The 236,342-nt window shown below is 38.3% G+C and overlaps 13 protein-coding genes across 28 annotated transcripts; 9 read left to right on the plus strand and 4 right to left on the minus strand.

Moving 5' to 3' along the window:
- Window positions 1–636: 636 nt before the first annotated feature.
- Window positions 637–15,003, minus strand: ubp1 (upstream binding protein 1). Of its 2 annotated transcripts, none has more exons than XM_087787893.1 (16): window positions 14,176–15,003; window positions 12,048–12,199; window positions 11,015–11,091; window positions 10,829–10,934; window positions 10,651–10,757; window positions 10,395–10,547; window positions 10,212–10,322; window positions 9,956–10,063; window positions 9,113–9,219; window positions 6,428–6,482; window positions 6,265–6,355; window positions 6,094–6,184; window positions 5,902–6,020; window positions 3,921–4,063; window positions 3,449–3,500; window positions 637–3,324 (listed from the first exon to the last, which is right to left on the minus strand). In XM_087787893.1, the coding sequence occupies exons 1-16, from the start codon at window positions 14,289–14,291 to the stop codon at window positions 3,287–3,289; spliced, it is 1,626 nt and encodes a 541-aa protein (XP_087644019.1). In that variant the 5' UTR covers window positions 14,292–15,003; the 3' UTR covers window positions 637–3,286. The 2 variants fall into 2 exon arrangements, with proteins under 2 accessions (XP_087644019.1, XP_087644018.1); XM_087787892.1 differs by having other exon boundaries at window positions 6,265–6,358; window positions 14,176–15,001.
- Window positions 15,004–18,391: 3,388 nt separating this feature from the next.
- On the minus strand, window positions 18,392–49,233 carry clasp2 (cytoplasmic linker associated protein 2). Of its 3 annotated transcripts, XM_087787920.1 has the most exons (33): window positions 49,106–49,233; window positions 47,288–47,357; window positions 35,913–35,986; window positions 35,732–35,824; window positions 35,496–35,641; window positions 35,235–35,370; window positions 35,091–35,161; window positions 34,644–34,703; window positions 34,479–34,556; window positions 34,216–34,326; window positions 34,072–34,112; window positions 31,341–31,394; window positions 30,422–30,448; window positions 29,475–29,633; window positions 29,355–29,399; window positions 29,045–29,152; window positions 28,840–28,902; window positions 28,305–28,390; window positions 27,843–27,971; window positions 27,508–27,657; window positions 24,602–24,717; window positions 24,466–24,529; window positions 23,426–23,589; window positions 23,286–23,358; window positions 22,812–22,946; window positions 22,494–22,637; window positions 22,379–22,429; window positions 22,042–22,150; window positions 21,783–21,970; window positions 21,577–21,705; window positions 19,897–20,103; window positions 18,804–18,920; window positions 18,392–18,541 (listed from the first exon to the last, which is right to left on the minus strand). In XM_087787920.1, exons 2-33 carry the CDS (start codon window positions 47,310–47,312, stop codon window positions 18,491–18,493), a joined length of 3,204 nt encoding a protein of 1,067 aa, XP_087644046.1. In that variant the 5' UTR covers window positions 47,313–47,357; window positions 49,106–49,233; the 3' UTR covers window positions 18,392–18,490. The 3 variants fall into 3 exon arrangements, with proteins under 3 accessions (XP_087644046.1, XP_087644047.1, XP_087644048.1); XM_087787921.1 differs by lacking the exon at window positions 30,422–30,448; XM_087787922.1 differs by lacking the exon at window positions 28,840–28,902.
- A 4,447-nt stretch (window positions 49,234–53,680) lies between these two features.
- On the plus strand, window positions 53,681–56,088 carry glmp (glycosylated lysosomal membrane protein). Its single transcript, XM_087786014.1, has 7 exons — window positions 53,681–53,812; window positions 54,073–54,237; window positions 54,746–54,844; window positions 54,924–55,079; window positions 55,153–55,371; window positions 55,465–55,730; window positions 55,800–56,088. The coding sequence occupies exons 1-7, from the start codon at window positions 53,690–53,692 to the stop codon at window positions 55,972–55,974; spliced, it is 1,203 nt and encodes a 400-aa protein (XP_087642140.1). The 5' UTR covers window positions 53,681–53,689; the 3' UTR covers window positions 55,975–56,088.
- Window positions 56,089–56,235: 147 nt separating this feature from the next.
- fbxl2 (F-box and leucine-rich repeat protein 2) lies at window positions 56,236–74,736 on the minus strand. Its single transcript, XM_087787894.1, has 14 exons — window positions 74,297–74,736; window positions 70,698–70,759; window positions 65,370–65,424; window positions 64,649–64,723; window positions 64,406–64,500; window positions 63,542–63,706; window positions 63,314–63,440; window positions 62,356–62,430; window positions 62,144–62,274; window positions 61,627–61,687; window positions 61,493–61,537; window positions 59,657–59,713; window positions 59,350–59,562; window positions 56,236–58,124 (listed from the first exon to the last, which is right to left on the minus strand). Exons 1-14 carry the CDS (start codon window positions 74,324–74,326, stop codon window positions 58,017–58,019), a joined length of 1,299 nt encoding a protein of 432 aa, XP_087644020.1. The 5' UTR covers window positions 74,327–74,736; the 3' UTR covers window positions 56,236–58,016.
- Window positions 74,737–83,287: 8,551 nt separating this feature from the next.
- susd5 (sushi domain containing 5) lies at window positions 83,288–87,861 on the plus strand. The gene is made up of 5 exons (XM_087786016.1): window positions 83,288–83,360; window positions 83,594–83,771; window positions 85,191–85,300; window positions 85,540–85,728; window positions 86,192–87,861. The coding sequence occupies exons 1-5, from the start codon at window positions 83,288–83,290 to the stop codon at window positions 87,859–87,861; spliced, it is 2,220 nt and encodes a 739-aa protein (XP_087642142.1).
- A 4,843-nt stretch (window positions 87,862–92,704) lies between these two features.
- crtap (cartilage associated protein) lies at window positions 92,705–96,488 on the minus strand. The gene is made up of 7 exons (XM_087786017.1): window positions 95,799–96,488; window positions 94,602–94,751; window positions 94,338–94,509; window positions 93,719–93,847; window positions 93,471–93,616; window positions 93,305–93,388; window positions 92,705–92,906 (listed from the first exon to the last, which is right to left on the minus strand). The coding sequence occupies exons 1-7, from the start codon at window positions 96,249–96,251 to the stop codon at window positions 92,862–92,864; spliced, it is 1,179 nt and encodes a 392-aa protein (XP_087642143.1). The 5' UTR covers window positions 96,252–96,488; the 3' UTR covers window positions 92,705–92,861.
- Window positions 96,489–97,492: 1,004 nt separating this feature from the next.
- On the plus strand, window positions 97,493–103,681 carry fkbp9 (FKBP prolyl isomerase 9). The gene is made up of 10 exons (XM_087787895.1): window positions 97,493–97,777; window positions 98,783–98,928; window positions 99,793–99,982; window positions 100,055–100,200; window positions 100,275–100,464; window positions 100,982–101,127; window positions 101,198–101,387; window positions 101,749–101,894; window positions 102,154–102,317; window positions 103,022–103,681. Exons 1-10 carry the CDS (start codon window positions 97,575–97,577, stop codon window positions 103,196–103,198), a joined length of 1,698 nt encoding a protein of 565 aa, XP_087644021.1. The 5' UTR covers window positions 97,493–97,574; the 3' UTR covers window positions 103,199–103,681.
- A 2,594-nt stretch (window positions 103,682–106,275) lies between these two features.
- On the plus strand, window positions 106,276–116,622 carry LOC148084923 (uncharacterized). Of its 6 annotated transcripts, none has more exons than XM_087787900.1 (14): window positions 106,276–106,325; window positions 106,555–106,623; window positions 106,916–106,984; window positions 110,327–110,351; window positions 111,700–111,786; window positions 111,857–112,002; window positions 112,933–113,046; window positions 113,127–113,175; window positions 113,888–114,707; window positions 114,801–115,146; window positions 115,227–115,289; window positions 115,688–115,789; window positions 115,863–116,079; window positions 116,170–116,622. In XM_087787900.1, exons 2-14 carry the CDS (start codon window positions 106,564–106,566, stop codon window positions 116,394–116,396), a joined length of 2,325 nt encoding a protein of 774 aa, XP_087644026.1. In that variant the 5' UTR covers window positions 106,276–106,325; window positions 106,555–106,563; the 3' UTR covers window positions 116,397–116,622. The 6 variants fall into 6 exon arrangements, with proteins under 6 accessions (XP_087644026.1, XP_087644027.1, XP_087644023.1 ...); XM_087787901.1 differs by having other exon boundaries at window positions 106,295–106,325; window positions 106,562–106,623; XM_087787897.1 differs by having other exon boundaries at window positions 106,319–106,457.
- Window positions 116,623–117,077: 455 nt separating this feature from the next.
- On the plus strand, window positions 117,078–138,096 carry nfyc (nuclear transcription factor Y, gamma). 3 transcript variants are annotated; one of them, XM_087787903.1, is made up of 11 exons: window positions 117,078–117,193; window positions 127,678–127,787; window positions 128,909–128,980; window positions 129,631–129,744; window positions 132,612–132,707; window positions 134,102–134,278; window positions 135,110–135,166; window positions 135,937–136,092; window positions 136,322–136,426; window positions 136,531–136,590; window positions 137,387–138,096. In XM_087787903.1, the coding sequence occupies exons 2-11, from the start codon at window positions 127,689–127,691 to the stop codon at window positions 137,504–137,506; spliced, it is 1,056 nt and encodes a 351-aa protein (XP_087644029.1). In that variant the 5' UTR covers window positions 117,078–117,193; window positions 127,678–127,688; the 3' UTR covers window positions 137,507–138,096. The 3 variants fall into 3 exon arrangements, with proteins under 3 accessions (XP_087644029.1, XP_087644031.1, XP_087644030.1); XM_087787904.1 differs by lacking the exon at window positions 117,078–117,193 and adding an exon at window positions 122,816–122,837; XM_087787905.1 differs by lacking the exon at window positions 135,110–135,166.
- Window positions 138,097–148,049: 9,953 nt separating this feature from the next.
- On the plus strand, window positions 148,050–183,568 carry kcnq4 (potassium voltage-gated channel, KQT-like subfamily, member 4). Of its 5 annotated transcripts, XM_087787910.1 has the most exons (16): window positions 148,050–148,449; window positions 168,877–168,967; window positions 169,741–169,867; window positions 169,983–170,158; window positions 170,688–170,813; window positions 172,357–172,467; window positions 172,550–172,645; window positions 172,782–172,870; window positions 173,395–173,520; window positions 173,853–173,873; window positions 175,279–175,335; window positions 176,813–177,042; window positions 177,111–177,210; window positions 180,100–180,231; window positions 180,867–181,005; window positions 181,210–183,568. In XM_087787910.1, exons 1-16 carry the CDS (start codon window positions 148,148–148,150, stop codon window positions 181,411–181,413), a joined length of 2,127 nt encoding a protein of 708 aa, XP_087644036.1. In that variant the 5' UTR covers window positions 148,050–148,147; the 3' UTR covers window positions 181,414–183,568. The 5 variants fall into 5 exon arrangements, with proteins under 5 accessions (XP_087644036.1, XP_087644032.1, XP_087644033.1 ...); XM_087787906.1 differs by lacking the exons at window positions 173,853–173,873; window positions 175,279–175,335 and having other exon boundaries at window positions 181,210–183,567; XM_087787907.1 differs by lacking the exons at window positions 173,853–173,873; window positions 175,279–175,335 and having other exon boundaries at window positions 176,816–177,042; window positions 181,210–183,567.
- Window positions 183,569–194,987: 11,419 nt separating this feature from the next.
- Window positions 194,988–210,901, plus strand: tinagl1 (tubulointerstitial nephritis antigen-like 1). The gene is made up of 12 exons (XM_087787911.1): window positions 194,988–195,143; window positions 197,081–197,385; window positions 198,481–198,547; window positions 201,132–201,224; window positions 201,293–201,407; window positions 203,232–203,358; window positions 203,444–203,594; window positions 203,799–203,985; window positions 205,017–205,062; window positions 205,632–205,755; window positions 208,030–208,075; window positions 208,655–210,901. The coding sequence occupies exons 2-12, from the start codon at window positions 197,088–197,090 to the stop codon at window positions 208,820–208,822; spliced, it is 1,422 nt and encodes a 473-aa protein (XP_087644037.1). The 5' UTR covers window positions 194,988–195,143; window positions 197,081–197,087; the 3' UTR covers window positions 208,823–210,901.
- Window positions 210,902–219,490: 8,589 nt separating this feature from the next.
- Window positions 219,491–227,161, plus strand: ubqln4 (ubiquilin 4). The gene is made up of 11 exons (XM_087787913.1): window positions 219,491–219,684; window positions 221,656–221,807; window positions 222,166–222,275; window positions 222,461–222,723; window positions 222,848–223,006; window positions 223,086–223,308; window positions 223,393–223,532; window positions 224,472–224,555; window positions 224,938–225,053; window positions 225,514–225,754; window positions 226,150–227,161. Exons 1-11 carry the CDS (start codon window positions 219,541–219,543, stop codon window positions 226,288–226,290), a joined length of 1,773 nt encoding a protein of 590 aa, XP_087644039.1. The 5' UTR covers window positions 219,491–219,540; the 3' UTR covers window positions 226,291–227,161.
- A 1,022-nt stretch (window positions 227,162–228,183) lies between these two features.
- On the plus strand, window positions 228,184–230,999 carry LOC148084928 (ras-related protein Rab-25-like). Of its 2 annotated transcripts, none has more exons than XM_087787915.1 (5): window positions 228,184–228,361; window positions 228,493–228,688; window positions 228,751–228,944; window positions 229,805–229,885; window positions 230,222–230,999. In XM_087787915.1, exons 1-5 carry the CDS (start codon window positions 228,325–228,327, stop codon window positions 230,344–230,346), a joined length of 633 nt encoding a protein of 210 aa, XP_087644041.1. In that variant the 5' UTR covers window positions 228,184–228,324; the 3' UTR covers window positions 230,347–230,999. The 2 variants fall into 2 exon arrangements, with proteins under 2 accessions (XP_087644041.1, XP_087644040.1); XM_087787914.1 differs by having other exon boundaries at window positions 228,186–228,361; window positions 228,459–228,688.
- Window positions 231,000–236,342: the final 5,343 nt, after the last annotated feature.

The raw sequence follows: 236,342 nt of genomic DNA on the forward strand, positions 1-236,342 counted from the left end.
AGAATAAATTCTATGAATGGTGCAAAAACATAAACCCTGTTGCCTAGCTTCATTAGATGAGTCTCAATAGTAGGAAGTGCAGATGGAAGTAGAACCTGGAATATATTAGATAATCAATCATCCCATAATCCCACACAGTTAATAATTAAGTCATTTATATTTATAGAGCACTTTTCCAGACCAGGGTCACAAAGCGCTTAAACAATCAAAACAATACTCAATAAAATATATACTTAAAAGGTCAAGATAACACAGAGAAACAACCCAGTAGTTCCAGAAAATCAAGGAAAGGCCTGCACAGATAAAAATGTAATCTCTTCTCACTTAACATCTGCTTTCAACACAATCGTCCCAATCTTTTCTGCACTGCTCAATGGCACTTAAACATTATTTACATGTAAGAACCTAAAATGACTCAGAAGAAAACCAGAGTAGATTCTGAAATATTTTATTTTCAAATCGGTTCAGGTACATCCCCAGCATTCAGTGCACATGACCATCACTAGCTACATGTGCAAGCTCAGCCGTTGCCTGTGCTGCTCACATTGTTTAGTCAAGACAGTGTGTGTGGTGTATCAGGACCCCTTAAACAAAGCACACGTTACAAGACCAACCATGTGTGGTGTAACTCAAATCTTTTTGTTATACCCGTCAGTGGTGATAAGAGGGAGGCTTGAATCGAGGACTATAGACTACACATTGAGCTTGAGTGTGATTGAGTTGCAGTTGGAATTCCTCCTCCCTGTCTTGAACATGCTCTCTCTATGATACAGCAAGCTAAACCATTTCTAAAAACGAATTCCATTGTAATGAGTTGAAAACCCCAAACATATACAGTAAAAACTGTGTGGACTTTTGTTGTTAAAAATATATTTCCAATATCAATTATGCACAAGAATAAGACCAATAATTGTTTATTTAAAAAAAACTATGTTGCCTTAGGAATCTTTTAGGGTGGATGAGTAAAATGCATCCATAATCACAAGTTAAATTAAGTTGAAGGGAGATTTTCTATATCCTCCATTGCACATACTCCATTGGCGAGACAGGTTTGAGGCTGCACTTTTCTTACGCATTGTGTATTTTTAAACTGTTTAAAATCACAGAGGTAATCGAGTTGTAAAATGTTTTATATGTTGACAGACAACGTAATCTTTCATAAGTGTGCAAGCTCCTTAGATGGAAAGATGATCCACAAAATAAATATGAGCTTTATGTGATTTGCAGCAATCTGTAGATAAAGTTAAAAAGAATATGAATAATTATATATATAATATTAAGAAATTAAATCAAGAAAACTTGTATTTGACTCAGCCCTTTTAAGACCAATCTTTCTGAGATAGATTGGTCTTAAAACCAAGACTCTTTGCTGTACTAGAAGGATTGAAAATAGGTTTGACCGGTGACTAGATTGGTGGTTAGTTAAATCCATAGTGAAACTTCATTTTGTGGACATTATAGGAATGTACTTTTCGCTTGTTAGGACATTTACCGAAACCAATGTAGAGGGCAAAACAAAACTGTTAGGGAGGTTTTCCTTGATAAAGATGTTGCCATGGTGACTGGAGCTCTCAAGATATCCATACTTGGGTACTTTGGATGTGCTTACTAATCAATGTTTTTATCTTTTATTTTTCCCTTTAGCGGGTCTTTTTAAAGACGTCTTAAATGGTGTTCCAGAGTGATAAATACAAGTTCTAGTACGCTTATTAGACAGACATTTCTCAGGGCCTTCTATTCTCCATCTCAATCTAGCGAAAGATGTAAACTGTAAACTGATACCAACTATTCTTGTAGCTCAACAAGCTCTACTTGATGAATCACGCTACATCATTTATTTACAACCTTGTGTAGCCTCAACTAGCAGAGGCTTCATAAAACTACTATTGAGCTCCCCATGTTGTGACTTCTTTTATAGGTTTTCAGTTGTACATATACATTTTCAGATTTTAAAATCTAGATACAAATGTGCATTTTATGTAATGTTAAAAATGAATTAACTTCTTTCCTGCATATAATTTATCAACCAAATTTAATAGGAAAAATTATATATACTGATGAACATTCAAAGATCAGCATTTTATTTAATGATGCATTCAAATTTTCTTCTGTTCAGTAAAATAAATATACTGACAATAGTAAAAGGTTTTCTAATCATTTTGTTTTTTTCTTTTTTGACAAATGTACCAAAGGAAAAAAATATCCAACAACGCTCAGAACAAATCATTGTTGCAAGAAAAATGAAAAAAGAAGTCCATACACACTTAAGACAATACATTTAGAAGTCTTCCAGTACCTTTGCAAGATGTCCCACCATGGCAACAATGGTTACATTGAAACATTGTGAAATTTAAGGTTGTGCTGCCAGATTTATTGGAAACAAAAGACAATAGTTTAACTGAAACACACAGGACTCAAGAAGTCAAGAGACACTTGCTAAGCCACACCTATCCATTGATGTGAAATTGCTTGGTCCACATAATTGAAAGAGCCTCTACAAAACTTATCTCACACTGTTGATCATGATCCCAGAACAAACAACAACCCATGGGTTTGAAATAACACAGGAACAAATAAAGGTGCCACAATTCTTTTGTAGTATGGCACCAGCAACACGACGGGAACAATGACAAATTGACTTCCATAAATGGTGTGTCAAGCCAAGATGAAGCAGTGAAAACTACAAAGAAAAAGGATGGGTCAGTAATCACAGGAACGCGAAGCCTTCTGGCACAACTTTATAAAATCTGTACTTCTGCTTAAACTCAAACAGTATGACAGCAAAAACAAAGTCACCTTCAAAGGTTGCAGGTATTTTTTGGACTCCTAAGGTGAGCTGTGAGCAACTTAAGTAAGACAACCCTTCATGAATGCTATTTAAGCCGTTGCGTTGCACATGCAGTCAGCAGGACAGGTGTTCAAATACTGACCTAATGCTGGTTGTTCTCCTACACAGGGTAATGAGGAAACTATCATGTCCACTAAAACATCACCACCCACACGGTCATTACACAAAACATAAAAAAGATAAAACAATTGAAGTAAAATACACAATTATTACTTTCCCCCGCACACCTAACGTCCAGGTCACCTCTCTTTGAAATGGTTTCCTCCGTTAAATAGTGTTTTCAATATGAAACAGTGAACACACCCATGTCAGATTCTAACATTTACATGGCTTAGCACAGTCTGTCCATCTTCCGTATAGTAATGGCAGAGGAAGAGAGGCAGAGGGAGGAAGCAGGCAAAGAGGATCAAACGTGTGATTGGCCTGTGGTCCTCCACACTACTTCAGAATTAGATGGAGGCCTTCACCAAGTTCATCTAAAGAAACAAAAAAGAAAAGCTCACCAAATGAAACGTCTGGATGTTAACATTAGGTTAAAGTGTGCAACACACTCAAATCTTTGTTCAAATGAGCTGCTTGAATAATGACACATAACCTTACCTTCAATGGTGCTGATTAAAAAACTGCTCTCATCAGTCAAGTTGTAAACCATCTGAGGACATAAAATTAACATGTGTCAATTACTGAACCCAGACAAACGAAAATTGATTGATGTGTTCCTTTCATTAAAAATCTTAAACAAGGCATGTCAAATGAGGAAACCAAGGACAAATTAAGAATTTATATTGCCATGAGAGCTACAATTGAGATTTGGTAAACTAGACATAAATTCTAAAATGAAGCAACTACACAACCATGCACATTTAAGCTTCTTTGTGACACAGTTTAATTTAGACAAAGTAAATCAGAGGTGGGTTGCTGCAGATGGGTTAAGACGAGGAACGAATGAAATGAAATTAATGTTTCTTACGTTACTTTTTTTTTTAAATAAACCATTTCTTCCATTTTGCATTTTTGTTGCAGTGGTTAAAAACGGGGAAAATACTATACATGCAAGAATTTAGGTAGCTACCTGATCACTTAGTAGTATGTGTATGCCTGTGGGTCCTTGTCTGTACACCTGGTTAATTGTCCCGAGTGGAAGTCTGCACACATACGCCATTTTGCGAATGAGTTCCGCGGCTGTTAGCTCGTCCAAGTAGAGAGCGTGGTAAACTGTGATGGGATGAAGAAACAAGAAAGTCAACACAAACATCCAAGTTATCCCCGATAAACAATACAGCTACTCGTCTCATCTCGTCTTCTCTTCCACTTATCAGGGGACAGGCGACTACTCCAGATAGCCGTCCTTCTCACCCTACTCACAAGGGACAAGCACTAGTTTCTGCCTCTTGTATCTGTGATCTTGTTCTTTCGGTCACTGCCCACCATTTGTGACGATGGTTTGAGTAGGGATTGAGATTGACGGGGAATACCAGGAGGAGTCATGCAACGGGTGCACCAATCTGTCTTGAACCATTGCCAATGCTGCCCTTTGACACCTATTCTGGGCATTATTGCAGAGACCAACCCTTACTGAAACTTCTCTAAATGTATAAAACGCATGAAGACACGACAGCCCCACAACATCCAAACAGATCTCGTCGACCTGCCAACAAGGTGCTTTAAAACCACCTCTGCAACTCATGTTCTAGAGATGAGGGAGCCCATGTCAGTAGCCCTGACCATGTTTCATTTTTGGAAGGCCAGTTGTTGGGATTAAGGAGGTCTTCCAAAACATTCTTCCCAACAATTAACCAACCTGAGACAAGGTCAGCAACACACCATCGCCACTATACACAGCGATAACGGTGCACTTCTTCCCCCTCCTTAGATCTCAGGTGGTGATCTTCACCTCTTCAAAGTCGTACGGAAGTCATTCCCCATGGCCTCAACAAACTCCTGCCACACCATGGTTTTTACCTCAGCTTCTATCAAAGCCACAGCCTGCCTAAAAGGCCTGATGACAGGCAATGGCCACTTCAAGGCAACAGCTTCAACCAGCCGCCTCAATAACTGAGAAACTGGGTTGAATATTTCCCAGAGGCCGAGTTCAAGCTCTTTCTGACAATAGATTCAGCTAGACGTTCTCAGCAGACCCTCAGAACATGTTTCGGGTATGCCAGGTCAGACAAACACCATCCCTCACCATCACAGCCAACTCACCACCAGGTGGTGATGGGCTGACAGCTCCACCTCTCTCTTCACACTAGTATCCAAGTCGGTCTACAAAACTACAAAGTCGATCATCAAACTGCAATCTATGGTGTCCTAGAGCAGTGTAAATGTTGAGACTAATTTGCTCCAACATGGTGTGAACTAAGGTGAGCACTGGAGTCCTTTACCAAAGCAACATTCAGGTTCAGATCAGGTGGGCCTTTCCTTCTAATCATGTCTCACTGTTGTAGCTATGTTGGTTCAACAACAGGCAACTTCTAGCACCCCTTCTAAGGTGTACATAAATAGTGGATACTCTGAGCTGCTGTTTAGAGCGTGAGCACAAATAAACTTCACAAAAAGATGGAGGGAGACTACCTTCTAGTCGGACAAGGGGAACCACAACAGACAAGCACAGACACTTGGAGCAAAAAGTATTGCCATCCCTGCAACTCCAAAGTAAAAAAGTATCCAATACCTCTTAAGAGTAGTGGTTCCAGAGCCTACACGGTGTGTTTAGGCAGGTCCAACAATATCTAGCCCGACCCTGTTGCCCTCACCATGAAACTAGGACTCTTTCACCTTCAGAGAGGTGACTTCTATAGGATCGGACCCCCCAAGATCTCGCCTAAGGCTGCTGCCTAACTCACATCCCTCCTTTTGGACCCCTTCACCTCTTCAGGCTGTGCCCAGCCGGGCTGCATGGGTATAGGCCCTCCCACCAGATGCTCCCCATTAAACCCTTCCCCCAGGCCTGGCTACAGGGGGGAGTGTTGGCAACCCACATAGGGGCAAAGGAACCTGGGTCCTTTGTGATCATGATGATAGAGGTTTACAACTACAATGTAAGCAATTACCATTTAAACTAGAGGAGACACTATGGTCTCCATTTTCACTGCTGCCATGTCCCTCCAGCAGGGGGCTGTCTCTAGCCGACTCCTGGCAGACATAAATAGTCAATCTGGGGCGCACAGATCTACAAGCAAAAAGAAAGTGTTACATTTTCTCACAGTGCAATTGAAAATATATATTTTTTAAATAAAACGTACCTCAATTTAAGAGCATTAAAGAGTCGGATACCATCGGCTGGTCCACATATCTGGACCAGATCATCCCGGGTTAACTTTAATAAATCAGAACCTGTTTGACATCGAAAGCCTTTAAGAATTGGGGAAATATAACCCAACTCCTACATGGTTTAGCGGAACATTTCTTTTTACCTGAGAAGTGGGCAAAGACCCGTGAGTAGGAGTTGAAGCGGTTTTTAAGAAGCCATTTTTGTGTGTCCTGTATGGAAGCAGTGGGGCTCAACTGCTGCATGACAATGGGAACACAAGTAAATCCCTGTAATCAAAAGTCAAACTATTCACCGTTTTACCATACCTCAAAGCTGCCTTGGTTGCCAGGGTCAACATGGTGGTTGGGTGAGGAGGATTCACTGGAAACAATAAAATGAATTCAAATCACAAACAGCCATTTTAACGGAAAAAGGTGTATTGCCTTTTCTTCACATGAATCATTAAGACAAGCCAAAGTACCAATAAAGGAAACATGTATGGCACGTCAGTCTTATCATGAAAAAGGATTTTTGGCATCTATCAATAATTTAGTAGCTCCAAAATATGTAGGTACTGACAAAATCAAGACCGATTCCTGACCATGTTTACCGCTTTATATACATACAGTACTGTGCAAAAGTTTTAGGCAGGTGTGAAAAATGCTTTAAACTAATAATGCTTTCAAAAATGGAAGTGTTAATAGTTTATTTTCATCAATTAACAAAATGCAGTGAATGAACAGCAGAGAAATCAAGTAAGTACATGAAGTAAATCAAATCAATATTGGGTGTGACCAGCCAAAACAGCATCCATTCTTCTAGATACACCTGCACACAGTTTTTGAAGGAACTCGGCTGGTAGGTTGTTCCAAACATCTTGCAGAACTAACCACAGATATTCTGTAGATGTAGACTTTCTCAAATCCTTCCGTCTCTTTATTTAATCCCAGACAGACTCGATGATGTTGGGATCAGGGCTCTGTGGGTCCATACCATCACTTCAAGGACTTCTTCTTCACGTTGAAGATATTTCTTAATGACATTGGCTGTATGCTTGAGGTCGTTATCCACTTCTCCAGCCCTTCGGCGAACAAACTGCCTTTGGCTACAGCCAAATATTTAGAATTAAGAATTTTGATTCATCAGTCCAGAGCACCTGCTCCCATTTGTCTTTCCTATGCTTTCAAGCATAGTTGAGTCGTTTGACCTCATTTCCAAATAAGCTTGATTTGTCCTTCATCTGCTACACTAAGTTTCCTGGCCGATTACTGCGTCTACGATCCTCAACGTTGCTGGTTTCTCTGTGCTTCTTCAAAAGGGCTTGAATATCTTGAAACCCAGTCTGCTTTCAAATCATTGTCTGGGAGAAACCTTGCTGATGCAGCAGAACTACCTTGTGTCTTGTTGCTGTGCTCAGTCCTACCATGGTGTATGACCGGTGTCATGAAACTGTCTTCCACAACCTCAGCTTGGTAGTACAGTTTGGCTGTCCCTCACCCAGTTTTAAGCCCCACACCTTTATCTGTTTCACTTAACGACTGTGTTCAACCTTCTTGGGAAATTGATGATCATTAGCACCCGTCTGGTATAATTGGTAGATCCTACACCTCACTATAATCCTACAAAACCCCTGACTTTGTGCAAATGTACCTATAAGAATTGATGCTGGCTTAAAGGCAAAGGGTAATAACAAGAAATATTGATTTGATTTAGATTTCTCTTTTGTTCACTCACTTTGCATTTTGTAAATTGATAAAAATAAACGATAATTTTCATTTTTGGAAGCATCTTAGTTTACAGCATTTTTTCCACACCTGCCTAAAACTTTTGCACAGTACTGAGTATATATATATATATATATAAAAATAAACACACACACAACACACATTTAGTACAATTTTGTTTAGTGGGCAATAAGCAGGTTTTAATGAAAATGGATTATCTATTTAAAATTGACTCAATTGATTACAAATCCTTTCTACATAATCAATAGCAATTAGGGGAGTCAATGTCATCACGTGTGGCGTGTCACACTTAAAATTGGTTCAAGGTCAGCAAGAATTAATAAATAAGGCGCATCATATATTTGATAAAATTAAAGGATTTTAATTTGCCGGGATACTGGAAGGCTCATGCTGTAATGGGATTATGAGGTGTATGAATGGAGACAGATTCCTCTAGTGGTTAAATAGATCAACTGCATGTAACCGGTTACTACCCTCAACTATAAAATTCTAAACGTTGACACACCTAAAGGCAATTCTTCCTGCCTGTGGCTGATGCGTTTCTTTTGTGTGCTCTTATGGGTTGGCCCAAGTTTGATTTCAAACCATTTACAGTTCACCTCGGATATGGTCTAATGTTCTACCTAGACAAGGTTAATGGATCACGGTAAAGCGCTTCTTTAGCCAAAGAAACCAGTGGTTTGTGCGTTGGGGATCAAGTAGGATATTCAATCGTCTGATAGGACATCGATGTTAGGATGATTAACAGCATTGGCCACCTCCCTTCAGACCCACGCTTTGCCCGTACCTATCACAACACCACTAATATCAAAATAAAATAAAATGTATATTTAACTGCACTACTAACAAAAGAAAATTAAATGTTTTTCCAAACTCCTTCACTAAAATGTATTTGGATCACCGCTTCAGAAAACGATCACACTCTCTCTCGCTCGCTCTCTATCCATCTATCCGTTTGCACTGTATGACAGGTGTGCAGGATAATCGTCACCTCCTTAAATGTAGATGATTGTCTATTCATGGGTGGGATAAATGCAAATTGATCATTACCAAGAGCTGCTCTCACTTTACAAGTGATTGGTATTCATCATCTCACACAGATGTTGCGATCAGATCCGAGTGTTCTGCCTGGTTCATGAATCAGTAGGTTGTAGGGTTTTTTCTAGTGTAGGGATTTACTTTGGTTTCATATATGAGACACATAAAGTGCAACATAGTTATGGAAAGCATTTAATACATTTTGGTTGACTAGACATGAAAACCAACCTGTCTGGTACTGAGGATGTTGTATAGGTAGACAGTGGGGCAGAGGTGAAGGAGGGTGTAGCTGCCTGGTTAGTGCTGACATAAGCATTGTCTGGCCAGGGAGAACACTGGAGAAAAAAAAAAAAAATCTTAACATACAGGGGAATACATCTTTTAACTTCATGATTCTGTGAATTCTTTCCACCAAGGTGGTTTATTGGTTTTAATTGCAATCAACCTTTATCTTTAATGATAACTTAAATAAAACCCTTACTTGTTTTAAGCCTCGCCGGGTGGCAGAAGTTACGCAAACGTGTGAAGAGAATCTCCAAACACAGCTGTTCTGCGCTCGCTTTTAAGTTGACATTTCGTCCCAAAAAAGCTCAAAAGCCACTCAACATTGACAATAGGTCTTGTAAATGTGTGGCCACGCACAAGCATTACCATTTTTGGTTCAACATTCACAACTTGTATAGGGGGGGAAATTCTTCTTTTTTTTTTTTCTTTTTTTTTTAAAAGTATTTTCACAATAAAAGACAATGCATTTGGGCTGGCAAGCTTTCCGATGACGTCACGCCAACAAAACATGTTCAACAAAATGTGAGACAATAGTGCCAAGTGTTCATGGTTCCGAAGAGATTGGCAATGACATGAGCTACTATAGCTAAATGTGCAAAATACGCAACAAACAAAAGGTGCCACCAGCACACATTCCTTTGAACCCGTAACCGTTATCATTTGGCATTCTTAACAATGCGTAGGTATTGATATTGGCCTTGTATTTGGTTGGTGTTGTCGTCCATTTTTTGATAAAGAAACAAATTCAAGTTTGAAAGACATGTCAAAAGGAGTTAGGCTACTTACACTTCCTCTTTTGGCCAAGGAATCACCACAGTCAGCAGGAAGCGTCCTTTTGCTGGACTTCTTCAGCTCATGGTCACCTGCATCTTCTATTATAGGCTCAAGTCGTGTCTAATAAAGACAAGAAAGAAAGGAAAAGAGAATGATGGTTAATACAGCTGTTACATAATACCATTAGCTGACAATTAAAGATGATGATGATGTTGAAGGAACCGCTGATTAATTGACCATTCCTCTTCATAAATATTTAATTCCTCACCTCTGACAAAATAGTGGTATCATAGGAAGGCTGGTACTTCTCCTTTTCTTGAGCTGTGCGTTTTTCCATCTTTTCCCTGTCCGTCTTTTGCTTCCGATCTGCACCCTTTGGCTTTAATAATAAGACAGTAAGTTTTTTTCCTTTAGCAATGTTGAAATTTCTCTATAAGAAACAAGAGTTAACCTTGAAAACTTTAATCTGACAGGAGGCAGAGTGGAGGTGTTCCGTGTAATCTCCACTGTCTCCCGGGGCAAAGGTGTCAATCTGGATCCGGAAGGGCACGCCTTTTTCTCCGCCATGTTTCCTGGGAGTGAACTCTGTGCTTATACAGTGCACCTGCAAAAAAGAAGAGACATATTGATTTAATCATGAATTGCAAGTAGATTCACAGCATGACATACAATATAAGTGAATAACATGCAACTGAAGAAAGCCTCACCTGCACAAATACAGATGCTCTTTTGTTCAAGTCCCACAGAAATTCTGCAGCGTTCAGCTGGGAAGCGTGTGTTTTCGGCTCCACAATGCCAACTGACATTGGTATGTCTTGCACACAAAAAGAAAACTTTGTTAATCTTTCACAAATCTTTCCTTAATGTAATCTTTTGAAAACTCACCAATATCTAGAAGGCGATCACCTGGGCGGTTCCATTTCCAGCCCTCCAGTTGCTGGTGTTCTGTGTACTGCAGCCGTCGGTCATGGAAGACTACACGCACCGTGCTCTAGTCAAAAATATCTTCTTATAAATTTCCCATTCATTATCTTTAAATATTGACAACTTGAAATTCAAAAGTTTTCTCACCTTGACCATCTTGTTGTTGAGCTCTGGTAATTCATTAGGCTTCCGGTTGTCTAACAAACGCAGCTCATAGGACTGGCCTGAAAGGAGGATATGGAAAAATTGTGTAAATTACTTTAATCAATCGATGTACCCTTTTTTTAACGTCAAGTAAAACTTCTCATAAAATTTCAAAAACTACATATTTTCTTCACAAAAAGATCATCTGATAGTACAGTTACGTTAGGATGATTAACAACATCAGACACATCCCTGCACTTTGACTGTCCTGTCACAACTCCACATCATAAAAAATATAAAATGAAACATAATCTAACTCCTCTTCACCAAAAACTATGTGGAATTATGTTATGTCATGGGAGGATATTTATGCCAATTACTCATTACCAGGAGTTGCTCTTACTTTTTGGATTAATTTAAGTGTTTATGTGACGAACATCAATGTTTGAGCAATTTAAGCAGAGTGGGAAAAAGTGTTTTTCAGTGGGCGGAGCCAATTCAAATTTTCTAATGTCAATATTTAAATATGAACAAACAGAAACATAATGAGTGCAATAGAGGTCCAAGATCAATTTAAGAGCTATCAAAACAACACATTAGTTGCCGTTTAAAGTCATTTTGTGTAGGAGAAACAGTGGCTTGGAAGGCATGATCCCATACTTCATCATATAATTGAGGAATCAACAAGCATTTCTTAACGCCCTTACCTTTAGGAAGTACTTATTCATGCTAAATATTCTTCTTGTCACTTTCTTTTTTTTTTTAAATTAAGGACAGGCTTTTTTTCTGTGTCTTGATTATGTTGAAGAGAGACCTCAGAGACTTTTTTATCAATAAATCATAATAATAAAGTATTTTCTTAATCCATTTGAAAATATCATACATTTATTTTTTCAATATTTAGAGAGTTTATTTTCATTCAATCAATATTGTTTTCATTCTCTGCACAATTCCTTCTTTAGTGTAAGAGAGAAGAGAAAAGATACGAAATGTGATAAGGAAATTGCATTTTTTAGCTTTAACAACACAAACCGACCTTGGTTCAGGTATGTGAGCGTCTCATCATGCAGTTTGACAGCAGGTGAGGTGGCAGCACACAGCACATATTGGAATGGGGGGTTTTTGGTCTCACTTTCTGTTGGGAGGTTGGAGTCTTCCTGTTTGAATATGGGGAGTGCCAGCACGTCACTAAGAGAAATAGAGATACACCGAACAAAAAAGGTTAGTAAATTAATATTAAATCCATAAGCAAAAAAAGTGTTTAAACTCACACACTGGTGAAAAAATGTAGGAGCACTCTTACACCCAGACTAAATACAGAAGCAATTGGTTGTGTACAAAGTACAGATCTTTCCATCCATTTAAAGGCACATTTTTTTAATGAACAAGTACAGCGCCGAATACATAGCCAGAATCCAGAGATAGCTTGGGCTGCTGACACATGCTTTATCTCACAGTTGGCAGCCTCTGAAGATCCGTCTTTAGCTCACCCTGACAAATATTAAGAGTCAACCAGTGCTTGGTGTGCACTTTTGCCGGTATCTACCCTAAAACAGAAGTTTGACATGCCTTCTTTTCCTGATGTACACCAAGGAAAACTTAGTCTACTTCCTGAAACCTGATCTGTTGAAACATTCCGTTCCAGTCAACAGCTGACTCTGTCAACCTCCACACAGCACTACACCTGTAAAACCACCAACACACTCAGTCTCCCACACAAAGTCTTCGGGACACACAAATTCTAGACTTTGATAAACTATTGGAGACGGCTTAAGATTTAGATCACGCATATACACACACGCATGCACACCATTGTCAGAGCAGAGTATCAGGAAATGGTTCAAAATGCACTTTTATTAACATTAATAAAGGACCACAGCTGATTGTGTGAATCTACATTATTTTAAAAGTTATGCTACTGTATATCTAAATTGAAAAACAATATTATTTGAATTTAATAGGTAGGACTAATAAAAAGGTCATTCCTACCCCTTAGAACAGTTACACATTGTGACCCTGGTCTCGAAAAGCGCTATATAAATAAATATTACTTACTTACTTCATAGGTTTATTTACATTATAGAAGTCTGAATTTGGACATTTAATTGTGGTATAATGCGGGAAGTTTACATTCAGGCGAGTATGCCCATGTGTCGTTATTGAGACTTCAGTAACAATAAGGTTATTCTAAAGTAGGGGTTTTGATTTTGTTTCTCTCTTGTTTCCCAATTGATCTCCAGAGGGTTAATTAAAGTCTATCCATCTATTTATCGAAGTATCAAAACTGATTTGTGCATTACAGACATAAGATGCATCATCAATAATAATAATATACATTAAGTAATTGCAATAGTGTTTAACAAACTGATTTCAAGGTTAGTGACCCCTGATCTTAAGAATATATTTTAAAGTATCTGTTACGTTGTTGGAACAAACATTAAGAAATCATTTTGGACAATCTAATATTGATAAACTATTCAGGGAAAACTTCCTTTCAAGCAGAAATATTTACTTTTTTGTAATTTTCTTGGATGATTGGCTTAATTACATACCCGACTCATGCAGTAGAACCATATATACAGTATTTGCATTAGGAACAGATGCATAACAAAATGAGTGGACTCAGTTTGCTTATTTGTGTCATTGTAAAGTTTGTACCATTTTATTTAGATGTTTCTATTATTATTGTTATTACATAGACATTATGTGCACTCCTGCTGCTGGGAACATGGATTGGCAAAAACGGGGCATATTTTGATCGGTGTATTTGCCTCAAATAAAACAAGATAACACTGCCAGTATATTACTAAAGCTCTACATAAAATACAATTTTACAAACATATTTTTGCCAACACGTTCTTTTTCTAGAGAACATGTAGGGGTTAACTTAAAAGTACATTTTTGAGACACTAAACATGTAAACGTTCAGATCTTATAATGGAAATAATAGCAACTAGTATTGAGTTTCCTCGAAATGTCGGCAAGTTCAACAAACTCACACTTGGTCACATGGAAGACGAAAACACTTGTCATTAGATTGTTCTATTCTAATGTCCCAACAAAGAAAATTCCCAACGCGACCCTTTGTAGGTGAAAAACAAAAAGAAAATACACATTTGTTTGGTTTATGAATTCTGATAATGTCTGGAAGAGACGATCCTGACCTCATGCTGTAGGCTGCAGCCCCCAACTCCTGCCCGATGCCAGACAAACTGGCATCGAAGTCGTGCACCAGCCCGGACTCGATGGTGGCGTCGTCCATTTTCAGCACCCAGACCATCGAGCCCAGCTCCTTGTCCTCGGCTTCCACTCGAGGGGCCGCCAGCTTGCTTCGGGAAGAGAGGTCGACGAGCGAGAAGAGACGCCGCGACGGCCAACTTACGCAGCTAGCTTACGAGCTAATGCTACAACTGCTGCTTGACAACAAGCTGGGCAGGCGTACCTAGAGCTTCCTTTAGAGACCGAGCATATCTCCATAGCCTTCTCGGAACCACTTCTGGACCCCTGTCACCAAGCCATGGCTTCTGTTGAATTCGGGTTCTTTCGAGAAATGACCGATTCAGCTCGCCTTAGCTAACAGATGTTAGTCGTGACTGTAGGTGGTGAGGTTGGGTCGTAACCATGCTAACTGGAGCTAGCATACCACAACACGAACAAGACGGCGTGTTTGGACCGTTCTCCGGTGGTTCTGCGGCCCCACCCGGACCCAGAGATCCAGCACACTCAAGCGGAGAAACAGATACTGTGCACCGGGGCAGCCGCCCAGCTGCTGCTACTTAGCCCCACAGCTAACTGGCATCAATTCTTCTTGCGCGGAACCAACATAACATAACCAAGTCTCTTAAGCGATGCACGTCTGAGCCGCACCGTCCCGGTGTTCTCTCATCGCGTCCCGCGGCTGGATGGACGGGCAACGCTCTCCGAACCGAAGGCTCAACCTTTCCAGTCGCCCAGTTCAGGGACAGACCCAGCAAACATCAACATGGCTCCCTCTGCGAGCGAGAGCCATGGCGAGCTGCAGCCAATCAGCGCCCGCCTTCTGTGCCCACCGAAGGTGACCAACGAATCAGCGACTCTTTTACTTCCGTTATTGTGTCGCTCAGCGTTTCCTCGCTAAAGTTCATTTGAAGTTACAACTTTGAGGAAACTTGACATGATCGCATCAAAAAGAATCAGTTTGTGAAAACGAAGCAATAACGCTGCTGTAGTTCTAAGATTGCGTGTCTTTTATTAGAAAGCATAGAAGTCAACATACCGTCGATGGCCCCCCGCGACGTGCCTCTGCTCCAGAGCCGAGAAGTTCTCGGTGTATGCCTGCCAGAATAACATGGTGGCCCCGATCTTTAGCAGCAAACACTCGTGTCTCCTCGGCCCACACGGTAGTTCATGTTGCTTGAAGGAGGGTCTGTCACTGTCTGAGCGCTGGTCAATTATTATCCACAGGTCGGACCCTGGACGAGGTGCATGGTCGGTCAAGTGTCTGGGGGGGTGAGAGTACCGTGAAGGAACTAACACACGTTATTTTGGCTGGGCTTCTGGCTTGAAGTCCAACATGCTTTTAAAGTGCATCGAGTTTCCTCGCATAGGAACATCGATATGCACACAGTCCAGTGGGGATCTATTTAATTTCTAATGGAAACGCTTACATTTCAAATAACCAGTGTTCCCTCGTTGGAAACACACGTTTCCAAAAGTGGTCTCTTAATCATTAACCTGACTTTTTCTTTTTGCAAAGAGACATCCTTTTTGCATGTTTTTTAATTTAGTTTCCAAAACACCATGGATAAATGACCAGCACACGAAAGAAACGTACTAACCCCATAAACTCAATATTCTATCAAAAATAAAACCCATGCTAAATAAACCAGACATGTAAAAACTCACACCATCATTTCCCCAAGCCTTGAGTACTGCAACTTACTCCACTCTGGAACAATTTCTCTCTCACGTCAAGTTCATTTTATTTGTCAAATATACATGTATCAAGTCTGGGTCTGTGTTAGAATGGTTCTCATCTTACCTTTCTGGGCGCAGTTTTAGTGTATCTGCCAATCAAATGAGGTCTGAATCGGCAGATCTGTTGTGTGGAGTCCCTCAAGGTTCTGTTCTGGGTCCTTTATTGTTTTTGCTGTACTTGATTCCCCTTGGTAAAATCATTCAGAGATTTCCAGATGTTTCTTATCACATTTTTGCTGATGACATCCAGCTCTACTGCTCTTTTGATCCAACTGAGCCCCAAAGGCTGAACAGCTTAGTCAATTGTTTGCTAGAAATCAAACAATGGCTGAGTGAAAACACTTTACAGCTTAATGTGGACAAAACTGAAACTCTGGTGATTGCTCCAGATGATAAGATTCCAGGGTTGAGTCAGTACTTGGGTGACTTAGGTCAGTCTGTCAAACTGAGCCTGAGAAAGCTGGGTGTTGTATTTGATAAAGACATGTCTCTTGTTCAACACTGCAGAAAACTGACCAGAAACTGTTTCCTTCAACTGAGAAAAATCTCTAAACTTAGGAAAATGTTGTCACAACATGATCTGGAGCTTGTAATCCATGCGTTTGTTTCTTCTCGTCTGGACTATTGTAACAGTTTGTTTTCATGTCTTAACAAGAAGGAGCTGTCTCGTCTGCAGTTGATTCAGAACTCTGCAGCGAGAATTCTGACCCGCTCAAGTAGGAGAACTCACATTTCTCCTTAAAACTCTTCACTGGCTTCCAGTTTCTTTCAGGATCAACTTTAAAATTCTGGTTCTTACTTTCAGAGCTATTCATGGTCAGGCTCCTCCTTACATCACTGATCTGATCCAGCCTTACACCCCAGCTCGGTCTCTGAGGTCTGTGGATCAGAATCTACTTATGGTTCCACGCACACGGCTCAGGACCAGAGGAGAGAAATCTTTTCAGGCTGTTGCTCCTAAGCTTTGGAACAATCTTCCTCTCTCTTTGCGCTTGATGGAGTCTACTGACTCCTTTAAGAAACATCTTAAGACGTTTCTATTTGTTCAGGCTTTTCCTTGAATTTCTCGAACTCCTGTGTTGTTCTCGGTGTTGTCTTGATCTTTGAAGTATGTACTGTTTTGAGTATTGTTTTGATTGTTAAAGCGCTTTGTGACCCTGGTCTCGAAAAGCGCTATATAAATAAATATTACTTACTTACTTACTTACTTACTTACATACAGCTTGGATGAAATTGTGGTCCTCTCAGACCCACGATGCACAAACATGAAGTAGACAATGAAAGGACATCAAAAAAAAGTCTGACTGGTAGAAAACTCAGCTGCTTGGCTGATTTTATCACACCTGCCCAGTCGTAGCCTCATTACACTGACCCTTCTCCGACTCCAGGGGACTTGTTGTATAAACAAAGGTGGGAGGTGATTAAAGCTGGCTGGAGGTGGAATGATGCAATTATTACGTCATAATGGACTCAGCTCTCGTAACTGCTGATTGGCCAAGATGTTAGAAAGGAGAACTTTAAAATTGAAACAATTCAAAGTAATAACTTAAACGCAGCATCGTCATCACCATGGACTCACTGTATCTTCGAGTGGCTCAGGAAAGTTGGGTTTTGACATTAGTTGCCCTTTAATACTTAAGGTAATCTGTCACGTTTTTATAATTATGGTGTTTCTTATCTTATGTGACTCGTCAAACTGAATCATGTTTTTTTTGGTGATACATAAATCAACATATATTATATTATTATTATTATTATGGGCATATTGTGTTTTGGTTTCATAGTCAATACCTTCTGCAATCAGAATGTATAAAAACATATTTAGGTTGATTATAGCTGCACAGCTGAGAATGTTTAGGCATCTAGTATGGAGGCCACATGTCAGCTTTTCTTCTCAATGGCTGGGAGCAGAACTGGATTGGGAGGGTTGGGAGGAGAGATAACCTTACCACGCATGTCCTTGAACATGTCTGTAATGATCAAGAATAAAGTAATGCAAGTCACAAAGTATTTTCATCTTAAACATCGTTGACACAGTGCATTGTTTTGAATACTCATTATTTTATTATTAACTTTGTGACAGTGAGGTAAGAGCATACAATACTCAATTGAACAGTCCCCTTAACAAAAAGACACTTCTCCCCTAACTCTTGCATTCGTATATATTAAAACACTGATTAAAACATTCATAATACTGACAGTTTTAAAAGATTGGAATCTGGAGTTAGACTCTCTAGACGTTTGTTGTGATGTATTAACACACACAACTGAATTTGTTTATACATTTGCTCCTTTACCTTACATTTTTAATTCATCCCTCTCTCTTGATATATTCAGAGGAAGAGTACCACTTAAATACACTGCATACACACCACAATATAAATTGAGTGCTTGATGTAAAAAAGAAAACAACAAACAATGTGATGCAGACCTCTGTGGTTACTGTCTTTATTGACTCCTTAAAATGAGCTGCAATCACAGTTGAGGAGCTCCAGATCAATGTAGTCCCGAGAAAGTAGTCTTCTATGGTGACGACTCACAGGACCGCTCTATATACAAACGCACCAGCTTCAGCTGCACAGAAAAAAGGAGACATACTCAAAATCATTGAATAACATACAGGAAAAAGGAATTAAAAAATCAAGAGAAAGACTTTGTCAAGTCATAAAATCAATACTTGAACCCCTACTAAGGTATCAAGAGAAGTGTTGGAGCATATTTCACAAATTCATAAACACATTCAGTAAGCAGTTATATCTATATTTTCCACCGTAAAAATTGACAATATTGTCTGGAGTCAAGAAGTTCTTTTTTTTCTCTCTATATATTATATTACCTTGGAGCGCGGCAGCTGGCTGAGGTGTGGTTCAAGGTCTTCATTAATGACTGAGTAAATGGCCACAAAACAGTAGATACAGGCCTTCCTCACACTGATGTCGCTGTCTTCAAAGCACTGACAAAAAAAAAGGAAAAGAGAGGTTATTACCAAAGGAGAAAGTGATTCACTTGAACTTATTAATCATTGATGAATGAATGCACTGTATTGATATGGAGATATATAGCAATGTTCTTTTCCATTATACTATATTGATGTTCGACAGCACTGTATTGATTATTTAAAAAAAAACACTTTTTGGTTGCAAATCATAATTTGTGTTAAGATAGTTATGGTTTAAAGTTTCATAATGCGTGTGTAAAATAAAATAATTATATTTTTTAACAATCAACATCATGCAAATAATCTTTTTGGCAATTCAACTTCTGGCCGCTGGATGGCAGCAGCCCCACCCCCCAGCTTAAAGAACATAGAATTTAGAGAGATCCTGACGAGGACACGGATCACACCAGCAGCTTTTAAAGCTGTGGTCTGGACATGTTTTGGTTTTAAAACAAATAAAATAAGTTATTCATGTTTTCAACAATTTCCCGAAGGAGACCTCCTGAGGGATCAATAAAGTTTTACCTTACCTTATGTGATCTGTAAATTCTGCAATAGCAGAGTCACTCGGGCAATACTACAAATATATGTATTGAATACTTGGTTCTACAGTATAGAAATATATCCCAATGTATCGTACTGTTGTCCCTGTATTGCGGTATGTATCTTATCACCAGATTATCGCTAATAAACACCCCTAGTGGTGATACCACTAGAACTGTGGTCCTCTCTTTAAAAAATGAAGAATATTTATTATATATTGCGATTAGCATTAGGGTATGAAATTAATTATTATTATTTCATGTTTGCTTTCAGTCCTTGTTAGAGACATAATCAGTCACTATGGTTGGTCTTTTGTGACTGTTAGTGTCCTGAAGCGGTGGTCTGGTATGTGTGAAAGGCACAGTATGCCAATGTAGTTTTCCATGGTTCATATATACTTTTAATTTGCTAAAAGACGTCTAGCTCAATCAAAAGTATCACAAGTTACCCTGATAAGTCCTGGCATAATTTCCGGCATCAGGCTGACAAGATTCTCTGGAGGAATCCTCTCCACCACTTTCGTCACCATCTTGATGGCAGCCAGGTTTACGGGATGGTCTGCGGTCTGGATGACCGGACTCACCAGTTGGACACATTTTTCAGGGCTGATGGATAGTGTCAAGATGGAAGCTGTTTTCTCTACCTCTTGTAAAACCTTCAGACAGAGACATTTATTCAGCCACCACTGTACTCTAGTGGTTGTTACACCTGTCTAGCAACATGTTTTATTAAGCTCATGGCACACCTATGCCCAGTTTGGCCAGGCTTGTAAGTACGGTTGGACTATTGTGTCATTCTTTTTCTGCACTTAATAACAACCAAGAAACAAATGAGTAAGTCAAATTATATTTTAAAGTAAATCATTTACAAAACTGTTTGAAGTAAATAACTATTTTGTCTTAAATGCAACATGTCTTATATTTTATGTGTAAATGCGTGGCATACTTTATTTAACCATCATGGGACCTAGCTATTTATGTATTTGAAGTTATCCTGGAGGCGGCACTCTGCTCTCAGCTCTGTGGTCGTCTTATGAAGCACATCAGAACAAGGGACAGGGAAGGATGGGAATCTTAGAGATTCTGTGTTATGCTGCAAAACCTCAGAGGACTATTTCTCTACCTTCAGCATGCGCGTGACAACTTCAAGGAGATTGTTAAACAAAAAAAACAATGTCATTTTTAATGTAGTAGATAACTTCAGTGATGATTTGTTCTGTTTCCGCCTGTTTATGTTTATGATGCTGGAACCTGACAAGGAGACAACTCAACCTGTTCAGTTCATTCTATTTCCTGAAATTGTGTGGGTTTATTACTTTAGGAAATAGCTTTTCATCTGCAATAATTGGTTGTTGAGATTATACAACAAGTTATAGGGATTTACTTGTAGGCTAAATCAACAACGATCACTTCCATACTCACATATAGAGAAACATGTATCTGAAGCTTTTTTCTTATAAGAGTGTTTTGCCAGAAAGTTTTTACTCTACTTAAATATGGCATATTTAGACTTAAAGTGAAATTAGAATTTTAAACTAAGTTTCTACTCACTTTTTGGTGAATTATCCCTTTTAGATGCAGGTGAGATGATTTTTAAAATCTACTTATTGGAAAATGTATTGTTTAAAAACATATATATATATTTTGGGTGTTTTTTATGGAAATAAGTAATATGTAATGTTAGAGTTTTGGTGAATTTAATTTGGGAACTAATGTGAAAACCAATCTCTCCTGACTCACTCACATCTTTCAAATGTTTTCCTCTCCAAGATGCAGTAAATCTCTCATCATGATGATGTTTTGAAGTTATTACTTTATAAAGTTCTCCCCCATCTGAACCTCACTCCTTCTCGAGCCAGCTGTAATCATGCCCACTTTGTTTATACAACGAGTCCCTTCGGATTGATGATGCTGTGTTACAAACACTGATGTTTGATGACTCACAGCAGAGTAAGTGTGGTTATGATAAACAAGATTTCATCCAGACGCTTAAGCAAGAATTAAGCACATTTTCTAATGTAAATATATTTTTAAAACAGACACCTACTGATGAGTACAATAGAGGTCCAAGATATATTTAAGTTAATTAAATCAAATTGATAAAGCTCTAAATGAGTGAAACTGAGTACCTGCTTGTTGGGGTCCTGGTGTGCTTCCAGCATCTTCATAACTAAACTCTCTGCATTGTCCTTGAACCTTGATGGATTCCTTATGAGAAACTCCCCCAATACACGGAAAGAAAGTATTCTAATCTCATCCTGAAAGAAGAAAAAAAATCTGTTTGTATAAAAGTAAACATTCTAAAGGAGAAAATTCCTTTGGTCGCCATGTCTACCTCTACATCCTCTATGGACCTGAGGAGGAGCAACAGCATTGACTTGAAATGCATGTTTGAGATCTGGAGTGGGTTTTCGTTGATGACGTTCTGTAAGTCTAGCAGGGACTTTTCCTTTTCTTCTGCTAACCCACTTGACAAACCTTTGAGGATCTTGGGTACACGCTCTGACTGGTGAGGAATAGATACTGCAGACACAGAACATGTGATTTTGTCATGTGCAGGACAGAGACTGAGGAAGAGCACTCTCAATATTTACCACTTGTGGTGTCCAGACCGAAGGTCCTCTGATGTGTTACATCAGCCACAGAGGAACTCATGAGTGCCTGACTAAGTGACTCCTCTAGGCTGGCCTCCAATTCTTTGTCCTGTAATGCAACAGAAAGAAACTTCAATCAAATCTCTTAACTTCTTACACATATTGAAAATCCTATAAGATGACTCAGTAGACGTTAGATAGGGACAGTATGATCACATGTCAGTTATTCTCAGTAGAATACTTAATGAAGACTTAATGAAGAATTATTTGAACTTTTCTTTACTAATCATGTAGCTGAATTAAATTTTGTATTTTTCAGCACAATGCTTTTACTCACCTCCTCTTCCTGGCCTTGTGGATCAGACATATCATCTGGACTGGAAAGGTGCTGGAAGGGAAAGGGCCTTTATTATGAAGCTATTCAGCAGTGAGATGGACAGTGTTTGTGTAACCTCAGCAGCGTCATCATTATTCTTCCAATGGTCGTCAATGACTCTCCTGGCTCCAACTTCAAAGACGTCCGGCAGATCGTTTAGAAGCAAATCAAACTCTGTTGTGTTGAGCTGGTAAAGAGCAATAAGCACTTGCCGGGCAGTCTGCAACACACGACATACACACTGTTACAGTTTATACATTTATTCAGGAGAAAATCAAAGAAAGTTTATAGCACTCAGCTATACATTTCTGTATTTCCATTATTGCCACAACCAGTTAGGAAACAGCAACAGGAGCTCACAGAAAGATAGCATTGTCAAGGGTCTCAGTGTTACCTCAGAGTCATTGCATTCCATTGTGCAATTGACCAAGTAAGACACAGTCAGTTGTGTGTCGGTGGAGTTCACAAAGTCAGAGGGTTCCATTTGTGTAGTTAGAAGTTCCATATACTTCAGAACTTCTGCCAACACCTACAACACAAACAAACACTTGCATTATCTCTCCAAATGTAAATTTAGATTCTCATTTAATAATGTCGTGTGTCGCACAAAAAATAGTATAATATAATAGTAAAATAAAATACAAATGAAACAAGCAGAAGGTTGGCAGCACATGTGATGCAGTGTGAAAGAGAAACCATGTCTAGTGTCTAAGATCTTTCACAGCATGAGATCAGTTTTTGTACTTGAATGAATGCATTAATGCAATCTTTGGTACGATGATAGTGCTCTAGAAAATACTGCTCTCTCTTTGGTCAGCTTTCAGTAATAATAATACAAATATTAATTATAATAATACAATTATTTTACCTTAGTACTGACTCCACGGCCATTAAGCAACTGCATGAGGATGTTAAACTGGAGGCCACTTGGGAAAGATTCCCTACAAGCATATATACGAACATACATGTGAGAATATATCAGAATGAATGTCTGATTTTGATGCTCACCTTGTAACATCCAGAGCAATCTGAAGTTTGGACTGAACAGACAGAAGAGAATCACATCCCATCCTCTTCAGAAGCTGTGTGAGCAGGACTGTCAGCCAGTTACGTATGTCTTCTTTATAAATCAGGATGACATCGACTAGCGTCTCCAGGAAGATACCAAATAGCTAACAGAGCACACACACAAAAACAATGTGGGTCACGAACAATGTAGGTCAGTGCACATTAAAACTGTACGAGCTCTGAGACTATTTGAGATTAAGTGTGCAAAGGAAATCATTTAAAAGGAAACATAGATAGAGGTTCAAAGAGCTTCACTTACACTCTACACATAGTTCCAGAGCAGAGAAGCATATGGAAGAGAAAAACGTTAAATAGCAAACAACTTAAAAGAGGCCATAATCGTAATATTCAAAATTGTCATCTTCTGAAAGCAGCACTATGTAAGATTTTGACATTTATACATATTTCCACATATTTTCGAAAATGATCGGTTGAATTTTTAACAATTAAAAGACAACAAATATTATTTTAGCAATGCTCTTCACTTCATACTTTAACTTTGTCTGAATGACCCGCTTGGAGTGTCTTTGAAAGTCACATGACCATGAAAGTGCTTTACAGTTATTTACATATGTTGTTATTTTAGCCTATATTCCATCTATACTTCATCATTAATTTAAATGTTCAGGAAGAATGTATAATTGACATAGATATTTACAATCATGAACATAATCTGGATATTAAACCTGCTAATTTTCGCATGCTTGAATTTTCACAAACTCTACACCTGCCTGTACAATTTCCTCTGCAATCTCACAATTTTACACACAAATTGTCCTTCTCACGTTTAAAGACCCAATGCTTTCATATGACATTCTGAGAGACTTTTCCAGGTTACCAGGAATATAAAACCAGTTTCCTTTCACTGGGGTCAAAAATAATTTGTCTAATCTTACATATTGCTGCTTAAATTTTTCGGCATTCCAAATAACTGAATGGTAATTTGTGTAGAATTATTCACAACCAAAATGTATACATACCTTACTGTAGGGATCGTCAAACATTCGTGTGAAAAGATCACACAGTCTTTTTAATTCTGATTGCCTGTGAATTAACAAAATAGTTAGGAATACATTAGGAATATAATCTCACATTATTAATAAAAGGGCAGCTGACCTGAGTGGATGTTTGCTTTTTAGCAGTGTCTGCAGGTCGATCAGCCCCTTTTTTCTCTCCGACCAATTCGCACTAGCAAGGTGATGCAACACCTGGCCACTTGCAGTCAAGCACATCTACAAGCGGTGCGTATATTTTTTTCGAAAGACAAAACCACAAGTTATTAAATATAGATTAACATCGTAATTAACAGAACAGACAGTTTAAGGTGCAAAAAAATCCACGGAGAATCACTTCTGTACCAGAGTTCAATAAGTTTAATTCATTTCTATTTTTTCTATGTTTTATTTTAAGCTTGTAGTGTTTTGGAAATGCTTACATGCAGTTGGGCTAGATTATGTATATGTTGTATACAGTGCTAAAACATCTGTCACCATAGCATTACTCCTGCACCATAGTAATAAGACTCAAGCAATTTTTGGCGTCCGAGCAAACATATCATCTCTCTGAGCGGTAGCTTGTACTACTGTGAGCAACATCATACATTGGGATAATTATTGATTTATATCATAAACCAGTCATCTTTGACAATTTACTATACACGTCCTAGCTACTATATTATGATTTCATTATCAATTTCTCTAAATTCTACATTCAAATGATATGTTTTGTGGGATAGTCCACATCTTCAAGAAGAGATCAATGGCATTCCATTGTTACCCATGGAAAGTATTGATTTATCACAATCTTAAATTTTCCATTTAAATGATCTAAAACCTATTAACTGAGTGATAATCTAAAATTTGTTCTAAATAATTTGATGAGTAAAGTAATGAAATAGGAAAAATTTATAAAGTGCATTTTAATCAGTTCAGACTATGACCATGATAATAAAGGATTATAAGGCAGGCGGAGCGTAATTTGAAAGGTGGAAGTTTATTTCCTACTTCTTAATGACTTTTGGGGAATTTACAATGAAGCCTTTTTTTTCAAAGCCTTTTAAATTCAATATTAAAAAATCCGAAGACTTTTAAATTCAATATTAAAAAATTCGAAGACTTTTAAATTCAATATTAAAAAATTGTAAGCCTTGCAAATTCAACATAAATGCAGGTCTAACAGTGCCACCAGACAAAACCAAACGAGTACCTCGCTACTTGATCGTACTTTCAGCCAATAATAATAAGTGTCAACTTTGTTTCAATATCTGGAGTTTAAACATCGTACACTACATCTCACGATCAATCAGTAGATTCTGATGTCAAAGGATTTAAGCAGAAACGATGTTTTACTCCGACGGTCCGATCCTTCTCTATAAGAATGTTGTTTGAAGCCCCGCCCACAACGTCTGTTTAGTTCAGTCAGGTAATTTGTCGACACGTTTGTATTTTTGACACCTGCTCTCGATCTTTTGTCAAGTGATGTCATGTTTTAGAATTAGTTCGCATCTGGTGTGACAGACTCTATATAACGGTTGTTCTGTGAAAAAAGGCACTTTCTACAAAATTAATCCCAATGATTTTCCTCTTCGTGATCAGAATTTTTTGTAAATGAAAATCATTTTAGACTGTATTACCGGTTTATAATTGTTCATTTTACATTTCTGACATGGATCACACTGTTGTAAATGACGGCAGACGAGCTCCGATGTATATGTTAATATTTTGCATACGGGGCATTAACCCAAATACTTTATTAACAGAGACGATCAGGGGCTTGTATGAAACATCTTGAGAGGAAGTTTAACAAAAATAAAACTGCAAATCAGTAACTTAAAGCGCTGAGCAGTGATGATGATGATGAAGATTGTGTAATCTTCTCTGAGGTTCAATAGAATTTGGGTCTCACCTGCACAACGCACACATGTATTGTTTTTATATTAATAAACTAAAAGTGTTTTGTTTACAAGTAGTCATTATGTCAATAAAAATGTATATAATTGTGTTTTTTAAGGAGATTTTTCCGATCATGTGATCACATGAGGGAAACCGGCTTTAGCTGCTTTCATTTGAACCTGCAGCGAACTGACGAGATGTTGATTCACAAGAACGTCTGTGACTATTGTGACTCTCGTGAGAAGACCAAAATTGATCAGAATTTTGTTCACTTTGATCGGTATATATTATAAAAACAAGCCATAACACATGCAATGAAATAGCTGCTAAAAACATTCCATATAAATCTATCATGTTGTCTTAATAAAAACAGTTTGGCGAATGAGAAATGTATTAATAAGTTTGTAAACTTTTTAATATCCTCTCCTGTGAACTTCTTAACATGACAAGTGAGGCTGACATGGATCTGAGCATTAAATATGTTTGACACCTTCAAACCTGTCTTGAAGTTCACATGTTTTCATACTCTTTTCATTCTTGATAAATATGAACGTTGACGTGTAATAAAAAATAAACTACTCTCTTAGTAAATGAGGCTCCGGGGTTCGAACCCGCAACCTCAACAAATGTGGTTTTGTCTGGTGGCAAATTTTGAATTTGCAAGGCTTCCAATTTTTTTATGTTGAATTAAAGACTTTGAATTTTTTAATATTGAATTTGAAAGGTTAGAAATTAAAAAATATGAAATAATTGAAATTACAATATATCAAATTCAACCTTTCAATATTTGAAACATTAAATTCAACCATTCAATACTCTGATGGCACTGATATACTTCCATACACACTTGACAGCTCTGCTTCATATGATGCTTCAAGACTCGTGTTTGTCTTCAAACTGACTATGTAGGAGAGTACTTACTCACAGTAAATCTAAAAACATTCTGCTTTCATTAAATATGTTCTTTTTTGTCTATTGTTGGCATAGACATGACAAGCGTTCATAACTACTTCACTATTCTTCCTACAACAACAACATGTTCGCTCTTGATACAACAAGAATGTGGTGGATTGCCTCTACTATATACAAACTCTTTGCTGTAGCAAACAGGGACATTATGTGATAACAAACCTCGGGTGTATATTCAATTTTCTTCCGGTAAGCAGGAATGGCTCCACCATTTCTGGAGCCAGATGATCTCTCAGAACAGGCACTGGATGCCTCACTGTCATCGGAGTTTATAAAGTAGCTTTCGCTGTTGCGTTGTCCGCGTTCATCATGCTGTAATAGAAAATGAAAATCTAAGTAAATATGCAGAATTAGTAATGAATACTGATTTATACTGTCAAAGTAAACACATGTTATGACTCTTAATAATGTTCATTTAAGCCAATGCCTTTAATTAAATTGAAACCAGTTCGACTTCAGACTATTCTAGTTTGAGTCCTGAAATAGCTGACACAAACCTCAATTTTGTCCCTCGATTTCTTCTTGTTTCTGTAACCCATCGATCTTTCTGAACAAGCACTAGAACCATCGCTGTTGTCGGAGCTCACACCATAGCTTTCATGATTCCTCAGCCCCGCTATATCTTGCTAGGGAGACAAGGAAGCGAAATATTTTGATGGAAGATTAGAGAAAACAAATATTAATGACTGATGAATTCTAAGGAAAATATTTTAATATAGTAACAGAAATTGCTTTTAACTACTCTAGCTGCATCTGAATTTGGTAATTAATACCCTTTGTTTTGGTAATATGGCCAAATTTCTGTCTAACCATTTACACGAGTGGTTACAAATAACTGCATCATTTCCTTTTCCATTAATAACCATGATCCATTTATTTACATGTTTTAGAATATAGGATAACATATTTTTTAATCCATTAAAATGAACTGACTAACTACACTTGAAATAAATGCTTACCCGAATCCTTGCAAGAGCCTCTTCCATGTTAATGCCAGAGACTGGGTACCTTGTAGTGTCACCAGATTGACTGCCAAAATCTGTACCTGTAAACACAATAAACTGATATTAACGCAGGCATTTACACAAACATTAGGAAAGTATTAGAAAGAAAAAAGAACAGAAGAAAGGCAAGGCAATTGGACGTGGAGATATTGAGGAAATTTGTGTCAGCAGTTTATTTTTGAAAATACGCAACTCTATTCTAGTGCAATGCAATTAATGACTTTAATGTAGACTCAGTTTATTAAATTGTTATTTAATTTTCTTTTCTTTTGATTTATCACATTTTTTCATTATTTATAAGTAACTTACGTTGCAACAACAAAAAAATCCAGTGTTATTTTGTACGGTAATTATTAGTGAAGCGTCTTTCTCAGATTGTGTTTACAACAATGGCAATAGAATTGTTCTAATTCTTATTCTGATTCAGGTGGCGGGATGTTGATGAAAAAACATGGCTGCTGAATGTGAGAAAGAAGTATGTATCCTTTACCTGTAGGACCAAAGGAGTCAGCAATATGCAGATTTCCTGTGGAACAAGAGAAGCTCCGCGACGCTGCAACACACACACAGTATTAACCTCCCAAAATAAACTAAAAGAACATAGAGTTTTAAGGAAGCCGTTCTTGTTTGACCTTGCTTTGATCCTGATTTCAGGATTCATCCACCCTAAGTACCTGCCCAATACTGCTACTCACAGATGGCTGTGAAAGAGCGTACAGGGCTGGGGTCCCGGCTGCTTTCTCTGCTGGCATTTCGACTGCAGCTCTGACTAACACTGGGTCGGGGAATGCGACTTCTCCAAGCTAAAGACAAAATAGGAGGGAAAAAGTTTTGAAAAAAATGTTGCCAAATCAATAAATTATTATTATTATGGTCAAAATGTATTTGGAATCACTTAATTGTTGATAGGATAACAGGGAAACAACAAAGTAGACAGTGAGACAAACTATACTCTCATTTCAAGTGTTAAAAGTCGAGTGTGGTGTTTACAGACTCAAGTATTACCTCCTTTGCTGCCTTCAGTTTGAGAAACAGTTGAACTTGGGGGCACTGAAGGTCAAAGAGCAACAAGGAAATATTAGCATGACATCTATGAAAAAAGTATAAATGGTTAAAATTACTCACAAGAATGTTCGCGAGTGGGGGAGGAGCCTCTAGAGAAACGGCGATGCCTTTTGGGATCCTCATTACCAGCTGACGCTTGTCTATGCAGAACACCGGCGTTTACAGTGCTGAGGGCCGTCGTGGTCAGCAAACGTCCAGGAGAACAACTGCGACTGCCCGCTTCGATGCAGACATCAGATTGAAAAAACAAGAGTTCACAAAAGAAAATTCAAGATGACAGTAACACACATGGATGACGTAAAGAGAAGGCCAGTATTATATCAAGAAATATAAGAAAAAAGACAGAGAAACATGTTAGAAACTGAAAGAAAATGTTGGAAAGAGGATGACATTTAGCAGGGAAAGTGAACTGGTTTTGTATTGATTTTGACTTTTCTCTTATAATCTTATCAATTAAACTACCAATATTACTTTTTCTGGAAATGTTCTCTTTTGAAACATTTATTTTTATTAATGAGAAAATTATCTAAATACTCAAGATAACTTTTAAATTTGAGTAAAGTATTTGAATAAATAAATGGAAATATTCTATCAATCCTTGAAGAGAAAATGTTTTATCACTGACAATTATATTGTGATACCAAGTGCCATACTTTTCCCAACACTAGCTCAACATCTACAGCAGCTCCTCACTATACTACAGGACAGATAGAAGTAGAAGTTGTGCCACTTTGGTTTCCACACAAGCAGACAAGACTCAAGCTTGCTTTTGTGGACACAGATTATTTAGATAAAGACAACAGATACATTTTCTTTATCATTTGCTGAAATTTGTGAAAATTGGACGGTGCTCAAACATATAAAGCAAACAAGACATTTCGAGCACTGATGCACAAAATCAAAAATTCAAAATTTCATGACTTTGGATTCAGTGGCAATCAGCAATCAAAAGAAACAGAAAGGTGAGCAACGCAGTGAATTGATAGGAAGCACCATTATAATCTTACCACTAAAAGGGATAGCAGACTGAGATCCTGAGGTATTAAGCCAATTGGTTATGAAGAAAGCAAAATAATTGGTCATGAAAAAACAGCAGATTATGTATGGCTGTAAAATGGCTCAATAATCACACAGAGAAATGCATTTAAATTCAATCTCAAACATGAGGAAGCTTTTTTGCTATACGATTCTTCAGATCTAGACTGCAGAGGTTATATTGACAAAAGAAGATGGATAGTTATATAAATAGATTCTTTATTAAAGAAGTCAATCCTGCTTCAGCTTCCTAATTAAATCAATAACAGAAACCGTTTTTTCATGTTTATTACTTTTTAACCTTAAACTAACAAAAACAAATACATTTTCACTAACAATTAGTTGTTGTCATAATGAATAAATAGTGTATTTATAAATGCTGTAAACAGATAATGTGCATTGATAATGTTTAAATTAAGAAAAAAACACACTTGAAACTAGCAATATGGTTTTGATGTTTAATTACATATAAATGGTTTTAAAATTAACAACAGAACAGGGTATGTAAAATGTACTGATCTTATTTGTGTCAACAAATCATCTCCAAGTGAGCAGCATGAAACCCTATTTTTTTTTTAAATCCAACAATCTAGGAAAAGAAAATGTAGGCTGAGTAATGTGGTAGTTGTTAAAAAGGGGACCAATTAAAATGGATATGATTTCTATTATAAGTACTTCAATAAAAGCTAAGTCCTGTTTTAATGATGCAAGAGGTGAGTGAAAGCACATACTGAACTAACCCCTTTGATGTAGCTCAATTTTTTCAAGTAAATTCTCTTATAGGCCGCTTTAGGGAACGATTACAACCTCAACAAGCAAACAAATCCAGTGGATAGATGTAACACTCCTTAACCTGGACCATGATCTATGATGCGTTAATAGTGTACTTACGTTGTGAGTGAGAGGACGCCTTAGTGTTCTTGCGTCCTCTGGAATATACAGGACCTGATTAAAAAAAACAAAAACAAACATTAATCTGACTTTGATACAATGTTTAAAACTGAGCAGTAAATAGTTAGACAATAATATCCCGTCCTTTTACAAATAAAATGGCTAATGCTAATACAACTTCTTACTGTTAACGCTGGCCAGAGGATCACTCTTTGCTACTGTGATGAGAGAGACATTGGTTTCCTTGATTTATTGTTTTGACGTTCTTTGTATACCTTGGAAATTAATGACTGTTGAGTTGGTTTATATTTTTTAAAACTTCCCACATCAGGTTCAGGTGGTGGATGACGTAAGATAAATATACTAATGTATATGTTCCAATGTTTTCCTATTTACCTTCCAAGATAATGTTTTACTCCTATTCGAAGATCAATATCATCATTTATCCGGTGTGCTTGACACATCAGAGAGTTGGGAAATCACTAATGCAGAGAAGTATATCTGTCGGTGATCTTGGATCTTACACCTCATTAATGGGCTTTAAACGCACACAAGATTATGTTATGGTTCTCCTCAGAGTGATTTGTGGCGGATTGAGCATAGATCGTGAAAGTCATCATCCCTCCAATCCCTAGCATGCTGTAGTAACCCATAATGTTCACAGAAATAACCTAAACCTGAAAGGGGAATAATAACAGAATAACATTCTATCAAAAATAGGCAATGGGCTTCGAATTAATTGTACCCGTTGAAAAGACTGATGTAAATGAGTGACAAAAGTGACAATTTCACACAATGTGTGCCCATTGATTGGCATCATAGTTGTCTACAAACTTAAAATTAATCAGTATTCGTATTTACAGGGATGCAAGTATTCACTGTGCTGTGACACGGTGTGTACCACACACTGGAGCCAAGGTAGCGAAGGAGAGAGTTATCTCAGGAGATTAAAAATAAGCTTTAGACCAGCATGTTAAAGGTCATATCAAAAAGACGGGTAATACAAAAGGTAAACAACTACATACACTATGCGCCTCCCCAGTCCCTCAGGTCAGCTGACCAGCTGCTTCTAGAGGTCTTCTAGAGACCAAAAGAAGATAGAGCTCCCTTATAAAATTATTTTAATCAGTGTCAGATTGCACCATCAGTTGTTATTTGAGCCAAAATGTTTTTCATTGGAGACGATCAAGGAGGACACCATAGTTAAAGACAAATCATTAATAAGCCAGACTGGAATTTGCAAAACTGCATGTTGAGAAGCCACAAAGCTTCTGAGAGAATGTCCATCGACTTTTCAGAAGGGCACATTAGCTCTATGTTAACATTTATTTTTAATTCAAGCGAATCAATAATTATTTTGGGGCTGCTTCGCTGTATCTGCCAAAGGGTGTCTTGAATCTTTTCAGGGTACAGTGATACCTCAAGACTATCAAGGTATTATAGAGAGCAATCTGGTGTCCAGTGTCAGAAAGCTTGGTCTCAGTCGCAGGTTTCCTATAGAATAATGACTCCAAACACAAAGATAAAACCACCAAAACATTAAACTATTAAAGTGGCCTTCTGTGAGCCAAGGGAGTATCGAACTTCACGTTTTTTTTTTGGCAACGACTGAAATGCATTGGTAGTCGATGTATCGAATTGTTCATTTAGAAATGGATAAGCTCTTGCAATGTTTTAAAATTCCATTTTTAAAAACTTACTTTTGAGTATTGATTTAAATGCTAGTCACTATATCGTTATCACTGTCTACTTTCTTTCCATCTTTTATTTTAAAAACGTGTAATGCTAAGGTTGTAAGAGGCTGGGTGGCGAGGTCAATGTATGTACAGGGTGATATGTTTTAGCTTAAATATATGACACTATTTGGAATATGGTTGTGATTGTAACAATTATTTATGTTCAACAAAATGAATGTTGCTAAAAAAAAAGGTTGCAGTAGTCACTGTAGTTATAGCAAGTGTCCAACAGTGTGAACCCCTTTTTTTTCAATCTGACCGGTGAAACTTCACATTATGCTGTTATGACTGTATTTTTAAAAGTTTTTGTATTTTAATGAATCCTTAAATGTAAGATTTGATGACAATCTTTGGATTTATCCACCGTTTAAATGACTGTGGTTTCTTAAAAGTGGCCTGGACTGTTAGTGAGAAAATCCTATACATCTTGTCAATTTTCAATTGTTAATAAAATTGTTCACTATCCATACTGCACACTTGACCATTGAGAAGTGGATCCTGATCGATGTGCAAAGACAAATAAAAAGCAATGAACATTAAATGTCAGCTGTAATCAGAGCAGAAAGTGACAAAAACGACCAAAACTTTGAAAAATATTAGATTGAATTTTTTTTTCAAAAATCCTAATGATTCATGTGTGCTAAAAACTGGCATCAAATCCTTTAATTGAAGTTTCATTTACTAATGAAAAAACCTCAATGACTGCATGTCATAATCACTAGGAGGCAGCCCTTAGACGTTCTGTTCACTTGACACTTTCCGCACCTCCATACACAGTGTGTATCTCTGAGAAGGAAATGGAGTGGAAGGGGGATGGTATGAAAATTCAACATGTAATGTAAGGAGATGTTTTGACAAATAATGACACATAATCTGAAGGCTCGGCTAACACTCAAAATTAAACTAAATGTAGTTAGTCCATATGAATGGTTTGTATTTGTACTTCTTTAAAGAGATTTGAGAGGTTTTGCAATCCAAAGAACATATTTACTTACTCTGTATTTGACTTTTTGGTGCTTTGGAAGATTGTTGCCGACTGAAAAAAAAAGAAAAGATTTTACTTGTGGAAACAGATCGCTAGAGTACACAGCACAAAGTAAGAAAAGAGTTAAATACATATTGTGAATTGTTTTGATTACCTGCCCTCCTGAGAGGAGGATGAGAAGAGGATCTTCTGATATGCCATCTCTAAGGAGGTGAACAAAGCTTTTGCATCTTTGGGAAAATGATTCTTAAGACTCCAGTAGGCACTAGTGAGACCAAAAATAAAATGGTAAGAAGCATTAAAGGATATAGAATTACAATTATCTGGGTGAATATGATGGCAAAAGTGCAGGAAAGTGACAGAGGGGTTATTTCAGCCAATGTATTGTGTATGAGAGTGTATGAGTGCGAATCTTACTTGCAGGCTCCTTCCCTGGCAGCCAGATCAGGATCTTGAACTCCTTTCTTGATGCTATCAACCAACACAGCTGTATGTCTTCAGGAGAAAAGTGTTTACAAATGATCAATTTGTAATTTAAAAGCCAGGTAAGACAGACAACAAAGTATATAAATAAGCACTCACTTCTCCAAGGAACCAGTTTCCCATTCCTTCAGGAGTCGGTCAAGCAAACCATAGCATGTTCTGGAGAGCAAAAACACCAGTTGTTACACATACATGGAGAAAAAGACTACACATATTGAGCTTAATTTTGTCTTCTGTGTTTGAATCATCTTGACAGGGTTTATTGAGGGAATTTTCTCTCCACTGCAAAAATATAGAAGTCAGAGAAAGGATAAGCAGCAAACTGATGACTTGGGTCCTACTGCACGAAGGTGGACACAAGATGATGTTTGTGGTCTGTAACAGTTGTGCTGACCAATGAACCTGCTGCAACCAAGAATGCTGGTATGTCCTGTCGTTACGCTAACATAAACACTTTATAATACACTTTATAGAACTGTGTCTGGTAGAGTCTGAACATGAAAATGAAATCCTAGTCTAGATCTGGAAAAACCTTTAGAAACCAACCTTCTGACCGGAACAGATTTGGAAGTGCAGTTACTAGTTATCAAGTGGACGAGTCTTGGGACACGTGTTTGCTACAGATCAAAATGACAGTTAGATTAGCATCATATTATTGAGCATAACTTCAAAGGATGGTGCAAATCCCACCTGCATGATGATGCAGATAGCAGTCAGACCTGAGGCAGCCATGACTTTAACTGTGCTGGGAATGAGATTGAAGAGTACTGGAACTATTGCCTCTGCTCCATGAGCAAATTTGTCTCCCAAAACAGAGGAAATGTGGCTGTGCGATGAAAAATGAATGTCAACATTTTTTAAAATGTTATTGAATTACTGTCACAATTTATAGAGGGATATGTTAATAAGTTCCAATAACTAAACTAGTAATTTGTCTGTGTGATAGATTACCAAACAGTGATGCAGGCCTCCCTCACCACCATGGACCTCAAATCTTTAGCAGACAACTGGAACGCTCCCACTAGTAGCCGAAGGTGCTGGTAGAAACAGTCGTAGTCAGCAGCACCAGCGATCACCAATGATCTGATTTTCTTCAGCTGTTAAAACAGTGTAATGACAACAACAAAAAAATCAAAGATGCCACATTTTTTGATACTTAGTAAAACCTGCCAGGCAGACAAACTGACCCCATTCAGTCTGATGTTCCAGTGGTGCTTGTCATCCGAGCAGATTTCCCGAATTTTATTCAGGCTTCGCTCTAGTTCCCAGGCAGAGGTGATCTGCATTGAAAGACATTACATTTTAAATTAAATTAAAGCTTTTGTCCCATTCCTGTGTTTTTGGGTGTGAAGTGGGTGTGTGCTTCACCTGCACAACAGGAACATCTGTGTAGGCATTCACAAAATCTTCTTCGCTCACTCCACTTACAGTCTCCCTCGACCCTGAAAACAAAATCGTTATGTTCATTTGTGATGTATAATTTTACTGACAGTAATGACAAATATCCCTATGGGACAAAATAAATGTAATCTAAGCCAACATGCTATTGTTAGGCAATAGGCGCAAGAACTCAATTAAATTGAGCCTAAAACAGATGGTCAATTCTGTGGTTTAATATTTAAGGTTTAATAATATTCCGGTATTTCTTTTATAATTGGGTGTATTCTGATTGGGTGACAGTGATCAGCACTGGATGGACAGCAGCAGCTCTGCGTGCTTGGTTTGGAATATCAGATTGTTTATTATAATGTTAATGTTGAGGAAGGTCTGGATACAAGAGCCCCACCTAAAATAATTTCACCAGCTGCCAACGTCTTAAAACTCTCCTTTTTGAAAAGGCTCATTGCAAAGACTGACTCAGGTTCTGACTGGACCAGCTCTTAGTTATGCTGCTATGAGCTAGGCTTAGATTGTTGGCGGAGAATACAATCAAAATAGACATTATTTAAAAAGGCATACAAATAGAAAACTGAATCAAAAGACAATACATTTTATTAAACCATAATAATATTCATGTTCCAGAGAGCAGACGGGTAGAACAAGTTCTTAAAAGAGTATATTCTGGTCCTGATTGATCTCAGTCTCTTGCTTTAGGGGAGCAGTTCAAACAAGAGATGTCTCGGATGAGAAGGTTAGCTATGATGCTGCCCTGTTGACGTACACTTCCTGCAGTGATGGAAGAGGACTACCAATCATCTTCTCAGAGGAATGTTGCAGAATGCTGCAGTTTGTTCCAATCCATAGCAGTTGCAGCGAAATACCATGCTGTGATGGAGGTGATGATAGACTCCACAATGGCCATGTAGAACTGCACCACCATTGTCAGTGGCGGGAGAAGAGCAGGGAAGAGAGAATGCAGCCTTGAAGAAGAGTCTGTGAGATGTTTCCCCAGCTTGACCTGCTGCTTCCATTATGACAGAAAGTCCACAATCCATCTGTTTAGACAGTTGGGCATGTCTAACTGGTCAGGAACGACTGTGGTGAATGTCGAAGAATAGTCCCAATACAGACATCAGTGAGGTGTTGAAGATGTCTGTGAATACTTAAAAAATATTATATATATATATCTATCACTGCTTCAAGGTTGAGGGAGAAACAGAGTCGGATCCTGATGTTCTGCATCTTGAATATTTTTTCCACGTTCTCCTCTTTATGTTGGGGACTCCCCTGACTTACTCACATGTTTCAAATGTTGAAGTCTTCCTCTCTAGGGTACAGTAAGTCCCTCATTATGATGAAGCTCTATTTTGAAGTTATTACTTTATAAAGTTCTCCCCCGTCAGAATCTCATTGAGTGAGAGGTTACTCCTCCTTCAGCCAGTTATTTACAAACACAGTTTTGTACAAACTGATACATACCGATGAGGTCCAAAATCAATATAGGAGAGTATTAGTCAAGTCCCAAGTCAACACATTAGTTTCCCTTTAAACTGTAATGTGTCTCCTTAGATAACTGCAATGATTTAACACCTAAAATTGAGCTACTCGATCAAAAAATCTAAACATATTGGACAATAAACTGTCAATCACAGATCATAATGGGTTTAGTCGAAACAACAATAAGAATTTGTGGTATGCATATACGAGAACAACAGAAAATAAAAACAATAGTAACTAAATAATAAAAAAAAACAAGGTGTAGCATTTAGACAATAGACAAAATCAATGACAACACAGACAAAAACAACATTAATATTAACAACATCAACATTAATGAAGACATTATCACCAATAGCATCAAAAACATAAACTCACTAGGAGGTAAATATTTTCTTTCTTGAAAGTGAAACAGAAAGTATTTCTTCTACCTTTCAATCTTTATAATTCTGTATAAATTTGAGGAGGGTCGGCTTGATTCCACACTTAAAGAGCATCGGACATTATTGTTGTTACTAAAAGTGAAGGCTATGCAAATGACAACAACACATTTGACATCAAAAAGTTCTGAGATATTGCTTACCACAACCAAGAAGCTGATTCCACATTGTTCATATTTGTTTATTATCATTGCCGCTTCACTGCTACCTTAACTTATATAGGAACTTACACATGTTCATTCTTCAGTGTTGCAATTGGGTCACTCCTTATACTTCCCATTCCCACACCCACCTGGATCAGTGATGGTATTTTCCCTCACTGCCTCATCCACCATAAAGTTTTCTTTCTTCCCTCAGGAGTCATAGCCAATCAGAAAGAGGGTGACATCATAGTGTCCCAGCCAATGCTGTGGTAGAACGCTGACTGCGAGTGAGCAGAGAGATGCTTAAACACAACAAGCCTAAGTATTATTGGCAGGTCAGTACAAAAAAAATCTATTTCTGGCCAAACAAAATGTAGTGTTGCAGTGCTGAGAGAGGATCGGCAGGCCAGATGTAAGATAATTCGAAACACCCAGGCACAATTATTAAATAATGTACTCAGTATGTACAGGCACATTTTTAGGATTAACATGTAGCGTCCTTTACACTTTTCCTGATCTTTTACCATAATGTGTCAGGTTTCACTGGAGACCTGTCATATGCCCGTGCTGGTCTAAATCCAATACTACCATATTGATTACTGATCATGTCTGACTATTACAAGCAGTCAATCAACTTCCTTGCATTCATTTTTCTTTCTTTTCATGTTACTCCACGGAACAAGAATGTTTTCAAGATGTGCCCCTTCTTTGATTTATATATAGTATTTAAGATATGGCAAGTATAAATATGTTAAATCTTCAAAATACACAGATAACTAGCTGGGATGCCAGATAATTAAGACAAGTAAGCAAGTTGAAACAAGTAAGTAAGTAAGGAGGTAAGTAAGTAAACGTAATTAGTAAAGCGCCTTTCTAGACCAGGGTCAAAAAGCGCTTTAACAAACAAAAACAATATACAGCTAAAATACATGCTTAAAAGGCATAAGACAGACACAGGAGTTCCAGAAAATCAAGAAAAGCCTGCACAAATAAAAACGTCTTAAGATGTTTCTTGAAGGAGTCAGTAGATCCATCAAACGCAGAGAGAGAGGAAGATCGTTCCAAAGCTTAGGAGCAACAGCCTGGAAGGATTTCTCTCCTCTGGTCCGGAGGCATGTGCATGGAACGATCAGTAGATTCTGATCCACAGACCTCAGAGTTCATTGAGCTTTCTCAGAGACAAGGCAGGGCCTCGATGATAAGTAAGTAAGTAAGTAAGTAATGGTTATTTCTAAAGCGCCTTTGTAGACCAGGGTCAAAAAGCGCGTTAACTATCAAAAACAATACACAGTTAAAACGATATACTAAGCGTGTGCGCAGAACCATCAGTAGATTCTGATCCACAGACCTCAGAGCCCGAGCTGGGGTGTAAGGCTGGATCAGATCAGTGATGTAAGGAAGAGCCTGACCATGACTAGCTCTGAAAGTAAGAACCAGAATTTAAAAATTTATTCTGAAAGTATCCCGAGTTCTTCTACTAGAGCGGGTCAGAATTCTCACTTCAGAGTTTTGTATTAACTGCAGGCGAGACAGATCCTTCTTGTTAACACATGAAAACAAACTGTTACAATAGTCTAAACAAGAAGACACAAACGCATGGATCATAAGCTCCAGATCGTGTTGTGACATCATTTTCCTAAATGTAGAGATTTTTATCAGTTGAAGGAAACAGTTTCTGGTCAGTTTTCTGAAGTGTTGTACTAGAGACATGTCTTTATCAAATACAACACCCAGGTTTCTCACACTTTTTAACATTTTCAGAAAGGTAGCAATGGTATAAGTGATAGGGTCAGTCATATCTTTTGATATGTCCTCTTCCACATTCTGCAGGGGATGAGAAACTGCACGCCTTGCATCTTCGAAAGACATTTACATTGATGCTGATTTTGGAGCAGTGGCACCATTGGTTAGAGGGAACTTAGTACATCCGCTCTGCCGATAGAGTGAACTCTCGCCAGGCCAGATGGGCCATTCTCTTCAACAGATTCAGCTTCACTCTCGCCTTCTGACCAAACAGATCAAACTTGACACCTGTCTGGACTGTACATGTCAGGGAGGAGAACCCCTCCAGGTTCTGGTAAGCCATACTTTATTAGACACTGGAGACTTTGTTAACGCCCACACAATCTGTAACAAGCGAAAGAGGCTCCATGTTGGGCCCCTGACTGCTATTTGCAACCTCTATCAGGTTTGGAGGCACAGACCAAAATTCTTAGTTAGTATCAAGTATAAAAACATGCATCATTTTTCTTTTGACTCATTATTAAGACTAGCAACAGCAGTAACTTGTTAACGCACCTAAATGTGCACTGAATCAATTTAAGAGCATAAAAGTTTCTCCGTCTTTTACTGCATGTAAGCGGTTCGCAGCCGTTCTCCTCCCGGCATTCAAGTCCACTCATGAATGTTAGAAGCCTAAATTGAAGTCTCCACCACCAGAATCCCCTTAGTCTGAGAGTACAAACTACAACACCATATCCGGGATATCAACAATTGAATGTTCTTAATGTTAATGCAACATACTTGCGTCACACGGTGAGTTAAACAGGGAATAAGCCATCCAGTGTGAATCCAATGCGAAGGCCCCATTCAGAGACAATTGTGTTGCCACCAGACAGTCAGTAATAATCCCAACGCTTAGTCAACATGAGGGTTAGAAGAAAATGATTCAAGTTTATTTTTTTTGTGAACTAACCCTATAAGAAATAATCTATTCTAATATCTATTTTAGCTTAAATGAGAAGAACGTAAAAACCTCTTTCATCCTGATATTTTTTTTTAGTCTCCAGCTATCAGTCCATACTCCTCCATGTTCTGTTTTAGAACTGCTGATGATAGCGAAAGTCTGGTATCTGTCCTGGACTGGATCAAGCACAGTTTTGAAATCACCACATATAATGAGATTTGAGCTGACTACATTAATTAAATTTAAGAATAAAGTGTGGAAGAAGTCTTTTTGTTTACCAGAGTCAGTGAAGAAAAGACCCCCCTGCGATTTCCATCAACCCCTTAAAAAATGGTCACACTTTTTTTCTGGATGACACTGACCTGCCATTGTTCTCTGAGATGAAGGAGAAGTTTCGACTTCTACCTGTTACACATAAATGTAACACTTTCTCTGGAGAGCTTCAGCACACATTTCGAGTCACTATCATTTCTGGAAGATTACAAAATTAAGGAGACCTGGGGCCGCATATATTAAGTAAGTAAGTACATGGATTTCCTACTAAAAACAGACAAACACTCCAGACAATACAGAAGATTATGTACAAAAATATTCAGATTTATGAATCTGTGCGTGACACCAATCCAAGCACTTTTCAAGGAAAACAAATCAACGTTGAATTCAGCGCAGACATGTTCATCCCTTTCCAAGCCCTTATTGAAATTTTTCAATCATATTTAAATGAACCAGAACCCAAATTATTATCCTTGCGATCAGATAAAACAAATTAAAACATGAATTATAAGTGTGTTTTTAAGGAGATTGCTCTGGACGTGATCACATGAGGTTTCAGCAATGGGTTGATCCTGCAGCTTCAGTTTTATAGAGTCTGTCACTCTCGTAGAGAAGAGTTGAAGCACAGAGGCAAATCATTCAATTCGTGGTACTATAAAAAGAAGTCTGTAATTCCTTAACTTTTTTTCTCTGAATTGTGTTGAATAGCGGATTTAATATCCTGTATAAAATGATCATGTTGTTTTAATTTAAAAGCCTGTGAATAATTTAACGACTCATTTAAATGCAAGCACTTACATGTGTATTAATAGTTGATCAATATTGATCGTAATAATGTGTCTTTGAAAACACTTCTCAACATGACAAGTGAGTGCTGACTTGGATCTGAGCATTGAATAAGTACTTACAGCACCTTCAAACCTGTCGGTAAATCAGCACATTTTCAAGCTCTTCATTCTTGATATGTATGAAGTTTGACATGGAAAAGTATGTCCGCACGTTTATTGTACACACACACTCTTAGTACATGAGGCCCCTGGTGTACGTGGGGTAAAAAACTGAATTGGAGACCATGGTAATATACTCGAGAAGTCAGCATTGGAGCTAATCCTATAACCAGCAGATGTGTATCGAACTTAGTGGTGGAGATGTACATCAACGTCTACAGTGACCTCAAACTCCTTGTTACCAAGCACAAAAAAGGTTAAGGCATGTAGATTATATTTAATGTTAGCTATGAGGATGAGGGGATGAGAAGAAAAGCACGGACAGTGGAGATGCAGCGGGGAGTGAGGAGAAAAAATGTGATGCTCACAGATCCTGTCACCATGGCAACATGCTAGTGCTTTGATTGGGCATGATTTTGGAGCATGAAAACATTCATCTACATCAGGGTGTGGTGAAATTCACAAAGTCTACAGTTACATTTTTAGGATATCACAATCTATTTAAGAGTAGGAATTATGTTACAAAGTAGGGCATAACCCTAAAATCTACATCAATTTCAAGATAAGGTGTTGCTATGGTAACACTAAGCAAGATGCATAGTCTCCTCCTGCTTTGTGTAGTTAAAGCAGACTACCCAGTAGCTCCATAAAAATATAAAACAGTATAATGACCTAAATAATTCACTTAGTTTCGAGCATTTATCTCTTTTGAAATGTATAACAAGATGTAAGCAAAGTCTCTACATTAGATTCCTGATCCTGCTTTCCTCCATCTCAGAGAGATTTGCCTTCCACCACTGCATTTCTTCCTTTTAGGTTGTAAAATGATTTCACAAAAGTCAGCCGATATGTTTGTGTTTGTATCTGTTTAGCAAAGTGCATAATTGCAATGATGTGTAAAGGTAGAAATCCGCAGAGATTGTTACATGACATGATTAACTTAAAAAGGGAAATATTTTGGATTTGAGAAGATAAGAGCCATTCATTCTATTTTTATATTTATATAAAATGTTATTTTTAAATGTAGGCCTCTGTTAAGCATTTAGCCCTGTGCACTGAAAATGGTTAATAAGTACTCATAATAGTCTATAGGTCTGAGTGTTGAATGCATGAATTTTTTTGTCCCTTAGTTGCAGCCTACACATATTAGTGAGTGAATTATAAATAATGACATCCAGCAACACCATTAATCAGTGATGTAAAATAGCTACTTTTAAACATCACTATATTTGGGATACCTGTATATTTAAAAGTGACAATACCAGTGTACATTGGGTTTGTGACATTTGAGGTGGGTACAGCAAAGAATACTAAATGTAGTTTTAATGGGGTGGCCAAGACCTTGCAAGCACAGGGCACTGCACAAATATATGTAAAATGGACTTCATAGATAACGTTTCTGGTGGTCTATAAATTAAAGTGTATTTTTTTCAAATGGCTCAGCCTTTTTCAATAAAAAATATTTATTTTAGATAATTCACTATCAGGAAGACCATTTCTGTTCACAATTATTTGGAGCCTGCATAGAGCTCCACAGGACCATGTGTTTTTTTTTGTTCTTCATTTTAGACACATTTGTACAGTTTTATTTATTTATTATTTCAAGTAAAGTTAAAATATCTCTTTTGCAGAACAAATACATTATATTTGAAGACCCATGACCTAGTTCAGTAAGACAAAAAAGTATGACTATATGAAATTTTAAAAAAACACAAACAAATAATAGAATAAAAAAAAAAATATAATAATAAAGGTCTCATTTCAGGCCCAGACAAAAGCCTTTGGTATCTTTCATTTTATGGTCTCGTTTACACACCGAAGAGCCCACACACCGACCAAAACACTGAGAGAGGGCTTTTAAGTTGATTACATTTTGATATCATACATTGACAATATTTGAGTGCCAATCCTGTTGACTGATAAGATAATCAATTAAGACAAACACACTGTCGACTGGCTCCCTAAAACAATAGCCCACCTCCTATTTCATGCCCTCATTCCAATATCCCCAGCAGCAACTCAATCTTGCAGCATGAAAAAAAAGCTATATTTAAAGGATATTCGGGGTAAAGAAGATTTTTATACTTTGAGTAACACTGTGTTCAAGCCATTAAACAAATGAATCTGTTCAGTCACTACGACAGGCTGTAGTAAATCATTATTAAGGGGACACATGGGTTCAGAGGTCGAGGAGACAGCTTAAAGGATGACATTTAAATATGCTCCCTTCACTAACATTTAGTTTGTTCGTCTCAACGTTAAATCTCTGGCACTAAGTAAACACTGGGCTTGACAGAACTCCAGTAAGTGGATACACACTACATAATTCCTTAATGAAGAATGTCATGGTGAGCTGTTCATTTAGGGTAAAAATGTAGAACCTTTTTAGACCCAAATTAGCTAATGAGCACATTACACAGTGCCAAATGAAGAACAAATAATAATACGCCAAAACAATTCTAAGAATGAACCTTGATTAGTTTCCATCTTAATTAATTTGGTACAGAACAATTTCCTTACCAACCATTAAACAGAAGACTGGGTAATTAAACTGCCTTCATAATAGCTTTGAGTCGTCCTTCGTTTGAACTTTATTATAAGTAATAATAATAGGTAAAGTGTTGGGCAAGTTACTCGTAAATTAGTTGTTAAAAGAGTAACTTGTTACTTTCAAAGCAAATAGTTGGTAGGGAATTTTTTTTGTAAGAAAAGGGGAAAGGCAAATTTGTCTGTGAAAGGTTGGATACTAAACAATTCAGATAGAAGGTAAGAACAATAAATAAAATAAACAAATACAAATAAAATAAATTAGGATGAGGATCATTATTTTTCTGGCTGAATTGTGCCCATTTTTTTCTCCCCTATTATGAAATAATAAATAGCGTAATGTCTTGCATGTATTTGTGCGAGAATTGTTTCAGCTTATTGCTCAACAATGTGTACAAAAGAAACAGCCAAGTTCTATGCCTCTCCTTTAGGGGCGTACACGAGAAGTTCTTTCTAGCTTCATTGCTGGCTTCCAGTGTTGGGACAGTTCAGTTCACTCGTTTTAAAATAAACTTGTTCAGCTCATAGTAAAAAGCATCACTGTCCTGCTCTTTGTTTTGATGACGTAAGCGGCTGTTCACCAGAAAATTGAGAAATGGTCAAAATAAAGATCCATAAATCCTTATGGTTTTTTTTTTTCAAACCTTAGCCTGGCTCTGCTTTGCTTATCACTGATAGAGGGCTTTTTTCTACCCTTACACGACTTGAGCCCTGTCCCAATGAGCCTGTTTAGAACCGTTCATGCTGTGCCATACACCCTCCGCTGCCATTTGCCATTCTTTTTGTAGGTCACTTCATGTCATCCTGCAGTTTCAGAGTGACATTTGAATGACCCGATGGCCATCCCGGTCGCTGGAGAGTCGTTTTCACCCCCTACAAGTCCGTAGCTTTGCTGTCCTCAGTGTCTGCTGTTGACCTTGTTCTTATGAGTCGCCGTCTTAGGATGGAAATGTAACTATGGAAGAAATCTGACGCTCACTGTATCCCTCTGCCAGTTAAGCTAGAATTCAACCTTTCCTTTTCTCAACTTTTCTTCAACAGTAAGATTTGATTCCAAATATTTTGAGGTACTAAAAGCACTGTTTTGTCCTATTACAACAGAATAGTGATGAATACAGCAGTGTTCTTTATACGTTTCCCCTTTAAATTAGATTTGGTCACAATATCCGTATGTCAGTAAGCAGGAGGTGTAGTTGTGTTGGAATTCAACAAACACCGGAATGGATTGGCTGCCATACATGTAGAGATGCTTCAGAAAAAAATGCAGTGGTCCCTTATTTTTTCTAGAGCTGTATCAACATCTGTCACATGTTTGACTAGAGAAGATGGGAAGCGATCTGATCAAAAACGAAATTAAAAAGGAGACTAATGATTTTATATATACAGTATATATATATATATTTGGAATTTGTTTATTTATATATTTATATATGACATTTTAGGCCTAAACTTTTTTGTTGTATTGACAGACAACCTTTACCAAAATTGATTAAAATTAAATAATTTGTATTTGTAGAAAATAAATGTTCTCGTGTATATGTTTGTGTTGGTGAGAGTGAAATTGAAACAGGAACGCTGATGATGGCATATGTTTGCACTTCTTACAATTGTAAATCTGACTTCACAGAAGTCGGTATCTCAACAGGCATGAGGCTCACCCACTTCCCTGATATGCAATCGTTTTGGGGTTTTGCTCACAAGTGAGGGAAAGATGGAGCATTAAATAACCAAGCTCTCTGTATTGGTCTGTTGTGGGAGAGAAAGAGCTGAGTCAAAACTTGTATCTATTTTTCTTCTTTCATCTGTGGTCAAGATTTTGCTTCCTAGCATTCCTTGTTATCGAATAATACGTACAGTGACTATTGTCACTCAAAACAATCATACTCTAGGGTTTTTAAGAGGCGTGGCCCTATGACAATATTTTTTACATTAACTTCAAAAGTTCTTTTTAAACATCTTTCTCATAAACAATTGGCTCATCAGGCCCTTCATCTGGATCATCTTCAGAAATCCAAAACCAATAAGGGATTAGTACTGAACTTTTTCATTGCGCTTGTTTTCAAGCAGTGAATTCATCAGACAGTCATTCCCACATTTTAACATCGTCTCAAAGCTTTTATACCAAGACTTTATTCAATCCCATTAAAGATGTTGGGTGCTGAAGTTCCACTTTTTCACTGTTATTAAGACAACACATACATTATTTTGGTTTGCACCACTAAACCATATAAAGCTGTTATCAGACATCTCTGCTTCCAGTAAAAAAGAAAGAAAAGAAAACAAGTGGAAACATCGGCGAGTCACCAAAAAAAATGTTTATTTTGATCTTCCCACAACTTGCACAAATAACCAGAACCATATAAATGAGATTATATATGTTTCTTGTTAAATGTGTCACAGTCCCTGACTTCCATCCCCATTCAGTCACTCAGTGTTTTTGGCTTAAACTGAGTATAAATCTGGATAACTGGGTTGCTCAAACAGATATTTTTAAAGGGAAGAGAGAACTGATGATGAATCGACATGTGCCAAACAATGAATAGGTTGAAGAAGGCACACCGCTCATAGTTATACTGTGATACAATTCAACCCCATAATTGTATCATATTTTCACTATAATATCAAAATTAGGCACTTTTATTGCCAGTGTTGTAAGCACATATGCTCATTAGAGTCACAAAGGCAACCAACCCTCTTTTCAACTGCTGGAAACACACAAATGCTAAGCTGGTAATCCAGTTAACTCCTTCTTATAGTAGCATGTGGTGGACAACCACAACAGACACAGATTATTGCACAGTAAGTGGATGCGAAAAAATGAAATACTTACATAGAGACTGATCTCCACAGGCCATGATGTCGACATTAAAATATATAGAGATTTATGAACAGCTTGCAACCTGGGGAGACAGAATGAACAGAATGCACATTAAAAGTTTAATTTCAAGGTTTAAAAAGCCATGTCTGCTTAAAACAAACTGATAATTTTTCTTTAATGATTTTCAAACGAAAAATAGCTTTCACTATTGATAAATTACTAATATCTCATAAAAGTACTGTTGCTATATTTTGATAAAAGAAATGTATTTAATTACAGTAAATGAGCTAAATGTAAAAGGGACCCATTTGGATTTTTAGGTCTTTCTTGAGTTCCAGACAGCTAATCAGTCAACCATTAGATAATAATAACATCCAACTGACTGCCAGAGTTTATCGTATTCAATATACTCTTCAGCTGTCATTTATCAAATGGTTAAACTCCAAACATGGATCACCTGTTATAAAAATACATTTTAAACTGACTATTTTAGATTTAAAACCAACCCTGTACATCAGTGGTCCCCAACCCACAACCATTTGTTAACGGGAACATTTTTTAAAATTATTATTACTACCTGAAAGCTGAAAAACATTAGCGTGTAACTCTTGACTAGGGAAAATGAGTAAAAGACAAACTCTAGAAACAAAACTTCTATTTCCTCATTGGCACAAAGTCCTTTAAAGCTAGGAAACATACAAAACAACATTGTTGGCATACAATCCAGTATAGATGCAAATACACAAACATCTTATTGTAACCAGTCCAGAGCGCTCGCTGATTCAGCATAGATGTAGTTTTCATGCACTTGATTGTAGTTTTTTTGCATGTAAGTAAGTAAGTAAGTAATTTTTATTTGTATAGCGCTTTTCCAGACCAGGGTCACAAAGCGCTTAAACAATCAAAACAATACTCAATAAAGTATACTGTATATTTTAAAGATCAAGATAAAAATGCATAATAATATATAATAATAATGCATGTCATACTATTATATTCATAGGTTTTTCTATCAGAACACCAGTCCGTGAATATATTCCTGACATTTTATAGAAAAAAGGTTGGGGGACTCCTTCTGTAAAGTCCACATGTGAATAAAAAGGGCTTCCAGTTTTATTGTTTACTAACTGACTAACAGAGAGTGTTTTATTGGCCATTATACTACACTTATCACTTAAGCCTGAACCAAAGCTCTGTTTTTTATTTTTACACCACTGTTCTTGGGTGGTTCTGTGGTGTGTGTGTGCTCATGTGATGTTCCTCATTCACATGCGGTTGTATGGTTTCAGAGAAAACCCCAGACCACTAGAGATACGTTTGAAGAATGAAACGAGTAATAATACACTTTCTGTTGAAATAAATAAAGGTTGCCTTGGTGATGCTCGTCCTGCAGAGAGAGCCCACACTGGACACACAGACCAGAGATCTGACCATCAGCTGTACAACACGCAGTCTCTTTGTGGGTGTGTTCTGTGTGACATGTCTGTTACAACAGCACTGGAGCTGCGACTGCTAGTACAATTAACAGCTCCGGTAATAACGCAACAACAAGAGGACAAAGAGAGAAAAGAGCAGCTACTATCTTCAGCACTGAACCCAGCGGCCACAGAATCCACTAGCCCGCACGAGCCATCCTACAACGATTCCAGCGAGATTCCCATCGTCTAACAGTGTTGGTTGTTAGCTCGCCAGGGTAGGAGCAACCCTCTGCCTCTGCCCTGGATTCTGCCTTCCAGACAGCCTGCAGCTCCAGCGCTGAACTGCCGCTTCCCTTCACCGAATTCGCTCACGAAAATGCCCATTCGGCACAGAAAGGGAAACGCGCCTCACCTCCAGGGCTCCCCGCGTCACGTTCAACGGATACTTTGACGCTCCGGTGTCGCATTGAGAGCGATGCTGGAGACAAACACCCGCCTGCCTTTTCCTCCGCGGCGCCTTTATATCCAAGAAGAGGCGAGGATGGGTAGTCAGGGAGGGGAGGGGGCGGGGCCAGAGCGGTTGAGACACTCAGTGACGTCAACGCCCTGGACACTGTTGTCAATATACCAATACTATTTCTGTTCCTCAACTACCTGACTGAATATGTAAAGAGGATGGTGAGCCAATCAAGAAAATCTTAGTTTTAAAGGAAAAAAAAGATTCATATTAAACCATTTTCCTGGCTATCCTGGTTGAGCTAAGCCTTGCTTAGCACTGTTTTTAACACCCCCTGTTTCCACGGATTAAGAGATTATTTTACCAAACCGATAAAGCCTTGATTTGATGGAATAACAAACACATGCACGAGGGCTTTTGGGCAATAATCCTTATCTCATGTCATCTTCTTTGTGTATCCAGGGTCGGGTCGTGGGGGCAGCAGCTTCTGCAAGGAGACACAGACATCTATTCCGATGTCTTGTTTGTTCTTTCAATACGCACCTTTCTTGAACATCGGTGAGGGTAGGGAAGTAAAAGAACCAGTATACCCAGAGCTTTGCCTTTTAGCTTAACTCTCCTTTTACCACAACAAATCAATGATCAATGCTGACTCTGCCCTAATACACATGTCTATCTCACGCTCCACCCTTCTCTCCCTTGTGGACAATACCCAAAATACTTGAACTCCTCAGGATCTCATCCCCAACAGAGAGGGTTCCTTACCTTATCCCACTGAGAACCATGGACCCCCCGGAACACCATTTCCGAATAGATTCTGTCCATAAAAGTTATAAACCTAATTGGAAGGTGTAAGGGCAGCCATGGCAAAGTGTAACCATGCTGGAAATGACTCAGACTACCAGCTATGAGGACCAAGCTCTGAGACTAATCCTACAAGGAACAGACCCGAATGTGGGTTTATCAGTGTATGTGATACATGTTCCCCTATAGGATACTGTCAAGGGTAAAGAGCTGATACACAGAATCACGCCCTGTGCCGAAATCACATTGCTCCTCCTGAATCTGAGTCCACTATCCAACTGAACCCCCCTTCCAGGACCGCTTAATAGAGAGAGGCTGAGGAGTGTTATCCTATAGTGGGAAGACGTCCTACAATCCACCTATTAAAAAGAGGATCTACAATAGGATCTACAATAACTGCCCCAATGTCCATGTGATGTTGCAGAAATGTCTGCCCGATTACAGTGGAGTTTCTCAGAGCCAGGGCCTAAAGCCGCAGTGGAGCTGGTTAACTACCTCTGCTACCTCAGCCCTAGGGATAAAGAAGGCCACCTCAAAGTGTCCTGACTATTATTCCTCCTTTGAAGCTACGTTGGTGAGATCGAGGGAAGTCTTTGAAATATTCTCCCCATTAATCATCAATGTCCTGAGACGAGTTCAGCATTACACCATCGCCACTATACAAGTGCTGTGCTTACCCCTCCTAAGAACAACAGTTTTTCTTACTTTCATGCTCACGTTATATTTATGTTCTGTTCTAAATGCACTGGTTAGAATATGTTGGTGCAGCCAGGTTGGAAATTGAAGACCATGGACCTCAGTTCAGAAAAGGGAGGAATATCCTGTCCTGGTATGTGGACAGCTCCTTTCGCAGATGGAAGAGTTTAAGTATCTCGGGGTGTTGCCGACGAGCAAGGGTTGATTGAGCTCAAACTCAACGGGTGGATTGGTGCAGCGTCATCAGTCATGTTTATTAATGTTGTCAGACATGTTTATTAATGAAAACAAAGGTCTAAAAATTCACTTATTTCTGAAGGACTAATATATGAATGTCTGTTTTGACAGAAAGTCTGAAACACACCACTGTAGACTAAACACCTAAATAAGTTACTAGTGGTCTTCTTTTTCATTTTACTTTTGGGGGTTTCACAGCACATCAGCCTTACCACCTTAATCAGTCATTCCCAGACACATCTATCTTTTTTGTGTCCTCATTGACCATACAAATAAAAAAGTTGCTGGTATCGGAACATGTCTTCTGCTGCGTTTGTTTAGAAAAATAAATATAGAGCAATGTTTTAACAAACTTGCAATAAATAATGACCATTAAAGTTATCTGAAGAAAAAACAAACAAACTTTAGATTAGATTAAAGTATTTGCATTCGACTAGTGATAGATATTGATTACATTCTCTGTTTAAATGGATTATGGTCGTTGAGTAGATTAACAATACAACATTATTATTGTCATGACTAATATCTAGCTATAAGTGGACAATATTCTACTCAACAGTCATGTGAGCCCTACTGATCTCACCACTCGTCAAGGCCTTACCTCTCCATGAGTGGATTCTTTGAGCCTATCAGAATTGATCCATAGATTAGGGGAGGTTGGTGTTACATTCTTGGGAGAATCACTTGAGTTTGAGTTCCCAAATTGTGTTTATGTTGGGTTTTTTTGGACTATGATCAAGTCAATACAAAGCGAAATCATTGTATGAAATAGCTGATGTAATTTTATTTTATTTTTTACAATTTTGGGCAGTGAAAGGGTCATAATGATAAGAACTGCTACCAGCTGTAGGCCTTAGAATGTCACACTAGCACTATAAAGAAAATCCATCACTGCTCCTGTTTACTTGGAGTCCTTTTGATGAGTACTATCTGGCCCTCAAACCTTGTAGGTCCAGTCACGGAATAACAATCACAGACTGATGAGGCCAACATGACAACATCACCTGAAAAAAATCGTTTTATCAACCTTAACCACAGATTCAGATTTTCTTAGAACATTTTGAATTGAATGCTAGTTGACCAATAATATATCATACTAAATACATTCACTGATAAGCAAATCTGCTATACAAATAAATAATGATTTCCTTTGTTTCTTGTTATCTCTTTCTGTCTTTATAATTCATAAAAGTAAATTTGTTATTATTTTATGAATTAACATGCAACAATCCTAACACAAAGAGTGGTGAATTATTTCCCAAACGTACACTCCCATGTGGATTATGTTTAAAAAGCAGGCTCAGGCAGCCTACAGTATCAGATCTATGCATGTAAGAGAGACAATGCAAAAACAATGCAATGAAGCTTTACAGTTTGTCAATAAAGTGAAATGAATAGTGATTTATTAGAAACACGTATTCTAATAAATCACTATTCATAATTCTATTGATAACATGCTGCTATTATTAATGGAATGATAAAAAATTTTGGGGACAGAGAATAGACATGTGGTGATCGTGGATGAACTGAATATTAACAAGTAATAGTTGACTCGTTCATTTATAAGCTTCATTTGTCTTTGGCGATAACTACAGCAGCATAATCATGAGGTTCAAGATAATAATATTTTATCAATGTACATATAATTTTAAATTTTCATTCTTTGAATCTATGATAACACTGTGGTTTCATACAGATGATTTTTTTTTTTAGACAATAACACAAAACAATATCTGAAGTCAACTTTATATTTGTATACTTAATTGTAATTTGCTGCAAGCAATATGCGAACAAAAATCGAAATTTAAGGTTGTGTGTGTCCACATGTGTCCACTTAAGATGTAAGTACAGGATTTACACAATTACAGTCACACACGCGTCCGCATTGGCCTCTCTAACTCAGCAAGCAGGCAGATAAAAACGATCAGTGTTCAGATCGCATTACAATATTCCCAAATGTTAACTGACGAATAATTAAAATGTAACTTATTTGTAACAACCAGTGATGTTTTGTTACCACCGGGTATCTGTGTATTGGTATACGTGTGTGGTCTTTGTAGCTCAAGAAGTTCTGCTTTATAATAAAGTAAACAGCCTGAGTAGAGAGGTGATACTAACAAAATCAACCCTAAAATGATTACAAACAAAAAAATTACTTCATTTAAAAAGGTCAAGAGCTGTGTGATGTGTAGGGAGGTTTATGGCTGTTTTGATCACTAACGGGTACCTTTTAGTGATCTGGAATAATTTTGTTTTCTTATCATTTTGATAGAAAACCTTGATCAAAAATAATTAAATCACTGGAATTTTAAGTTTGAGAAATAACTCGATTTTACAGAAGGTCTACATTAAATTTAGCTGAATATAACCCTATAGATTTATTCATTTATAGTGAATATGAGTTGGCATTACGATTTTTTTAATCGATCTATTTTTTAGTTGTTTCAAAAAGGAACGCATTTAAAGGGGAACTGGCCGCTATAATATAACGGTTCGTTTTAGTTTGGGGATTTTTCATTAAAGTTGTGGTTTGAAATGTAACATCTGTCAAATCATCGTCAGTTAGTAAATCATGTAAAGCGATTTGATCAGTGATCGATTGTCACTGTTCAGTTGCTGAAGGGATGAGGGAGACCGGTGCGCATGCGTGTGTTTATAACCCTGTTCTGACAAGGGTCGTACTGAAAGCGATCAACGAGTAGATCTCGCGAGACATGACGTGGCGAGATGAGAATGGGGCGAGCCGTTCTTGGAATCAGCTGACTTATAAAACGGAAGGTCATGTGACTTATCATAACAGAGATGGCGGACAGAAAAGTTTTCTCTAACGTCAGGTATTGTTTTTCCAACACAATAAATTGGAGCTTATTGTTCTTGTTTTTATGTCTCGATTCTACCGGAGCTGCGGGATCTTTCACGCGAAACGTGAGTTTTGTACCCGATGATTACTTTATGAATTAAAATTAAACAACAGTCTCAGTTGAAGAAGTTAGATGCACAATTCACCTGACCAGTATTGGATTCAAAGACAGCAAGTTGAATTGGCATTTAAGAGTCATGTTATTCAAAACATGTGTTATATTATGGTGCACTTTTGTTAAGTGTTCAGTGTTTTTGTCAAGTCAGTAAACAATCAATATTGCTGATCGAATCAATTAATTGATTAATGCTTTCTATGTGCTCAGGTGACTTTCCAGTTGAACCCAGGTAGTGAAGCCCAACCTAAAAGGGGCGACCTGCTACACATCAGAGCTGTGGGTGTCAATGACACATTACACTTCCTGTTCTGCAGCCAGGGGGCCCCCACTCTGCTGCTCGTTCACACAAACACAGTTTCTTCTACTGTCTCGGTAATCCAAGTTATTTTATCGCCATACCGTCAAATTAGTTCAGGGTTATAATGAGATCTGATACTTTGTTGTTATGAATGTTATTATTATTACAACTTGGTTTTGTATTGTTTATTATGCTGCTTATTGCTGACATTAGAGGGCCTCATATACAAATGAATTAAACTGATTTCCTTTTATCAAATAGGATCTCACCAAAAAAGTTTAAATAGTACATACGTAAACACACCGTTAACAATTGTCTGCTTTATAAAATAAAACTTACTTATTTTAACTTGAATGTTTTTTGACAATTGTACAGTACTTCATGACAATGTTATCGGAAGTGTAGATTACACGTGGGCCTACAAGTGGATGGCTGATGAAAGATGTTTTTTTTTTTTTTATTAACCTTTATTTATACAGGTAATGTCCTTGAGACCCAGGAGCTCATTTGCTAGAGAGACTTGATGAATAACACTGTGTCCTTGTTTGTTCACATCATTTCCTTTTATACCCTTTTTCTCAGGTAAATTGGACTCAATTTGAGAGTCACAATGCCAGTGGCAGCTTTAAGGTGGAGCCAGAAAACAGCATTCTGTACAGCAGTGGCCTGGTATTTAGCAGGGTCAGTGCACAAATGCATTCCAAATAACATGTATCTGTTATGGCTTCTCACGTTCTTTTTCACATATTGATCTATTAAGCTGCTGGAGTACGATGATGCCAACAACACGGCGCAAGTGTCTACTGACATGTTCCCACCATATGAGTTAAGGAACGTCAGCTGGTCCAGAATAAGTTTGCCAAACATCACAGCTCTTCTTTGCGGGGACATCAACAATGGCTCCCTCTGTCTCCAGGCAAGTTACACTTGAGGCTCCTAATGTGTTTGTGAATATTGACTGACATATGTTCCCTCTTTCTGCTCCATAGTTGTCCTTTTTTGAGAGTGAGGGCCGTGGTAAAGCATGGCCCCGCCTTCTGCATACAGCCAACACCTCTCAGTTGGTGATATGGCTTGACGGGGTGTTGCCACGGGCACCCCGCTCCAGGTTTCTAGTAGAGCTGCAGGCTGTGGGTGGTCAGCAACCTCTTCGGCAAGTGGAGGTGGAACGTTCTATTGATGATGAGTTCACGCCCTCAATTTTTAAGGTGTTGGTCGTTTCATGTATATTCATATCTCTCATTTACATTTGTCCTGAACCTGAATTTCATTCGTCTGTATGTTGACCTCTGCTCTATTAGGTGGCCAAATGGGTGTCAAAGGTAGAAAAAGATGTCCTGGGATTTGTTCAGTGGAAACCAGTAGCATACCGTCAAAGCTCACCAGCACTGGAAGACGCCACTCCGTGTCGAAACTCGGACCCGAAACGCCAAAGCGCTGAGGTGGCAGAGTTGGCATCCAGTCTCATTCAAGCATTCTACACAGAAAACAAAGAGACATACGGACTAAATATGAGCTTCGGTCTGGCTGGGGATCCCTTCTATAACAGCACCTTGTACCTCAGCTGGTAGGTTTTCTTCAACAAAAAATGACCAAATATGAATCTTCGCCAGCTTAACACTGTTTTACTCTACAGGACAATGCTGGTTGGTGTGGGTCCACCTCCCACTGATGGTCTGTCTTCCCTGGTCTTAGCTATTGTAGCAGTTGGACTCGGTGCACCTTTAGTTCTTCTGCTCATTGGTGGAATCACAGTCTGTCTGCGTAGAAGGGCAACTTCTTCTTCAACTCTTTATGAGCCAATTAATTAATGCCGGGGCTAATTACAAAGGAGATTTTAAAATGTATATCCAAGACTCAGGTTTATGGACAGGCGATGATCAAATGTTTTGATTTTTTTAATTAAAGACGTTTTGCACGTCTCAGTCTCCTCTTGTCTTCATTGAATAATTGTTCGTTGTATTCCTGAGTTGCATTGGTCAATCGTCGTTCACTGTATGTTTCAAACAAGAGATGCCAGATAGGCTTGGTGACTACAGAAAAAACATTAGTAAAATACATATTCAAAGAAATAAGACACAGAAGATGCATTTATTCACCCTTTTCTCTTCATTTCCTCAAAAAGGCTTGAAACATTTGACATTGAAAGTGAGTTATTGTCACAGGCAGTCATATTTTTTTTCTTCACCTAATCCTTATCTGAACCCTTAAGATCCCATCAATCTCTCTAGCTAGCGACCTCCTGCACTTAGCTTGGAAGAAAAAGTTTTAAAATGAAAATATTAACTTTTTTTTTCTCAGTATACACATCCTTTGCATTACTGCATGTTCAACATGAAATAGCTAGTTTTCTTTTGTCTGGGAAGGTTTAAACCTTTAAAACATTATTTCAACATCTGTCTGAAAGTCTGGCAAACCATTATTGATGAACAAAACATTCCTCTTGTCTTCACAGATTCTTTACAGTATTTTGTATTCTTTTCAAGTTTCTACATGCAACGGTGTGCAACGTTAGCTGTTGAACCTCCACCTACATGGCTGTATAGATAAAAACGATACAATTGCCAACATTTGTATGTTGTGCCTTGCTTCGTTTGCTGCTGCCGCACTGGGAGAATTTATTTGCATATTATTTATACAGATTCCTGTTTAAATATCAGTCAAATTCTTCTAATTAAATAATGTATGACAAGGAGGTTTGATCCTACCAAATGTGCGATTAAGAAATTTGCTTTGTCTTTCAAAATCGTTAACTATTCTTCCATGTTAAGCATTTGATCTGATTATTGATCCAATAATTAGTAATAAGAAGCATTTTAACAACCAGATCCAGTAAGGTTAACAATTCTATTCCACAGTAAACAAGTCTGCCATCACTAGGCAATGCCAGGATGTAAATAATGCTTGGGAGATGTAGCAGAGCTGCTGACAGGATTGGATCAGGTTGACATCAACACCCAGACACCACAGGCTCCATAATACTCTTTTTACAATTACTGTGCATTTTCTTCTCACATAAAAAAGCTTTGGACAGTAAAGCATGGACTGGATCTACAATAGATGTAGAAAATGTTGGCTGATCTACATCCTACAGTAGAAGTCCCAAATAGCATTTAATCAAATTCCTATATATTTGAATGTATATTAAAGCTTCATGTTGAACTTTCATTTTCAAGTATGGAACAATTATAATTTAAATTAGTTTCCCAATGTATTAAAAGAAAGAAAATTAACTCTTCATGACACTCCACATTGAACCTCTGTCTTCTAACATATATTTTACGTTCAAGCACAGCAATAGCTTCACTATCATTGTTAGAAGATTACCAGAAACCCAACACAAGTCCCCACACAGTCCCAACAGAGGGACCAAACTGTCTATTTTGTGTCCATTCAAATAAGAAGCTTCCATTTTGGCACCGCCTGATAGCTGCCTGATAGGAATGTTGTCCTCTGTTCTCTGTTCTTTTCATTGAGGAATACTGTGGGAAGTCTTATGTCGAGACTTTTAACACTAACACAGCTTTCAGGTGGACCTTCATTTGTTTTCCGTTCTGTCCCTACTGTGTCCCGTCGCACTGGAAAGCAGAATCCTCTTTTCTTTTCTAATTGAAAGCATTTCAAATCCTTCAGTCTGGCCAGACAGAGAGAGAGAGATATGGAGAAGGAAACTCATTCCATAATTTCACATGGAAATGTGGACGAAACTGATTGGAGAGCAGAAAGGGTCAGTTACTGTATTAATCAACATCCAGGGGCAACGAATGCCACACCGTCCACTGTACTGTCTGTTAACTCCAAGTTAAAGCAGTAGAACCTGCAGGCAGAGGTGTCCACCTCTGGCCCTCCACTGTCAGAGGATGATGCAGCAACGGCACAAGCGCTGGCCTCCTCCATGAACTGAGGGAGGCGGAGTTACCGGTGCAAAGTAGGCGTGAACTTTGATCTCCGGGAGATGAGCCTGTGTGGGAAAGAGTAATGTGGACTTTAGAGAAAATGGAAAAACAGAACACATGATAAAAATCACATGTCACGTCTAGAAATATTTCTTTATTGCTGTTTCACTTCTAAACGTAACCTATGAAAAAAATTTTTTAGAGCTAACATTTTTGTGTTAATTAATGTATATTTGTTGAATAGATACAAATTCACTACAGGAATTGATGAAATAATGACTTGTATCCTATGTATTTGATTAATGCATTGATGTTAATGTATTAAACATATGCAAAAAATCTGTTGCAATGTCAAAGTTCAAGCTTTTACCTAGATATGTAGAACTTCAATCAGCACACAGATTCAGTTTTTACTTAAATCTTGAGGATGTAAACCACTGTTTTATATGTTTGTCGTGTTTGTATACATTCAAGAATGTACTTGATTCAACCTTTTCACTTTTGTTAATGTACATTTAAATTCATATTATCACTCTTTTATGCAAACATTTGAAGATGCCTTTGAAAACATGATAGGAATTTAACAAAAGATAAAGAGTTAACATATGGGCAGTAAGCAGGTCTGAGATCCCGATTATGTTCATGATTGTGAATTATCTATTTAAATCGAATCAATAGATTACACATTATTTCTACATGATGACTGTGAATTAATTAATCAACATTAATCATTTATGTCTCACCTGAGATATATTTTATGTTCCACAGAGGTAAGATTAACAGGTAGTGTTAGTTAGACATTGAATATTCACTCTAGAACCAGTCGAGTCTTCGTCCACTACATGCCAGATGTTAGCTCACTGATCACAAACTTCCAAACCCCTTTTTAGCTACAGCGGTTTGTCTTTTAGGGATCCATTGGATCTGCTATATATTTATCGTCTGATAGAGTAGCGATGTCAGGATTAATGATAAATGGCAGACCTGCACTCTGCCTGCCCCTGTCACAACTCCAATACAAACTGAAGAGAATTAAATATATTTTCTTAACTCCTCTACATACAGAACAAAATACATTTTCGATCTCCACCTAAAACCCTTTTCCCTCTCTTTTTAAGCCATGTCTGCTAGGTCAACAGGATGCATCTACACTTCTTTATTTGATGAACATTGTCCTCCACCGGTTTATGGCAATTAATGTATTTGTTAACTAGCGCTTTTTAGTTTTTTTTATTGATGAAAAAACAACGCCAAGGATTTGGGAGTCAGTAAAAAAACATGCCTACTCACTCGAATGCGCTTGATACCAGCTCTGGTGACTTGCTGGCAGTCGTACAGCTCGATGCGCTCCAGGTGACGGCAGCTCTTCAGGTGCTCGAGGGTGACGTCAGTGATGAGGGGGCAGTTATCCAGCTCTACCACAGTGAGGCGCTCTTGACCACATGTGCTGCTGCTTAAAGCTCTGATGCCATCATCTGTGATCAGCTCACAGTGGGAAAGCGACTGTCCAGCAGACAGAGATAAGAACATTGCTGCTGACACAACAAAAAGGATCTTCTTCGGGAAGTTTGAACCGGATGGCAGAAGAAGTTCTTACCAGTGCTTGCAATAGAGGACAGTGGATGGATAGCTGGACAAGTGTGTTATCTGTTACCTGCAGGACAAACATATGGGACTATTATTGTTGCTTAACCTTTAGAAATGCATGAAAAGAACATGCAAAAAACTACATGTTTATACTTGTATTTGTAAAATCTGTTGAACCCCACACAGCAATACAATTTTGTACATGATAATGATGGTATCATGAAACAGTGATTCTCAGATACTAGTGATTCATCACAAGACAATTTATTTATATTATTTCAAGATTATCTGTAACAGAAGAGGAAAGAAATATTTCAACGCCACCTTCTGCGGAAGCTCAGGTGACAACAGCACCACCGGAACCAGAGCTGAGGTACAGGGACCTCACATCTACATAAAACCGAGGGAGTGATCCAAAGGCTCCTGACCGTCATCTACGTCTGGGAGGGACGCATATCTCTCCTCTATGTTCAGCAGCACCCAAAGGCACACTAACTGCTGGACTGAATGCCCTTGATAAAGTTAAACGAGAAGTGGCAATGGGGTTTAACACTTTCTTTGTTCAACTCTCTGTTTCCGACCTGGTTAGGATCAACCAGTCGTCCAGAAAGGTCAAGGCCGAATCAACGCACTCCGTGAAGGTCTTGGGTGCCTTTGAGTAGACGAGCTATGTGTACTGAAACACCTGGTTGTCCTCGGAAAAAGGCAGAAACTGCGGATGCCACCTAACTATTGGAACCAGTATCGATTGACGTCATCTAGTACTCTAGGAGCACACCCTCAATCTGGCGTTTGACCGTCAACCAACAAAATAGCGGCTGTCCATGTAGCTGAGATGTACAACCTCCAGTCTTCTTTTGAGTAAAGTACCGTGAATAGAAGTCGCTCATCGCATCTGCAGTCAGAACCAGCTCCTTTTGAAGCTGAGTGGAAAATTGGTTTCTCAGACAAGATTGTTTTTCCTTATCCAACTCGCTTGGCAACAACACACCGGGGGTCAACTTGCAAAAATGAGCCTGTAGCCCTGGTTTCGTCTTCCATATGGACTAAAGTAAAATCATGCAACTCCAACCAAAAAAAAGGGGAAAATCTGGTTGCTTCATGGCTGGCATCCATGGCTGTCCCTGAGCAGGCTGGCGACGAAAGGGCGCCACAAGTGCAGCACCTCCATCTCCCAGACCATTAGACAGTGTCCTCGTGTGTTCTGGACTCACCTGAATCTTCCCACGAGGACACATGATCAGCATCTGGGAGATAAATGCAAGATCTTGCATGGAAAACCTCAGGCTTGAATCGCATGAGCACCTATCCCTTCTTTTAATCCCCTTCATATCCAGGATCTTCTCCGTTTCCTTCCTTTGTCACTGGAGCTAGTTAGGGACGAGGTGGCATAGAGAAGTGTGTCGGAGGAAGAGCACAGAGCTGACGTCTAATGTAGTGTAAAGGGATCACAAGCGCAGAGGAGCGACGCGTCTTAACTGAGCGATCTTGAATGCACAACCTCGGTTTATGATGGCCACTCGAGCTGCAAACACATGACCAAGACAACTAAAGCTAATGGGTGCATGTCTTCCCTCTCTAGAGAAGCGGCATACTCGACACATGCAAAAAGATCAATGTACCATTTGCCACTGTCGTCGTCCTTCACTTTCTTCTTGATTTACAGACTGTCATAAATTTTATGGCTGAGATGAAAAGGAGGAAACTGTGGCTGGTAATCCCGGCCCTAAAACCCTGTTTTACACATTTGGATAATTTATATAAAGCTGCGCTGAGGCAAATCCACCAACTAAAATAAACCTTTTACAATCATCATTCTTACACAATCCGATTAGAGAAATCTTACCAAAACACATTCTTCAAGGTCCATTTTCTCAAGCTCATGACAGTTCTGCAAAAGGTCACAAATCCTGTTAATAGTTTGAAAAACTAAATATTTGTCATAATTCCATAGAAAAGGGGACCTGTGATAAAACTTACCCGGGCAAGGACTGAGAAACCAGCGTCTGTCACATGGGAGCATCGGGCAGCCTCTAAGATCCTAAAATAACACGAAAACAGACATGAAAAAATGTTGGAATCTACCAAGATTATGTTTCCTATGGCATCAAATAGTTGTGAAAAGGTTAACTGATAATTAATCATTTTCACATTTAGAGTTTAAATTTTGGATTGCACTGGAAGCAGATAATTTCTTCTCTTACTGTTATTACTCTTGCTGTCCTGTGTTACACCATTCATGCCAAGAGTTTGATTATTGTTAAGTGGTAACTCTAAAAGATGTTGCACTCCAACTCATCATACAACTATGTCTCTCAGCTGTCCTGAGAGCGACTCAGAGCCTCCAGGGAAGAGATTAACAGTAGCTGGTAGGAATGTCCTGGTCTCCCTGAAACCACTGAATTCACTTAAATTTGACATTTTATGACAAGACAACATTTCATCAGTGGTACGCTGTCACTCATAACATGTGTGTGGGCGTGTGTGTGTTTCTCACTTTAGTTTAGGGCAGTTGAGTCCTAGTGCAGTCAGGGAGGCATCAGTGATGTTGCTGCAGCCAGACACGCATAGGATTTGTAGTTTGTGGCATCCACGACCTAAACTAACAAGGCCTTCATCTGTGATTTGCTGTAGGACACACAAACACATAGATTGATGATTGGTGTACACTGATTGTACTGCATGCTCTAGTGGAAAGACTCGCCCCACCGTGCAGGACTGCATATTGATGGTTGTGAGTTCCGGGCAGTGTTTCTGAAGGTGCTTCAACGCTCCGTCGTCCAGCTGTGGCAGAACAAAAACAGGTGCGGTTCACTTTGTTACTAGTGTGAATTAGGAAAGAGTAGTTCCTGATTGTTTTTGTCAATACATGTACATAAATGTTGAGATCACCATTAAAACAGTCCTAACTGACTTCAATTTGCCTATCCAAGGTTTGTGCAAATGTCATTTAAGTTAGGAAAAAAGGGTTTTTTTCAGTGATTTTACATTGAATAAATTAACATCTAAATCACCTTTGGCCTCACTCAAACACACCAAACACTCAAGTTACAAATAAAGATGACACAGATGGACATTAATTTGACTAAATATAGATAAAAAGACAAAACCACAAACAAGCAGCGATAGATAAGGTGTGGTTTTGCTTTAGTTTTTCATACAACCTAACTCGACCCTCTTACTTTCCATCTCCCCTGGAGCCCAAGTATTCGATCAGCAACCCCAGAGCATGTGATCAGGATACAGGACGTCTTCAATACAGTGTCAATAGATCCCGATTCCTCTCCTCTGGATTATGGACCCTGTTGCCTCTGCTCTAGACTGTTCTCTCTTCTCCTCGTTTCCCCTTCTCCTTGCATCCCCTCTTCTCTACCTCCTAACCACAAGTGATCTGAGAAAGATAGTCTTCCCTACATCTCCATACTTTTCTTTATTACGGGTTAGCGAAAATCTTAACCTGGCCAAGGAAGATTGACCAATCACAGGCTGCTCAGCAAGGGTGTGTGGTTGTAGCCTGGCAAACCTGGCAGAACACTGTTCCTGGGATGATAAGAACCGAGTCAGCCATTTTTCTAAACTTGCCTACTGTGACTTAAAAAGGAGGACCAGTCATATATTGAAGCGCAACAGTGATATGTTGTGTAAAGATGTTATATTGTGTAGACACCTGTGTACAGCCTCTGAGGAACAGCACTCGTAAAACCGCGCAGCCTCTGGCAAGAGCTTCAATTCCATCACGAGTGATCTGATCACACCACGAGAGGTTCAGCGTCTCCAACATTCTGCAGCCGTCACTAAATAAAGACACACAGGTTAAACAACGATGTAATGTAACACAAAGCTTTAAATGGGAAAATCAGTGAGGTCTCAGATTGAATCAAAGAACAGGTGTCACCTGAGGGCCTTGAGTGAGTGGTTGGTGATGGACACGCAGGACGTGAGGTCCAGCTGTTTTAGTTTGGAGCAAAACTTGCTCAGGCTAAGGCAGGTGCTGTCTGTGATCTTGGTGCAGCCATTCAAGTTCAACACTTCGATGTTTCTGCAGTTCTGAGCAAATGTCCTAAGAAAAAGAGGGTGGAGGAAGTCACCCACTGGAGGTCATCTGTTAAATTGTGCAACAAGAGATTAAGATTATAAAGTCAATCACCCACAAACATTTGCCCATACTCAGAGATCACTGGTTGGAAAATACAGATCACTGGACCTTGTATTTACTATAAAGCTTCGATAGTTAGCCGTTATTAAGTTGTTAGTTAACAGCAGTGGTCCCCAACCACTGGACCAGAATCAGTTCAGCTTGCGCTGGATAGAAAAAAAGAATTAAATAATTTCAGTTGTGTGTTTACTATCTGGAGGTCGGATTGTTTTTAAATAGATGACTGGATTTTCTCTGAAATAACACCAGCATGTGACTCATGACACATGACAATTGTTTCAGGTCAAGTTTAAAAAAACAAAACAAGTAAACAGCCCAGAGATCTTGCTGGTACAGCATTTATTGTTCTTTGCTGGTAATGCTATTTTATTTTCCTTTTTTTATTTTAAGGTCGGCAAATGAACATAATGCCTACATTAAATGGGATCCCCAGTTAAGAGTGTGTTCAAGCATGTTTATTTAATCATATTAGAGAGTGTTTTACTACGCTTATATGTGACTTATTCTCTAAGGAGAAATTAACAGTAATCGCCTCATGTAAGAGAAAATACCTGCTAAGCAATTAAAAAGCTTCTGATGAAAACAGCTTGAAGGAGTTCTTACTTCATGGAGGCGTCCCCCACACTAAGGCAGCCACGGAGGCTCAGCTGCCTGAGGAAGCCGCCACAGCGCTTTGATATGTTTTCCACCACGCGGCCCTAAAAAAAGAAAAACATGTTGCAATAGAGTAAGCATCAGTAGCAATACAGTAGCCATACTAATAACTAGCTTCAGGTTTGCGGCTCAATTAGGGCAACTAACGCAAACACAAATAGGACTCAAATTAAAATTAATACAAATTCTCACCTCTATGTCTGTCTGGAAGTTGAACAGGTCAATCTTCTGCCAGTTACTGCCATCCAGTGCCAGGACATTCCACGCCTGGGAGTCAACGTGTTCATGTTTAAGATGAGATTTGGTGTAACTTGACTGTCTAGATGTTATGAAACGTGTTTTTCACAAATTCACCTGCATTTCTCTGTGACTGGTTACTGTGTGTACTAAGTACAACTATTATTTGTGTGTACATGTCACAAAGAGGATGTCCCATTGTCTATAAATACACAACAAAGAACAAATGGGGACATTGATTGAGGAGTAAAGGCACATGGCTAACTTGTAAACCTGTTTTACCTATAGATTAATTAGAAAATGAATATTGAAAATATGAACACCCAACCTAAAAGAGTTTGTAAAGAGTTGTTCTTTTCATATAGTATGAACTCTGTATGTCTTTAAGTTTCATTAGACTTAAAAAACAGTGTAAGGAAAGATAATGTGACATTAAAAACTTCTTTAAACAAAGATGGGCGTTATGAATTAGAGTGCTAGGGATACTAGACACATTAAATGAGGGGTACAGTGTCTCACCTAGAGGAGGCTGTCAAATTCAATCATAAATGGGGACAGAATATTTTAGAAAACAAGGTTCCACATAAAAAAAATTGGTAGGACAGATTTGGCCTCAGGGCCATGGGTTCAACACACATGCATGAAGATGATGTGTGGTGAAACAGTATTTGCTTACCTTGGACACTTGTGCACACCTACAGAGTGTAACCACATCCAAATAGGAGAATATTCTAGAGGAAGGGGCACACAATGAAACAGATGTTAAATAACACAAACATATTAAAATGGAAATTATCTTTTGATGCTTATTGGTGAGAACAAAGGATTTGGCAAAAGGAAGCCATTCATCTGCTAATGTGTAAAGTGTGGCATTCAAATAGGTAACACCTCTCATTGCACAAAGTATATCGCTGCGCAAAAAAAAAAACATTTGCAGAGAAGGAATAAATACTTCATAGTTGCCCTGATCTTTAAGCGGAAACTGTTCAGGTTGAAAATGCTTGACACGGTGCCAAAGAAGTTCAAATACAACTCGGGTCACGATACCTTGATACCTCAGCCAACCTGTATTCTCTTTAAATCAACCCAATCGAAAGTTGCTGAACAAATATATTCATAAATGATCATCCAGAATTATCAGTGAAAATGGATAATGTGAAATAACCAAAAATAAGATCAGAAAAAAGCCATCAACTAACATTTGGATTATAAGTATCTCCTCAGCCAATGTGCCAAAAATACTTATCATAATCTGATCTCTAATGGCCGCCCACGTTAACGCCTATTCTGGCCACTTTCCTACAAAGTTTTGGCAGTAATGAACGCTCCTCAGTGACCCCACGAGCCTCCTCTTATCCCATTTTTTTACGTTCGTGTTTAGATATATTTGTCGCGATCACCACGTTTTGGATTGACCTCTTTTGGGATATTTGCATGTTCGATTACTTTTAAACTCATATTAAAGACTTTAACTTTCCTAAAGAAAGAAATACTTCATTCTGGGTCCACCGCTTCCTTTAAGCTCAAAAAATTCTTACACAGTTTATGTCTCTGACTACAAAGAGGACAATCATTTTGAGAAGTGAGAAGTATCTCGCAAACAGGTCGGTGAACTGAAAGGAGAACTAGTAAGCAATATGGCTGGATTACAAAAAACAGTGTTGTATGACTAATAGATGAACATTGTGGTCTACAGTCAATCATATATTTCTTGTTCTTCAAGCCTGACCAACCCACAGTGTTAGCCCGATGTCAAGACTGGTTGCTATGGTAACCCCTGTCAAACAGGAATTTTGGGTGATTGTGGGCACTGAGTCAGTGCTTCTTAAATCATTGTGAGTGAATAACCAACAGTTGCTAAAATAGACTCTGTACACGATTGCCATGCAATGAAAGGAAAGGGAGGGTAGTAGCCAGATATACAAAAAAATGGACACTGATCCATGTCCGTCCCAAAACAGAACCAGCGAGCTAAACGATAACAGACTGTTGGCAGTGACATCACTGTGACTAAGACACTGGAGCTGCGACTATTTAGTACCTGGCCCCACGTTTAGGATAGACATCCACCATTTTCTCCTAATCCCACCTGGATTTTGGAAGCGGTTCAGTTAGGATCCTGTTCCTGCATAATCCCTCACCTTTAACATCATTTAGCGGTGGGCAATTATAATTCTTCAAGGGCCACATTAAATTTTGTGAATGTTTTTAGGGGCAAAAATAAAGACGATAAAATCCCTAAAAAAAAGAAGACATTTCTCATTAGGCCGTGACATTTATTAAGATAAATAAGATGCAATTTTATTCTTGCATATATGAGTTTCTTTCAAAACATTTCTTTAACCAACTTTTAAAATTATTTTTAGGGATTAATATACACTCACAAAATTACAGAGAAAGAGGAGGGAAAAGGTAAATAAGTGTTATGTGAAAATGTAAACTAATAATAAATACAAAATACACTTTTTAATGCATTAGAACCATTTATACATGATCATACTTTGACATTACGAGGGCCGTATAAATACAGTGGAAGGGCCGCACTTTGCCCTGGTCTGATTTAGCCCCTTAAGTGCAACTATTACCCCTGTGTGGTCTCCTAGATATCAGACATCCCTACTGATAGACAACATTATGTGAGGCTGAATGACATCACCTATGACCCTGTAGGCAGTGCTGGACCCTCTACAACGTACACCTTACACAGATTACAATACTGGTACAGCTTTACACTTCAGGCTTTAGACTTTCTTTTATTGTCATTGCATAGAAAAACACAGCAGTGAACCTGGCAATGAAATTTTGTTGCTTGGCAACCATTTAAAACACAGCATAGGGTGAATGTATATAAAAAAGTATAAATATAAATAGTAAAAAGTTAAAAACAGTTTAATATAGTATTAACAGAATTAAAAAATAACGGTTTAAATATTGCATGGAATGAATGTATATAAAAGTATAAATAATAATATTAATAGGTTCAAAATAGTGCAATATAGTATAAATAGAATAAATAAATAATGTTTTGAATATTGCATAGCCCAAAGTTATATTGCTCTGAGCTGAGTCACATCAGGAAGCAGAAACAAACATCACAGGACATACAAAGGTAAGTATAAATACAATGGGTCTCATTCATGAAGGCAGAGTAAATCCCTGTGTATTTTTACAAAAATATCTTTGCTAAGAAAAACCTACTGTTACAGTATATCGAAATATATATTTGAATATATCTCATTTTGAGATACATTCCTATGAACTAGTAATGGTTGATGAGGTTCTTGGCTGGTAAGAACAGAAAATAACTTCTTATTTCACTTTTTCTTCAACAGCATCCAACCGATAATGCTTCATGTCCCATCAATGTTCCTCTTCCATTTAAACTTACACCAACACGAATATATACACAGTTACATATTTGTCCTACAAAGAAGGTTTCTAGAGAGCAACATTTGTCAGGCTAGGCTAGTCCACTCAAAACAGGACTTGGACGCACAGAAGGTGATAAGGCAGGCTTTATTCCTCAGAAAAAAAACAACTGAAAGTTGGGTATTCCCCACCCTCTAATAGGAAGTGGGCTGCACCCAGCCAGGCGGCTTGTTCATTGAGCTTTCTCGGAGACAAGCATGGCCTTGATGATAAGTAAGTAAGTAAGTAATAATCAAAAACAATACACAATTAAAACTATATACTAAGTGTGTGCGAGGAACCATCAGTAGATTCTCATCAACAGACCTCAGAGCCCGAGCTGGGGTGTAAGGCTGGATCAGATCACTGATCTGAGCCTGACCATGAATAGCTCTGAAAGTAAGAACCAGAATTTTAAAGTTGACCCTTCACTGGCAGCCGGTGAAGAGTTTTAAAGATCGGAGAAATGAGAGTTCTTCTACTCGAGCAGGCGAGACACCCAGGTTTCTCAGGCTCAGTTTGACAGACTGGCCTAAGTCACCAAAGTTCAGACACCACCTTCTCCAAGATCTTGGAAAAGAAAGGGAGCTTAGAAATAGGCCTTAAATTACTGAGGTTAGTCGGGTCTAAGCCTTGCTTTTTGAGTAGAGGCTCCACAATGGCAATGCATTGGGAAAAACCCCTGTGGAAAGGGAGAGGTTTACCATTTCGGTAACCCAGGGGACAATTACATCAATCACTTTCATAAAGAGCCTACATGGATTGAGGTCTGACTGAAATAGCGGAGGAGGACCACAAGGTGGAAAAACGAAGTCTAAAATGTGGCCTTTTTGGTGAACCAATAGCAATAGCGAAGCAGTTAGAGGGCGAGCTCCAAAGATGTAGAACTTTACTTATTAGAAAATCAAAGCAAAACAAAAATTGACTCCAGAAAAATGGAGGCGCTATGAAAAAATTGATGAAAACAAACTGCTAAAGAATGAACAAAAGCTAAAAAATAAAATCCAAAAACAACATATCACTCTTCGCTTGGAACAAACAGGCTTATGATGTCGATCAATGCTGTGGCTTTGACAAGGCTTGAATGCAGTCTGGGGTGAACAAACAATACTCTGGTACATGACAGGGAAGACAAAGACTATTTAAATATAGTGGGTAAAGGGGAACAAGCAGAAGCAATCATGATTGGGGGTGAAAGACAGGTGAGGGAGGGGCAAGTGTCCTCACCACGGTGTGACAACGTTCTTTTGTCAAAGCAATAGATATTTACCGTCAATTCCGTATCACAATAGAAAATAATTATTTTAGTGGTCAGCATGAAATTATTCTATAACCCTTAAAAATGCTTTTCAATCTATCCACTCTCTAATGGTGACCGTAATGACTCAATGTCTCACCAGCAAGTTATCTGAGTTCATGCATTAACATTCAACAGTGAATCTGTGCCTATAGTAGTTGCAGCAGTAGTTGTCTCTGCGGTACACAGCTGGAGTATCGCTCGATAACAGCACTGCGGAATTCCCTACCAGCAGGGCTATTTATAGCACGCTCACACACACACACACATATCTGCACACACACACACATACCCACAGACACATTTTCAATGGTGTTTTTGTAGACCTGTATGACTTCAACCTGGTCACAACAACAAGCTTCATCTGGCTGGTAGAATGCAGCAGACATGTTGGTTTTATGGGGAAAATCGGTCTTTAGGTCACCAAATTTCTCAATAAATACAACAATTTAACAGACTTGCTTCTAAACAAGTTGCTTTATTAATGCAAACTAATAAGAGCAACATGAAAAGCCATACGAGTACTCTATTTACAAAATAAGTATCCATTTGTTTTTGAAGAGAACTGATATAGATTTTTGCAGATGACGGGATGTCAGTGATGGGTTAATCCTTAATTTGGATCTTGGACTCAGCTCCGTTTTACAATCTTTGATTAAATTAGATGCTTAACCTGTGTGCATAAACATTATCCTGGAAGAAGCCACATCATCTGTTACTCAAAAAACACCTTCAATGTCACCACTAGCAGTCTGGGGACCTTAGCTTACTTTACCAAACTTACACCTTAAGATCTGGGCTTGCTTCTGAAAGACCAAACTGGAGACATCAATGTGCTAACCAGTTTTCAATTCTTGCAGCATCACAAGACTCTGAATTAATACAAAAAACAATATCCTACAACACCTGCAAATCATGTATCCACATAAAACTATTTTTGCTGTTTATTAATATATATAGTTGCTTAAAAAAGTCTGATATTCAGCAGTTGTTGTTTCTCTTTTTAGGAACGCATTAAAGATGGGTTAGGTTTAAGCATATATAATTATTTTAAATAAAAGAGAGTTTATACAAACAGACGATGAGTACGATAGAGGTCACAGATCAGTGTAAGAGAAACTTAAATTAACACATTAGTTTCCCTTTAATTTAAAACATTACTTCCATTACTTCTTGTTAATTTTTTCAAACATATCAATGAGTCTTTGAATGCTTTGTAATCCAGACATGTAACACGTGATTGTTTATGTTTCTATCTCTTTTCATTCTTGATACTTATGAACTTTGATGGGGACTTACCTAAGAAGAAGTTCTTTTGGGAGCTTTTTATTAATTTGGGCATCATCACTGTTGGAGAAGACCTGTGAAGAGATGAGCACACTTTCAATTCTAAAGTTTGGATGGTTTAACAAAACATATTAACTTCATTCAACAATAGTTTTTGATGAGTTTTTGAACTTAAGTTCAAAAAAGAAAGAACTGAGTTGACTCGTGGCACACGGCTAGAGCAATTATTATTAGCAATCGAGAACCCCAGCTATTACAGTCGCCCGAGTCCAAACCTTTATTATGGATGTAAACCAAAGGGCTGTGCAGGAAGTGATGATGACACACCAAAATGAAATGTTGACCATCTCGTCATTTTTAGAACAGTGAATTGGATGATGAAGCCTCAACCAAAAGGTTGTGAGTGACTCTTTACTGTTTTTAAAGTACTGTCAGTTTATTTTCAATGCTATAATGGGGTTTTCTATAGGCACTCTGGTTTCTTTTGACCCTCAAAAACCAACACACATAGGTTGATAGCTGATTAGGTAATTCAAATATACATTTTGACAAATGGATACAAAATGGATGAATGAATAATGAATAATGTGTTATGCAGCTAAAAATGTGTGCCTTTTAGCAGGTCATTCTTCTGCACTTACTAAATTAATATAAAGTGTGGAGGCAGAGTTTTGTGGGGGAGGAGAAGGAAGCCTCAATTCAGATGACATTCACAGCAAATTCACAGGTCGCCCGCCAGTGAATACATCCAAACCAGAAATACAGATGGGTACTTATGAGAGGATCCCCCACTGTGACACATAAACTCATTTTGAAGCATATTACAAACAGAGACAGCAGTGAGGAAGGAACTGAACAGAAAACAACTCCGCAATAGAGTGAAGGATGAAGTAAAGAAAGGTGTGTAAAGGTAAGTAAAACTTATTTGACATAAACATGGGCATCTAGAAGACAAAAGAGGTATTTCAATGACCTGTATCACATTACTTTTCCTTCTTTAGCTATTGAGAGAAGAGTTATTTTAGAAATAAACCTCAACAAGTAAAGAAATGTGAATCAGATATGAATTTGTGTCCGAAGCAATGTACCATAATAAAAAGGTAGTGAACAAATAAAGTATAAGCTCAAGCTAGTATGAGCAACATGAAGGAAGTTCAAGGCAAATATTAAGATGAGAAAGACACTTCTCGTCAAAAATATGTTGTGCAAATATTCATGCAACATTTATTTGATGCTGTATTTTGTCAACAGTCTGGCCAAAGACTCATGTCAACAAAATAAACATGATCCCAAGGTTTTGCTGGAATTGACAATCATTCAGCCATGACATCAGAAGAAAGGGGACCTTTACTAGTAAACTGAAAACCATCCCTGGAATGCAGTCTGTATTTCTTTGATCATATTAGCATTTGATTAACTTCATCCCTTGTGTCAGCAGAGAGAAGCATTCCCCAGCCAGGAGCTTCTCTTCGCGTCTACTGATGCTGCACACTGACTACATTGCTCTAATATCAAATCATCAAACGCATGTAGTTCTGTTTATGGTAAACAATCAGGTCAATTGTTTATCTTCATCAATCGGCTCACTGTCTATTCCTCTCTGTAAAACAACTAAGCAACTAACCTGGCCCTTGTCCAACATACGCTGCCTTCATGTAAGGAGCTTAGAACTATGTTGTCATGGCAACACACATCTACTCTTGTCATGCTAACTCACTTAATGACAGCATGATTACATACTCAGTAAAACACAATCAATACCTTTAAAATGAGTAGGTATATAGCTAATTGTATGTCATGAAAATGACCTCTTTCTTTCTCTAACCATGTTGAACGCTGGTAGTCTGCCAATGACTCTTGGGATATTACATTAAGCTGGTCCTGGTAAGTCCTGGAAAAGGTTAGCAATCTAGCTCCCTCATCATGACAATGCTTCGAAGTTATTACTTCATAAAGTTCCCCCTGTCTCAAATATCAGCGAACAAAAACGAGAACGGAGACAATAATGGTATTTTCATTACCATATCATAAATATCATAATGAAAAGAGTTTTGTACAAACAGACACTCAAATCACTCAAATCGTTACCCTTTAAGTAAAGGCTTTAAGGACATATCATCAAAACATCATGAAGGCACCTGTGTCCCTCAAATTTGTCAAGTGGCTAAAAATATGATAGATCTTCTAATATATATTTTCTATGTATGGAATGGGATTTCCCCCCCTGATCTCTTATTTGTGGGCTTTTTAGTGTTTTATTTTCGGTAAAACATTAGAATGGGGAACACATAACTATTCATAAGCTACTTATTCACGTGTGTATTGACAGCATAATAGCCTCTTATTAACCTTTATAAAGTACTAACTCCCACCTTTTTTATTGTGACTATATTCTACCCTTAGTAGCATGATAATTAGGAGTTACGGTTGAACAACACCTTAATTAACTGATTATTAACAGAAAATAAAGAATTATTAAATTAGTTATTAAATAGTTATTTAATAAACAAACTTCTCTCTATTCACCCCCTATAAGGTGTTAGTACAATGAGAGAAGTAATTCATATTAATTAATACTACTGCGTCTTTTAAAGTTCTCTAAAAGTATAGATAGCTTCCTAATGACTCCACAATAGATTCTAGTAATTGTGAATATGTTTCCCATTCTAAAGTGGCAGCATATTCATAATTAATTCACAATCATTTGAACGGTTATTACATCGAAAAATGATTTATATACTGGGGGGGAAAAAAACAATAATCTCGTATTACATATATCTAAGCATTGACAGCATCCTAATTAACTACAAATACATATTTTTGAGTAATTATGTTTTGGATGACCCTGGTCTAGAAAGGCGCTATACAAATAGACATTATTATTTTTATTATTATTAATACTAGTATATTTTTGCTTACATTATCTATCTATCTATCTATCTATCTATCTATCTATCTATCTATCTATCTATCTATCTATCTATCTATCTATCTATCTATCTATCTATCTATCTATCTATCTATCTATCTATCTATCTATCTATCTATCTATCTGTCTATCTGTCTGTCTGTCTGTCTGTCTGTCTGGTGAATAACTATTCTCATGTACTTGCACCTAATAAGAGGTAAATAGAGAGACGCTAGTTTTGACTAAAGTGAATCTTGAATTACTTATTTATTTCCTGTTATTACATTTATTAATGACTATTTCCTTAGTAATGATGGTTTTCCTTCTCTGAACTCATCATTATCATGCTATTATAGGTAGAAAATATACACAATGATAATTGTCTAATATTCTGTGAATACAGATATAAGTAAATAGCTCATTCATAGTGAATGTGTGTTCCCCATTCTTAAATGTTCCCCAGATTTTGAATGACTGTGCGCCTCAGACCTTATGTAGTTTTTTTGGGGAGGCAGGAGTGTCCGAGTGTTCCATACATACTGCAGCCCAGCCGGTCATCTGAGGCGACAGCCACTGCCCTACTGTCCTGCACTCTCTGCCTCGAGAACCACCGCTCGCTGTCTATCACGTCAAACACACATAAAACATTGACACCGTCACGACTCCTGCAACCCACACGGTGCCGGTCCACTCCCTGTCATACCTCGAACCGGCTCTTGTTGATCCCGTTCATGTCTGCGGCGACACGTCCGTCACATTCCACGCAGACTCCAGCCGAACGTTGTTGTGGTCGCTGCTCGACGTGTGTTTTGGGGAGCCGGAGAGCACCCGAGCCAGGTCCCGACACTTTCCCCCACCCGGCCGTCGCCGAGGCTGCGGTACCGGGGTCTGCGAGGTGCCGACACGGGTGACGGTGGCGTCGGTTCGGAGCGACCTGTGGTGAACGCCTCAGCGCGTCTCATCACAGGGCTACAAAAATAACAACAATAACATGGACGGTCTGTCAAGTGACTTCACTTCCGCCTCTCCCTCCATCGCGCTGGCTGGCGATTCGCAGGTTTGAAGACAGAAGCCCAAAAATACGAGCAGGGCCGCCAGGAGCGGAGAGTTACCGCCGACACACTCGTTACTCGACCGACACCAACTGCTTCGGTAATGTTGCATGTTTACTTGAGCAGTGTGTGGGCGGATCTCAGTGGCGTCACTGCTGCAGGAGAACCCGCGTGGTCCATTTGTTTTGATTGTAACGTCTTGCGTTTTTTTAGGGAAGAAAGAAATTGCTATTACCTAAAAGTGAGAAAGCAAATTATTCATGTGATTTACTCGAGTCATTGTTGTATCGGAAAATCTAATCTTAAATTGATCTCAGTTGTCTGTGGGGTTTTTTTTTAGCTGTTGAACAACTTTTTTGTAAGAGTATTAATATGGATCTATTATGTTTCATATTTATTTTATGTGTCTTTTTATGTTTTATCATGAGGGCCTTTATTTGAATCTATCTAATCTTGTACAGGACCAATGTATGTATGTATAAATGTCTTGTTTCAATCTTTAATAAAAAAAACATTGAATGTCTTTACAACACTGTCATCAGTGAGCAGAGAAGCAGAATGAGTGCACGAATGCTCCTTCCCAGATGCAAAACAAATAGACTCAAGGACTCATTCATTCCTCGGGATATTAAATTGTACAATTCTGAGTTCGGGGGCAGGAGTGGAGTGAAAGTATCATGATGTTCTGTTTTATGTTATTCTTTGTATCCTTTGTCTTTGTTTTTTTTTTTATCTATGTTATTTGTCTTTATCTTTAGACTTAGATTGTGTCATCTTGTTCTTTCTCTTTATGTTCTTGTTCTTATTTTATTTGTATTTATTTTTTATGAAAAATTGCTGTATCTTCTGTGGCTATTGGAAAAAAACAATTTCCCGAAGGAGACCTCCTGAGGGATCAATAAAGTTTTACCTTACCTTACCTTACCTTACATTCAATGTCACTTTGAAAAGTAACCTCCAACCAAAACAACTCTGAGAGCTTGATTTATCCAAGCCTTATGTAAAGTCCCAAGATTTTTGAGAGTCAAGAGTTCTGAGGAAATATCCTCAAGCTTCAAAGAAGATTCATTTCACAATTAAAATACTAGACATTAAACTAAATGGTTTCGGATAGAAAGTGGTAGGCAATTAAAATTTCTCAGGGGCCAAGTATTATACGGCGGCTGTGAGGGGCCGTCAAGCATTTCATTTTACGTTGTAAGGTTTAATCATATATATAAACATGTATATTGTAATTTTTTTTAAATATTCACTTAAATCTTTTATCAGGTGCAATGAATACTTGAATGCCAAAATTGGTGTGTATGGTTCTAAACAAAAGCCCTGTAGTCATATTTAATTACTAGTAATGAATAATATAAATTATTGCTTTATATTGAGATAACATACAGGTTAAAACTTCTTTTTTTTAAAACATTGTGTCCACATATTTAGTTATTTTTCCCTTTTAACGTCCTTATGTTCTCTGTTCATCCATAATTCTGTTGCAAAAAAAAACAAAACATATTGACAGATTTCCTTTTTTTTTTAGAAAATCTTAACCATGGTGCAAGGGATTATAAACTAGACCCACAAATAAAGGTTTTGTTAGTCTTTTGGGTGGCAAGAGCTGCAGGCTGAGGCTCCGCTTATTCTTGGGCCACACTGACTGATGCGCAAGCAAGTTCTGGAGCCATAATGCCACCTGCTGTGCGTTTGAGCTCATTGCAATCAGATTATATCACAAGCTATTGCATGGATCAAAGTGTTGGGTAAAACAACATAAGCTTTCCAAATGTAAGTATTATAACCGTATTCTTGTCTTATTATTCGAAATATATTCACCCAGCCACAATAACTAATTCAACAACTTATCAAATAATAAAACACTTCACTACTTGATCTGTGGGTCGTGACTATCAGAATCAGAATAAAAAACTTTTGCTGGCAGTGTTAAACACAACATGGTAATAAAAAGCAAAATACTAACAAAGACAATAATAATGCATGTCAAAGTCACGTAAAAGATGGAGGAAAAAAAATGAATTCACTAGCTTCTGTTTTTCAAGTCTTACCCCTGGATGTATAAGCATTAAAGAAGTGTGGCTTTGCAACACAATGAACTTGTTAATATAAAAACAATGTTTTTTTTTCCCATCAATTTGTTTTATTCAGACACATCTTCCTCAGGTACTTCTATCATGTGAGAGATGTCATTATATGTAAGAAACCAACAGAAGGGCCCCCCCCCCCACATCATCAAAACATTGTTGATACACTAAATTAAATATGTGATTCTTTTATAGGAACAAAGTTTCTTCCAGAGCAGTTAGTTTAGGGATCGATAATGACTGTTTTTGTTGAGTTCTTTCTATTTTTTCTATTTCTATTTCTATTCTATTTTGTATTCCGAAACATTGTCATTAAAGGATATAAGTTGTTGTCATCTGGGCTATAAAAATCTCCCACTGTTTGTCGACCATTTTCAGCCCAAATGTCAAAACCTCGCTTACTTTTCCATTGGAGGAAGTGGTCATTTCGACTGAAACTAAAAGTGAGTTCCCTTCTCTGAAATATTTTTTCACTTGAGCCCAAATAAGCAGTAGAGCTGAAAATGTGGTTAGAAACATCAGGGAATCTCAGAATGATTTTACCCAGAGAAATCAAGTACAGCAAAAATAATAATGGACCCACAACAGAACCTTGAGGGACTCCACACAACAGATCCGCTGATCCAGACCTCATTTGATTGGCAGATACAATGAAACTGCGCCCATCATGGTGTCACTGGACACTTTCAATAAAGCTGTCTCCGTAGAGTGATGTTTACGGAAGCTAGACTGAAACTTCTCATGGATGTCGCTCTGATCCAGGAACAAAGACAGCTGCTCAGACACCACCTTCTCCAAGATCTTGGACAAGAAAGGGAGCTTAGAAATAGGCCTGAAATTACTGAGGTCAGATGGGTCTAAGCCTGTTTTTTTGAGCAGAGGCTCCACAATGGTATGTTTAAATGCATTGGGAAAAAACCCTGTGGAAAGGGAGAGGTTCACCATATTGGTAACCCATGGACCAATTACATCAAATACTTCTCAAATACAAGAGGAGGGTTTCATCTTGTTCACTAGTGCCGAAATATCACCCAAAGATACAGCAGTGAAGGAAGACTAAGAGGAGGAGAGGGGCTCAGAGACAGTAGGGGTTCCAAACAAAGGGGGAGAGATTTTCTCTTTGATCAATTTAATTTTGTCAATGAAAAATCTCAACAATGCAATTGCAATGCAACGCAATAACTGCTTCTGTTCAAGCTAGCAGTGCAACAAGTGCACGTTTTGAGGTGGGAGTGATGCTAGCCAAAAAACCTGCACCACCAAGAGTATGTTTCAAAAATGCAAATGTAAATCAACATCAACAACAAGAGTTAAGTGTAATAACTGTGGGGAAACTGGACATTTTGATAAGGTCTGTAAATCTGATGTCAGTGAAGTCCTTAAATGTAAATGGCCTACTTAATCCTATTAAAACAGGACGAGTCATGTCAAAAATGAAGAAAGATCAGGTGCAAATCGTATTATTACAAGAAACACACTTGCCCAAGCAAGAGCATGAAAAACTAAAACAATTTGGACACCAACACATTTTATAGTTATTTTGAGGGTGGTGCTAAAAGAGATGTTTTTAATATCTAACTCACTCTAATTTTAAGTAATTAAAGAAAAACATGACAAGGAAGGGAGATGGGTTTTAGTAAAAGGTAAGATGGAGAATAATCTGATCACACTTGTAAGTATTTACAGACCCCCTGGAAATGATAAATCATTTTTGAAATCACTGTTTGAAATTATAACATTTGAAAGTGATTGAATTCTTGTATGAGCAGGGATTTTAACGTAACTTGATGTAATAAATCTCCAATGACAAATCTTCTAAAAATATCACTAGAAGAATTAGGAATGTTTGATGTTTGGAGAGAATTGCACCCTTAAATGAGAGATTACACGCATCACTCTGCCTCTCACACAGTTTATTCCAGAATAGATTATTTCTTCATAAATAACAGAAATGTTATTAACAAATGCAACAAAGGAGTATCAGATATGTCCGATCACAATTTTTTATACTTGGATTTTTGCCTTAAGAGTAGAAGTAAAAACTCTCTTTGGAAATGAAACATTGAGATGTTCAATAAAAATGACACAGTGAAAGAAATAAAAGTAGAAATACACAACTATGCTGAGGATAATGAAAACAGTCAGGACTCAAGTATAATGTGGGATACGCTAAAAGCGTTTTTTAGAGGTTTGTTAATATCAAAAGCAATTAGTTAGTATCATACCAGTCAAAGAAAAAAGAGAAAAAAATATTAACGTCAGACTACAGAAATAAAGAAACTGGAAGAACATCATAAAAAAAAAGCTGACGACTCAACAATAATGCAAATTTATAAACAAAACAATAAATGAATGAGACCCTCTATGACGAGATAGAGAAAAAATTAAGATTTACAAAATAAAGACTTTATGAAGCAGGCTCTAAAGCGCTGAAAAATATTAGTTTAATTTAGACTTTGGTAGAAGAATAGATATAGTTAAAATGAATATCCTACCAAGGCTGTTATATCTATTTCAATGCATACAGCACATGATTGAGGCAAAACTATTTTCTACATGGGATAAATGGATCTCAAGATTCATTTGGAATGGGAGAGAACATTGATACAAAACACTCCAATTAAATAAAGAAGGTGGAGGAATGTCAATACCCAATTTAAGACAAATTAAGATTTTCAAGCAGCCCAATTATCAATCTTGTATGTCTCTGTTGTCCTAAATACCAATCCAGGTGGAAGGTGATGGAAATAAGCTATGATTCATTTAATGTACTATCTGCACTGGGTGATTGCGAAAACAAAACAATCTTGGATATTGAAAACAAAGTTGTTAAACAAACTATGATACTGTGGAGGAAAATGATAAAGCACTATAAATCACATTTTCTGGGACTGTTCAAAAATACAGGACGAATATTGGATTAATAATGGAAAAGATATTTGGATACAAAATTCCACATGATGTGAGATTACTAATTTTGGGTTTATTGTCAGACAATTTGTGGGGGAAGATGTATACCTATGTAAAATATTGTTTTTTGCGGCAAAAAAATCTTTAACAAAAAACTGGTACAAAACTGAACCACCAAGCATTAAGCAATGGAGTATGGTTGTAAATGGAATCTGTGTAATGGAACAAATCACCGTCTCTCTTAGGTTGAGAACTGAACAATATGCACAAAAGTTTTCTGCACTACAGTGTAACGTTCAAAGCGCCACTAGATGGCGCGAGTGCACAGAATGACTGGAAGTGTGACTGACGTGAGTGAAGAGGAGTGAAGAAGAAGAGTATGAAAGACTGGCTGGAAGTACAAGTTGAATAAAGAAGAAAAGTAAAGTTCCATCTCCTTTGTTTTCCTTCACCAACTACAAAGTTGTGTTTTCACATTAGTTGCCCTTAAGTCCTCTTTCTGCCTTGATCCTCTTGATAAAGTCCTCTGCCTGAACGTGGTTATTGAAGATATGAGAACGTTCCTTATATGTCACGATCAGCTGGGTAGGAGGGATGATGCCGTACCGCTGACCCATGGCTCGAAGAAGCCGCTTCGAAGTCCTTCTGCTTCTTGTGCACACCTGCCAGTACGTCCTGGTAGTATCTCACCGGCTGGTTCTTGTATCTACCCTCTCGTTTCGACTTGACGGCCCGCATCACCAATTATTTTTCCCTATTGCTCAAAAACTTCATCATGAGCGTTCGACAGGTTGATTTCGTAGATGAATTCGGTCCGATTCTGTGTGCTCTCTCCACTGTTAAACCTTTGTGTTCCGGTAGTAACACCAGTGCCTCCTAGCCAGTGCCTTGATCTTGTCTCCAAGTCTAGTAATTGTTCCTCAAGTGCTTTTTTTTTGTTTTCATGAGCTCTGACTTTCGTTTGAAGAGACAATACGAGATTCTTGTTTCCGCCTCCGTCGCCCGCTCCGAACAACCCGTGATACCTTTACGTAAGCTTTCAATAGCGGATAAAACTCCATCAAACCTGGAGGAAAACTCAGTTTATCATGTCCTTGATCGCCGTCAGAATCTCCGTACATCGTCGTACCTTTCTCCTGCTACTCCGTCAGTACTTCCCCTGGCGCATTTGGCTCTGAGGCTGAGCTAGCGATAGCATTGTCAGCGGAGTTAGCTGGAAGTTTCTTGCCAGACATTGTATAGTCCAGTAGCTTAGATTGAATATTTCCTCGCCGCCCTTGACTCACTTTCTTATGTGAAAGAGGCATTAGCGGAGCAGGTTGACATTTAGCCCTGCGCCATACTGGAAGCCATCCCTAAAAGCAATGTTTAATATATTTTATATGTTTGCTACTATGTTTTTCCAGGAAGTATACAAATTCAAAGTGTCAGATAGAAAGTGAGGTGAAAATTTAGCAATCAGTCAATCAAAATGTGCTCATACACTGATGACACATCTTTCAACATAGTTCCTCTTATTCATTCATAGACTGTCATTAAAACAGCAACTAAGGTCAATAATTTTTCCTTTCTTGTCAAGACATTTCCTCTTCTTTTTTTCATGACCTGTCTATGACTGCCAGCTCAGTGTTGAATGTTCAGAGAACGTGCAGCAAATTCAGACAGTCTGACAGTGACAAAGTTCATTGTGGGGCTGAATGGATGCAAAAGATTGACCTCACAGCTGCTGGACCTCTGGAGATGTTGATCAAACATGGTTGTTTCAATTCAATTAGGCTAGAATAGATTTAGGTGCAATTTAGGATATGTTATACAGATCTTATCGGTGTAGTACGGTATGGCTTTAAACCTATTGTAGTGATTATAAAAGGTTAGTTACCGCACACTTTGTTGGTCATTCCCAATAGTATAAAAGTAAAATTATTGCAAAGATCAGTGCTTCCCACCACTCAATTGTCAACTTAACCAGCTTTAGTAAATCACACACACATATGAAACCTCATCCTGACAGGACGTTTTTCACACCGGAAGTAACTAGTCTTTCAGAGCCTTCTGGTTGGCGTGTTTACGTTCATGTTTAAGATAGTCTGATGGCTGCCTAGTGGAAGTCTGTGACATCACATATCGGTGCGATGTTCAGGGGTGTGAGTGTGCCTCCTGAAAGAAGTGGCACCAAACATAATTCTCACCTGCCTCATAGCGATGGAGCAGTTGTGAATCACTGCTCCTCGCTATAATGAACCATTTCCTGTCTGACCACCAATTCTCCAGAAATAGCAGCATACGTATTAGTCAGGATGTCAAGCTACCTAAAAACATTTTACACCCCCACTAGTACGACCATATGTTGGATACTTGAGAGCATTACGACAGCAAACACATGTGAGACCCTCCAACATCAATTAGGAAATATAAGATCTTTTTATGACTATACTAAATGAAAGTGACATACATTTTGAGAGCTGCTGCCTAGAGTTAAGCCTCAATATAAAACCTCTATATATCTATTACCTTAGACAAGTGTAACATAATAAGATAAGTGGTCAGAGGTGAACGGGACAGAAGCTTAAAAGACCAGCTAACCCATTACGTTAAACATTGCTACTGTCGTCACAGAGAAGTTTGGAGGACCAAAGATTTTCCCAATTGTGACAGATGTATATAGATATGTATTAATACACAAAATACTGTATATACGTTTATGATCTGCGGTAATAAATGTAATTCCCCGGGGGCCAACTCAAGAAATTCAACCTCCATTAGTCGATGTTGGACCCACGTCTCTGCTTTAAAGTTCTTGGTCATCCACTTCATCATTCGTTGATATTTGGCTGCATCTTTCACAGTGATTGGTTGACGAGGTCACCCAAAATCAGAACATGCCATGTTTGAACGTCTTGTTTAGAGACAAAAAAACATATTTTGGGTATAGCCAAACGAATGAAGCCAAAATATTCCCATTGACAATTCTCTTGTAAATGAATGATTGGAGTGAAACATGCTTGAGAATGAAAAAGGCACTTTGGGCTGGAGGTTTTATCTGACAGTGTCGTCCTAATTATCTTTACATGCAGGTTTTTTGGACAAAGGCTGAAGCAACTCAAGTGCCCTAAAGGCTACATACTTTATCTCCCTCCATAAATAGAGCACACTCTTGGACACAAACCTATAGAACGTTTAATTTTGACCTTGCAAGTGTTCATATTACTATTAAACAATTAAAAAAAAAGAAGTTGCCCAATTGTATTCAAATTCATGACGTTTTTAAGTGAACCCTGAAACTTTTCGATTTGTGTGGATAGACAAATCTTCATGGACACTTCAGTAGTAGCCTCGCCCACTCTCTCTATAAAAGAGCAGTCCAACAGTCTGACCATCACTAGTTTTTCAGCCCTGACGCATTTATAACGGGTATGTGAGAGTATTCACACCAACCCTTCATCAGCTTGTGAAGGGGAATATTTGAGAAGACTTTCCTGGTATTTCTTAAGCCAGTACCAACACCCTGCTTTCTCCTTTTCACCCAAACTCGTCAACAAACCCACATCTCGGTCTGGGCTAGAGAGAAAACTTAAGTATCCAGTTGACGAGGATAATTAGGTCTGGGCCGTCTGTGTAGCACCGGAGGAACAAGCTTGGAAAATGTCTGTTTTTTATGGTCAATTCGTTTTACTTTTGGGATTCATTTTTGCGTCTTCAGGAATCAAAGCCGATGGTAAGTACATTAGATTCAATGTTGTAGAAATCTTAATCTTAATACATTTATTTTTTTAATAAGGGATTGAAAACAGTCAGTGAAGTAATATACTATTATACTAAATTATAGTAATATATACTGTATATATATATATGTATATATATAAATATATATATATATATATAAATATATATATATATATATATATATATATCAGATATACTACTAACTTTATTGATATTCTATTTTAGGTCAGGTGTTTGTGTTGAATTTGAGGAACTCGTCTGGTCTGGTAGACTACAAGGAAGCCGAGGAGGCATGTTCAGGCCATCAAGCTCGTGTGGCCTCGGCAGATGAGCTTCGTCACGCTGTTACGGAGTGTTTCTTCTCCCTCTGCACTCGCGGCTGGCTCCATGGTCAGAAAGTGGGGTAAGACTGAAACATTGTTTTTCCCTGTCTATGAGACAAATGTCGCTATAGGAAGCAAAGGTCAAATGTCATGTTGCGTTTGTGTGACAGTTTGACAAAAACCTTTGATTGTTTCAGCAGGCCATGAAAGAGAATAGTGACACTTTTTCTGAAAAGGAAGTGGGATAGAAGAGGAGAAAGACATGTCTGTCATCCTGGAAAAGAAGGGAATTCTGAGCTAAGGTGTAATGTCGACAGCTACCATAATATCTAGTCCCCATGGTAACGGGTCAACAAGCCTCATCACATACACATAAAACACGTAGTCAGACGGTGATAATTGCCAAGATAAAGAAAGGTACCATGTAAAGGGAAAAACATACTGAATTATTTACTAGAAATATCCAGTTGTATTATGGCATGTTTCTTCTGGGTGAGCCAATGTGTAGTTCATTTAGTTGTAATTCAGCTTAATTTAGTACTCCCACACTATGGTAGAGAGTTGGACAGATCAAACTAGTATTGCCAGACAAAAGTGTGAACTCGAGTGAGTTTTTAGTTGGATGTATAAGTTTGTGTTGAGACTAGTGTCCGTGCCCAACCTCAGTTTTCTGAAGTCAAAATTGAATCTTTCATATCAGCTTTATGTCATAACAGGTTAATTATTGATTAAATATAATGTTTTTGCCCCAATGACTTGTGAGTTGGGTATTTGTGGTTAATACAAACAGAAATTGTTACTAAAGCTAAGCTTACTGTTAACCCATTCTACTTTGGTTCTTAATATATATATATATATATATTCTTACTTGAACCATGTTACATTTTTTAGTGTTATTTTAAGACAAAAGTTATGTTTTAAAGACCATGCATGTTACTGGGAGCAAACATTAACACAGAAACTAGAGTTCATCAAAGGTCACTTAAAAATAGCTGTTAAAGAATATAATATTGATTGTATTGATTGATCCAGTTAAAACAATACTTAACAACACAGCTATTTGAAAGTATGATTTGTCTTTGCTATTTAATTTTTTCTAGTGTCCAGTTATGAAAATAAGGAATTTATCGGTTATTATTCCACTTCTATCTTCCCTTACTGTATGTACACCCTCTTCAACAGCTTTATATTCAATAATGATGTGTAAGGTCAAGGTCAATTTGAGTGTCATTAAAAGGACTGAAACTGTGGTTGTATTGTATCCTTACATGGTATGACATTTGCTAAGATATGAATTTGATTGAATCAATGATAACAAGCCTATCTTTTATGTCGCCCAACAATAAGAGCATCTTAGCGCAGTTAGGTCGTTGCATAGAATATCACAATATACTTTCTTTTTTTATTGTGTGTATTTTCTTTTCTTGCTATTAAAACAAATGAAGGGCATAAACAATGATTCGTGACTTTTATGATTTCATGACTATCTTTATTTTTAGGATGACAATCTGCAATGTTGTGGGTGGATCAGAAAAGGCAGTGGAGGTGAAAATAGAAAATGCCACAGAAGAGTCTTCACACCTGGACACATACTGTTTTAAGGACCAAGGTAAAAGAAACCTTCATATTTTCAGTCCGCCAGATGGTTTGGTCAGAGAACATCCAGTAGCTTTCCTTCATACTAAAAGTTTATCATCCTCAATACTCAATCATTAATGAGGCTATAACTATTCATTGTTGGGTATTTTCCACCATGTGTGAGATCTTATTTTATTCTTAAAGACTATTTTTAGAGGACCACAGTGAGAGAATTTTATCTTCTTTTTACAAATTTCTTTTAATTGTCAGGTGTGCCTTGCGGAGACCCTCCATCTTTTCCAAATACACGTCTGCAGGAACACTCTGGCTTTGAAATGGACGACGAGCTGCTGTATACATGTGCCCCCGGTTACACCATGCCCAATGGACAAAGTGCTTTCAGTCTCCTGTGCGACAGCTGTGGAGAGTGGTATGGGCTGGTTCAGATTTGTGTGAAAGGTAAGAAATTGCACCTACTTTTATAGGCCTCGATTTGAGTAGAGAATCACACCGAGAATCTAGACCAGACAAATGTCGTCCTAGTCGTTATTCAACTGTCTTGAATCTTTTTTTTTCCTAAATCTTGTTGGGAGGTTGAAAATGGCTGCGATGACACATTCGTGTTAGATGCCTTGTGGCCTAGTTCGCAGCTACCTGTTCAAGTTTCTGTAGAGAAGTTTTCTTTCAGTTCTGAACTTTTACAGGTATATCTAGCTAAAAGGCATCGAGAGAGAAGTAAGTTAAGTGACTTTAAAAAAGTCAATATGAAAAGTCAATATGACACCGCAATTGAATCATCAACTGACAGTCTTCTTTACTTACTTTATGTTTTTAAGAATCTTTTACATAAAAAACAATATGAAGAAGTTTGTTTGTTTCAATTCAAGTTCATGTAATATTTCTGATTATGTTTTTTCTACAGATGAAGCTGACAGTCATATTGACTATGAAGACAAGTTTCCAGACACCTATGTGGAAGTTGAGTACGAGAGACCAGAAGAAGCTCGTGGTGAGGTGTACCAGGAGGAAAAGAACTTTCAGCAACATGTTTACTTTGGAGACAAAGGAGAAGGAGAAGAACAAGATGAAGTTGGAGACTTAGATAAGGGAGAAACGGTGAAAGAGTCTCTAAACAGAAGAAGCCAAGATGAAGACGTTGCTGGTGAGCCAGGTTGGGAACAGGAGAGCAGGGAGGACATGAAGACAAATGAAGAAGCAACAGATGCTCCTGTCTCTCTTCTTTCTCAGAAACACTTGTTTTGGTTCCCATCTGAAGCATTTACTAATCCCATTTCCCAGACTACGCAGAATACCTCCCCAGTCGAATCAGAAGAAAGCAAAGAACATAAAAGCAAAGAGGAGCCTGATCATCAGCAGGGCATTGAGTTTTATGATCATGATCATGATACAGAAGAGAGTTACCATGAGATCGGAGATGACCTCCATGATGACGCTGATAATCAACATGACCCTGATAGCCACCAAGAAGAAGATGACCTCGACGATGTAAAACAATATATACCTGCTCAACAGGAAGATCTTGAAGACACAGATAACCACGATGACCATTACGACATGGGCGAGCATGAAGACGATAATGTTCACTACAGTCGTGAATCTGATGATCATCATGAAAGTTTGGAAGATTTAATTGAGGATCATCCTGGAGATGTTTCAGAGGAACACATAGATCATGACATTGATGAGAACCATGAACAGGATGACACCGTTGAAGACGATGGCCCTGATCATTCTCACGAAAATGATGACCATGTGGTACATTATGAAGAAGATCACCACGACCATGACAACACTTATGATCAAGATCATGACAATGACCATTCAGAACACGATGATGATTTCAGCCATGAAGATAACAATAAACCTGGTGTCTTTTCTATTGTGAGGGATGCAAGTCTCAACACAACCCAGAAAACTGATAAAGATAAGTCCACAGATGATACTTGGCTTGATGGGTATCCTGTGTCTCAAGCTGGAAAAGAGAAAGAAAACGACAAGCCAGAGGAGATATCTGTCGAGGCAACAGACAGGCCTAATGATGTTGAAGACCCACATACCAGGTCACCCACTGACATGGGTCAAAAGGGGGTAGAGGTGTGGCCAGAGGTCCACTCTCCTACTGCCCCTACTGAAAACCTACTTGACTCCCCGACATTCTTTGACACTTTGGACTACAACACCCAACAAGAAGCTCCCACTCACTCCTGGAAGGATGACCTCACAGATCAGCACTACCCGGATCATGGCCCAGCACCTCCACTGAGCAAAGAAGACACAATTAAGGAAAGGAATGTGCTAAATTTGCCAGGTGAAGATGGGGAAAGAGGAAGGGTGGCAGGAGAGATGGAAGAGAAAATATGTCTAGGAGACAACTGCCCACCCACACCTCCGAGTCGAGGTCCCACAGTGGCAGCAATAATCTCAGCCGTGTGTGTGATCGCTGTTGCTGTTATGATCGGGATGTGGTGCTACAAACAAAGACAACAGAAAAGCTCAACGTATGAGATGAATGGCACAGGCCAAACTCAGACGCATCAGGCTCAACAGATAGAGATGCAGCAGAAGGTTTAGGACACACTGTTGGAGTACTAAGACATTTCAAAATATTGAATAAATATATTTGCATATGAGCACACTAAACAGATGCCATCTGTTTCCAATGAATGTTATTTACCAAGACATGGCCCTCATACAATATAATGACAGTTGTCTTATTTTTAAGACATGATTATACAACCCTGTCACCAACAGATATCGATTTCTGACCCCCCTCTGCCCCACCAGCTCCCTGGTACACCTGGTAAAGACTATTATGCCTTTACCCTTTTTATGTTTCTAATTGGGAAAGGTTTAAATTCTCAAAGTCCACAATTACTGTGGTGTTTGCCTTCATTCTTGTGTGGTTGATCATTAAAATAACGTTTTTTTTAAACTTTTTCTAACTGTGTAATTACATTTAAACAAATGTTTTAATGACTTTATATATTAATTTTTATCATGACCATAAGTGCACTCGTGTGAGTGCTGTTGTGGATCGCCATTTTTTTTCTAGAGTTCACAATGTGCTGAATTGGAATGCAGTGTTTAACCGCCCTCTCAAATACAACATAGAGCTGACATCCGATGACTAACCTTAACTTAGTCATAGGGCAACACTTTTGTTTGCAACGATGGATGTGTCTGTTAAATCAAGGAGGTTGTTTGTAACGATTTTTAATCTTTACAAGTGTTTTCTGTTCAAATACCCGACATTCATTAGGATTCACTCTGTAAATTACCAAAGTGAGTACAAATGGGCCCAGAAGCCGAGATGATCGTTAGACTTAATGAGGCTGCATCGTAATTTGGCATATTTAGAAATAAAAAACGTAGAGAATTTATTGATCAGATCAGTAGTCTAGACTTCTGAAACAGTATGTATCTATATATGAAATGTGTGAAGTTTTCTAACAGGATGATCGATGCATTTGTGCAATCTCACATTGATACATTTTTTTGATTACTATCTACAAATATTTACAGTTGTTCAATTTTACAATATGACACAATAAATATTGGCCTTTAGAATTCTTTGTTTTTTTCTATCTTTGACTTGAATCTCACCTCCTATTCAAAATTATGTTTATATATTACATTAATTAAATACAACGTTGTAGATAAAGCTTACATAAACATTTTCCTATGTTTTTTTTTCATCGTGATACTTTAAGAATGTAGCTTTGGAAAATAAGACAATGTAACAACTGTAACAAATGTTCTTTCCCTTAAGCATATTTTTCATCATTTGTATGAAACGTTTATTTTTTTTACTTTTCAGATAGTATTTTGCATCAATCAAAATGTTTGTGGTTTGGAATTAACATAAGGTTGTACAATTTGCTGGCAGACAATGTATATTGTTGAATGACATGACACATCATTTTTCTGTCCAGGTAAGGTTTTCTGTGGAAAATTAAAAAAAATCAAAAGATTATTTTTTCTGCTCTCTGAATTAAAATTGGCAAAGTCCAGCCTTGACTTTCGTAAGGACACTTAAACTTAACTTGAATCAAGCCCACTCTATTTAGCGTAATTCATGACATGTTTCTCATTATTGCCAATTTCAATATTATCTGGGGCAAACATCAAGAAAACAGAATTTTAACTTTTATTTTGAAACCATGTTGAGGATAGGATACTGTGTTGCACCCTCAAGCAAAACAACTTTCGTTGGCAACTTTATTTTTCCAGTTCGTCTCTTTTTAACGCATAATCGCCCAAAGCAATTTCCCGGATCGTGTAGTGATGTGGAGAAGGGACAATATTACTGTATCGATCGTATAGATTTAACATATAAAATAATCACTTGATTAACTGCTAATCTTTCATATTTATTCATATTAAATAATCATTGCCTTGCATAAAAATCCACGTGCTCAGCATTACTTCAGGTTAGGTCAAACCTATACTTACACTGAGTAAGACAAAACAATCTCTCGATGGTGCCAGCTAGTCTCTGCTCAAGGGCAGACATCTGCGTAAGTCAACTGATAGACAGCTTCTCTCTAGAAGAATTCAACTGCGGTAACTTTCCACAACCACAACGTGGCACGGCCATCTTAGAAGACAAGTGTTTAGCGTAGCTGACCTACCATACAAGCGGAAATGACTAGAGACGTTTACCTGAATTCATACTTTAAAAGATCTCTAGTTCGGATCATGAACACCTTGGTAATCAAGTTAATTAGTTTTCATTTAGAATTGTTAATGTTAAATTAATTATTTAATTTATATATGCCCACTGTGATGTACAAGTCAATTGTTTTATTTTTATTTAATTCGTTCCATTTTTATAATTTATCCACAACACAAAAACTATTTTGTTGTTTTAACAATACTGGTAATAACATTTTATTCTTCTTATAATATTATTGTCATTTGTTCCCTTCACATAACACAGTTGAAACACAGGGATTTATGTTATTAATCGTACCATAAAAGTAGGCATATATTCATTAAATAATTAATTTAATTTAATTTTCTATTTCTGCTTGGGAAAAATCCAAAGTATAAATAAAATAAACAAAACATCCTTAATAGTCAAAATCGACTTTCTTTTTAAGTACTTAGTTCACTGGAATTAAAAAAAAATAAACATGTAAAATATACAAATTTAATTTAAATAATACAACACCTGCAGAAGTAAGACCCATGTAATGAACCAATGGAAACAACTGGAAGGTAAAAAATATATATCTTTTTTCCAACTGCTTTAATATTGTAGTTATTTTAGTTGACTTGCGGCGACCAGCCCGAAACTGGAAATAATGCGTTTTCTGATGCAAATCTATATTTTGATGATACATTTGATAATGAAATGTTACAATTAGCCACGAGTTTATGTTTTTATGTGGCTAGTTGTTAGCCTGTTATATCTGAGTGAACTTGAAAATATAATATAAATATCATGGGGTTACAGAGCATCTTATGGGCCGACTGCTGCTGAGTGTTTTACATGATATGTATCTGTTCTTCAACTGGAAGTCAATCTGAAGAGGCCAGCACACGAGCACACTAAGTCGTAGAACAAGAAACACACAGTTATGAATGAGATTAAGAGTTTTCACTGTTCTGAGTAACCTGTCAGAAATTATAATCTTAATCACAAATAAAGTGAGCGGTGACTTTTGCTTTTGACAGAAACCAACAAACATGAATGAGTTGATCACAAAGATAGAACTCAAACAGGATTCAGATCAGATTCCAGGTACAAGAAATGTATTCAGTCATTTCTGTACAAGGTTTCAATATAGTTGGTTAAAATCCAAATTAAGATTCACAAAACATTAAAAGCCATCAGTGCAGAGTTTGTGTGGGTTTTTAACACCTCAGTGTGACAAACTGCACAGAGACTCAATGTTCAAATATCATAACACAAACTAGTGCTTCTTCTGAACCTAGATAAGTGTTATTAAACAACGCACTGTTCAAAATAAAGTTCTTTTAAAATAATACATACTCCAGAAAAGTATAAAGTTAGTTTAATTCCATGTAGCATGGAAGCCAACAGTTTCCAACTAGCAAAATGAAACATTAGGTCTTTCCTTTCTAGTTAACTGAAAGTAAGTATCTTGTCCATTACCAAGCTACACATTTCACTTTAATTTAACTTTTCATAAATTCACTACTACCATCCTGGTAAAGAAGTTACATACGATATGGATGAATTTAAGCTAAAAAGCGGCAAGTATTATTTCCATGAATGCTGCAGGTCATTTTATAGGGCTGTGGCAAATCTTTTCCTCTTTTCACAAACAAGAAGATAGGGTCTCGTGGTTTCTCTGTCATGCTCTTGACACTGTGCTGGGAGACATCAACATTCTTGCCACAGCATGCATGACGTGTCACTGTGGATGTGCCGCCAAACCTGAGGAGATTCTGTGGGTTGAAGAGACCACTACATGACAGCTCTCTTGTTGAGGACCAGTAAACTGTGAGAGTGACCAAAAGAAACCATGACCTTCAGCTTCTTTAGAGGGTCTGTCCTGCTTATTGGCTCTAATTCTCACCTGTTATGTGTTCCATTTGCACAACATCAGGTGAAATTGATTCACAATCAATGTTTCCAAACTGCGGCTGCGAATCAATACTGGCTTGGTTGGCCCTCGCTCACTGGCCCTCAGCACTTGCTATGACGTCACAAGACATATCAAATAACAACCAATATTAACACAATATCTATAAACAACATAAAATGCAAAATAAAATATACATAACCTATTTAGATACAAGTAGCCTTATTTATTATTGTGACCTATAATTCAATAACATTACTGCTCAATAATTATAATGGTCGACAAAATGACAATTTAATGTGTGAAGAGATTGTTCTGTTTAATGACATCTACCGGGCATAACGCGTCACTGCAGGAAAAAAGTTCCTTAGAGATGTTATTTTATGTGATTCGAAGCAAATGTGGGATTATTCTAATCATGCTTCCTCTTTTTAATTAATGTTCTTCAAAATGAAATACAAAATAATTAAAATAAATCATTTTTTTCTTCTTTGGTGGGAAACAAACAGCAGATTGCAGATTGAAGCATTGCATTGTGGGTGATCTACAGCTCTGAAAGGGACATAGCTGTTCACCGGATCCCTCCTCACAGTTCACTTCAGCTGTTCTGAGAATTGGAACAACCCTAAAAATGGCGGCGAGGATATCAAATGAAAGCTGGCACATATACCGAGTATTGAAACACAGCCTGTGTGGGCTTAGACGATAGACGATAGTGATTCATTTACATTTTTGATTTGAAGTGTTCCCTTTTCTACACATCTCTATGCCGAAAATATATGAACTGTCTCATTTGCCAGCACATATAGATGTATTTTGTGTTACTGTCATTTTAAGTACACATTGCAGAAATCTTTGTTATGTAAACAGTTTATTGCAAAATGAAAACAATGCACAACACATCTGTATTTCCATAGTTTAGGTGTTCATTTTCTAGGTCTAGTGATTTACTTGTTCATTAAACATTGTAAGATGAACATTTATTAAAAACAACACTAAAATAAATAGTCACCATGTTCATTCTTCCTCTAGAAATTCATCGATAAACTCCAGAACCTCCCCCTGTGAAAAAAGAAGAAAACTCAGATTAATTCATGAATGATTGGTTTATAAATGCCCTTTTTAAAAATATAAACTGAAAATAAGAAGTAAACATTAGCTGATTGAATAAGATGACCTAACTACAGCTTTCTAACCAAGATTGAAGAATAATAATGAATAATAGAACAAAGTCAGTTAGACGCCTTGAGTACCGGCTTGAAAACAAATAGCAAGTAAGTAAGTAAGTAAGTAATTTATATTTGTAACACTTTTCCAGAGCAGGGTCACAAAGCAATGCAAAGTTGCTATCTAATGTTGATTTGGAGTTTCAGAGATACAAAAAAAACGGAAAAGGTTCAAATGTGCATTGGTGAACTTGGTGCTGTACATTTATGTAGGCTAGGCATATTTGTCCGTACCTCATCATCGCTAACTAAGTGTTGTTTCGAAAACTCAAACATGTTCAGCTGCATTGTTGTCTGGTTGTGATACCGCACTGCCTCCTAAAAAATACAAACAAAAAAGTTGTGATTCAACAACTTAAATGAGGTTTCATGTTCAAGAAAATCTATAGATGGCCCGTACCGTTCTTGGGAAGAAGTCTTCTTCTGTTAACATCCACCGGTCTTTATGAAACTTGTAATAGGCAATGTTGTTCTTCATAATGTCGTCAGCAGGGTCAAATAGAATGTAGCTGACTGCACATGGGACTGCGTTCTTCATGTCGTTCACTGTAATCATGGAGAGGCAAAATGAAGGTAGCAAGTGGAATAACAGTAGACGTCTTTGAAGTCAGGAAATGAAAAGCTCAAATGAAGATAAAATCAACTTACATTTGTAATATGCAAACTGTAGGTAGTGATACATGGTGGCCACAAATTTCTCAACGACAAAGCCGCCAACAACTGGAGTCAAATCTTTCTCACAAATCACTTTCCTCTCCAGCACTTCAATGTAGTGATCTGTAGGTATAAAGAAGAGTGAATGTAAATGTATTTGCCCCATAGTCCCCACTATTGAGTTGGAGCGCTAAAAGATTTCATTGGATCAGCCAGCTGTGAATTGAAACATATTTTTGTTGTTTGCAGATGGCTGGTTTAAACTAATGAAATGTTGATAAGCCAGATGATTTATTTAGTGCAAGTCATCAGAGTAAAGTCAGGTAATAAGAAAAATAGTCATTTGTGTTATGTTGTCAAAATATTGGCTCATGTTGTTGGTATGCCAGGTAAAAATGATTATATATGCATTTATAAATAAATACATTTGTGTAGTAGCAAGATCACTTGGACTTGATCATCTTATATGTAGCTTGCATGCATCTATCTATTCTCATTATAGCTGCTTAAACAACTGACTTTTCTTTTGAATAAATAAATGCAAGGTGTGTTCTAGTTTTGTTTTTTAGTCTTTGATGAGATCAAGACTCAAACAAGATGTATAAGATTGTACCTGCAATGGATAGGTAGAAGTCCTTGAATTCTCTGACATCCCTTGGACCCTCAGATGCAGCTAGGCACTCATCGTAGACCTTAAAGAAGTCTTGCAGAGCCAACTCCATGTCTGAAACCGAAGTTCGGAAGTTTTCTCCATTGTAAGCCCTCACTGCACGCACAAACAAAGTCTGGGGAAGAGAATGGAAATGGTTTCTTAAATCCGTTCTCTTCAGAGCCACTCATGATTACCAAAACTAAAAAGTGAAATGGCAGTAAATACCTCGTAAGATTTAGTCTCCAGATCTCTGAGGTGTTCTTCAGCTCCTGGCAGACTCTTGTAGTAGGCCATGTTCTTCTGCATCATCTCATCATCAGGGTGCTTCAGCAGGAAAGTGTGGGCTGCAGATACAGCCTTGGCCAGATTGTCTGACTACACAAAACACATGAACGAACGATTTCTTTACCCATTCATGGATAAAGCATGCATTTATATTTATGGCACATTAGCTATGGAGTGTGTGATATATACAGTATATATATATATATATATATATATATATATATATATAATATCATCCATTCCGTCACTTGACTGATGCACTGGTAACCAGTTATATGACATGTGACTTTAATAAATTTATATAATTACAGTTATTGACATTTATATCCCAACCGTTTACAGCCAACTGCCTCAAATTCAATGCTCTGCTTTTTTTAAGCCGTTGCCAAGCATCGACTTTTCGTTGCCATTATAACTGTGTGTTTTTTGTGCAATGACAATTAAAGGAAGTCTAAGTCTGAATATAATAAACTATTACTATTTTAGGGAGATAGGCTATTGTTGAAACTAATGTGATTGTTGAAATACAAATGTAAAAAGTGTTATTAAAATGTGATTTGGTTTTGATTTAACTTTTTTAAAGTCAAGCACAGTATCTTTTACCATTTTAGATTTACAATTATAATAAACGTACATAATAAACTTTAAATGGATGCATTGTCACAATCAGATGATCACAACTCTCTATACTTTCCTCTTCTCTCTCACTGTATCCTCCCTCCCTCTTTTCTCCATCCATCCGCACCCCCTCCACTCTCCTAGCCGGTCACAGCAGAAGGCCGTCAACACCAAGTCTGGTTCTGCTCGAGGTTTCTGCCTTCTAAAAGGAAGTTTTCCTCACTCACTATTATTCACTCATTGTTGAGTTACTGGGATCTGTTTTCTCTCTAATATAGTCTTAATTGATCTCTAACGTGTCTTGATATGACACTTAAAATATAAAATGAATTGAAATAGAATTTATTAAATATTGTTTTAATATTTTAAAATGTTACAATGTCTGTTCTAGCCTTTTTATTTATTTTTTTACCCGAAAACGAAAGAAATCTGTATTTTCTTGCTAATAGAAGTGTTGTCTTGAGTGTCACATCTATTCTGGAGAGATGACCATAAGAGATGTTCACCAGGTGTGCTTACTTTGAAGTAAGCGTACTGCAGGTACCGGTAGGGCTCCCTCCTCTCGAACTCCTCGATGGTGTCGCGGCTCGGCAGGGCCTGTCTGAAGGCAGGCAGCCCCTGCTTGCATCGCTTCAGACACTGCGCTCTCTTCATCACGTTCCCAAAGGCTCTCAGCTCGGGGAACTCCTGGAACTTGTGCTCGTGGTCCAGCCGCACCGAGCTGCAGTTGAGGTTGCAGAAGGCCTCGCTGTCCCGCAGCAGGCGGTAGAGGCGCAGCGACACCTCCATGTACTCCACCGAGTCCTTCCACTTCTCCTCGGTGTACTGGTCCAGCGCGTGCTTGTACGCGGACTCCAGCGGCATCAGCTCGTGCCGAGGGAAGCTTCTGAAGCTGTACTTCTCGTACTGACCTCGCACTCCCGTCAGGTACAGCAGGAACGGGAAGAGTTGGGAGAAAGTTGAGGGAGCCATTTTAAGTTAAGGAAGCAGTCTGAGTAAACTCCTGGCACCGCCTCGACCCAGCTCTACACCCCGAGAAAGCCTTCTTCCTCCCGGCTACAGACAGCAGCTCCGCGGCTCCTCCCACGGACCGCAGAAAGAAATCCGTGCTCCTCTATCACCTCCAGAGAGACTTTGGCATCACTTTAACAACACCAACACAGACATTTGTAGAACACCGTTTACAACTTTGGTTATGATAGCATAACAGAACCCTCAACCCCCTGCTGCGTGCAAGGGTCCCTCCCACTGCCACGTCGAGACATTCCTGCGCCGCTTTTCTCAAACAGAGAACCCCCAACAAGACTGTGGCGGCCTAACGTCGTCATACCTGCCATTTAATTCTTCCATCTCTCACTTTGTTTGCTTCTCTAAATACACATTCGTTTATATTTGAGCAAAGGGCTGGAGTTATAGAGACATTGTTTTTTTCTTATTATTTTAATGGTCGTCGCATTAATATAAGTAATATAATAATAATTAATATAATCATGCCGTCAATCCCAGAGTAACATTCCATTTATAAATTGCTCACACTTGTCTTTTCATACACCCAATTTCTTTGGAGGTAGAATCAATGATAAACACTTGTATTATATACAGCTCCATGTGCTAACACCAAAGTCTGGCACGTATTTAAAAAACGAAAGATAATATTTATGACAGAAACAAGTAGCCAAATACTACTAATAATATAAATACTATATTTTTCTATAACCATTTTAATTTCAATGGTAGCGTAGAAACTCCAAAAAGTCAAGAAGTTCCAGATTTTGCCAACGTTATCTTGTATTTTACGTATAATTTGGGGCGAGTCTTTACGCCAAGACCCCAACGTTTCCACGTTGACACTTACTTGCGTTGCCTTTACTGCGCAAGAGTGAGACGTGGTGCCGAGAAACCCATTCAAACCTGGGGTGCGTCTAGTCGACTTGTCAAGCTAGGAAAACAACCGGAAACTACGGTGCGGACATCAAAATAAAACTTAACAGACTACTACTATGTGTCTATTTAATTTGATTAAGTTAATTTGTATTCTGATTGTATGGTTAAGCGCATATGACTATTTTATTATCAGGTATAGAACGTAAATAAAATGAACAATTGTACAAGGTTTGTACCGGAAATGTAGTGGCTGAGAATTAGCTTGACAGTGGGTCGTCATCGTCCTGGGACTGGAGGCAGGACTCAACTCTGAACCAGAGTAGCGGAAACTGAGCACAGGAGGGACGCAAGGAGGATACGCACAAACAAACTTAACATTTTCTTTTACTTCTAGGGTCAACCTGCACCGTCATGATGCTCCACTTTCAGAAAGTATTGTATTTATGCCTCCTTTTTGCTCTGGTCGCCGCCAATGCCCCCGTGGTGTCGCTGGACGACATCTCGATAGAGAAAACTTTCGTCCCAGAAGAGTGTGTGCGCGCGGTGAAGGTGGGCGACTACGTCAGGTACCACTACATCGGGACGTTCCCAGATGGAAAGAAGTTTGATTCCAGGTGAGTGTTCACAGAAGGAGTGTCGTTGTTAGAAGCTCTCGGGAGCACAGAGCCGCTGCAAGTCTGGACGAGCGTGCGCAATGCGTAAAAGGGCATCCCAGTGAGCCACGCAAGCACGGAGGCAGACCCTAGCCTGTGGCCCCAAGGAGTCCGGACTCATCTTTCAAAAGCAATTCAGACGATATTAGACAATTGTCATGGCGTTTTCATTACATTTTTGGTTGTATACGTATATGTGCTCTAGCTTATTTCGACAATTATATTTAATATATCAACATTCCATTGAACTTTGATGACAAGAAGACATTTGGTGCAACATTCAAAGTACCTTAACCCTTGTGTTATTTCTCGTCAAGGTGACCACATAATTCAAAGATACTTGATCAGACATTTCTAATTTAATACAAAATAGCGATGAGCTCAATTAAACAGTAGCGTTACGGAAATGCTTTGCACAACAAATAAAGATCTTTTTGTACTGGTGATGAGGCAAAGCAGTCAAAACCCTCCAAGATCCACATATTACTCTGGAACACCACATATTCTTGAAAGTTCATTAATTTAATTACCCATTTTTCAGTTATTTGTGACAGATAAACCTGATATAACCTCCTTGGCAGAGGTAATTAACAAGCTACTATTGAACTGATGGCAAATAACCAATCAAATTAATTATTATACAAAATGTTCAGCTATGTTGTATTAATGTCATCACAAGAGAGATCAGGTTATTTAAAGTTTCACCATGCAGCAATCAACCCAACATAATCCCAAATCTCTAACTTCTTTCTAAGGTAACTAGTGTTGGTGTTTTTGCATATATGTTTGTATGATGTTATGTTTGGACTGCCAAGAGCTAATAAGCTTTTATTTTAAAAAAAATAAAACAAAAAAAACTTTACAATATTACCTTTTTAGGCATTTACATTTCAACAAACTCTTTTTTTCTTCCAACAAAACTCAACAAATGACTAAGCAGGCATGTCTATTTCTTGTATTTGTCAGTTATGATCGAGGCAGCACCTACAATGTGTTTGTCGGCAAGAAGCAGCTGATTGAAGGAATGGACAAAGCTTTGGTGGGGATGTGCGTCAATGAGAGGCGACTGGTGAAGATCCCACCACACCTTGCCTACGGGAAACAAGGATACAGTGAGTATTGAATTTTAAAAGATATTTGCAAAGTCAATTTTTTATGAAACAGGAGTGACTTAAGTTCTGACCTGGGGGTTCTCTGCTAGCCTTGAACAGATGACCTCAGTCTCACTTAAATAGAATAGGGGATTGCGTGTACATTTTGTGCAAATCTTACTGTGAAGAAAACGCACATATACATTTAAAATAACATCTTCATACATGTCCATTTTCTCTATTTGTACATGCACTTTTCTTCTTGTCAGTTTATGAGTCAACAATTGCATTTTCAACTCATCAGCTGTAGGTGTCATTTGTGTTGTCATTTCTTCCTAATAGCCTTTTTAAATTCTTCCAAAAAATATTTTAAACAAATAGTTGTCCACCTTAACAAGCTACTATTGAACAAAGTTCAAATAAACAATCAAATTAATTATTATTCAAAATTAATTTATGCCCAGATGTAAAATAAAATGTGAACTGGGAATATTTAACCCCAAGATATTTTCAATTACAATTACAATTTCAGCAAAATAACCAAAAATGTGAGCAAGATCCACATTTAAAGCTGTGGAATTCAACCAACATGGTTCATCTGATGACAGTTGCATACTGTTAGTTTTTGGTGTAATAAAGAAAGTAATTACATTTCATCAAATTTATCCCGTTTCTAAAGGGAAATTTAGAGGGTTCTTCTACGGAAACTAAACATTTTTTGTTGTTTTTTGCTGTAGAGAGTTTGACAAGCAGATTTTAGGTTGTGGTCAGACTTTCTTGAACCTGATGGCAGTTCTTGTTGATTTGTCAGGACTGTCTAATATGCCTTAAGGGGTGATTGATGGTGATTTCAAGGCCCCTCATAATAGTGTAATTCCCATTCAGCTGACCTCATCCCTCCTGACTCTATCCTTCATTTTGACGTCCTCCTGCTCGATGTGTGGAACTCCGAGGATGGCGTTCAGATTAAAACCTACCACATGCCATCAGAGTGCTCCAGAAAAGTACAAGTCTCAGATTACATCCGCTACCATTACAACGGCACATTGATGGACGGGACACTGTTTGATTCCAGGTTTGTCTTTCACGTCTTCATGCATCATGAAAGTATGCTTTTATGTGACACTTTTATTCTGACATGCTGCAGCCACACTCGCATGCGCACCTACAACACCTATATAGGCATCGGCTGGCTGATAGCTGGCATGGATCAAGGCCTGTTGGGCATGTGCGTTGGAGAGAAACGCATCATCACAATGCCTCCATCACTTGGGTATGGAGAGAATGGCGATGGTAAGAAATCTGAGCTCCCTATGTATGTCAGGAATGATTCTATATACAATCCCTCCCTCTGATATTCTCCTTAGGTAGTGACATCCCTGCACAGGCCTCTCTGGTGTTTGATGTGGTTCTCCTGGACCTCCACAACACCAAGGATGGGATTGCTATCAGTAACCAGATTATGCCCGAGTCCTGTGTGAGGAAGAGCGTCAGTGGAGACTTCATGAGATACCATTACAACGGCAGTCTACTTGATGGTACTTTCTTTGATTCCAGGTATGTGCGTAAAAAAACATGACATGAGTCGTTTTGGTGTGCCAGTTGTTTGTTCCCCTTTTCCTGTGAGGTTTGTTGATGATGTGGCAGGTTGTCATAGGTGCCTCCTGCCCCAGGTGACGGTGCAAGAGGGTAGCATTTAGCAGGGACAACTGGGTTTCAGAAAAAACGTATCCGCTGTTGTTAAAACTTGAAGACTAAACATGTTTAAGACGCACTGTATTCATTGCTACTGTAATTCTCTACTCTCTGGTGTCAACAAGAAATCTCTTTCACGCTTCCAGCTGGACCAGAACTCAGCAGTGAGAGTTCTAACGGATTCTGAGATCAATAATCAATAATTGTACACTTGGGAATTTACCTATAAATTGTCAGGCTTGATTAATCAATTTATGAACGTTGATAAAACATTTTTAACCATGTTGGTCAGATGAAAAAAATGCTTGTGGCTGTAATTGTTTTGTTTCTATTTCAACCTTGATTGATTAAAGAAGTTTTGTATTTCTATATCGTGCAGCTACTCTCGTAATCGCACCTATGACACCTATGTGGGTATGGGATATGTGATCGCTGGAATGGATGAAGGTCTGATTGGAGTATGCATTGGGGAGAAACGCACCATCACCATCCCACCTCATTTGGGCTATGGAGAGGAGGGCACAGGTGGGCGTGAAAAATGCAGAACAGAAGGTTTTGTCATTGGTCAGGTTGTCACATCTTCCCATCTGTCCAGGCTCCACCATCCCTGGTTCTGCTGTTTTAGTTTTCGATGTTCACATCATTGACTTCCACAATCCATCGGATACCACAGAGATTGTTGTCACATTCAAACCTGAAGTTTGTGAAAAGCAAACAAAGAAAGGTGACTTCCTCAAGTATCACTACAACGCTACCCTGATGGACGGCACGTCAATCGACTCAACGTGAGTAGAATGAAACGAGTCCAATGACACCTTGTTACGTTTATATTAGAAAACAATCCTAGATCAGCGGATGAACAGGTTCTCAAAATTCTCAATTTTAAAGAAAGAAAAAGTTTTCCTAAAAGGGGCCAATTCAGTGTCCTGATCAGAAAAATTAATAAATAACATACATTTATAATTCTGATTACAGCATCACATACACAAATTAGAGCATTTATCAACCGAATCAGCCAGTCAAATAATATTTAATTAAAAAGTTTGGCAACTACTGTAATAGATAAATGTTTATTCCCCAAAACAGAACAGAAAAACAATTTACTGTGTCTTGGTAGCATCTTCATTTGGTTGTTCCCATTCTCAGGTACAGTTATGGGAAGACATACAACATTGTCTTGGGTGCAAATCAAGTCGTTCCTGGGATGGAGGAAGGACTGATGGACATGTGTGTTGGAGAAAAAAGACACCTTGTTATTCCACCTCATCTGGGTTATGGAGAGAGGGGAGTCAGTGAGTATCCAACTGCAACTTGAGCAAAATTATTTAAACAGTTCAACTAATCTTAATTATAGAGTGACTCAAAAACATAAACACATAATTGTGCCTAATGTTTCTGTGCATAGTTTTTATTTTACTATTTCTTTTTTTTTTCGATTGGTGGTTGGGATTTAGAATTAAGTTTCATGGATGCAATTGATCTTATCAACCTTTGCAGTCTCACAAAATGGAGGTTAGTGACTCAAGACATTTCTTTGTCTGATGTTTTTAGCCAACGAGGTTCCAGGAAGTGCTGTGCTGGTGTTTGATATTGAGCTGGAGGACATGGAGGAAGGACTGCCTGAAGGTTACATGTTCATCTGGAATGATGACGTGACACCTGACCTCTTCACAGAGATGGACATGGACAAAAATGAGCTGGTGGAGCCTTCCGAGGTTAGTTAAACATTTGATTTTCTCTAAAAACATCTACATTTTCACACATTTTTTTCTAATAAGTCAAAGTTATTATTCTTAATATCTGAATCTGGTTGGTCACAATGACATCAATACATAAGACACAAAAGGGGAGAACAAGAAAGCAGCCTCTGGTCACATTATCATATACATTTTTTTGTCAACAACCATGAAGTTTAAAAAAGTATATCCTCTACTGAGAGTGCCATATTTACTGTATCAGTTTTGGTAAAACATGTTGTACATTTAAGTATTGTTCTTAAGGAATGACTAAGAGATGTGATGTTAGGCAGAAGTTGACATCTCCGTCTTTTTATTGTATTTTTACGTCTTCATTTTAAGTATTCTTGCGCACAAGGATAGTGTATAATTCAACATTTTCTCATGACATAATGTTCTGTAACTTTTTTAAAAAACAATATCCTTTAAAATGGTATGTGGTGATGTCCAGCAATTCCTTGTTTTCAAAGTTATTGTTCCGTCTCTTAAACAGATGCTATTGCCTTAAATGCAAACGGGGCTGCTCACTTCATGAAGTGTCAATGCTACAGATGACATATTTGAATGGATTAAAGTCAATCCATCCATCACATAAATAACATTTATTTCATGCTATTAACTTTAATTTTTTTTCTTAAATGTAAAATGTTTTTTTATTTAGTAATTCTTTTTTTTCACTACAGTTTACCGACTACATCATGCGACAAGTCAACGAGGGCAAAGGTCGTCTGGCTCCAGGGTTCGATCCCTATCGTATCATTGAAAACATGTTCTCCAATCAGGACCGCAATGGAGATGGAAAGATAACGTTAGCTGAGTTCAAACTGAAGGCAGATGAAGCCCCTCATGATGAGCTATGATGGGACTGGAAATGGTCGAACTATAAGATTGGGTAATCTACATGTGGGTGGTAGATGCTTTGTTAAATGCGCACATATAAGTCACCAAATATGTGATTTGATTTATTTTTTACTTCTACTTCAAAATAACAAAATGATAGATTTTTTTTATTCAGAGGAAAATGAGCCAAAATATGTGAGCGATTTAAAATATTTTAAAATTTAAAATTTGTAAATTATTTTTCTTTTGTCCATGCTAACTCCAACAGGCATTTGGTCAAATTATTAACAAATGATCATTGAATAGTGTGCTGTGTTTGTAAATCTATACCTGCCAACCTCAACAGCTCCAAGATTCATCTGTGTAAACATCATTCCTGTGTTTGTGTGGATATTGTGTGACAAAAATGTGTGTGTTGTCATTTTTTTCTTTACTTTCAGGTTTAGATGTTAAATGTTTTTTAGATAATAAATCACCTGACCTCAGGAATTTTTCTGATTGTATGTGTTTGTCCTTTTTTCCTGTGTTTCATACGTAGTTGAGCCCATTCTGTTGTGTTTTATTGTTATCATAGAGGTCAGAGCTGTGGAGTAGAGCCAATGGTGCTGAGGTGTTCAGAGGGCACATCGAGGTGAATGGAGAAAGAGGAATGGAGGGGTTGGGTGAGAGTGTTGACGTGCAGGAGGCCATACAAGTGGGAGAAGGGAAGAGATTGAAGGACAAGTTTGTAATTGATCTGTTGATTGATAGGGAGCCAGTGGAGGTGCTAGAGGATAGGGATGATGTGATAGGACGTGGGGGTCATTGGGATTATACGTACGGCTAAGTCATGGACCAGTTGGAGTTCATGTATGGTCTTTTGAGGGAGGCCAAATAAAAGCGGTGTCGAGGTTATGAACGAGGACGATGGTGGTATAGGGTTGAGGTCGCAACAGAGTCTGTTGATATTTCGGTGGTGGAAATATGCAGTATCATGAATTCTATTCACAACCAGGAGTTCTCGGATGAAAATGTCCTGCAGTCACTGACAAAGCTGACACATGGGAGACGTTGTACCTGTCAAAAGGAAGATTCTGGAGAGGCCATCACAATCACCTGACTTAAATCCCATAGAACATCTCAGGTGCACTTCAAGAAGGCAGTTGCCTGCTGAAGCTGTAATATCTCTTGACGCAGAAAAAAAAGAAGGCAGTTGCTGCAGCAAGCTTTATTATTTTAACAACCGGGCTAAGATAGTAAGTAAGTAAGTAAGTAAGTAGAGGTTATTTGTTAAACTCTTTCTAGACCAGGGTTACAAAGTTCGTAAACAATCAAAAACAATACAGAGTTAAAATATATACTTTAAAAGGCCAAGACTGATAACACAAACACAGGAGTCCCAGAAAATCAGGGAAAAGCCTGCAGAAAATAAAAATGTCTTAACATGTTTCTTGAAGGAGTCAGTAGACTCAATCAAGTGCAGAGAGAGAGGAAGATCGTTCCAAAGCTTAGGAGCAACAACCTGGAAGGATTTCTCTCCTCTGGTCCTGAACTGTGTGCGAGGAACCATCAGTAGATTCGGATCCACAGACCTCAGAGCCCGAGCTGGGGTTTAAGGCTAGATCAGATCACTGATGTAAGGAGGAGCCGGACCATGAATAGCTCTGAACCAGAATTTGAAAATTGATCCTGATAAGATCCTGTTCTGTTCCTTGTTTTTTCTACATTTTACTAGAATTCCGGTGCACACAGATGCCTGTACTCACACACACAGATACCTGTGGATCGCTGCAAGAAACTTGTGTCCATTTTTCTCATTTTCTACTCACCCTCATGTCGACTGAGGGTAGGGATTATGTTTCAGTGTAATCGGTTCTTTTTTAGAGTTATAGGCAAAAAGATCGAATGGTGAAAATTTAATTAACTTTAACAGCCTTCTTCTGTCACACCTTAGGCTGGTTTTCCAGCGCCTGGATGAGCATGCCAAGTTTCAGTTTAGGTTGTCAGTGATGGATTTTTGGGGCCATCAGGTTTCGTTACAGACTTGTGGGTTCTTAGCCATGCAACATGCATCTCAACTTCCATTTTATGGACGCCTGAGGCTGAAGAAAGCTAAGGAAAGGTTGACTTCACCTCGGAAATGATCCAGGCTTTCACTAAACATGTTTTTTGCTTGTACTCCTCAATTTATTGTTTTTCCAATTAGAAAACAGCAATACAGATGATTATTCATAAAGATAAAAGTAAGAACAAGAACAAGAACAAAGAAAAATAAAAATAAAGAACAAGATGACTCAATCTCAGTCTAAAGAAAAAGAACATAGCTCAAAGGCAAAGGATGTAAAGATTAACATCGAATAGAATGTCAAGATACTTTCGCTCCACTCCTGCCCCTGTTAGTAGCTAGTTCCCTCATGTGGACTAGGTGTTGGGTTTCTTTTTAGAGTTATAGGCCAAATGCATATGGATTTCAAATCGATATTAACAATATGCATGTGGCCAAAAAAAAGGTGTACACCTTGTAATCAAGACAGAAAGATAATTACATAAACAATTTTCACACCATAATTACAAATTATAAATCTTCATTTCAATGCTTCCAAAATTATTATTTGCAACGCAAAAGTCCAATTTGGCGATCAAAATAATTTAGTAGTAGTAGTTTATGTTACAAAAGAAGTACAATCAATACAAAACTAAGTATATTCAAATTCAACACACACAAGAATGACTTTAAATATATAAAAGCTTGATAAAAGATGTATGCAAACACACACAAAGGCACGAAATATAAATTAAAAAATAGAATAAAAATAAATAAAACCCATAATAATGATAAAATAAATAATTCTCTTTTAGTCTTTAGTTTGACTTTATTTGTGTTATCGTAGATTTCCGGAAAATATCAGGCTTATTGCATCAGTAAATGAAATTTTAACTACTAAACTAAATATTTTTTCTTAATTATTATTATTTTATTTGAATGATAACAACATAATTTTAAACGGTCAAATAATACAGTGTGAATGTATCCAAAAAAATGTTTTCAATTTTAAAATCCGTCCAACAACTCTCGCGATGTTATTTTAAACCATGTGCACATTCGTGCCGGAAATGACGTACATCGGCGCCGGAAAACGTACGTTTTAGGCACAGGAAAGGTATTGGGTAAGTGAGACAAACAATCCTTACATATAGTTGTTTTTGAGTCAGGTAGAGCTCACAAAGTCTATATATTTTTGTAATTTGTTCACATTCTGACTTTTTTAAATTTGTATTGCTATCAACAACCGTTTCACGGTGAGTACATGTGCAGACCCTTCGAAGCGCTAGCATGTGAGGCTAACCGCGATTGTTTTCTTTTTTCCGGGTACAACTATTTCGCAAAATGAAGTAGTTGTCAGCAATGGACAACTTTGAAACTCCTTACGAGGACGATGATGTGAATGATTTCATAACGTGCACGGTAAGTCGGAGATCCACGTACCAATCACTAACACACATGCCCTGCTTGTTATAACTTATTTTACATGAACGGGACTGCCATTCACAGTCGATGGAACATTATTTTAAATGTTATTAATATTCATAGTCCTATAGTTTTTCTCACGCGTTAAATCACGCCTGATTTATATATGTATTAAATGCGTCTGTGTAGACATGGTTCAGTTTTTGTACAAAGAGAACATTTATCTTTACCGACAATTGATCTAAAGAATGTTCAATCATGTTTATTTCTTTCCTGTGCTTTTTTTTAGATGTGTGACAAGTCCATCAAAGGGAACTCGCTGTACAAGATACATTTAACAACATCAAGTCATTTGAAGGTATGCGTCTTGAAATCTGAAGTGTTTCCAGTGAATTTCTAGCTCTTTCTTTCAATATTGATTGCCTTTTGTTCCAGAAAATTGTATTTGTGGAACTGTAGCTGAGAAGATGTTTGGAGGAAATCAGTCTATTACATTTTTCCTCTGACTCACAAACGTAACTTAACCAACAAACGTGCACTGAGAAATCCCTCCTGAAAGGAGAGCCTTGCTTCACCATGGATTGGTTGCCAATTTTGTATGATTCCCTTGCTGGATTGGTAATAAGTCGTACTGAGCAACACCCAGTGAGGCTAATGTAATCTTTTCATTAATTTAATACAGCGTTTTTTTGAATAGCAAAACATTGGTGTTAATTGACAGCTGGCTGGTCTTGCACAAAAGTGACGAGTTGGCCGATTTTCTTACTTTAAAATAGCTTGTCCTGAAATGAGAGATGAAATTAAACATCCCTTCCCGGATAGTTAAATAATAAACATCGTATTTATTTAGTGCTTTTTTGGGACACACAAAGACATTTCATAGACAATTTTATTAACTGAAAGGACAGTGAAGACAATTAAGAGAATGCAATTTTGAATAGTTGAGTTTTGAGGTTTAAAGGACAACTACCGTTAATGTATTGATCCAAGTTTCTCTTAAATTGATCTTGGACCTCAATTGTATTCATCGGTATATTTCTGTTTGCACAAAACTCTTTAAGGTTTTTACATTAGAAAATGCGCTTGGTCCCCAACCACTGAAAAGGCTTAGCTGTGATTGGTCAAACATCCAGGGTTGTCATGCAGTGTCATCATTCAGGAAGTCTCCACCTCCAAAGGACAAATGTACAAGTCATTATTTGTAAAGTGCCTTTCTCAGACCATGGTCACAAAGCGAAAACAATACACAGTTAAAATGCACAAAAATAAATGCAAAAAGCCAAGATAACATGGAGACAAACACAGCAGCCCCAAGAAAATTAAGAGAAAAGACTGCACAAGTAAAAAGGTCTGAAAATGCTTCTTGAAGGATTCAGTCAACTCCATCAAATGCATAGGGAGAGGAAGGTCGTTTCCAAGCTTGGGAGTAACGGCTTGGAAGGATTTCTCTCCTCTGGTCTGGAAGCATGTGCGCAGAAACATCAGCCCGATTCTGATACACAGACCTAAGAGCCCGAGCTGGGGTGTAAGGCTGAATCTGATCACTGATGTAAGGTGGAGCCTGACCAAATGCAACACAAAAGTTTCTGAGGCTTAGTTTGACAGATTGGCCTAAGACGCAAAATAACTGACTCAACACTGGAACCTTATCATCAGTCACAATAAACAGAGTTTCTTTCCACATTTAGCTGCAAAGTGTTTTCACTCAGCCATTGTTTGATCTCTAGCAAACAGCTGACTAAGCTGTTCAGCCTCTGGGGCTCAGTTGGATCAAATGAGCAGTAGAGCTGAATGTCATGATCACAAATGTGGTTAGAAACATCAGGAAATCTCTGAATGATTTTACTCAGGGGAATCAAGTACAGCCAAAATAATAAAGGACCAAAAACAAACCCTGAGGGACTCCACATAAAAGGTCCACCATCCAGACCTTATTTGATTGGCTGTCGCACTGAAAATGTGCCCAGAAAGGTATGATGAGAACCATTGTAACCAGGACCAAGACAGTCCCACTTCATCCCTCAGTCTTCTCAGCAGGATCTGGTGATCAACTGTGTCAAAGGCTGAGGACAGATCCAAGAGAACCAGAACCATGTATCTACCCGTATCAGCCGACATCATGATGTCGCTGGACACTTTCAGTAAATCTGTCTCCGTAGAGTGATGTTTACGGAAGCCAGTCTGAAACTTCTAATGGAGGCTGCTCTGATCCAGGAACAAAGACAGCTGCTCAGATACCACCTTTTTAAGATCTTGCGACATGAATGGGAGCTTAGAAATAGGCCTGTTGTGTCCAAGCCTGTTTTTTGTTTTTTTTGACTCCAAGACGATAGTGTTTGGAGCAGCAGGACACACGAGAATTTATCGCGCCAATAATATATTTATATATATCTATAGAAAGAAGCAGGGCTATCTTCGTTGCTAAATGGCAGCTTTTTTTCAATGATCTAATGGCGTGTGTAACCACATCACTCATTTGTGTGATTTGCCACAAAGCCATCTGGAACCTCTGCGCACCGCAACTGGATTTTGTGCAAATCCGGTGTAATTCTTGTGTGGAGTGGTTACTAAAGGAGAGCTAGAAGAATGATTTGGGATAAGGACAAGGGTTAAACTAACTAATAGGATTGTGACAAACTGGTGCATACTCGGACTCTTTATGCTTCTTTTGCATCTCATCTCCTACTGGTTTCCTGGACTTGACCAATTCACTGACCTGAAATGACCTTCAGTTCACTTGATGCTCTCATTTCCAAGGTCTTTCAATGGAATTAGTAACGGTCAAAGGTAGGTCACCCTACTAATGCGCCATGGTAAGGTCACTAGGGGTAATAACCCCATCAGGTATTTTCAGTGTCTTTTGAAAATAACAAAACAAAATGGTGAATGTTTTTCTGAATGCATTCTAGTGATTGATTCAGCTGGCTTCATACTTTTGTACAGAAACTGGCATATGTCTATTTGGATCTGGAACTTCTGCCCATTTCCATATATTTTGGGGGGAGTTTGAAATGCGGAAATCCCTGTTATTGTGAATTTCAAGGCTCAAGAATGGATGCACCTGATCCTTAAGTGCTGCTATACATTGAAGCTTTGGGGCGAAGATGGTGCTCTCTTGAGAGCATCAAAATCTCCATACACCCGAAAGGTTATTATTGGTATCCAATAGAAGTTTATGAAATGCTCTTAGAAGCAGATTATGCATATTTCCATGATATGCAGATGTTTTGGAATCTTTGGAATTACTTCACAGCATGAATAGGCATGTGGAAACGTTTTCCAGACATGCATAGTTAAATGGGAACTGAAATCCTTTTGTATTCACCCCAACCCAGCAGGATTTATGCTGAGATTTTCACATTCATTGATGTCCACCTAAATTGTGCCTCATAGTATTTGTGCACACCCAATATATATAGATGTCCCTAGAGACCATCTTCCCACCATCTAGTGCTTTTTTCTTCTTTTTTTTTTAGGGGAAAGCCAAAACAGTGTGGGGCTGATTCCATATACCTCAGCTGTTTTTATGCATGATTTGATTATTAAGCTTAAATTTTTTAATGCGTTGCAGTCAAAGCCTTGCTTTATATTGGCCTTTTCTGTGAATATCGTAAATGAGACAGTAATTGAACATGAATTTGTTAAAATGATGATTATTTATTGACCAACTTTCCATTGCCTTTCTTTTATCATCTGACAGAAAGAGGATGACCTTGTTTCCCGAGGTAAGTAATAAGCCCTGCATCTGGTCATTGTTTAATCTGTTCGTTTAGTTTCCTTGGACGCGAAGCACCCCCTTGGAATTGGCTAAAACACTGTCCCGTGTTAATAGTGGTCGTTCCTAAGGGTAAGTATTTACAGTAGGCACCTCAAGCAGTGTGAATGGTTCAGCAGTGCTTAACCGGAATGTTTAGCTCCCCTTGTTGGCAAATGGATAATGATGCCAATTTTTTTTTTATAAATTTCATGAAGATTGGATCTCGTAGCCCAAGTTCCAATTCTCAGTTTGAGCCCTACCACCCAGCCCTAACCCTTCATTTGCGCGTGCCCGCGAGGTGGAGCCGAGGCCCAATTCTACTTTCCGTGAAGTGGGAGTGTTTAATTGAAGCACCAGGCTTCTACACGAGTGAGGTCGGAGTCTTCTTCCATGGGGACCAACTGGTGACTAGAGTGCTTGTCTTGCTTGTGGCCTGTGGAATCAAGGCCACCTGGGTGAATACATTAAATATTAATCCATTATCCAGAAGCCCTTCATGTTTCCTTTTTTCTTCCTGAGGATTTCCTTTATGTCTTGATATAGTCTTGAGCTCTTGGTGGGGGCACCACCTGATATCTGGACTGCTGCCAGTTGTGTAGTGTGTCATGTTTTCCATTTACGTCACTCATGCCACTGACACTTGTCTCGGACATTTGTTAAAAGGGCAAAATGTTACACCCTGTGGGATGGGTTTTATGATTAAGTTCAACGCCTACTGAATTAGCCATGGGGTGAGTGTTTATTATTATTATAATGTGATACATGCTTAAGTTTTGCAAACTTCAAATTTGCTGTATATTTAGTATTCATGGTCTTTCCCGGAAGATTAGTGAGAGACTGTGTGTGTTTGGTGGGTGGGGTCCTTCATGATGGTGGTGGTGGACCTGCAGCATCTGGAGCTGTAGATAATGTTGGAGGCTGCTCCAGGTAATTCTTTGTTGAGCCTTGATCCTCCCCATTGAGGGGACTACCTTGCCATGCTGTAACTCAGGATTTGAGGAAGTGTTTCGGTTGGCTAATGACCCCTGGAATTCCTTGATCATGCCCTCTTTTGACTGTTGTGCTCTAGGTTAGTCACAACATCTGCACCAGCTTACCTGATTCCCCTCCTTTGACCAGCAACCACACTGGGGTGATGATCTTGGGGTCATTGGTCTTCCGTTGATGTAGCCCAGATTGGACTACACGGTTTAAAGAAATCAATTTAGAAGAAGGGAATTCTAGATCCTTCTGCAAATCAATCAAATGGATTGATTTGATTCCACCCAAGATGTAAATTAACAGATTTTCTTAACACATTTTGTGTTTTCTAATAGGGCTCCTGAACAGAAAAAAGAGGGCGCCTGTGTTCCAAGATGTTTCACAATATCTGGACTATCTTCAGCTTGTTGAGCCCATCATAGGTAATGACACTGCAAGATGTTTTGTGTTTTTGCTCTCTAAACACTAATATCATATCTGCCTCTTTCTCAGGTTTAGGAGTATTGCAACAATTGACTCAGGGCAATGCTGATAAAAGTGCATGGCCCCTCTATTCATGTCATCTATGTAAACAACAGCTGGATCTACCGGAAATGGTCCACCACCTGATTGGAAGAAAACACAGAAAGAAATACATAGTAAATCCCTTTCATTTAAATATTGTTTGAAACAAATCAGAGCATATGTATTAATGTATATTGGGGATCCCAGATATCCGATATTTAGTGTATTTCTGCTAATATTCAAAACGTTGCTAAACACTTATTTTTATTTCCGTATAAAACTGCGATTTGAGAGCCATTCTCACTCTTATATTACCAAATTATCACTCGTGTTTTTTTATTTATTTTTTTTTGGTCCTTTTTTTCTTAATCAAGCCAATCATGGAATGGACCACGCTATACCAACATTTCTATCTTCTCATTACACGACAGCGCGTGATTGAGTCATCATAACTTTTTTTTTGCTTTCTCCTGTCATGAGCTGCACTTAAATATTAGTTAATTTATGGTAAATTCCCTTAATGTCATTCAGAAGGAGGAAATAAACTTAAACTCAGGTCTCAAATTAAGAGCAACGTTCTGTCTGCCCTTTTTTTTAAGCACTGTTTTACTCTGTACTGTTTAACGCCTTCATTTTAGCCTTTAATTTTGGGAAATTTTCATTAATATTTTAGCTGTGACTTTTACATGTCAGATATAGACTTTAAACCCAAAAATGTCATGACATGCATCAAGTATTTTCAAATGTGAGTGCAAAGAAAAGTTAGTCTTTTGTACCTTTTCACCTGGTTGTCAACCAAGAAGGTATTATAACTTTCACAGTATAAGCAACATTTTGATAATAAAAAATAGTTTTGCGAATGAAAAAGTACCAAAAATGTGTCACCACCCCAGACCTGTCTCACTTGCAATTTTCTTAGTGTTTACAATTACGTCAAATCGAATTTAACTAACTGGGATGCCTGATATTTATACGTATATACAAGTATACAAGTGTATAATAAATTGGTGTGTAAAATGTTATCTATATAAGTCTTTTAGTATATGTAAAACATGATTTTGCAGGAATCCAAAAGGCCTGACTTGGTGACCTGGGATCTGGAATCACACTGTGGGGCGAAGTTCATACGAAATAAGGCAGAAATTGTTGAACGAGAGGAAGGAAGAGGTTGGCCCAAGGTTGGTCACAATAATTTATTTATTTACACACTTTTGGAGAGGATTGATTGATTGATTAATTAATGTGATTTATGTTTCAGCCAATAAAGAATTCGAGAAATATGAAGAACACACAACATCCCCCAACAAGTATGTACACTTGTGCAATAAATCAACTTTGTGAGGATGTGATAAAAATAGTTTGTTGGCCAGTTTATCACCATTGCAAATTATGGGTTATTTTTCATTTGGTCAATTATGGGTATCGGTGTGTTCTAGTTTGTATACCGTTGGTGTACAGGTGATATGACCTGTCTGTTAGTAATATGACTGCAATGTAAGGTTACTGTTCAAATTGCAAGAAGACAATGTTATTTTCACCTAAAATATGTTATAGACCGTTTGTTTGAGTGGCGAGAAGTTGTAGCCTATTTAAAATATATTTTCACTGGCTTTTGAGCTCTGAGCTGTGGTTAATATGTCTATGCGGCGACAGAAACTAACTGCATCTAATGTCTAAATTAACTGCATAACACCTAGAGTTTAATGACTACAGCAAACATTGGTTCCACGCACACGGTTCAGGACCAGAGGAGAGAAATCCTCAAAGACTGTTGCTCCTAAGCTTTGGAACGATCTTCCTCTCTCTTTGCGCTTGAAGGAGTCTACTGACTTCTTTGTCTCTGTGTTATCTTGACCTTTAAAGTATATATTTTATTGAGTATTGTTTTGATTGTTTAAGCGCTTTTTGACCCTGGTCAAAGCCTTGGATAGGTAACTTAATGAGCCCTATCCTAAATAGTGCTTTACATTTTTATCGTGTCACATGACTTATTTGTTGTTTCTTTATTTATTCTCATAGAGCCACAAGGACAGAATCCAAAAGGAAGTGCTCCGTTTCCTCAATTTAAATCCAAAAGAACACGTGCTGAATTCTTTCAGTCCAAGAGATTTAATGGACTCAGACAAAATTACGAAAGAGAGGGTAATCTGGGCCATGGCCCCAGCAAGAAGGACAATGGCCCCAATCAGGAGGATTGGGTAAATGAGAGGAAAGAAAGTGCAGAAAGACACTTCTTAGACACTGATTCTCATGGGCAGTATGATCAAATCGTTCAGCAGCCACAATTGCCAAATGTTTGTAAACCTGTGCTTCCCCGTTATAGTCTTAGGGATGAGTCTCCTCACCGCAGTGTTAAAGAACACAGCCTAGATGTTCCCTACTCTGATCTTGGCCATCACCAGCATATTTATTCTAACACCAAACAGGGGAGGGATTATCAACACTCCAACTATAAGTCTCCAGTGCATAATGGCAATGAAGAAAATAAATGGTCACCTTCAGACATATACACGACCAGAGAAGAATGGCAAGGACAAAATAAACCTGCCCCAAACAGTGATTTTGTCACAAGACATGATTCACACGATCGTATCCTAGTAAAGGATTACAATCACCAGTTAAGTCTGACTTCACCCACTGATCGATTTGAAAACCCAGGGTTCAGCCGAACAGAATCCCCAACCCTTCTTTCGACGGAGAATACCAATAGGACAATCTCTAGCATCCCTGAGCCATTCATGCGCTTTCTGGAAAGAGCGGAAGACCACAAGGGGAACAGAAAGAGGAATGCGGACTACTCTGTCTCACCAGCTGAGGAAGTAGGCCTGGCAAAGAAAGTGTACGTTTGAATTGCTAGATTTATTTGGAACTCAAGTGAAAGATTAAGTTTTTTCTGATCGTTTCATTTAAGTTTTTTTTTTTTTCCATAAAGATTTCTTGGAAAGTACTCAAAATGGAATCCAAACCAGACAGAAGATCAACAAGAATATCCCTCAATGTCATCTGGTCCCTTCATATTGGAGCGTGATTCTATCCAGGCAGAACTTTTGCCCGGATATTCCCAGTTGATACTTGACCCTACGAGAAGGGAAAGAAGCCCAAATCGGGCAGAATTCCAACAACAACAACAACAACAACAACAACATCAACAACATCAACACTCCTCAATGTTGGATGATAGTTTATGGAAAAGAAAGGGTCAAATTGATGTAAAATATCAACTAGAGTCTATGGCTCCTGCTCCGTGGAGGCCGGAGCCTACTTCGTTCATAGCAGAGGTACAAAGTGAAGTTAATTGCAGTTATTCTTAGCAGCCAGTCAGTGTTTACTTTCTTTCTTTCTATTTGTTTTGATAAAGGACCCTGCTTTGGGAATTCACCAAAGAGAAATGGCCAACCCAGAAGCTGTTCTAGATATCCTGGTAAGAATGATCCTCCACTTAACCTCAGCTGAGGATTGTAGTTGTATTGTTTGGAATTGACTGGATCAAACGTCAGTGCTAGATGAAGATTTGACAATCGGACACAGAGTTGTACTCTTCAGTCAAAAATGTAGTTATATTAACAAATTTTCTTTTCCCGTGAATGTTAAATTTGGGTTACAGTAGTTGGGATTCAGGAACCTAAATTTAACAATTGTTGGAAAATGGCCAATATATAAATGTATCAACCTTTTGATAATTTACGACCTCAAAATTGTTTTATATTAAACTGTTCATGCCAGTTTCATTTAACCATGCCAAAACCTCACATTACCATCACATCAAAGGTGTTTGCATTTTAATAGCACTGCTTGCTCTGCCATTCTGTCCACTTTTAGGATAATGTTGAAATCGAGAATGCAGAAGATGCTACATTCCTCAAGAACAAACTCTTGAATATTTTGGATGAATACAAGGCCAAGAAAATGAAGAACACTATTGTAAGTAATGCAACTATTTAATGTTCTTCCATGAAAGCTGTTATTAAAAATAAATCTATTTGGCTTTCTGAAGCAATACCAAACAGGGAATGAAAATTCTATAAATCCTGGTTCAAGAACTTCTAAGGAATCCCCATATGAGAGATGCATCAGAGGTGTTGGAGACGTCAGGGAAGATCATATGAGAAGTGGGTGGAGAGATGATAACCGTGGACATGCCAGTATGGACCTTGATTATCGATTACCAATGACCACAGTACACAAGCCAATGAACAGATGGGCCTATGAAGGTTTGATTTCTTAGATGGCTATTCTATCTCTCTATACATTAAATGTCAAAGTTGTAACATTTATGTTCTTCTGTTTCTCTGCTTTTGTAGAACGTGCTAGTCCTGCCAATGTGTATACAGATGAGCGACAATGGATGACTAAAAGATTACCAGAGTATGCCATGGATCATGGCCATCAACCTATTCCAATGCTGGCTCAGTGCCGCAATGCTGGCCCTTCTCGTGACTTGGATCCCACGATGCCTAGAGGCCCGCAGTACTCGAGCAATATCAATAAACTGAACTCCACCTTGATGGCACTCATAAGGCGTAAATGATCATGTTATCTTTAGTTTCAAAACATGCCATAGTTCAGTCCTTCAGATTATTGTTGTGTATATATGCAGTGATGCGTTTTGGCTGTTGGATGACTTTTAGACTCTTTCCAGCAAAGATGTCAACTTAGTTCAATGATTGCTGTTTTTGTTTCAGTTTATTTTCCATTATAACCATCATATTTGTCAGAATATTGCTTATAAATGCTTAATAAAGTAATTTAAATTCCATGTTGATCCCTCATTACATCCACTCATGCATTAAATATATATTTTGTGGTAACACGGACTGTATTTACTTTTGTTCAAACTTATATGTTGAATATACTAAGAGTCATTGAGAAAGGTACATAAATGGGCAAAAATGCCAACCTTCACCACATTTTCCATTGACTGCAAAGAGTTTTTTTTTTCTTTCTGATAATCGCATCATTTTTTAAACGGCTTTTTTCTGCAATACTTTTCAGTGTGTATATATAACTGATAATTAACTAGTGAACTTTATTTAAGAAACACATTTTAACCAAAAGAAACAGTGCTTAGTCTTTTTTCAATTTTGCATTAGTAGACCAATAATCCTCATTTGTTAACGTTTACCGTTCAAGTCAAGATCAATCTTCGAATTGAGTTCACTGGTTAATTCGTCACGAAATTACGCAATAGTAGCGTCAGCCGTTGCGTAATGACGTCATCACGTCGCATCTCCGGCTCGTCTAGCAGCCATCTTGTTTCCTTCAGTGAGCTAAATGAAAAATAAATAATACGCGGAGTCGGACTTCACTTCGATCTGGTGCAACAAAGTAAGTGGCACTTTCTGACCCCATTTTGTTCCCATAATAGCATGGATCGTGTCAGTGTTGAGAGGGTGAGCTGGCGCGGTTGCTGTGCTCTGTGCATGTGCGGTTCTTGACCAATAGACGATTGTTTTGGAAGCCGAACATAGGCGCCATTTCCCTCCCCGCTCTCAGCGGCGCTTATTGGTGGCCCGCTGACGGGCTCACGGTTGGGCAGGAAACCACTACACGTCGTCCGCCATCTTGGCTCATCGGCGTGTGCCTTACAAGTGTCTGGTGATTTGTGATAGACCCCGAATGGCGTCAGTTGCAAAAGGAACTTGGCCTTAAAAACCTTGATTGGTGGAATCTAGTCCGAGGTTTGATTGGTCTGAAGGACAGATCGAGACGTTGTCTTTATTGGTTAGACCACTTCTTCGATGTTCAGCAAAGCTTTACCAACTTTCACTAAATGCCGGGTCTTATAACTCGGGACACATGAACGGTGGACTTGTGCTTATTGTCCGCGTTCTTTAGCTCTCTCGAGCGTTAGCCAGTCGTTAGTGTTCAAGTGCTGTCATTTTTAACTTCTGTTGTGTCGCCCAGTCCGCATATTAACATTTCCTCTTTCTTATGGTCGCCTAGTTAAACTTGGGACCATGAATAAAGTAGGAGAAAATGTATAGATTTGCTTCACATTGCCGAATGACTTTGAAACTAGATTAGAAGCAGTGTAATAACATGCAAGTAACAGAATGTTTTGCTCCTATTTACACGAATGTTTCAAATCCTGGTTGGAATGCATCAACTTTAGTCTCGCGTCCCTTTGAGTTTATAGTCCTATTTTGGAAATGATGTATGCCTTGGAGCTTGGTTTAGTTTTTCTATTGTTAATTTTTTGTGTTATGTTATTTAATCATTTGTTCTCTAGAGACACCACAACACATTCCTATGTTGTTTATACAGCACTGGCAATAAACGATTCTGATATATTTTGGCTTTTAATTGTATTTCAAATTAAATGAACACGATTGTTGTTTTCAGCTTAACTGATCTGAATTAGCTTTGTTTTTGTTCGAGTGTTGATGATTTCCTTCTTATAGGAAAAGGATACCTTTTTTCCATTTACATTATCAATATAACTAGTTAGCATCTTTTTCTTACAAGTGAATTCTGTCCTTGGTGTGTTCAGCCCCAGCAGTTTACTTTGCCACAAGTTGAGGATCCTGTAGTTTTTTATTTTAAGGTTTCATCCCATTCGTTTACCTTCTCCATTACCACCTGTCCTTTGCTGTGAAAACTGTGTCCTTCCTTATCCTTCCGGTTCCCTTCCCCCTTCTGCTTTCATTGATGGAGCATGCTGTTCCGTCTCATTTTTCCTCTTTGTCATCCATTTTACTGTGTAACTTGAAGTACAATCATCCATGAAAGTTGGAGTCAGTTTCTCTTGATCACACAACAAAATGTTAACCAGAGCAGTGCATTTATGCTTTACCTGAAAGATAAATGAATACATTGTTTTTAGTACTATCTATAAATATCAATTGTAATGCTAAACAGAATATTTATCTGCGGGTAGTTGCTCAACCTATAAATAAAAAGAAACCTTATTTTGAAATGACCCATTATTATTATTTTTATTAGTTTACTAATCAGACATTAACATTTTAATGTAAATTTTAATTTTTAATCCAGGTTGCAGCTTTTCATACAACCAGTTTTAGGTTCAGCTTGTTTAAAGCATGTTCTAACAAAAATAAAAGCAATTATTTTTCGATACTTAAATCAGCTTTTAATGAAAAAACAACCAACTGAATTAATTTAAACAAGAAATAGAAAGAAAGTGCTGAAGACACCAGGCCTACTGATCAGTCACAAGTCTGATCTTCTGAGAACCTGAATTTCCCCCTGAATAGGTTCTATCTAGTTATATCTTATGATATAAATCTTTATGGTATAAAGAAAAAAAATCAAATGATTCATGCATATCAAACATATTCTGAATAGAAAATAAATACACTCATCTCTCATCTGCCACATTGGAAACATGAATATGGCAGCATTAAAAAATACATTCCTGAACAGAAGAATGAAAATAAATTAGTGCACTGTCTCTTGGCAGCATAATAAAAAAGGTGTTATTAGCAGCATTTGTAATCCCCCTTAAATTGGGAAATGTGAGAGTATCATAGTAACATTAGTAGCCCAGGAATGGATTGTTGTAGCTCTATTTAACTTAAAATATAGGCTGCTGATGAGAGATGTGTCTAAGATGTGTGGTAACTATGTCACATATCTGCTGGGTAATGCCCTCTGCTTTCATTGAGTCGCATAGGTAAGTAGGTAGAACTTTATTGAAATTATTTTTTTTTCCAATTAGCCACAGCAATACAGCAATTTTTCATAAAAATAAAATAAAGAACAAGAACAAAAAGAAATAAAGAGAAAAAACAAGGCGATACAATCTAAGTCTAAGATAGAGAACATAGATCAAAGAAAAATAACAAAGACAAAGGATACAAAGATTAACATAGAACAGAACATCATGATAATTTTACTCCACTCCTGCTCCCAAACTCAGAATTGTACAATTTAATAGCCCGAGGAATTTATGAGTCCTTGAGTCTATTTGTTTTGCATCTGGGAAGGAGCATTCATGCACTCATTCTGCTTCTCTGTTCACTGATGACAGTGTTCAGAGGATGACTGTCATCATCCATGATGGACAGTAGTTTCTTCAGTGATCTCCTCTCAGCAACTGTCACCAATGAGTCCAGCTTCATGCCAACCACAGAGCCAGCCTTTCTGATCAATCTGTCCAACCTGTTGACACTCTTGGACACATTTCCACCCCAACACACCTACAGCATAGAACAGGACACTGGCCACCACAGATTGGTAGAACATGCAGGGGAGCTTCCTGTAGATGTTAAACGATCAAAGCCTCCTCAGAAAGTACAGTCTACTCTGAACTTTCTTATACACATGGTCTGTGTTGCAGGACCAGTCCAGTTTACTGTCCAGCCACACACCAAGGTACTTATAGTTGTCAACTATCTCCACCTCGTCGCCTCTGATGGACACTGGACGTGGCTTTGTCCTGGACCTGCCGAAGTCCAAGACCAGCTCCTTGGTCTTTAAGGTGTTCAGCTACAAGGGGTTACTCTCACTCCAGTCCACAAAGTCCCATATCAGACTCCTATACTCGTCTTCGCTGTTGTCCCTGATGCATCCAATAATGGCAGTGTCGTCAGCGTACTTCTGGACGAGACTCAGCTTTGAGTTGTAGCAGAAGTCTGAAGCAGAACCTTTCCTCCCAAGACTTTGGTGACTGTAGGTTGAGAAGAACAACTCACTGCATGTAGTATGGCTGAATGTGGCACATTCAGGTGGTTATTAAACAAAGTTGTGGAGTTGTTGTACTTTAAAATATTCTACATATTGTGCCTTTGGCGTCTTTGTCTTTATTAACCAACTTAAAGTGACTCCAAACTGCACTGTCCGTCTTGCCCTCTTCATCCTGTCAGTGTACCATTTCTCATTTGTCTTTGTCGTTGTTGTCGTCGGAGCTCTGCTTCGCTTGCGTTCCCGTGTGCGCGTCAAGTACGTTTTGCGTTAAGTGTGCCCTCATGCGGACTTGCCAAGAATTACGAGTTCAAAACGATGAATTGAAATTAATTAATTTTAATGGAGTAATCTCTTATCAATTAAACGATAATCGATTAATTGTTTGCGTCCCTAGTTCAGTTTCTTTTTGTCTCATATAATAATAATGATAATAATAATCTCTATTTATATAGCGCCTTTCTAGACCAGGGTCACAAAGCGCTTTGACAGCCATTCACACATACTGATGGGAATATGTTTAAATAATGGAGTTAAAATATATATTTGAACATCTGGATCTTATACCGGCTAATTGGTTTAATTTTTTTTTTAGTAATGTTAATGCTTTGTTTGAAATTCATTTTCATATTGTTCACATAACAGAATGATTACATCAATTAAAATGTACAATTCCGATAGCGACAAGCCTGATATAAGTCCTTTCTGGAATTTACACAAACATACATTTATAGAGACTGGTGTAGATTTTGTTGGTAGTGGCGAAAAAGTAGAAGACTCATACAATGTGTGTATTTATTCACAGATAAAGAAGCTTAGCTTGTTACAGCTGATACTACATGTTGTTCTATGTTGTTATTACACTGGTAACATTTTATCCACACAGTTGTCATATACTGCTGCTCTTTAGCTTCTGTAGACGTCGGTGATCAACGGTTTGGTTCGGCCCAAAAATGAAATCATCATAAAGTTTAATAAAATTGCAACCTTTGCAATATGATAATCATATTTTTTTAATATCGCATTTATATGGCAAATGTAATTTATCATTCGGCTCTAATTTGAACCCCGTTTTTTTTTTTTTTTTTTGTCATTCTGCAAAATTGCAGGTTGTTTAATTGTCTTCTGCAATCTTGAAAATCAAACTGTTAAATGCGGACTCCAGGCGGGTATTTCGAACACTGGTGTGCCAAGGAGCAACAAAAAAAATGAAAAAAGGCTTGGGCAAAATTTTGTTTGTGCAAACTCTTTACAAAAAGCTGAAAAACTTCTAAATACTGTCTTTCCACATCTGGATGCAGTGTGCTGCATCTACTTTGGCATTTATTTCAGCCAGTGATTAAGGAACTTTGCCACCTCTTTCACACTTCACTTGGCTTACTATTACAGAAAGGAGGCGGGTCAATGACATCTAGTTTGACATTTTATATATGCATTAAGCAGTTGACAACTGTGGACCCTTTCTTATCTGTAAGAAGCCAAAGGAAGCAGGAACTGGCAAGATGGAAACAAGGTAAAGGCAAGCAGTTTAACAACATTTACAGCTGACATTTGTTAAATTTTCTTTTCCCTTTTCATTGTAAAACATGCTTTAAAATGTTTCTTGTTGCTTTTCTCTGACCCCTATTCTGCAGCTCAAGGTAACTTAAAGCAGGAAGTTGGCTGTCAGTGATAGGGGGTGGGCTTTAGAAGTGGGGAGGAGCATCTGATGTAGTGAGCTTGTCAATGACACGGAAGGATTCTGCACTCTCATTGGATCTGAGTGAAGGATAGAGGAGGGAGCTAGTCCGAGGCGGGGTTATAGTGTTGTGTAGCATGCTAGATTGATTACGCTTGAATGTTAAAGGGGAAGAAGATTCTTCAGTAGTGACGCTGAATGACTCGCCTGCTGTTGCCGGGCTGGATGCCTGCTTCACCTTACTACTCCTTTGCACCCTGCCAGGGGTCAACTCAAAGGCACGTGACTTCTTGCAATAAGCTAGAGCGGATAGAGAGCGATAAAGCAAGAGAAAGTGAGAAGGTCAACTAGTTGAGGGTCAGATGAGAATGCTCTTTAAGTCACAGCTTTGCATTTGGTCTGTAGAAAGATGTTGCAGCGCTGTTCAACTAGAGAAGGGGGAGGGGCAGAACATTGTTTTCTGCTTTCTGTGTCTGGACTTAAAGTCACTTTAGGGTTAAAGTGGCTGTTTTGCAGAAAAGGATTGACAAAAGTTTGAGAAGTTTTCCTCTCTACGCTTTTGCATCGGCTTTGAAAAGGAGTTTATCACCGAGGTTCCTCTTTACCACCTCTGCTGCGTGGTAGTTGTCCATCATGAAGGGCACAAGGGTGAGTTTTATTTTTAAAAAGATTGCGAATGTCTATTGCTAAGTGTTTGCTATAGTAGATTAAACTGAAATGTGTCATCTATCACTTTGTCATGCTGCCGAGAGGTAAGAAGGAGATTTGAGTACTTCTCTCTTAAACATTCAACCTACTCCAGGAAGTTTTCATTCTTGGACATGTTTTTCTCTTTTTTAGTAATCATTGATAAGGACCATTTGTTTACAAGTTACAAGGTTGTTGTTACTTTGCCAGGATATGGCTGTCACATGTATATTTTGGGTCCTCTGTGTCTCCTGACCTCTGCTTTGTTAGGTGATGGATCCATGTAGTGTTTTTAGACCTAATTGGCATAAAACGTCTGTTTCCCCTGATAGAAATCTGTAGACTAGGTTATTGTGTCTGGAATTAAAATAATCTACTCATTAATAAACAAACAAAAACATCATAATTGCTTTAGGTTGCAGAGATAAAGCAAGGATTTTTTTTTGGTTTCGCTTGGTGCCAAGGGGTCGCAGAGCTGGAGGTTCAGCTTGTGGTCATGAACCCACGACCACCCAGACAAAAGAGCAAGACACCCAGATGGCACTGACAGACATGCGCTCGTGGCTCTCAGTATGAGCTGCGACTAAGGGCTTGATATGACTTCTTTTGATCCTTCATTTGAGAACCTATTTCACAGGATCAATCAGATGTCAAATATGTCATGTCTCTCTTACAAAAACTGTCTCCATTGTATAGAGAAGTGAAAGTGTTCGAGGTGCATGCCATTTGTTACCTTAAATATAGGCGGACAAGTAGGCTGAGCCATCTTATCAACAAGGTGTCCATTACTATGTAGTCTTACCTCTTTTTACTCCACCTCTGTATACACTAATACAATGTGGGCACTGCAGCCAGGGGGAGTTAGCGGTGTGTAACATACATGTATCTTTAGTCCTGCCGATTTTGACGCCAGAGTCTGGGCCTAGTATTGGATGAAGGTCACAGGAATGTGAAATTGGCTTCTGCAGTCACTTTGTCAGTGATGTGGAGGAAACATGAGGACAGAGGAGAGGGTACTGATGAAGTCTCAAGGGGTGTGTTACACAGCTCAATTACAAACCCTTTCTGGTTTATCTTTAAAAGCCCATCTGCATTTAACTTAAACCTTTATGTTCATCACCACAATGCTGCATTTACAGTTTTAAAAAACAGTCTTCCTCTATCACAACCCCTGTCTGCGCTTCCTACCTCTGTTTTCTCTTTTATGTTGAGCGACCTTGGTTGATGGTACGACTTTCTGTAATTTGGCTTGAATCCATACCAAGGGCAAAGCTTACAGCCAGTGATTTAGGTGGTTAACCACACTCCAGGATGCTCATTTAATTTGCAATATGCAAAGCATTTTCACTGGGGATGAGTTGTTTGTTTTTGAATTCATTCATTATGTATTATAGTTGCGGTAATAGTTTGTCTGTTTGTCATTGGTTTTGTCATTGTTGAAGCGTCAGTATTTAAGAGCTTGACTTATCACATATCGGTTTATTAATTAATGCGATAATCTTTTTTTCTTTTTTTTTCATCACATTGAAAGAAGTCTAGATAAAGAAATTGTGAGTTCGACATGTCAGAAAAAGGGCTTGTTCTTTCAATTTACAAAATGGTGATGGCATCACAATTGATTCTATACTCAAGGAAATCCAACACAGGGTTTTTACTCATTAGGCACAGCCTGTTAGCTATCATTTCTTAACATTCTCTCGCTGCCCTCTTATATGATCTGACATTTCCTCTCGCTCATGCCTCCCACCGCATATTTCTTCTCATAATTACTTTTTAGCTACACCTCTTCCTGCTGCGATGTTTTGTCCGCTGCTGTTTATTTAGATCAGAGGTCACAAGGTCATGGATTATGGTTCATTTTTCATCAGTTGTGTTTGCGTGGTATTGCTGGTAGCCACTACTGCTGGTTTCTTGAATGTATGATTGTTTAAGCACATTTATGATTAGCCATAGGATTAGCCAAACCGAGGAGGGTCAAACTGAAGGGCACACGCTGTGCTGTCAAACACAGGTCTGTCATAGCATCGCTGCAAGCTAGCAGATTGATCTATACAAAGCTGGCCTGTGCCATGCTGTCTCATTGATTTAGGCTGCCCTCTGTAAAACCCAATGACATTAGGATTCAGACTTGTTTCCTTTACAACTTCCATTCTTTCTCATCCTGTTGATGTCTTGCAATCGCTTCTTTGTCACTTCTGCTATTATAATACTATATATCATGCTAGAATGTATTCTAATAATGGAAAAAATGAATAAATAATAATCAAAAAAAGGCTAAGGTTCAAGATGATCAATAATCAAATTAGAATCTATTGTAATAAACAATGCTGCAGTTATAGAACAAATGGGCACAATGTCAAGTGTTTTTTTTATTTTTATTAAATATATTGAGTAGCGCAGGCGATACAATGCTGATAAAATTTGTGCTGTTGACTTTTGACTAAATGTTGTATATTTGTCAGTGCCTAAATCATTTTCAATCTGAGTTTGAAAGGGACTTTGTACAAAACAATAAATATGTCATTGAAAAATGCCCTCCTATTTAAAATATTGATAAATTTGAATAATTAAGTAGCAATACTGGCTTGCTAATGCCAATTAGATTGCACACAAGCCTTATGATAAAACATGACAAAAACTGTGATGTCTTGAAGAATGACTGACCAGTGTTTGCACTTTTCTTAACTCTGCACTGAAGTTGTGTGTGATTTATTATTGTCTTATACATATGAATGTTACACCCCACTTTTTAAATTATTTGTGGTGAATATATTATGTCTGTGTCAGGCTTTGAATTTAAACTTTTTAAGGTCAAGGCAAGCATATCAGCTATGTATTAACATCTTGTGCTTCTACTGCTACTAATTATTAATTTATACAAATATGTATTATAACAAATATTCATGAACTTATATAAAGGGCATTGAATGAATAAGCACCTGGCATACATGTTTAAGTAATAGGAATTACAAGAACATGATAATAAACGACTTGATTATATGTAAAAGTAAATCGAGTAATGAGATTTGGTTAATCCGTTGTTCTATCAATATTATCGTTTTCATTAGTAAGTAAGTAAGTAATATTTATTTATATAGTGCTTTTCGAGACCAGGGTCACAAAGCGCTTAAACAATCAAAACAATACTCAAAAAAGTACATAATTTAAAGATCAAGATAATACTGAGAACAAAACAGGAGTTCGAGAAATTCAAGGAAAAGCCTGAACAAATAGAAACGTCTTAAGATGTTTCTTGAAGGAGTCAGTAGACTCCATCAAGCGCAAAGAGAGAGGAAGTGGCTTGTATTCAATGTTTACATAAAGTATACAAATCCCCTTATGTTACACACTTGGTCGCTGACAGCCATGAATCGAAATAAACACACACATAAACAACATCGACAGGTTTAGGAACTCGCGAATTTCGAGGACAAACAAACCACTAAATAATTTTAGCACTGCATTTCAACAATGAAATAAAACTTACATAAAAAAAATTTCCCACAGCCTCTAATTCCTCATCTTTCCTTTTTGTTCAACCTTTCCTTGCTCTGCATTTTTAAAATGTGCTGCCTGACCAAAATTCACCGGACACATAACCTTCTTGGAGACCCTGATGTAGCGAGTGTATCACTCAGAACTGCTCGGCTGTTTCCGTCGTCAGTTTACCTTTGACACAAGCTTCCAAATGGCTGTTGTTTACCTTTTACCGTTCAATATTGAACAGTTGAAAATGTTAAATAACAGTCAAGCCTGGACAATTTATTATGTTCGTTCGACGAAACAATTGCGCTACTAGTATTTATTAACAAATTAAAAACCAAGGTCAGTCACGGCAAGTTGTTGCCGTAAACACGGGTACATTTTTCAGGGCATTACGGCAAGTGTGGAGGAGGTCACAGAAAGTTACATGGTCACCGCAGTTAAAAATACGAACCCTGTCGTTAGTGTAGTGTAATTAAATTAAAGTAAATAAATAAACCTCCATTTATTTCAATGTATGCCTACTTGGCCTTAATCTTAAAAAAATCTTCTTAACTTTACCTTAACAATTACAAAGAAATTCATTTTACTGTAAAGTAAATCAGTTATTGTGTAAGAGAAAAAATGCATGAGAAGAGGACTTCGAAAAAAGAATCACTATCGCAATATTGAGGAAAATAATCGCAATTAGATTATTTTCAATATTTTTTCATTCCTAGTTCTAGTTCTTAATTGTATATGTATGGTTGTATACATTTTTGTTCAAGCTGTAAAATGAAAATATGTTTCTTTTCTTGAACGATAAGGCAATTGTGTTTTTTACTGTGGTGATTCCTTTATATTTATAAATATGTTGTCTGAAAGGATGATGTGTGGGAGTGATGACAAGTACATTTATTATTTGGTTGATATACTTCTAGTTGTAGTAACACACGGGAGAGGGGGATGAAAGACCAGTGGAGGTATCAAGGAATGATAACTTTGCTGCAGAGAAGGATCTGTGAACACTGAAATTAAAAGTAGAGTGAGAGAATAAAGAGTTACAGTAATGTTTTGGGTTACAAAGCTATATATAATGTTAGCATAATTATGTTGAAAATTATTATTTTTTAAATTGCAGAACAATTATTTTACATTCTGCAATATTGCAGAACACTGAAAAAAAACGATTTCTACCACTGTTAATACATGTCTAGTTTCTCTAAAGATGTTGGACTCGAACTCTGTTCATCTTGAAAGGCGCTCTTTAATAAAATATACTATTATGATTATTATCTTGTGTATCTTTTATGTAAGCTGTCGCTTCTTCTTTCTGCAGCAGCATAAAAGATGTCAGCCGATGCATTTGGAGCTGGTGGCAGCGATGCACAGCAGACTCTTCAGTCTTTCTGGCCTCGAGTTATGGAAGAGATCCGGAACCTGAGTATGGTAGGTATTGTAAGGTTCCGCAGAAATTGTATTAAATATTTTTTCTAGGACTAAAAGATTTCAGGGGAAAGTCGAATTACAATTTCCCTGACTGATATAAGTTATACAATTCTTTTCTCATGAAAAAGTCGACATAGGGTTGTCGCTGTACCAAAATTTCAGTAGACAATACCAATAATAGAACACTTTTAAGATACTTTCATACCTTACGATACCATGGTTAAAAAGAAGCATCTACTTTTAAACTTTATAAAACAACAAAACCAACAGTAAATCATGTCACATCCAAAGAGTGGTGTGACTGTAACATTAGTTTTCCTTATAGATGTATAAAAACAGTGTTGCCCCCCTTTCAAGTATGATAACACACTAAAACATTTCTGTTATAAATTTGTGAATAAATAAAACAATTTTCAACTATTTTTCATTCAAATAGTGCTGATGAGCAGCCTTCATGTAAGAAAAAGGTAATGCATATAGAATGTTGCCTTTCAAAGATTTCTCTGACTCATGGCTGTCTTTCTTGCTTCTGGTCAGTGTCATCTGACTGATACTGTGTTAAACAAAAGGAGATCACCAACACTCTGCTTTAGACACAGTATTGTGTCATGTACATCCTCCCTAGTGTCCAAATTTAAAAAATACTGATTTAAATTTTTTTTTGTTGATAATAATGAAAATAATGAGAAACTTTGTAACCACGACTATCTTAAGTTAGTTTACCCAACTTATCTTAACTCATTTTCTACTCACCTCCATGTCTACCTTCTACACCTAGTTATGATTAAACATTTTCTTTATAATGAAAATGCACCTCTTAACAGAGACGCCGAACAATGTAACATTTAGTCGTTGCTGTAAGTGATTATGGTAAGCGCATACAGTAAAAAAAATGCATGCTCTCGTATATCAAACTTTTAGATTTAAAGAACCCAGCTTTAAACAATTTCCAACTCCTGTCTGTTAATAGGATTGCAGAATTGACATGTTTAAGATAACTTGAGATGAAAACATTTTCCTAATCTGTGCTAATGAATACCAAATGATGGAAATGTGTCATTTTCTTCTAAGGATTTCTATTTTGAAATTGTTCTTGCCTTACATCACTCTTTGGATTACAGAAGGACTTTCGTGTGCAGGAGTTGCCTCTTGCTCGGATAAAAAAAATCATGAAGCTGGATGAAGACGTAAAGGTATGAAGATGTTTTTTTGCTTTGTCTACAGGTCTCTTTCTCTCTCTCTCTCTCTTCATAGATGAATGGATGGATAGATAGATAGACTTAATTAATCCCTCTGGAGGTCTTGCTCTGGAAATTTGTTTTCCTGCTCCCAGCAACACAGATGATAGATTCATAAATCAAGAACCAAGAAAGAACAAGGTGCAAGATGACAAAATCCAAGTCTAAAGAACATAAAACAAAGTAAAAATAACACAAAGGATATGAAGATTAACATGGAATACATCATCTTTTCACTCCAGTCCTGCCCCCAAACTCAGAATTATACAATCTAATCGCACGAGGAATGAACGAGTCCTTGAGTCTACTAGTGTTGCATCTAGGGAGCAGCATTCAGGCACATGCACGCACGCAGGAACCCCTGGCTAATATCAGATAGTACTGCATCTTGCTGCAGAATACTGTGACGGCCGTTTTGGCCTTCTCACTCTATACAAGTCACCGAACCTGGATCCAGAAAAAACGGCCCTGTCAGAGATTAAAATAAAAATAATGCTGTAAATGCATAGAAAGAGCTTGTTACTGTCACAGAATGTGTTTTCATTGCTATAAATGAAAAAAAAATCCAGTGTCCTTAATAATGAATTTTATTCTGTATCGTACAGATGATCAGTGCAGAAGCTCCTGTCCTGTTTGCCAAGGCTGCTCAGATATTTATTACAGAGCTTACTTTGAGAGCATGGATCCACACAGAGGACAACAAGAGGCGCACTCTTCAGGTGAGAAGTTCACAGTATCAAGTAGGAGACGATTGACTATACAGTTCAAGAAAAACATCAGTGTGACAATCAGTGTTTTTAACTGTAATACCATGATGTAATTAATTGTGAAAAGTGTGAAAGAAACATTTTCATGTGACAAGGGGAATGCATGTTGGACTTTATTTAGGAAATCAAGCAGACAACAGAATGGCCCCTATTTATTCAATATTGTTCATCCTTTCCATTAACCTACTGTTACTCTAACAAAAACTCTCCCTGTTCGCCGTAAAGTTGAATATGTGGAATGATGTGAGTGAAATTATCAGAGCCACTGAATGGTAATGGATGTTAGAAAGGATCATATCATGGAGATGTGAAGAGGGGAAAGTGTGGCGCAGAACATGAAAGCCCATAAGTTTACTTTATCCATTCACATACCTCTGAGAGATAAGCCCTTGGGTATGCTTGTCTTCTCCAACATCATGTGTTGGAAGACACACAGTCTTTAGGAGACGGTTCCAAATTCAGGTTGTTTTACAAAGCAAGCCTTGGTTGAACTGAAAAGTTTGATTGTAACAATGTGAGGATGAGTGAGTAATTTAGATGTCAAACAAGATAGGTTGACATTAAAGTGGATTCATTCATTCATTTTCCTGTCCCAGCTATGATGGAAGCTTATTGAGGTTGAGGTTTATCAAGGAAGGGACAAAACTCATGCCTCTAAAATCAGAAGATTAGACATTGATTATATTTTCTTCTAAAGATATTTATCTCCATAGTTATTCATCTTAGAATCACCACCGTCATTATCTCTCTCTGTAACTGATTATATTAGATACGTGGACTGATGCACTTACACCCTGTTACATGTGCACTTTTGGGGGTAACCGTAGCAACCCTAATCAATAACACAAGAATAGATGTGACCTGGTGTTGCCAGATATTAATCAGTCTACTATATATAGCTGCTGAAAGCGTTGTGGCCACTATTGGGAGTCCCGACAACCAATATCCTGTGGAAAATTCCACAGAGATGACACACTACGGTAAAAGAGCAGCAGCTCCAGAGGAAAGATTTCATTGTTCTCAATTACCTTCCATGTCCCCCATCAATGGTGGGCCACAATGTTGTGCCTAAACCTGTTCATTGAATAAGAGTTCATGATCTAGTTCATATTTTATTTTCATGAATGTTGTTGTCATTTTTCTGTGAACGTCACACTTTCTCGGGTTATTTTTGTCAAGTAGGTTACCAGATTCTTCTGATCCTTATCAGCTAAAACGCACTGTAAACGGGTCTATAGCGGACAAACCCAATTTGCTAACCAGCCACCAGTCACGTGATAAGCACTTGCGTCACACATGTTAAACTCTGGCCCCCCATCTAATTTTATTTGTCCCTGAAATCGTATCCAATATGCACTTGAGCTGGCCCGCCGCAACAGTATAAGCGCATGCAGCGCTAAGACTACCAATCCCAGAATGCTTTGCTAACGCGTTACTGTCGTATCAGTCTCAAGACCGCACACCGAACTTGTGTATTTTTATGCCAGCAAAACTTGCCCCTCAAAATGCAAATTTTTCCAGGGGGGGCATGGCCCCGGACCCCCCTACAGTGGTCAGGATGAATTTGAATATGTCGGCGCTCATCTAAGATAACGTCACAAATATCTCACCCCCAACATTTGAGATTTTGTTCCCCCGCATCTGCATGTGTAACAGAGAAGGCTATATCACAGTGCAACTAAAACTGAGCTTGAATGAATTTCAATGGCTCAAAGTTGAAATGTTCATTGAAAGAAATTGTGGTTTTGGCAGTTTGATTGGACTGTTAAAAATATATATTTAGGCCTACATTTCAAAGGAGGAGGAGGATTTGAAAGCTGGACTAAAGTTATGACAGTATTATTTATTTTACATTTTGTTTCTCTTTGTTTATGCTTGTCCTGGATTCAATGTTTAAGCAAACCTAAAATCTCTTTATTTAAAGGGTTTAACATTTCATATCTCAAAAGAAAACAAAACTTGCTGAATTGCATTGCAATTTTTCAATAAATATTAGTTTGGCCTGCGACCTTGTCCTAATTTTTAATTTTGGCCCACTGTGAATTTGAGTTTGACACCCCTGGCTTACGTCATCGAAACAAAGGGCACTAACCTCGAGGGTACAGCTGCATGTAGTCGTCAAATATAATTCGACTTATCATCATTCAGTTGAGTTTTATTACAAATAAAACGAAGGAAAAGGAACTTACAAAGGAACGATCTTCCTCTCTCTTTGCGCTTGATGGAGTCTACTGACTCCTTCAAATGGAGTCTACTGACTCCTTCAAGAAACATCTTAAGACGTTTCTATTTGTTCAGGCTTTTCCTTGATTTTCTGGAACTCCTGTGCTCAGTTTTATCTTGATCTTTAAAGTATATACTATTTTACTGAATATTGTTTTGATTGTTTAAGCGCTTTTTGACCCTGGTCTGGAAAAGCGCTATATAAATTAAAATTACTTACTTACTTACAAGGTTGATTAGGAAAATCTTAAATTTTTGTGCAGACTTTCCCCGATGCCTTAAAAATTAAACTCTGCAACATTATATAATCCTTGTATAGTTAAATATTTGCAATAAATGTTTTTTGACGCTGTCTTGCTGATATGACACTAAAATCTGACCCATACATTTCATGTAAAACTGACAATTCTTGTCATGGGTTTAATATGGTCTGTGGCAATCATTTAATAATAAAGTAATAGCTTGGTCGATTATTGGGGGAAAAAAAAAACTAGTTCGGTTTTGCAATTATGAACATATCATTTTGTCTGATATCCCCTTCATATTGAGAACACAAACATTTTTTTTCTTTCATATGATCTTATGTTTGTCAACAGAGGAATGACATCGCCATGGCAATCACAAAGTTTGACCAGTTTGACTTCCTCATTGACATTGTGCCCAGAGATGATCTCAAGCCTCCTAAACGGCAGGTATGTTATTTTCTTGTTTTGTTTCTTGTTTTATTTAATTATGACAGACTATCTATCCCAGCTAAAGGAAGCTTATATTTGCCACTGTTGGCAACCTGGAGATTCTGTAAACATCCTTGACTGGAAGCTAGAGTTTGGACAATAGGGCTTTCAGTCGGATGTTTTCATCATCTTGTTGCTTCTTTCTGCCAACACTTAGTCACTAGTTTTTAGCCCCTTGACTAAGTTTCTTTTTTAAAAATGTAATGTTAATTCAAGGATGAAAAAAAAGATGAAATGTTAGTAAAGGAAATGTCATGACGTTAAAGACAAGATTTTGCCATGTATTGATTCTGTTGTTTTTTTTCTCCACAAAATAATTAAGATTCTGAATTTTAACAATATTATGGACATGGTCACTTTATTTCAAATAGATTGACATTTTCAAAGTATGTTATCAGGGAAGTTGTTTTCTATAATGTGGTAATGTGGAGACGTTGTCGTCTCCAGGCTTGTAAACATCCTACACTCTCAGCTGTGTTGTCATGGAGCTGGGAGATTGGTGTTTACACATCTGGTGATGGAGGAACCTCATTAAAAGAAACATCAGACAAAGGGCACCTTTTGATTTTTGAATTGTATACCACTCAGTGATTTATACTAGTTGTGTTAATTCATTTGATTTTGTATGCATACTCCCTTCTTGATGTCTGAATTGCTTTCACATCAATCAACTCACAAACGTACACACACGCACGCACACACAAACATTTTGTATGCTTGTGAAATTTTCCTTGAGCAGTAACTAGAAGCCTATAGAGAACATGCATATGAAGACTGAGACCACCTATGAGAGGGATCATAATGGTCAGTACCAGAGAAGATTGGGCACCACCCTGTGGTGGACGTCTTCTTGGTCCACTCCCAGGATTCCTAGACTTATTTTCAATCATCCAATCATGAAAGCTGCTTATCAGCCAATCAAGTCTTGTAAATTGTGTTAAGTTTTAGCAGCCAAAATTCTTCACAAACACAATCACACAGTATGCCGTGAGAGGGCGACTAGTCCCACATCACTATAGTTTGTCATTCCACAGGGTCAACTTAACAACGTTGGTGTTGTATAGTTATTTGATGATTGCTGTTGATGAATACATTTTGTTAATTGTTTGAAACAATCAGGATTACATCATGAACCCAAAACATTGTAATAATGATTTTCTTTCCATAATCGTCTTAGTAGGCAGTATGTTGTGGCCTTTATTCTGTACGTGACCCAGATTGCGTTACTGTTTTTCCCCTACATCCCATCAGTTATTTATCAGAGCTTGTCTCTAATGTTACACCTGCAATAATAATTCATTGCATTATGACTTACTCATAGGTTTGTTGCGAATGTGTCTTTCTTCATCTAGGAGGAAATGCGTCAGTCTGTTGCTCCGGCAGAGCCAGTGCAGTACTATTTCACCTTGGCCCAGCAGCCTGGAGCTGTTCAGGTGCAGGGAACACAGCAAGGTCAGCAGGCCGGAGCGCAAGCAGCCACAACCATCCAACCAGGGCAGATCATCATCGCACAGCCTCAGCAAGGACAGGTATCTACTAACACTGAGTAGACGTTGAAGAACACATTAGAAAATAAATCGATATCTGCTTCTGCCTGATGAAGTTGCATATCTAGTATCAAAGATACCTGAAACACAGCCATCTCACCGGCCATAAGTCCTAAATTTGTCACAAAGACATTCGTACGTCACCACAAAGAAGTCACTGGTTCAATCATCAATATAAAAAGATCAATCATATCGATCACAGCCTTTAAAGGTTTGAATGACGTGTGCATGAAAATGGACTAAATAATTGAAATGTATTATTCCCTACTTTAATTGGTATCTTTTTTAAAGTTTTATTATTTAAAAAAAAATCATTATTTATCAAACAAAGAAGCTAAGCTTCGGCTGTGTCGGTTTAATGTGCTTTTCTTTTGAATTTTCCTCCTTGAGTCTTCATTTTTAGTCTCGTCTTGTTCAAATGTGCCTATTAACACATTTTGCTCACATCAACACCTTACTTTCAGACTTCAACAAAGAACATTCTTAGGAGGTGCCACAGAGGGTCCTCCTTGCATGACACAACTACTTCTCCCATCTTGCGTCAAATATGACTTAACTTTCCGATTCAATAGGTTAATTGAAATGTATAAATACTGTGTCACACACATCAACTTTGTCGTGTTTATTGTTCTTCCTGCTTTTCCCGTTTGCCTGTTGAATTTGTGTTTAACGTAGCTTGCTTCAATGCGTCTCTGACGTCCGCTCTTACCATTTACATTTTTACACCTGCTTGCATTCATGTTCAGTTGTTGCAGCTTTGTCACTGGATCATTTTGTCATTCTCTCCTCCGCTCTTCTTATGTCCGTCATCAGATGCTTCAAGGTGCTACCATGCAGCAGTTACACCAAGTGCAGGGCACACCCATCACGGTAAACACAAATGCTCACATGCCTATAGGCATTGTTATGTGGCAAACTTCTTTTTGCATTGAGTCTTCTTTTTGTGGCAAATAAAAACTATAAACTCAACCAACTCAATAGTAGAGCGGCTTTGATAGCTGCTGTGCAAAATGATCTACAGGCCCTGAGGGTCACACGCATGTTTACAGTGACAATTTATGAAATGGCAGAAAAACAAATGCAAATGTCTGTAGCACCTGTGCCGTAGGTGTGTTGACTGTAACTTCTCATGCATGTCAAAGGGATCCGGTGAAGCTGTGTATTTAAGACCCTGGAGCTCATCACAAATTAACGTATAACAATACACAAAATGTACACAATACTGTCAAACATGGTGTAACTTGTGTTGTTTTTATAGACTTTTGATTCTGTTATTGACCTAAACAGACACATCATTGTCACATTCATGGTCTATATGTTCATTTCATCATTCAACTGTACCTGAAGTTTTATACATTTAAATGGAAAGTATCAGAGGTCAACATATTTGCCACTTGGTGTGAGGAGGTGGCATATGACAACCATGTGCTACAGACACGCACACATATCCAATCAGTAATTTCAAAGTAAAATGATGATAAAGAGATTAGCTGTGGTCAGCATATTTTAAACTATGTGCTCATGTGAGTAAAAAATAGCTTCTTCTGTTTGCGTTGATGATGAAGATGATTTGCGTCAATCTGAATGGACTTGAAGGTAAATGTCGGTTTTATTTTTTTAAATTAATTTGTTTCCCTCAGAGTGCACCGGTGGCCATGCAGGTGGGTGAAGGTCAGCAGGTCCAGATTGTCCAAGCAACATCTCAGGGTCAAACTCAGACGGCCCAGGCTCAAGGTCAGACCATGCAAGTGATGCAGCAGATCATCACCAACACAGGAGAGATTCAGCAGATTCCAGTAAGCATTACTATTTAGAAAGTAGACGAGATGTTTTTTCCCCTCAAATAATTTGGGTGTATGTTTCTGTTTTGTGACTTGTGAAGAATTGATTTCAGTGCTGAACTTGTGCAACAAATCAGAATACAATTTCCTTGAACATGAGTGTAACCATTAAAACACTGCATGTCAATGTCACAACAGAAATGCTGATCTTTCCATGTCTCCCTCTGGTGTCGTTTTGTTGCAGGTACAACTTAACACTGGCCAGCTACAATACATTCGATTAGCTCAACCAGTGTCAGGAACTCAAGTTGTCCAAGGACAGATACAAACTTTGGGTAACGCTCAGCAGGTAATCACCAGATAAAACGGTTGATATTCAAATGTTCCCAGTGTGCGAAGAATATATTGATCCTTGAACTTTCATGTGATTGCTCGTCATTACTTTTCTTTCAGATAACACAGACAGAAGTTCAGCAAGGACAGCAGCAGTTCAACCAGTTCACTGATGGACAGGTGAGCTGTACAGTGATGTGCAGGGAGACACAAACTTCTCTGGAACTTCTCATTAAGCATTTAAACAAGTGATTTTTAAGACAACACATACAAATAAAAGGGTAGTACTGAAGGTTTTACTGAGAATAAATAAACAGCTTTTTAAAGCAACGGTTGTATTGAAGTTGTCAGGGTAATATTTCACTTCACTGGCTTTAGTTTTCAAGAGCACATAGAATGACAAAAATCTGATATTTGTTTCTGACATATTATCTAATTTTACGTATAGTTATTAATTCTGTATCATCAGACAGCAGATGTTTCTAGCTCTCTGCACAAGCATGCAACACTCATAAACTCTTTATTGAGCGATCAGCAGCAACAATTCTCTAACTAATACATTTAAGACTTAACACAGGCTGTATAACAAATACTGTCTTTGAAGTTCATATAGTGTTTGTATTGTACCACGTAGTCCCAAGTGAGGAAAGACTGTTGTTTCTCATCCAGAAGTTTCTGCCCTGTATTTAATTATAATGCGTATAATGCAATACTCTAATTCAGCAATTGTTACCTAAGAAAATCTCAAAAGATTGTAGGATATTGAGAATACATACTGAAAACGTATATCTTTATAACGGATCAGTGTAAAATATAAATATTTATTTTATAATTTCCTTTTCAATCATAATGACACCTGCCACCACACACACACACACACACACACACACACAATATTCAGGTCTTACATGGCTGAGAAACATCTGTGAGTTTAGTCAAGGTGAAACTCTAAATTCTCTTTCTTTTTGTTCTGCAGCAATTATACCAAATTCAGCAGGTGGCGGTGCCAGCCGGACAAGAACTGACCCAGCCCATGTTTATCCAGTCCACCAACCAGTCGGGTGAAACTCAGGTCACACAGGTCACCACTGAATGAGTCTGACAAGGGTCAGAGACCTTGAACACCAGCTGACAATGCCAATGCACGGCCCGAAACAATTCCCACGTTCCCCTCTATAAACTAGAGCGGTAGATTTCTCAAAAGATTTAGCTTCGGGTCAGGCTGTCGCCATTGAAACAACTGTGTTTCTTAGAACACTGCCATCCTCATCCTTGCCACGTCTCTCAATTTTAATTTCTAGGGGTAATTTTTTAATTAGGAAAACATTTCTTACGGCACCAATCTTACATTTTTGTTGGTTTGTCTTAAGTTCCCTGATGAATACAGCCATATACCTCCGTCAGTCCTTGTTAGCGCATGCTGCAATCTGACCTGCTACTGTGGCTCTCCTGGAATTTGGCTTCTTTGTTTACATCATACCAAATTTCATCTTGAGAGAAAACCGATTAATTGTTCCTTTTTTTTTTATTATTAAAATCGTTGCACTCGATTTTTATACAGTCCTTCTGTTTTAATTTGTTTGCATGTGGTTAAGAACCGGCATGACGTGAAGTAGATTGGTACACTTTTAGTTGTGGATCATTTTTGTAAAGAAACTCGAGCAAGAATAAAGGTGTAAAAATCCATCTGTGTCCCTAATATATCTCCTGCTATTGTACACGTTCAAAATGGTTGAATGAAGGTCCGTAGTTTGCCGCTATAACCTAATGAATTTCCTTTAATGAATTTTTATGAGATCCAAAGGTCATAGTGATACATGGTTGGTGTTTACTGTTGGAAGTAAAGTGAATGCACTCCCTACTCCACTAAATTACAATTGTGTACATGTATACAATATTAGATAATTGTATTACATTTAAATCGCTCTTGCCCATAATGCCTTAACCGTTGTGTCATCTCTGGCCTCAACACAAGGGCTAATATGATGCTATACAGCTAAGAGATACACTGTTGGTTTTAACTTTCTTTCTCCAACCATGTTTTAGTAGCTAACGCAGCAGGGAATCCTGTTTTGCACATTACAGTTGGATCCCTTAGTTATTTTCTTTAGGAGGAACTGATGTAAAATATACAAACAATAATTTTCTACATTTCTTGTGATTATTTAGTAGAAATCATCATTACTAACTGAAATAAAACTGGCATTGCAGTGTAATTGTGATCTTCCAACCTTCCAGTAGAGGGCGACATTTATCTTTGAGCAAAGGACCATTTTGACCAGGCTTTCCCACTGGACCTGACTGGATTACCAAGCTCTATTTAATGGCTTACATTGATGTAGTAAACAAATGCTCTTCTTCTACCCCATCTTGGATGACTAAGCTCAGTATCATAGATTGATAAATAAAGTCTACTATGCGTGTGCTAGTGTGGTGTTCAGATGGGAGACACCTTTTATACAAGTACAAAAAAATGGACCCTTGAGGTTGTTTATGTAACAATAATGCATGTGTTGTAGCTGACTAATGGATGTAGTATCTCCAGAAGCACCTCCTCCCGCTCTCCATCTAAAAGGTGGTCAGTGAAAAGCTTCCTTCCTGCCGGGAGTCCCCGCCCAGTTGCTCCTGTTGGACAAGCCGTAGTAAGTCACAAAGAGTCTTTTCATCAGTCATGCAGTGAACAGAGCTACAAATATCCCGCCTGAGTTGCCTGTATTCGGTGATGGACAGCAACATCCGTGCGGTAACTGTTGTTGAATGCCTTGTTGGGGGGGGTATCTTGCTCTGAAAATTCCTGTATTTGACAGAAGTCTCCATGAGATCATAACCAGACGGATCATTAAGTTGGACTCCACATGACACTAAACCAACAACCTCCTCTGCTTCCTTCCCTGATCATTCCCAATCAGAACACACACTTAGACACAGGCCGAAATGAACACAAGAAGATTAAATAAAGGCACAAATGTGGTCTCTGAAAGCCATTAAGTGGCATAAGTAAGTAAACGGCGCATACAAAGGGAGGGGGTCAAAGGCAGGTTTGCACGATAATGTGTGCACGACTGCTGATGTGTGTATTTTAAGTTCCAATAGATTCTGAGTGGCTGTCGACTCCGGGAGCTCAGTGGGCTCTGTGGGGCGTGAGTGAACACTCCGACAGAAGCCTGCAGTGGAACAACAACAGGAGGGGCGAGGTAGGTGTGGGGGAGACCTCCTGTCTCGACTGAAATCACACTCCGAGTGTGTGTAGGTTCTCATTCAGCCACCTCATGATTGTCCGAGTGGTTCCAAAGTGGGTCAACTGGACTGTGTAGAGTTGTAGGCAGGCGTCTCACCTCTCATCCCAGAAGTTTCATCGGTTCCAAGTGAGCTGGTGTTAGGAGCGAGTATACTGCGTATCCTGGTAGGTGCAGAAACTACGTTTTCTACAACCCACACCAGGTCGAGCACCCTTCTAGGTTTCAGCGCACACATTGGGTCTCATTCATAAAGAGTAAGCAGAAGATTTTTTTTGAATTCAGGAAGTAGGAGGAGGAAGGAGGTAATTTGTATTTATATAACTCTTTTCCAGACCAGGGTCACAAAGTGCTTAAACAATCAAAACAATACTCAATAAAATATATACTTAAAAGGTCAAGATAATACTGAGAACAACACAGGAGTTCCAGAAAATCAAGGTAAAGCCTGAACAAATAAAAATGTCTTAAGATGTTTCTTGAAGGAGTCAGTAGATCATCAAACACAGAGGAAGAGAAAGATCATTCCAAAGCCTAGGAGCAACAGCCTGGAAGGTTTTCTCTCCTCTGATCCTGAACCATGTGCGTGGAACCATCAGTAGATTCTGATCCACAGACCGAAGAGTCCGAGCTGGGGTGTAAGGCTGGATCAGATCAGTGATGTAAGGAGGAGCTTGACCATGAATAGCTCTGAAAGTAAGAACCAGAATTTCAAAGTTGATCCTGAAAGAAACTGGAAGCCAGTGAAGAGTTTTAAGGATCGTAGAAATGTGAGTTCTTCTACTTGAGCGGGTTAGAATTCTCACTGCAGAATTTTGTATCAACTGCAGGCGAGACAGCTCCTTCTTGTTAAGACAGGAAAACAGAATGTTGCAATAGTCCAGACGAGAAGAAACAAACGCATGGATCATAAGCTCCAGATCATGTTGTGACAACATTTTTCTAAATTTAGAGATTTTTCTCAGTTGAAGGAAACAGTTTTTGGTCAGTTTTCTGCAGTGTTGAACAAGAGACGTGTATTTGTCAAATACAACACCCAGGTTTCTCAGGCTCAGTTTGACAGACTGACCTAAGTCACCCCAAGTACTGACTCAACCCTGGAACCTTATCATCAGGAGCAATAACCAGAGTTTCAGTTTTGTCCACATTTAGCTGCAAAGTGTTTTCATTCAGCAATTGTTTGATTTCTAGCAAACGATTGACTAAGCTGTTCAGCCTCTGGAGCTCAGTTGGATCAAAAGAGCAGTAGAGCTGGATGTCATCAGCAAAAATGTGATAAGAAACATCAGGAAATCTCTGAATGATTTTACCGAGGGGAATCAAGTACAGCAAAAACAATAAAGGACCCAGAACAGAACCTTGAGGGACTCCACACAACAGATCTGCCGATTCAGACCTCATTTCTGAAACTGCGCCCAGAAAAGTATGAAGAGAAAAACACTGTAACACAGACCCAGACAGTCCCACTTCACCCCTCAGTCTTCTCAGCAGGATCTGGTGATCAACTGTGTCAAAGGCTGAGGTCAGATCCAAGAGAACCAGAACAGTGTATGGACCCGAGTCAGCCGACATCATGATGTCACTGGACACTTTCAGTAAAGCTGTCTCCGTAGAGTGATGTTTACGGAAGCCAGACTGAAACTTCTAATGGATGTCACTCTGATCCAAATTCTCCAAGATCTTGGACAAGAATGGAAGCTTAGAAATAGGCCTGAAATTACTGAGGTCAGTCGGGTCTAAGCCTGGCTTTTTGGGCAGAGGCTCCACAATGGCATGTTTAAATGCATTGGGAAAAACCCCTGTGGAAAGGGAGAGGTTTACCATTTTGGTAACCCAGGGGCCAATTACATCAAATACTTTGATAAAAAGCCTACAAGGAAGGATGTCATCTGAGCAAGAGGAGGGTTTCATCTTGTTCACTACTGCCGGGAATGCACTTTAATGTTTGTCACTAATGAAAATTAACAATTTAATTCATATTGAGTTTTGTTATTGGAACAATACGGCGATGCCTTTAACAAAATGTGATTTGACCATTACCAAATATTCATCATATTTAATCAAATTAGTTTACAATAAGCAGGTTTAAAATGTAGATTATGTTTATGATTCTGGATGTACATCGACTCATTACACATTATTTCTACATGATGAACGTTGATACAAATCAAATTAAAAGATAAGAATATAGACTAATAATAGGCTAAAATAACAATATATGTTAACATATAACAGAGAGGTCTTCCTCAGTAATGTGAGCGATATTCGCGTCAGCAGGTGATACTTTGGAATAGATCACTCCTCCTGTGTTTCTTTTGTGCATTTATTTGACCACACTTTCATCTTTGATATGTTCTCGGTTCTATGGAGTAAAGATGAACGGACTGCGTTAAAAAAAAGTTTCATTTTCAATATTAGCTCCAGAACCGGCCGAGTCTTAGTCCGATATGTAGACGAAGTTAGTTACTCTCTGTTGGCGGCGTGTTTGACAGGACAGGATCATCTTAACTTCCTTATTTGGTCATCCTTTTTCTATAAATCGAAGGATATGTGTGCTAATGACTCATTACCATGATCTGCTGTCACTCACTGGATTCATGGTTATGGTCAGATCTTGGTGAATCATGAATCCAGAGTTGGGTTTTTTAGGGAAGACCTTTACTCGCGCTTGATAAATTAGAACCATCAATTCCAACTCCTCCCTATTGTTTTCTGTTCCTGCCCTAAGAGGATATTTACTGGCTGCTAACACCGGCTAAATTAGAACTGCTAAGACTTCTCGGATGAGAGGTGAAACGACTCTTTGAAACAAACTCTCTCACAGTTGGCTTTGGAACCACTGAGATACACTCCCACATTTTTGTTGACAAGTGTCATTAAGCAGCGCTGTATCTACTCATCTATTCCACATTCACTGGCGACCTTGGTCAGCTGTCATGTGTCGTCAGGGGCCAAGACTCTAACGCGTGGAATGACCACTTGTTGAAAGTTGGCCTGCACAGACTTGCAAGAAGGGTCTCTGATGCAAGCCCATTAGGTCAATGCAGAGATAGTTCCTTCACCCACACTAACATTCTAGTTCATTGCCAATTGTCGGGAAAGTTAGAAGGTGGATCGAGCGGAGGGGAACCCAGACCAAGAGAGAGGGGTGGCTATAAGGCAGTGTGGCTTGGTCGACCTCCTTCTCAAGAAATAAAGCCATTATTTTGTTTATTTTCCTAGTGAATGTTTTAGCAAAAGTATGTACATGCAAATCTTAACAGTGAAACCAACTCTAAGTGATTTAATTTATATTTAAAAATAAGACATGTGTTCCTATTGTTTGCTATTTCCTCCAGGTATCATTTGAAACTAAATTCAGTGCTGTCAAAATTATTGTTTCTGATTTTGATTCCATTTTTCAACGTCTACTTAAATGACACAGTTACTGTTGGAAACAATTGAGATTGTGTGTAACTGTAATATTTATAAGAAGCACACAGAAAAAAACAGGTATGACTGTTAGAAGGACAATTTTGTTTAACAATCAGAATCAAAATATTTTTCGACATTATTTATAGAAGGTTCCACCAATTAGGAGTTTGTTTAGATACATACGAACAACACTAAACAGGAAAAACATAAACATAAATATAGTTTTGATGATGTACAAGAGATTTTGGGTAGATTTAAACCTCTTCATATTAAAATGACTCAATAATGCAGTTTTGCAAACTATGTTTCAATGTCCCTGTTGATTTAATTGTTCTATGGTCATTTGTGGCATATTCATATAAATTAGATTGACTATGAGTCAAACATATTCCAAAAATTTAAATATTTAATAAGTATTTTATATTTAAGGCCGCCTCAAATCCAAAAAACGATACAACGGTACAGTTAGTGTTTAAGAATAAAAAAGCCACTCATGGTTAATTCTTAAGCTTCGATCACTCTGCTGTACCCTCACTGTGTCTCGGAATCCACCACTGATTCATTTTTTTTAACCTCCTGCTGATTGATCAGCTCCTGGAGTTGAATCCACAAAATCTCTGTCCACAAAAACCCTCCTGAAAACATAGTACATATTAATGCCACACAATGACGACCCTGGATGCCCTTTAAACCACAGAAGAAAAAAGTAAAGGTAATTTGGGTACCAAAGGTTTTTTGGGACTACATCAAGTAAGCTCAAAAGTTGTTGCAGATTGTTATTGTTTTCGTGAAGTCGTGCCTGTTTGGGTGAAGTGGTTCGAGAGGCTGCAACAGAACACGAGACAAAGATGTGAGACTGTTATTTTTCAAATCTAACCACTTTAGTTCTAGATTCAGTGACTGAAGATGCCATTTATAATGGACAGTAGGCCTTACCGAAAGAACTTGGGTGGATACGTCTGACACTGATGAGCCCATCCTTGTGAAGACAACTTGATGGGAGGACTGGCTAGACCAGGGGTCGGCAACTGGAGCCGCATGCGGCTCTTTCAGCCTCTGATGCGGCTCACTGAGTTTTTGCAAAATAAGTAAGTATAAATGTGGGAAATGTATTCAAATGTTTCATAGCGTTTTTCAAATAATGCTTGAAAAAAGAGCAAACCTGTTCTTTACTTTACCTTTAATTCAACCAGAACTATTACTGTAAGAGGTAACTTTGCTGATATAAGAACAACATTAGTTCTTCACAGTCTTCACTTTACCTTTTATTTAAGCAGAACTATTACTGTAAGACATAACTTCACTGATATAAGAACAACATTAGTTCTTCACAGTCATCACTTTACATTTTATTTAAACAGAACTATTACTGTAAGACATAACTTCACTGATATAATAACAACATCAGTTCTTTACAGTCATCACTTTACCTTTTATTTAAGCAGAACTATTACTGTAAGACATAACTTCACTGTATAATAACAACATTAGTTCTTCACAGTCATCACTTTACATTTTATTTAAGCAGAACTATTACTGTAAGACATAACTTCAATGTATAATAACATTAGTTCTTCACAGTCATCACTTTACCTTTTATTTAAGCAGAACTATTACTGTAAGACATAACTTCACTGTATAATAACAACATTAGTTCTTCACAGTCATCACTTTACCTTTTATTTAAGCAGAACTATTACTGTAAGACATAACTTCACTGTATAATAACAACATCAGTTCTTCACAGTCATCACTTTACCTTTTATTTAACAAGAACTATTACTGTAAGACATAACTTCACTGTATAATAACAACATCAGTTCTTCACAGTCATCACTTTACCTTTTATTTAACAAGAACTATTACTGTAAGACATAACTTCACTGTATAATAACATTAGTTCTTCACAGTCATCACTTTACCTTTTATTTAAGCGGAACTATTACTGTAAGACATAACTTCACTGTATAATAACATTAGTTCTTCACAGTCATCACTTTACCTTTTATTTAACAAGAACTATTACTGTAAGACATAACTTCATTGTATAATGACAACATCAGTTCTTCAGTCTTCAGAACTGTCACTCCTCGCTCCCCCCTCCCTCACCTGTCTCACTCTTAAAGGAACAGTAACAAAGCAAAACAATGAGCGTTATAGTATTTTACTTAAGTTTACAAATTTGTGCAGACCTAAAAAAACATCCCAAAAATCTGGTAAACTATCATTTCTTTCAGCCTACATAGAAAGTATTATTTATTTTTCAGCAAATCAGTGAGTAACGAACCTGTACATTATTATAAAGTAGGTTTAGTTTGATTTCAAATAATTTCGTTTTTAATGTCCTTTTCTTTTGTAGTCTGCCTTGCAATGATGGTAATAATAATGATACAATTATTATGATGTATATTAATGTATATATATATATATATATATATATATATATATATATATAACCCTTCAGTGTTACATAGTGCTTTACATAAAAAAGGGAAAAACAACCATGACTCAGTTAAACAACTGCAGTAATTATACAGTACAAAATATTGTTATGATAATTATGCTTAAAGTGATAGTTCACCCAATATTCAAATTGCACATATTTTCCACTCACCGTCATGTCAACTAAGGGTTGGGATTATTTTCAGGTTAACCGGTTCTTTTTAGAGTTATAGACACAAATGTTTGTTCATTTTAATGTAGCGACTGGAGCTCAGTTGTTTTCGTCTTCATCTTCGTCCAAAAAGACACTGTCTTACAGTCGCTACATTTAAATCAACAAACATTTTTGTCCATAACTCCATGAAAAGAACAATTACTCTGAAAAGAATCCCAACCCTTAGTCGACATGAGAGTAGAAAATGAGTTTAGTTTGAATTTTGAGTGAAATATCACTGAAATATCAAACGGAGAAAGTGAACATTATGGAATGATATTTATGTTGAAGAAGCCAATCATTAACTCACCTTGCCCAACCTATTTGGAAGGTTTAAAAATGGTTTTCTGATGCAAATCAGAAACCTGGATTTGTCACGTTTAATATTAAGTCTCTGCACCGTTACTCTGCGTTAGTCACTGATGTGAATCATACACATTTTATTTATCTAATTATTTTAGTCAAATTTGGAATAACTCAGAGAAGCTGTAAGCTCTAAATAAAGTGTCTCTATTAAGTTATGTTTTGTGGCAATTGGCTTCATGATAAAGTAAAGATGTTAGAACTTCTCCTCTGTATAATCGGTTTAGTTTGGTCATTCATGACACACAGCTAGGATGAATGGGGAGAAAGAGAGGTTCTTAACCAAGGTCTGGTAACCACCGGAGTAAAGAGGCTTTTATCACCTCTCTCGACACATTTTCCAGCTCTTCTGTGAGAATACTTGGCCATTACCAGACTTATCTGGAGACATTCTCTCCAATGTGTTATGTGCCTCTTTGTGACTGAGGAGATATTGTCATTCATAAAAGGCACCTTATCATTTTCAAAGTGTCTTTTGACCCCTTTTCCGCCACCAAAATGTATAATAAACATGATCCTTGGTGTGGATGTTTTGGGCAATTCCTAGGGGAAACTTTTGTTATATGTCCCAGAGAGGTTATGACCACCACCTTTCTTGACAGATGATTTCTTCAGCCTAGTGAAGATGATTTAACTCCTCTTTCAAACCATCTATTCTCTTTAGCCACACCTTAACGTAGCTCTCCGTAAATGAGTTTCCTCTGTCTTGTAGTGGCGGTGGAAGGACCGACCCGAAGCTGACAAATCTTTCCCTCCTTACCGGCTCCTCAGACTCCTTAGTGCACTAGACACAGACACCCGGAGCACTTCGATTTTAAATTGGTCAACATTTTTTACAAGGTTCCGCGTAGCCAATCTCTTGACCTGAAGAAGTTGCCCTCTCCCCTGAAACCTCCACCTCGAGGCCACACCCGCGTAAATGGAAAAACGTATACATTGAAGGAAAGCTGAAAAACGGAATGTTTTGCATGCTATTGTAACTTATAGATTAGTGCTGCAATCATGCTGACTGAACTACAGTGGCTGAGAGGTGCCAATCAAATAAACCAATTAAAAAAACAAAACACAATCACTGAAACAAATTCACAAAACAAAACACAAAATCAAGGAATAAAATCAGCAAAACAAAGCTCCAGATAGCTGATCGTTTCAAGGTTTGGGAGCTTTTAAATGTGTTTTATTGATTGTGTGTTTTGTTTCCTGAATTGAAACTCAACAACACTTTCTATATATAGAATAGTACATTCCAAACCCTTTGAACCTTCAATTGAATAAAAACCCTCAAATGTGTAAATCTAAATTGAGGATATTTGTATAGCATTTGTATAACATTGGGAGTAGTAGAAGTTAGTTCCAGACAAAACGTCATCCGTGTCAAAATAATATATTTTTTTGATAACTAGCAAGTAAATAGTGCCTGTCTTGCGGTTCGTGTCATCACAACAACTATGCAAACGTGGACTCGTGTTTCCTCCCTTCCCTCCTGCCTCCTCCTGCTGCAGGAGCGGAGCTGGACCAGACGCGCGCAGGAGGCGAGCGCGTGACTGCTGACAAACTCTGAGAACTAGATCAAAAAAACATCTGATTTTCTTTAGCTCTGGTGACTTAAACCATGTCCGGCGGGAATATTTAGGTGAGCTGTGTGGAGTTCTTCAAGTGCCTACTCAAGTGTATTTACGGTAATATAGGTGTTTATGGATCTTCTCTGCTCCACATCTAGTCAGTGGATCTATTGACAGGTAACTTCTAGTTAGTGGATCTATTGACAGGTAACTTCTAGTTAGTGGATCTATTGACAGGTAACGTCTAGTTAGTGGATCTACTGACAGGTAACATGAGATCACAACTAGTCAACCACTCACTGCCAGCAGGTCAACTTGGTTTGTTCCGCGGCCGGGACTTAATCTCTAGATAACTTTGGCGTGTTGACAAAAGAAAAGAAAAGGAAAAGACAGAATGAAATCCACGTCCACGCTTGTTGGAGTTCTGTGGTTCTGGTCCACTTTGTAGCGGGGTCGCACTATGACCGGGTCCGTGAGTTAGGGACCAGCCGTGTTTAAGTCTGAAGATGTTAGGGAGTCCGTCCAACAACGGGGGCATCAGGACCCTCGTACCCCCGACAGCCAGCGACGAGCGCCGGGTCGAGTTCGTGGCTCTGACCACCATCCGGACGGAGAGGAGCGAGCCTTCCACGCCGGAGCGAGGACACCCGTCTCACCGCACGGGGCTGCTGGGGACCCCGCTGCCCGGACCCCCCGGACCCCGGGTCAACGTGTCCGCGTCCAGCAAACGCTACAGAAAGTTGCAGAACTGCCTGTACAATGTCCTGGAGAGACCGAGAGGATGGGCATTTATTTACCACGCGTTCATGTAAGTCAGCAAGTCACACACACTCTGTTTAATTTACTGCACACAACTGTAAGCCTTTTATTTATTGTATTCATCTCTAATTGATACACATCTGAATATTTAATTCATCTCATATAAATTAATTCTGCTTTGTCTGTTTCCCTGGTTGTTGGTCATCTCAAAAGATACACTTCGAATAACCTGTGCATACATTGTGCAGAGCATTGTAAGCACTTTGGTCTTGTTTATATACTGTACATTACATAATACGATAATAGATACATAATGGTTAAGTTGCCCCAAACAGCTCCTTACTTTATATATGTTAAGTAATGCAGTAACCAACATAAATTCGCCAATGAGAAATCATGTATTCTTGGCAAACAAAATAGATCTTGATATTTGATGTACTTCATTTCAAAATCTCTCATTAATTTGACTTTTTTTAAATTTAGTTTTAAATGTCGAGCTAGATGAAACATTTATATTTTATTTTCATCATGACAATTCTGTAAGATGCTTCATGGTTTCCTTTGCAAATTGATTGCTTTGGTAAGAACCGTGGAAAGTAACTGTCAACATCTTATCAGAAAAATATTGCTGTTGAGACCACTTACCTTCTTTTAACCTATTTTTGGCATCTACTAGGCAGAATGTTATGAAAACCAAGCGTTTATTACATCAAGAGTCAAGGATTTATTATTAAGACCGAAGATCTAAACGTCTAAGCTTTTGCAATATCTCTGTTATCATGTCTGCAAAAGTACATCTACTGTTAGTCTAATTAATGCAATAAATAGACCATAATAACATAACATTAAAAGACTTAGGAATAGAGGCAAACTCATTAAACCTGTCTAAAAAATGAAAACAAGAGCTTCCAGTTAGCTTTTACTGTGTTGGGCACCTATTGGACAACACAAGACCTGGAAGTGTCCTGCACCTCTGCCACTATTTAGACAAAGTCCAGCTGTCTCTGCCAGGTCGTCGTTTGCTTACACCAGAGGGAAATCACACTTTAAATCCAAAACATTTATGTCTGCTCTAACCCAAAACTGGCGACACTGCTCAACATTAAGAGTTATTAACTAGTTTTACTGTGTTCTATATACCGCAGCAGAAGCTTTAAACTATAGATGTTATGGTGACAATCTGTCTGACATTTGTGGATGCTGGAGCGGATGGCAGCATTGCTATTGTTATTTGTTGGTAAGAGTGACAGCGCAAATGTGCTAAGGTCAACAGATCATGTTTCAGATTCCATGGTCTTAATATTAGAAGTCGGCTCTGATCTTTTTGCAAGACACTATAACTTTGGATAGGATAACACTGTGCAGACGGTTTGTGATTGTAGGTGTGTCTGATTTTTATTCCATTTCTTATTTGAATTTCTTGATGCATTTTTTATTTCAGTTATTATAATGTTTATATATTATAATTTTACAAGTACTGTCACCGTATATTTATCAAGATTTAATATTGATTGCGTAAGGTTCATTGGCGAGCTGTTATTCTTTTATGATTGTTGCCATCTAAGGAGTGCGAGCGCTTTCACAATTAATTGCTGAAGCCCACTTTCTTCTCCAGGGGACATGAGAATCAGCTATTTTTCCAACAATTATTTCAATAGTTAACGTTGGTTGAGGTGGAGATGACCCATATATTGACCCTTAATAAAGAATAAGCAAAAACATTTTTCATCATCACATGGTTCCAATGAGATGGTTGAGATTTGGTTTCAAACGAGTGAAAACTGCTGTTTTGGTGTTGGAAGAACCCACAAATGTTGACAAAGGCCAAATTTATAAACTGACCACAGAACTTACAGTATAAGATTCCATACATTTTATGTTGACCAACCTCTGAATGGCACTGGTCTCGTACACTATTCCTCGAATGTAACAGCTGTGTGCTAATTTGGAGTTGACATTTAGTCTCTTGTCTGCTCCCTTCTTCTAATGACTAAGAACACAGAAGCTCATTAAACGACACAAAGGCATTCTGGGAAATCTTACAGTATCGGTAAAAAACATCTGGAAACCCTGGCGTCATGGAATTAGGAGTAAAAACGTCGCCTGTTTGCTGAGGATTTGGCTTAGTGTCTCTGCAACAGCGCCAAGTAAAGACCAAATGTAGTTACACTGGACACCTAGCAGAGTTTTACATATGTACACCTGTAGTGACAAGAAGGAGCAGATGGTTGAAGGTCAAAACTGATAATCATCAATTGTTAATTATTGATGAAGGGAGGTTAATAATCCATTAGTCAAGTTGTTTTTTTTTAAATTTACTCAAGTTGCGTTTTTGCCTATGTATCATAAGCTTTTTGTATGACAACACCTTTCAGCAGCATATCAATGTTTGCCCTCACCTTTGACCTCGTAACCATTTCCTCAGAAACACAACCCCCTTTAGATCACAATGTGGGGGTGGCCCTTAGTAATCAATCCCTGCAGGGGTCATCTGGGGCTGTGGAACCCCTGTCTAAAATTGGAGTTAGAACGGATGCCAGCTCAACTCAAGAAGCCGTGTTTAGAGTGACTTCTACTGACTTAGCGGGTTATACTGTAAGTGCTCACAGCTTGACAGGATAATAAGTCAAGACCAGAACATGATGACAGATTAGTTCTGAGGAGGTTGAAAATGTTCCAGCCATTAAAAATTCATATATTACAAAGGGTGGCAGAGATTAAGCCATTTTTTAATTAGGTGTCATTTACAGGTTTCACATGACATCCCTTGTCGGCAGACTCTTATAATAGACATATGACGCTTCTGAAACCATGCCAAGTGTGACACAAAACCTATTCAAAAATGTAAACACCATGATAAGACACGCCAGTGATATTCTTATATATGGTCCACAAAATCAATGTATATTCTTTCTTGTTTTACTGTTGATTGCCCACTGGAAAATACCTTTATATACAATGCAACAGTTGAAGCTAACGATAAACATAATGAAAGAGAATGGCCTACATTTACGTTTCCACGTACTGACTTGATCGTTCGCTAAAGGTGAATTGTCTCATAGACATCATTGAACACATTTCTCACACACAGCTGGTAGATGTTTATTTCGAATGTAACTATTGCTGAATGATGTTTGTTAAAGGACACTCTTGCTATGGTCAAATATACAGTATTTTCAAGGTATCAGGACTTGCACAAATATTTTTTTCAGCATGTTTGAAAAAGTATGTGAAAATGTTTTTTACGTCTTATTATACAGTATATACTGTAAGTAAACAAATGGGTGCACGCATTATAGTAATGCAATGGTTTACCCAATGCTTTACCTTAGAAACGAAAGTGATGGAAGCCCTGCACCAGGAGTGCTGAACTGGCCGTCTCTGGCTTCCGTGATAAAGCTCTTTGTCTCTGTGTCTTGCTTTGATAATTCGGCAGGGCGGTTTTGATTAATGACAATTTTATGTTTTTCATTTTATAATTCTTATTCCTTAAGCCCGGTAAATACTAACATTTGTGCGTCATTGCGTTCACACCAGGGTTTTCGCCGCGGCGAACCCCAGAAAACCCTTACCAAACCTACTCCCGAGGTGTTTTTTGCTCAACCGGTTAAAACCCTTAAAAAACGGTTGATTTGCATTCATACTAGGCTTATTTCAACCGGTTGAGCACCTCTAGTATATTCAAGTGGTTACGATAGGCTTAGTATGAACGGGGTCTAAATCTTGCTCATGACACTGACACTTGCAAGCAGGAGCGTAGATACAGGGAGCTTCTGCTACAAACAAACTTAAAATATGCAGACTTCTTTTGGAGCAGTTACTTATGTCAGAGCTTCATTACAATATGAACATTACAGATGAGCAGTATGAATGTATTTGCATGTTTTTAAGTTTGGCTTTTTGGATGAAGATGATGACAACTTAGCTCCCATCGCTACAATAAAATGAACATAATTTTTTCTATAACTCTAAAAAGGAACAGATAACTCTGAAACATAATCAAAACCCTTGGTATTTTTAACTTTGTGTGTGTAAACTATTGTATTATACTTCAAGAATAATCCTTCATGCTACATATGCCTTGACTCTCCTCTCCTCTCCCTCCTCCGTCATGTCTGACTTCTGAAAATATCATCAGCTGTACTTCCTTTACTAATTGATTTGCTCTCTTTTGCTCTTAACCAATCAGAAGTGATAAGCAGCACGTGTAATGGATTACCAACATCTGCATTAGCTGTTCAATATTTGTTTTTACAATGCATTGCTTTTCCCACTGCTTTAGTCCCTAAAATAACAGTTGCTGCATAGCAATGGTGGGTAGTTTGCAGTGGTTTAGTACATAAGCAGAACTAATAGCTAATTGGAGTACCTTGCTGCTGTTTTAAGGCACTACAATTGAATAATTTAGGTAATAATTTGATACACTATTGATCCATGTTGGACTAATCAGGTTCTGCTTCTTTTTGTCCGCACTAAGGGAATGTATAAGTGAGGTTTTGAGATGCGCTGTAAATTTATGAACAGAAATTTGAACTTAAAGGAAACCACAGATTTAAATAGTTTAATCACAGTAGATAGAGAAAATAGAGGTTAGGTTAGATATTATTTTTCTCCTTTTGGGAGCAAAATCTCTCGCCTTTGGGAAAGAAACTGTCTGTCCTGAGATGAGACTGTGGGAATCAAATTTCTCCACAATACGGAGTCATTCAGGACATGCTTGCTCAAACATTTGCATCACCACAAGTGAAACTTAAGTGTAATGTGTTTTTGTTATCACCAGAAGAGCTCAAATAGGAAAAAAATTCAAAGAGATTTTTTTTACAGGCAAAAAGACTGTCCTGTGCTTTCTATGCTCCAGAAAAACTAGCAAATCTGGAGGCTTTGAACATCCTTATAATTGCACTGAATATATCATGCAAATATAGTCTTTAACCATTTTTCTTTTTTTTTCAAATGAAACTCTTTGTAAGAACACAATAGCCCTTAAGAATATACTGTAGTACTTTTAACTGACCTCCTGAAAACACAAAAACATACTGTTTGTAAGTATAGAATTCTCTGTCGCTTCAGGAAACTGTGTTCTGCAAACATGCAGGTAGTGATGCTATTAAAATGAAAGTTACTGGTAAACTGTTCTTTGGCAGTGTTGTGTAAGTGAATACCTGCTAGAAGACTGTCGATTATCTCACAAAACACTTAAGATATATATATATACACTACCGTTCAAAAGTTTGGGGTCACTTAGAAATTTCCTTATTTTTGAAAAGCACTGTTTTTTAAACAGTGCTTTAAACTAATTTAAGTTTAAACTAATCTATACATTGCTAATGTGGTAAATGACTTTTCTAGCTGCAAATGTCTGTTTTTGGTGCAATATCTAGATAGGTGTATAGAGGCCCATTTCCAGCAACTATCACTCCAGTGTTCTAATGGTACAATGTGTTTGCTCATTGGGTCAAAAGGCTAATGGATGAATAGAAAACCCTTGTGCAATTATGTTAGCACAGCTGAAAACAGTTTAGCTGGTTAGAGAAGCTATAAAACTGACCTTCCTTTGAGCTAGTTGAGTATCTGGAGCATCACATTTGTGGGGACGATTAAACGCTCAAAATGGCCAGAAAAAGAGAACTTTCATGTGAAACTCGACAGTCTATTCTTGTTCTTAGAAATGAAGGCTATTCCATGCGAGAAATTGCCAAGAAACTGAAGATTTCCTACAACGGTGTGTACTACTCCCTTCAGAGAACAGCACAAACAGGCTCTAACCCGAGTAGAAAGAGAAGTGGGAGGCCCCGCTGCACAACTCAGCAAGAAGATAAGAGACATTAGAGTCTCTAGTTTGAGAAATAGACGCCTCACAGGTCCTCAACTGGCAGCTTCATTAAATAGTCGCAAAACGCCAGTTATATATATATATATATATATATATATATATATATATATATAAGGTATACCTGGCCCAGACATTTAACAGCAACTGCTAAAGGGTGATGACATTTCTTTAGCAGTTGCACCTATACAAAATGAGTGTTTTGATCATTTAAAGAGAGTTTATGTTTCTCTATCTTTTCATTACAACTAAGGACTATTTGAATATTGACGCCAGTTGTCTTGAACTACAAATGAGGCATCTGGCTGTGTTTGTGCTTGGGACTACAGACATAATATGTACTGCAGATATCGGTTCCTATATAACAGGATGTGAATACATTTATTTTTTTCAATACAACCATTGAAATAATAATGAAAAAAATATTAATGTAAATTCTATGTTTTTTCTTCTGTATTCCATGTGTCTTTATGTCACACTGTCCCTGCCTGGCCTCACCCAAATGGATATCCCTTAAGTCTTGTTAAGATCATTTGAATTTATAACAGCAGTCAGTATAAACAAGTGAGGAAGCAGTGCCATGGAGACAGGGCTCAAACAGAATCACAACGTGGGACAGTATTTATAAGGTCTGCCTTGCTTTGCAGCAAGCGCTTTGTGTAGTATGTGCTGGTGTGCCTGCGTGTTTCTATCCCTCCATTGGCTGAGTGTGCACATCTCAGTGTGTACATCTTAAAAGGTCTCCAATGGCGTTTGCACATTTGCAAAATGAGTTGGCATTCATGCATGTGCAAGTTTATAGGAATAGTGTTTGTGTGCATTTGAAATTGTGGGCAAGGCGTAAATAATAATGAAACGTTAATGACTTATCTATAAATTGCAGGCCTGGGTGAGACTATTAACTCTTGCTTGCTTCATCCATCTGCACCTGAGTGGGTCATTTGTGCAATTTATCATCACATCCCCTGTCCCAACTGTTCCTTTCTAATGTGTAACCTAGTGAAAGAAAATCAACTTTTGTTGTGAATATTTATTTAGGAATAAAACATCTGCTTTCACATTGTGTAACGCTGAAGAACAATAATAAATAATGTAACACCAGAAAACCATCAGAATGGCAAATGCACGGTTATCAAGAAGAAAAGTGTTTAGAGGTGCACAGTTGGTGGGTCATGAGTTAATAGAACCGTATATTCCTGTTTAACGTACATAGCTCAGCAAATGCATAGATATACAAATGTATAAGTTGTGGAATGTCACAAAAAAGTGCTACACTGAAATTATATTTATTAAGTAAGGTATACAAAAGGCTCATTTGTATAGACTAACCCCATATTCAAATCTTAAATCTATGTCATCCCTTCAAGTGTATTTGTTCGTGTGTTAGTGTCAGTTAATCCGCTGGTATTTCTCCCTGAGATGAAAGCAATGTCAGCAAGTGTGTGAGGAGTCCTCACAGATGATGTATTTTTTCTACTTTCTCCTTCCGTCTCTGGTTTATCCTGTTTCTTTCATGTAAGTAAGCATGTAAATAAGTAACAGTTACTTGTAAAACTCCTTTCTAGACCAGGGTCACAAAGTGTCTTGACAATCAAAAACAATATACAGTTAAAATACATGCTTTAAAAGGCCAAGATACATAAGACAAACACAGGAGTCCCAGAAAATCAGGAAAAAGCCTGCACAAAGAATGTCTTACGATGTTTCTTGAAGGAGTCAGTAGAAGTTAAATTTGATACATATATTACCTAAAGGTTTGTGCTGCTATTGTGATAAGTTCTGCTTCTAAGACTTCCCTCATGAATTTGTTTGTAGTAGTAGATCGATTGTAGTATTTTAATGTTAATGCTGAGAACAATATTGGAACAAGTGTGGTTGATAGGTGAAGAAGTAATTAAACAGTAAGTGTAAGTAAACAAAAGAGATGATGGCAAAAATAACTAATAATATAGTTGAATTGAGCTAGCAGTGCATGTTTTGTTTTTTAATCAATGGACACAAAAGACATTCCAGTAGATCGAGGTAATGTCATTTAATGTGGAAATATAGTCATGTGATAATAAGTCAGAACATTTCTTTTCTTATAGCAACTTGAACCTCTTACACAAGTCATATATGAATCTGGCTGAAGTCCAAAGCACAACTCTTTTTGAGATTGTGTTTAGACCGCACAATCTAATTAATGACATAAGCAAAAGCCTTTTTTTTGATTGCATGATCCTCTTTACTTTTTTTTCTGTGTCTTCACTGAAGAAAAGCGATACACCAATTGTGGGGGAAAGTGTCAGTTGGAATTCCAATCTTGAATAGTTTTTATTCTAAAACAACCTTTGAGTACTGTACCTATGATGAGGTCAAATGATGCTTTCAACCCCTGATGGGATGCAGAAACTTAAACTGAATCACATTCTGTCCATGAAAAACTCTTAATGTATAAAAACAATTACACAACACACAAAATGGAATATTACATGGGAACGCTCGCAGTTTCAGTATCTGTCAAATAAGGTCTCAATCGGTGGATCTGTTCTGTGGAGTCCCTCAAGGTTCTGTTCTGGGTCCTTTATTGTTTTTGCTGTACTTGATTCCCCTGGGTAAAATCATTCAGAGATTCCCTGATGTTTCTTACCACATCTCTGAGGTCTGTGGATCAGAATCTACTGATGGTTCCACGCACACGGTTCAGGACCAGAGGAGAGAAATCCTTCCAGGCTGTTGCTCCTAAGCTTTGGAAGCCGTGTTTGTCTCGGTGGTGTCTTGATCATTTAGCATATATTTTATTGGGTATTGTTTTGATTGTTTAAGGGCTTTGTGACCCTGGTCTGGAAAAGCGCTATATAAATTACTTACTTACTTACATGGGACCAGGGAGTAACACAGTACAGCACATGATGTGACGTGACCTCTGAACCAGTGTTTGACTCTAACAGCAGAGATAACTTTAGTGGTCTGATAGAGAAATGTGCACTGCGGCAAGATGAGTGGCATATCACGGCAGTCACATCAAAGTTAAAACTCCCACCTAAGGTTCATGAGGTTAAGGAACTTGTATGGAAGTTTGACAAGGTGCACTGTTACATTGACAGAGCTTTTTTTGTACAACTAAGCAATGAGAGGAAGTCATGGAATTATACAATATAAGGATCTGATTTCTACCACCAAAATGATTATTATGTTATTGTTCTGTATATATGTAAAACTATATACACTGTAAATGATAAAATAGAATCTTTCAGCGATTTAACTTCAGTGGCTGCACTGTAGCTAGTCATTGTCTAACGTGGATTTTATACTTGTATGCGGAAATGGATTGGCCACTGAATTCCTGGTATTTTCAAACCCTCATTTCAATAGTACAACATTGTACAATATATATAATAAGTTATATACATTTAAGGTCACTTTCAGCAACTATATTGTGATTAAAACATCTTGTGAGAAATGTGATGAAAATTACAATTAACTTTTAATATACATGGCTTAGTGTTCCTTACTTTTTAAAGGTATGAAATAAGAATACATTACATAATTGAAGTTTTAAAGCCTTTGCCTTTATTTCTAAATGATAAAGGGCTAGTTTCCCCAATTAAACATTTATGCTCATATCACTAAAGATATGTCTCAAGCATCTCGGATCTATGATCGTGATGCTCTTTTCAACATCAGAGAGTCGATGGAAGATTATAACCGCGACCGTTACCAACGTCCGGTGAATATGTTTCAGGCTCCGCTTCTCATCGACTCGGACTCTGTGGAATATCGTTTGATCTCTCGGGTACCGGGCGATTTTCCACAGGTCAGGATGAGACGCGCAGTCGCGATCGCTTGGAACAACTCTGACGTCATCGGACGTCATCGATGTTTGATCGACATTCCTCTCGCGGCAGAGTATGACGACACATCAGCGCTGCCGTCTGTCCAGACCTCAACGAAAGGTGGTAAGATTTTTTCATTTCCTCTCTTTATTTCGGCTTTTACTACCGAGTTGAACTTCAGTGACAGCTGGTACCCACGTGATCGCTGTTCGCTTCAAAAGATCCTGCTCTGCGCGCCTGTCAGTGACGCGAATGTGGGACTTCTTAATGTTCGCTCCATTACTAATGAATCCTTTATTCTTAATGATCTTTTCACAAGAGTTAATTTGGATTTATTATGTCTTTCTGAGACTTGGCAGAGAGAGGAAGAGTTTATTCATCTGAACGAACTCTGTCCAGTAGGGAGCGCTGTCCCGGGGAAGCCTCGCCTCTCTGGTCGTGGAGGAGGTCTTGCTACTGTATTTAGGGAGAGTTGTTCTTGCAAAGGGATTCAGACACAGGAATTCACTTCTTTTGAATCTCAGATGATCTTGGTTGGTTCTACAAGACCTTTCTATTGTGTGTCAATCTACCGTCTGCCTGGTCCTGCGGCGATGTTCTTGAAAGACTTTAGTGACTTCTTATCTTCCATTATTCAAATGAAATCTGTCCTTATTCTTGGAGACTTTAATCTTCATGTTGATGACGTCACATCTTGTTCTGCTAAAGAACTTTTAACTTTAACAAAAGCCTTTAATTTTGAGCAACATGTTTCTGAACCCACTCATCAAAAAGGCCACATTTTAGACTTAGTTTTTACTCTTGGCCTGAACATTTCTAATGTATCTGTACATGATGTCCATCTGAGTGATAATTCTCTTGTCTTGTTCAACCTGGACTTCATCCCTGAACCTAAGCCTTTGAAAGTTAGGTCTCAGAGGCGTGTCATCTCGGCCGATACTGCAGACAGTTTTTCTGCTATGTTTGACCGTCTTTCCTTTGATGACTGCCCAGACGTGGACAGTTTGATTCACTGTTTCACTGATCATTGTGTTGAAATACTGGATCAAGTGGCACCTGTTAAATCGAACTTGAAAATTCAGAAAAAACGGTGCCCTTGGACAAATGAAGATCTCCTGAGTCTGAAGAGACTTTGTCGAAAGACTGAGCGTCTCTGGAAGTCCACTAAACTTGAGGTGCATAGACTTCACCTCAGGGATCTGATGACTTCTTACAATGAGATGGTAGAAACTGCTAGATCTGATTACATCAGAAAACTGGTAGCAGCAAATAGGAAAAACCCCAAAGTTTTGTTTGACACGATTAATTCTCTCGTGTCTCCTGCTCCTCAAATCACGCCTGTCTTCTGTGAAGCTGACAGCAATGCATTGTTGAGATTTTTCATTGACAAAATTAAATTGATCAAAGAGAAAATCTCTCCCCCTTTGTTTGGAACCCCTACTGTCTCTGAGCCCCTCTCCTCCTCTTGGTCCTCCTTCACTGCTGTATCTTTGGGTGATATTTCGGCACTAGTGAACAAGATGAAACCCTCCTCTTGCTCAGATGACGTCCTTCCGTGTAGGCTTTTTATCAAAGTATTTGATGTAATTGGCCCCTGGGTTACCAATACGGTGAACCTCTCCCTTTCCACAGGGGTTTTTCCCAATGCATTTAAACATGCCATTGTGGAGCCTCTGCTCAAAAAACCAGGCTTAGACCCAACTGACCTCAGTAATTTCAGGCCTATTTCTAAGCTCCCTTTCTTGTCCAAGATCTTGGAGAAGGTGGTGTCTTAGCAGCTGTCTTTGTTCCTGGATCAGAGCGACATCCATGAGAAGTTTCAGTCTGGCTTCCGTAAACATCACTCTACGGAGACAGCTTTATTGAAAGTGTCCAGTGACATCATGATGTCGGCTGACTCTGGTAAATTCACTGTTCTGGTTCTCTTGGATCTGTCCTCAGCCTTTGACACAGTTGATCACCAGATCCTGCTGAGAAGACTGAGGGATGAAGTGGGACTGTCTGGGTCTGTGTTAGAATGGTTCTCATCTTACCTTTCTGGGCGCAGTTTTAGTGTATCTGCCAATCAAATGAGGTCTGAATCGGCAGATCTGTTGTGTGGAGTCCCTCAAGGTTCTGTTCTGGGTCCTTATTGTTTTTGCTGTACTTGATTCCCCTCGGTAAAATCATTCAGAGATTTCCAGATGTTTCTTATCACATTTTTGCTGATGACATCCAGCTCTACTGCTCTTTTGATCCAACTGAGCCCCAGAGGCTGAACAGCTTAGTCAATTGTTTGCTAGAAATCAAACAATGGCTGAGTGAAAACTCTCTACAGCTAAATGTGGACAAAACTGAAACACTGGTGATTGCTCCTGATGATAAGATTCCAGGGTTGAGTCAGTACTTGGGTGACTTAGGTCAGTCTGTCAAACTGAGCCTGAGAAACCTGGGTGTTGTATTTGATAAAGACATGTCTCTTGTTCGACATTGCAGAAAACTGACCAGAAACTGTTTCCTTCAACTGAGAAAAATCTCTAAACTTAGGAAAATGTTGTCGGAACATGATCTGGAGCTTGTAATCCATGCGTTTGTTTCTTCTCGTCTGGACTATTGCAACAGTTTGTTTTCATGTCTTAACAAGAAGGAGCTGGACCTTTTATATGCAAATGTAAAAGGTGCCTACACCTCCACCGCCCTGCCCCCCCTCGGCCGCTCTGATCACAACCTGATACGTCTGCGACCTGAATACACTCCCATGGTGAGGAGACAGCCTGCACAGAAAAGAACTGTTAAGATGTGGAATGATGAAGCCAAGGAGAGGCTGAGAGACTGCTTTGAGTCTACAGACTGGAGCGTGTTCTCTCATGGTGATGACATCGACACCTTCAATGACCATTCACGGATTACATTAAGTTCTGTGAGGGCAACGTCACGCCGACCCGCAAGGTGCGGTGCTTTGCCAACACCAAGCCATGGGTGACCCCTCAACTTCAAGTTCTGCTGAACAAGAAGAAGAGGGTGTTTGCTTCAGGGAGCAGAGAGGAGCTTAAGGAGGTCCAGCGAGAGCTCAAGAAGGCGATCAGGATGGCCAAGGACGAATACAAGAGGAAACTGGAGGAGCAACTGGCGCAGGGCAACACAAGGGATGTGTGGAAAGGCCTGAAGAACATCTCAGGTCATGGCCAGAGTGGAGCCAGAGCCACAGCAGGGGGAGACCAAAGATGGGCCACTGAACTGAACCAGTATTTCAACCGGTTTGATCAGGGCCCCCCTCCCCCCTCCACCTCTGCCCCCCACTCTTCACAAAGCTGTTTTTCCCCTGCTTCAGCCCCCTCCCCCCAACTGTTCTCACCTCCAAGCCACCTTTCTCCCCCCCAACAAGCCCTACTGCCTCAGCTGCCCAACCCCCCACAGCCACCTCTCTCTGTTACATCTGAACAGGTGAGGAGAGAATTAAGGCGACTGAAGATCAGGAAAGCTGCTGGACCAGATGGACTCAGCCCCAGACTGCTCAGGGACTGTGCTGATCAACTTTGTGAGTTGGTCACACACATCTTCAACCTGAGCCTCAAACTGGAGAAGGTCCCGGTCCAGTGGAAGACCTCCTGTGTGGTTCCGGTTCCCAAGGCGGTACACGCAAAGGAGCCGAGCCACTTCAGACCAGTCGCCCTGACCTCCCATCTGATGAAGACCTTGGAGAGGCTGGTACTCCGCGAGCTACGCACGACGGTGAGCTCTGCGTTGGATCCGCTGCAGTTCGCCTACAGGCCAAAGATGGGGGTGGACGACGCCGTCATCTACCTGCAGCACCGGGCACTGTCTCATCTGGAAGCCGCCGGTAGCACTGTGAGAGTCATGTTTTTTGACTTCTCAAGTGCTTTCAACACCATCCAGCCTGCGCTGCTAAGGAAGAAGATGGAGGACGCAGGAGTTGGGACACAGCTGGCAGCATGGACGATGGACTACCTCACCAACAGGCCGCAGTATGTGAGGCTGCAGGACTGCAGGTCTGAGGTGACCATCTGCAGCACCGGGGTGCCTCAAGGGACAGTGCTGTCACCTTTCCTTTTTTCCCTCTACACGGCGGACTTTACCTATGACTCCAGCAGCTGTCACCTCCAGAAGTTTTCTGACGACTCGGCCATTGTGGGCTGCGTGTCTGGGGGGGGCGAGCTGGAGTACAGGTCAGTCATCAAGGACTTTGTTGACTGGTGTGAGAGCAACTACCTTTGCTTAAACACCGGTAAGACAAGGGAGATGGTGATTGACTTCAGGAAAAAGTCCCCACCACATCAACCGGTGAGCATCCAGGGCTCGGACATTGAGCTGGTGGACAGCTTCAAATACCTGGGTGTTCACCTCAACAATAAACTGAACTGGTCCACATACATCAACGCCGTGTATAAGAAGGGCCGAAGTCGCCTCCACCTCCTGGGGAGACTGAGGTCCTTCGGAGTGTGCAGACCACTTTTAAGGACCTTTTATGACTCTGTGGTAGCCTCTGCTATCCACTACGCTGTGGTCTGCTGGGGAGCAGGCAGCACGGACCGGGACAGGAAGAGACTGAACAGGCTGGTCACGAGGGCCGGCTCTGTCCTGGGCCGCTCGCTGGACTCGGTGGAGGAGGTGGGAGAGAGGAGGACACTCTCCAGACTCTCCTCCATCAGGGACAATGCTCTCCACCCACTGCACCTGACCGTGGAGGAGCTGGCCAGCTCCTTCAGTGGCAGGCTCAGGCACCCCCAGTGTAGGACGGAGCGTTATAGAAGGTCCTTCATCCCAACTGGTGTCAGGATATTTAACTCTCTACTTTAAATATCCTGATGCTAATCCGTTTTCTTCTCGTGTGTTTTTTTTTTAATTTTATTTTTTTCCATTTTTTATTTCTATTTTATTTTATTTTTATTCTATTTTATTTTGTTAATAGTGTCAATTTCTAATTTTGTAAATAATTTGTATATTCTTAAGATCGTTTTTATTTTATTTTGTATTATCTCTTTTATTATTATTTTTTTCCTTGCACTTTATTTTTTTTTCCAACTGCGCTGTTGTGAAAGTGTGTTTCCCCTCTGGGGATGAATAAAGCTTTTCTATTTCTATTTCTATTTCTGTCTCGTCTGCAGTTGATTCAGAACTCTGCAGCGAGAATTCTGACCTGCTCAAGTAGAAGAACTCACATCTCTCCGGTCCTTAAAACTCTTCACTGGCTTCCAGTTTCTTTCAGGATCAACTTTAAAATTCTGGTTCTTACTTTCAGAGCTATTCATGGTCAGGCTCCTCCTTACATCACTGATCTGATCCAGCCTTACACCCCAGCTCGGGCTCTGAGGTCTGTGGATCAGAATCTACTTATGGTTCCACGCACACGGCTCAGGACCAGAGGAGAGAAATCTTTTCAGGCTGTTGCTCCTAAGCTTTGGAACGATCTTCCTCTCTCTTTGCGCTTGATGGAGTCTACTGACTCCTTTAAGAAACATCTTAAGACGTTTCTATTTGTTCAGGCTTTTCCTTGAATTTCTCGAACTCCTGTGTTGTTCTCAGTATTATCTTGATCTTTAAAGTATGTACTTTTTTGAGTATTGTTTTGATTGTTTAAGCGCTTTGTGACCCTGGTCTCGAAAAGCGCTATATAAATAAATATTACTTACTTACTTACTTACTTACTCAACATGCCAATCATATTAATTAATTATGTTCAGTTTCTAAGTGAAGAAATTATTGAGTTCTCATTGGTTACGGACAGTGATGCAAATCAGTTAATTTGAAACATTTCTTAATGATTTTTATCCAGTTACAGTTATTTATGAGGGCACAGGCCACAGTCCTAAAGCTTGTTGCTCAACTAGTGTACCAAATACATTACGCTGTTCAAATATTTTCTTTTTTTGTTGTTTCCTGCTGACCCTCCATGATCCATCACTCGGGAGCCCTGCTGCCATGATAACCAGATTAGATCTGTCACAGAGTAATGATGATTGGCCTCAAATGTAGTCCTCTTTGCGGGTGTAGTACATTTTGGCCATTTTCTTCCAAGCTTCCTTGAAGTTCAAGGTCAATCTTGAGTAAGTTGAGGAGGTCAGGTGGATACACGCCTGATACTGGTTTCCGATTTAAAAGTAAAATAAATGTTTTATCGATTTAAATAGCAAATATATGGAGAAGTTCTTGCCACAACTGATGGAGGATACAATAATTCTATCAGTAATAGGCATCAATAAGATGATGTGTGCTAACAATACCTTAGTTAAAGGTCAGACTTCTCTTAGTTCTTCTTCTCAACCAGTGGCCCAGTATTCTTTCAGAAGCAGCAAAGAGCACATGTCACATCAGTGACACTTAAGATCTTGTGAGACGTGCTATATGTCCTCTGGGAGTTTGCATGTGTGTGTAGATAGTCATGTGAAATTGTAACCTTTCAAAGTTTGTTAAGGCCTCTTGCTACAATCCCTTGACTTGGCTAAACGTATATAACATATATATTTAGACTCAATTTAAAGTCCATTTTTTTTCGCCAACAATGCAAATTTGAACACTTATTTACTATTTCAACTACTGTTCGATATGTTATCTATTTTTTTTTTAAGCATGTCAGCCTGTTTCTGGAGCTTGGACCTTTATTTGACAACTGATTAACTGCATCTTGAGATAAATGTTGTTGTTACCTGTGTTACACAAAAAACCTTATGATTTGCATAGTATTATTTATTATTTATTTATATAATTAAAAAAAAATATTTATCCTATACCAACCCATGGTGTGATTTTAAACCAAGACATCATATGGTCATATATATGTCTAATACTTGTGGGTTTATTCTGTATACAGAAAAATCCAATTCTATTATTTCAAGATACTAATAAAATTACATTGTTGTACAGACGATTGCGATCGATTTAAATTAGTGGTCTTCAAATCACTGTATCCTCTGTTATGAGGGTATACGGGTGAACGAAATACGGTGGTACTAATGACAAAAAACATAGTTTTAATACACTCTTTTTTTCTTAGCTTTTAACTTTAGACACACTTCAATCAAACCACAAGACATTAACTAGGGGGGTGAGTTTAGACACTATTGTTTCTTTGTGTTTTTTTTGGTATGTTGATGTCTTTTTCAGCTGTTGGTTTGCTTTGAAAACTGAAAGTATGGCCATTGGTTTTAGAACAGAACCCATCTATATGAACTAAAAAAAACCCCACTGTATTAAAATGATCGCTGTGGGGTACAGAATAGAAGAATAGTGTTGTTGCCTTTTGTTCTCTGAACTGGTGTCATATCTTTAGATTACTTTGCATCACCGTTCAACTGGATTCGATTTGATTCCTTCCTAAGTTATACATTTGCAACACATGGATCAGCTGAAAGGATGTCTTGTCATTGCGTCACGAAGATGAGCCACATAATATACATTTAAATAGATTTTAAAATCTTTCATTTATTGCCCAGATTAAACAGAAATAACTTTGTGGACAATATAAAACATTTCATATGAAATACTTGCAAAGTTACCGTACTACATCGTGTAACTATAATAGTCAGCTGAATTGGCACAGTTGAATTGAGTATTATCGTGTTTTTCATGTAATAAGAGACAGCCTTTGTGTGTTATGCCCTTATTCTTATACAGCTGGTAAACTCAGTATTTTCTTCCCCATAATTGATGTGTGCAGTCATATCTCTATTTGACTGTGAATAATGTCATAGTGTGTGTCTTTATTGTGTGATGCTGTCGGATGTCAAAGGATTTATTGTACATTTAAAAAGTGGTCAAATAATTGTCATTTAGTGCTTTTACTGCTTGGTTTGTAAATAATTGATCTATTTGCACGATATTTTTGAAGTATGTGACTTTAGAGGAAAACGAACACACTAGCATTTCTGCTTAACACTCGTGTCAAGTCTTCCTACCATTCCCCCTCCTTCTCACTTGCAAGGGCATGGACCAGTACACCCACCTATGTTTCGCTGAATCGTCAGATTATTTTTCTTTTGAAGAAGCACTTTTCCTTCCTTATTGGTTGTGCTATGTTTTTTCTGAAGAAAGAGGTCGGGGTGGGGGTTAGTTTTCCAGTTACTGACTTATTTAGAACCGACCTCTGCTACTCACCTGCACTCCTCTCACCCTGACTTCGATATGTTAGAGAATTATATCTATTAATATCATGCTTAGTTCTTTTTTTCTCCGGTCCATCTTTCTACGCTTTAGCGATACCTCATTATATTTTGTCTTTGGATGCTTTTTTGGGGAGGGTTGCAACAACAAGTCGCCCACCACCATAATCTATCATGACTCCTGGTAAAATACATAATGCTGCTCCCTGTTGGGACTGTACCATCACATTTTTTAAACTTCACTGTGGCTTACCTCAGATAGTTCTGTGGTTGGCCTTTTCTTTTTACCACTTCTTTGGGGAGGTAACACAGAGGCACTGCTTTGATCAACTTAGAATTTATTTTATTGTTGATTTCTTTATGGAACACTTTGAAACAGTGATTACGGCTTTCTTATTGGGTAGAAGAAGAGGACTAATGCTGTAAAGGAGGAGACAAAGAACATAGGTGTGAGTAAAGGGTTCCAAAGAGGATAAAGTGAAGGGGGTGGCTAGCTTTTCTAGCTTTTCTTTGGCCATTTAACCTGTTTGTCCTCAGTGAAGTCTGCTCAATAGTTGTGTTTGTGTGTGTGTACGCTTAAGAGAGGGGGATCGGTTATTGTGTATATATTTACACATGGTAGTTGCCCTCTGCCTGCGATCAGAAAAAATAGCGTGACCTCATGGGAATCCGATATGAATGTGTTTATTAAAGACACATGTCAGAACTGTGTGTACCGTAAACACATGGTCACACAAATGGGACATCAATTGTACATCAAACAAAGACATTGAAGTGACTTTTCATAAAGGGGGTGCTTTATGCAAAGTCACTAGTGGATGCAACTCATTTACACTATATCATCTTTATCTGGGGGAAAGCTTTAAAAAAAAAAATGGGCACAAAAATTAGTAAACATTGGTTGTGTTGGATTACCCTATAATCCTTCTGCAGTTTAGTAGTATTGTGGACTGCTTTTATTGGAAATTAGGGAAACCTTAAGAGAAATTGAGGTTACTCTGAATAGAGCCTTATACTGCGTACATCATTCCTGCTGAATGTTTTCTCTGACGAGTACATTTTAAACTAACCTTGCTGATGTGATGACTTGTGTTTGCGACTTAATTGATATTTCTTGTCGGTGAAGGTAAAGCTGCGGCCTCAACAGAAATGTGACTCCCTCCTTTGCTGGACCATATGAGTTCAACGTGTCCCCTGACCTTTCTTTGTAGGCTGTTTATTCATGTAGTGGTTAGTTAATATGTGATGCAGCACAATGCTGGTTTACAATGTTTTTGTAAAATTTATCCCAATTGAAATTCACTTTGTGAAGTATAATCATATCTTGTTTGGTTCTGATATAAATTCTTTTCATTTTCTCTACTTATGAAAGAGTTTATCTTTAATCTCTCAAAAGATTATTAGCATACCGCAGGATGATTAAATGTTTGAACGCATTACTAATAAGAAGGCCTCCATTGTGTCTAATCCTGAACGTTTGTAGTCCAAAAATACTTGAACACAGTTGCACAAGATGCTGACCACTAATCCTTTTGGCGTGCCCTGGATACATCACACAAACGGGTCCAGTGGATTGCTACATTATGTTGGGTAATTCAGAATGGAAACATATGACATAAAGTTTCAAGAGTAAAAAAGGTTTCAAGGTTTTACATTGTGTATATTATGGTGTCATGAATGCAATTGAGAACCTTGGGATTGTTTAATGGCACAGTCATACAATGATGCTAACTAATATATGAATATATATATATATATATATATATATATATATATATATATATATATGAAAAAATATATGAAATATATATGAAAATAATGTAGAAACAAGTTCAGGCAGAAAAGACCTGAACAATGACATATATTCTAATTTTCCTGAGTTAGTGTGAAGAGTAAAATCTTGATCTTAAATTTTTACACTGTTCAAAAAAATAAATATATATATATATACATTTATTTATATATATATATATATACTGTATATACTGAACTTTTTTCTAGATTCTTTTAAAAAGTATTATTTTCAAATATTTAAGTATTCTTCTCAAAGATGCTGTAAGTCCCTCATCATGATGATCCTATGTTTGTAGTAATTAGTAATGCCTTATCTGAAATCTCAGCGAATGAGAGGTTATGAGAGCGGAGTCCATTATGACGCAATAATGGTGGTGTAGACTAATTTGCCCTTGAGTTCAAAGAGTTCCAAGGGAGATGCCATACATTTTCAATATATGTTTTGGCCATGGTTTTCTGGATTGTTGGGATGGGATGAGTAAGTAGTAATTAAATTTAGTTGGTGTTTTGTAACTGCAAATTAAGATTAAATTATCTGTGTGCATGGGTTTGTTCATCAGGACCAAATCAAACAAACAAAACTGGACCCTTTTGCTCCACTTAAATTCATTAAAATGTTTATTTATTTCTCTTTAATTGCATGGGGCGACATGGTAGAGTGGTTGCCTGCAGTCCAAAAGGTTGCAGGTTCAATCCCAGCTCCGGACAAGCTTGTGTCGTTGTGTCCCTGAGCAAGACACTTCACCCTGATTGCTCCTGATGGTGAACTTGGCGCAAGTGTGCATGCCTACTCCCATCAGTATGTGTGAATGGTTGAATTTCCCCTCGCGGGACTAATAAGGGATTCTAAAAAAATATATATATATACTTACAAATGACAAATCAACATGAATAGGAAATCACTGTGCTTTCTTATCAGTGCTCAATTTTTAATTTTTCAGTTTTATACTGGTGTTCAGCTGCTTGGTCCTTTCTGTGTTCTCCACCATCCCTGACCATCAGAAGGTCGCCAACCAAGGCCTGTTCATTCTGGTAAGAATTACTTTTGATCTCCTTCAAACACACACTACGTGTCGATGGCATCAGCAACCGTATACTTTATAGTGTGTCCTTCTGCACACATTCATTCCTGTATTTGCCTGCTACTAAAATGCTTTGTTTGGCAGCAGAGGCCTTGAGAGCCTAGTAAGCACGGGAGAGGATTCATGTGTTGTTGACTGCGCAGGAAATCTTAGACATGATCCACTAATCCTCAATAGCCATCCCATAATCTCTCTCTTTCTATGTACTCCCTCTGCTTTTTTGAAAGGTAATGGATTGCTGTTTTTTTTTATTCTGGACCTCTTCCTATCTATGTTGTATTGAACCTTTCTATCTGTTTACCAGTGAGTCCATTGACATCTTTCACATTCATGGTTCCCAATCAATTGATCTCCTCCATTAGCATGTTATAAGCCATTAGTGCACTTAGTTAGACAGTTAACAGTAGCTCTTACAGAATTGCTGATAGGAGGAAGTAAATGTGACAACCTGAGGTACAGAAGGTCAAAGTGTAGGTAAACCAATGTCACCTCTTCCAATCAAAAGTGGAAACAGTTTAATCAGCTGAAGGCACTGTACTTCATGGAGTGCTAAGTGCTTCCGCGCTTGCCTTCTTACAAACCTGAACACTGCATTTAAGATTTCAAATGTCAGAAGCAATGCTTACACGGCTTAGTTTAGAAGCAGCAAATGAGCCGTGTGTGACTTATACCACTTATTGTCATGTCTGTGTGTTTAATTGTAATTATGTCTGGTGTTTTCAGGAGTTTGTGATGATCGTAGTGTTTGGTATGGAATACTTCATCAGAGTCTGGGCCTCCGGCTGTTGCTGCAGATACAGGGGCTGGCAGGGGCGACTGAGATTTGCCAGGAAGCCTTTTTGTGTCATAGGTTAGTGGACGTATAAAGCACATATGTGCTTGTGGCATATGTCTCTGGTTAAGGTTATGCATGCTTATGAGGACTACATGTTAACTTTCAACTCTTCCTTTGATTTCCTCTACAGACTTCATAGTATTTGTGGCGTCACTGGCGGTCATTGCCGCAGGAACACAGGGAAATATCTTTGCCACCTCAGCCTTGCGTAGCATGCGCTTTCTACAGATCTTACGCATGGTTCGGATGGACCGACGAGGAGGCACATGGAAACTTTTGGGCTCCGTTGTATATGCTCATAGCAAGGTTGGAACCACCCCACCATCCCCTATAATATGTTTATTGACGACAATAGAACCATGTATCATTTGCACAGTGATATTCCTACAAACTACTAAAATTAGGAAAAACAAAAGTGAAATGGAAAAGGAATAACAATATGAAAGGAAATAAATAATGATAAAACATATACATGCAGCTAATTAACTCAAATAGATAAATATATATACATGACCTGTGTCTATCCTTTGTAAATACAATTGTGAATTAGTGTCAGTATGATGAGGCGTCATTTGTAGAACATGCCATCAAGCAATAAACGTCATTTTGTTTTTTCAATTTGCAGTTAGTTTTTGCGCTTACATAGGGAGTAGACACCAGCAGGTCAGAGTCAGGCTTGATTTGATAATGATGATCTGTTGATGCATCAGCCATCCAGCAGGTCTCTGCAGAGCAGAGACAGCCAAATGTGACGATAATGGGTTTTATCCAATAATGATAGTAGCAAGTAAACTGAGTGACAGTTGTGATTAATGCCAGCTCTGCCCCCTTACAGGAGCTGATCACAGCCTGGTACATCGGGTTCCTGGTCCTGATCTTTGCTTCTTTCCTCGTTTACCTGGCGGAAAAAGACGTTAACTCAGATTTCCTCACCTATGCAGACTCCCTTTGGTGGGGCACTGTGAGTACTGTTAAACGTTTTTTTTATATAAAAGGATGTTGTTGCTCTGATATTTGACAAGACAAACAGTTAAAAAAGAGCATTTGGGATATGAAGGTATGCAGATATAAGCTTTCATTCTACTTTTTCAGTGCAGAAATGACAACAATATGAGCAAAAAGCTCTAACTATGTTAACATTTTCTAGATAGGAAAAACCTTTGAATAGTGAAATTTTGATTTGATTTGTTTGTGGTGACAGGATCTGTCGGTTTATGCAGAAGCATTGTTAAAGTGTTAATGCTGATTTTCGACTACAAGGCACACAATCTACGTCCTAAATGAAGCAGTTTTGTAAGTGATTAGGTGTCATCCTTTAATGTTGTCGATTCCCACTCCCCAAATATATATACATAACATTAGGAGGGATGAGATTTTTGATTGTGACAAACCAAGATGTTTGAACAGTCACAGCAGAGAGGATGTGGTTACGGTAAACAAGATTCCAACTCCAGAAAAATGAAGCGTTTTAACACCACGTACAATTCCTGTGTTTTCTTACAATACTGACATTGAAGGTTAATATTGCATATTTTTCATGTTAAAGCAGATATAATAGTTGCTTCTTTGTTAATACAGTATATGGGCTGTTGAAATGCTTATAGCAAACATTGAAAAAAATAACTATGAACCGGTTCATTTTTGGAGTGGTGAACTTTTGAAAACTTTGAATTATGAACTATTAACTGAACTAGTCTATTTAAAATTTGTGAACTCAACTAGTTCACAAAGAAAGTTTACTTTCCCAACATTGCAAACTATATATTGTAATATATATTGTATGACCAGAAGTACATGTACAAAACAAAACGTTTGAAAATCATGTTTTCCACACTGGCCACAGTAAGACACAAGTCGAAAGATTGACTCCACAAAATGGACAAAACAAGTTCTGGTAATAGAGAAAGTATAAAGCCATTGCCTGTAATTGATACACCTTGCTTTACTTTGATCATCTTTATTTACAAGTAAAGGTAAACCTAAAGGTGAACATGAAGAAGCTAACAAAATAATAACAGGAAAAAAAGGTATACCGTAAAATTTTGATGATTTGTGACACTCAGGACGTTAGATCACGTTTATGTACTTTTCAATTTCTTTCATTTTATATCTTTCTCTTTCTATCTTTATATATCTTGTCTGTAAACAAGTCCTGAACCTGGAGTCTGTTTGTTCCTTTTTGGCTTAATGTTTGTGAGCTGTGGCTTGTATTCGTTGTGGTGTTTGCATTCCTTGTGAGCTCTGTCGGCCACTGTAATTCAAACCTTTGTTTTATTAATATAACATTTTAATGTCAATATAGCTTTTTTATAGTCTTTTTTCAAGTTTGAACTCCTTTTTGTTCGAGTCTCTCAGCTTTTTCTTAGATTTCCCTTCAGACTTTTTCTAAAATGCGTTGCTGTACTTGTAGTAAGTAAGTAAGTAATGGTTATTTCCAAATATTGTTGTTTTAATAAATGGGAATTTAGCAAACATGAATGTTTTCCACGGGTAACTATGTGCAGATCACGCTAACAACTATCGGTTATGGGGACAAAACTCCGCATACCTGGCAAGGACGCCTTCTGGCTGCAGGCTTTGCTCTTTTGGGGGTTTCCTTCTTTGCTCTTCCTGCTGTAAGTTGATGAATCCATTTTATAGTCTTGTTGATAATGCTGTTGTGAGAAATTAAAGTCTTATTATAACATCTAATCTCAGGGAATCCTGGGGTCAGGATTTGCCCTGAAGGTTCAGGAGCAGCACCGACAGAAGCATTTTGAAAAGAGGAGGATGCCAGCCGCCAACCTCATACAGGTTATCATATATACGTTTTCATATTTCTTTTTAGCAAATAATCTGTTAAATATGAACTAAATAAATAACTACAATGAATATCAATGATTACACACATCATTATGGACGATTTTGTATTTTTTGTGTTTGTTTGTAGGCTGCTTGGCGTCTCTACTCTACTGACGCAAAACATTCATATCTGACTGCTACCTGGTACTTCTACGACAGTATGTTGCCTTCTTTTAGGTATGTGTCCTCCTTAATTATCCTTATACCAGTTAGATCAGTGCATATTAGTTTAATGATTTTTTGAAAAACAAAAGAAACTAATCACCTCATTTCCAAATAGTTTATTTATTTAATACAATACTATATGTAATAACCATCTCTTCCACAATTAACAATACTATGAAGTGTAGAATCTTCATAACTGTTTTCTTCATACGTTTAGAGATGAAGAAAAGAGCGAGAACTGCGTAGAGTTTATTCCCATGTTGAGTATATTTTTTACTTTTGCTCTATGGTTTGGTTTCATATGGTTTGTTTGAATTAATCTGACTAATTTAAAGTTGCTCAAAAGGAGGGGCCCATACAAATCTCATGTATATTTTTCTAAACCATGTTCTTTTGGGGTCCATTTTTCCTCTTCTTTTGAGTGTCAGGACCATGTCCTTGGCCTTTTTGTGATTTATTTCTCATGTGTTACTCCTTTTTGTTTGTCATCTGTCTATTTTTGTTTTGTTTTGTTTAATGATACACGTGGGTGTCAGGGAACTGACACTACTGTTCAGTCACCTCCAGCGACAGCGTAACAACAAGAAGGTGCTCCACAACTCCTACCACACGCTGCTGTCAGGGCTGCGGCCCTACAGCGCACCCTACCTGTCGGGCGACAGGTACGGACCCATCAACCTCTCACATCTTCACTTCACACAGACAGGTGGTTTGGAAATGCTCACATAGTAACAAATACATCTGGAGGTTTGTCAGATCAAGCCAAGAGTCCTGGAGCTTTAACATTAGATGTTTTTTGTTGCTAACAATGTTTTTTATTAATGCTGGCTTGTGATCACCATGTCCCCTCTTTGTCTTTGTTTGTGGAGTGTACCATTGACTGTCTTCACCTCCATCATATCTCTTACTGCGTTCCTCTTTTCCCTTTCTCTATGTTTCCATCATATTCCATGTTTCCATGCCGTCCAATTCTACATCCATCATCTGTTCTCAGGAAGACAGAAGTTCCATGCAGGTTTGTTTTCAAACTGGGCAGACCTCCTCTAATCAGGAGTATAATCTTAATTGTACACTAAAGAATCATGGTGTTCGAAGTTTAGCCAGGGGATGACAGACTTTAAAAACTACTGTTCTGCTGAAGCCAAAGTACTAGATGTAGATTAAATTCAACTCAAATAAAAATGAAATGTAAAAATAGCCAAGCCACTCTAGCTAGTAGCTAGCTAAGGTAAAATGTGTCTCCATTCTTTGTGTTCTACTTCCCATTTATCTCATCTTCTTCCACCTAACCGGGTTCAGAAGGGAAGCCAAGAATTTCCTCTTCCCATCTAAATTATACAGCTCTTCCTGGGGGACCATGAAGCGTTCCCAGATCAGCTGAGAGACATAGGCCCAATCACATTTATTTCCTTAACGGTATCCTCTGTCTCAAGCTCAGTCCTTAAAGTTAGCCCGCAAAACTAATCTTTCCAGAGTGTCCTAAGTCTCATGGTCTTCCACCGGTAGGACATGCCCTAGACAACTCAGGCCATGTTGACGTCCCCCAGCAGGGCACTTTCCAGCAACTTTCCTGAGGTGTCCTAAAAGGGGTGACACTCTAAGATGCTCGAGAGACGGGCAGTAGCCGGTTCATAGTAGAAAAGTGTCTAACCCCTTTCAAGAGCACTGGTTCCCGAACCCACACTGTTTGTCATTGAGCCCGACCCCTAGACCTGCAACCATGGTAGAGGCCATCGGTGACCCCGCCTTTAGGCAAGGGAAACTGTGTTGCATTTGTCTTTGTCATCATGAGAGTTTTTTGCTACTCTATGTCTGCTTCCTCCCTTGGACCTGTTTGCCTTGGATTACCCTGCCAGGGGCATGAAACCCATGACACAGATCTTGGGATCATTGGAACCTAAAAACCCCTCCACCACAGTAAGGTGGTAGCTCGATGAGGGGCCCTTCTCATTTATCATGATCAGCAATCATAGGATTTAAAATGAACCGAATGACTGTACTTAAATCAAAACATACTTCAAAAATATCAGTAACAAGACTTGTGAGTACACTAAACAAAATACCTGCCCAGGTAGAGCCAACTGAATAATTCATCTTACATATAATATACATTTAGTTATCACTTTTGCTGAGGAACTATACAATTTAACTATACCTGCTTAATTTTCATGACCTCTTTCCTCCTAATTGTTAGAATACAATTTTGATGTGTCTCTATTTTGTAATAAAATATCCAAAATTTGGCTGGCTTGATAATTCCATCACCAAACATCACTTTTGGCACAGTCACTAGTTTTTCTTCAATGGTTTTTCATCCCAGAGGGGCCATGATACCTGGTCGGGGCCAAGATCAAAGCTACCCCCTTCATTCAATCCTCTGCCTCCTCATCCTCTCTCCTTTGACTTGTCTGTCTCCCCAGTCAACTCCTTTCTAAAAAGCGAGGTCTCTTCCGGATACATGCAGGCCGCAAGCAGAGGTATCCAAGGCAAATGGCCTGTGCACGGTGCACGCAAGTGCATCACCAATAATAAACTTCCTCCATCTCCTTTTAAGCTTTTTGCGTCTTGCCTGTTGCACTTAACATTTTGGAGACCACCAGTGTCAGGTTTGAGAATAATTATTAATGCGCAGAGAAGACACACGTATCTGGACTGGTGTGAAAATATGGTCTGCAAAATGTTAAGTTATCCCTGTTTTGTGCTTGATGTTCATGCTTCTGTAATGGAAATCTTGCCCCATCTTTTCCTTTCTTGTTTCTTTGTTCTTTGCTAATATAAGATGCTTATATTAAATCATTTTAATGGATCCCTTTGGATTAATGTTTGACATTATCAGCAATTTATTGATAACCAATTGAAAAAACTGGTGTCTAAAAGGTTAATTCTTGTGAAATTTTCTGGAAAGTATTATTTAATTACATTTTAATTTTTATGTGCTATATATTTCCATTGTATTATACAAAGTATATATATACAGTATTTTATATTATTTTCCATAGAAAAGACCAACTGGTGAAAACTTCAAATTAGTTAAGTGAGTGAAGATTAAACAACATTAAAGCATTATCATCATTTTGCGCCGTGCTTGTAATTCTGTTTATTTTCTGCCAAGAATGTGCCTAAATCAGCATGATTTATTTTTTCAGACAAACTTTTGTGCCAACAACGTGCAGTATAGGGTTTCAAATAAACCTCCACAATTGTTTTGCACGCCACTTAAATAGACTTCGGGAATTGTTGGCTATTAAAAAATCCAGATCATGTAGGTGTTGAACACTATCACTATTATCCTCCATGTTTCCTTTTTATTAGTGTTTCAACGACAGAAATGACTTCCTTCATTTTTTATTCAAGTGCTCGCCTATCAGTCACGTATAACAAAGAATATATCGTCGTAAAATGGAGGTTTGAGCAAGTCAGTCAGAATTGTTCTATGCCCATGCATGATGTTTGTTTTATGGGTCTGTGACAGAGTGTGACGCGTAAGTGGCTACACAGCAGGAGTGCTCTCGTGAGAATGTTCCAACAGCATCGTTAGAAATAGCTTTGCAACTGTAAATAGATGATCCAACACTTTTGCTGAGGTGAGTGGAACAGTGTAGTTTGTGTAGCAGGGCTTTAATGCTGATATTTGCTTGTTTTGTTGTCAGGAATACTGTACTTCAGAGAGTCTTAGATCCATTATTGAGTTTCCACTGTGTTGAAAGTCCTTGTCTCTTGTCATCAAAAGACGATGTCTGCATCTGTTTGTCCACTGTCTTTTCAAAACTCAACAATCTTTACTTCTCTGTCTCTTGCAATTTACTAACATTATTTTACTTTTAATGCCTTAGCAGCCATCTTGAGGTTTCCAAATGCCCCCAGGATAACTCAACTTAGACTTTTCTGAAGTTGTAGATGTTCTGATTACAGGGATGTGGCCATGGTTGTTGATAGTTTTGTTTTTCCTGACAGCAGTAAAATCGGCTTCAGGGATCGAATCAGGATGAATAATATGCGATCTTCTCAAACAATTCGGAATAAGGCCTCACCACTGCCGCCCTCCCCCAGTGTGAGAAACTCACCTAGTCAGGAAAATGTCCCTGAGACCACCAGCCCTGGTAAGGTTCAGAAGAGCTGGAGCTTCAACGACAGAACTCGGTTCAGAACTTCCCTTCGTCTCAAACCTCGACCTCCTGCTGATGGTGTGTAGCTTCTCAGACACAAATGTATCTTTATACTATGCTACATTTCTATTCTCTTTATTTTTTAGTAGAGGGAGTTGGAGAGGACAACATGGAAGACAGACCTTACTGTGATGTGGCAATGGAGGACGTTATTCCAGCTGTCAAGACTCTTATCAGAGCTGTCAGGTCAGCTGGTGATTTACATCACTCACTTTTAAAAAACCTTTAGACTTTAAGCAGATTATCACAATATTCATATCCTTGGGTACTTCAGTGTGCCAGTACCTTTAACAGTGGCTGTATTTTAGCTTAAATGCTTCAGTGGTTCAGGAGGACACTTGTGTTTCTTACGATTTGTCCCATAAAGAAAAGATTAAAAGAAAAATGTATCATGCGTAGTATCGTATGTACAGTAGTTTTCAAAAACATGGTCATGCAATACATACAGCTAATGTTAGGTGAAGCATGATTTGAGTCTTAATTGATTAATGGTTTATTTCTTACCATCAGTTTGACAATAATATCTTCATTAATCATTTTTCCTGGATGCATACTTTCTTCGGTATGTTTGTCTTAAAACCGTGTAAAAGCTCAATACTTGGATGCTCAAAGACTGCATTATGAATAAAAGTTGTCATTTTCTTAAAGGTAAGTGATGAAAGGGTGATAAGTTTGTAAAGCTGCATGTTCAGTCAATATAATGCATAAAACACACAGTATCTCTGTTATTACGAACAACCTTTTTGTACATCACAGCTTCAGTTTGAAATACATACAGCCAGCAGAACGCAGGAGTGAAACAGACAAGACAAGAGATAATGGGCTGAGTAAAAAGTGAAATAAGTCTACATTTTAAACTTTTTTTCTGAGGAAGATCCCAATCTATTAGTGTAAGTCTCGCTCATGCGCACTGACAGTGGTATGGCACGGCCACACATACACACTCAGACCTACTTTTTATGTGTGGTTTGTTAATATAGGTGTATTGGTGTTAATCCAGAGAATACCATGAGTAATTTAGCTCATATGATCTCTACTCTGCTACTCAGCTGAACACAAAAGACGAAAGGGAGTTCCTGGATAGTGCAGGTGTGTACAGCAGGTGTTCACACACACATTAGATCACACACACAGTGCTCATGATTAATGTTTGTGTAGCACCAAATTCTGCACCAGTGTTTTACTGCTGACACTTCACTTCAGTGAGACATGTGCATTTTATCAGCGCCCAAATAAAATGTGCACATTGTTCATTTTACGTAAAGAGGGATAGGTGAGGGAGGGAAATGAGGGCATTTCTTTCTTTGCTGTATTTCATGTTAAATCCAATACTGCATGGAAGAGAAAATGTGTTTATGTTTGCAGTCTCCATATAAAACATGCTAGTATTTTTTTTAGTTTGTGTCATCAGTTCCTGTTGGATCATTGGATTTGTGAGACAGACAGAACACATTGACAGTAGCCTGTTCATCCAATATTGAACATTTAGAAGAATCTTCCTTGCATTGACCTTCACTTGCTCGACCCTCTGTCAGCACAACAGTCATTTGTAATGTACTGATCCAGTGGTGTAACCGAAGATGATCAGAAACGCACCTCTGCTGACTTGCGAAAACATTTACTGCTTGCATTTTGAGGGAGCAGATGACATTTCCTTTCCCAACAACAGTTATATGCATTATTTCTAATCGTGGTGCTGCAGCGTCTGGGGTTGTCTTGGGTCACATTCACATGACCAAGCAAAATGAAAGCTGTCTCATGAACAGCGTTTTAAAGGAATCCCATGAGGATTTAGATCAAATTAACTTCTTCTCCAGTTTCTCCAGCATTGTCTTTTATCTCCGCACCTGAGACCCATTGGGTCACATGAATATGCACCAAACTGCAAAATAAAAGATGCTCAAAAATATCACCAGCTTGACTTTTTTGTGTAATAAGATACTTTGCTAATATTGTTAAATAATGTTTGTGACAAAGAGATATACAAGGCCTTCTCACGCAAACTCCTGATACAATACGCAGATTCAGCCTCAGTAAACTGTAGCACTTATTTTTCTGGATGTCTGCCATTGGGTGCAGTGTACCAACTGTACCAAAAGTATGACTTCAAATATTGTATTAAGAAATTAAGTGTGATGTCCCATTTATGTTTTTTGTGTTATAATTACCAAGTTTTATTTCATATATTTTAGTTCTTGTTGATTACAATATATTGATTTTATGTTTCCTCAAGAAAGGATATCCTAAAAACATGTACACACTCTTTACTCTTCCATCTCTTCTACTGTGGTGCAATCCATCATTGTTGTGAGATGAGCACGTGTGTCCATTTAATGTTTCAGTATATTTTCTTTGGAAGGAACATGCTTTGTTTCTACAGATTATGGGAGGTGGGCTCACACAAGCAGAACCAATCTTTTAATATTTACCACTGATCACGTGCATGTGCACTTTGATTTATTAAAAGTAAGCCACAAGTTTTTCGAGGTTAAAACATAGTATAAGGAAAATGTCCCCACAACTGTAGGCTTCCTCAAGAGAAAGCTAATATAGTTTTGTTGCGTTTGGACGAATGCTAGTAAGTTTCTCTGCTAATTGTATTTATCTTCTTTTTACTGATATTTGTAAAGTTGCATTTTCAAGTAAACATTTAATTTAATTTTTAAACAATAGTCTGCATGGTCATCAGTTTGGGTCCTACATGTAGCCACACAAAGCCTCCTCTTCCTGGCTCAAGAACAATATGCATGATAGAGGTGTGTGTGCTGCACATCACTCTCCGTAGAACTGTAACTGCTGAAGTAGCAATTTGTCATAATACAAATGTCTCTTCAAGATGTTGTCATGATTCCGCCACGGTTTAGTAGCGGTTGGTGGCTGCTCTGACTTGGCACTATTAAGAAGGCTTTTAGTAAATGATAAGGTCATCCTAACGGTAATTAATCTTGTTACTTTAAAGGTTGTGACTTCACGATAGCCTGTTTTTAGCTAATGTTTTCTAATATTTACTGTCTGTGTGGATCTATTAATCATGCTTACCATTTAAGCTTGTTTTTTGTGTGACTGGTTCTGTAGGATTTTGAAGTTCCTTGTAGCCAAAAGGAAGTTTAAGGAAACATTACGTCCATATGATGTGAAGGACGTCATAGAGCAATACTCTGCTGGACACCTGGATATGCTGGGACGTATCAAGAGTCTGCAGATGCGGTAAGTACATTTTCATATATGTAAAAGTGTATATTTAGCATTTTGCAGAATCTCACTAGAACGCTTTCCACTAAAGTGTGAAACTACTTAATGGTTCTTAGTTGGAATATGACTTGAGTGTTGCCCATGAGTGACGGGAAGATAGAGAGTGTCCTCATCAAGAAAGCCGAGGAATGGTTTATTGGTCTCAAATCATTTTCTTCTATAAAATAAATTGTGATTCATACAATTAGGTTCACCCAGGAAAATGTACCGTTTGCACCAATTAATGAGCCAAAATTATATCTTATAATGTGGTTGTCCTGAAATGTTTGCCTGAAAAAGATTGCCTCCATACAGCGTCGCGATTTTCTTTTTCTAAGAATCTTCTTAGAATAATGGAAAAACAACAAAGAACCCATCCTTGAGGTTTAGGTTCCATGACCATTCGACAGCTTACTATAACTCAGTCGATGTTCATAAGACCTAAAGAATCTTATCTGTCGACAACTACGATTTGTTACATCATGACCCTCCCGTTTTTCTTCAACACTCCTAGTTGTTTAATTTGTCACTCATTTTTTACCTATCCTGATCTTAAAATAGAGTTAAGTCAGTAAGTGCTATTGAGTTTGTCTATTGTTTCTGTGGTCAAGGGTGGATCAAATCATTGGACGAGGTGCTGTTCAGGCTGACAAAAAAAGCCGTCCCGAGAAAGGAGAGAAAACCCCTCCTGAACTGGATCCCCTGGACGAGTTGAGCATGATGGGACGGGTCGTGAAGGTGGAAAAACAGGTGACGTTTTGCTTTTTTTATTTTCGATCCAAATGTTTTTGACTTTAAAGGAAAGTGAAGTTCCAATGGTCAAAAGAAGAAAGAAGAGACTTAGTGAAAGGATTTTAACTCCTGTTTGGGAAAGTCACAGCATGTTCCTACGCTGTGAATTTAAGGCTAAACTCCTTCTATTAAACTGTGTAATTGAAGTTTGTGTGTGTTCAGGTTCAGTCTATAGAGAACAAGCTGGATCTTCTGCTGGACTTCTACTCTCAGTGCCTCAAGAAAGGCTCGTCCCACCTCACCCTTTCCTCACTCTTGGACCCAGACTTGACCTCGGACTACCAGAGCCCCACGGACCAAAGAGACCTATTCACCTCTGCAAACACACTCAACATCTCTCAGTCTGAGAGCAGAAACCTGGAATGACCATGAACAGACAGAGACATAAGTCTCTGTAATTCTACTTCAGTTATAGCTGCAGCTTAATGCCAGCAGAGCTGACTGACCAACGGTTCAGGTCCACTGAACCACTTAACTACTGACACACTCTCTTCTCAGAGCTATGATATGTTCTCTTTATTTCATCCTGTTTCTCTCTCTGCTCTCACTCAATGAGAAGAACTTCAGGAGAATCTATAACCTGGAAATCTAACCTTTTTTAAGTCCTCCTTCAAGTATTTACATTTTCTCACTTTCAATCCCAATCTGACTTCCTGAACAAATAGCACTTGTTTGAAGGTAATCCGTCCATTTGATTCCCTTAAAAGGGTTGAATCAGTCTTCTAATGCTGCTCAGCTCTTCAGAGAAAGTAACATGTGCTCACAAAAGAGCAGAAGTCAAACTATGTTAAAGGACAAACGGTCACATCATTATTCAATAACAAATTTTTGACACAATCAGAAATATTCCTGATATTAATTGATGAGGAGCATTAAACTGATGAATGAATTCAAAGTTGCAACATGAAACTTAATTTAAATAATGATAGGGAATATATGTGATTACCAGGATGGGATATCATATTCAAGGTGTGTGTGTTTTGTGTACTAGGATGAAGCAGGGTCAGGTGCAGGACAGCCGTGTCATTTGGATGGATCATTTCTGGTCAGATGCTCACTTGCATTAATTATTTTCAATAACAAATGTGGGCCTTAAAACTAAAGCATGTGTAGAAACAACAAACAAGAAAACCATCAGCGTAAATTGAATTGTTGTGTATCCTTAAAGGGCAACTTAATGTGTTGATTTTAGTGTCTCTTAAATAGATGTTTGACTGCTCTATTCTACTCATCAGTAACACCCACTCTTCTGTGATTGGTCAAACATCGAGGTTTGTCACAGAGGGTTTTCAAAGAAGTCTCCACCTCCAAAGGACTTGATGTATAAACAACTGGGCATGATTACAGCAGGCTGGAGGAGGAGTGAAGTCATAATGGGCTTCACTCTCGTAACCTCTCGTCCGCAGATATATCAGACAGGGGAGAACTTAATAACTTGAAAACATCAATTACTTCAACATTTGAAAGATGTAAGTCTGGAGAGTTCGACATAAGTTTCCCTTTAGTCATGTATTAGTGTTTAGTTGCTTCTTGCTGCTTAACTACATGTGACAGAGGAGCCTCAGCCCTCCACTAAATGGGGAAACCACTGATCACCATTTAAAAGTTGTCAGATCGAGAGCTTTCACTCAAATCCAACATCATCTCAGGTTTGGTGGTGGCACAACTTGATCCTTCACATCCTGCTCAGAACTGGTCCAATATTCAGAAGCCACTTAACATGCAGCTGCGGTCAGCAAATATAGGTGCTGTTGTTTAAAAAGAGTAGTTCAGTTTGCTGTAGTTGCTCACATGTAGGCATCACAGATGCTCGGCATGAATATCGCATATTGAATCTTGCATGTGTGATCGAAACAGTGGCAGCTTATGTTGGACCTGCTGTCAATCAAATGGCTTTACTGTCACAATGATCCTTGCAATACTCAGGAGATATGGAGAGCACACACAAAAACCCTTTACTTAAGATGAATGCACTTGACATGAAAACACTACAATTGTGTTGTTTCCATTGATTTTGGTTTCTTCTAAACTTGTGCACTTGAATGTGTGTAAAATTCACTGATTTTGTCAATATAAGCTTTTTTAGTCTAATTTATGTTATTTAAGTGCACACACAACGGTGTATTTTTCTAATAGCCTCTTTTTGAAATGTCGAACCCTTTTTTTTCTGCATTAAGAAAAGGATGATGAATTACATTTTTTTAAACATCACTTAGCTATAACCGAATAAACACATCATATCAGGATAGATTTAAAAGAGTAATATGTGGCTTTAGTCAGGAAGTCTTGGCCTTCTGTTATATGAAAAGTCATTATTTATACATTCTGGAAATCTTTGTAAAAATCAGTCAATATTCTCAATTGAAATGTTATTTGCTGCATACAAACACACTGGCGAGGTTCTTTTATGTTTTTCAATTATCAATTGTATTTAGCACCTGTATAAGGAACATATACTGTATAGATCTTTTTTATACATAATGTATTTATCATGACTTGCCAAGGAGAAGTGCTTAAACAGCTTACAGGTAGCATTGTAGCACTTTTATAGTAATATCTCAGCTCTTGCTGAAAATGAATAGAAATATATATTATTATTAGCTACAATAAATTGCAGCACAAATGTATCCTTCACCTGGAATGTTCAGCATGCTGCCATGTAGGGGTCCTGCTCCTGTTCATCAGTTGGAAATCTTCTTAAAGTATTTATAGATTATACATTATCTGTTTATCTTAAAAAGGAAAGACTTTTCTTTACAATTAAGTTACTGGTGTATTTGTTATTATAGTTACTCCTGGAGAAATACCTTCCCTTTTAATAATGAAGAGTGACCTGCCCAAGTAAAGTGTAATAACTTAATTAAACAGTCATATTTTAAATCTGTCTTTTAAATAATAAGTTCCCTAATTTTTTCAACTTAGAACCACTTTTAAGCCTGTAATATGCCCGTTTGCTTCTGAACCTAAAAAAAAAGATCAAGAGTGTTTGTATCTCTAATATTATAGAAAACTAATATAATATTACATACTATTTTAGAAATGATTTGGTAACCCACCAGCAAAACTTTGAAATCATCGTTTAAATAAAGATTGAATTGCTGATAGGGGCCGTCTTTATGAGATTATTATGAAGTATTTCGTATATGTTGTAAGTGTAGTATGTGGGATGAAGTGTAATTTCGAAAAAAAAAAGAAAAAGAAAAATGTATATATTTTTGGTTGTCGTATATATGTCTAATAATGCACTTAAAAAAAGTATTGGACAACATTCTAATATTTTGTAATATTTAAAATTCAATTTAGATAAGTAGCTAGATGGATAGATATAACTGTATTGATCCCTTGGGAAAGTTCCTTTTGGAAATTAGGGAGTTTGGAGACCAATTCCTTTCAAAGGAAAACAAATAGCATTATAATGGAAATAATTTCTATTAAGACGAAAACATATATGTTATCGTAAGTAGATTGTTGTAGGAACAGAAAGAAGTCTTTCAAAGCCATGCAGTATTTGAAGTGTTAGACCTTAGAATGGACTGTTGTTAAGTGAAGTTATGTGCCTTCAACGTCCCTTTTGTTATTTGATGCAAGAATTTTGTCTTATGCTGTTTATCTTGACTATTGTATCACGTCACTGTTCTTTCTTCCTTTCTTTCTTTTTTGAAGAAAGATACATTGTTGCACAATACTCTCTTTTGGATGTCGCTAGTATAGCACTGTACGTACTTCCTGTGTAAATCACTCTGGAGCCTTGACATCAAAACCTGCACATGTCCTTTCATGATTTGGATTGTCTCCACACAACTACCTCTGAGGACACTAGAGGGCGCTAGTCCAGGAAGAAACTGTCAATGTGAATGATATTTGCATGATTTAAGTGCATGATATTCCTCTGTCCCTCCATCAACTGACTTGCTGCCATTGAACATTCCAGCTCGTTTCCCTTTATCTATTCTAGGGGCCGGATTTGGTGTAATCATGATCCAGGAATTGATCAAAGCAATAACCTCTTCCAAAACTATTTATCGTAGGGACTGGTTGATGAAAACCGTGTATAGCGTAGCTCAGACTTTTGACCTGAATGCTTCTGTTTAACATTAGATCCAGATGCAGAAAACTGCATCCACTGACGGTAAACTCAGTTCACTTGACTTAAAACCTTGTTTGTTTCAATAAAGTTCTTATGATGACGTGTCCTCTCTTTATCGCAGAATAGATCCATCAATAGAAGAAACGTTTCATTATGGTTTTAGGGAACACAACAGCAAAGAGATCGCCCTGGCAATGACCTGCAGATGACCTCTGATGAGGGCACATTTTTCTTTTTTGGCTGCATTTGACCAGCGCTCAGTGGTTGTCGTCTTCATCTTCGTCCAAAAGACCTACCTAAAAACATCTTGCCTTCTTGGTGCTCGTCTGTAACGCTTGTCCGTAGTGAAGCCTCGACAAGAGGAAGTGCTCCCCAAAACAATAACAAGTCTATATTTTAATCATGTTTTTAGCAAAGCTGCTAAACGTTAGTGTTACAGTTGTGTTTCAATAAGGATAGACTTCAGACAGCAGCTGAGAGACTGATAACATCTGCTTCAAACAAACTTAAATATTCAGACTTATCTAAGTATTTTCTGAACAGTTCTTTATATAGAGGCTTCAATAGAAGATGGAGGGTACAGACAAGCACCACGGGGGTATTTGTCTCATCATCTTTGTTCTAAATTCTGCTTTACGTGAGCCTAAATGTCAACTACCTTTCATCTACCTCGACCTCTACGTCATTCAGAATTCTTTTTAATGGCAATTATTAGTGAATGGTTCCACCAAATAGGAATTTTCTGAGGTACAATTGTGCAACATTTAACATGAAAAAACAAAACAAAAAATAAAAAATTACACTTTTTTGCATTATAGTGCAGGTTGAATTTGAAAATGTGGACAGTTCAAGTAAGTTTGGGTTCATTTATAATAGCTGATAGGTGGGATATCATCTGAACATCCTTCCTGGTGAGTGAGCTGATGGTTGGCTCCCACTTAAAGTCCAGATTAGAGAAGGGGTGGAGAGTCTACAAGTGTGAGGGACGATGGTGTGACTTTCCTGAAGTCCACAATCATCTCCTCTGTTTTGTGGCGTTCGGCTCCCGGTTGTTGCAGCTACACCAGGACACCAGCCAATCAATGTCCGCCTGTAGGAGAACTCATCCCCGTCAGTGAAGAGGGTGGTGTCGTCTGCAAACTCTTATCAGTTTAAAAGACTGATGGTTAGAAGTGCAGAAGGGGGAGCTCCTTTCTAGACCAGGGTCACAAAGCGCTTTACTAGTCAAAAACAATACACAGTTAAAATATATACTTTAAAAGATCAAGACACATAAGACGAACACAGAAGTCCCAGAAAATCACGGAATTTGTCAACCTTGATTTTCTGGAACTCCTGTGTTATTCTCTGAGTTGTCTTGGTCTTTTAAGCATATATTTTATTGAGTATTGTTTTGATTGTATAAGCGCTTTGTGACCCTGGTCTGGAAAAGCGCTCTATAAATATAAATTACTTACTTACTTACTTACTATGTGTGAAATGCACGGCCCGCCACTGTCCACCAACAGGATCCTGGCAAAGGTTCTTGGGTCTCCAGGTGCTGCAGAATGAAGTGGAGGGCCAGGTTGACTACAGACCTGTTGGCTCTGGAGGCAGGTGTCCAGGAGGAAGGCAGTAATGGGTTTAAGTTGCGGCAGTAAGAGGCGCCCAAAGGACCTCATGACTACAGACGTCAGCGCCACCGACCTATAGTCATTCAGGTGTGTGATCCTGGGTTTCTTTAAGTGACATGTGGTGAGGTTCATGGCTGGTGAGGCATTGATTCCTTAATGTCAGTTTTACAAATATATAAACCCAATAGGGTAACTTATTCATCTGGCTACTGGTTATTTCATAGCTCATCAGCATTCTTCACACACATGGTCTTGGGTAAAAAGAGGATTTAAATAATTTTATGAGACTGGTGTCCTCACCTCCATGCAAGTCATAGCATAAATTTTCCATCTTTGACAATATCATATGTCTGACATGATTTAAAAAATATGATTTAATTAATAATTTCTCAAAGAGTCTATATTGAACTAATGTGATATTTTGTAGGATATTAAAGCCTCAAGATCTTTTGCAGTCATCGTTTGTAGATAAATATTGATTAATGGCATCAAGAACTTGTCATCTATGACCTTGTCATAAGATTTATAGCTGAAATATTATGTTTTAATTATCGATTTATTTAAAATTCTATATACAAAATCCTTAACCTGCCATATTTAATGATCTGAGACCTTTCAATTAGCTGAAAATCTGAATCTAAATTAGTTTTAAACAATCAATAGATATAAAAAAAAAGAACTAATAAATCATTAAAAAAAATGACTAGCTAACGTGGATTTTAAATACTATAGAGTATGACCGTGATAATAAACGATTACAAGGAAGACGCTACAATGCTCTTAATTTGAAAGCCGAACGTTAATTTCCTCCTCCTGAGGGGAAGTTACCGTACATTTGTCTCAAGAGGGAAGAATCCCGAGCGAAAGTTAGCTTGACAGCAGAAGGATGTCTGTGATATATTTGTATTAAAATGTTAAGTTATGATGAATGGGTCACACGAAAGACCCGCCTTTTGTCGCTTTTGATTGGTTAATATTGCGAAGTGCGTTCTGTGATTGGCTAGATTCACGCAAAGGGACTAGAGTTTATTATCATGAAAATATTAATGTTGAGTATTAAATGAGTCAATTTAAACCTGATTTTGTTGCAAAACAATTGCATATAAAACTACAGAATGTATGTTACAGGTCAAAGCGAGTGCAAATTTCACTTTTTATGCTGTTTTCAGCAGCTTATCTACTGTGACGTCATTCCCAGTCACGAGTTCCCATATCCGAGGTAACTACTTGGAACATGGCCAAGTGTGAAAATATAATAATATATTTGTTAGATTATTTGTGAATTTATTTTCTTGTCCATTTGATTTGAAATGTTGAAAAACATTTGATGAAAATTAGATTTGTGGCACAAGGACGAACACAGGAAGCACCATCTGGGTGTTTTTGTATCTCAATTCTTTCTTTAGTTGTGTGTGCTTTCTGCTGTATATGTAACTGTTAACATCCTGTGACTGTGTAGCTGCAACATTCCTCATGTCTTATATTCGGTTGATAAAGTTCTGGCACCAACAGAGGGCAGCACCTGCTCCATTAGATCTTTGACTCTCCACTTGAGTTATTCTAGAACCAATATATTGTGCAGCCTGTTTATCAATGCTGGGTTGTTGTGTCTCAACAACAAATGTGCTGTGAGTGATATCCTATCTCAAATATGCCGGGAATCCTGCAGGAGCCTTGCAAGGACGTGTCAAAGATCGGAAACGTGGAGGGAGGGTAGATAGCGGGAGATAAATTCACATTCTTTTTCATGTAAATGCTGCAAAAATGTAAGCACGAACGTAAATGTGACGATGTAGAAGTGTGTTACATTTATAATGTGCTTAAACAGACTCATCAATGACGGATGCAAAGGTTTGATACATTTTACAGCCTTTACATTTGCTGGGTTAGAATATACTTATGGGTCAGCTTTTCACTTCAAAAAACATTATTTGATTGTAATGCCTTATGTGATTTAATTGTTCGCATTTTTATCTGTAATGTCATAAGAGGCGCTCATTCTTTCAAACAGAGAATATTAAACATGGAATTCCTAAAAGCAAGTGTTTTTGACAGTGAAATGTCACAGCTATTGCTGTAACAACTCAAGTGGCTGTTATCAGAAGAACATTGAACATGTCCGCATATCACTTCTTTACTTAAACGCTTTACTTATTATCATTATATTCATACAAATGAATGTACCTTTGGTTGTACGACACACTCAAATCAACTGGGATAAATTATGTCAAACTGTATGTTTTCTTTTAGTCCTTGTTACTTACTGCCAAACGGAAGTTGGCCAGCACAAATCCTTAGCACAGGAGTTATAGAGGTTTTTCAAAAGATATAATTAGAATGAATAATCTACGTTCATAATAAGATTCTAACATTGATCAAATGTGTGTATCTATTACTTGAGTGGTAGGAGATGAAAACAATGGTCAATCAGACCCTGATGTAGACCCTGATGTAGATGTTCATTTGTCTGTTGAATCATAAGTGCTTTTCTCAGCAATTTGTCGGTGAGATTAAACAAGACCTTAGTTAGAAAATGTATTAGAGATCAAAATCAACTTTATTGCGAACATTGGATTTTTTGTGATATCAGTGCAAAATAAAAGAATGAAATAAGATAACAGAAAAACCAAAATGATACACAACTAAATTAGGTGGAATTAATCTCAAAAAGTAACAATCTACAGGCAACATAAAATCATCTCCAATAACGGAAAATTCATTGCTTCACTACTTTGACATTTGTTTGGAAACACTGAGTGGGCTCTTGTCACATCTATTTGTACTTGTACTGTCCCCGTCTCCATAGAAACCATCTGTGTACAGTTGAATTACATGGGAGATTATGCTGAATGTTCCACTGGCATCTAGAAATGTAACAACAATGACATGTGCACACACGGACAATCAGATAGTGTCTATCAAAACGCTTATTCTTTTGCTAGAAGGAACCAAAAGTTGAATTGTTGACATGCATCAGATGTGTCAAATTTCTAATTACGCATTCTTGAACAGGTTTCACTTCTTAAGCAAATAAACAAGTATCCATCTGCTGCCTCTTAAGCTTTCATTTCTTCCCTCTAAACCTTTGCTCCTCCATCTAGTAATAATAATAGTTCATCGTGTGAGCCAAAGAGTTCCTGCTCATGTGTGGAAACCACACTTTTAAAGGAGTCCAGTTCTGAGAACAGTTATATATAGAGATATCATCCCCAAATCACCTGCCTGGCTGTAACTGAAATAATGAAGAATAAGTTATTTTCAACTTTTGGATATTTTTTTGGTCTAAAAATACATATAATATAGTTTTGGGTGGTTTTATGGAAATATAAGGAGTAAATAATATGTTATAAAACATTCTGGAAAATAAAAATAAAAAAGGGTATATATATAAAATTAAATCAAAGTAACTTAGAGTCAGATATTCTTCTCATGGGAGTTATTAACATACACCTATCATCTACTGCATCACTAGCAGAACAGGTAAACTAAACATCTCCACTAAACAATGATCCAACACAACTTTATCTGAATAATACAAAACTGATACCGAACGGTGAACAGAGAAGGTTTCAGTGAACTTCAGGGTGATTCCCAAAGCAGAGTTAAAGCGGCAGTCACCTGCATCGATAAACACAAGTGTCAAGAACATAGTGCAGCTGTTGTGATTTGCAGCAAATCATATATTAGAAAGAAACGTAGGACTCGCCTCTGACTTGAAAGCAGAGCTAATGTCGAGTGTGCGCATCCTTGAAGTCAGAGAACATCTTATGTATCATAAGTCTCTTTAAAGTTGTTCAAATTCTCCCTTTATCAAGTGAATGGATAGTTAATAACGATTGAAGACAACTGCAATGATCATGAAAAAGATGACTGAATAAAAGACTTTTGGGTTAAAGAAAATAGAATTCTTTGAGCAGCTCTACAAACAGACAAGTTATGCTATAACTGTAAGAGATATAAAAACCTGTGTCAGGGTCAGTCTGTGGGGACGCAGTGAAAGAGAGATCATTGCAACATTAGTGAACAGATGCTACATTGGTAAAATCAGGAAATAAATTGGATATATTCTATGAAATGCCTCCAGCTGCTCCCTGTGGAGGCACAGAATATCTGGTTATAACAAGCGTTTCCTGAACTGTCAGAATCTACGACTTTTCCTCCCTTTGGAACTCAAAGATTCTGTCAACATCTCTAGTTTTGCTTCCCTTGTTTGTTTTCAGTGCAAGATTACAGGCATCAATACTGTCTCCTCAGAGAGGAGATTTTATGAGGGTAATGCAATGCACTGCTTTGCATCTATTATTGTTATCTTTTTCGATGGTTTCCAAAAGTGACATTTGTCTAAAACAAGACCCTACTCTTTTGTACGACTGGTCACGTGACATGGAAGGCAGTTTAAAGAAATTGGAATGCTAGCTGTTGAGATTTCACTGATGTGTGTCAAATTTTTCAATTATTCATCTGTAAGCAACTATTTGGTCTTTCACTTCTTCTATAGAGTGAGTCAACAGTGAGTGGATAAGAGTTTCGAGGCTGTATGCAACTGGTGGCGGAAGAAAAAGTCTGAGTCATTATCCAATGTCCTCTCACTCCCGTGAATCATCATGCTAAGCATTCACTCTGTAGATCAGTGACGTGTAGTTAGACGTACATGTCATCGTGACACACAAACCACACACACACTGCTGACAGACTCTTAGTTTTTACTGTTTGAAATGTACACTATTATTGTACTGTGACTCAACCCAAAATAAACGCAAATTAAATGCTTTTATTAAATCTGCATACGGACAGATCAACACTGATCATTTTAACCAATATCCAAACACCAAGTTTTTTTCCCTGATTTCTGAAACAGATTTAAGTGATGCATTACATAAATGCTGCTCTGGGAACAGGAGGTATCTGGACTTTTCAGTTTTGCCTTGTGGATTATTTAACTCAGTTTTAAGAGCAAGTGACAAACCATTCCTGTAAGGAAGTGGTCAGCTGATCATGTCCTCAACACGAGTCAACATTTCATATCCCAGTGATTCACACAGGTCACCCTTTTTGTGGTTTGGGGGAAGGGAATGCTTCTTGGTATTTTGATAGCACTTTTGTCACACATGCTGCAGAGCTCGACTTAATATGGTGGTTCTTTAGATCACCTCTGTTCATCTTTATCATACTCTCAAAATTGATTCACTGCAACTACAAATAAAACAGGGAACCTAACTTGAAACAAACAACCATCATAGTACACAATTTGAGTAATATATTTTAGGACTTGACAAAAAGATACTAATCCAGATGAACCAATCAAAACTGACAAGCCAAGTGTGTAGGAGGAACAATCCAGTCTTTCTCCAAATGGGTGCATCCCAGTCCGCCCAGGATCCAGTTCAACATGTTGAGGAATCCCAGCTGTGCTATGTTAGGGTGGAGGTCTTCTCTTCTGACCTCAAGAAGGAGTGGACAAATGTTCCTCTCCATCTCTCGGGTGCATTTCCTGCTCCAAGAAAGTACATACTTTGGTAAACAACTCCGTGTTTCCTGGTGGCACATGTGTATTTTGTGCAAAATTGTGAAACTTCTGGGACGTTTTGAAGGATATGAGGCTGCACATGTGTGGAAAAACAGTCCACTGTTGCTGATGATGATTCCAGACATTTGGGAGGATTGTGTTGTACTATTTGTCCTCAATATGCAGCTGTGGAACTGATTTTTGTTTTGCAAGTAGTGCCTTAAATTGAGCAGTTGACAAATACAGGGTGAAAAACACTTTATAGCAAGAAGCAGCAGAAGTTGTTGAAGAACATGTGGCAGCTCATTTTAATTGTAACTAAAGTAATCATTTGACAATGAAACGATTCATCTGTACTTGCATTTCTGCTTATTAAGTTGTACTACCGTCAAACTAATTTTCCATTTATCCAGATCAAGGCATCCTTATCCTAATTCTCAATTCAATTATTTTATTTGTGTCAAATCATAGCTTTAAACAGGCAGAAAAATGGACTCTTTTCCTTTGGAAAAACAACTATGCTCCCAGGCTTTCATTATTGCCTGCACGTCTGCACTTTAATGTTTCCATATGAACCGTCAGCTCTGCAGCAGAGTATTTTTGAGAAATGACCTAGCGAACAAAAGTGCTACTGATATCTGGTTGTGTCTTCCATTGTGTCACAGTGCATGAATCATCATGGGTCAGGCTCGGGTTCATATCGGATGTGATGATGAAACGTACGACATAACCACCCACAGATCTTGTGCCGAAAAAAACTATCGTAAGTGACTCAGGGATTATTTGGGAAGGAATGACTCAACCTCATCTTGAGACTTTTGTTGCGTCCTCCTCGGAACAGTCATATATGTTCAAAGGTTGGTTTGCTTTAAATTACTCACTTCTTACCAGAAATTGTGCAAAAACACTTTTAGCTGATTGTTGCTAAACTGAAACATTCAACCCCAGGAGGGAAGCGTTTCATTGGTGTCTTAGGAAAAACTTGCAAAATTACTGCAATTCAATAAAAGATAGAAAACATATGAACATAATTGTTGAAATTAGTTTTAAATCAATGAACTTCTATGTAAATGAAATCATACTTTACAATTGTAATAGATATGATAGCTTTGCTAAAATAATTCTACAATATTCATGGTACTGTATGTAGTTACAGATTTGTCGAGGCTTATGTTGGTGCATGAGACATTGGACATCTGAATTCTGTGAAGCTAAACACACACATCTGAGCAACAGTGATTATTCAGTTTAGTTTTTTAAAAAGTAACTTGGCTGACAGGAGAGGTTCATTTAAGATATTCTACCACATTCCTTACATAGAGCGCAGATAACAGATAATATGGAATGTTTTCATAAAAAAGTACTTATGCAACGTAGAATCGTGAAGACGTGTCTATTTTCATGGTATGATCTCTTTATCCAGAGAACTTGGCAGTTTAACGGTTGTTGGTCTTGAAGTTACAATGCCAGCTGGATTTTACATGCAGTAGAAACCCTGGATAAACTATATTCACTTTTCTACAGCCTCAAGCCACAGCAGGTGCAGTAAAACCTTAATTGTTAGAAGATATTTTTCATATAATACAGAAATAAGCCCACCTTAAAAAAGGTTGTCCTCTGACATTTGTTCCTCAGAACTTCCTGTCATTACACTCTAAATACATTGATGGAACCACATATTACAATTTCATTGTTTTCATTTCAGGAAATTCCAGGGAGTTTCCTTTTTCTTCCCTTTACTTACAGACACACATTTATTGATTCAGCATGCAGCCTATTGATCAAGCCAAGATGGCAGATCTCTGGGGCCTGAGCAACAGCTGCCACTTCCAGGGCCACCATGTCAGAGTATACTAGCGGGAGGTAAAATACACAACTTAGTTTATTTGAATTGACATGATCAATTGTGGTTTTTAACCACTATCTGCGTTTAGTTGTTTATATGGATGATTTCCCCACTAATTAACTTTTTTAATTTTCTCTGATGATTGGTTTAATTTTTAGAAGTCATAATCTTGCTTAACATTACTGTGTTTTAAAGACAGTCGCTCATTCACCACCTACACTGTGAACAATCATGGTGAGAACCCTGAAGTTGCGTCACAAATCATCCATTCAAAAGTTTTACCTTTTTTAATGATGGTAACATTTTCTACAGATTTTTATATTTTGGCAATAACTTTAATTTGTGAAACCAAATTTCAGGGTTAATTACGCGGACAGTCTCCTCTGAAAGTCTCAATGAAAGGTTAATCTTTATCGAAGTCTAGAGGACATACTGTACATCTGATTGGTCTTGAATATTTGACGTTCCCAATGGATAACTAGGGTTTGAATGGTGAGAGTTCTTCTTAGCTAGTGAGTCCTAGACTCTGATTTGGAAAGACTTGCTTGGCAATTGTAGCTATTTTAAATGCATGGTGATGTTATTTCCTTCATGGCCGGTAGATGGTAGACTCTCTGGAGGCAAAGTTCACTCCAGTGCTAGTCTGCGGTCAGATCACATGGTGAAAAGCAGACAAGTGATTATGAACCGTTGTTGAGGCCCTGGAGAGAGCATGAAGAGGAAGCAGCTAGCATCAGGAGAGAGAATGTGCCCGCGTAAAAACAGTTTCACTTTTGTTTGTTGAGATTCCATGAGGCCTGAAATCAACCTGTGGGAGTCAAGGAGGGAGAGAGATAGAGCAGGAGGTAGTGGGCACAGGGCAGAAAGTGAAGGGGGGTCAGAGAGGAGGGGCTTCCCCTGTCTGCTGCCTGTATATAGAGAAAGGAGTCTGGTTGGACAGAGCAAGTGAAGAACAGTAAAAAGGTTATTTCCGCTGAAACAGTGTAAAACTTTCAAGGACCTCCAGTGGGATTTGAAGTTTCAGGATTTATCTTCCAAGCCTGGGTAAAGAAACCTTTTCATTCAAGTCTGATTGTGGAATGATGTCTATCATGATTGGTTTCACTTAAGTTCAATCATTGCTGAGTGTTGTTTGAGTGTTTCGCATGCCCTTGTTTTCACTCACCTTTACAGGCCTCCACATGATTCTATTTACTTTTGAGGTGGGACTGATGGCCACAAAAGCTGCACATTGATATAGAATTTACAGCATAAATGGAAGCCAGGTGCCCTTTTCTTCTCTGGGTTATTGAGTCCAGAGATATTCACCTGTGTGGGCTCTCACCTGTTACCCTGAACACACAAATCAACTTTTACCGCAGTTATTCTCTCGCTTTATCTTGATTCATGTGGAATGCTAGGTGGAGATATTTCAAAGTTCACCTGCATAGGTCAGACAATGACGTCTTTTCCTCAAGTAAGGGCAGAGGAATAGATTTTCTAAATATTCTCTTCATCAGAATATTCACCAGAGGGGATCTTTTCCTTACTTTTTTCTTACTTAGAAAAACTTTGATTTTTGTGATTTATTTTTTATTTTTCTTTAGTTAGTTGAGGGGTCAACATGTTGTCAGAGTGTTCATGTAAGTGTGAGTTACTCGCCACAGCTGTCTTCAATGTGATGGCATATGGTAGCCTTTTGGTCATTGCCACAGGGTTTAAAACGAAGCCCTAACTAATACTTACTAATAAGTTAAGTAATCTGCCAAATTGTTCCATTGTCAATTGTACAGTCCTGTAGGCTTGGGGATTTAATTTAAATACAATTTCAACAATTATTTTCTATTTTTTATTGAATTGCAGTAATTTTGCAAGTTTTTCTTAAGGAACCAATGATAAGCTCCCCTGGTATTTTACTGCACCCTACATACAATACATCGGAGTGGGTGAGTCCATTCCATGCCGCTTCATGGTGATTTGTGTGAATGTGCTCTCGACTAAAGGCACAGTCATGCAGAAAACAACACAGCAAATGTCTTTTCCGGGGCTTTGCTTTATGTGCACAGTCTCCATTGTGCTTCACAGATCGGATCAGATAATTAATTAGGATATTTATGTTAGCTGCAGGCCAACCCTTGTATGCTCCTATAGAAATTGTCGTCCAGGAACAAGACACTATTCCATTCTCTCATTATTATGAGTGATTGTTTGACCTTTGTTAGGCCATATGAAAGACTTTTTATTGTTTTAAAACTGATTAAAGGAAGATTAGTTCTAAGGTCTATTCTCTCACAATAATAGACCATGTCATGGAAAATATGTTCTCTATATTTCATATATTTAAAACTACATCATTCAATTTCACTCATAACAGCTTATGTTATGTGTGTAAGCATATGGTGCAAAGTCTTACGAGTTTAAACTTCCAGAAAGTAAACAATCTGATTCATAACATTATATTGATTGGTCGGTGTAATGATCACAATGTTCTGAAGAGGGCAATAACAAGATGATTTGTTTTCTCTGCTCTTTAGCTTATACAATTTTCCACTAAATGGAAAAGTGATGAACTCACATAAATGAAGTGACTGCATTTGAAAATATTACTCAGGGAATTGCAACTTAACCCCAACAGCAGTTATTTATGGATGAATATTTCAACATCCGTGTCTCCATCACTAAGTGCTTGTTTTTATCCATTTCTTGCTGACTGTACTGTTGCCTTCTGTTTTTTCTGGCAGCTCGAAAGGAAATGTGGGGAAAGTGAACAGAGCATCTCTGAGGATTATGTGGGTTGTTGTAAAGACAATTTGTGGCCAAATCTTTTCATTTGTTTGTGTCTGTATGGTCGAGCATTTGAATGATGCTTGTGTGAAGGTGGGGTGGTCGAGTCCTACCCCTATGATTCACCTTACCTTGACCTCTCCACCTCATTGAGTCTATACACAGCAGATTTCCCTTGACATGCTCTCACCTGATCTCATTGTTTATGTCCTTTTCAGAATCATTATGAAGCTAATTTTTTTGACCTTGTCCATGTTGGTGTTGGCCGTTGGACGTGCAGACAGAATCCTATCTAAAAGGACCAAGCGGGAGCTGGCCAGTCCTCTTCATCTAGGGGGAATCAGAGACCCGTTTGGGTCGTACTGTCAAAGGAGAGGAGGCTGCTGTCCTGGTAGAGATGACCAGTGCACAGTCCCCTACCTGGACACAATTTGCTACTGCGACCTGTTCTGCAACCGCACCATCTCTGACTGCTGCCCCGACTTCTGGGGTCATTGTCTTGGTGTGCAGCCACCTTTCATTGGTATGTAACAGTGTGTAAAGTAATCTCTATTTCTGACAAATGTTGAATTACATTTCTTTCTTTACATTTCGTTTATTCAACGTTTGCATTCAAGGGTAGAAATAAAAAAACATATTTATTTTTCATTTTCACTTTTCTGGAGCCACCTACACATGATGACTGAGTATTTATCGAAGATTTTAGATTCTGGTTCTGATACTGATAACTTCACTTCAACATCGGTCTGATAGTGATAAATATTTTATGAGATCAGGTTTTAAACTTCGTAAATTTCCACTCCAAGCTGTTTTCATACACAAAAAATTGATAAAGAACTACCAAAGATTACTTACAAACAAATAACGAATCAATCTGATGTTCACTGACTCTTTCATGAGTCCGTTTGTCTTCAGAAAAATCCATACATTATCAAGTTTTGATCCAGAGTGGGTATCAAAAGACATGAGATGTTTCGATGCTCGCTACTACTGAAGAATGCCACAAAAGAACCAAAGGTTTATACCCATCCCTTCTCTGACATAACAATTGGAGAAGTACATCCTTGTTTGGATCCTGCCGGAATCTCTGCCATCTTTCCTTGAATGCACATGTTTATTTCTTTGCAACCAGGAACAGCAGACTACCTGAGTAGCGAGCAGGGAACAGTAGTCTTCTTATTAAAGCAGACAGAGGGCTGAGGGATGAATGGAGGTCCAAAGAAAGAATGCTAGCTATGTGGGTGAAACTACATTTAAAATTCTTTATCTAGATGAGTAATTCAACAAATGGACAGTCACATTTAAAATGTGTATTTTTTACTACGTTTTTGTTTGTTGAAAATATAACAATATAATTAAACATCCTTAGACGAAGGTGTGTGACAGGGATAGTTCTGCTTTTATATATGCTAACATCTTAACACCAAAAGGTACTAAGATTTGGCTCCAGTGAGCAGTGCGCGACTGGGAACGAGTCTGGAAAAAAAGCTAACACCACATTGTAAATTATTTGACGTCCAACACACACTTTCCTTTTCTTTAATTTAGTCTTTGTTTAAATTGGTTGGATGAGCTATATTTATTTTGCAATAACTTGTTCATGTTTGTTGTCATGCAGGCACCTGTGAGAGGAATGGAAACCAATACTTCTCTGGGCAGACGTACAAAGACAACTGCAATTTATGGTAAGTGATGTATATTTTTTACACTTCTTTTAAAAAATTGTATTCATAGCTAACAGTTTTGAATTAAAACTGTAACAGTGGCTGATAACATCTCCAGGCATTTAAATCAACCCCTTTATTTTCTCTTCTATCATGATGGCAAAATGACTTTGTTTCTTGGTTCTGTGTCAGAACCTTAAGTTAGCTTTGATTGACCAATAGCAGGGAGAGCTCTGACCTTTAAATAGCAGCAAGTGTCAAAAAGCAGCACATATGTGTCAAATCCCCCTTAAACAAACAACAACTTTTCATGACATTCTCTTTGACATCACAGTGTTAAGGCAATGCACACAGACGCTTGAAAAGTTGCACTACATCCTTGGCGTACTGCTCTTAATATTCCCAAAGCATGGAATGCTCCAAAATCGGTGGATCCCTGTGCCTCCGCTCATTAACAGCTGGCACACACTTTCTCCTGACATTAACTGAATGATTCCTGACATCAGCTGCATCTTTTTACAGCATGATAATGTCAGTCAAGTCTTGGCTACGATACCCAGAAACGTCAAAATGAAACTTGATTTGAATAATTATTAAATAAATACAGTAAAAAGAAGTGGAACCATGAAGCTTAAAAACGTTTCAGTTTATGCGAGTGAGTTCATGCGCAAGTGTGTGCATGTGAGTGTGTGTGTTTGCATGAGTGTTTGTCCATGTGTATCCGCGAGTGTACACGTTTGCCGTCTTTTGTTGTGTTCATGAATATAATGCTAAATAAAGCTCCAGCTGCATCCTCTACCTTACAAAACTGGTGAATTGCTGATCATTCCTGATAAGCATTAACTGATGATGCAATGTGTTAACCTGATGGAAGATAAAGAGTGACTGCAGGGAATACAGTTAGTCTCTTCAGTTGGAAACAATTTTGGTATATAAGTACGTGTTTAACTGGCTCTGAATAAATGTGTGAAAATGTTATATAATTTTCCAATATTTTGAATCCCAATTATATTTCAGAAAGTCATCATCATTAGCTAGTCTTTTCAACGTATAATGAGTGACAGTAATAGGATGTTATTTTGATCCATAGATTAAGTGCATGGTAAGGTTGATTAACGAACAGACATTACTATTATTTGAATCAGGTTTTGCAAAACAATGTTTTTTGAGTTTCAAGTATGTTGATATGATTACATACATTGAGTCTCCTCATGTCCCGGTGTAACAAATCAACACAGTCCAGGACCATTGTATGTATTTATGTCAACATTCTTCTGTTTAAATCCTGAGTTGAGAAAGTGTTGGCCCATGTTCAAAGCTCCCTCATTCACTGTTGTTGGTCACAGATTTACGTAGGTGTGTATACCGTTGAACAAGGGGTCTGCTATTTGCTATTGACCTTCACCCAAAGACAGGTTCCATATTGAGATGTTACAATGTTAACATTTTGTTGTTGCTTTTGCTTTGTTCTACTGTTGTGTTTGTCAAAGCATCATTGTTTTACTGCTGTGTTTCTTGTGGTACATATTTGCACTATAACTATTATTGTTATTGCTGTGGATATGTTCACTGTTGCTTTTGTTTTTTCCCTTATAAGGTAAGAAGTATATTAAAGAAAGAGGTTAAGAATGCTATTTCATGGAAATACTTGTTCATTAACCCAACAAAACAGATAGTGTCAAGAATGTTTTTAGAATTACCTTTGCAACATCGTAAACACAAATGGGCATACATACCTGATCTCAACATTTACAAATCATATCGTCCAATTTCAAACTTCTATAACAGAGATAAATATTCTATGGTTCTCAGCAGCATAACAAACATTGTGGCAGTTCTATTGTATATTGGTAAAGAACAGACAAAAACATTCTTCCTTTTACTTTAGAAGAACACCCACCCTCTCTATCCTTTTCACACACACACACACACACACACACACACACACACACACACACACACACACACACACACACACACACACACACACACACACACACACACACACACACACACACACACACACACACACACACACACACACTCCTCACTAGTAAGTAAGTAAGTAAGTAAGTAAGTAAGTAAGTAATGGTTATTTGCAAAGCGCCTTTATAGACCAGGAAATCTACACTCAATCTCTGACTACTTGTATAACACTCTCTTCACCAGAAAGCACACAAGCAGACCAGACGGCCATACAAATCATGTGTTCATCAACATTATTAGTGGTGTTAAAATGAATTGAAGTTAAGCATTATTAACTAGTTAACTGTGACAGACATCTATAATATAGTTGTCTGCAAGCATATCTGTGTTTCTGCTGCTTTTAATGTGAAACATCGGACACTTTTAAGTTATATAACTATGTTAGTTAATGGTGTTGTTATAGCTGCCAGAGCCATTTATGGTTCTGATGCCACAGTTAATATTCTGCTATCTTCCTCTACTCTGACTTAATAAGGATTTTTAATGTTGCTCATTAGCCTCTTACTTCTTTAAATAACTTCTGGCCCTGATATCCTTTTTGAGTATTGATAAGTGTGTATAACAACACTGGTGACAATTAAACTAGGTGATACAACATGTTTCTTTTAATTCTCTGCAGCACGTGTGGTATTACTGGACGCTGGGAATGTGATCAGAATGCCTGTTTGATCGAAAAAGACATGATCCAGGCGATAAACAGCGGGAACTATGGGTAAACACCACAGATTTTTGAAATATACCTATACATGGATCTTTTAAACTGAGACGTCGCTCCTTCAGGTGGAAAGCAGCCAACTACAGTGCGTTTTATGGAATGACACTAGATGAAGGAATCCGCTACCGGCTGGGCACACAGAGACCGACCAGAACCATCATGAACATGAATGAGATACAGGTATTCATTTAGGGACAGCTACCTTGTATTTAAACTAATTTGTGTAGGTTGTATAGGTTGCATGTAGTTCTCAACGTTAAGTAAGAAGAAACTCATATAAAATACAAGTTCAAGAGCTTTATCAATGTTATTATTATTATTATTATTATTATTATTATTATTAACAGTGTAACCTAAACCTGTTATTCAGATGCGAAATACACACACGTAATTAATGTTACGTTTTTGGATTCATGATCAAACTAAAAATGTGCAATATAAATAAAATACTTGCCAAAATGCTTCCACAATGATGTATGGAAGTTATATCGTTGACATTTTAGTGTAGGAGCCACTTTAGAAGTTAGAGTTTATCAACGTATTACAAATTTGTTGAACCCGTGTCTGAAAGTCAACCAGATCATCCTGGTTCATTTGGTCTTCTTTACAATATCCAAAATCCCTTGTTATCAGAGGAGAGTGAGTACTGCTTGTTTCTCTGTGAAAACCCTCCGTGTCTGGAAGCTCTTGTTTGTCTTTTATCCAGACTGATTACATAAGTTAGAGCCAAAACATCACATAGACACACAGGGGCGATGGGAAAATATAACACAACATCCACCCCCACTCCATGTCTACCTCCATCCCTACTACCACCACAAAAACACACACACACCTGCGCTCTCAAAGCATTCCACAACTTTTTCTAGGTAAAAATGCTCTTAACTCCTCCTCCTTCCTCCAACTACCGCATGTCTTTACCTGTATTAGGAAGAGGAACAGAATCCATGTATTTCCCCTTCCTTTTAAAGTCTCATGAATCACCTGCACTGCCATTTGTATTTTTCAACATGGTTAAGTGTTTAAGCCTTCTGGGTTTTTGGACTTTGACCTCTTCCTCCTAAAAATCTGTTACGAGCAGCACATTCCTTTGTTATGTATTAGGTGGTCTGTTGCACTCTAGATTAAAGCCCTATTAATCACAGGAATGCAGCACAGGGTGGCTGGTTACTGGAGAAAGAGGTCCATGTGCGCTGTTGTCCCTCATAAACTGCTTTAATAAAAGTAGTTTGGTACCTAAGAATCTCCTTGAGCATGTAAAGAAAATATGTACCCTTAGTGGTTATAATTATCTGGATTTCTTCCAGATAATTACAATTGCAAGGTGGCCATGTAAATAATTCGGAAGACATAGCTGTGATTTAACAGGAAGGTCGCATGGTCTCATGGCAACAACACACTTACATTGTTCCCACACGACAATAAAGTACTTTTCAGTAGTGATTATCACAGTTACATAAGCTGCACCACCAGCTTTCATTCTGGACTACAGACCTAACAACTATCATTTCAGTGGGTCACCTTTACTGAATTTTGTTGGATTTTCACTATCAATCTCTCATCAAAACTAACCAATCTAACTTATATTTAATGTTTATCTCAACTGTTATGCATTGTTGTGATATGAACATTTGTGTTCATTAAGATGTCAGAACAATTTTCTCCTTTTTTATTTTTGTATAAATATTTCAATGGCATAATTATTTTAGTTTTAGACTCCTGAAGTACTGATCAAAATAATCAAATACAGACATAAATAAAATGATTTGAAAGTCTTAGATACAACATTTGTAAAAACGTTGAATAGATTCAACAGAGAATTGTTCGACAGCCTTAATTAAAGTTAGTATTTATGGTCCACAATAAAATAAGAAGACGGTACATTCAACTTCAGCAGTTTCATTGGTTTTACTGCATGAATTAGTTTTTATATACTAAAACAGGAAGAATCATATTCATTTATCCATTTTCATTGAATCATAATCTTTTCATCATCAACTGTAGATGAACATGGACCCTCAGAGTGAACAAATACCGCCCCAGTTCGACTCAGCGCAGAAGTGGCCAGGAAAGATTCATGAACCACTTGACCAGGGAAACTGTGCCGCATCGTGGGCATTTTCAACAGCATGTAAGTTCTGAGGCAAAATGTGGATTTTACTTAATGACTCCTACTTACTTACTTAATGACACTTATGCTTATGTTTCCTGACCAGCTGTGGCATCAGACAGAATCTCCATTCAATCAATGGGTCACATGACTCCCCAGCTGTCACCACAGAACCTCATCTCCTGTGATACAAGGAACCAGGGGGGTTGTGCTGGTGGACGTCTGGATGGGGCCTGGTGGTATCTTCGGCGCAGAGGGTAAAGACTGAACTTCTTTTAAGCTAGTAGGACTTTAAATCCAATAATTTGAATTTTCAAGGTAAGGGACATCTTTGAGAGTCAAAACTGATTTACCATTTAACGTATTCATGTCTGGAATATTTTCAACACTATATTAACAGGGGGGCTAGGAAGTTTTGTGTTACCAGTACTTATAATCCAACTTTTAATTGCTTCTTTCAGAGTAGTCACAGAGGACTGCTATCCATACCAGCCGCCACAGCAGACCCCAGCAGAAGTGGGCGTCTGTATGATGCAGAGTCGTTCTGTTGGCCGAGGGAAGAGACAGGCCACACAGCTCTGCCCTAACACCCACAACTACAACAATGACATCTACCAATCTACCCCACCCTACAGGCTCTCATCCAACGTAAGAAGGTTTTGTTTTGCCTGTTGATCTTTATCTGCATCCTCTGCTACGATGATCCAATGCTACCTATTTTAAGAGGCCCACTTGAAATCTTTGATTGTTTTTTTTTCGAGCTGAGCTGAGTACTGTAGTCCGAAAAATATTACAAACAAAAAAACAAAACAGTTTTCCTTGTTTCTCCTCTAAAATAATTAGTCCAGTTACTTATATTCCTGAGGTCAGAAATATAATGTGTTATTAGATGTTAAAATTCTGATTAATTTTAATTGAGAAATATATATAAAGATATAAATATGCCAAGACTATATAAACCTTATAAAAGTTACAAGCAGCAACAGCCTAATGTGTGATTTAAATCCAATAAACTCATTAGAATGTATTAAATATTCCCATTTGGAAAGCGCATCTGACAAAGCCAGTATAGTGAAAACTCGTATGCATGTATGCAAGAATAGATAGATAGTAATAATAATAATAATAATATTATAATAATAAGACAATCCATGTAATTTCTTTCATGAGTAACAAAACAACAAATTCAACAAATGTATTTTTAAGTAAAACATTTTTTGGAGAAAATAAAAAGTATGAACTAAGGCAGGCATAATTAAAAGATGTTTTCTCTGATTGTATACAGTTGGTAGGATTGTATGTAAACCAAATATTGATGTCTAAAAATATATAGCTTAAATAAAAAAAATAAAAAAAAGTCATGATCATCATTTAATGAATTTCATAATGACTCTTATAATAGCATTAGTTTAGAGCTGTATCTCTATCAGTGAGGTGTCTCAACGTTTCTATGAACACGCAAATAAACGTGAAAATGGTTTTACAGTCCCCTGAAATAAGCATAATGATAGTGAACTAAAATGCTTTCCAGTTTTGAGCACCAGCCTATGATCAAGTTGATCTCACTGATTTTTCTTTTACCATCCAAGTGTTTGCTTTGATCCTCATCGTCTTCTTGACATGTAATGATCTTCCCGCCTGTCTCCCTCCCTGTGAATCTTCCACTTTTATTCTCTTAGGAAAAGGAGATCATGAAAGAGATCATGGATAACGGTCCAGTGCAAGGTAAGGAGTTGTTTGTTCCAGTGTATGACATGCATTCATTTGTGTCTCATGTTTATTGAGAGACAAGCATTTAAACAACAAAATGAATCGGTTTATTTTTCCAGGCAACTTTTTGCAAAGCGAGAGATTGTTCTTTTCACGTTGTTCACGTTCACTTTGTTCGTTAGTGTGAAGTCAGTAAAGCACTCTTACACCAAAATAATTTTACACTTTAATGTAGATTTGCATTACAGAAAAAAAAAGTATTTTAAATAAAAAACAACTGCATGAACAGTAGTAACTACCAGAGCAGAACCTGCACCTTAAAAGGGTAAAAGCTCTGCTTTCCTCTGGGATTTTTGTTGGAACTCAAGTTATTAGAAAAATGTTTGAGAGCTTCTCTTCGGTCTCTGACCTCCACTGATGTCATACTTGACCTTGGCAGACAAATCTGTTGTTAAGACGCATCACACACAAGTGCTACTATAGTACTTTACACAATGAGACATTCTAAAACACAAACATAAAAGGTGTCTATTATGGTACTATCCTGTTCTAGAAGTTTAACAAGTGATATTTGACCCTTTCAGCCATTATGGAAGTTCATGAAGACTTCTTCCTCTACAAAAGTGGGATTTACAAACACACCGATGTCAGCTTCACTAAACCGCCACAGTATCGCAAACATGGCACACACTCCATCAAGATCACAGGGTAAGTCACACACTTTTTTTCCTTTTGCTGATGTTTGTTAAAAAGTGATCCAGCGGAAATGTGAATCATGATGACATTAGATCAAGCTGATACTATGAGCCTCTTCATGTCTGTGCAAACATCTGAGCATGTCTACAAGCTTCCGGGTCTACTACTCATAAAGACACACCTTGACTCCATGTAGTCTAGACCATCTTCACCTCCCCTTCCCTCATTACTTTCAAACTGGGAAGACTAAAACTATGCAGACGTGCAGACAACCTGACACACCTGGATGAGTGTTTGCCTTCTCCCCCTCCCACCACTGTTCCTTGTTTTATCCATCATATCATGACTCACTATCACCACTCTGTTCTTTGCTGGGCTTTCAGGCTAACTTTTTTTCTTTTTATCCCCAACATTTTTTTAAATGTTGCTAGGGATGTGTCTGGGTATGTGTCAATAAACTGAAAGTGCCTATTGAAGACCCTCAAACCCCAGACACATTTTTTGGATAGTTTTCAGTCGAAAGACCCTTTAAATGTTAATATGTTGTCTGTTTATGACACTTTGCTGCATCCCTCTTCCTGTAAAGACATGTAGATGATAAGAACCTGAAACCTACACTTATTGTGTTAAAATCGCATACTTCAGAAACATGCAATGTTCAAAGACATCTCCCCTACATGTTTGTTCTCCTCAGTCATCAACTATAACTCTTTGGACTGTAATTATGTCCCTGCATCTCCCTGCATGAAGATGAGATCGTAGGTTCCTCCTCCTGCAAAGTAACATTATTTTCATGGTCACACTCCTGAGCCCATAAACTCTTTCGAGCGTAAACATAACATGGGCTAAAACTTTTGTGTTTGCTGTTTAGACACATTCCATCTCTTTGCTTTTAATCATCACGTCTTATTCTCCGTTTATCATTGGCTGTCTCACTGCTGAGCTCAAAAGCTCAGTATGATAAAATGATGATTCAGGTGTTAACCAATTTGGGGAATTCAATTGCTTCTCAATATATTACAGTAACTTGAATAATAAAAAAAATATCTTAACATTACAATAGTTTGTTTTAGTCTATCTTTAATCGAACTACTGTTTCACGTGAATATTATGATTTTGTATTAAAATATGCTAAAATCTGTTAAGAATAGAAATTGATTCACTGATGGAAAATTTGAGCAGCGACCTGCCCGCCACTGGTACCAGTGTGTTTACGCAGCGCAAATCCCAGAGCGGTGCGCTCCTTTAAGCCCGGGCCTTGGGAAAGTTTGTGAAAACAGCATTGAGGTCCACTGTGGTGGAAAGAGTTTTGTCTGGACTGTTGATCCTGGCTACACCGGACACAGAGAGGGGGATCATCACCTCAGAGGAACGGTCAGGGCAGAAGGCTCGGCACAGGCGGGGGGGAAAGACTCCATCCTTGTCTGAGGGGTCTGGTGCTCAGTGCGAGTTTGTTAACCATAGTATGCAAGCCGTTATAGTCTCAGTGTCTAGTTTCACAGAAAAAAGCAGGTGTAACGTACAATATAAACAAACACAAACCTAAACCTAAGTGTTAATAAAAGCAATTTTCTATGCAGATATTCTTACTATTTTAATCATTGTTAAATAAGGTAATAGGTTTTCAGTCTGTCCGCCAATTTCCTTCAAAACATCCAACTGGGTACAGGGTGTCTCCTGGGAAACCAAGGGTCTATCAGGCAAAAACAGGATGGGAATCAGCTTAGGAGGAATGTTTTGTTCACAATGAGAAGAAAGAACTTGTTGAAAAGTTGGCAGCGGCTAGGAACTAAATTTAAGCATGATGGGAATGCGTGGAATAAAGCCAACATTAACTGATGTGGGTTGGATTTGACAACTCTTATCTGTGATCATTCAAGTACAGAGTTCTGAAAATGTTGTTTGTCTTCATGTGTTCACAATCTTTTGTTCTTACACATTTGTTAAGTGAAAATGTTTATGAGAATTCTGATTTGAAAAGTTGAATTCAGGAAAAACACTCCAAGATGGTGTGAGTAGGATTCACATTTGGCCCCACTTGAATATGACTTATTCCACTTCCTTATTTTAATCTCTAGATGTTGGAGGCCTTGCTCTGAAGTTTTTACAAATCGTAGTTTTGACTTATGTCAAACCAAACAGCAGCAACCATCCAAATCTATTGTTCAGGATGACATGTTTGTGTTTTCAGTTATGTTGTTTTTAAACAACTATCTTTATTGAATATTATTGCATTATGGTTTTGTTATTTTAGAATGAAATGTAATTGACTTGTTTCATCTCCAGGTGGGGAGAGGAGCGACATTTTGATGGAACTCCACTTAAATACTGGGTGAGTATGTGTTTTAAATCCGACTGCAGTTTAAACTATACTTTATACAAGTACAATGTAGTACCAAGAAAAAAGGTTTAGTAATGCTACATCAGCAACTCACGAGTCAGAGTCTGCTTTGATATTGCAAATATAATAAAAAATGTATTCACCTTATTTGGAAGTTCTTGACTTGTTTTCAAGATATAAATGAAGGCCACTATAAGGTAAGCATAGAGGTGAAACATTTTTACTAACAATTTTTACTGAAATATAGGCTTGTTTTGAATATTTAAGTGTGTAATAAATACAACTTTAGATCAATATATTTAGTGGCCTTTTTGTCTCTCAGAACTATTTCAAATAATTTTAAACCAATACATGACATGAGATGGGGCTCGAAAAAAAATCCCCCAAGTACACATGTGCTGCTCTGATTGAGGAGGAATTATGGTTGTAGACCAAAACTTGAAGTAATGTCGAAAAAATGGGTTCTTATTGTTTCAAGTTACTGTATGTTTGACATGTTGAATGTTGACAAATGTTCTTGACACCGCAAGCTTTTTTCATTTTTAAATGACCTTTACTTGTCTATTTTAGATCGCAGCTAACTCCTGGGGCAAGAACTGGGGCGAGAACGGCTACTTCCGTATCATCCGTGGAGAGAACGAGTGTGAAATTGAAACCTTTGTGATTGGAGTTTGGGGCCGGATCACAATGGAGGACATGCACAACCATCACCATCATCATCGTCGCAGACATATTTAAAGACCCTAACCATGTAGAAAGTTAAAGAAACACCTGAACACAAGGAGACTCAAAACAACCCATTATTGAACAAGCTGGCTGGGAACAAATGTGAGCCCTGTTCATGAGCATCTCAGTTGTCTGTTGTGATGTCAATTTATTTTACCCAAACTCAGTTCAGTAGCGTTTACTTTCATCACAGGTACCTTCAGTTCCAAAGATCACACTTTTCAGGGTCACCAGGTAAATCTGATAGTGAAAGAGAAGTCACATTTGAGCTTTTGGTCAATTCTTGCTCTAAATTTATAATCCAGTCTGACCAAAGATGAAATCTGAGCAAGGGATTAGGAGCTTCCCCTTGGACAAAGACACACCCAGATCGACTGTGAAAGCTGATAATATCACCCAGCACCTTGTTGACATTCACCTGACAGCTCTCTGCTTGATCATGTTACTCTGTCGTTTTTAGAAACAATCAAAGAGCTCTCAGAGCTACAGGCAGTGGTTAACTTATGTCTGTCAGTGTTACAAGTGTTTAATTCTGACAAAAACAGATGAATAATTGATAATGAAATTAGTTGGTGGTTTGCAAGTAGCTATGCAATAAAAGTCACTCTCCAACCTGACACAGTAAAGAGCAAAGAATACACCAATCATTGTATATTTAATTTACAGTTGGGTCCACTTGATTACTTCGTCAATTACATTTTGGCTCTGAGATGCAAATAAAAATATTGATTTGTGAAATTAGAGACAGACAGATTTCATAAAATGTTTTTTTCTTTCTTTCATTGTATTTATAAATGTATCTCAATGTTCTTCAGTTTTCTCAACTATGTTTAGACAAACGTCCTGTGATAAAAGATATAAAATAATGCTAATCGTTCTTTCAAAAATATATATTTATAAATCACAACCAAATCAAATCACCTGCCTCTATCTCATTTCTCCGAATTCTTGAATCTGGATTTCACAATTCAAGGTTTTCACTGATGTTATTTAACTGGTGCTGATCTTTGATATTTCCTTGGTAGTTATGTTTGCACTGTTAAAATAGTTTCACCACAATGTGAATTAGCTTAAATATTTATATTTGTGGAGGAGGCTTGCTGCTGCTTATTAAGTTTTATTTTATTACAAGTCCAATTTCAATCTCACAGGTTTTTGATTAATTGCTTCCATTATTATTACCAGCATCATTTTAATTGAAATTAAAAAAAAACTTGATTGACGAACTTAATAGGCGTTTTCCATTAGTATCGTGAGTTACAATGTTAATATCGCTTAACTGAAATCATACTCAGCTCTGTCTTAACAGTTACTTTCAAAAAAGTATTTTGAATGATCACAGTCATCTGATACTGAAGCGCTTTTGATGTCTTCTGATGTCTGATGCTCTGGCTCAGATAAGCTGCTGTTGTTTTTATCCTGGCCATTTATCCGTTTAGATTAGTGTGGAGAATGAAAAACCGACTGAAAAAATGCTCCACAACACCAACTAGCAGTACAACTAGAAGTGCTAATATTTGCAGCAGAAAAAACATTTAATTCTTCAAACCACTGTTAAATCCCTTAATACACAACAACCTTTAACCAAAAACAAAAATGTGTTTATTGCAGGGCCCCAAAGTAATTGTAACATCAGACATGGGTTAAAAATTACAATTATATGAAAATGTAGAAAACAACATTGTCACTAGTGTTTTTATGTTTGTGCAGAATATTGACAGAAAGTGGCTTTTGTTTAAACTGTTACTATTTACTGAAAAGTAGAAAATTGTTGATGGTCTATTAAATTAATGAAATAATTTTGATTTGAAAAAGTTTTTTTTTTTTTATCTTGGGGAAGTATATATCCTGATGGCTAAATAAAGAAGAATTTCAACAGGAAATAAGAACACTTCTTGTTCACTAATGTTGACTTATTTATGTTTTGTAAATGCTATACTGTATCGCTCTCTATTATGTTTCAGTTTTTCCAGTTACATTTATTATTTCCCTGTTGGAGACAGTTATACAACAGCAGTTTTCAATTGTGTGGAACAATAAAGTTTGACCAAACATCAGTGTTGCTTCACCATGATGTAGTCCTCATATGAATTCACGTTTGTATGTTTGTTTTCCCAAAAACATTGGTTCATTTGATTGTGGGTTTGGGTAAGGAGAGCTAAGGAAAGGCATACATCATCCTTGCACTGATAAAAAGATAAGACAAGCAGATCCCCCAGCCTGGCAGAGAACAACAGAGCCCTGGCACAAATCAAGGTTGTCTGAAGACAAAGACCCCCTAGGAGTAGCAGTACTCTCCTGACATATCCAGAGGTTAGATCCTTCAGCCCCCTAGCCACATAGCAAAAAAGAATAATGGGAATTGGACACCGACCTCACCCTAGTGCTTGAGCACTCAAAACGCAGCAAAAATGGAAAAGAAACTTAACCCAAAAAGAAACTCAACCCTCCTCCAAGAAAGGGGAGGAGGGAGGACCAGATCGATACCCTGCTGTAAAATCAACGTCATCTCTGCAACAAGAAACAAGGCGAGAGGTTGCTTTAAAATGAGGTGCAAAAGAAGCTGGCACACATACGAAGAGCAGAACATATTTGCAGAGGCAGTCAAATAAAGGAGAAAGAGAGAACTATCTTCATTGGAAATCTCTCAAGGCATGTCAGACAGCTTCTAGAGGAAAAGAAAAGTGAGAAATCGGACGCCACCAAGGAACAGATAGCACAGTACATTAAGGCTCAATACAGAGACCCAAAGATAACTGTTCTTTCAAGTTGCAAGGATTGCTTAACAGCTCCACTCGAAAACTGAGCAAGATAAGAGCAATCGTCAGTAAGGTTGGCATCATCGAAAGTAAGGTTGGCATCAGCTCCTGGTCCTAACAGCATCTCCTATGAACTATGGAAGGTCATGAGCGCAGCATGGAGGGATCAAGTCATACCATTGGAGACCTACAGCACTTACCGACCAGTCCTGATAAAACTGACTGTCAAGGTGCCAACAAGTCACCCATAACACCCTTACCCTCACAGCATCCTGTTGGTTTGAGGGCCAGGAAAAGACAAAGGTGACACCAACCTACAAAGCCCTAGAGATAGACGACTAGAGATAAATGTCAAGATTGACAAACAGCTACATTTCCTGTTGCAAGATTACCACCATTTCAATCCGGCCAGACATTGTTTTTTGGTCAATGACCACCATGTTGGCCATGCCCAAAGAGCTAACCATCCCCAGGGAATCCAAGCCACAAGTGCAAGGCAGCCAAGTCCTCAGGTCTGGCTGTAGAGTGCAGAGAGAGGCTTTTTCAGCACATCAACAACAACGCTGCTTGGAAGCGTGGGAAGAAGAGGAGAGATAATAATTGGGGGTCAAGACAATGACCGTCTAGCTGACCCAAGGTGCTTTAGGAGGGGAGTCAGGCATATTTACCCAGCAGAAACTACACCATATTTGTACAATCAATGTTATTGTTAATTCATAATTGTCAATAATATTTATGTAAATGGTACGGTAACACACTCTAGTCTACTGTCTACACTGGAAGCGCTCGCATTATTTACCTAGTACTACCTGACTGTATAGCATGTTGGCCTTGAGGGTGAGTAGAAAAGGAGTGATGGACATTACAGACGAGCACCGCGGAGGTATTTGGAGTGCGTAACTCTGAAAATATCCTAACCCTTAGTTGACATTAGGGTGAGTAGAAAATGAGTGAATTATGATATTTTGGGTGAACTATCACTTTAACCACTTTTACACAATATAATCTTCCATTTCAGCAGATGAAGAAAATGATGAACATACAATTAAATATTCTACATAAGTTATACTTCTTACAATATAATGTGAAAAAAACTAGTTTTCCTTACTGTTCTCATTACTATCGCAGAGCTTATATTTTCTCTGCAGCTGCTGGGACCAAGTAAGGAAACATGGATGAAGGGATTTCTCCAGTGACTGTTTACATTGCTCTCTTTGTTTCTGCGTCACTAAGTAGCCAAAGCATTCATGACCTCAGCAGCAGCTTCTTACATTCTCCTAGCTGATAGTGAGCGATAGAGAACGGGAAGCAGTTAGTGAACACACAGGAACAATCGGAGGCCACATCCAGCAAGAACATGATCCATCTCTGTGAGACACAATCATTTGAACCCAAGCAAATCTCTTCTATACAAAGGGCAAGATATAAATTCATGGTAAGAACTCATTTAAAAAAAAAGAGGCTCCTTCCTTTTAATTTCTGAAAATAAACAAGTTAAATAGATGATTTTTAATGGCTTTCCCAACTAGATTACATTCAAGATGTCCCAAAAAATATCCTGTAAACGCATTACGCTTCAGCTCAAAGTTCCAAGAAAAGAGATACTTTTAGAGTTATAGGCAGAAATGTAAGTCCATTTAATTTAGTAACTGGAGTTCAGATTAATCTTCCTCCAAAAAGCAGCAAAAAGATCCAACCTATCCAACCTGTTGACACTCCTCTTGGACACCTTCCTACCGCAACACACCACAGCATAGAACAGGACACTGGCCACCACAGACTGATAGAACATGCAGAGGAGTTTCATGCAGTTGTGAAACGATCAGAGCCTCCTCAGAAAGTACATCACATGTCCGTGATCCAGGAGGCCAGACCAGGGTCCACATGCATTTTTGTCAGTTTGTCCTGCAGCAGATTGGGCTGGATGGTGTTAAAGGCACTAGAAAAGTCCAGGAACAGGATCCTCACTGAACCGCTTCCTTTATCCAGCTGCAGGGGGTCTTGCACGTGCTGAACTTGTGGCCTGAGATGTTTGAGGATCAGCCGTTCCAGTGTCTTCATCAACTGTGAAGTCAGGGCCACAGGTCTGTAATCGGTAACGCTAATCCCTTCTGTGCATCTACATCATCTTGTCTAAAAACGTGCTTTTTTAAAAATACTATGATGTGTTTTTCTATGAGTGACCATTTATGGCCCAATCAGATCATGGCTTTGCACTTTAATTTGTAAAATGGTTTGATGATAAAAACCTGGATAAACATATAAAAAACCAAAAAGTTAATCCTTAACTCCTTAGGAGGAACCGTCCTGACACTGCTGCATGCACAATCCATGGAGGAAATGTAGAAATTTTAGACGTAAACTTCTATTGTAAAAAGGCATAAGGTAAAGATGGCTATGGACTAGCCGTCATCTGCTCCCCTTTTAGGGCCCAGATGGTTCTGGGTACCCTGAATGTGGATAGCAATTAGTAGCTTAGGGGTCATTGCTCAGTCTTCCGTGAATCGAGTTAATAGGGGCTCGCCCCAGGGCCTGTCCACATGAAGACTGTACAGTATGCCTCTAAAAGTTTTTTTTTTCGAGGGCAGGTGTGTGAGAAGGTGCCTGGACTCCAGCTTCTGTAGGTCTCTACTGTTGGCTTCCAGGTTAAGCGTCTTTTTTTTCTGGGGCCTGCTGGCACTGAGGCCCTCCAGCCCTCAGTGGGACATTAAGCGGGAGCTGAACTATCTCTTGTCAAGTATCTTGATGAGGTCTCATTTGATGTGTTGTCTGTCAAGTTTTGTTCCTGCTAGCCCTGACTTCAGCAAGAGAGAGAGTGACCTTGTTCGTTCTCTATTTGCCCTAAATATCTTCCTTGGTGTAGAGGATTCGTCCATGTCTCTGCACCTATCCAGGGTTCAGTTTGAAGGTTATCACCTACTTCTTCCAGGTGACTGTCCTCACGCTGCGATCATGTCATCCCCCGCCTCACTCAGACCACTACCAGAGGCTCTGGCTTGTTGTTGTGCAGTTGGCTGTGTTCAGATGCTCTTATAGACAGCTTATTATGGATCTTTTACGACAAAGCTCTTCAAGTTCAATCTTAGAAGAACAACAGAAGTATTTAATGTGCACATGTAGAAAGTTGCTCATGGATTTTTATTTATTCAATCATGCATTAGACAGAATTCATCATATGTGAGAGGGAATAAATGTTTGTTAAAATTGTTTAGGATCCAGGGGATGTTGGCTATGAATTAAAAAAGCACTGAACATCGTTTTTGTCTGCGCGGATGGATCCAAAGAACGTAGTTCATTCACACCAATATCCTTCAATGAGAGATCGATTCGCTCAAAACTATAATTATTATAGAAGATCAACTACTCTACCTGCTGGTCAATTATCGCCATTACACTAAATGTTACTGAACACTAGATGAGCGTGAACCTTTACTGTAAACACAACGCAGATTTTGTTTGTGTCAGTACAGAATCCAAGAATGAAATAAGAAAACAGAGAAAATAAGCAATTGTAAATAAACGGAACCAAGCAGAAAATTAGCAATATTAGAAATACATGCATGACATGGTAAATATTAAGACTTTTGAAACAGTGAGAGCAAAATATGAGTCTGTACACATTTAATCATATATACATGATAAACCCTTTGAAATAGATCTATTTTTCTCTTTTTAACAAGTATTTACCCTATGCGTACCCAGCTAAATTTAGCCATTTATCCGTCGTCAAACAAACACAGCGATACAGACGATTATTCATAAAAATAAAAATAAGAACAAGAACAAAGAGGAATAAAGAGAAAGAACAAGATGATACAATCTAAGTCTAAAGATAAAGAACATAGATCAAAGAAAAATAACAAAGACAAAGGATACAAAGACTAACATAGAATAGAACATCATGATACTTTTACTCCACTCCTGCCCCCAAACTCTGAATTATACAATTTAATAGCCCGAGGAATGAATGAGTCCTTGAGTCTATTTGTTTTGCACCTGGGAATGGGCATTCCTGCACTACATCTGCTTCTCTACTCACTGATGACAGTGTTCAGAGGATGACTGTCATCATCCATGATGGACAGTAGTTTGTCAAGTGATCTCCTCTCAGCAACTGTCACCAGTGAGTCCAGCTTCATGCCAACCACAGAGCCAGCCTTCCTGATCAACCTGTCCAACCTGTTGACACTCCTCTTGGACACATTCCCACCCCAACACACCACAGCATAAAACAGGACACTGGCAACCACAGACTGGTAGAACATGCAGAAGTTAAATGATCGGAGCCTCCTCAGAAAGTACAGTCTACCCTGAACTTTCTTATACACATGGTCTGTGTTGCAGGACCAGTCCAGTTTACTGTCCAGCCACACACCGAGGTACTTATAGTTGTCAACTATCTCCACCTAGTCACCTCTGATGAACACTGGACGTGGCTTTGTCCTGGACCTCCCGAAGTCCAAGACCAGCTCCTTGGTCTTTGAGGTGTTTAGCTGCAAGTGGTTCCTCTCACTCCAGTCCACAAAGTCACGTAGACTTCCCTGTAATTGACTTCGCTGTTGTCCCCGATGCATCCAACAATGGCAGTGTCGTCAGCATACTTCTGGATGAGACTCAGCTCTGAGTTGTAGCAGAAGTCTGAAGTGTAGATGGTGAAGAGGAGACGGGCCAGTACTGTCCCCTGAGGTGCTCCTGTACTGCACACCACAGTGTCAGACGTGATGTCCTTCAGCCTGACATACTGTGGTCGATCAGTAAGATAATCCGAAATCCAGGAGACCAGACCAGGGTCCACATGCATCTGTGTCAATTTGTCCTGCAGCAGAGTGGGCTGGATGGTGTGAAGGCACTAGAAAAGTCCAGGAACAGGATCCTCACTGAACCGCTTCCTTTAACCAGGTGGGAGTAGGTCCGATGCAGGAGGTGAAGGATGGCATCTTCTACACCAACTGCTGGCCGGTAGGCAAATTGCAGGGGGTCTTGCACGTGCTGGATCAGCCGCTCCTGTGTCTCCATCAGCTGCGAAGTCAGTGCCACCAGTCTGTAATCATTCAGCTCGCTCGGTCTGATCTTTTTCGGGACTGGAACGATACAGGAAGTCTTCCACAGGGTTGGTACTTTCCCCAGCCGTAGACTGAGGTTGAAGACATGCTGGAGCGGCTCAGCTAGTTCAGCAGCGCAGGTCTTTAGCAGTCGAGCAGACACCTTGTCAGGACCAGCAGCTTTCCCTGGACGAATCCTCCGAAGTACATCGTGTACCTGGAGTGAGGTGAAGCTGGGAAGTGGTTGTGTGGAGCTGAAGTCGGCACAAGAAGGTGCGTCAGGTCCTGCAGCGGGCAGCAGTGAAGGTGAGTTGACCTGCTCAAACCTGTTGAAAAAGTTCTTTAGACCGTTTGCCTCCTCCACCGTGTCCAATGCAGTCAGAGAGGCCTTGGTCTTGTGTCCAGTGATGGTTTTAACACCATCCCAGACCTCTCTTATTTATAGTATATACTATAATCCGTTAGACAGTGTGTCTGGCCCTCGATGTCCTCACCATGAGACTTCAGCAGCACATCCCAGTCTGTGGTGTCAAAGCAGTCTTTGATGGCGTCCTCCTCAGCTGGTGTCCACTTTCTGATTGTCCTAGTGGTCACAATCTGTCTCTGCACCAGAGGAGTGTACTGTGACTGAAGGTGGACCAGGTTATGATCAGACCTTCCAAGTGGAGGAAGTGGTTTGGTTCTGTACGCGTCCTTCAAGTTGGAATAAATAAGGTCAATTGTCCTGTTATTCCTGGTGGGACAATTCACCGCCTGGGGGAAAGTAGGCAGAGTAGAGTCCAGGTTGACATGATTCAAATCTCCAGAGATGATGATAAACGTGTCAGGATGTTGATTCTGAAATCTAGCTGTCATTGTGTGGATCTTCTCACAAGTAGATGGAGCCTCAGCGCTCGTACAAACTATTCAATTCAATTCAATTCAATTTTATTTAAAGTGTCTTATCATAACAAAGTTATCTCAAGACACTATACAGTTGAAATAAGACTATAGTTGATTAAGGAAAAATAGATCCCAGCAATTCAACAAAGAGCAAGAAGCGAAACACTGAACAGCTGTACAGTGAGCTATGGCGAGGAAAAACTTCCTTTTAGAAGGCAGAAACCTCGAGCGGAACCTGACTCATTGTTGACGGCCTGCCGCTTTGACCGGCTGGGAGGAAGGATGGGGGGGTAGACAGATGGATAAGGAGAGGAGTGAGGGAAATTATAGTGAGAAAAAAAGAGGAGAGTGTAGGAGAGTCCATGGAGGTGCTGGAGAGAACTCGGGATCTGATGACGTGGTGAAGATCCTGGATCAGCAGCAGCTCTGGAGGTGGAGCCCTGGGGCTCCAGGAGAGAAATAAAAAGGTGTGGGTTTAAACTGCACAGGTGATGAATGTAATGCAGAAAAGAAGGATATACAGAGCTCGGTGTCTAAAACTCCTCCAGCATTCTCAGCCTATAGCAGCTAAGATACACAGTTAAGTTAGTTATAGCAGCTAAAGATAAACAGTTAAGTTAGTTATAGGCTTTATCGAAAAGTAAGGTTTTAAGATTGTTTTTAAACATAGAGAGGGTGTCTGCCCTCCGGACTGAAGCCGGTAGTTGGTTCCACAGCAGAGGGGCTTGAAAACTGAAGGCCCTGGCTCCAAATCTACATTTAGAGATTTGTGGTATAACTAATAGATCAGAGTTTAAGGATCGTAAGGTCCTAGAGGGTTGGTAAGTTTGGATTCAATCTTTAATGTATGTTGGTGCTAGACCATGTTAGGCTTTATAGGTTAGGAGAAGGATTTTAAATTGTATTCTAAATTCTACAGGAAGTCAATGTAAGGAAGACAGCACTGGGGAAATGTGTTCGTGCCTCTTAGTCTTAGTCAGGACACGAGCTGCAGAGTTCTGAATGAGCTGAAGAGTTCTAATAGACAATACATTCTAATAGCACGAGGAATGAATGAGTCCTTGAGTCTATTAGTTTTGCATCTGGGAAGGAGCATTTGTGCACTCCATCTGCTAATCATCTCACGGATGACAGTGTTCAGAGGACGACTGTCATCATCCATGATGGACAGTAGTTTGTTAACCAATCTCCTCTCTGCAACTGTCACCAGTGAGTCCAGCTTCATGCCAACCACAGAGCCAGCCCTTCTGATCAACCTGTCCAACCTGTTGACACCCCTCTAGGACACATTCCCACCCAACACACCACAGCATAAAACAGGACACTGGCCACCACAGACTGGTAAAACATGCAAAGGAGCTTCCTGCAAATGATAAATTAAAAAATTACATTCTGACCTAATGTAGTTTAGGCAGTCTAACATACATTGGATATAGCTTGTCTGAATCAGGGGCGTAAATTGGCCGCTCCCTATATAAAAACAGAAACCTTTGTATAAAAATGAGAAATAAACTCCTGGCAGATATTAGGTGTGTGTCCTTTATTTTAACATTAGTATGATTTATTTTTCAACAATTGACATTTGTATCTATCTGGCTCAGCTCTAGTAATGATAAAAACAATTAGAGAACTAAACTCAATAATAATGTTATAATGTACCTTAAAATTACAATAGTTGCTTTTTTTAAAAAGTTCACGTCTCCTTTATTTTCCATTGTTCTTTTATTTCCAATAGTTATGTCATATGCCATAAACGTATAAAGATGTAATTCTTTACTGTACATTGAGGAACATGGGCTGGTTTGTTTTTCTTACTATGTTTTAGTGTCAGGACTTTAATCTAATATTTTAACAATATTAGATATGTATCACATAATGTTTCTTAGGACGTCTAACTTCCAATTGTATATTCTAGAGATAGAATAATTGGTCAGTTCGATACATTTCTGTAAAGCGTTTTGACCCTTTTTTTGACCCTCGACCCGGAAGCTGAAGCCGCGGGCTGAGCTGTTACAGCCATACGAGTCTTTCCATCGGTGGAGTAAAGATGGCTGATCAAGGCGCCGCAGAACCTGGAAATGACAATATTGTAAAAAACGAAACGTCAGAGGGAACCACAATGAAGGTCACAGTGAAAACGCCGAAAGATAAAGAAGAAATCGCCATCGCGGAAGACGCCTCTGTTACCCAGGTTTGTTGTACTGGTCGCAGCCATTCTCTCTTGTCATGCCCCTGCCCACAACTTCAGCTAAGACGCTAACTCGCCATGTTAGCATCTGTCGTCTCTTACCGGCAAACTGAGAACGTACATCAGCCGAGAGCTTTCTTGTAGTCTGGAGGTGATTTGCGCACCAAATATATATAAAGGTTCTATACGTTTCAACTTTATATGGGACTGTGTTTGACCAAAGGCGAGGCAACTAAACGTAGAATTAGCTTGTGTTAGCTCGTTAGCTCGAGTAGCCTCCTCAGGCTAGCTGTCGTTAGCCTACTAAGAAGCCAAAACAATTGTCAGCTGACGCGCCGCAACTTGATCGCGAACGTATTTGTTCAGATTAGGGTTCTACTGTATGCATGTTGAACAGTTAAAACTTCCAAATCCATACTTTTGGTCAGTCGTCTCTGGCACTCTAGAACATTCGTGCTCATGCTACCGAGTCACTCGGATTCCAGGGGAATATTCGCTGTTGTTGCTAGACGACCGTGACTAAGCACTTCAGATGAAGAAACGACACGTATATTTATTTGTTACTCAATGAAACTAGTATTTATTTGTGTTGTGTGTTTTACTGTGTTGTCTTACCCTTAAGATATTTAATCGATTAACACAGAAATCGGGTGTTTATCGCCCATTGAAAACGTAACATAATTCTAGATATGGATCAGGCACATCAATGACGCCACATGTTCTACAGTAGTGTCACTAAAGTGAATCCAACATCCGCCACTGACTGACAGAAAGAGACAGAAATGTCCAAGCGAAGTAAAGCTACATTTTCGGTATCTCCCATTATCTATTAACTCTCACTATAAGTCAACACTTTAACCCTGGATGTGATGCAAGACACAGTTTATGGAGAAACTTCTTCAGATCTGGCATTGAGACTGGCTGTTTGACTGGAAAACTAAATATCATACAATTGCTAAAGCAAAGGATAAATATCTAATTTAAAACATCAATGATTTTCTCTAGGTCAAGGTGAACGGGTCACCGGAAAACGAATGTGTTTGTGGTATCCCTTGTGTTGCCTCTGATTCAAGGTGAACAACCTCCACCACTGCATTTTTGGAAGCCAGGAAGGTTGTTTACCTTGCTCCAGAGGCAACACCAGGGTTAAGCATCGTTTTACCACAAAATTACCACAAATGGTATAGCCATCATAAATTGTTATTAAACTTTTAGAATGTCTAATGTATGAATTAAGTCATTTATTGTGGCATTGCCAGGTGTACTAGTCAATCTTGTGGATTTGACTCATTGAAATGCATGACCAAACAAATAGTCTAAATCAGCCTTAGCTAAAACTATTTGTGAGAAGAAATAATACAGCATATAAGCACATCGATGGATCATGTCTCATTAGCTGGAGACTCTGTAACCAAGAAGACAGTGACAAGTTCATGGGACAAATGTGCAAGCATTAGACTCCACAGATGAGGAGCTTTACATGAATTATTTAAAATTATAACTTGCATTAATATTGAGAAATGTGTCTCAGTGATGTCTCTGATGTGTGCTTCGTCTACCACAGGGGTTTTCCCATCTTTCTAAAAAGTTCACGGTACTCAAGGGGCTATGAACTGTTTGGCACACATGTGAAACGACATCAACAACCGTAGCATGCTTTATCTTTGACCATGTGCTTTACTGAATGATAGATATCTGTGTTAGACACTGGTCACATAATTTATACTTTACAATAATAAACAACAATTAAGTGACACAGCAAACATAAACATTAACACAAGAGTAAACAGGCAAACAGAAATTATTTTTTAGGGCAGCCTTGTGCTCTTCTTTTGTTGTCCCTGAACTAAGGCCAGTAAGAGAAACCGTAAACAGTTAAAAAAAAAAGTTAACAGGAAGCCACGATGGTTTTTACCTTGAATTCTTATCTCGGCTCATGCTCTGTCTTTCCTGTATCACCTGTTGTTCTTCTAGTTTAAAGAAGCCATTTCCAAGAGGTTCAAGGCCAAACAGGACCAGTTGGTTTTGATTTTTGCTGGGAAAATCCTCAAGGATGGTGACAGCCTGAGTCAGCATGGAATCAAAGATGGCCTGACGGTTCATCTGGTTATTAAAACGGCAAACAAGTATGTACTTTCAAGTTTAACTCTTTTTCGTCTTTTTATTTAGTCGGAACAACGGTCTGCCATGGCCAGAATAATGATTACACATAGTCAATTTAAAAACACTTTGTCATTTTCTAACTTTCTTTTAAAAATGAAGATGTGCCAAAAGGATGGCCAATAAAACATGATCTTGAAACAAATTGTCCAACATCTAAGAAAGCACTCATGCAAATGTAAACTGTTATTGACAACACATAATTGAATTATCTTTCTAACTAGGTATATAAAAAAATCACATAGAAAAAAAGTAATGATTTAATCTTTTTATTAGGTTTATTTGTTTACTTACTAGTGCATCTGTTATTTTTTCTGTGTGCAGGGAAGGAGATGGTGGCAGCACTTCAGCATCTGCTTCAGCCACCATCCCCCCATCCACAACAGGGTCCACTAGCACAGCATCACCACTTGCACAACCACCAAACCTGCTCTGTAAGTGATGATGGATATAAGTCCAAACACTCTTTTGGAGTAAAGAACTGTATGCAAATGTTAATATGTTCTCATCAAGGCAAGCGATTGCTTCATTGCAATATTGAAGACTGCCATTGAACATACTGTTCATATCATGCAGGCCTAGTTTCAATTCAAGACTACTAATACCTTTGTATTTTCAGCTGGTTTTGGTGATCTTTCTGGATTGGCTGGACTCGGGATGGGCTCTGGAAACTTTATGGAGCTACAGCAGCAGATGCAGCGACAGCTAATGTCCAATCCAGAGATGCTCTCACAGATTATGGAGAACCCTCTGGTACAGAACATGATGTCCAACCCAGACCTGATGAGGCAGATGATCATGGCCAACCCCCAGATGCAGCAGTTGATGGAGCGCAACCCTGAGATCTCGCACATGCTCAACAATCCCGAGCTCATGAGACAAGTAAGGCCAGAATGGGACATAAGAAATTTGTTCAGTAGCAGTATAAATATTTGAGATATGATTTCTCCTATGTATTTCATGGGCATTGATTTAAATCTTCTATCCTCAACATTTATTATTACAGACTATGGAGTTAGCCAGAAACCCAGCAATGATGCAGGAGATGATGCGGAACCAGGATCGAGCTCTAAGTAACTTGGAAAGCATCCCAGGAGGTTATAATGCTCTACGGAGGATGTACACAGATATCCAGGAGCCCATGCTCAGTGCTGCGAGAGAACAGGTCTGTTAGACTGCTGCCTAGGTCTGCTCAACTCCTGTCTTTTACTTTTGTCTAATTTTTCCGCGCTGTGTCTTTGCAGTTTGGTAACAACCCATTTTCAGCTCTTGGAGGTGGTTCTGAGTCTGGTGCTCAGCCTTCACGTACAGAGAACAGGGAGCCCCTGCCTAATCCATGGGGACCTCAGGGTTCTTCAAACCCCTCTGAGGGTGGTGGAGGTTCAGTGGGAAGCACAACACCCTCTGAAGGCACAAATCCATCTGTGTCCAACCCACTGGGAATCAATCCTGGGGGTCTTGGAAATGGTATGAAACACTAAAATGAGTTCAGCAAAAATGTTCACTTGTGTAATCAAACATGTATAATAATATTTTGTTCTTCATACACAGTCATGTTTAACAGTCCTGGCATGCAGAGTCTACTGCAGCAAATCTCTGGAAACCCTCAACTGATGCAGAACATGTTGTCAGCTCCCTATATGCGCGACATGATGCAGTCGCTATCCCAAAACCCAGATTTGGCTTCACAGGTATAAACCAGGCAATTATCTGTCGATGGTAAACGACATGTGTTGTAAATACAAAATATAATGAAAAAAACATCTTAAATATTGTACCAACCGAGCATCTTCAGAGAAATGCTTCTAATGCAAAAATAATTATTTGTTGTGTAGATAGTCCAGTTTCGGTTTGATTTTATCTTTTAAAATATTGACTGTTCCTTACTCAATTCTGAGCTGCAATTCTCAGCATATCATAGACCCACACGGCTCCAAAGTGGCCCAAAGTTGTTGTTTATTGGCCAAGCCTCGCTCCATTAGAAATCACATCGGAGCTAGAGCTTAAGGAGACAACCAAGTATGCTTTTGAGCCAGGCCCTGTCATTTCCTAGATATTTTTATTTCATATTATCGTTTTATCGACTTTAAAGAATGAAACAACAAATGATGTGCGTGTTTCTTATTGACCTTAAGACTTAAGGTCAAGACTTAAGACTTAAGGTCAATAAGTAATAAATATAAATAATAAATAAATAATAAAGTCCCCCCCCCCCCGCCCAAACACATTTCCGCCTATTTTATATTTATATGACTTATACTTGTACATGAAATGAGATGACAAAGAAAATGAGCGTCTCAAAGACTCAAGTGAGCAAAGTGAAACATTTAGGTGCCAATAAAAGTGATTTTGAATTAAATACTGAAAGAAATATAAGCAAAAGTAAAGATAAGTAAGTAATTAATGTTTCCAGAATGGAAAATATCCTCATATTTATAATTTAGTTGTTTAATTTGAATTGGAGGATGTAAAATAATAAACAAGAATCAATGTCTTATTTGTTTCTTTGCTTCAAAAACTTCAAACCTTTTCATTTTAAACTCTGAAGTCAACTTAATCACCTGTCTGTTCTATTCAAAATATAATGATCCGCAGTGACATTTGTTTGTTTCCGTCTTGGTGATTTGCAGGTAATGATGAATAATCCATTGTTCGCTGGAAACCCACAGTTACAGGATATGTTCAGGTCTCGACTGCCTGTCTTTCTGCAGCAGGTTTGTTAAAAGAATTACAAATTGTATTTCGCACTAGCCTATGTTACACATCACCATTATGTTGTTGTCTGCATATACATTTTTAAATGACTAGTATATGTGTTATTGACATTTTTCATTTTGTATTTTGTTGATTCTCACTAGAACCTGCCCCTTTTATGTTTCATTTTAAGTTGCATATAATCAGATATATTTTTACATTCGCCTAATGACCCTATTGCACTGTTCATTAGTCATCACAAATAAATGCAACATGTCATGTGTACTACTGGATTCCCCAACTATGTGACACAGATGTAGCATTTTCATGAATCCAAAAATTGGGCAAAACTGTGTCTCTGAGCTAATTCAATATTGGATTTTTGCCTTTCTTAACCACCAGATGCAGAATCCAGATGCCCTGACAGCAATGACCAACCCCAGGGCCATGCGAGCTCTGCGCCAGATCCAGCAGGGGCTGTTAACACTTCAGACTGAAGCTCCAGGCCTCATGCCCAGGTATGCAGTAGTCAACTTTAAAATTGCAATATGATAATGGAAAGTAAATCAATATATCCACAGTTTTGAAAGGGTACAAAGCTAGCAGGAGAGATTTCCCTTTGAGTTCACTATCTGAACCACAATCAGAAAACGTCATCATTTTGAAAGGCCACTAGTTGTCACTCTCTGCATTATAATATTTGGCTCTGCTCTATTTACTCAATGAATCCTTGCATTATTTTTAAACAAAGTGCCCAAATGGGTAAAATGATTTTTTTGGATGTTCTGGTTCCGAGAGGTCTCAGTCGCCACAACTTTCTGGTAATGTACAGGTCATGCCATAATGCAAGAGGACAGCCGGTCTCTTCAGGCAAATGGATAATCAGTCATCATCCATCATTATCATTTAAGATACAATATGACCGAGAAATAAATGGATTCTGTGCGAATGAACTAATTGAAACATTTCTATTCCTAGTTTGGTGCCCGGTGGAATTCCTGGTATCCCAACTGTACCAGGCATGACCACAGAAAACCCTCCTTCCTCACCCAGCACCACCACCACCACCACAACAACAACAGCAACACCACCGCCACCACAACCACCGCAACCACCGCAACCCCCACAACAACCACAACAACCAAATGCCGCCCAGCAACAGCTCATGCAACAGATGCTCCTGATGTTTGCTGGAGGAAGTGGAGGAGGAAGTACAACGGTAATTCCACTAATGTCTGATAGTTGAACGTCCCTTCTCTAGTCACAGTACAAATGTTAATTGAGGCTGTTGTCATATCTCCAGTTCTAAGATTGGGTTTTATACAGAAGAATTGTTACACCTTGGTTGTCTTCTGACTGTTTTAAGGCAGTCTTGATTTCAGAATTGTTTTTTAAAAGGCCTATATGTAGCAAATTAAGCTGCAATATTTTATTTAACGAGCAGACGTCAGTAGTTATTGGGTAATTATAGTTGGTGAGATTCTTCATTACTAGTGGCTTCGAATTTAATGTAATATTTTCATTTTGCGATACTTGCAAATTGCAGCCCAAATATTTATAATTGATTGAAGTTAAATTCCTCTGAACGCTTACGTTTGACCTCTTATCCTGCAGAACGTTACCCCAGAGGTTCGATTCCAGTCCCAGCTGGACCAGCTGAACGCCATGGGCTTCATCAACAGAGAGGCCAATCTTCAGGCCCTCATTGCTACAGGAGGAGACCTCAACGCCGCCATTGAGAGACTGCTGAACTGACAGCCCCCTTGAAAGACCCACAGCATACACACGCATTACATTACAAACACACGAGTACTCGAGCATCAACCGAGCACGAAGAGAAATGGTCAGAAATTTAACAGAAGAAACTTGAGCAGGATCTGTAACAACTTCAGTCGATTTGTTTCCACATCATTCCCTTACTTTGTTTTTGGCCTCATCCAGCCACATGTTGGTCGTTGGTGTTCAAGTTGAGATGGACTACTGATGGCTCCTCCTCCTCCTTCCAGCAACTCCATTTTACTATTTATTTTTAGTGCTTGACAGATGACACCATCCATTCTGACCCCAAAATGTAATTTGCCATTGTAGCTAAAAGTGCCCAAATCCCACAGGTCCACAGTGTCTTCTCTCTTGAGGCACCACTGCTGTGCCTTTTGTACTCTCCAGCCCTATCGGAGACATCTCAGCTTTTTACAGCCCTCCGAGTTGGCAGGTGTACACCGCCTCGATCATACCACAGCCCCCCAGAGTAAATTTTTCATAATGACCTTGTGATGACCTACAGTATATCCATGGATCAGCTTGCATCAGACAGAAGTAGACGTTGATGTCAATTATGGTGGAGCTTTTCTTTGATTTAATCTGATTCTCTCCTCATTTCTAGGTATAATAAAGTGGAAGATTAAAGAAAAAAAATCTGTTTGGTGGCATCACACACCTTGCAAAATTTAGGTGTAGGATTTTTACGATGGGAAATCTTAGCACTGTTTTATGTTGCTTTTATCAGCTTTACTTTGTCTGTCAATCTTGGCTGAAAACAAAGAATCAAATCTATCTCAAAATTAAAAATGTTGGAACTAACTTTTACGAGTACTGTACTAAAGAAATAAATCATAGTCAAAAACCATCTGCACCCTGTGTCGCTTTGAATTCAGGTGATGCTGCAATCTTTAAGAAGTCTTGTATGAACTCAAATTGGCGCTATAACGTTGAACATGTTTGTGCACTGTAATTGTATAGGTAATGACTGTGTCTCAAGGCCCACTGGCGCTCTGCTTTGTTTACACAACAAGAGAAAGGCTTTCTGTTTTGCCTTCCTGGAAACTTCGAAAAATCCTTGCAGTAGCCATTATGGTAACTAATGCAAATTCCATCTCCAACCCACTGCCATACAGTGGTTGTGATCTTGTTGACAGGGTAGGTCCGCCTGTCACTGTTGCTAAAGAAGGCACCATTAAAATAATGGTTTGTGACTGTCCACAATTAAAGGAAATGCAATAAAAGGAAAAATGATTGTCAAAAATTACATTGTGCCACTTTAACAATGTCCTTGGCCACAGAGTAAAATGATTCTCACAGATCCTGTCTTATAAATACACTGAGGTATACCTGTGAAGAAACGCCTACCTCTGGTCAAAAGGTAGTACTGCAAGGTCCACCTTACCTCCTTCCTGGTGAGGTCACTGCTAAGTTAAGGGTTGTCAGATTGTTGGGTTTCACTTTGTGATCCATTCAATCCTGTCTTAGCATTACAGTAGAGCCTGAAATTATGGCACTATGATTATAGTAGAGCCATTTCCCCAAATATGAGGTTTATTCCTGTGGTGTCGGTCAACAATTTATGATCCTTGTGGAAGACCAAGGAAAACCAATAATTTGTGTGGTTTTATACTTGATTGAACCTTTAACACCCTTTACTGTCGTTTCTTCACTGGGTCTTTGTACAATCAAAAATTATAAAGATGAATCTAATTCAAACATTCTTAAAATAAAGTGTCTAAATGGAGCTTTCATATTTAAACATGCTGGGTTGCGTGCTGAGTTTAAGGGAGGAGTCTGTTCCTGATGACTAACTGTCGGCGGTTCTACCTGTTCCACCTGCTATCCTCCCCCTCACTAGTGTCAGCTGATGAGGGATCGGCAGAACGCATGACTCCAGCCAGTGAGCATTCAGTTGCCCAGTCCACAGATGAGGAAGGAGGAACCCGTTTTCCATTGTGACAGGACAAGTGCTGCTCTTCTGATTGTCTTTCGTTCATTTGTTCTACTTGTTTAAGTACTGGACACAGCATGGGGTCTGATGAGTCGTACAACTTTGTCTTTAAAGGTGAGTGAACTTTGATTGTGTAAATCAGTTGCTCTGGCTGTCGTAAACAAAAATGATTTTTCCATTTCTTCTCTTCTTTGTCACTGTGTCAGTTTAGATGACAGACCGATTGTCTCCTTGCTGTATTTTAGTGGTTTTAATTGGAGAGTCTGGGGTAGGAAAAAGCAACCTTCTGGCCAGATTTACCAAAAACGAATTCAATCATGACAGTCGGACGACCATCGGAGTGGAGTTCAGCACCCGGACGGTTCAACTGGACAACTACATAATCAAGGCTCAGATCTGGGACACAGCAGGACTCGAGCGCTACAGAGCCATTACCTCAGCGTGGGTACACGTATGTTCGAGTCCTCCTCCCTCACTGATTCATCGTCAACTTTACCTTGCAGGTATTACAGGGGAGCAGTTGGAGCCCTCCTGGTCTACGACATCACCAAACATCTGACTTATGTGAGCGCGGAGCGATGGCTGAAGGAGCTGTATGACCACGCGGACCCTCACATGGTGGTCATGCTGGTGGGGAACAAAACCGACCTGGGGAGTATTCGGACTGTACCGACGGAGGAGGCAAAGGACTTTGCAGGTGTGCGCTAAGGGACCTCTTTTTAATTCAGAAAATAATTCAAAAACCTCTTAAGCCTTCTAGAGTTAAAGTCACTTCCTTCCACTTGTCAGGAGAATAGTGCTCAACAAATGTGCAACTTTTCCAATTTGTGTACCTCTTCACCACGTCCACCTTTATTTCACTTGAACTCCTCTTGGAAATGTAAGGGTTCATTGAGCGAGGTAGTCTTACTGGACATATGAAATTGTGGGATTCACAAAACTGGTTGGAAGTCTGTGTGGAACAGCCCAGGAACGGTTGTTGTGAGCTTTGATGAAATGTCATCCGTGACGTTCTCACCATTTCATTAGAACGAGCTGCTCTGGAGGCTGCATGCCAATGGAACACTCCCTCAGAACTCGTCTTGTTTGTGCTTTGTGTTGCAAGCAAGCAGTGTACACACTATATGGTGGCCTTTTTTGTGAGACAGAGACACACCCGTGTAATTTTAATTCTAGTATGTTTCTGAGCAGAGAGTCAGACAATTGAACAGGTCAGGTCACTTTGTGCCGCTTCAAGGTCAGACAAAGTCAACTGCAGCTCACAGGTCAAAAAGGTAACCAGCATCTGTTCTCCCTTAAATGTTTCTCTCACTGAAGTCTGCCTCTGAGGGTCTTGGAACATTTGATGTGAATGTCTGACTCCATCCCCCCCAGTGAGAAGCAACAACAACAAATGAGTGAACAATAGTCTCCACAAAGCGCTCTACAAATATTACTTACTCACTTACTTACTTGTGCTACTATTCCATGTGTTCGTGTTCCGTTCGTATTTTACCAGACTGAAAAACTGTGAAAGTGAATGTGTACTTCCACGCTATTGTCTTTTCCCTCTTACAGAGAAGAACAATCTTATGTTCATGGAGACGTCAGCAATGGACTCCACCAATGTTGAAGAAGCTTTCAATGAAGTTCTAACAGGTACATGATTTCTTATATCACCTGAATGATGTATTTATTTAAAGATTTTGGGAAAAACAAAGCTGGCAAGCCAGTGCAGATGTGAGAGAAATATCAACTATAAAGAACCCTTAATCCGTAAACACATTTAATATTATACTTTGTTTTATTGTCTCTAAAATTCATAGTCTAAATTAATAAATCAGTGATCACGTGATTGCTTATCCTTGAGCCATCATTTCAGTCTATTTTTACAAACATGTTTTGTTTTAAGTTTATTGGGTTCACATTTCTCACATGTCATTGATCCTTCTAATGATGTAAAAATGAATTCATGTCTTCTTTGATTCTCTACAGCAATCCACAGGAAGGTGGCCAGCAGAGAAGTCACCCGCGGCTCCATCAGTGCCGTCACACTGTCCAGTCCCATCGGTCCTTCCAGTGAGCTTCAGGGTGAACGCCGGGGCTGCTGCAGGAGCTAGTACAAGCAGTCCATTTTCAACTTGTTAGAAAAATGTGTCTTAACTTTTCTTTTTCATTTTTAACTAAACGAGAATCAGGAATTTGAATGTCTTCCTGTTTTATAAACGACTTGTTTACAGTCACACATTATTTTATACATATGAATGTTTAATGAGACACATCCAAAACAACAACACTTTACACACATATCTGGAGAAAAGAGGTCAGGCTGCTAATTTATTTTTTATTAAAATAATTTCTGACCTTATGGAAGTGAGTTTATTCATACATTTCCAGGTTAACAACTTACATCATTAAGTATATTTAATTCATTTTTAAAAGAAACCAACTCGATATTGACTTCCTTTGAAATGTATGTGAATTACCAAGAGACACCAACTTTACAAGTTAGCTTTACTTTGTAAGTAAGTCATTTTTATTTTTAAAGCACTTAACTCAGACCAGGGTCACAAAGCGCTTAAACAACCAAAGATAATACACGGTTAAAATACATACTTTAAAAGGCCAGCCCCGAGTAAATTAAGAAATAGTTTGCACAAATCAAAAGGTCTTAAGGTGCTTCTTGAAGGACTACTTTGTTGTGTATTGTTGATGTGTTTCATTTTTTAATACTGAAATCAAAGTGACTAAATACTGTTGTTTTCAAACCTGATTTCTTGTCTTTATAATTACTTTCATTTATTTCAACTCAATGAACTTAGAGCACGTTTATGAAAAGCTGCTAGCTCTTAAACGTTGTACTCCATGATCATACTTGTGTGTCGGTTAAGCAATCAATGTCTGTGTGCTGGCTACACCTGCAAGACACACCTGTAAGTGGAAGCATACCTTATAAAAGGGTGGCACGTGGGACTATAGAGGGCTACTTCCTGCTATACAAGTTTCACAGACGCGGTCAAGTGTCAAAGTATTAAAAGAAAGAGGAGGCGGGCAGTCCACTTATGGGACTCGGGATCCATTATTCTGTATAGAGTAGGGGTCGCCACATTAATACCTCACATAAAAAATGACAGAGTTTGTTCTTCACTCATTTTTTACAGGTTTAATTTAAACATGACATGTCAAGAGTCACAGACTAATTTAACTTGATTTTTTTTTCTTTAAATAATAATAAGTCACTCTTTTATCTAAATTAAGCACATATCATATCAAACAATACAAAACTACCAAGTGTTTATCTCACCAAGGGATATTAGTTTCGTCTGGATGGGATGTGGCTGACACTGTAGGGGATGGTACATTAGTTGTTTGAGTGTTGAGGATGAGAGTAAAGAGGCAAACTGTAAAGGAGTCCAATTTGAACAAGAAAAAATGAGAAGCAAGTAGTAACATGTAATTAAACACTGGATTTAACTTACATAAGCATCTTGCTATGCTGCTTGTGCTTTGCTGAAAAACCATTGGACCTTCAGTTATAATTGATTGTCATCCTATGCAATCCTTATATATGTGTCTTTAATTGAAATAGGTTTGCCATTTTATTACAAAATTATTTTTGTAAACTTTAATTCAGGCAACGACCAACAAGTTAGCCTTTTCGCTCCGAAAGCACCAGGTGCTGGCCCGGAGGGAAACTGTCTTAATAGTAAAATACCAAAACATAGCCCATTTGCACACTGTGCTACAAAAAAAAGGTACAAAGGTAAGTCTACTTAATAGAGATTGAACAATGATGTTAGGATTTAAATCTAATATTGTTGAAAAGCCAGTTTCATCCCTTTTTAAATAGTGCCACACTTGTAAGGAACATGCATTTGTGGATTGAGTAGCAGAATTAAGTGTCTGGGTTGTGCCCTTGAACAATGTGACAAATCTTCTCTGCCCAGTCATCAGCTATCTATCTAGTGATTTCAAGTCCAACTTCAAAATGTATTAGAATTACATTTCAATTCCATCGTTAAAAAAAAGCTCAACTGATGCACATTTATCAAAATAAAATGTGTATGTATCATCCCCTATTCCAAATATTGCAAAATGAGCAGCTGTAAACACTGTGAACATTAAACAGTTATTTTAGAAAGACCAACACCTCTCTCTGGCTGCTTTAACCGGCCCAAATGATTATGGTCACTGACTACTCCTTTGACTCTCTGGGATAAACACAATGGCCTGCTTGGTTTTATTGGAATCCATTTTCATGTAAACAAGAGTGCATATCTCTGTTCCAGTTTTATACACCAACACCTGTTTTTTTCAAATCCACAAAAAACCCTCATCAATTCATCTAGGTTTGAAAATAAAACCCTAAAACCTAAACCTGATGTCGAAAAACTCACCCATCCCCTTGTCTTCTCCCGTATTTATTATTGCAACTCCCTCCCTCTTGCATCTCCCCAAAATCACTCTCTCGCCTTCAAAGAGTCCATACCTCAGCAGATGAGCTCTTAACTAGTTTTGACAGACACCATTCCATCACCAGCATTATTGCACTGGCTTCCTGTGTGTTTTAGGATCGATTTGAAATTGTACTTATTGCTTTTAAAGCTTGTCTTGGTCTGGCTCCTACCTACATCTCTGACATGTCAAATACCTATGAGCCAGCTTGCGGTTTTAGATCCTTGTCCAAGTCGCTGCAAGCTGCTCCGAAGTCCAGGCCTCAACTTTGGGTCAGCCTGCCCGAAGGAAAAACTGGAGTCTGTGCCTTTCTTTCATATGATGTTGCCTATTTATATTCATATTTATATTTTTTATATTTGAAAACGTTGTTTTATTAAGTGAATTATGTAAATGTACTGTTTGTTTGTATGTAAAGCAACCTGTGAGACTCTTTGTCTGAAACATACTGTATGAATTCAATTATAATTTCTCTTATTATTACTCCGAGCAATTACTAAACTTCTACCAGGAAACAACATCTTTATCCCTAATTAAGCACTTTATGGTTGAAACTCAAAAAGATCAGTAGACCACAATATGCCACAACACAAGCAGATAGACGCCAAAATAAAAAAACAATATAAACAAGTCATCCATTTGGGATTCAGCTTGGATTAACCCTTGAGTTATCTCAGGGTCTAGATGACCCGAAAAACAAATGTGTTTGTGCTATCCCTTGTGTCTCTGGGTTAAGGTCGAAAACCTCACTGGCTTCCAGAAAAACTTATCCATGGGCTGAAGTCAAACACATTAACTCAGAGACAACACAAGGGATATCATAAACTAATTTGTTTTTTCAGGCCTTCGTTTCACCTTGACCCTGAAATAACACAAGGGTTAAAAAGTGAATTGATGACATAAGATTGTCTGCAGGCTGTGTTCAAATTGACTCCAGCTTCAAACGATCCTGCTTTCCAGAAAGCTGAACCTTGTGTTATTTGTAATGACGGCAAAAAAATAAAATCAGCAGAGTTGTAGTCAAATGACTTGATAAAAAACTGGTATTATTGTATTAAAACGCAACTGGCTAGCAAGAATGTTATGTTATATTTGTTTATTTCCAAACACAAACTGCTAATGTAGCATTCCATGTTTGCCCTATGGTACGAAGCATGTGATATCAGTAAAGTTTACTAAGAAACCATTCCAATGCCCGCTGACAGCCAAGATGATGTTGTTATGGCGACCAAGACTGACTCTCCAGCTATAGCTTCCACAATGGCTCAAGATGTACATTCTGTCCATGCAGTGATGTTTGATAAAAGGCTGTATAAATGTTTTATAAAAAGTGATTTAACTTCTGACATTTTAGACTCAATATAACTGGTGTTATTTCTGAACTCTAGTTCAGGTCGCCGAACAGAGAGATCAAAGCCTGCTGGATGATCAAGTTGCCATGGCGACCACTATGTTTCCCTGCAGGTCTGTGCTACTGAACAAATACAGGTGTGAACACCTGACTGTGACACAAAATATTTGGTAAACCGACTCTGGAGTGGCTCAGCGTGATGACTTCAAGCTATTTGTATTCAAGCTCCATTTCTTTTATGGATGCAGATGAGACAAGTGGACTCTGACGCAATGTTTTTTTTTCCTAACTTCATAATAGCTGACACTCATCGTTGATGTAAAAAGGTTCCAGGCCTAGAGAAAGTTCTGTTTTTTCTCACAGCAGAAATTTGTGTCAGTGAACAACTTAATGGGTATCTGCCTTTTTCATTATCCTCTGTCCTGGTTTCACTCACAGTCACTAGTGTAGTTAACAAACATGCACAACACACAGCACTTTATTACAATATGTAGTTGACTTTTTAAACTCATCTAATCATCATCTAATGATGACGTTTTTACTTCACACATCATCTTCAGTGTTATGCATGAACACCCTTGAAAGACAGACACAAAACTAAGGACAATTCACAATCAGTAGTTCGTTTTTCAAACTCGAGATCCCAGAGGAGGATTTCTTTCAGTGATTTTGATGGGACCAGTCTCAAGTGGTCATGAACTTATAGCTAAAGCTGAGACGAATGTAGGATTCCTATCATGAAACTACAGGTAACTAATCAGTTTAAGAGCATGTGAGAGCATAATGGAAGCATGTTTGTTGCTATTGCTCTGTTTAAGGCTGTACAAGATTTGAGGTGATGCAATTCAGAGGCGTATGAGGAGGGAGGGGAAGAGGAGGGAGCGCTGGATGGTCAGGAGAAGGGAATCCAGATGGAAAGAAGAGAAGAGTGGAGCGGAGGTGCCTGGAAGAGAAAGCAGCATCTCGTATGGATGTGACAAATACGCTCTCCTCAGACTGCGAACAATCTGTTGACCTTTGTTTCTGTTTTAAGGTGAGTTACTTGTTGCAATGATTATGTGACAGATCTACTGCCAACAATTTTTAGTGTTTAAAGTTGAAAACTTGTTTTGCTAGTTAATGGAAATCAGGTTCCGTGACGGAGCGAACAAGTGTGACAGTCAACTACCACGTTATTCTTCTCGTAGAGGACGACCTATGAAGTCGGTTGAAACAACATTTAATCTTCCTCTTGAAGTGTAACTGATGCTCGTTTTAAATCTTAAAATACATCTCAAAAGAATTCCTTAATGCCGTCTGCACATAGAACTCTAGATAAATCCGTTGAAAAAAAACACACAATACAGTTTTCACAATTAAATGTAATTTTCCCCTTTTAAGAAAATGTCTTTACATTTGTTTTTTCCATCAAAGAGATCAAATGAATGTTAAGTTCATCTTCAAAAATGTTTTTGACTACAAATACTGCAGTTATAGTTTTTTAATGTGATCTGTGATCTTCCTCTCCCTCTGCGCTTGATGGATCTACTGACTCCTTCAAGTAACATCTTAAGACAACTTTATTTGGATCAGGCTTTTCCTTGATTTTTTGGAACTCCTGTGTTATTCTCTGTGTTATCTTGACCTTTTTAGTATATATTTTATTCAGTATTGTTTTAATTGTTTAAGCCCTTTGTGACCCTGGTCTGGAAAAGCGCTATATAAATATAAATGACTTACTTACTTACACTTGCTCCTAGATAAAGTGGGTCCCAACTATTGCCAGTCCCACATTAGAATTATTGTTGGTCTCCTCCTCCTTCACCTGCTGCCTAATTTCACTGACATTAGTTATCACCATGGTAACACAACAGAGTGTTTGATCTCTTTGCCTGAACCCAAACTGACCACTTTCTTCTGAAGGTGTCGGTGGGCACTTTATAGTAACAAAAATACAATTAACTTCTTTTTTTTTAATAAGAAATATAAATTGATTAATACATCAATAGTATTTTATATATATATATATACAATATATACGTTTTTTTTGTCTTATTTTAAATGTACCTTTCCCGCTCAGGATCTAACCATACAGATATGTGAACTGCAATGTACTTAAAATATAGTAAAAATGCTATGTGTATTTTCAAGACAAAGCATAATTTTATCTTTAATAATAATAACAATTCATTTTATTTGATGGCGCCTTTCAAGACACCGAAGGACGCCTTACAAAGGAAAAAAGCAGCACAATAAAAACATTGAAAATACAAAATAAAATACCTTTAAAATATTGAAAAGAATAAGCCAGGTTGAAGAGGTATCATTTGA

This window comes from Callionymus lyra, chromosome 3, assembly GCF_982586985.1.
Source record: "Callionymus lyra chromosome 3, fCalLyr1.hap1.1, whole genome shotgun sequence".
NCBI lineage: Eukaryota > Metazoa > Chordata > Actinopteri > Syngnathiformes > Callionymidae > Callionymus > Callionymus lyra.

Coding starts and splice junctions, on each gene's coding strand:
- ubp1 (XM_087787892.1), bottom strand. CDS start 14,291: ATGGTCTGGGTGCTGAAAATGGACGACGCCACCATCGAGTCCGGGCTG. Junction 6,359..6,427: donor GCAACCAAGGCAGCTTTGAG/GTATGGTAAAAC, acceptor ATTGTCATGCAG/CAGTTGAGCCCCACTGCTTC. Junction 6,185..6,264: donor GGTCTTTGCCCACTTCTCAG/GTAAAAAGAAAT, acceptor GATGTCAAACAG/GTTCTGATTTATTAAAGTTA.
- clasp2 (XM_087787920.1), bottom strand. CDS start 47,312: ATGGCCTGTGGAGATCAGTCTCTAT. Junction 35,987..47,287: donor CTGTGGAGATCAGTCTCTAT/GTAAGTATTTCA, acceptor TTTTGTTTTCAG/GGTCGAGGGAGACTGTAAGT. Junction 22,638..22,811: donor TGGAATGCAATGACTCTGAG/GTAACACTGAGA, acceptor CGTGTGTTGCAG/ACTGCCCGGCAAGTGCTTAT.
- glmp (XM_087786014.1), top strand. CDS start 53,690: ATGGCGGACAGAAAAGTTTTCTCTAACGTCAGGTATTGTTTTTCCAAC. Junction 54,238..54,745: donor CAGTTTCTTCTACTGTCTCG/GTAATCCAAGTT, acceptor CCTTTTTCTCAG/GTAAATTGGACTCAATTTGA. Junction 55,372..55,464: donor TCACGCCCTCAATTTTTAAG/GTGTTGGTCGTT, acceptor CTGCTCTATTAG/GTGGCCAAATGGGTGTCAAA.
- fbxl2 (XM_087787894.1), bottom strand. CDS start 74,326: ATGAACGGGATCAACAAGAGCCGGTTCGAG. Junction 64,724..65,369: donor GGTGTGCACAAGTGTCCAAG/GTAAGCAAATAC, acceptor GTTGACTCCCAG/GCGTGGAATGTCCTGGCACT. Junction 63,441..63,541: donor CACTCACTCAAGGCCCTCAG/GTGACACCTGTT, acceptor GTCTTTATTTAG/TGACGGCTGCAGAATGTTGG.
- susd5 (XM_087786016.1), top strand. CDS start 83,288: ATGTCTGTTTTTTATGGTCAATTCGTTTTACTTTTGGGATTCATTTTT. Junction 83,361..83,593: donor TTCAGGAATCAAAGCCGATG/GTAAGTACATTA, acceptor ATTCTATTTTAG/GTCAGGTGTTTGTGTTGAAT. Junction 85,301..85,539: donor ATACTGTTTTAAGGACCAAG/GTAAAAGAAACC, acceptor TTTAATTGTCAG/GTGTGCCTTGCGGAGACCCT.
- crtap (XM_087786017.1), bottom strand. CDS start 96,251: ATGGCTCCCTCAACTTTCTCCCAACTCTTCCCGTTCCTGCTGTACCTG. Junction 94,510..94,601: donor TGGAGACTAAATCTTACGAG/GTATTTACTGCC, acceptor TCTCTTCCCCAG/ACTTTGTTTGTGCGTGCAGT. Junction 92,907..93,304: donor ACTTAGTTAGCGATGATGAG/GTACGGACAAAT, acceptor CTTTTTTCACAG/GGGGAGGTTCTGGAGTTTAT.
- fkbp9 (XM_087787895.1), top strand. CDS start 97,575: ATGATGCTCCACTTTCAGAAAGTATTGTATTTATGCCTCCTTTTTGCT. Junction 98,929..99,792: donor CTACGGGAAACAAGGATACA/GTGAGTATTGAA, acceptor ATTCCCATTCAG/CTGACCTCATCCCTCCTGAC. Junction 101,895..102,153: donor TTATGGAGAGAGGGGAGTCA/GTGAGTATCCAA, acceptor TGATGTTTTTAG/CCAACGAGGTTCCAGGAAGT.
- LOC148084923 (XM_087787900.1), top strand. CDS start 106,564: ATGGACAACTTTGAAACTCCTTACGAGGACGATGATGTGAATGATTTC. Junction 111,787..111,856: donor GCTTGTTGAGCCCATCATAG/GTAATGACACTG, acceptor CCTCTTTCTCAG/GTTTAGGAGTATTGCAACAA. Junction 113,047..113,126: donor AAGGAAGAGGTTGGCCCAAG/GTTGGTCACAAT, acceptor TTTATGTTTCAG/CCAATAAAGAATTCGAGAAA.
- nfyc (XM_087787903.1), top strand. CDS start 127,689: ATGTCAGCCGATGCATTTGGAGCTGGTGGCAGCGATGCACAGCAGACT. Junction 127,788..128,908: donor AGATCCGGAACCTGAGTATG/GTAGGTATTGTA, acceptor TTTGGATTACAG/AAGGACTTTCGTGTGCAGGA. Junction 136,427..136,530: donor CTTTGGGTAACGCTCAGCAG/GTAATCACCAGA, acceptor CTTTTCTTTCAG/ATAACACAGACAGAAGTTCA.
- kcnq4 (XM_087787910.1), top strand. CDS start 148,148: ATGTTAGGGAGTCCGTCCAACAACGGGGGCATCAGGACCCTCGTACCC. Junction 169,868..169,982: donor GAAGCCTTTTTGTGTCATAG/GTTAGTGGACGT, acceptor TTTCCTCTACAG/ACTTCATAGTATTTGTGGCG. Junction 175,336..176,812: donor CATGCAGGCCGCAAGCAGAG/GTATCCAAGGCA, acceptor TTTTCCTGACAG/CAGTAAAATCGGCTTCAGGG.
- tinagl1 (XM_087787911.1), top strand. CDS start 197,088: ATGAAGCTAATTTTTTTGACCTTGTCCATGTTGGTGTTGGCCGTTGGA. Junction 201,408..203,231: donor TGAACATGAATGAGATACAG/GTATTCATTTAG, acceptor CATCAACTGTAG/ATGAACATGGACCCTCAGAG. Junction 203,595..203,798: donor TGGTATCTTCGGCGCAGAGG/GTAAAGACTGAA, acceptor TGCTTCTTTCAG/AGTAGTCACAGAGGACTGCT.
- ubqln4 (XM_087787913.1), top strand. CDS start 219,541: ATGGCTGATCAAGGCGCCGCAGAACCTGGAAATGACAATATTGTAAAA. Junction 222,276..222,460: donor ACAACCACCAAACCTGCTCT/GTAAGTGATGAT, acceptor TTGTATTTTCAG/CTGGTTTTGGTGATCTTTCT. Junction 223,309..223,392: donor TCCTGGGGGTCTTGGAAATG/GTATGAAACACT, acceptor CTTCATACACAG/TCATGTTTAACAGTCCTGGC.
- LOC148084928 (XM_087787914.1), top strand. CDS start 228,335: ATGAGTCGTACAACTTTGTCTTTAAAG. Junction 228,362..228,458: donor GTACAACTTTGTCTTTAAAG/GTGAGTGAACTT, acceptor GTGTCAGTTTAG/ATGACAGACCGATTGTCTCC. Junction 228,945..229,804: donor GGAGGCAAAGGACTTTGCAG/GTGTGCGCTAAG, acceptor TCCCTCTTACAG/AGAAGAACAATCTTATGTTC.